Raw genomic sequence first — 249,766 nt, forward strand, 5'->3', positions numbered from 1 at the left:
AAAAGCTTCTGCACATCAAAGGAAACTATTAGCAAGGTGAAAAGACAGCCTTCAGAATGGGAGAAAATAATAGCAAATGAAGCAACTGACAAACAACTAATCTCAAAAATATACAAGCAACTCCTACAGCTCAACTCCAGAAAAATAAACGACCCAATCAAAAAATGGGCCAAAGAACTAAATAGACATTTCTCCAAAGAAGACATACAGATGGCTAACAAACACATGAAAAGATGCTCAACATCACTCATTATCAGAGAAATGCAAATCAAAACCACTATGAGGTACCATTTCACACCAGTCAGAATGGCTGCGATCCAAAAGTCTTAGCTCCTTTTAAAAATGGCAACCCACTCCAGTGTTCTTGCCTGGAGAATCCCAGGAACAGAGGAGCCTGGTGGGCTGCCATCTATGGGGTTGCACAGAGTCGGACACGACTGAAGCGACTTAGCAGCAGCAGCAGCTGTATATCAAATCTGAGAGTGGTAGTCTGAAGGGAGGACGAGGTGAGTGACTGGGCTTTTTAATGTTTGACCCTGTCAGAATATTAATTGTGACTGAATAACCTTTTATTCTGTATTTTGATAATTAGCAGCAGATAAACCAAACAATATTTTCTTGTTCTGACTTCTTAGAATCGCAAGGAGAGCATTAACCTCATGGTCATGTGTTTGGTCAAACAGATCCCAGTGGGTATTGCCCTCCCCACCAGGGCCCAGAGCATCCCGACCCCCAGACCTTCTGGATAAGGATTTCTGCCTATCCTACAGGAGGAGCCCCTGCTGCCACTGGATCTGTGCCCTTCCCAGAAGAACAGATGTGTGTGTGTAGCTTTGAGCCTCAGGTCCCACCCTTGTTCCTTCCCACTGAGACATAAAAATAGGAAGTTCCCCCTTAGGCTCTCAGGAGTGTCCTTCCCCAGGTCTGCTTCCTTCTTACTCTTCTTGGCATATGGATGCCTCTTAGTTGACTATATTTTGCTTTAGATCTGAGGCTGTTGAGTACTATGTAGAGATAAGGACGTGTGTTAGAATAGAGAGAAAAGGGTATTTTTCAAGGAAGAGGAGCTTCTTTTCAGAAACATGTAGTTTTTCAGAAGTGATCTGCTAAACCTTAATTCACACCAGTTTTTACCACTGAAAGAAAATGTAAATATTCAGACCACAGTGTGCTTAAAACCATGCTTTTCTATCACAAACTTTTTTTTTTTAAACTTTTATTGAATTCGTTACAATATTGCTTCTGTTTTATGTTTTGATTATTTGGCCTCAGGGCATGTGAGATCTTTGCTCCCCGACCAGGGATCGAACCTGCACCCCCTGCATTGGAAGGCGAAGTCTTAACCACTGGACTGCCAGGGAAGTCCCTGTCACAAACTTTTTAAATGATATTGTGAGAAAAAGTTTTGGGCTGTAAAGTAACAGATTTTGTGTTTGTCCTATTATAGTATATGATGTCCATAGATAAATAATAGAGTTTCTGATTTTAAGGAACTGTGGTGATTATAGTAAAATAGAGATATAAAGAGCTTTGTTAGAATACCACTTTAAATGAGGAATCATCATTAGTCTTTTTAAAAAAAACTGCTTTATTGGGACCTAAGTTACATGCCATAAAATTTTACAATTTTGTAGTTTTTAGTATATGCACAGAGTTGTATAACACATCACCACTATCTAATTCCAGAACTTTTTTTCATCTTTATTTTTTTGTGACAACTCAGGGTGTTTTTCTGCACCCTTGCCATGCTTCACATGGTGAAGTCAGTCTATTAAGAAGGAAAAGTCTATTAAAATAACTCTATTGAGACTTCTCTGGTTGTTCAGAACTGATGGGGAGCTAAGATCTCACAAGCCACAAGGCATGGCCAAAAAAATTAGACCTCTATTAACCTGCATTAAGTTTTAAGAAAGGTATATTTATTTGGTGACTTGGAGCATCATACTTTTATAAGTAATTTTGTTTCATTTGTGATTTCTCCTAAATCAGGTTTTGCTGTATGCTTAGTTCCTCAGTCATGTCCAAATCTTTATGACGGCTTGGACTGTAGCCCACCAAGCTCCTCTGTCCATGGGGATTCTCTAGGCAAGAATGGAGTGGGTCATCATGCCATCCTCCAGGGGATCTTCCCAACTCAGGGATCGAACCCAGGTCTCCCACCTTGCAGGTGGATTCTTAAACGTCTGAGCCGCCACTGAAGCCCAAGAATACTGGAGTGGGTATCCTATCTCTTCTCCAGGGGATCTTCCCGACCCTGGAAACCAACTGGGGTCTGCTGCATTGCAGGCAGATTCTTTACCAGCTGAGCTACCAGGGAAGTCCAAAATCAGCATGGTAATTCTGTCTTTATTCATGAAACCCAGTATCATCTAGAGTCATCAGAAAATATTTTCATTGATTAAAAGGTGTTGCTGTTATAAAGAATACATGGGAAAGGAAGGGTCCTATCTCCAGTAATTGCTAGAAAGTTCCTTTTCAAAAGTGGTAAATTTCCTTTAAAAAAAATCTGATATCTGGATCATAAGGCAGTTCTATTTCCAGTTTTTTAAGGCATCTCCACACTGTTCTCCATAGTGGCTGTACTAGTTTGCATTCCCACCAACAGTGTAAGAGGGTTCCCTTTTCTCCACACCCTCTCCAGCATTTATTATTTGTAGACTTTTGGATCGCAGCCATTCTGACTGGTGTGAAATGGTACCTCACAGTGGTTTTGATTTGCATTTCTCTGATAATGAGTGATGTTGAGCATCTTTTCATGTGTTTGTTAGCCATCTGTATGTCTTCTTTGGAGAAATGTCTATTTAGTTCTTTGGCCCATTTTTTGATTGGGTCGTTTATTTTTCTGGAGTTGAGCTGTAGGAGTTGCTTGTATATTTTTGAGATTAGTTGTTTGTCAGTTGCTTCATTTGCTATTATTTTCTCCCATTCTGAAGGCTGTCTTTTCACCTTGCTAATAGTTTCCTTTGATGTGCAGAAGCTTTTAAGGTTAATTAGGTCCCATTTGTTTATTTTTGCTTTTATTTCCAATATTCTGGGAGGTGGGTCATAGAGAATCCTGCTGTGATGTATGTCGGAGAGTGTTTTGCCTATGTTCTCCTCTAGGAGTTTTATAGTTTCTGGTCTTACGTTTAGATCTTTAATCCATTTTGAGTTTATTTTTGTGTATGGCATACACACTGAGGAAACCAGAAAGGAAAGAGACACGTGTACCCCAATGTTCATCGCAGCACTGTTTATAATAGCCAGGACATGGAAGCAACCTAGATGTCCATCAGCAGATGAATGGATAAGAAAGCTGTGGTACATATACACAATGGAGTATTACTCAGCCATTAAAAAGAATACATTTGAATCAGTTCTAATGAGGTGGATGAAACTGGAGCCTATTATACAGAGTGAAGTAAGCCAGAAGGAAAAACATAAATGCAGTATACTAACGCATATATATGGAATTTAGAAAGATGGTAACAATAACCCGGTGTACGAGACAGCAAAAGAGACACTGATGTATAGAACAGTCTTATGGACTCTGTGGGAGAGGGAGAGGGTGGGAAGATTTGGGAGAATGACATTGAAACATGTAAAATATCATGTAAGAAATGAGTTGCCAGTCCAGGTTTGATGCACGATACTGGATGCTTGGGGCTAGTGCACTGGGACGACCCAGAGGGATGGTATGGGGAGGGAGGAGGGAGGAGGGTTCAGGATGGGGAACACATGTATACCTGTGGCAGATTCATTTTGATATTTGGCAAAACTAATACAATTATGTAAAGTTTAAAAATAAAATAAAATTAGAAAAAAAATCTGATATCTGGTTTAATTTTTCTCAAAAATATTTTTATTTAGAAGCATGTCAAATAGTATAGAGAATATTATTACAAAGATCTGAATATTTTCAACTCAAATGAATCTAATCTTAAAATAATCTGTGTATACCTTTGAAGAAACAAAATTTCTCATCCAGTTGAGACTGCCTGGGGTGTGTGCCCCTCTTTGCATTCCCAGGGATTACTATGAATCAGATTACTTTCATCATTCATGTTTTAATATTGTCATTACATATTTGTGTATCCATATGCTCCTAAGAGTTTCATTTTATAGGGTTATAAATTTTACATGGACTGTAGCCTGCGAGGCTCCTCAGTTCACAGAATTCCTCAGGGAAGAATACTGGAGTGGGTAGCCATCTCCTTCTCCAGGGGATCTTCCTGACCCAGAGATTGAACCCAGGACTCCCTCACTGCAGGCAGATTCTTTAATACGTAAGCCACCAGGAAAGGCCATACTGAAGATAGCTTACTGTATATTATTTTCTGCAACTTATTTTTTCTTTCAGTAATGATTTTTAGATTTCATCGTTTTTAGATTTCATATTCATACACATGGCTTCAGTTTGTTCATCTCTGCTATATAATATTTCATATATGAGAAAAATCAGTAAAATACTTATTCTTTTGCTATAAAAGATATTCATATTGGTTGTAGAAAATACAGAAAATATGAAGAGGGAAATCTTAACCTATAAACTTACAATGCAGAAATAATTACTTGTTAACATTTAGTATGTTTAAGCAATTTATTTTTGTGTGTGTATCTTTAATTGTCAAAATACAGCTGTAATACAGACTGAATCCAACAGCATATCGAAAGGATTAAATACCATGCCTAAGTGGGGTTTATCCCCAGAATTCCAGGGTGGCGCAACATAAAATCAATATAACATACCCCATTAATATAATGAAGAAAAGAAAAGCACTTGATCACTTTGGTTGCCTCAGAAAAGGCATTTGACAAAATTCAACACCCTTTCATGATAAGCAAACTTAACGAACTAGGAATAGAAGTGAACTTAGTATAATTTAGGGAATTTATGAAAAACACATAACCAACATTATACTCAGTGATGAAAAATTGAAAGCTTTCTTCTTAGATTGGAAATAAGATAAGTATATCTGCTTTCACTGATATCAAACATTATGTTGGAAGTTTTAGCCAAGCTCTTAGGCTAGAAAAGGAAATAAAAAGGATCCAGATCAGAAGGGAAGAAGTAAAATTATATCTGTTTGAAGATGACATAATATAGAAAATCCTAAAGAATCCACAGAATAGCTATTAACACCAGTAAGTGAATACAGCACAGTTGTATGCTTCAGAATCAGTATACAAAAATCAGTTGTATTTCCATATACTGTGCACTTAGTCACTCAGTCATGTCCAACTCTTTGCAACCCCATGGACTGTAGCCTGCCAAGCTCCTCTGTCCATGGCAGTTTTCCAGGCAAGAATATCCGAGAGGTTGCCATGCCCTCCTGCAGGGGATCTTTGCAACCCAGGGATCAAACCCAGGTCTCCACATTTCAGGTGGATTCTTTACTATCTCTGCCACCAGGGAAGCCCTTACTAGGTCCTAAGTATATAGAAAGTATTCAGGTAAAGATAAATTCCAAGAATTTTTGAGTTTAAAACTCTCTTGTTAAATTGTTTCATATGCCTAGAGTTTTGATATTTCATAGATCATTTTCCAGTATTTTTGTAATTGCTTCGTGCTTTACATTTTCCTAAGCTCTGTGTGTTCCGTTTATCCAGAAGTATCGACTAAACATATTTTTGAATCCCAGACTTCCTGTCTTCCTGTGTCCCCTCTTCATGTTTGAAGGACGCCCACCCACTACTGTTCTTGTCATATTTGACCCTTTTCCACATTGACTGTGGGTGCAAATGTAGGCTAATGACCAAGTGATTGGGGTATTGTTTATTCTTTTCAAGCATTCTCTTCTCCTACCCGCTTCTTACTTTTATCCTTCCCCATTTATCCCTGATACCTGTCATTCTATTAAACACTAGTTGGAGTTCCTGATTCACATTGGTCAGCAGCACGAGGCAAAATGATCAATTTTTTTTTTCTTTATCCTGTTACTATTGATTCAGACCTTTTGTGACTCCTGCTGATTTCCACCTTTCAGTAATTAAAGGACCCTTTCAAATCAGATTTCTTTTACTGTGTATTCTCTGTTTATTATGATGATGCATACATATCTTGCCTCCTTCTGGGTACATAGAGAGCCTAACATGGTGTAAGGCATTGGTTGTTCATGTTTGTTGATCTGAAATGTTAATTTAACATTTTCAGCTAAAATCAGGTTTTGGAACATCTTGGTGTGTTGTGCGGGGATCGTTTCCTGTCTCTAGTAGTCTTTAGATGCCATTTTATTGATGCAGTGGGAGATGGTGAGGAATAACATGCAGTTTTATCTGTTTCATCCATTTTTTTTCTTTCTCTTCTCTCTTTGGCAGAGAAACTTTTCCATGTCCGTAAGTAGTGCTGCTGTCCTGCGGTTGACAGGACGAGGAGGAGGAGGAACAGTGGTGGGGCTCCTCGAGGTCAAAGTTCTTCACGAGGGCAAGGTGAGATTTCACTCGAAAAGAAAGTAATAACGGAACGGTGGAGACAGAGGAGAGGGAAATAAATAATTCACTTTAAAAATATTTTGATATTTGATTTTTAAAAACTGCCCTTTGACATTAACTGCATAATAAGTGTCCTGAACATTTGTTTCCAGAACCATTTCTCAGTGTATCTACTCCACAACCCCTGGTTTGGAGTAGAAGAGGGTAATTCAAGCCTAGAGACTTGAGTGTGAATGATTCTAGATGGTCCTAATTCTCTTTGGCAAATATTCGTGATCCATATTCCTCACCCCCAGAGGACCTTATGCTGTGAGAGCCAGAGCTCCCTGAAGTGCCTTGGCTGCTGGAGTGGCACCCAGGGCCCTGCAGGCCTCTGTGACTCGGGTCTCCATATAAGGCCAGGTGCCAGGAGTGTCCCCAGCCAGAGAGAGGCTTTTGTAAAAGCCATCTCCTCAGTACGAGACCTATTTTAGGGTGTAGAAGAAATAAAAAATTATGCAACAATCCTTTATATAATCTGTACTTTTATATTTTATAGATTTGTATCTTTTCTTAGAAGAATAATTGATATTACTTGTTCTTTGATATCTCCTCCTTACTTGGAGTTTGTTGATCTTCTGCTACTTAAGGGCATTCTTAATGTTTGTAATATAAATGTTTACTTGGGCTTTTACTTCTAAGTTGGCCTAATCATAGCAGAAGTCTGAACATACCTTGCAATTTTAAGAGGTGCTTTAGGAAGAATTGGGTGTCTGCAAAAAAGAAGTGATTTTGGCCACAGCTTGCACTGTCTAGGTTGGCATGATCATGAGTGTGGAGTATCTACATTCTTTTTTCTTAAAGTTATGCTTTATGAATAGAGTGATGTATACACACTCTTTATAGAGACTGTATTAAATTGTGCATTCCTGTGGAGGGGTTTCATTCAGAATGTGGGAAAGCAGCTGTTGTGAATAATGAAGAGTCCAACTGAAACTCTGCTTGTAGGTCAAGTGCTATTACTGAGTTGTCCATGTTTCCTTCTGAATTTGTCAGTCTCTAGAACGGTGGTTTTTAACCTGGGGAGTTGTTAGAATCATCTATAAAACTCAACAAGAAATAATATCTGCAGCAGAATATACTGGGTGGTGAGATTTAAGCATGTGTATTTCAAAAGGTTCACAGGCCATTTAGATTCCCAAATGCACTTAGTTCAGTTGGTCCAGAAATTGTGTGAAGTCTGTGCTTCTTGGAGGCGTGCTGATGGTGTTTTGAGGACGGCTGTGGCCCGCTCCTTGGATGTTGCCTGTGTTTTCCTGCAGTGGGCTTGCACTGAGAAGAAGCTGTCCTTGGGGAGCTTTTCCTCTAGTGCCTTTCAGGGCATGATGGTGAGAGGTCTTATTAATTAAGAAGTGTGGCCCGTTCCTCAAGTGAGCACCAATGTTGTATGTTGCAAGTACCAACCAATCTCTAAATAGGTGTTAAACAAAAAATTCCAGGTCAAGAAACTGAGGAAGGGTTGGTAAATTTCTTCCTGCCTTCTAGTTTCTTTGAAGCATATATTGTTATCACATAGGATAGAACTCTTACATTCAGAATTTAAATGAGACATATATGAAAGATAGATGCTGTGATAAAAACAGTGACTTAATTAACATTGATATGAATGGATGACATGAAACTACTTAAATGAATGAACTAACTTAGTGAGAAATACTTCTGACACCATTGTCCCAACTCTGATTCTTAATGCTTTCATGAGACCTTTAATCTGTGGTTTTGTTTTCTCGCTTATTACTTAATTTTGACCTGTTAGTTAAATAAATAGTGATTAGTGTAGCTTTTTTTTTGGCATGAGCAGACCTGACATCGGATGACTGGCCTGGCTCTTTTCAACTTGAGAGAAGTTTGATGTGAAAATTATTGACTTTCATACTTCGAAATATCATGAAACAGTAAAATGTAATAAATGAACAGGGAAATAACATGAATTCATCTTTTTATTTTATCTGGTGAAGATGTTTAAAAATAAAACATCTACACAATTGTTAGTACTGTCTTCACCATTATTAAAGGAAATATATTTTAATCCCCCCAAAGAAGAGGGTGAAATCTCAGAGATTAGGGCAGTCATTTAAATTTAACTTTGTGAAAGATTCTCCATGTTATATTTACTTGCTTCTTGTCACATGGGAACTACTTTTATAGATGATTATGGGCCTTGCACTTTGAAGAGTGTTCCTTACATTTGACAAGTGGAAAGCTCTAGAATCAGGGTTTTTTTTTTTTTTGTGCCCACTTATAAAGCTTTGGGCTCATAAGGAGGACCAGTGCCGATGCTAGTCATAACTGGCAGGAAATATTTTGTGGTTTGCTTATTTTTCTGGCAAATTTTGAACACTGTTTTTCACAATCACATGTTTCCAGAATAAAATACTTTTTCAGGGTGCTTTGTGCTTAGTGGTTTTCTTGAGAAAATTGTTCTCTAAAAGGACAAGGGACTTTTATTCTTTCATCCTAAAAAGATCTTTGTAGAGATCACCACAGTGTTACATAACAGTTTGTATTAGATTGTGTTAAGATAGACCTTAAATAATACATCTGTATTTCCTAAGGACAGAGGTAGAAAACTGGACATGAAGTTCAAGTTAAGTTGATACAACTGGAAGGTAACTTTAGGATTATTATAGTTCAAGTCTAGTCCTCACTTCCATTTTACAAGTGAAGATATTGAATCTTGGACTAGTTAAGAGGGTACTCATTATTCTAAGATTACATACATAAAATTCTATGCATTATTCTTATATTCCATAATGTCATATAGAAGTATTATTGTATTTGAAGCCAATTCTTGATAAATGATGCTAAAAAGCAGAAATGCTGTATGGATATTTGAAACAGTTATTTAACTCAGTTGTATTTAGCTTTGGAATGCATTCATACTTTTATTCAAGATTCATCATTTTTTCTTGGGTGGTTTTAACTGTTGGAGAAGTTGAGGTGAGGATAATGGCTAAGATTTTATCTAGGTATAAATACATCCCTCAGTTCACTTCAGTCACTCAGTCGTGTCCAGCTCTTTGCAATCTGTGGACTGCAGCACTCCAGGCCTCCCTGTCCATCGCCAACTCCCGGAGTTTACTCAAACTCATGTCCATTGAGTCGGTGATGCCATTCAACCATCTCATCCTCTGTTGTCCCCTTCTCCTCCTGCCTTCAATCTTTCCCAGCATCAGGATCTTTTCCAATGAGTCAGTTCTTCACATCAGGTGGCCAAATTACTGGAGTTTAAGCTTCAGCATCGGTCCTTCCAATGAATATTCAGGACTGATCTCCTTTAGAGTGGACTGGTTGGATCTTCTTGCAGTCCAAGGGCATCCCTAGGCACAGTTCTTACCCCCCTCTCCCCAGTTTTCTAACCTATGTGTTGGATGCAAATGGCATACATTAGTTGGGAAATCCTCACACTACACAGAAAATAAAAAGCTGAAAGTGCATACTGCCTTTTGCCCCCAGATGCAGCATTTGAATTTATATCCTTCTTGATCCTAACCATTCAATCATACCATTTATATACATGGAATTTTTTTTTAGTATGTATTGCTCTTTGGCATGCTTTAGTTATTCAACAGAAAAATTTAGATTTCTTTTAATGACAGTACTTTATCTTTTGTGACTTCCTAGCATTCTACTGAAGGAGAAGGCAATGGCAACCCACTCCAGTACTCTTGCCTGGAAAATCCCATGGATGGAGGAGCCTGGTCTCCTGCAGTCCATGGAGACTGCAGTCCATGGGGTCGCTAAGGGTTGGGCACGACTGATTGACTTCACTTTCACTTTTCACTTTCATTCATTGGAGAAGGGAATGGCAACCCACTCCAGTATTCTTGCCTGGAGAATCCCAGGGACAGAAGAGCCTAGTGGGCTGCCATCTATGGGGTTACACAGAGTCGGACATGACTGAAGTGACTTAGCAGCATCAGCAGCAGTATTCTACTGAATTGCTTTATCAAAATTTACTTAGCCAGTTCTTTAGTGAATCAGTTCTAATGAGGTGGATGAAACTGGAGCCTATTATACAGAGTGAAGTAAGCCAGAAGGAAAAACCAATACAGTATACTAACACATATATATGGAATTTAGAAAGATGGTAACAATAACCCTGTATGTGAGACAGCAAAAGAGACACAGATGTATAGAACAGTCTTTTGGACTCTGTGGGAGAGGGAGAGGGTGGGATGATTTGGGAGAATGGCACTGAAACATGTATAATATCATATATGAAATGAATCACCAGTCCAGGTTCAATGCATGATACTGGTTGCTTGGGGCTGGTGCACTGGGATGACCCAGAGGGATGGTACGGGGAGGGAGGAGGGAGGGGGGTTCAGGATGGGGAACACATGTATACCTGTGGTGGATTCATGTTGATGTATGGCAAAACCAATACAATATTGTAAAGTAATTAACCTCCAATTAAAATAAATAAATTTATATCAAAAAAAAGCAAAAAAAATTGCAACAAAGATCTCCATATATATATATATATATATATATTTGCATATTTGTGCAAATATTTCTATTAGGATAAATTCTGATTAGAATGTTGAGTCAAATTTTGATAAATCTAATCAGATTGCCTTCAGTAAAGGCCAGTGTACATTTGAGCCACTGGAGCCTCTATAAATTCCTACATCCACACTTTTTTACCAGCTCTGTGGTTTGAATTTAGTGCTGCCTGATATTTTTCTCCAAGATTTGCACAAATGGGAAAGAGTGACTTTGGTTGCTGTGGAATATTCTTTAAGGAGTTAGTTCACAAAATTGATAGTTTAGAGTTGACCCTATTAAATTATCCTTTCTCTGGAATTAAAGAAATTAACATTTGTGCCTGGTTTTTGTACTTTATCTGCTCTCTTCTCAAACTCCTCACATTTTCCATTTTTAAAGAAAATAATCCAATAGAAGGTTTGATTTGTCATAATGGTTTACTGATCTTAGAATTCCACTATTGACTTTTCTGTCAAGGAGCTCAATGTTGACACTGTTTCTTGTTCAGGACTGGAACTGGGACTCTTACACAGTTTTCTAACTTTTTTTTTTAATCCTCCTGTGGTCTAGCTACTTCGCTGCCATCATTGCGATTACTGGTCTCACTGGTAAAGATTCAGTGGGCCTTGCTAAATATTTAAATGTAGATATCCTACTTCCCTAGTGGCTCAGACGGTAAAGCGTCTGTCTACAATGCTGGAGACCTGGGTTTGATCCCTGGGTTGGGAAGATCCCCTGGAGAAGGAAATGGCAATCCACTCCAGTACTACTGCCTGGAAAATCCCATGGACAGAGGAGTCTGGTAGGCTACAGTCCGTGGGGTTGCAAAGACTCGGAGACGACTGAGCGACTTCACTTCATCCTGCTTTGTATGTAGATAGCACTTCAAAGATTAATGTTTGTTTTGAACTTGTGCCAAATGTTGACATCTGACCATCATTTTCTGTGTGTTCTTGTTTTTAGGCAGAGGCAGAGGTGAATGTGGTTTCTACCAAGGAAGCTTTGATGAAGTGGATGTTTGGCCGAGGAGGCAGCAGGGAAATGGACAGGTCACAGAGCTGGGAGGAAAGATAACTGAAGGAGTCACATCTTGGGACAAAGATTCTTGGTGTAAAAGCATTTCTTCTCTGCTTTCTGCAGAGGAGAAGGCTCTCTGTACAGTTACAAGGTGTCATTTTCCCCCAAAATGCTAATTGAATAAGAATTATATTAGAAATGTTTAAACGATCCTTACTTAAAGGAAGAAACATTCTAGATAAATACATTAATATTTTTGTGCCAGCATGGATATTTAATAGTTAATTAGATGTGCTGTTTGATTAGCACTCAGTGAGACACATTTTCATTTTATTGTTTGTTGCTGTTAATCAAAGCATCTTCTCTATATATTGCTTGTGACTTTATATGAAGTCTTTCAAGCTAAGCAAAGGCAGTTGCACAGATACATATACAAAGATGTCCGTGTGATAACATGTATAATATAAAACAATGGGAAATAAGCCAAACAACTTAATTTCAGTGTGGTTTCTTATATAATGGCATATCTACACAATTGTTATTGTTTGGTCACTAAGTCATGTCTGACTCTTCTGTGACCCAATGAACTGTAGTCCAACCAGGCTCCTTTGTCCATGGAATTTCCCAGCAAAAATACTGGAGCGGGTTGCCATTTCCTCTTCCAGGGGATCTTCCCAACCTGGGAATCAAACCTGCATCTCCTGCGTTGGCAGGTGGATTCTTTACCTCTGAGCCACCAGGGAAGCCCTGTCTACACAGTAGAATACTATATGTACCATATAACCATAAAAGTTAGGATGAGTTTGAAAATATTTAATCCTGTGTAAAAACACATTCTGAAAGCAGTTTATAAAGCTCTGTATAGCAGATACCTAAAATCAAACATGAATTTGGCTAAAAATGTATCTAATAAAAAAAGCTTCTAGGTCTGTATAAGCTAGCTTTTGGTAGGTGAGATGGATATTTTTGTTTTTATATTTGTGCTTTTCTGTGTTTTCCAAATGTTAGGCAAAAACAATATATTTGTTTTATAATTTGAAAAAACTGCTATTAAAGATAGGAAATGGGTGTCATGGATGGGAAATCTATGTATTACTCTTACATTTGAAATTGGTTTTTACCTTTTCTAGGGGTGACATGTTTTGACAAACCAGGACAAAAAGATGTAGGTAAGACTCTCTTGCTGTTTTGAAGTATTTTTATCTAGATTTCCATGGCATTAGTTCTTAAGGCTCACAAAGGATACCTTTATTAAAAATTCACTCAGTTACTTGCCTCGCTTCAGTAGATGGGGTTGTAGCATTGCTTGCATTTAGAGTTCCATGGTTATTTGAGGGCTGTATTGCATGAAACCAAGGATAATAATTACAATCATTAGAACTGGTTTAACTTTTTAAGTCTGTGAGTTCTCTGCAAGACATATATTCTGTATTAAGGCTACCTTATGAAGTGAAATTTCAAGTTAGGAAGCAGCCTATTAACTCCTTTTCCAAAGTAGTTAGCATCTCACAGGTGAGAAGAAATAGAGAAAATAGTAGAATGTTTGCTTTTGTATTCGAGAGCAAAGACTAAAACTATGACTGTTCTTACTTTAGTCATTTATTCAGCTGGTCTTTTTGATAAATGACTGTCTTTCTTAAAGGGCAGTTTTCACATAGATCTAAAAAATATTTTATAGTGGCTTTTATTTAATGCTTTTTAATAAGATGTTCACTTCAGCCTATTAAACTATGCTAATGAATCAGTGAACTAAAATGGATTGGAATGGGTGAATTTAACTCAGATGACCATTATATCTACTACTGCGGGCAGGAATCTCTTAGAAGAAATGGAGTAGCCATCATGGTCAACAAAAGAGTCTGAAATGCAGTACTTGGATGCAATCTCAAAAATGACAGAATGATCTCTGTTCGTTTCCAAGGCAAACCATTCAACATCACAGTAATCCAAGTCTATGCCCCGACCAGTAACACTGAAGAAGCAGAAGTTGAACGGTTCTGTGAAGACCTACAAGACCTTTTAGAACTAACATCCAAAAAAGATGTCCTTTTCATTATAGGGGACTGGAATGGAAAAGTAGGAAGTCAAGAAACACCTGGAGTAACAGGTAAATTTGGCCTTGGAATACGGAATGAAGCAGGGCAAAGGCTAACAGAGTTCTTCCAAGAGAACGCACTGGTCATAGCAAACACCCTCTTCCAACAACACAGGAGAAGACTCTACACATGGACATCACCAGATGGTTAACACTGAAATCAGATTGATTATATCCTTTGCAACCAAAGATGGAGAAGCTCTATACAGTTAGCAAAAACAAGACCGGGAGCTGACTGAGACTCAAATCATGAACGCCTTATTGCCAAATTCAGACTTAAATTTAAGAAAGTAGGGAAAGCCACTAGACCATTCAGGTATGACCTAAATCAAATCCCTTATGATTATACAGTGGAAGTGAGAAATAGATTTAAGGGACTAGATCTGATAGATAGAGTGCCTGATGAACTATGGATGGAGGTTCATGACATTGTACAGGAGACAGGGATCAAGACCATCCCCATGGAAAAGAAATGCAAAAAAGCAAACTGGCTGTCTGGGGAGGCCTTACAAATAGCTGTGAGAAGAGATAAGTGAAAAGTAAAGGAAAAAAGGAAAGATATAAGCATCTGAATGCAGAGTTCCAAAGAATAGCAAGAAGAGATAAGAAAGCCTTCTTTAGCGATCAATGCAAAGAAATAGAGGAAAACAACAGAATGGGAAAGACTAGAGATCTCTTCAAGAAAATTAGAGATACCAAGGGAACATTTCATGCAAAGATGGGCTCGATAAATGACAGAAATGGTATGGACCTAACAGAAGCAGAAGATATTAAGAAGAGGTGGCAAGAATATACAGAAGAACTGTACAAAAAAGATCTTCATGACCCAGATAATCACGATGGTGTGATCACTGACCTAGAGCCAGACATCCTGGAATGTGAAGTCAAGTGGGCCTTAGAAAGCATCACTACCAACAAAGCCAGTGGAGGTGATGGAATTCCAGTTGAGCTATTTCAAATCCTGGAAGATGATGCTGTGAAAGTGCTGCACTCAATATGCCAGCACATTTGGAAAAGTCAGCAGTGGCCACAGGACTGGAAAAGGTCAGTTTTCATTCCAATCCCAAAGAAAGGCAATGCCAAAGAATGCTCAAACTACCGCACAATTGCACTCATCTCACATGCTAGTAAAGTAATGCTCAAAATTCTCCAAGCCAGGCTTCAGCAATATGTGAACTGTGAACTTCCAGATGTTCAAGCTGGTTTTAGAAAAGGCAGAGGAACAAGAGATCAAATTGCCAACATCCACTGGATCATCGAAAAAGCAAGAGAGTTCCAGATAAACATCTATTTCTGCTTTATTGACTATGCCAAAGCCTTTGACTGTGTGGATCACAACAAACTGTGGAAAATTCTGAAAGAGATGGGAATACCAGACCACCTGACCTGCCTCTTGAGAAACCTATATGCAGGTCAGGAGGCAACAGTTAGAACTGGACATGGAACAACAGACTGGTTCCAAATAGGAAAAGGACTTCATCAAGGCTGTATATTGTCACCCTGCTTATTTAACTTATATGCAGAGTACATCATGAGAAACGCTGGGCTGGAGGAAGTACAAGCTGGAATCAAGATTGCCAGGAGAAATATCAATAACCTCAGATATGCAGATGACACCACCCTTATGGCAGAAAGTGAAGAGGAACTAAAAAGCCTCTTGATGAAAGTGAAAGAGGAGAGTGAAAAAGTTGGCTTAAAGCTCAACATTCAGAAAATGAAGCTCATGGCATCCGGTCCCATCACTTCATGGGAAATAGATGGGGAAACAGTGGAAACAGTGTCAGACTTTATTTTTGGGGGGCTCCAAAATCACTGCAGATGGTGACTGCAGCCATGAAATTAAAAGATGCTTACTCCTTGGAAGGAAAGTTATGACCAACCTAGATAGCATATTCAAAAGCAGAGACATTACTTTGCCAGCAAAGGTCCATCTAGTCAAGGCTATGGTTTTTTCAGTGCTCATGTATGGATGTGAGAGTTGTACTGTGAAGAAAGCTTGAGCTCTGAAGAATTGATGCTCTTGAACTGTGATGTTGGGGAAGACTCTTGAGAGTCCCTTGGACTGCAAGGAGATCCAACCAGTCCATTCTAAAGGAGACCAGTCCTGGGTGTTCTTTGGAAGGAATGATGCTAAAGCTGAAACTCCAGTACTTTGGCCACCTCATGGGAAGAGTTGACTCATTGGAAAAGGCTCTGATGCTGGGAGGGATTAGGGGCAGGAGGAGAAGGGGACGACAGAGGATAAGGTGGCTGGATGGCATCACCGACTCGATAGACGTGAGTTTGAGTGAACTCCGGGAGTTGATGATGGACAGGGAGGCCTGGCGTGCTGCAATTCATGGGGTCGCAAAGAGTCAGACATGACTGAGTGACTGAAGTGAATGATTCTGAACTTTCATAAGTAATGAACTTTTGTTGAAAATATTGTAGATTAAAAAAAAAATTGCTCATGGTATGTCTTACTGTCTCCCAGAACAGCAGTAGTTAACTAGTTTGTTGAGACATACTGACATACTGATCATTGTGAGGTGTCCTATGGCAGCAAATTAAAATCATTTAAATACTGAAAGTTCCAGAATGATTTGTTCTTTTTAAAGTTAGAGACAGTTCTTATCATGTATTTGCTTCTTATGAAGTAAGGAAGTAGAGAAGTGGGTTCAATTATAGAAATCTGAGTAAGAATTGTGCATGACCCTTGTGAATACCCACAGGAGGATGTAGAGGCAAAAAAAGGCCTGTAATACTCAAATTATAATTTCTGTTCATTAGAAATCATCTTACAGTATGATTCTGTGAGGATGAAATTAAAAGATCATTGAAGTAAAATCTAGGTGATATGGAAAGGTTCAACTCAGTGCATTTTGAAATACTTTGAAGCAGGCATAGCAATTTTTGGCTGTTAGGTTGCTGCTGGCAGTTGGTAATAAGGGCTTGTACATATATAAGGTGCTTCCCTTTTGGCTCCGATGGTAGAGAATCCACTTGCAGTGCAGGATACTCAAGTTCGATCCCTGGGTCGGGAATATCCCACATAGAAGGGAATGGCTTACCCACTTCAGTATTCTTGCCTGGAGAATTCCATTGACAGAGGAGCCTGGTGGGCTAAGTCCATGGGGTCACAAAGAGTAGGACACAATTGAGCGACTAACACAACAACACACATATAAAAGTGGGCTTTATGGGTTTTGGTGTCTACTTGTCTTCAGTTTATTGGGACTGTTATGCTATCTGTATTGGTTTCCACAAGCATTTTTTAACATCATTCCATTGTGGTCTCCTGGATCATGTATCCGAGATAGTATCACTAATTTCCCAGGTGGCCCAGGTAAGTGAGCTATAGAGCCAAGTGTTAGAGCTGCTGGTCCCACCTTCTAGGAAATTTCTCCTCTTTCAGTTTGCACTCCATTCACCTGAAAGGATAATGGGGCCTTTGCAGAAAACTTAATCTGCTTAACACAGAAGGTGTGATTCTTTGAAAGAATCATTCTCTCATAAGCTTTCAATCTCCTAGACAGAAGTATTTGATTGCATTTTTTAGCTGTCTGTTATTGTATAGCATTAGTATACCAATGGAGTTTTACTGGGGGGAGTCCATATGTGTCTAAGGAAAGTCGTATCTAATTTTCAGATGTAAAGTTTATGTATAAATAGTATGGTAAAAGATCCCTCTGGCTTGAATGGAGAAGGTACTGCATCTGTGCTGAGCCTGAGAGCCCAGACAGGCCTGTTCACTTCCTAGTTATGTTACTTTGGGCATCCTCTTTGTGTGACCCGTGTAAGTGATGTGGAGCTCTTAGGAAAAAACATACCATGTAAATCTTCAATACTACTTTATTTTCACAGGTTAGGTGAATCTTGTTACTTTATTATAGAAATAAGAATTCCTGCTGTCTGTCTGTGTTACAACAGTCTTGGGTTGGAAAAAAAATCTGTTGGTCTAGCTAGTACTTAAGAATGCCTAAAATTTTTAAACCACAAAGTACTCAATAATTAAGTTTATGTGTGATTGATATACTTTGCCATTATCAGTCTTAGAGCACTCCAGAGTTCTTTATTTTCTTCTCCTTTTGGTCAAAGAATAGGAAAATGTGACTTCCTGCTGTGCCCTGCTCTTCACAACTGCTTGCCTTTACTGGCTAGTATTTACTTCAGGAAATGATTCCTGCGTGGGTCATCACCAGTGGGGAGGGTTCATCTTTCACTTAGCCCACATAGGCCTGGATGGGGGAGATTTCAGAAGAGCAGCAACAAATCTGTTTGAAATCTGATAGGGTGAGTTTTTTGGGTCTTGTTTTGGTTGAGGACAGTTTAAATTTTTTTTTTTAATGGAAATGACAAGTATACAAAGGATAGTCTTAAGTTAAACCGGAGGTAAGGGAAAGGGTTCGTCTTAGTATCAGATCAGATCAAATCAGTCGCTCAGTCGTGTCCAACTCTTTGCGACCCCATGAACCGCAGCACGCCAGGCCTCTCTGTCCATCACCAACTCCCGGAGTTCACCCAGACTCACGTCCGTCAAGTCAGTGATGCCATCCAGCCATCTCATCCTCTGTCGTCCTCTTCTCCTCCTGCAAAACAGCAGAGAAAGCATAATTTTCATGGAGTATTAGATTTGGAAAGAAATAATGGTTTATCTAGTCCAACCTCCTACTGGTGAATAAACACTCATTTTGTATTTATAGAAAAACCTGTTATAAGTTTGAAACAGAAACTTGGATTTGAAAATGCTTCATTGCCTAATTATTTTTTGCTTTTTCTAGTGGTGGTTTTTCCCCTGGAGCTAAATTATATCTAAACCTTTATATCTACAAAAACATAAATATATTTACATCTATGAGGTTTTTATACTATTAAACGGATCCTAGGTAGAAAGGGAAGGTTTTTACTTTGGTCGGAAGTCATTCAGGTGAATAGTTGTAATATTTAAATCACTATTTGATTAATGTGCACAATAGCTTTATTTTTTTTAATTTAATTGGAGGCTAATTACTTTACAATATTCATTCATATGAATCAGCCATGGGTGTACATGTGTTCCCCATCCTGACCCTCCCTCCCCATAAAGTAGATAAAATTTTGCATCTTTGCCTAATAGTACCCTACAGTTTCCGTCAGGCTAGTGCTTGTTTTACTTGCTGTGATCACTTTCTGCCACAAATATATGAATATGTAAGTGTGTTTGAGTGTCATGCCCAAATGCTTTTAGAGTTATGGTTAAATCTATTTTTTTGGTGTTTTCTTGTGAATTTTTGTTCTTAGCTGTTAAAAATTAAGGGAGGAATATTTGCCCCAGTTTGGTTTTATAAGGAACCAAAGGAATGATCTTTGTTGTCTTGAAAAAAGAGCAGTTTAAAAAGGATGTTCACTAAATATTGTGAAATCATCATTCTACCCAGGGAGCTAGGTTTGAAACTAGACTGTTGCTCTGACTTGCAGAGGAAAATGAGAAGTTTGTGACTGATTTTCCTAGAGTTCACTGTGTAAAGTGTGTCCATTTTTACCTTCATTACTGGTATCATACCACATTCATATAAACTCACCAATAGCATTTCTGTTGTTATACATATCTGTTACCATCACATGCATTGATTTCAGCAGATAACCGTAGATAGCAACTTTGTATAATGTTGTATTTCCACAGTGTGTATTGTTAGCTCAGCCATTTTTTATGGGTGGAGACTTGATCATCATGATGTAATCAGCATTGGAAAAAAAAGAAAAAAACATGAGATACAAGAAGGAAAAACAGCTACATAACTGGCTGAGTGTATTTAATACATTTAAAAATAGGGTGCTAAAATGGATACTTCTTACTCTATGAGTCCTGTTTCAGAGATCTGAAAGCTGTCAATGCTTTGTCCATTGATGTAGATGTCCAGGTCAGTCCTGTTTGGGCTCTTGGAGACCAGAGGAGTTTGAAATTCAGGAATAGTCTTGTCAAAATTCTCCATCTTGATTTGATATTCACCTTTGGAGCCTTGGGTCAACAGAGATGCAAAATAGCGATATAACATGATCTCGGGAGGACAGGTAGGATGTCCTCCTCTGGCATGTTTCTCCAGTGCCTTCCTGCGCTGTTGAAAGGAACACAACTAATTCAAAGTGGGAAGGATTTTCATACTGGAGCAGAGTAGCCAGAGGACTTGATGGTATAATAGAGTGGTAGTAGGTGAGTGGAAAGGTAAAGAATGGACATTCCTCAGAACTGATGCCATCAAGGTGGAAGTCCACACTGGTCTGGTAGAGTTTGCCGTTTCCTGATAGAGTATAGCTGAGACCCGAACATTGGTTAGAGGGCTAGGCTGAGTTTTGGCCACTTGGAAAATGAGATTAGGTTTACCATCTAGGTGAGCTACTACTGCTAAGTCAGTAAAGCAAATTGAGGAAGCTCGATTTTTTGGCCGGGCAATCTTCGCCACAAAGGCACCTAAATTAGAAACCATTGAGTTCTTTTTTTAGAATGAACACTAGAAATGTCATTACTTTTTCTGAGTGACAAGGATCTAGCAAATTGTTATACATTTCTTAGTGTCATGCCTGCCAAATAAGTCAGGAATTGAACTTGTTAATTTCTCATTAGCCTGAAGCGTTTTTCAAAATAGTACATATATTCTTATTTTAAAACTGATTTCAAAATGGATAAGAAAAATTCATTTGTCACATAGAGATGTAAAACTTTCGAAGTTTGTTAGGATGTCAGAGTCATCATTGCCTATATCCCTACCCATGCTTAAAAAAAAATACAACAGAAAATAAATGCAATTTAGTTGCCATCAGATTACTTCAAGTTGAAATAGAGATTAGATTCATAGTAGAATGGTTTGGGGTAGGGAAGGGACCAGTAGACAAGTGGTCCATTGAAGAACTTTTAACTTTGAAATTTATAGAAACCTTTTTTCTTTTAAAAAGGCTCTGGCTCTAAGGGGATTTCAGTGTATGCTTCAAGTGCATCCTCCTTTGAACCCCACCCCCACCCCCACAACTCTAGATCAGGGTTTCTTAACTACTAATGCACCACAGATATTGGCAGGCTGGTGAGGTCTATGGACCTCTTATCAAAATTATGCTTTAAATGCATTAAAGTAAAATACATAAAAGGATACCAAATATATATATATATTTTTTGCTAAGGATGTGTATTCTTGTTCTCTATCATGCAATACTGACTGTGGTGCTCTGGGCTCACTAGTGTTGAGTAAATGTTGAGAAAATGAACTCAGGAGAAAATTCTAACCCAGTAAATGTTTTAAAAAAAGAACAAATTCTTCTGCTAGGTAAAATGACAGTAATATGCATTGAACATATTTATTCACTTATTTAAGAAAATATTTAGCTCCTTTGAAAAATTCCTTTTAGATTTTTTTATTCATATGTTTTTGGCTAATATAGAATCAAATTTTTAAAAATTTCTCCAGTTGTTTGACCCTTGACTCTTTCTTCTCAGTCTCAGGCATTACTTGTCAATAATGCGAATGAATTGTTCTGTAGTATGATTGCTTATAACTGATTATACCCATTCCAAAATATTCCTATATTTTTTTAAAGAACAAAAACAATTACTTGTGATAAAAGCCTCTAGCATGAGGCCTAGGAGCATTTGTATGGCAAGGAGGGTGATTGCACTTGGACCGTCACCACTGGGGAACATGGTGCCGTAACCAGTTGTGAGCTGTGTCTCCAGGGAGAAGGTGAATGCCGCTGTGAAACTGGTGATGTACTTGACACAGATAGTGTGGTTTTCAGGTGGGGCATCATGATCCAGTCCCCGGTCACCATTCACCTCAGCTAGAACATACCAGAGTACTGCAAAGACAAGCCAGTGGATAACAAAAGAGGCGGAGAAAACCAGCATTATCTAGCGCCCCCACATGTACATTAGGATTCCCCAAGCGTCTCAAAGATACGCAAGACCTCCTGAAGCGTGCTGTGACCATCCTTGGTAACCATCCTCTGAGTCTCTGACTCAGGAGAGGAGCAGTAACTTTGCAGTGACTGTCATCCATCTCAGGCGATAATGCTCTGAAATCGAGAGTGCATTAGTAAACCCTTAACTGTTTCATAGTTAATATTAATAAATCCTGGTTTTGTAATGTTTTTTTGGAATGCTTCCCCAACTACCCGGCAGGCTTTCCCAGTCTGATAGCTCTTTCTGTTTTCAATAAGGGAGCATTCACTGACTTAGTCATTTGTTTGATAGCTCATCATGGATTGCCTTGAGATATCTCTTACTGGTTCCTTTATGCTATGCTATGCTATGCTAAGTCACTTCAGTCGTGTCCAACTCTGTGTGACCCCATAGACGGCAGCCACCAGGCTCCCCCGTCCCTGGGATTCTCCAGGCAAGAACACTGGAGTGGGTTGCCATTTCCTTCTCCAATGCATGAAAGTGAAAAGTGAAAGTGAAGTCACTCAGTCGTGTCCAACTCTTAGCGACCCCATGGACTGCAGCCTACCAGGCTCCTCCATCCATGGGATTTTCCAGGCAAGAGTACTGGAGTGGGGTGCCATTGCCTTCTCCGGGTTCCTTTAAGGACTGTTAAAATACTATTTGGCACTTTAACAAATCTCTGAGGGCTGGGGTTACCACTAATGTCTTTTCTGGTGCTTTTGTATCTTTCTTGCTCAAGTCCAGGCTTTCAGTGTGTACTGATTTGACCAAATGTTATATGTAAATAACTTTTTGTAATTAAACTTATAACTGAATATTGAAAAGGAATATTAAATATGTGTTCCTTTGTTTAAATAAATGGAAATCATTTAGAAGTGTAGTGTTTAACTGAAAATGTTTTGAAGCCAAACTCAGTGCTAGGATAAGCTTTTAGACATCTGTAGTTCTATTGTATCTTTTATAATTAGCCTGTTGAAATTTTATAATTAGATTTTATTTGTTTTTGTTACTTTGTGGCCATTTTCATGGAGTCTTTCCTTCTATGGCTGGTGAATTGCCACCCTTTTGAATATTCTTGGTTCTGACTACATAGTAGAGAGGTAAGAAATTCCAGGTAGAGATTTCAAGATAATATTAATTTTGAAAGTAAATGAACCAGAAGAAAAAGTTTTAAGTTTAATGAACTAAAATAATCATTAAGACATCAAATGGCAATTTTTAAAACATATTAATAAAACTAGTTTTTAACTGTAGTCAGTTTTCATCTTTGTTTATGTTTTCTCTGATGAATAGAAATCTAACATGTGCTTTCCATGTGACCATCCTTGCATACAACAAAGGTGCGGAGGACTTAGGCAGAGGCAGCCAGAACAGAGTGGGAGATGCGGCTTTGCTTCCCTTGAGTGCTCCTTTCTTCTCTGCCTCAGTCCAGTACTTGGGGTTCATGTGTGACTCATTTTGTTTTGGGTTTTTTTTTTTTTGAGGATTCTTCCTCAGAAGTAGATGCCCTCGGAAGTGTTGTGTATCACCTTCCTACCTTCTGAATGACAGCGAGGCACGTGGAGCTAGGCTATTGCTTGAGTTTACTGGACCCTCCTCTGTTTAGGAACTTTGCGGTTTTGGAGACTGCCTTCCCCTGTTGGAAATGGACCTTAGCAGCTGGGTAGATACTTTCCCTTTTGTCGTAAAGCTGATTTAACATTGCTTGCTGATATTAGAGACATTCTCTTATATTTTCTTTAGACTTGAGTTGCTGATGGAACACTGGGATGACTGTTAAATTTATTTAGATTAGATGGTCATTTCAGTTTCATATTATAAATTGAAAAAAAATCTTAGGACCTTAATGTTTTATAATTTATTATCCTAACAAGTTGTCATTATCATTTTATTTAGTGTTTTTTTTTTCTTGGCACAGATATTTAATGACTCATTTTACTAGATTTTTTGATGTTTTAGAAGACCTGATATCCGCCCTTTTGTAAATAATAATAATAATAACAAAATATTCATAAGCATTGTGCTAGGTGCTTTCATGTTGCATTGTCTCTAATTCTTTGGGGTCTCAGCAAAATAGATATTCATATCCCATTTTTCAGATGAGATCACTGAGGATCCACAGTGAAATTTTCACAGGGCATATGGATTATTTTCCAAATTTGGCTAACTTTATAGTTGGGTTTTTGTTTTTTTTTAACTACAAGAAGCTGTCTCATTTAGAGAGTTTGGTGAGATAAGTCTTCTCAAGATAATTGATACTGCATTCACAAGATAGTCTTTGACAGCCTAATTTTTAGCATCTTTAGTAATGCTTTAATGTCTCAAGTATCCATTTAAAATCATTGTTAGCTTTATTCATAATTTTTATGTCAATACTGATTATATTAGCTAATATAAATTATTTATTATTTGCCAGGAGGCATACCAAACACTTCACATGTGAAGCCAATAGTAGTGCCAGACACAGAATAACCTCTTGGGCTATTTGTTGCTTTATTGGTATTAATAATACTTATGTGCACATGACTGCTTGGTCGTGTCCGACTCTTTGTGACCCCATGGACTGTAGCCGCCAAGCTCCTCTGTCAATGGGATTCTTTAGGCAAGAATACTGGAGTGGGTTGCCATTTCCTCCTCCAGGGGATCTTCCCGACCCAGGGATACAACCTGTGTCTCTGTCTCTTGCACCGGCCACCAGGTTCTTTACCACTGAGCCACCTAGGCAGACCAACGTTTCTTAACTTTCATAGTAATAAGTGCCATTGTTAATGCAATTTTATAGGTAATGAAGCTGAGGCACAATGTGTCTCTTAAGATCACAAAAGTAGTAAGTGGTGGTGAATTCCTGCTCAGTCTGTAGACCAGAATCAGTACTATATTGCCTCAAAAATAGACATTTTGACCCTAGTAAGCCTAATTTTGTCCAAGAGCCCTACTGATTATTCTTCAGAAATGCTTAGGCTAAGACCTGTGATTTGTAGACAAGAAATATATTTTCAATTAAGGAAGACATCTTGAATGATTTGAAAATTAGTAAGGAATCTTCCATAAGGCTCTTATCCTTATCCATCAGAAGGCAGACAGAATGAAAACCACAGTCACAGAAAACTAATCAAACTGATTACATGGACCACAGCCTTGTCTAATGAAACTATGAGCCATGCCATGTAGGGCCACCCAAGACAGATGGGTCATGGTGGAGAGATCTGACAAAATGTGGTCCACGGGAGAAGGGAATGGCAAACCACTTTAGTATTCTTGCCTTGAGAACCCCATGAACAGTATGAAAAGGCAAAAAGATAGGGCACTGAAAGATGAACTCCTCAGGTTGGTAGGTGCCCAATATGCTACTGGAGAAGAGTGGAGGAATAGCTCCAGAAAGAATGCCGAGATGGAGCCAAAGCAAAAACAACACCCAGTTGTGGATGTGACTGGTGATGGAGGTAAAGTCTGATGCTATAGAGAACAATATTGCATAGGAGCCTGGAATGTTAGGTCCATGAATCAAAGTAAATTGGAAGTGGTCAAACCAGGAGATGGCAAGAGTGAACATTGACATTTTAGGAATCATTGAACGAAAATGGACTGGAATGGGTGAATTTAACTCAGATGACCGTTATATCTACTACTGTGGGCAGGAATCCCTTAGAAGAAATGGAATAGCCTTCATAGTCAACAAAAGAGTCTGAAATGCACTAATTGGATGCAGTCTCAAAAACGACAGAATGATCTCTGTTTGTTTCTAAAAGTGGGTCTCTGTGTCATTCTCTCCCACGGCACCCTCATCTTTTGTTTTATAGCACTAATCGGGCTTTTATTGTATGTTTATCTATTTCCCTGCCAATTCTGTCTCTGCACTACCCTGGATACTCCATGTTAGTTTTATTCAGCTTGTATCCTCAGCACTATGTCCAGGCCTGGCATAAAGCTGCCATTCAATAAAAACATGTTAAATGAGTAGGTGAATGAGTAAAAGAATGACTTACTTTAGTTAACTTCTCTAAACTTCACTTTAAACAAGGCGGGTATTTAAAATATCTAACTAGTAAGGCAGAGGGCAGGAAAGCATCACAAAGCATGCCAAACAACAGAGTACTACTGTATAACACAGGGAACTAAATATACAGTATCCTGTGATAAACCATAATGGAAAACAATATGAAAAAAATCTATGTGTGTGTGTGTGTGTACAGCTTCCCTGGCTCAGTTGGTAAAGAATCTGTTTGCAAAGCAGGGTACCCAGGTTCGATCCCTGGGTTAGGAGATCCCCTGGAGAAGGGCATGACAACCCACTCCAGTATTCTTGCCTGGAGCATTTCATGGACAGAGGAGCCTGCCCAGCTATAGTCCATGGGGTTGCAAAAGAGTCGGACACAACTTAGCAACTAAACTAAACTGGGTTTCAAGGTTGAGTGTCCTCAGAGGAAGACCCAGAAAGAAGTTTTGCTAACGTGGCCTTGGGAGTCAGATTCCTGGACTTTTTCTGCACTCTACTTGTTAGCAGCTAGACACTAAGTTCTGCCCAAGTGGAAAGGGGGAGAAATGAGATTGCACGTTTGGTTGGGAGGAGAGCCCAAAAACTGTGGGCATGTTTTTATTTTTACTTATTTTTTAAAAATGTTTTGTTTTGTATTAAGATATAGCTGATTAACAATATTGTGATAGTTTCAGGTGGACATGACTGAGCAACTAACACTTTAACTTTTAATGTGCATATATATGTGTGTATATATATATATGTGTGTGTGTGTGTGTGTGTGTGTGTGTGTGTCTGAATCACTTTGCTGTACCACAGAAATTAACACAACTATACTTCAATAAAATCAAGACTTGACTTCAAGAAAATAAGTTTTTTAAAAAAGTAAAATATAGCTGTATTTTAAAACAGAGAAGAAAGCATCCCAAATGTTCAAGCCAAGTTCTAGAGCAGTGAGTATGCCAGAGGTCCCTGCTATGCTAAGTATTAACCTTTCAGTTGCCAGAAGGTACAGAGGTCTGGGGGATCCCAGGGGAGAAAGTGGGGGTGATGGGAAGCTGGAGGGGCACTTAGGGGATTTGCAGCAGCAATCAATACAAACATTTCACTAATTTAGCAAGCATTTGAGACTGCACTGGTACAAACCAGCTAAATGTTACCCCTGTCTGTGAAATGGAAGAACTGACAGCCAGCTGATCAAAAGGGGTGCTGGGAGAGGTAACATCAACCAGCTCCATGACATGCCAGGATAAGCAGGCCTGAGGCAAAGAAAATAGCAACAGCTTAGGAAATACTAGGACAGAAATGTCTGCTTTCACCTTCTCGCTTCCCACCCCAAAGAGACAGACAAATCCTAACAAGCATGCCAAGTGTGGGGGGAATCCAGCTGCATTCGGAAAGGGTGCCTGTGTTGAAGAAACTGCAAATATGAAAAAACAGAACACAACCAAGTGGCAGGAGAGACTGAGGCTCTCCAGGAGTTTCCTTCTTAACTAAGGAAAGTTAGAAATTGCAGTCCCTCCATGAAAAGCCTGACTGGCCCCCTGACTAGTGTTGAAGACCCTAGACTCTTTCCTCCTCTCTCTGCTTCTAAAGTGCTCTGACCCAAAAGCTCATTCAAAGTAGGGGCAGAGGCTCCAGAGCTCTTTAGGTCTTTGGTCTTATCCACACCAGGACCTTTGAATTTGCTTCTCTTTTGAGCAGCCCTTCAGAAGTGGACTTCTTGAGCATGACAGAACCAGCTGCTGGAGGTAAACTTGCCTTCCTGGTGAAAACAAGAGATACCTTACATCTGACGTCCACAGAAAGAGGACTTTACTATAAAGCTAGAAGTCGTGTTGCAGAATCCAAAGCTGGGGACTGTGAAAGGGAGACCATCAGAAACTTCAATCCAAGCACTGGCTTTGCTTTTCTTCCCAACGTCAGGCTGACTGGCCTTGTTTCTTGGTATGCCTCATGGAAAATGCCCATTGTCAACATCTCCTTAGATTATAGCACCTCCATTCAGAATCAGGCAAGACAGCAGGGCTTCAGCACCATTCCAGGGTCCTGGAAATGGGACGTGATTGGTTGGCTTGAGTTAGGTGCCTGCCCTTGACCAGTCATCAGTGGCTTGGGTGAGAGGTGGACTCACAGTTATGTTTGGCTGTTCTCCCCAGTTCTATGCACACAGAAGGGGTATGGTGTTGCTAGACGAGGGATACTGGGCAGGCAGTAGATAGAAAGTACCCTGTAAATATGATTTATCCAATGTCAATCAGCTAGAAAATGGCATGCCAGGTTTAAATGACTCTGTGTTCTTCCATTTTGCTCTGTTTTGGGGGTATGAAATGAAGGTTATTTATTTCCCTGGGAGGTGGGGAGCCTTGTTGGAGGGACACCAGAAGTGAAGCCCACAGCCTCAGGCTCCAGTAAGCGTTCAGAGAGCTGAAGTTAGTGAGTACAACAGTGCTTGCCAATCCCGGCTTCCAGGCTAGACTGTAAACTGAAGAGGATTGTATGTGTATAGCTTGGGTCCTGGTAGGGAGGTTTTTTTTTATGCTAAGTCACTTCAGTCATGTCTGAATCTTTGCAACCCTATGGACTATAGCCCACCAGGCTCCTCTGTCCATGGGATTCTCCAGGCAAGAATACTGGAGTGGGTTGCCATCCCTTTTCCAGGGGATCTTACTGACCCAGGCATGGAACCCGCATCTCTCTCTTACATCTCCTGCACTGGCAAGCGGGTTCTTTACCACTAGCACCACCTGGGAAACCCTGATAGGGAAGAGTCCTTGGTAATTGTTTAGGGAAGAGAGGGAGGGAAGGAAGAAAAAAGGAAGGAAGGAAAGAAGGAAGAGAGGGAGGGAGAGAAGGATTGTGATTCTAAATCACTCATAGAGCTTGGTACAAAGAAAGATAATCATAAGTAACATTTATTGAGCACTTAGTATTCTAAGACTTTGCATGTGTTAAATCATTAATCCTCACATACTATCAATTGACTGAAAATTATTTGTTGGGGGCCAGAGTGAGGTACTCCGCCCGTGACAAAGGTCATGAGGAAGGAGGCTCGACATACGCAAAGGCGGGATCGAGCCTCAGGAGTCCCCCTGGAACTCCTCGAGCATCTACCCCCATAACCAGAGCCTGCCTACTTTACTACTTTGTGCTCACCTACACCTCTGACTTTACGGGGGGCTGTCCCCCACCACCTCTTTTGGAGAAGGAGTTAATTTAGAGCTCCAGTTTATAATAATTCCTGGGCGTGATAAGAGTGTTTTAACCTACAAACTCCTCTGAAGGTTCTCTAGCCTGCCTGACAGGCTCGTCCGGCCACATGTGATTGCTCACAGCCTCCCAACCGTGAGAGGCACAAGATGCTTTAAACCCTCTAAAAACGGGTTCTTTAGAGAAGTTAGAAAACTATTAGTATAAGTATAACGGGCTGATTAGAAATTGTATTGGTGAAGGGTTTTTCATTTGTTGAGCCAATGTTTGTTGCTAAGTCTCCACATCCCCTGCCCTTACACACATTAATGAATATATAGAAGAAATAAGTATTAACCTTTGATATTAATCACGTTAGACCTTAGGCTAAGTAAATTCTTTCCTTAGCTAAAACCCACTACACCCTCACCCTGTAGGAATGTAACTTTATTTGGGTGGCGTCTGTTTTGAGAATAATCAGCCCTGGAGAAATAAGTGTCCTGATTGACTGACCGCTGTCACAAGGAGAGGGTCGTAAATTGTCAGCAGGCCCCCCTGGCCAGAAGATGATGTAACACCCCTAAGACCTCTGTATACATTTGTGTGAAGCACCTGACTTTAATAAAAGTCAGGACTGCTGTCCCCACGTGACTTTTGTATAACATCTCAGTGTATAAAAACAGACTCTGGAAAATAAAGAATTGGGATCAGTTTCTCGAAATACTGGTCTCCCCATGTCGCTCTCTCTCTCACTCTGGTTGAGTCTCCATCTGGAGCGCGGAACCCACCATGCTTACTAATTATGCCTGGGCTTCTAAGATCCGACCGGGGAGGCCTCAGTGTCTCCTCTCCTTCGGGAGAACGGAAGGACGCCTGCGGCCTACGTAAGTGGTGCAAACTTCTTGTCTTGAAGTTTTATTGGTCTCCCGCGTAAACCAAGCTACTCAGCCTCTTTTCTCCACTGAATTTTCCTACTGAGCTATCCTCATCCTATTACTCTTTATATCTTTGATAAAATATTTAAATAAATAGGTCGCCGACGCCGTCCCCGCTTCGAATACCCTGGATCAGCCGGGGCAGGACCCCGGCAATTATTGTTCTCTTTTATTCTATTCTTTTATCCTATTCTCTTTCATAGATAAGATACTGAAGCTCACGAAGGTGACGTTCACCCAGGTTCACCATGTTAATGGCAAAACCATTACAAATCTAAGCAGGTCTGGCTCCAGAACCTCCACCCTGAACCACTGCACCACACAGTCTTTTTAGGTGTCAGTAGACCACTCAGAGAATCAGAATCTTTGGGGGTAAGACTTGGGGATCTGTATTTGAGCCAGGGTTCCCAGCTGATCCTGATGCATAACCAGCATTAGACCTAAAACCATAAATTTAAAAATTAGCGGCAGGCCTGGGGCCATGTGACTAAAACAAACAAGACTGCTTCCAGGCTTTTAAAGTTTATCTGATCATATGAACATGAGGCTTGCCAAATAATGTTGATTGATTGTATCCCCTTTGTGAGGAGGGAACTCATACCCAGATCAATTACAAAGAACCCTCCAGGGACCTTTGAGCAGGCGGCCAGCTCAGGGGACCTGCCTATGAGACATTTTCCAAAGGGGCTCCAGTCACAGGCCACCGTCCTTGGGAGAGCCAGGATTGACTGTGTACCTGCCTAGTTCCTGGACTTTGATCTCCCATCTGACCTCCTTCTCACCCCTGCTCTCATCTGACAACTCCGGCTGGGTTGACCCCATCTCTGACCCCAGCCTGCCCCAGTTTTCAGCCTCACTGCTCCAGGCTGCGATCTCACATGATGACAGCTTGAGGCAGGACAATATTTGTATCAGCCACCAATAATAGGAGCAAAATACCATCTCTTCTAATAATGTAGTGACAAATGGAATATTCATGTCAAAAGAACTGTGTCTTTCAGAGTGGAATTCAGGTATCTTAAACCAACTCTGCAACTGTCACTGAAAATTAGATGCAGAAACAGTGAGAAATAAATGACCCTTGGTACTAACTGGAGCAAATGTTCTTTCATTGATTAAACAAATGGTTATTGAGAGCCAATTTTATGATGGTTTTTATGTTACCACTGGGGGCAAAAAAGATGAACAAGACATTGTGTCTGCCCCCATGGAGTTCCCTCATGCTCATCTGCTGCAGGATTCAGAGAAGTGATGCTTCCAAGATTAGTCAATGGATGTGACTAAAGGGAAGAAAGGCTGCAGGATTGCACTGTCAGAGAGGGGATGGTTCTAGATTTGTCTGAAGTGCCAAAGTCCCTCAAATACTGGACCAGCCTATGGAAGCTTGGAGGAGCCAGTAATGAGCCTTGGAACACAAACACCTTTTAAAAACCTAGTGTCTTTGTAGACATAACCAAGTTAAGATGAGGTTTTAGAGCTTCACTGTGGGTTCAGCTGGTAAAGAATCTGCCTGCAATGCGAGAGACCTGGGTTTGATCCCTGGGTTGGGAAGATCCCCTGGAGAAGGAAAAGGCTACCCACTCCAGTATTCTGGCCTGGAGAATTCCATGGATTGTATAGTGGACATGGCTGAGTGACTTTCACTTTCACTTTACTGGATTAGAGTGGGTCCTACTCCAACAGGACTAGTATCCTTATAAGAAGAGGGCAAGTTGGACACAGACATACAGGGAATGCTGTGTGATGATGGAGGCAGAGATTTGAGTGATACACGACTAAGCCAAGGATTGCTGGCAACCACCAAAAGCTAGGAGAGAGGCACTGATTAGATTTTCCCTCTTCACCCACAGGAAAGAACCAATCCTGCTGGCACTTTGATTTTGGACTTCTGGTCTCCTGAATTGTGAGAGTAAATTTTTATGTTAAGTCACCTGGTTTGTGGTATTTTGTTACAGCAGCCCTAGTAAACTAATATACTTATCCAAGGCCATTATTTGGAAATGATCCCACTGATGGATATTAACAGAGCCCTTAAAAGCACCAGCGGCCCTGACATGTCTCCAAATGTTCATTGAAGATGAGTCATCATTGTGTCTCTCCTAGATCTCTGGGGGTAAAAAAAAAAAGCAGCAGCAGCCTGATTCCCCCAGGGAGAGGGAGGAAAGCCTTCCACATGATTATTTAGCAGGAATAGGATGCTAGGAGGTGGGGAGGAGGGTTGCCAGCTGCTTCTCTTCCCCAATGGGGACAGTCCAAGAAAAAAAGGAGGCTTTCATCACTATAAGAGGATGTCATAGTCATTTACTTTCACCCATTCAGTAAACACACGTGGAGCACTTACTGTGCTGGGCACTGCTAGCCACCAGGGACAGTGTGTATATGGATGGGAGAGGAATGCTAAAGAAAGAGAACTGAGTTCCAAGAGCTGAGCTGGAGTGGAAAGCCTATGGCATGGAGGGTCATTAGCATGGACTTGGGTATTAGACAGTCCAGGCTTGAATCCTGGTTCCACCACTGACGTCCACTGTGTTTTTGGGTAAGTTCACATCTTGGACTCCAGGTGTTCATTCTACTCTAAGTATATATGATATATAGCACAGGGCCAGTGTTAGTGCTCACTAAATATTAGTTCATTACTGTAAAGTAAAGACATCACTAGAAATATCTCAGTAAAAGAGAAACATGATTATGGTCAAGAAGGATCTCTGTCCTGAGAGTAGGAGGCTCTCATCACCTCCTACCAGATACGATCTTACTGGAATGCTCAGAACAACTCCAGGAGGAAGTAAGTCTCATTCTACAAATAATGTAACTCTGGCTTGAGGGTGTAAAATAACTTGACCAATTTCACAGAACAGAATGCGGCAGAGTCCACATTCAAAGTAGAACCCTGAAGCACATCTTCTTCCTATTGCAAGTCAGAAGGGAAAGGGGCAGCATGTAGTTAGGAGAGGGTCCAGAGCATTTTTCTTAGGGCTGCGGTCACCTCTACAGAAAGTACACTGTTGTATTGGACTCCATGTTTATTTTGTTGAATTAGCAAACATATCTCCAGGGCTTCCTGGAGTGAACACCTTATGTTAGTCACTCATTGATCTTCACAAGAGCCTGTAAGGTGGGCACTGTATTTTTCCCACTTTGCAGATGTGAAAATTGGGACACAGAGAGGTTAAGCAAGTTTCCCAAGGACACAGAGAGAGAGAATAATGGAAGCAGGGTTCACACTTGTTTCTTCAGCCGCAGAGACAATGCTCTTAAATACTGTCTATACCGCTCCATCTTTCAGGATGGTGGCAGATTGGTTGTTGAAGCGTGTGCATCGGGGGACGGGGAAAGGATTAACATCCACCCCTGCAAGCCACCCTTTGGTGCTATTGCTGCAATAAGCCCTGAGTAATTTGACCCTATAAGGTGAATGGCAGGATGGGGGCTGTTTAGCCCTGGGATTCTCTGAGTCAACAGCTTCTCATCACTGCCCCACTTCCTGAAAACTCTTTACGCCTCAGCTTTGGAAACCCTTTGAGCACAAAGAACTCATTTCCTGTGGCCAGGAAGGTCGGGAAGAGTTCCTGATGACAGCTCATCTCCCTCATTAAGGCGCTCATAAAAGTGTTTCAAGAAGCCTGACTTATGGCTCCACTGTTTGTCAAGATCCCTTTCTGCAAGGAGCCACTCCGGTAATTTGGTGCTAGGAGATGTACAGGAGAAACCAGCTCCTTTGAGTCCAGGAATTATTTATGATCCTAAGAAGAGAGGATGTCATTTGGAGAGATAACAAGCCTTCACCAGCACAACAGGCTGTTTAATATGCCACAAGGGATGAGAGACAGCTCCAGAATTCCAAAGCCAGCTAGGAAACTTTGAGAGATTCTGTACACGTGGGTTGTCTGTTCCTACTAAAGCTCCTGTGTCAATAACAGCTAACAATTATGGAGGTTTTACTTCTAAGCCATAGCTTGTGCTAAATACTTTTTGTTCATTAATTCATTTGATTCTCACACCATTCCTATCCTATTTTATAAATGAGGACATTGAGGCAGAGCAGTTAAGTAACTTTCCCTAGGCCACACAATTAGTGAGTAGGCAAATTAGGATTTTAACCCAATTAGGTCTGCCTCCAAGTTTGGGCTCTTGAACACCAAACATCACAGCTTAGGAGGAAATTGGGTTTTAAGTCAGCCCAATAAGGCTAAATGTACTTACAGACAAAATTACATTTGCTAATCTCTTTAAATGCCTATAAAGTTTAGTATATTTGGTTTGAGGTATTACTATTTTGTCCAATAATTAGTTAGAGATCCACTGAGCTAAACTAGAGGAAGAAGTAGAGGAAAGCCTAAATGGAGGCGCCTATTCTTTTAAGCTATTCAGCCTTCACCAAGCTATCAAATTCCCCAGGGGTAAAATTGAAGCACTGAGAATAATAGAGTGTCCTTAACCCACCTGCAGAGGTGACTCTGTTTTCCTTTAATATTTAGCCTCTGTGACCTTAACACATATCACCTGTCATGTAATATTTTGCAAGATTAAAGAGAACATGGTCACATCTTAAGAGGATAGGAGAGAAAGTTCTGTTTGAGAAGGAGTTCTGAAGTCTGAATCTAAATTAAATGAGCCTAGTCCCAATGAGACTCTAGGAGACTAGCTTTGCAGCCGGATAAACCTGGATTTGAACCCTTGTCTGTTACTTCCTAGCTGTGTCACCTTGGGCAATTTACTTAACTTCCCAAAGCCTCAGTTTCTTAATATGTAAAATAGTCATAGCAATACCATCATGTTTGAATTAAAAAGTTTATAAAGTAGCAAGCTTGAGTGTAAATCATAGTGATTAAGCACTAGTTCTTAATAGCTGTTTGACCAAAGATAGATCACTGTCACCTCTCAGAGCCTCATTTCTTATCTGCGATTTGGGCATCATTGTTCTGCCTACTAATCTCAAAGGTCATTGTAAGGAAACATTAAAGCCCTGTACAGAATTTCTATGAGGATTCTTCCAGCTGCTTGGTATACCTGGAATTGTGAGGAGGTGCTGGGAGACCCCTACTGGAGAAAATAACTCAGGGGCCCTGAAGTCAGAAATGGGCTTCAATCTCTAGTTTTGTCATTCAGTGTGCCTCTGTGACTTTGGGTGAGTGATCTACCCTCTCTGAGCCTCCTCTTTCCCTTCTACCAAGTGGGGTTACAGACATCACAGGGTTATCCAGGGAATCATATTCTGCAGAAAAGTGTTAGACCCATGGTAAACGCACGATAAATGTCTGCTGAATCTGAATACTTCTGAGAGGAGCCAAAGGAGCCAAATTCAGCCCCTCGCCTTCCACGGGGTGGGAAATGTGGGGATGCCTTCACACCAGCTCAGGTAGTGAAGATGCTCTGTGCCTCCCCCCTTCACCCCCTCCCTCTCAGACGTTGTCATGGCCACCGGTTCAGGCCCGGAGCAGCACCTAGGCGTGTTCAACCCAATCCCCGCCTCTCCACAGTGCCAATTGGCTGGAGAGGCCACGTGACGCACGCTGGTATGCTAATATATGGTAATCGCCCCCACGCCCCTCCTCCCCAGGCCTTGGCCGAGTAGCCAGCAGGGTGCGCGGCGCCGAGCCGAGGGGGCGGGCTGAGGGGCGGCCCCCGGGAAAGAGCAGCCAGGTGGAGGAGGAGCGCGAACGCGACCGCAGGTAACGGGCGGGCGCGTGCGCGCTGGGGCCAGCTCGCGGCGGACTGGCAGCGCGCGGGGCATTCCGGCCGCCGCGCTACCGGCTTAACCCTTTGGGAACCCAGCTGTCAAGGCCGGGCCGGGCCGGGCTGCGCTGGGCGGGGCATTGCCGTGGGCACCGGCAGGCAGGCGGCGGCGGCCTGACCTGGGATCCGCGCCGTGGGGCCCGCGTGGGGGCCGAGCAACCGGGCGAGCGGATCGACCGGCCGCCGCACGCCCTGGGGGTCGGGACGCAGCCGGGCGAGGACTGCGGGGCAGCTCTGGGGCCGGGACTCGCGGGGGGCTGCGGGGAACCGGCTGGAGTACCCGCACTCGCGCGGTTTCTCTGGGGGGGGGGCCCGAGTCCCCCGCCCCCCAACCCCCACCGCCCAGAGGCCCGCGCCTGAGTAGCCCGTGGCCTTGCGCGGCCTGCGTCTACTCCGCGCGTCCCGCGGAGTGGAGGAGACCTGGGGGTCGGGCCTGACCTCGGCGCTCCCTCCCAGCCGCGGCCTGACAGCCCAGCCGCCGGCACTTTTGACCCGGAGTCAGGCTGGGGCCCCGGTGGGACGAAGGCAAGAGCGGTGCTTGGGGGGCACCAGCCAAGGGACCTGGGGATTGTCGGTGCTGGGAGGAGCTGACAATCCCCTAAAGGAAAAGCAGGCCCCCCAAGATTTGCCAGGTTTCAGAAGGAGGGATGCCCAAGAAAGGCACTGGGCCCTGGTTTTCTGTGCTGGGTGATGGCCTGACACTCATGGGAAAAGGTCACTGCTGGACACCTGGATCGGGTCTGTCATGTCCAGAGGAAGCGGCTGTTTGCGTGAGTTTCTAACAAATTTCTTATTAGGCCAGGATTAAATTTATCTTCCTCCCTCACTCTCCTATTAGGTCTGCTAGAGAAGTGTGTTTTTTTAATTACCCACCACCACCAGTTCACTAAGAATGGTGGCAGCTTTAGGCTTACAGTGTAATTTAGCTTTCACTACAATGGAAATGGTAGGATGGGCCGTGTGCCACTAATACTAAGCTTGTCCTGGGAGCTTCTTGGAAGTGGTGGGGGGGGAGGGGGGGCGCGGGAAGACGGCTATTTCTCTCAGTAGTGCAGATGACCGGTGATATCAATAGAATTTTTTTGAGTCTAAAGTCCTTTCTTCTGAATCAAGGGAAAGTGCAATTACACATGAAAAGTACCAGGACCCAATTTGATTTTTGCAAGTGAAGTGCAAATTTCACTTTCATGTTGCTCTTGATGTCTTTTATCACACAATAACAAACTCTTGCTGTTTGCCAGGCACTCTGCTATGTCTTGGGGATGCAAAGATGAATAAGATAATTAATCCTTGTCCTCAGAGAAGTAGTAGGAGAGACAGAAATAAAATTGGCAGTTGAAGTGGTAACAGCATAATAGATGTGTCGATAAAGAAGCACAGAGGAGGGAACAGATAGCTGTGTGAGATGATCTGGGAAGGCTTCCCAGAAAATAACACGTTTAAGTAAGGTCTTGAAGGATGAATAGGAGTTTGCCTTGCAGGGAAGATTGGAAAGAACAGAAAGAGCAGCCAAAGCAGAGGAAACTGTGAATATAGATGCTTTAGTTTAGTTTAGTCTAGTCACTCAGTCGTGTCCGACTCTTTGCGACCCCATGGACTGTAGCCTGCCAGGCTCCTCCATCCTTGGGATTTTCCAGGCAAGAGTACTGGAATGGGTTGCCATTTCCCTCTCCAGAGGATATTCCCGACCCGGGGATCGAACCTGGGTCTCCCATATTGTAAGCAGACGCTGTACCATCTGAGCCACCAGGGAAGTCCTAGAGGCTTTAGGAGTATGGTATCTCTAGGCAACAGCTTTAATGCAGCCATAGCCTTTTTCCTTTCTTGACAAAGTAACCTAGAGTTTCTAATTCCCACCACAGTTTCCAGTGATAGATTCCATCTTGTTGATCTTCTCCCCCGCATTTTTCCCTCCTCGTTTTTTTGAGCTTCACTCCTGGTCTCTATCACTCATATCTTTCCAAGAAGGGTCCAACCATATGAAGGTGGGAAAGGAGTCATTTGCTATAGCTCCAAGGTAGAGGGTTGGAACACTGGGCGTAGATGTGATGCTAGGGTCGCCGTCCCAGGAGGGCAAGTCGAGACTATACAGTCAGGGAGCAATACGGGGCATGCCCAGGGAAGCCATGCTGAACGTCCAGTCTGTGAGGTCAGATTTGTGAGACCTTGAGAAGTGAGTAATCAGATGAGAGGCTGGAAGGAGCTGGACCGTGATGTGGGTCAGAACAAACAGTTTGGGACTGAGACCATAGATCATGCAGAGATGATAGAGCCTGCTGTTAGTGGTCCAGCCCTGGAGAACAGAGTTGGATCTGACAGCTTCAAGGAACTGAAGAAAAGGGCACCACCATCTCTTCAGTAGAATATTTCCAGTACTTCCTTCTTTCTGTTCTTACTTCTTTTTACTATTATCTTACTATTATCCTCTTTGATCCAGTTTCCACTCATGATTCACTTTGATTAGGCTTCTTTTACTGAGGTCTTAGCTACCAGAGCAGAGAAAATCCTGTTCTGCTGCCTTAGCCTCTGCTTCTAGAACTGTAAATAGTCCATTTTTCTCTCATAAGCCATCAACTTAGCCAGCCTGTTTTTACTTCCTGCTCCTTTGGTAACAGAGGAAGGGTGGGCCCAGCGTTGGTCAAGTAGACCTCATCTCCAAAACTCACCTAATGTTTGACTCAGAGAAGGGGCCTTTTAGTTTTGCTGAAATCAAAATTTATTTTTAGAATGGAACATGGTGAATTTTTGGCAAATCCCCCTCTTGAACTCTAGTACAGATCAAGCCTCATAAAGAACATGACACTGGGTTGATAACGCTTAATTTGCTCTGCTGAGATTGACAATTCTGTAAGTGCTGAGACTCACAGGTGCTACTTAAGCAATCTTCTCAATCAGCATGTTTACTGAGCACCTGCTTGTGTGTAAATACTGTGCTGTATTTGAGCTTTGGAGGAGACAGGAAAATGAAAGAGGTGCTATAGTCCAGGGGTTACTTTCAGCTAAACAAGGATCTGGATCCCAGTTCTAGAAGTTACTTGCTGTGTGACTTGTGCGTGTTATTTGACCTTGTTTCTTTGTGTGTAATAATGCCACCTACTTTATAAACTTGTGAGAATTCAGTATAAAGCATACTTCCGTAAATTTTCAAAGTACTAAACGTGTGATATTATCAGAATTGCAAAAAGAGATCATTGTGGACTATGATTATCAAGGAAGGCTTTTTTTCAGAGACACGGTGGATTTTTTTATATACAGAGAAGGAAAGTGGGAGGGATTTCTAGACAGGAGAAAATATGTTCATAAAACACAGGACTGGAGCATGGAGGAAAGTTTTCAGGGGTCAGTTGATGAAACTGACCAATGTGGCAAGATCAGAAGATTTAACTATAGATGTTGTAAGATTGGAAGTGTTGATTGAAGCCAGATTTTTTTAAATTTATTAATTTTTTAAATTAAAGAATAATTGCTTTACAGTATTTTGTTGTTTTCTGTCTGAAACTAGATTTTAACAGGCATTGAATGCCAAACTAAGGAGTTAGGGCTTTATCCTGTATGATGGAAAGCCTGAAGATGTTTGGTTGAGGAAATGGGGGTTATAAAAGTAGTATGTTAAGAAGACTCTCAACAACAGTGTATAGAATAAACTTTAGAAGGGGTAGAAAGAGAACTGTACAACCAATTAGCTGGTTATTTAAATCGTTCAGATGTGAGGGGAGAAGGAATTAAATTAGGACGATGGCAGTGAAAATAGAAAGAGGTAGGTTCAATAAGTGTTATAAAGCAGGGGTCCCGAGGCCCTGGGCTGTGGTCTATTAGGTCAGCTGCACAGCAGGCAGTGAGCAGCAGGTAAGGGAAAGAAGCTTCGTCTGTGTTTACAGCCACTCCCCATCACTCACATTACCGCTTGAACGCTGCCTCCTGTCAGATCAGTAGTGGCATTAGATTCTCATAGGAGCTTGAACCCATCTGTGAACTTAGCATGTGAGGGATCGAGGTTGTGTGTTCGTTATGAGAATCATCCTGAAACCATCCCCTGACCAGCCCCGGTCCATGGAAGAAGTATCTTTCATGAAACTTATCCCTGATGCCAAAAAGGGTGGAGACCACTGTTATAAAGGAAGCATGAACAGTACTCTGACTGATAGATATGGAGAACAAGAAGGAAGGAAGAATCAAATATAGCCTTGAACTTGAGTGACAAGATCAACAGAAATAAGGCAGATGGAAAGAAAACTCAGTTTGGGGGAGAAGAGGAAAAGCTAAGTGCTAGATATCTTGAGGTGATACTGGAATTTATAAGTGGGTACATCCCCTAATTATTTGGAAGCTGGTGGGGGAGGCACTAGTGTTCAAAAGAGAGAAGTCAGGGAGTCTTATATGTAGGAGATCATTAAAGCCATGTGATTAGCGTAGTTCCCGCTTGATTCTTAGTGGCGTGACAGCATAGAAATAGAGGCGTAGAGGACCAAGGCTAAGCATGGAGATTGCCCGCATTCAAGGAGGTAAGAAGAAATGGGGCCAGTATGGTGGAAAATAAGGAATATCACAGAAACAAGAGAATCATCTTATTTATTCACCCCACAAACCCGATAGATACCTATCAGACATGCTGTTGGCCATGAGGGTATAGTACTGTAGAAATGAAGCAAAGAGAGGGTTTCAAGCTGAAGCGATTGATCAGTATGAAATTTTACATAAAAAGTGGGAAATGTCCATTCTATTTAGTGAACAAGAGTCATTAGTAGCTTTTTAAAAATAACCTCAATTTTGTGGAGGATAGCCATAGGGCTGTTAAATACCAGATTAAAGAGGATGGGGGCATGAGATGTGGGTAAGAAATGGAGACAGCGTGTATTTACCTTCTGCATGTTTGGCAGTAAAAGGAAAAAGAAATAGGGAAGAGATTAGAGAAGGCGGAAGAGTCAAACAGAAGATTTGCTCTTCCCTGTCTACTTCATTATTTTAGTTGTCCTGAAATATCATTTTCATTCTTTCATATCCTTAACAGCAGTTCAGCAATTCATTTCTTAAACTTACTGCTTTGAGAATTACCTGTACCTTTCATTGAACAATAATAGATAGCTACCATTTATTGAGTGCTTACCTGTGTTAAGCACCTTGTATACATTCTATTCATTATCCCATTTAATCCTCACAGTACTGAACTGCAACCATACAACCTACTAGAAGCATGGAGAGGCCAAGTGAATTGCCTGATCGCATAATTAATGAGGGGCAAAGATGGGATGTGGACCCAGCTTTGACTCTCAAGCTCTACAAAAGGACCATACTATACTGTCCCTGAAGGCCAGGCTAGCTTTACGGGTGTGTGACCTGTGCAGTCTCCCGGGGCCCTGAATTTATACAGACCTCACACTCAGTTGAATGCTCTGTTGTTGCTCTCTTGAAATTCTTGATAATTTTTTAACAAGGAGACCTGCCTTTTTATTTTGCACTGGTATGAAAGTGGTTCTACCCAAATGTATCAATACTCCTTCCTAAAGCTAGGAAAGCATTTGTCCTGATAATTCCTTTTGGTTGCATAACCTGAAGTCCTTGCTATATCATGGTACACCATCACATTTTCCTGTCTTTTCATTTTGACTCCTGATATAAAGGGCAAAAGGGGGGTATTTTGAAATTCAAGTATTAATAGATATCCAGTATGAAAAGAAAAAAGAGGCAAGGAATTATTTGCCCAGAATGGCTTCTGGAACCTCATTCATCATATCATGAGAGTATGATTAGATCGAGTTACTGTCCTGATCCTGTTGTTACTCCCAATTTAAGTAAGAAATAGTTAATTTATATTTCTTGTGTAGTCAGAAGTTCCCAACTGCTAGGAAGCTGGGAAGACCATTTCATAACCTACTGAAACAGAAATTGGGGTCGAACAGGTATTTGCCCTGATCTGATAACTTCTTAACCAGACTGGAGCCACTGGGGACTACCCAGCAGGTTTGAAACATGTGGCCCTGTTCCCCACATTTATCATGAATGTTACTATCCCTTTCTTGGCTTTTTTGCCCACTCTACTCCTTCATCTACCTATAGGGATCATGAAAACCAGAAACATTTAAGTTTTGGTATTGTCTTTGGTCTTAGGCTTTATAATCACTACTTGGAACTGACAACAAGTTCAGTTTTTCTGGTTTTCATGGTTATTGCTCTCTAGAAAACAACATGTACTCATTCTCAGGCTCCTCCCACTCCCAGTCTCTCTGAGTAATCATTTGACCAGGTACTGGCCAAATCCTGACACCACTTGACGCTAGCTGACCGCTTGACCGAGTCCTAGCACCAGCCAGCATAGATTCCTTTGTGAAGGATCTCAGGCAGGGTTTTGCAGTTGTGTTGCTTTCTCTATCACCAGCGTCATTCCCATTCCAGAACAAGCTACTTCCTTTCACTCCACTCCCATCATGGGTCAAGTGAGCCTAAGAATCTGTGAAATGAAAACCATGAAGAGGTTAGAGTACGGCCTATAGTACACGTCAGGAAAGCGTCTAGTGGCCTGGTGCTCATGGTCTCCTGCCTGCGCTGCTTGCGGAGTCTCCATAAGGCACTGCAGTAATTCTCTATTGCTTAAACAATTATTCCCGAATGTATCAGCTTAAAACAACAAGCTTTTCTGTCTTTTAAGATCAAAGTATCACATCTCGGAAGCATCTCCCAGTTTGCTTTTCATGAGTCGTATCCTTCCTCTCTGGCCTTCCTTTGTGCTGCTGCTGTTCAGTCACTCAGTCATGTCTGACTGACTGAGACCCCAGGGCGTACAGCACGCCCGGCCTCCCTGTCCTTCCCATCTCCTGGAGCTTGCTCAAACTCATGTCCATTAAGTTGGTGATGCCATCCAGTCATCTCGTCCTTTGTCATCCCCTTCTCCTGCCTTCAATCTTTCCCAGCATCAGGGTCTTAATTCTAATGAGTCGGCTCTTCCCATCAGGTGGCCAAAGTACTGGGGCTTCAGCTTTAGCATCAGCCCTTCCAATGAATATTCAGGGTTGATTTCCCATAGGATTGACTAGTTTGATCTCCCTGCAGTCCAAGGGACTCTTCAAGAGTCTTCTCCAACACCACAGTTCAAAAGCATCAATTCTTTGGCGCTCAGCCTTCTTTATGGTCTAACTCCTACATCTACACATGACTATGGAAGAACCATAGCTTTGACTATACGGACCTTTGTTGGCAAACTAATGTCTCTACTTTTTAATATGCTGTCTAAACCTAGACCTGTTTGTAACATCTTATTAATAGCACTTAAAACATTGTTATAATTGCTAGGGACTCAGTCTTTTTCATACCTGTAGCTTCAGTTCCTAAAACTATTTCTTGAACATAGAGGATGCTCCATAAATGGTTGCTGAGTATACTTAAGAATGGCTGATACCTTTATATGCTTTTTATTTATTTAAATTTTTATGTGTACTCTCTTCTTTAGTATGTATACTACAAAGTACCTAACTTTGTGCCCTATGATAAATACATTCTTCTTCATCTCTCTGTCTAGAGATGTGTCATTGTTGTTGAAGATATAAAGAAATCATTGTATATGTCAAAGATTCGGCTTGTCAACTCACCTTCTCCAAAGAGAACTTTTTGAGCTTGTTTCTGTCTGGAAGTTCCTGCTCCACCCTGAAACTAATTCTGGCCCTTGTAGGAAATCATATAATGAGCCCCTAGCCCAGAGATACTTGGTTCAATAACAAAGCCAATGCTGGATCACTATTGAAATATTTGACTATAAACTTTATGAAAGCAAAACCTGGGTCTGGCTTATCCACTGCTATATTCCCAGCACCAAGCACTGTTAGATGTTTAATAAATACTTGGTGATTGAATTAAGGACACTTTATTCTTAATATTCATATCACATTCCTTTACCCAGGTCCTGAGCTCTGATCACCCAGAGTCTTAGGCCTGAATTCATCATTTCACAGGGCTTAGACATCTTTGTCTTGGTCCTTGACTCGTCTCTTCTAGCTCTTTATCATAGCTGATCTCGCTTAACTTAGAAGTAAAGTACATCCTCCTCTCTTGATCTTCCTTAACTAATAATATTGACCAGATGCCATTAGGAGAATTTTCTTTTCTTTATCTATAGCCAGAAATATCCAGCACACATATTTGATGTGTTTTAAAATATTTGAACTGAACAGAATTACAATTTAGATTTCAAAAGAAAGGGGACAGTCCCCGCAAGAAGTGAGCTTTGGCTAGAAACCAAATTCTAACATTTTGTGAGTCTGTTAAACTGATTAACTTGTAAGCTTCAGCGATTCAATGCAAATTAATTTTTATACCAACCAGCGAATCAGAGGAGGGGAGGGAATTGAGTGTGTAAATATGGTTGCCAGGGAAACTTTTCGTAACAGAAGAGAGAACCTCCCAGGAATTTATACAGGCCCAAGACACCAATGTAACCTGATCTTCCTGTGTTCTCTTTCTGATGGGGGAGGAAACCAATGTAGAAACCGTGGATACAGAGAAAGGTGGCTCTAGGCTTTTCTAAAGACTTGAGGAGTTGAGTTGTCCCTCTTGAAGTGGGAATGAATATTTTCTCTAGGGGAAAGATGACTATTATAAGGCACCCATTCCTTCTGAAGAAAAATCTGGAAATGCAGAGCTTCTCTGAATCCATGTGTGAAAGAGTTTTCATTTATTCACATATTTATTCATCAGGAAATATGCTTATAAGAGATAGTAATTTGATGATATTCTACTGCACATAGTGGATGTTCCTTAAATTTTGTCTAAATTAATCTTTTGAGGGGTGGGTGATGTGGACTTACATATTTAATGCTTTTTTAAAAAAGTAAAATTATGTTTTTGTAGAAAAAGTGTAAATCCAATTGTATCCTCTGAAAAGTGAAAGTGTTAGTCACTCAGTCGTGTCTGACTCTTTGCGACCCCATGGACTGCAGCCCGCCAGGTTCCTCTGTCTATGGAATTCTCCAGGCAAGAATACTGGAGTGGGTTGCCATTTCCTTCTCCAGGGGATCTTCCTAACCCAGGGATCAAACCCGTGTTTCTCATGTCTCCTGCCCTGGCCGGTGGGTTCTTTACCACTAGCGCCACCTTCACAGCCCTGTTCAAGTCTTCACCCTCCCTGTGCTCCGTGTTCTTGTGTGTAATGGGGATAATAATAGTACCTGCCTCAAAGGATTGTAGAATTAAATGGGTTAATACCTGTAAGGTGCGCAGGAACACCTTTACTATTTCCTGTGACCTCCTGGAAATACGGTCAGTTGCATTTTAAGGAGGAGACTGTTGTAATGTAGAGGGGTATGATAACTTCCCTAACTGCTAAGTCACTTCAGTCATGTCCGACTCTATACGACCCCATAGACGGCAGCCCACCAGGCTCCCCCGTCCCTGGGATTCTCCAGGCAAGAACACTGGAGTGGGTTGCCATTTCCTTCTCCAATGCATGAAAGTGAAAAGTGAAAGTGAAGTCGCTCAGTCGTATCCAACTCTTAGCGAAAGGGAAATTTCAGTACTAAATTAAGGATGAAAATATTCTGAGCTCAAAGTTAATGTACAACTATAACTTCCCTAAAGTTGTACATTAACTTTGGGCTCAGAATATTTTCATCCTTAATTTAGTACTGAAATTTCCCTTTCTATTCAGTAAGAGACAAAGAAAATGAGAGCATGACAGAGGAACTTGGCTTTTGGAACATTCTGAAATGGTGACACTAAAGCGTATGAAAATGAAATTGCTTTCTCAAAGGCAAAATGAGTGTGAGAAATGGTTGGGGAAAATACAAGATAAGAAGTACCATCCTGGGCCAGGCCTCCAGTATATCCAGCCCCAAATTCTGTCTCTGATCAGTAACAGAGACAATTGGAGGGGAGCATTGTAGCTGCCATCCGTGGCACAACCTTCTAATTATAGGGAGGGACTTGTGCATCCCTAAGTGTCTCTTGGGCTTCCCTGGTGACTCAGCTGGTAAAGAATCCTCCTGCAGTTCAGGAGACCGGGTTCAATCCCTGGGTTGGGAAGATCCCCTGGAGAAGGGAACGGCTACCCACTCCAGTATTCTGGCCTGGAGAATTCCATGGGGTCACAAAGAGTTGGACACAACAGAGTGACTTCACTTTCAAGTGTCTCTTAGTAGTACTGCTACATCTTGTTCACCCAAGTATTTAAGCTTTATTTCTACTTTTGGCCTTTAAAATCTGTTCTTTGCTTTTTTTGTTGTTCAAAAAACATTTCTGAAGCTTCCATATCCCCATACTAGTAGCTAGGGATGCAAAGATGACTCGAACCCAGTCCTGGCAGTCTGGAAGTTTCTGAAGGAAGAGAGACATGGAAACATCAATTATGGTATCGTACTTAGTGCTCTAATAGAAGTATAGACAGGCATCCCTCAGAGCTCAGTTGGTAAAGAATCCGCCTGCAGTGCAGGAGACCCTGGTTCAATTCCTAGGTCGGGAAGATCCCCTGGAGAAGGGATAGGCTACCCACTCCAGTATTCTTGGCCTTCCCTTGTGGCTCAGCTGGTAAAGAATCTGCCTGCAATGCAGGAGACCTGGGTTCAATTCCTGGGTTGGGAAAATCCCCTGAAGAAGGGAATGGCAACCCACTCCAGTATTCTGGCCTGGAGAAAATTCCATGGACCGTATAGTCCACAGGATTGCAAAGAGTCGGACATGACTGGGTGACTTTCACTTTCACTTTCTGAAAGGTTAGAGGAAGGATCACGTAGTGCTGCTTAGAAGTGTCACCATCTGGAGGAAGAGACATTTGAAATGAGGAGTGCCTCAGGCAGAGAGAGCACCTCAGAGAGGAGAGCGGCATGTGCAAAGATGGGGTGTACATGTGAGACTGTAGTACACGTGGGGGATTTCAGTAGTCCCATGTGATGGGAGCATGACATATGTTGGGCAGGGACACAAACAAAGCTGAAAAGTAGGCCAGCGTCAAACACAGAACGCTGGTTTTCAGGCCAAGGAATTTGGACTTCGTGCTGAAGGCCACAGGGAGCTGTTGAAACACTTCAGAAGAAACATGATCAGAGTCTTCTTTTCAAAGGATCACACCCCCAGTGTGGAGGCTGGTTTGGACAGTAGTGAGACAGGAGGCAGAACCCTGGGATAAAGAGGAATTCCACTGCAGCGCAGCTTCTCTACTGCCAGTAGTTTTACTATCGAATATATATATTCACATCTGTTCCTTCAACCTGGATTTATTGACGTCATGCAGGGTGCTGGGCTAACTGCTGGGGATGTAAGACAACAACCGTCTGTATCTTGGAGTTGCTTGCGGAGTTTTGTTTGCCCTGAACCCAAGCTTTCCTGAGTTTGGAGCTTTCCTGGTCTGTTTGCTACTTCATCTCAGCCCCAGTGCTGGTGCCTGGGGTGTAAAAGCATCTGGTGTGTGTTTGTCTCATCTGCTCTCTTCATGACTTACTGTCCCCATCATCACTCCTGCCTCTCCACCTTCATCTCTCCAGAGTGCAAGATGCCAACCATTTAACGAATTCCTGTAGAAAATGAATAGATTGTATCCCTTTTTTAGACTTTGCTATTTAAGTCCTTAATTTTCTCTCATTTCCCCCAAATCTCCAGTGCTGTATGTTAGCACTGTCAGTCACACACTTGACTCTTCGGGCCCTACTTCTTGTCCTTTCCTGTCTTATAAAATCCTTACTTTCTTCGCTCTTCTTTTCTTGTTTCCCCAAAGATATGCATCTCAGAATTGCAGATTGCATTATTGTCTTTGCTTTTTTTATATGGTGTTAAGGCCTTTTACCCATGAAATTATAGTCCCCAAAGGAAAAACTCTTCTATCCCCGAAAATTAATAAATGAAGATTTACATTCTATTTACAATAGAATGAAAGAGTTTTATGAGAATAGCATTTGTTACATAAAAATGAATCATGATTACAGTTTATCAAGTACCTAATATATGTGCTCATCTCCGTCCTGGGACATTATGCGAGTTCTTATTTAATTCTTACAACAACTGTGCAAGGCAATACTCTTCTTATTACTCCCACTTTACAGATGAAGAGAGCAGCTTTAAGGAGTGAAATGATTTGTCCACTGTAATATTACTAATATATATGGAAACAGAAACTCAGGCCTCAAACTCAGGCCTGATTCCAAAAGTGAAGTTCTTCGCTATTCCCTGGGAGAGTTTATATATTATTGGTATTATTTCTTTTTTGAATCTTTAGTAGAATTCACCAGTAAAACCATCTGGGCCTGGAGTTTGCTTTGTGAAATGGTTTTAAACCAAGGAGTCAGGCTCTTTAATAAATAAAGGGCTATTCAGGTTATCTGTTTTTTCTTGAGTGTGCCTTCCAAGGACTCTGTCTCGTTCACCTAAGTTGTTTACTTTGTTGCCACAAAATTGCTTGTATTCCCTTATTACCCTTATAATATCTGCCAAATCTTTCATTCCTATTATTGATAATCTATGCCTCCTCTCTTTTATTTTTCTCATCAGTCTGACTAGAGGCTTATCAAATTTTATTAATCTTTTCAAAGCCAGCTTTTCATTTTGTTGATTTTTCTCTGTAGTTTTTCTGCTTTCAATTTCACTGATTTCCAGTCTACTTAAGGTAGAAGCTGAGATTAATAATTTGAGATGTTTCTTCTTTTCTGATATATATGTTTAATGCTACAAAATTTCCTCCAAGTTATGCTTTAGTTATAGTCTATAATTTTTGATACGTAATGTTTTTCATTTCATTTGGCTCAAAATATTTTCTAATTTCCCTTTTGATTTCTTCTTTGATCCATGGATTAGTTTGAAGTATGCTGTTTTGTTTCCAGGATATTCTCAATATCTTTCTATTATTGATTTCAAATATAATTCTATTATGCTCAGAAAATGTACTTTGTATGGTTTTGATTTTTTCAAATTCATTGAGACTTATTTTATGATCCAGAATATGTGTATTCTGTTGCCATTGAGTGTAGTGTTCTAACTAAATTAGACTGGATTAGTTTGAAGTATGCTGTTTTGTTTCCAGGATATTCTCAATATCTTTCTACTACTGATTTCAAATATAATTCTATTATGCTCAGAAAATGTACTTTGTATGGTTTTGATTTTTTCAAATTCATTGAGACTTATTTTATGATCCAGAATATGTGTATTCTGTTGCCATTGAGTGTAGTGTTCTAACTAAATTAGACTGGTAATGTTGTTCCAGACTCTTATACCTTTATGGATTTTTCTGTCCACTTGTTTTATCAGTTACTAGGATAAGAGTATTCAAATTTCTATAACTGTGAGTTTTTTTCTCTTTTTGGTTCTGTCAATTTTAACTTTTATGTGTTCTGATATTCTGATGCTGAGCGCATACACATTTAGGATTATAAGCCGTCTTGATGCGTTTGACCCCTGTATCACTCTGAATTGATCTTCTTTTTCTCCTGGTAATATTTCTTGTTTTGAAGCCTACTTTGCCTGATATTGATTCGGTCATGCAGCTTTCCTGTGCTTTTTGTGTGCCTGGTATCTTTTCCATCCTTTTACTTTTAAACTATATATGTCTTTACCTTTAAAATAGGTTTCTTTTAAAAAGCTTATAGTTGGGGCTTGCTTTTTATCCAGTATTAAAATTTCTGCCTTTTAATTGGAATGTTTAAACAATATACATTTATTATAATTATTGATATGGTTGCATTTAAATTGACTATCTTGCTGTTTTATTTCTATTTATCTCATCTGTTCTTTTTTCCCCTCTTTTGCCTGAGTTTGGATTATTCAAGTTTCTTATTTCTTACTTCATTGTATCTTTATTATTGACTTGTTGCCTATATCTTTGTTTTATCTTTTTTTAGTAATTGCTTTCATGTTTATAATATACATCTCTAAGTAGCCTTGTTTATCCTCAAACAAGATTATATCACCTTATGTCTAGGGTAGAACTTTAAAACTGTATCCTTCCATTTCTCCCTTCCTGTCATCTGTGCTGTTATCATATATTTTATTTAATACGTTACTACATTTGTCTTAAATAATTATCTTTTTTGAGAAACAGCTTTTATATTTACCTACTTCTTTACTGTTTTGGACAATCTTTTTTCCTTTGCGTTTCCATCTTTTATCAATTTCCTTTAGCCTAAAGAACTTCCTTTAATATATTCAGTAGTTCAGGTATGCTAGAATTAGTTATTTCCATGTTTTTCTGTTTTAAAAGTTCAGTTTGAGAAAATTTTCACTGAGTAAAGAATTATCAGTTGACAGGTTTTTTTTTTCTTCTAGGGCTTTAAAGCTGTCTGACCGTTTCCTACGGGCTCGAATACTTTATGATAAGAAGTATGCTGTAATTCTTATCTTTGGTCCTCTGTAATGTGTCTCTTCTCTGGCTGCTTCTAAGATTTTCTGTTTATCATTTCCTCCATTTGATTATGATGCTCCTTGGAACTGTTTTCTGTATATTTATTCTGCTTGGATTTGAGCTCCTTGGACCTATGGGTTTATAATTTTCATCAGATTTGGAAAAATGTTAGTCATTATTTCTTCAGGTGTTTTTCTCTGTCCCTTTCCTCCCAGACCTCTTTTCCTTCTAAAACTCCATGAGTGTTACATTGCTGATATTGTCTCACAGGTCACTGGTGCTCTGTCCATTTTATTCTGTCTTCTGTCTGAGCTTCATTCTAGATGGTTTCTAATGTGGTGTCTTTACATTTACTTCTGAGGTTCCTATTCTGTTGTTAACCTAATTCACTGCATTTGTAATTTCAGATGGTATGTTTTAATCTCCAGATGTTTGTTGTTTTGCATCTCATTCCTCTTGTCCTCATGTTTGTTTCCCTCCACTTCTTGAGCATGTGGAACATATTTATTATAGGTGTTTGAACAACCCCGTCTGCTAGTTCTTTCATCCTTGTCATTTCTGACTGTGTTTTTATTTATATTGTTTTCTTCTGGTTCATGACTTTTTTTTCCTGCCTGGTTGTTTTTATTGGATACTGGACATTGTTAATTTTATATTCTTGTTTGCTATACTTTGCTTTGGAATGTAGTTAAGTTACGTGGAATCAGTTGGATCCTTTCAGGGACTGGTTTTAAGCTTTGTTATGGTGGGTCCAAAGCAGTCTGTATTCTAGGACTAGCATAGCTCCCACTACTCTGGCAATACCCTTCTGAAGATTCTCATTCCTTGTATTTTACAAGGTCTTTCTTTTTTTTATCATTTTATTATTTAACTTTACAATATTGTATTGGCTCTGCCACACTTCAACATGAATCTGCCACAAGTATACACGTGTTCCCCATCCTGAACCCTCCTCCCTCCTCCCTCCCCGTACCATCCCTCTGGGTCATCCCAGTGCACCAGCCCCGAGCATCCAGTATCGTGCATCGAACCTGGACTGGTGACTCGTTTCATATATGCTATTACACATGCTTCAATGCCATGGTGGGATGATTTGGGAGAATGGCATTGAAACATGTACAAGGTCTTTCTACTCCGATGTGAACACAGCTATTCCCAGCCCTGTGTGAACTCTGAGAATGGGTCTCCTAATTCGTTTATATAGTGGAATTGAGTAGTTTCCTCTCATGCCTGTGCAGATCTGTATTCAGCCAAAGACTCCAGGGAGGCCTGTCTATAAACAGAACTGTGGAGTGTGCACCTCTCTTTTGCCTTCTCCAGTGTAGCACCCATCTCTCTGGTTCTGTTTCACAAATTCTAGCCACTGTGCCCTCCTGCATCTCTGATCTCGCTCTCTTCAGCCCAGCGAGACCACTGAGCTCTGTTTGGGTTCCCCATCCTTGGGACGTTCTCTGGAAACTGCCTCCAGGCAGTAAACTGAGGCAGCCTCAGGGCTCACTTTCTCTTTTCTCTGATCACAGGCCCGCACTGTCTGTCAGCCAGTGTCTGAAAAGCATTGCTTTATGTATTTTGTCCACTTTTTTAGTTGTTCAAGGAAGGAAGGTCCTTGTTTCTCCAGTTTTTAAGTCAAAGTCTCTAACATCTTTCCTAGGGTCTTTACATGTTGATTGTTGAGTTCCTTTCTTTAAAGAAACTCTGTCACTTCAGACTTGGTTTCTGAATAGTTAAAAAGAAGATCTATACTTAAAGTAACAAAGCCATACATCTAGGTAAATCAAAATAGGGTTTGGGGGATTGAGAGACTAATTCATTGTTATTGAATGGCAGAGAGTCAAAAAGGAATTTCAAAATAGAGCTGAGACTGCCCAGATGATGATTTACTGAGGTTCCATGGTTGTACAGAGCTGTAACCAGCTCCATCTTGGCTTTAATAAGCTCCTTAACTGCCCTACTATCTGTTTAAATTCCTTCTTTGTTGATGGTCTTCAGTGTTTAAATGATCAGTTCCACAGCTCATCCCAACATTCAAACAAGGAGTGAAACATTCAGAACCGCTGAGATAAAGATCAAAAGTGTAGTGAGGTCAAAGAAAATGCTGATGGTGTTTGAACTGTGGGACCTTCCACCAACTACTGACTGTCTGGCCCCAGAACTAATATTTTTCTCCAAGTTCTTACTGGCCTCACTGAAAATAAGTGAAGCCAATTATAGCAGTCTATCCTTGGGCCACATTATGGCCAATAAATCAACCTCAAGTATTAACCTTTGCACATGCATGAGTGTGTGTGTGTGTGTATGAGAAACAGAGTTAGTGAGTGTGGGTGTATCATGGTTACATTTTTATTTAGCATCTTATATCTGCCAGGCATCTCATTTAATCTTTATAATAACCCTATAAATTCCAAATTTTATTGATGTTATACATTAGGTATTCAGTTGAAAAGCTGAGATCCAGAGATACCAAATGACTTGTTCAGATCTTCCCACCACACCATGCTACCTCTCGCGATGCCACACTGTATTCCCCTCAGCAGCGCCATAATTCTGTTGTCAATAGACCATAGACATAGCCTGGGGCCATTCATGTTGCAACCATGTACTCTGGGCCACAAGAGGGACAAGACAGAGTTGGATAGACAATAGGTGTCTTTCATTAGAAGAAGAATTCAAAGTTCATAATTTACATGCAGTGAAACAAAGCAACAATAAGGCAATGAGGACAATATATTATTTTCCACAGAGGCCAATTTAACTGAAAAAACCTGATCCATTCTTAGTACCAAACCACTTGTCACTCAGAGACAGACATTTTAGTTTGAGGTTGCAGTCACTATTAGCAAAGCCCAACAGTGTTGCAACTCTGTATTTTAAACTTCTGATCTTCATAAAGAGCCTTCACATTTGAGATTTCTATCATGGAATGGTTTTTCTGTGGTTGTTTTCTAGCTACACCAAATTCATACAATCTTATCTACTTTCCTGGCAGTGATATTGGCTTAGAGGAACACTCGAGAGCCGGGCTGCCTGGGTTTGAGTTCTGGCTTCTCTCTTACTATTTGAGTCAGCTTGGTCAAATTACCTCTTCCTGTTATTGTATCCTGTGACTTTGATAAATTCACTTTAATTCTAATAGGTTTTTTGAGTAGATTCCTTAGGATTTTTCTACAAACACAATCATGTTGTCTGCAAATAAGTATGGTATTACTTCTTCCTTTTTAATCTCTATGCCTTTTTTCCTAACTTTGTCAAGGACCTCCAGTATCATGTTGAATAGACTATTGAATCATTCCCAATCTTAAGAAGAACATATTTGGTCTTTAACTAAATAAATGTGATGTTAGTGGTAGGTTTTTGTTACATGGCCTTTATCAAATTGAGGACGTTTTCTTCTATCCATAGTGTGCTTAGAGCGGTCGAAATCGGTTATTGAATTTCATTAAGCGCTTCATCTTCATCTCTAGGGGTCATCAGATCTTGAGTATTAACCCGGTGATTTCTTAATGTAAAAACAAGAAAATAGAGCTATTCCAGCACATATTTCCTTGCTTTTTTTTTTTTTGGAAATAGGCAATATCTTAAAGTAGTTTAACATCTCCAGGCTTATTCCCTAGTTTTCTCTCAATTATGTTGGGCTTCCCTTGTGGCTCAGCTGGTAAAGAATCTGCCTGCAATGTGGGAGACCTGGGTTCAATCCCTGGGTTGGGAAGATCCCCTGGAGAAGGGAAAGACTACCCACTCCAGTATTCTGGCCTGGAACATGGGTAATTTTCTCTCAGTTATAGAGCTATGTGTTAAAGACATAATAATCAACAGTAATACATTTTTCTGGAGAAGGAAATGGCAACCCACTCCAATATTCTTGCCTGGAAAATCCATGGACAGAGGAGCCTGGCGGGTTACAGTCCATGGGGTCTCAAAGAGTTGAACACAACTTAGTGACCTTACAACAACAATACACTTTTCAAGGGATAAACAAATGATTATATTGAGTCTTCATAATTAATAATTTAAACACATTTTGGTGAAATCGGAATCAATGTCATGATAATATATCAGTAGTATTTACACAGACTTCCTGCTTCCCTGATAGCTCAGTTTGTAAAGAATCCACCTCAATGCAGGAGACCCCAGTTCGATTCCTGGGTCAGGAAGATCCTCTGGAGAAGGGATAGGCTACTCAGTCCAGTATTCTTGGGCTTCCCTTATGGCTCAGCTGGTAAAGAATCTGCCCGCAATGCAGGAGACCTGGGTTCAATCCCTGGGTTGGGAAGATCCCCTGGAGAAGGGAACGGCTACCCAGTCTGTTACTCTGGCCTGAAGAATTCCACAGACTGTATAGTCCATGGGGTCTCAAAGAGTCGGACATGACTGAGCAACTTTACTTTCACTTTCCTGATCATTTATTTCTCCTATAATCCATGGAAAAATAATCTTAACTCTATCAAGATCTTATATTTTAAAGAAATGAATATACTAGATAATGAAGCTAGCTGGGTAACACACAATTGTTGAGAAGTAGTTCTGTGCATATTTAGAAATTATTTTGGAGTAGTAATCATAATAAGCAAAAGTTTCCAGGTAAAGAAAGTCTTGGTTCTTCATCTGGTGATAAAGAAAAACAGGAAACCCCCCCTGCATAGTGGGGGCCTTGATTTTTCATTCTTGCTTTTTAACCATGACCATTATATGATGTTCATTCTCTTTATAGGAAGATATCTTTATTGTTGGTTACTAGGTATTTCTGGGGCTGCTTTTTTATAGCACCTGCTAATTTTGTAAGGAAGCCACTCAAATATAGTAAGAGTGATTCATCGCCTCCTTCTGCCAGTTCCAGTCCCACAAATGGAAAAGCACTGAAGGGGGACCTCCGCTGACTTAATCTTCCATTAAGGTTCTATTTGCATAGCCCATGATCTCGAGAGGCTTAGTGTGCTTTTGCCTGAGTCGACCTTTTGTACAAATAAAATTGAATCAAACAGATGAGTGGATAAGTGTGTCTGGAGAGCAGCCCTGGGTCTCACTGCCTGGCTCACGTGCATGGCTGCGTTTCCCAGCCTTCTCTGTGCACACACAGCCCCTGGGGTCAGACCCGAGGAGGTGCTCTCATCGACTCCTTTACAGGATTGGCCTTTTCAGCCTCAGAAGCAGCATGACCCGTTCCATTCAGCCGCCGCTCTCAGCCCATTCTTCAGTTTCTCCTCTCCTGTTCCCATGGAGGGAGGCTCTGGGCTGCTCCCGCACATGCTCCCTGAGCCAGTCATTCACAAAGACCAGTCTGCTCTCCAAGGCATAGCAGCAGAGCCAGGGAGGAAGCAGACGAGGAGTCATGCCAACCAGGGTGGGAGAGGAAGGTTTAAAATGGCACTGAAATGGCATCAGTGCAGTTATCCTACAGGGGCTTGAACTGAGCTCAGACATTTCTCCTGGAAATTCCAGTTCATTCCAGGCATTTATTTTTCTTCTGTAAAGGCATGGGGGCAGGTCTCATCCGCTCCCCTCGACTGCCCCCCACGCAGGAGAGACCATTAAACTTTATTGAGCAACTCTTCACAGAATGGCCAAGTACATAGAACAGACTCACCTTCCAGGGACAGTGCATGAAATCATCATAACCATAACTTTCCCCGTGGTGATTCTCTCAAAACATTTTTATATAGTTTGGGTATAAGAGAACATATAATGCTATAAGGATAGTATAAAATGCAGATTATTTGGTAGAAAATGATCATATTTGAAATATGTGATATTCTGTTACCATTATGTGGGTAAATTTCTGACTTTAGCAATCTGTTTTCAGTTCAACAAATATCTATTTTATGAACCACCTACCCACTTCTGATGATGAAATGTTCCTCTTTATTCTGGGTGGCCCGAAAAGCTGAGAAAAGATGTATTTGGACTAAGCGTGGTAAAAGGATGGAATTAGGGGAATATAGACTTCTCTGCTAATTTGCTGGACTGGACCCAGAAGTAACTGGTCTGAGGTGGTGGATTAGATGTATCCATAAGCGAAAAGAACTCTATTTTATAATCAATCCATTTTTTTCTTATTATAGAATCCATTTTCATTATAGAAGGTGGGGGAGGGGTGGAGAATAAGCAAAGCCAAAGGGAAAAAACCCTGCTATCCTACCACCCCAAAGTGATGCTGCTAACGTTTTATTTTAGATCCTCCAATGAGCATATGAGGAAAGTCATGGAAGCTGGACATCATTGTAAGCTGGACATCACTGGACAGGATCAGACTCTGTATTTGTATTTACCTATTCATGCATCCCTGCACTCTGATTAAATCCTCAGACTTGATGTGCAGTCATTTTCATTGCTCTGGGTTTTCAGCTAATGCCCAACCACAAGTAGGTAGGAGGTGAGGGTAGAGATGAATTGGAGAATGTAGTTCTCCTAAGGTGGCCTGAAGGCCCAGGAGGGTGACAAAGAAGACAAGAAGACTGGCGTTTTATTTTGTCCTAGATTCTAGAGAAAGGAGTGGATGCTCACGAAACAGGGTCTTTACTCTTCAAGAGCTTACTTTCTAGTCTGGAGAAAACACACATTCCTGTAAAGCAGATGTTGTGCAAATACCAAATTCACACAATTCAAACTGTTATTTTCTTTTCTTGGTTAATGTTTAAATATGTTATCCCTTCTGCTTATAAACAGAGCCTGACAAAATGTGACCAAAATAAACTTAGTTGATTACTTTCCTCCTTTATTTCAAAGTCCTCTATTGGCTTCTCATCTCACTTAATCTAGGAATTTTCATATCTTATAATGTTGGGCTAGGTAATTAGGACCACTGAGGACAACTATAAAAGTTGAAAGAAATATTCTTTTTAATTTTCTTAAGTGTACTGAAGAGCTAACAAAATAGCAAGATTTGTAGACCTGAGTCAAAATCTTGGGTACAGCAAGAACTCAGAGATATAAGCTGAGCACTCAAAGCCTCTTTTTCTCTAAAAACATTTGCTAGTCTGGGAGGAATATCTGTGAAATCAAACTGGGTTGTTGGTAGCCTTACAGGACAAAGGAGACAGGAATCAAAACTTAAAATCTAATAAGCCCTTCCCTTCATAAACTGGGACCATGAAGAGCTATACCTTCAGTGTAAGAGTAAAGTGGAAGTAAACCAGCCCTGGAGCAGCTCAGGTTTGTTGACACAGGTGACCCAGGGAGCCTCACACTTTTATTAACTTAGGCCAGAATGAATACTAGTCATCTCCCCTGATGCCCGGCCGAAGTAAAAGAAAATCCTTTATAGAAGTCTGTACCATTATCCTAAGGACTCAACCTCAAAAGTGATTTTTTCCAAGTATAATGACCAGCAGTCAAAGATAATCAGTTCTAAAACATAACAGGCTATGCTGAGTAATAACCAATAGAAATGGCAGACAACATAAAGTCCCACAAAAAACTTCAGATATTGTGATTTTTAAGCAGACTCTAAACAACTCTGCTGACTACATGTAAATAATTTTTTTAATGGGCTTGAAAATATCTGCAGGAACTGGAATCTATAAAAAGTGCTGTAACAGATTGGAAAAATAAATAGAACTTCCAAAATTGAAAAATACAATCACCAAAATTAAGAACTCAGTGAATATATTAATCAACAGATTATACATGGCTGAGGAGAGAACTGAATGATGGTTCTGAAGAATTTACCCAGATTGCAGGAGAGAAAATGGTAGAACATATAGAAGATAGAATAAGAGACTAACTAGACTTAACATGCTTTTAGTGAGAGTCCCAGAAGGTAAAGAGAAGCAGCTGGAGACAGAGGCATATTTGAAGAGATGATGGCTGAGAATTCTTTCAAACTAATATAAAACAACAATCCATAGATTCAGGAAGCCTAATGAGTCCCAAGCTGGTAAATGAAAAGAAATACACACTCAAAATACATCATAGTAAAACTGCAGACAACCAAAGACAAACCTGTGATAAATAAATGTTATCTTCAAAGAAGTAGCAGACAGGCTGATGGCTAATTTCTCAATATCGACAGTGGAAGCCCGAAGACCAAGACTTCCGTAATTGTTTCTGCAGATGGTTTGCTTTACAAGGCCCTCCTGCCAGGGAGTTAATGGAAGCAAAAATCTAGTCCTCACTCCAGTCACCAGAACCCTGCCTGGCTCTGAGCTGCTTCTGCCCAGAGAAAAAGGGTGCCTTTTTCTCATTCCTACAAGGATATCTTCCACTTGCCAAGCCATGTGCCGGGGGACAGCAAATGCCCAAAGGAGATGTTTTGGCTTGTGTAAAATCACCAGATGGCCTGGCAAGTGCTCTGCAGCAAAAGTAAAATCACATTGCCGTGCCTCTGGTAGTTTTGAAGATTTGCATTCTTTCTGTTCTCGCTGTCAGTAGACCAAAGCAGAGGAAAACGCTCAGGTGGACGTCCCAGAAGGAAACTGAAAGATATTTTGAGGCAAACAAAAACTGAAAATTTACTAATATGACATTAAATGTGAATAGACTAAATGTTCCCATTAAAAGACAAAGATTGTCACTCTGAATAATAATTGAGTTGTATACTGTTTACAGAAGATTACCTAAAATATCAGCATCAGCCAGTGTTTCTCAATTGAGGGTGATTTTGCCCCCAAAGGGACATTTGGCATGTCTGGAGGTATTTTTGACTGTCATAACTGGAAAGAAGGGGGTGTCCTGTGGACAAGCAGTAGCTTGGGGTGGTGCTAGACTGCAGTGTGCAGGACTGCCCCCGACCACGAGGAGTCACGTGGTCCAAAGTGGTAACCCCTCCAAGGAAACTTTGACATAAGTAAACAGAAGGTTTGAAATTTTAAAAATGGAAAAAGCATATATCACGAAAATATACACCAAAAGGAAACTGATAATGCTATACCAGTAATGAACAAAACTGTCTTAAGGCAGGAAACATTTCTAGAGAGAAAAGTCATCACTTCAAAAAAATAAAACTTTCCATTTACCGGGAATATATATAAATTTTAAATTTGTAATTACCCGATAAAATGACTCAAAATACAGAAACCAAGAATTTGCAGAACAAAAATTCACAATTGAGGTGTTTTATGTTTACATTTCTCTCACAGCATTTGATATACAAGCAGTCAAAAAAACAGGATATAGGGACTTCCTGGTGGTCCAGTGGCTAAGACTCCGTGCTCCCAGTACAAGGGGCCTGGGTTCAATCCCTGGTCAGGGAACTAGATCCCACCTGCTACAACTAAAGATTGCACAGTGAAGGCCTTACATGCCACAACTAAAACCCGGTGTGGCCAAATAAATATATTTTTTAAAATAGAATATATAAGATTTGAATAACAACTAATTTCACGGATGGACTTTGATAGAATCCTGTGCCTAACAGTGGTGGCTCAGTGGTAAAGAATCCGCCTGCCAGTGCAGGAGGCACACGGTTCAGTCCCTCTGTCGAACATATCCCCTGGAGAAAGAAATGGCAGCCGGCTCCAGTATTGTTGCCTGGGAAATCCCATGGACAGAGGAGCCTGGTGAGCTAAAGTCCACAGGGTCACAAAAGAGCTGGACACCACTTAGCGACTAAACAGCAACCGCCTAACATCTAACGAGTACGTATTTTCTTCAGGAGCACATGGGGAGCCTTTATAAAAGTTGACCACGTGTGTCCTGGCCGTGGAGCTAGTTCAGCACATTCCAAGAGATTAAAATTGCGCATAATTATGCTCTCTGACGTCAGTGTAATTAGGAACAAAAAGAAAAGGGTGACTGAAAACACATACTCTGCCCCAAATATTTCAGTGTTAAGCAGTCCATTTCTATATAACCCCTGGGTCAAAGAACAAATCACAGTAGAAATCAGAAGTAACTAAATGATAATGAAAAACTCCTGGGGTATAAATAAAGTTGAGTTAAAGAGAATTTTATTCCTTTCAACTCACCCATCTCGAGAAGTAGGAGAAAAAACCAGCAAATTAAACTCCCAAAAAGTAGAAGGGAGGAAGTAAGGCAAAAACAGAAATTAATGAAAAAGGCAACAGTCAGAGAGAGGATCAGCAAAACCAAGAATTGGTGCTTTGTAAAGACTCATGGGGCTTCCCTGGCGGCTCAGGTGGTAAAGAATCCAGAATGTGAGAGTTGTGGCTTCCATCCCTGCATCAGGAAGATCCCCTGCAGGACAGCGTGGCAACCCATTCCAGTATTCTTGCCTGGAGAATCCCATGGGCAGAGAAGCCTGTTGGGCTACAGTCCATGGGGTCACAAAGAGTCGGACACGACTAAAGGACTAAGCACCCAAAGACTAATAGGATTCAAAATCCTTATGCAGACTGATGAAGAAAATTAAAAGGCAGAGATTTACCAGTATCCAGCGGTTAGGACTCTGCACTTCCACTGCAGGGGGTACAAGTTCTAGCCCTGGTCAGGAACTGAGATACCACATGCTGCGTGGCATGACAGGGTGGTGGTGGGGGGATGCAGAGAAAGAAAGCGAGAGCATCCCTGTAGAACCTAGAGGCATAAAGATAATATATTTCTAAAAGAGTGAACCCTAGCTTCTTACCCTGGTTGTACACAGCCCTGTGTGATCTAAGCCTTGCCTTCCTCTCGTTTTATACCACTGGCACACTTGTCTTGTCTGCTGTGCAGTCATCAGTCGTGCTAAGTCTGTTTCTGCCTTAGGGACTTTGCACCAATTCCTCACTTTTTCTGGAACACAATTTCTGTCTCCTTGTAGTTTGATCTCAATTTTAACCATAACCCTCCACAGGGCCTTTCCTGACCACTAGCCTAATGAAGCCACTAATCATTCCCCATCATGTGCTGCTAAGTTGCTTCAGTCGTGTCCAACTCTGTGCGACCCCATAGACAGCAGCCCACTAGGCTCCTCCGTCCCTGGGATTCTCCAGGCAAGAACACTGGACTGGGTTGCCATTTCCTTCTCCAGTGCATGAAAGTGAAAAGTGAAAGTAAAGTCGCTCAGCCGTGTCCGACTCTTAGCGACCCCATGGACTGCAGCCTACCAGGCTCCTCTGTCCATGGGATTTTCCAGGCAAGAGTACTGGAGTGGGGTGCCATTGCCTTCTCTGACCCCATCCCATGACCCAATTTTAATTCCCTAATGAGTGCATTACTATCTGGCTTTTTAATCGTTTGCTTTCTGCCTCAGATAAAAACACATGAGAGTAGGAATCTTATCTTGCTCACCACTCTGTCCAAGAGTGCACACAGTAGGTGCCCAGTAAATGTTTATTGGTTGAAGTAGCATTCAGTCAGGGAGAGGTGAGCTAGGACAAACAGGAAAAAAAGTAGAAACAGATAATGAAGAAAAATCAAACTATTTAAGAACTTATTATGTACAAAACTATAGTGTTTTTTAAAGAGAAAAAGAAGGGACAAGAAAATGTGCACAATGGATTGAAAGGAGGAGGGTGTAAAATACTTTAATTATATAGGAGTGCTGTTGTGTTTGAGAAGCTCTTGTAATTAGAGGGAAAGGAACTAACTTTACTGAGCTCCCTCTATGGAGGAAGCCTAAATTGCCAGGTGATGTTCTTTGAAAGATTTCATTTCTACTTAGAGCTGTAACCAATATAATTTTCTTTGTTTTCAACTCTTTTCTAGAAAAAAGAGAAAAGAGCAAGTTCTTTCATCTTATAGGAGGAAAAACAAAAGGCTCTTTACTTTCATGGTGTAATATTTGTCCAGGACTACTGGCAGTGCCATTCACTAAGAGAGAACACAAGAACACCCATTTTGGAGAGAAATCAAAAGTTTCCCTTTTAACAGGTTAAGATTTAGAGGGTTTTGGAATGTCCAAGTAGAGAGGTATTGACTAGATAAAGGATACATCAACCTAGATCTCACAGGAGAGGTCTTCGCTAGAGATCTAAATCTTTGATGTACAGAAGATAATTGAAACCATGAGCATGGTTGTGAATGTCTGGAGAGGAAGAGAAGGAAGTGTTAAAAATGAGGTTCCAGAGATGATCCTTGAGAAACTCCAGCATGGAATGGTTAGGTGGTGGGAAGCAAGCCCACTGAAGGAGCTTGAGAAGGAATGGTCAGGAGAATGTGGTTTCAAGAGAACCAAGGTTAGACACCATTCCAAGGAGAGAGGGGCGTCAGCAGTGCTGAATGCTGCTGAGACATCAAGGAGAACAAGGAATGAGCATGTTTGTTAGACTGAGTGACAGCAAAGCCTGGGAGCTCCGTGGAAGTCATGGTAGCAGAGTAGTGGTAGAATCTGAGCCGGTCTTAGCTCTGCACGCACAGTGTCTTTGCACAAGGTAGACCCTGGGTGTACTTGTTCATTTGTTTTACTGTGAAATGTTTAATGCAGAAATATGTATAATACGTGTATGTAGGATATAAAGAGTAATTATAAAGTCAGTATATTTACTGATCACCCAAGTTGAGAGAAACTTAGGAGACATCTATCTGCCCCTCCCTGGTTGCATCTTCTCTGCTCAGAGATACCACTCTGCCAACTGTGGCAATAAGTATTCCCTTGCTTTTTCTTTATAGTTTTACGACATATGAACGTTTCCCTAAACAATACACTGTTACTTTTACAATATACTTTTAGTTTTGACTGTTCTGAATTCTGTGTAAGTGGAATCATACTGTATCCATTGCTTTCAGTCTTGCTTCTGTTGCCCAGCTTTCTGTTTTTCTTGTCTGTCAGGGGTGAGATGAGGCTGTATGTCACTTGTTTTCACTGTTGTATAAATATACCACCATTTATTTTTGCATTCTGCTCTGATGGACATTTGGACCAGTTTCAGTTTTTGCTGTAACCAACACCACCTCCATGACCACCACTATATGCTGCCCTATGAACTTGTGTGACAGTGTTTCTAGGACAGGTGTGTACACAGGAGTAATCTCTGGGTCACACAGGTATTTTCAACTTTACTGTGAAGTGCTGCCTGTTCCATAAAGTGGTGTTTCAGCTTATACTCCTGCCTTCTCAGAGTGAGTAACCTCTGCACCGATCCTCCCCAGTGTTCGACGTTATCAGACTCTAAAATTGCTGCCAGTCTGATGGCTATGAAGTTTTACCTCATTGTGGCTTTAATTCACATTTTCCTGTTTATTAATAAGGTGAATATTTTTTGTATGTTTATGACCACACAGTATTTCACCAAAGGGAAAATCCAGTAGAGTCTATTGTCTGTTTTTCTGTTGTACATTTTTCTCATTGGTTCATAGATATTCTTTAATATTTTGGATGCAAATTCTTTTTTGGTGATGTGTGTCAAAAACATGTTTATCAGTTACAAGGTTTGAATTTGACTTTATCATGCCTTTTAATGAACAATAGTTTTTAATTTTAATATAGGCAAATTTATCAATCTTTTCTTATTTAAAAACCCTTTTCTAGAGACTTCCCTGGAGGTTCAGTGGTTAAGATTTCGCCTTCCAGTGCAAGGAGTAAGGGTTTAATCCCTGGTCGGGTAACTAAGACTCCACATACCTCAGGGCCAAAAAAAAAAACCAAAACATTAAACAGAAGCAATACTATAACAAATTCAAAAAGACTTTAAAAATGGTCCACATCAAACAATCTTTTCTAGAAGTTCCCGGTGGTCTAGTGCTTAATTCAATGCTTTCCTGCCGTGCTCTGGGTTCAGTCCCTCGTCAGTGACCTGAGATCCCACAAGCCACATATCACAGCCAGAACAAACAAACAAACAAAAAAGCTTTCCTACACTGAAATCATTATGATTTTCCTCTAAAGTCTTATAATTTTATCTTTTCTACTTAAGCATTTAATCTACCTAAAATTAACTGGGGGATTGGTGTGAAATGAGGTATCAGTTTCATTTTATTCCTGCACAGATACCTGATTTTCCCAGCACTGTTTAATGAAATGTCCATCCCTTTCCTGATCTGACATACCCATCTGTCAGGTAACAAGTCTTCTTAAATGTGTGGATCTCTTCTGGGAATCCCTGCTGGGTTTCATTCAGGGATGTGCTGATGTATGTTTAGCAGGCAGGTCTTCTCTCTCCTCTCTTGTATACTCAAAAAAGCCCTGACTTGCAGCACACGTTGATTTCTGGTGGGGTCTAAATACTTTGACCATGACCAGTTTCAAACTACCAACATGATGTCACAGAATGCAGACTTTGGAAGAGATGCCAAACTCTTGGATTCTTGAGAACAGAGTATATTCCACTGAGAAACCCAAACACTCTTAATGATTATAGCTTGATAACTGGTAGCACAATTTCCCTACATTATCATTCTCTTCCAGAGTGTCTTGCTTATTCTTGGTCTTTTGCATTTTCATATAAATTTTAGAATCAGGTTGTCATGTTTAAAATAAAAAAAACCTTGGGATTTATATTGAAGTTACACTTAATCTATGGATTGATTTAGGAAGAAATTTCTTCTTTATAATAGAGTTTTCCAAGTCTGAATATAGTATATGTCTCCATTTGTTTGGGTCTTTTTAAGTGTCTTTCACATCACTTCATGGGAAATATATGGGGAAACAGTGGAAACAGTGTCAGACTTTATTTTTTGGGGCTCCAAAATCACTGCAGATGGTGACTGCAGCCATGAAATTAAAAGATGCTTACTCCTTGGAAGGAAAGTTATGACCAACCTAGATAGCATATTCAAAAGCAGAGACATTACTTTGCCAACAAAGGTCCATCTAGTCAAGGCTATGATTTTTCCTGTATGGTCATGTATGGATGTGAGAGTTGGACTGTGAAGAAAACTGAGAGCCGAAGAATTGATGTTTTTGAACTTCGGTGTTGGAGAAGACTCCTGAGAGTCCATTGGACTGCAAGGAGATCCAACCAGTCCATTCTGAAGGAGATCAGCCCTGGGATTTCTTTGGAAGGAATGATGGTAAAGCTGAAACTCCAGTACTTTAGCCACCTCACGCGAAGAGTTGACTCACTGGAAAAGACTCTGATGCTGGGAGGGATTGGGGGCAGGAGGAGAAGGGGACGACAGAGGATGAGATGGCTGGATGGCATCATCGACTTGATGGACGTGAGTTTGAGTGAACTCCGGGAGTTGGTGATGGACAGGGAGGCCTGGCGTGCTGTGATTCGTGGGGTTGCAAAGAGTCGGACACGACTGAGCGACTGAACTGAACTGATGGCATTGCTGATTAATATTCATTGTTTCTAGGTTTTTGCTATGACAATGGTGGCCATCTAGTACATGTATCTTAAAATACTTTGGGGGTATATATGCTTGAGGGTAGATTTCTAGGAGCAGAGTTTCTTAAGATGTGCTTTAAAATGTTGATATCTGTTGCCAAATTGTCATCCCAAAAGGATATTCCAAATTACATTCCCACCAGCAAGTAGTATGAGAAATGTATTTACCCACCTTACATAAGCCCTGGTTATTAATCAAATTTCTGAATGTTTGCCAATCTTATATGTATTGTTTTGTTTTGCATCTCTTTAAATATGAGTGAGGTGAGACATCCTTTTATAGGTTTATCACCTTTTTTTAACAAATGGTGATGAACTGCTTGTTCATATCCTTTGCCTACATTCCTTCTAAATCATATTTTTTAATTTTATTGAATATTGTTGGTTTACAATATTGTGTTAATTTCTGCTATACAGCCAAGTGATTCAGTTATATATATATATGCTCTTTTTCATATTCCACAGTATATTGAATATATATAGTTCCCTATGCTATACAGTAGGACCTTGTTTTTTATCCAGCCTGTATATACTAGATTGGATCTGCTGATCCCAAGCTCCCAATCCTGTTACTGATTTCTATGAGCTCCTCAGTTCAGTTCAGTTCAGTTCAGTTGTTCAGTCGTGTCTGACTCTTTATGACCCCATGAGTTGCAGCATGCCAGGCCTCCCTGTCCATCACCAGCTCCCGGAGTTCACTCAGACTCACGTCCATCAAGTCAGTGATGCCATCCAGCCATCTCATCCTCTGTCGTCCCCTTCTCCTCCTGCCCCCAATCCCTCCCAGCATCAGTCTTTTCCACTGAGTCAACTCTTTGAATGAGGTGGCTAAAGTATTGGAGTTTCAGCTTTACCATCATTCCTTCCAAAGAAATCCCAGGGCTGATCTCCTTCAGAATGGACTGGTTGGATCTCCTTGCAGTCCAAGGGACTCTCAGGAGTCTTCTCCAACACCGAAGTTCAAAAACATCAATTCTTCAGTGCTCAGTTTTCTTCACAGTCCAACTCTCACATCCATACATGACCATACCGGAAAAACCATAGCCTTGACTAGATGGACCTTTGTTGGCAAAGTAATGTCTCTGCTTTTGAATATGCTATCTAGGTTGGTCATAACTTTCCTTTCAAGGAGTAAGCTTCTTCTAATTTCATGGCTGCAGTCACCATCTGCAGTGATTTTGGAGCCCAGAAAAATAGTCTGACACTGTTTCCACTGTTTCCCCATCTATTTCCCATGAAGTGATGGAACCGAATGCCATGATCTTCATTTTCTGAATGTTGAGCTTTAAGCCAACTTTTTCACTCTCCTCTTTCACCTTCATCAAGAGGCTTTTTAGTTCCTTCACTTTCTGGCATAAGGGTAGTGCCATCTGCATATCTGAGGTTATTGATATTTCTCCCGGCAATCTTGATTCCAGCTTGTGTTTCTTCCAGTCCAGCGTTTCTCATGATGTACTCTGCATATAAGTTAAATAAACAGGGTGACAATATACAGCCTTGACGTGCTCCTTTTCCTATTTGGAACCAGTCTGTTGTTCCATGTCCAGTTCTAACTGTTGCTTCCTAACCTGCATACAGATTTCTCAAGAGGCAGGTCAGGTGCTCTGGTATTCCCATCTCTTTCAGAATTTTCCACAGTTTATTGTGATCCACACAGTCAAAGGCTTTGGCATAGTCAATAAAGCAGAAATAGATGTTTTTCTGGAACTCTCTTGCTTTTTCCATGATCCAGCAGATGTTGGCAATTTGATCTCTGGTTCCTCTGCCTTTTCTAAAACCAGCTTGAACCTCAGTAGGATCTTTTAAATACAAAAATTAACACATGAATTTTCAGAAACATAGTTACTTGGAAAGTAAGACTTAACTGTGAATTAGTTCCATTCGTTTAATATTATCTTATAAATATTTTAAAGCTACCTTCGTCCCCACCCCTGCCTCCACACATATCCTGATCATTCCCACCTAAGAGTTCTTGGGGTCAGGGTTGTGACTTCTATTCCTGTAGTCTCTCCTTTCCCCACTTCCCCAGTAGCATCAGCTTCTTTGCCAAATCCAATGACTGGTAGAGGAGCCTTGCTAGAGAAATTTTGAAAGCGTGGACCAAGTCACAATTCTAGGATATGAACTGCTCATCAGATCATTTGCAGCCTGGGAAACAGACAGTTGTCTAGAGGCCAAGCAGACCCTTGCCATACGTCCAAGAGCAATGTTCAAGTCTAACAGCAAAGAGAGAGACTGGCCTTTTGTGTGGCATCATCCAGGAAACCTTGGCACCAATGACTGAACTTTTTCATACCCATTCACCTGTAACTGTGTGTCTCCACAGAACTCTTCTAATGGCGACAGTGGTGGTAGCGTCTGTAAGGTGGCCCTCATGACGCTTGTTGCCTTAGTGTCCGAAGCAGTAACAACTGCCATAGTTTCTGTGAATGCCTGCTGTGCGAGTGCTGCTCTAGAAGTTTTACAGGGAACCCTCTGTTGCTCACAGTGTCCCTTCAAGGGTGGTTATTCCATTTTACAGATGAGGAAATAGTGACACATTAAGGTGTGGCACCTTGTCCTCAGTCACACTGGTGACAGCGTGTGTCCCAGGCCTGGGTAACCCCAAAGCCACTGCCCCATACTGCTTTGTTCCACCCTTCACTTTGTAGGTCCGTGGCAGGATTCTCCACATTGTGCCTTGCGTTGTAGTTCTCTGTATTTCTATTGTCCTTACGATATTGTCAAAGTCCTTGCACGCAGAAACCACGTCTTTTCCATCTGCCATCCAAGCAATACTAAGTAAGGCTGACGAGGTGAATTGGGTTGAGTGACCTGCTGCAGGAACACTTCAGGGCCAGTGTGGGTCAGGAGTTGTACTCTCTGATTGGAGATGATCCCAGGAGTCCATGCCTCCCATCTTTGTGTGCTTCCTCACTCTGACAGCGACCTGGTAGTCCCTGGAATGTCCACTGCCAAGTGTACCAGAGAGACGAGGGCTGCCCCTAGCCCCGGTCAGCAGGATGCCACGGACAGACCTGCACCTCCAGCATCTGAATGACTGGCCACACGTTCTTCAGATGCGGGATGAACACCATTTACCCGAGATTTTCATTTTTCACTTATGCTTTCTTCTAAGAATATTGTGATATTTAAGCCCAGATACTTTTAAAAATATAGGCAATTTGGAAAATAAATAAGAGCATAAATGAACAGACAAAAATCAGCAGTAACCATATTATCCCATGCAACCATTATTAACATTTTGGTCCATATCCTCCCAGCTAGCTATACATTCAGTAATGTGGCATTAACAAAAACGAATTATGTTATGCATATTGCAATGGCACCCCACTCCAGTACTCTTGCCTGGAAAATCCATGGACGGAGGAGCCTGGTAGGCTGCAGTCCATGGGGTCGCTAGGAGTCAGTCACAACTGAGCGACTTCACTTTCACTTTTCACTTTCATGCATTGGAGAAGGAAATGGCAACCCACTCCAGTGTTCTTGCCTGGAGAATCCCAGGGACGGGGGAGCCTGGTGGGCTGCCGTCTATGGGGTTGCACGGAGTCGGACACAACTGAAGTGACTTAGCATATTATGTTTGTGATGTGCTTCATCCCCTTCCGTTTTGACTGGCTGTTCCAAACCCAGTGAAACCCCTGTTAGAGAAAAGTCCTCTTGTCCTACTCTCCGTGATCTAGTGGGTGAGATGGGGTTAAATCATAATTACACTTATTTAATGTCATTTAAAGGTTTGTAAAGCACTTCACATCCTAGTGAGGAAAAAAACTTAGTCTGACTCATAATGCAGAGGCAAGATCAATGTTTATATCTGCACACCAGCCTCAGAATCTTTCCACCACTGTTTATTCCGTCTTTCCACAAATGCTTTGAAGCTTCAGGTTTCAGGAGGAGAGAGGAAAAAAAAAAAAAAAAAGTACAGCTGTAAGTAGAGCTGGGTGATCAAATGGCAGGGCCAGACGGGGTGTTGTTTTTAATTGCACATCTATCTAAGGTATTCTTTTTAAAATTATTATTGACTAATTTCTGAGAGTTTTACATGCATAGGGAACAAAATTTTAAAGATATAAAGGATATAAAACAAAATTTTTATAACTTAAAAGATATTTGAAAGAAGTGAAAGCAGCCCCCACACAGACACCCTCTCAGCCTCTGGGTCCCTCAGCCGTGTAGTCACCACTCTGGAGCATCCCTGTTAGCAGTTCTTGTGCATCCTCATCCAAAGCTTTCTGAGTTCGAAGGGCAGGAGCGTGCAGAGGTGATCACGGGTGAGAAGAATGTGCTTCTGTATCTTCTTCCATCACATCTGTACCCTCTGGTGAGGTCATTCAAGTAATTGGGATGCAGTATTCCAAATGAAACGGAACCTCTGCCTACTAGAGCCCATAGTGGATGTATCTCAAGGCAACGTCAAAACCACCACCACCGAAACCGCTGCAAGGAAAGAAGCAGCGCGTGTGCCGCAGGAGGCCCTGCTGGGCTTGGACCAGTCTCGGGGTCAGAGGACGAAGCCTTGTCTGGGCTCTGCCCTGGGCTGACTCCAGGCAAGTTACCTGACTTTTCTGAGCTGCATGTTCTAACTAGGTCATCTCCAAGTCCCTTTCTTCTCTAACCATGTAAGATTATCTTAGCTTAGGCTGCTATGACAAAATAGCATAAACTGGTAGCTTATAAACAGCAGACATTTATTTCTTATAGTCTTGGAGGCTCAAGACTGAAGTCAGGGTGCCAGCATCATAGGGTTCCAAGGAGAGCCCTCTTCTGGGTTGTAGTCAGCTAACTTCTTATATCCTCACATGGCAGAGAGCAGAGCAAAGGAAGCAAGCTCTCTGGTGGCTCTCTTTTTTTTTTTTTAATTGGAGGATAATTGCTTTACAATATCGTCTTGGTTTCTGCCACACATCAACATGAATCGGCCATAAGTATACATATGTGTACCCTCTTGGACCTCCCGCCCACCTCCCACCCCATCCCACCCCTCTAGGTCTGGTGGCTCTTATAAGGGCATTAATCCCATTTGTGAGGGCTCCACCCTCATGACCTCATCTAATCCTAATTACCTCCTAATGCCATCACACTGAGGGGGTAGGGACTCAATATATGTATTTGTGGGGGACACAAGCATTCAGTCCATAACAGGGGATAACTTAAAACTTAAAACTTAAAAAAAGTGTTTCTCAATTTTTAATGAATTGTATATGAATCCCCCGGGAATCTTGCTACAAGGCAGATTCTGATTGAGGATGCAGCCTAAGAGTCTTCATTTTAAACCTGCTCCTACGTGATGTCATCTTGCTGATCTGAGGCTCAGGTCTTGAGTAGCAAGAACCTAGTTGGCCTGGCTAATGGCCCATGACCTATTCTAGGGATTAGACACCTGGGAGTTTGGAGTAACATTTTGATTTGAAGCTGAGATCTCCCTCTGTGGAATCCTGGTGCCTCGTTTCCTAAGATCCTTCTCTGCTGAACAGTGCTGACACCCCCTGAGCTCTACTGCATGCTGGGCTCTGTGCTGAACAGTGCTCTGAATACATTCTCTTAATCCTCACAGCTCGGCAATAAAGTCAGCATTGTGACTGTCCCCATTTTACTGATGAGGACACTAACCCTTAGAGATGTTAAAGTGCTCAAGATGACATGGCTGGTAAGGGGCAGAGCAAGCATTCCAACCCAGATTATGATTCCAGAGCCCTTATCTTACTGCTGAACTAAGTTGCAGAATGGCATTCTTGGTTCCAGCCTTGGAAGTAAACACCACGGCATCACATGTGTGCAGAAGCGGACACCGTTGTCCATCAGTGCAGAGTGTCTCCTCCAAGGGAACACAGCTCCACTTGCAGATCCAGCCTCTGCCTCAGATTCTCTTGGTAACTCCAAGGAGGTCTGATGGCAGCTATGTCAGCCAATGGGGTGGGAAGGCTGCTCTCGCCCCAAGGAAAGGATTCCTTGGCTGTGAACAGCACTTAGATCATGTCATGGTAAGACCATGGACCTTAACAGGCCACATGCATTTTCATTTACCTTCTGAAAGAAGATTAAGGAGAAAATTCAATTTTGCCTAATGCTTCCCCCAAATGGCTAATTTATATGCTAATTAGCAAGATAAGAATCGATGAAACTGGTAATCAATATGATAGCCAAGGCACCAGTAATAAAATTCATCTGGAGATGAACTGCCAGTGGAAAGGAAGCAATTACACAGAATAAATGGGGCAGCTCAGGGAACAGTGGTCCATATTGCTCTTGACAGCATTATTCCCCCCATTAATCCTCCCCTCACGCTCTCCCCACCCCATTGAAATCAACTGTCCACTCAGATCTTTCGGGGTGCCACACACCAGCTTCTCCCTCTCTAGTACCTAACCTTGCATGATCCCTGTGGATTTGTGGTCCAACCAGGAGAAAATGAAGGAGGGAAAATTATAGTCTGAGAAGATGTACAAGCCCTGGAGGAGAATTAGGGGCTGAATAGGGGCTTTTAAGTCAAATGCTGAGTCATGAATAGCACTTTACTCTCATACTTGCTGAGTGTAGTTTAAAGCTTTCCAATTCTAGAGCTTAAATATAGCCACTCTATTGCCTAGATTTTCCAGAGCTGTCCTGATTCCAGACATTTTGTCTCATCACACCATATGTCAAATGATGTGTCCTATTTAAGTCCAGTGTGAAGTAGGCCATAGGGTTTCCATAAGATTTAGTCTGACTCTTGGAAGTCTTATTTCAAATTGCCCATTTGTTCCAGGGCTCTAGGTATTTTTCTTTTCTGTGTGTGTGTGTTAAGGGTGTGATTACAGTCATCTCAGAAGGTTAGTCACACAGCATTATTCATTTTGGACTTTTCAATAAGACATTTAACATTTGTCTTTTATCCCCAGTGTCTGCTCACTGGTATCATCTGAGGATCTTTTTTCCCCAAAATGTATTTATTTATGAAAAAATTTTAAATATGAAAAAGTTGGAAGAATTGTGAAAACCAAGATTATGGCATCCGTTCCCATCACTTCATGGCAAATAGATGGGGAAACAGTGGCTGACTTTATTTTTTTGGGCTCCAAAATCACTACAGATGGTGATTGCAGCCATGAAATTAAAAGACGCTTATTCCTTGGAAGTAAGGATATTAAACATATTAAAAAGACAACCTAGACAGCATATTAAAAAGCAGAGACGTTACTTTGTCAACAAAGATCCGTCTAGTTAAGGCTTTGGTTTTTCCAGTAGTCATGTATGGATGTGAGAGTTGGATTATAAAGAAAGCTGAGCACCAAAGAATTGATGTTTTTGAACTGTGGTGTCGGAGAAGACTCTTGAGAGTCCCTTGGACTGCAAGGAGATCCAACCAGTCCATCCTAAAAGAGATCAGTCCTAGGTGTTCATTGGAAGGACTGATGCTGAAGCTGAAACTCCAATACTTTCGCCACCTCATGCGAAGAGCTGACTCATTTGAGAAGACCCTGATGCTGGGAAAGACTAAGGGAAGGAGGAGAAGGGGACGACAGAGGATGAGATGGTTGGATGGCATCACCGACTCGATGGACATGGGTTTGGGTAGACTCCGGGAGTTGGTGATGGACAGGGAGGCCTGGTGTGCTGCGGTTCATGGGGTCACAAAGAGTCGGACACGACTGAGCGACTGAACTGAACTGAACTGAACTGGATTTCAAGGAGATCCAACCAGTGCATCCTAAAGGAAATCACTCCTGAGCATTCACTGGAAGGACTGATGCTGAAGCTGAAGCTGAAACTGCAATACTTTGGCCACCTGATGAGAAGAACTGACTCATCTGAAAAGATCCTGATGCTGGGAAAGATTGAAGGCAGGAGAAGAAGGGGACAGCAGAGGATGAGATGGTTGGATGGCATCGCCGACTCAATGGACATGGGTTTGTTTAGACTCTGGGAGCTGGTGATGGACAGGGAGGCCTGGCGTACTGTGGTCCATGGGGTTGCAAAGAGTCAGACACGACTGAGTGACTGAACTGAACTGAACTGACACAGTGAATATTATATATATATGTTCATCTAGATTCTACAGTTAGCATCTTACCATACTTGCCTTATCACATATCTATCCAACTGTCCATCTCCCATCTGTTATGAGTCCATCTTCTATTTTATGCAATTTTAAAGTAAGTTTCAGGCATCAGAATGCTTCACCCCTAAATACTTCAGCGTAAGTGAAGTCACTCAGTTGTGTCTGACTCTTTGCAACCTCCTGAACTGTAGCTTACCAGGCTCCTCCATCCATGGGATTTTCTAGGCAAGAGTACTGGAGTGGGTACTGGAGTGGCCATTTCCTTCTCCAGGGGAATCTTCCTGACCCAGGGATGGAACCCAGGTCTCCCTCATTGCAGGCAGACACTTTACCATCTGAGCTACCAGGGGAGCCCCTTCAGCATGCATATCATTAATTAGAGTTCAATATTTCTTTTTTCTTTGAAGAAAAATATATGTATAATGAAATACACAGATCTGAAGTACACCATTCTGTTAAGTTTTGACAGATACATGCAACATGTGTATGTATATACTTGTATACATATAATATACATTAATATAATATCAACCCCTATCACCATATAAAACATTGCCATTCACCCTAGAAGTCCCCCCTGCCCAGTTATCCACCACACCCCACTTCCAGAGGTAATCACCTGTCTGATTTTGCCCACCCTAGTTTAACTTTTCCTATTTCTAGAATTTCATGTAAGTGGAACCATGCAGTATGCACTCTTGTGTAAGGTTTCTTTCATCCAGCATAGCATCTTTGAGATTCGTCTGAGGTATTGCCTGTATTGATAGTTTGTTCCTTTCTATTGCTGAATAGTAGTCCACTGTATGGATATACCACAGTTTTTAGCTAGTATGAATAAGGCAGCTAGGAACATGTTTGTATAAGACTTTTATGGACAAATGATTTCCTGGAATAATTCCTAAGAATGGAATTTCTGAGTTTTAGGGTAGGTATATGTTCAGTTTTATAAGAAATTGCCAGACCGTTTTCCAAAGCAGTTGTTCCTGGGAAGCTTTTAAAACACAACGCCTCCCCCTTATCCTCAGATATTCTTAATTAATTACTCTGGATTGGGGCCTACGTGTAAGTATGTCTGAAATAATCATCTGGTGGTTCTAATGTGCAGCCAGAGGTAAGAATCACTGGAGATACATTGCACTATGCATGTGTGGGCTCAGTCGCTCAGTCATGTCCGACTCTTTGTGACCCCATGGACTGCAGCCTGCCAGGCTCCTCTGTCCATGGAATTTTCCAGGCAAGAATACTGGAGTGGGTTGCCATTTCCTCCTCCAGGGAATCTTCCCAACCCAGGGATCGAACCCATGTCTCCTGCATCTTTTGTGTTGTCAGGCAGATTCTTTACCACTGCCCTACCAGGGAAGCCCCATATTGCACTGTATTAAATGCAAATGGATTTTTTTTTTTACCTTTGAAAAGTGGCTTTCTGTTGCTGTTTCGTTTTTTATTTTTCCTGCTCTAAAGACCTGGGCATGGTCTAGGATGATCTGAATGTCATAGTGCAGACTTGAGAGTGAGAAGACCAGCTTTCTGGTCCCAGCTTAACCACTTGTATCACTTGACCAAGCTACTCATCAGTTTCTTCTTCTATAAAATGGGGCTTATAGTGTGATTTCCAAGAAGGATAAAAGTGCCGACTCCAGGAATTTTCTGAAATTCACCATAGGATTGGGATGGGAAGAGAATTTCCAGCCCCCTAGATGAATGAGATTCCTTAACCCTTGCCTTTCTGAACAAAGGCAGATTGACAGTTCTTTTCTTTGGTTCCATAATAGGGCTGTGGATGGTGAGGCTGTGAATGTCAGGGGTTGGAAAGCTGTCACCACCTCCCTGCAATGACTGAAGTCTAATTATCTCGTCTTACACCTATGTAAAAGCTACACGTCAGCAGTATAAGGATTCTGAGTTGGTTTTCCATCCCAGTGGTAACTTGGGCTGCTCTGTCTATTCACCATGTGACCAACAACACACCTTTGTGAGACTGCTGGCTGAGACAGCAGTAAGGAGCTATCCAGCAGCTGATTACTGAGCTTTGAGTCAACAATGACAACAAAACAAAATCACTGAAATCTGATCCCTACCATCTGAAGCCTGGCTCACTCCCCCAGGGGAGAGACCTGGACTCTCTGTCTCCTGAGTTCATCTTTTTTGACCCCAGTTTTAGATCTGAGTGAACCAGCCCCTGAGCCTTATAGAAACCTGGTATCTATAACTCCTGACAATGTTTTATATCAAATACCCAATCCTTGTTGGGAAAACAACAACAAAGATCTCTTTAAGGAGGTCTTCTGAGAGCTTCACTCATTGTTCAACCCTTTGAATAAGGATTTGCCAGTGGGCTTCCCCGGTGGCTCAGATGGTAAAGAATCTGCCTGCAATTCAGGAGACCCAGGTTCGATCCCTGGTTTGGGAAGATCCCCTGGAGGAGGGAATGGCAGCCCACTCCAGTATTCTTGCCTGGGGAATTCCATGGACAGAGGAGCCTGGAGGGCTACAGTCCATGGGGTTGCAAAGAGTTGGGCACGACTGAAGCAACTTAGCACACACGCACCAGGAAGAATGCAATTGTGAACAATGGGCTTTCCCACGTGAGACAGGCCAACATGGACATAGATGAGGCTGTTTAAAAAAAAATTTTATTGGAGTATGAGTGCTTTATGATGTGTTAGTTTCTGCTAAACAATGAAGTGAATCAGCTATATGTATACATATCTTCCCTCCCTCTTGAGTCTCCCTCCCATCCCCCATCCCAGCCTAGAGGGTCAGCAAACCCCAAGCTGAGCTCCTGTGCTGTACAGCAGGTTCCCACTAGCTCTCTATTTTAACACAGTAGTGTATATGTGTCATTGCTGCTCTCCCGATCCAGCTTACCTTTCCCTTCCCCCACTGTGTCCACATGTCTGCTCTCTGTGTCTGCGTCTGTCTTCCAGGCCTGCAAACAGGCTCATCTGTAAAATCTTTCTAGATACCATACATAGGCATTCATATACTATATTTATTTTTCTCTTTCTGACTTACCTAAGAAAACCATAATTCAAAGAGACACATATATCCTAGTGTTCACTGCAGCAGTTTTTACAATAGCCAGGACATAGAAGCAGCCTAAATGTCTGTCAGCAGATGAATGGATAAAGAATATGTGGTACATAGATGAGGCTCTTAAATCAGCCTAGAACCACGAGGTTTTAGCTCCTTTCTGAACAGAGGGCTGTGGAGGCTCCTCCATCACATCCTGCACAGACAGCTACTAGAGCACAGCCTTCTTGCCTTCCCAGGAAAGTAGGTTTCCAGAGCATCAGAGGTGGTTCTGAGCTCCGGTTATCAGCACAGAGATTCAGGGTAAAGATGGCTGCTAATGAGCCCCTTTTCAACTTTTTTGGCCTCCATGAGTGTCTGTCTGTGGAACCTCATGTTCTGTTAGGAGGTGCAGGGCAGAGAGGGAAAGGAAAAGCAATCAGATGGCCTGCTATCTGAGGCATGTGACTGGCTTCAGTCACCCCCCTTTTGGCTTGGTTTTATTCTGTAATGCGTCCCCTGAGAAGACAGACTAAGCAGCCTGGGTTACCCTGCAATTTCTCCAAACTATTTGCATGAAATACTGCAGGCAAAAAGCCCAGCCCCCGATTGGCTGTTGCTAGGTAACAACATAATCATCAGGAAATTAGGCTGTCTTTTTTTTTTCCCCCAGCTCGGAGTATGTATGTGATTGCAGCATTGTGCAGGAAGAGAGAGGGAGTGAAACAAAGAGAGATAAAGGGGATGGTCTTGAAGGCGGGGACACCACAGCCACACACCTGCATCCCACGGTAGGACATTCTGCTTCGGGTTGGGCTTTTACTCAGTCAAGCCAGTATTGGTACATTTTCCTTTATTAAGAGAATGACAAAGCTAGCAGATCCTGCAGACAGCAGGAACAGAAGCTATGGAAGCAACTCTGACATTTGAAGTGATTTTTAGAAGCAGGAGATAGTGCTTAATAAATGAGAATGAATCCAGGTGATGATGAACAAATGAATGTGTCTGGAGAGTGTATGCAGGCAGATAAGCATCCATTCACATGGCTGCAGAATGCCTGCAAGGAACAGACCTGAGAATGTGCGTGTGAATGAGGCATGAAACAGGAAAACCAACCATGCTTTCCAATGTGTTAAGGAAGCCCTGTAAACTGAAGTTTGGGATCGTGTCTGTGATGACCCTACCAATGTTTAGGCATGTGGTCTTATTGTTGCTGAGCCAGGCAGTCCTCAGCCTATCCTTCTGCCTAGTTGGAATTGGCTGATGAATGAAGAGTAATGTGAAGAGAACATTTGTGTGTGAGTGTGTGTGTGCATGTGCACAGGCACACTTGAGTGCTCATACACATGCATGCACTTTGGAGCACCTAGATCATTTTCAAGATCACTTCCTTGAATAAGAGCATGGCAAGCCCTGACAGGTGTACAGCTACACCTGGACATTTCCTCCGGGTAATGAGTTGCCATGGAGACTACAAACACTTTCCTTTCCCCTCCTGCTAGTCCCAGATGGCTTTCCCACCTCTAACCTCCCTTATCTTGTCCTCTTTTTGAGTTTCCTAGCAATGACCCTGCATTACACCAGACTCTCCACTGGAGAACTGCATACTTTGTTGGCTGCTGCAAACCCCAGCAAGCTAATTGCCTTTTGCTATTCATGTCTGCCATATTAATGACTCCTCCCGTGTCTGGTTGGCCACAGCCTCCTCTAAGATTCCTCTGTGAACTCCCTCTGGCTTGTCTTTCCCTTCTTCACCTGCCTCTTCAGCTCAGTCTCTCTGAATTCCACATCTGAATTTTTAGAAGTCATTTAAATCCCAAAATAAAGGCACTTTTTTTTTTTTTTTTTGGCCTGATCAATGGAGGTAGTCCCCAGCTCAATGCAGTGGGGACAGTTTGGTAACAGTGATAAAAATATACAAATGTATCAGGAGTAAGACAGAATGCATGCCAATAACCAAGAGGCAGAAAGGAATGCCCTCCCAAGTTCACAGCCGCCAGCAGTGAGCAGCTGCCTCCAGTAGATGAGCCTAGCAAGCTTCAAAGCCCCTTCCTCAGAGGAAGAAGTCATCAACTTCAGTTCAGTTCAGTCACTCAGTCGTGTCTGACTCTTTGTGACCTGATGGACTGCAGCACGCCAGGCTTCCCTGTCCATCACCAACTCCCAGAGCTTGCTCAAACTCATATCCATCGAGTCGGTGAACTATCTCATCCTCTATCATCCCCTTCTCCTCCTGCCTTCAATCTTTCCCAGCATCAGGGTCTTTTCCAATGAATCAATTCTTTGCATCAGGTGGCCAAGGTATTGGAGTTTCAGCTTCAGCATCAGTCCTTTAATTAATACTCAGCACTGATTTCCTCTAGGATTGACTGGTTGGATCTTGCTGTCCAAGGGACTCTCAAGAGTCTTCTCCAACACCACAGTTCAAAAGCATCAATTCTTTGGTGCTCAGCTTTCTTTATGGTCCAGCTCTCACATCCATACATGACTACTGGAAAAACCATAACCTTGACTAGATGGACCTTTGTTGGCAAAGTAATGTCTCTGCTTTTTAATATACTAAGTTTGTCATAGCTTTACTTCCAAGGAGCAAATGTCTTTTAATTTCATGGCTGCAGTCACTATCTGCAGTGATTTTGGGGCCCAAGAAAATTAGATCTGTCACAGTTGTCATTGTTTCCCCATCTGTTTGCCATGAAGTGATGGAACCGGATGCCATGATCTTAGTTTTCTGAATGTTGAGCTTTAAGCCAACTTTTTCATGCTCCTCTTTCACATTCATCAAGAGACTCTTTAGTTCCTGTTTGCTTTCTGGCATAATGGTGGTGTCATCTGCATCTGAGGTTATTGATATTCACCCAGAAATCTTGATTTCAGCTTGTGCTTCATCCAGTCCAGCATTTTGCATGATGTACTCTGCATATAAGTTAAATAAGCAGGGTGACAGTATACAGCCTTGACATACTCCTTTCCCAATTTGGAACCAGTCTGTTCCATGTTCAGTTCTAACTGTTGCTTCTTGACCTGCATACAGATTTCTCAGGTGGCAGGTCAGGTGATCTGGTATTCCCATCTCTTTGAGAATTTTCCACAGTTTATTGTGATCCACACAGTCAAAGGCTTTGGTGTAGTCAATAAAGCAGAAGTAGATGTTTTCCTGGAACTCTCTTCCTTTTTCTATGATCCAGTGGATGTTGGCAATTTGATCTCTGGTTCCTCTGCCTTTTCTAAATCCGGCCTGAACATCTGAAAGTCCTCAGTTCACATACTGTTGAAGCCTCGCTTGAAGAATTTTGAGCATTACTTTGCTAGCATGTGAGATGAGTGAAACTGAGCAGTAAGTTTGCACATTCTTTGGCATGGCCTTTCTTTGGTATTGGAATGAAAACTGACCTTTTCCAGTCCTGTGGCCACTGCTGAGTTTTCCAAATTTGCTGGCACATTGAGTACAGCACTTTCACTGCATCATCTTTTAGGATTTGAAATAGCTCAACTGAAATTCCATCACCTCTGCTAGCTTTATAGTGATGCTTCCTATGGCCTGCTTAACTTCACACTCCAGGATGTCTGGCTTAGATGAGTGATCACACCATCATGGTTACCTGGGTCATAAAGATCTTTTTTGCATAGTTCTGTGTATTCTTGCCACCTTTTCCTAATATCTTCTGCTTCTGTTAGATCCATACCATTTCTGTCCTTTATTATGCCCATTTTTGAATGAAATGTTCCCTTGGTATCTCTTACTTTCCTGAATAGATCTCTAGTCTTTCCCATTCTGTTGTTTTCCTCTATTTCTTTGCATTGATCGCTGAGGAAGGCTTTCTTATCTCTCCTTGCTATTCTTTGGAACTCTGCATTCAGATGGGTTTATCTTTCCTTTTCTCCTTTGCTTTTTGCTTCTCTTCTCAGCTATTTGTAAGGCCTCCTCAGACAACCATTTTACCTTTTTGCATTTATTTTTCTTGGGGATGTTCTTGATCACTGCCTCCTGTACAGTGTCACAAACCTCTGTCCATAGTTCTTCAGGCACTCTATCAGATCTAATCCCTTGAATCTATTTGTCCCTTCCACTGCATAATCATAAGGGATTTGATTTAGGTCATATCATTGCACTCATCTCACACGCTAGTAAAGTAATGCTCAAAATTTTCTAAGCCAGGCTTCAGCAATACGTGAACCGTAAACTTCCAGATGTTCAAGCTGGTTTTCGAAAAGGCAGAGGAACCAGAGATCAAATTGCCAACATCCACTGGATCATGGAAAAAGCAAGGGAGTTCCAGAAAAGCATCTATTTCTGCTTTATTGACTATGCCAAAGCCTTTGACTGTGTGGATCACAATAAACTGGAAAATTCTTCAAGAGATAGGAATACCAGACCACCTGACCTGCCTCTTGAGAAACCTATATGCAGGTCAGGAGGCAACAGTTAGAACTGGACATGGAACAACAGACTGGTTCCAAATAGGAAAAGGAGTACGTCAAGGGCTGTATATTGTTACCCTGATTATTTAACTTATATGCAGAGTACATCATGAGAAACGCTGGGCTGGAGGAAGCACGAGCTGGAATCAAGATTGCTGGGAGAAATATCAATAACCTCAGATATGCAAATGACACCACCCTTGTGGCAGAAAGCGAAGAGGAACTAAAAAGCCTCTTGATGAAAGTGAAAGAGGAGAGTGAAAAAGTTGGCTTAAAGCTCAACATTCAGAAAACAAAGATCATGGCATCTGGTCCCATCACTTCATGGGAAATAGATGGGGAAACAGTGGAAACAGTGTCAGACTTTATTTTTGGGGGCTCCAAAATCACTGCAGGTGGTGACTGTAGCCAAGAAATTAGAAGAAGCTTACTCCTTGAAAGGAAAGTTATGACCAACCTAGATAGCATATTGAAAAGCAGAGACATTACTTTGCCAACAAAGGTCTGTCTAGTCAAGGCTATGATTTTTCCAGTAGTCAGGTATGGATGTGAGAGTTGGACTGTGAAGAAGGCTGAGAGCCGAAGAATTGATGCTTTTGAACTGTGGTGTTGGAGAAGACTCTTGAGAGTCCCATGGACTGCAAGGAGATCCAACCAGTCCATTCTGAAGGAGATCAGTCCTGGGATTTTTTTGGAAGGAATGATGGTAAAGCTGAAACTCCAGTACTTTGGCCACCTCATGCGAAGAGTTGACTCATTGGAAAAGACTCTGATGCTGGGAGGGATTGGGGGCAGGAGGAGAAGGGGATGACAGAGGATGAGATGGCTGGATGGCATCACCGACTCGATGGACGTGAGTTTGAGTGAACTCCGGGGGTTGGTGATGGACAAGGAGGCCTGGCGTGTTGCAATTCATGGGGTTGCAAAGAGTTGGACATGACTGAGCGACTGAACTGAACTGAACTGAATGGTCTAGTGGTTTTCCCTACTTTCTTCAATTTAAGTTTGAATTTTACAGTAAGAAGTTCATGATTTGAGCCACAGTCAGCTCCCAGTCTAGTTTTTGCTGACTGTATAGAGGTTCTCCATCTTTGGCTGCAAAGAATATAATCAATCTGATTTCAGTATTGACCATCTGGTGATATCCATGTGTATAACTGTCTCTTGTGTTGTTGGAAGAGAGTGTTTGCTATGACCAGTGTGTTCTCTTGGCAAAACTATAAGGCCAAACTTGCCTGTAAATCCAGATATCTCTTGACGGCCTACCTTTGCATTCCATTCCCCATGATGAAACATATTTTTGGGGTGTTAGTTGTAGAAGATCTTGTAGGTCATCATAGAACCAGTCAACTTCAGCTTCTTGGGCATTAGTGGTTGGGGCATAGACTTGTATTACTGTGATACTGAATGGTTTGCCTTGGAAACGAACAGAGATCATTTGCCCTGTACCACACTCGTGCCCTGTAGTGCATGTACTCAGAAAGGGGCACGTACCCAAGTACTGCATTTCAGACTCTTTTGTTGTCTATGAGGGCTACTCCATTTCTTCTAAGAGATTCTTTCCCAAAGAGTGGATATAATGGTCATCTGAATTGAGTTTGCCCATTCCCATCCATTTTAGCTTGCTGATTCCTAAAATGTCAGTGTTCATTCTTGTCATCTCCTGTTTGACCACTTCCAATTTACCTTGATTCATGGACCTAACATTCCAGGTTCCTATGCTATATTGTTTTTTATAGCATCGGACTTTATTTCCATCACCAGTCACATCCACAATTGGGCATTGTTTTCGCTTTGGCTCCATCTTTTCATTCTTTCTGGAGTTATTTCTCCACTCTTCTCCAGTAGCATATTAGGCACCTACCAACCTGGGGAGTTCATCTTTCAGTGTTTTATCTTTTTGCCTTTTCATACTGTTCGTGGGGTTCTCAAGGCAAGAATACTGAAGTGGTTTGCCATTCCCTTCTCCAGTGGACACATTTTGTCAGAACTCTCCACCATGACCCGTCTGTCTTGGGTGGCCCTACATGGCATGGTTCATAGTTTGATTGAGTTAGGCTGTGGTCCACATGATAAGTTGAGCCAACTTACAGTAGCTCAAAGCCCCTTTCTGTGTACATGGACTAAAGGGCATGAGCCTGGTACAGGGCAAAGCTTCCAAACCGCTATGTACAGATTTGAGAGATGATACGATAGTGGTGCCTGGACCACCTGCATCAGAGATCAGTAGGTGGGATTGGCAGTCAGTTTTGACAAACTCTCCAGTGGATTTTCAGGTATGCTAAAGTTTGGGAATCACTGTGGGCCTGAAAATTAGCATTTTTAATAAGTGCCCAAGTGATACTGCCCACTCCTTGAAAACCTCTGCTCTAAGAATAGAGAAGAGGGGACAGTGTGTAATGGGGATAATCTCCTTCCCCCTAGAATGCAACCTCCCCACTTCCCGAGTCCCAGTCAAACCCATCTTTGAAGGCCCACTCCAAGGGAAACTTCTAGCTAACTGGACAGTAGGTTATCACATTACACCTTATTACATTTCAGGAATCAGCAGACTAGGAATGGTTGGGGGAGGGAGATCAAATAAGAAGTATGCAGCAGAGACTAGATGTGGCCCTCAGAGCCTGAGCTGTTTACTGTCTGGCCCTTTACAGAAAATGTTTGCCAATTCCTCTTATATTTATTTATGTACTTTTCTTATTTCTCCTCATAAACTGCTAACTCCAAAGTCAATATCTGAATCATATTTGTGTTTCATTCAGTACCAAGCACATGATAGTTGCTCAACAAACATGGAGAGGATGGATGTTGGTTGGGTGAGCCAGTTTTGTGTTTAACCAGTGTTCTGAGGTCCAAAAGAAATGATCAGCCTTTCTACTTAGCTACCTTTATGTCTTCCATGTCCACGAAATAAGAACAATAGTTTCTCATTTGAGTAGATGATGAGAATCAAGAAGTTTACACTAATGGAATTTATTCTTTTTGTTAGTAACTTGAATGATGAAAACCAGTTAGGAGTTGTCCTGTTGCTTGAAAAACAAGACTAGTATTTTAGAATGTTCATAAATGTGAGTGTTAAAAATAAGCTAAAAGCTTGAATTTTCACTTGGATTTCTGGTGTCCAGTAAAAGATTTTCATGGTTACACACTACCAGAGTTAAAAAGAGACCCTGGAGGGACTTCCCTGGTGGTCCAGTGGTTAAAATTTTGCCTTCCAAGGCAGGGAGTGTGGGTTTGGTCCTTGATCCCTGATTGAGGAGCTAAGATCCCACATGCCTTGTGGTTAAAAAACCAAAACATAAAACAGAAACGATATTATGACAAATTCAATAAAGACTTTATAAAATGGTCCACATTAAAAAAAAATCTTTAAAAAGAGAGAGAGACCCTAGAGGCAACACTGCATGGATCCCACAGTCCTGGCTCACCCTCTGCTTGAATGCCTCCACCAACTGAAAACTCATTTCTTCACAAAGCAGCCCTCCACTTTTAACAACTCCAACTGTTAGTAAGCACTTTTTTTCTGTTGAGTTGAAGTCTATCTCCTTACAGTTTCCACTCTGTAGTCCTATTCTAGCTATCACAATTAGCTACTGAAGTTTTATAATTATGAGGGGGAAAGTAAGGTAAATGTACACTTGCCTGGAAAGAGTGGAAAGTTGAAGAGGATCTACCCCTGTTTAGATAGTTTTCTTCTGCAAACAGTAGCAAGATGGTCTAAAAATACCAGAAGCTAAAAGCCAGCAGGTATGCCAAAAGAAATAAAACAAACATATGGGTATAAAATGGGATAGAACATAACATTCCAAATACAATAGGAAGCAAAAGACTGGTGGTGACAGTAGATCACAGGCTGACCACAGACAGGCCGTGTTTCCGCTTGAGGGGAAGGTTAATAGCAATTAGAGGCTATTCTTTGGGACAAATGAGGGAAAGAGCTGGGCTGGGGCGGGGATGGGTGTGGGAGTGGGGGAAACTCTGAATTGCTTTGTGATCCCAAAGCTCTGAACTGGCTGCCAGGACAAGTTGCTAGGGCAGACACACAGCAAGAGAAACCCTCTTAGGAATGGCTGAGTCCTTTAACCGGTGGGCTGGGCCAAAGTAGTGAGGGCCTAAGGAGGGAGCTGTTGCAAAGGAGATGAGAGGAGTGGGCGGAGGAAGGATGCTCAATACCTGTCCACAGTATAATGTTGGCTGAGTACTCATCCAGACACCTTGCGAACTGACCAGCCGATCACTGCATGAAAAGTAGCTCCAGGACCCATTTTTATTTTCATTTTTCTGTTCATTTTTGTTTAGAGTACAGTTGCTTTATAATGTTGTGTCAGTTTCTGCCATACAGCAAAGTGAATCAATTATATGTATACATATATCCCCTCTTTCTTAGAGTTCCTTCCCATTTAGGTCACCAGAGAGCATTGAGTAGAGTTCCCTGTGCTATAAAGTAGGTTATAGCACTGTTATAACTTATTAGTTATCTATTTTATGCATGTGAATTCGCTCAGTCGTGTCCGACTCTTTGCGACCCCATGGACTGTAGCCCACCAGGCTCCTCCATCCATGGAATTTTCTAGGCAAGAGCACTGGAGTGGGTTGCCATTTCCTTCTCCAGGGGATCTTCCCAACCCAGGGATCGAACCTGGGTCTCCCGCATTGTGGGCAGACGCTTTACTGTCAGCCACCAGGGAATCCCATTTTATGCATAGTAGTGCATATATGTCAATCCTAATCTCCCAGTTTGTCCCACCCCATCCCTCGGTATCCATACATTTCTTCTCTACATCTGTGTCTCCGTAAGAACAATGTTTATTGATCACTTACTCTCTGCTTTTCTAAAGCACCGTTACCACTCAGAGCCTGGGGTAGTGTGGGGCACTTAATCTAAAACTAGCAGACGCTAATAAGCTTCTGGTCTCATACCATCTGCCTGTCTTCCCAGCACACATGTGCATGAGTGCGCATGCATGAACCTGCCCCTCTCACACATACACACATCGTACATACCATGGTTAAATCTACATAGTTATCACCTCTTCTAGTTTCACCTGTGTGATGGGATTTTTTTTTCCTTTTTTTCTGCCGCCCTTTGCTTAGGAAGAAAATATCTTAGATTTGAGAAAGGGGCTTTTAGGATGCTGGGGAAGAGTTTATAATCAGCCTAGAATAGGAGTATGTTCAATAATTGTAAAGGGTTAAAAGCCCAAATTGTTGAGGGTCTTCCCTTCTCCACATTCAAGGAGCTCCCATATGACAGTTGAGACTTGAGTTCTAGATTCAGACTGTTTTGGTTTCTGCCATTTAGTAGCTGTGTGATCTTGGACAAGCTGTGTGACTTCTCAGAACCTGCTTCCTCAGCAGGTTCCTCAGCAGTGGTGGCTGTTGTTCAGTTGCCAAGTCATGTCCAACTCTTCACAATGCCATGGACTGTAGCACGCCAGGCTTCCCTGTCCCTCACCATCTCCAGGACTTTGTCCAAGTTCATGTCCATTGAATCTATGATGCCATCCAATCATCTCATCCTCTGTCACCCGCTTCTCCTTCTGATTTTAATCTTTCCCAGCATCAGGGTCTTTTCCAATGGATCAGCTGTTCGCATCAGGTGACCAAACTATTGGAGCATCAGCTTCAAAATCAGTCCTTCCAAAGAGTATTCAGGGTTGACTTCCTTTAAGATTGACTTGTTTGATCTCATTGCTTTCCAAGGGATTCTCAAGAGTCTTCTCCAGCACCACAGATCAAAAGCATCAGTTCTTTAGCACTCTGCCTTTTTTATGGTCCAGCTCTCACATCCATACATGACTACTAAAAAGACCATAGCTTTGACTAGATGAATCTTTGTCAGCAAAGTGATGTCTTTGCTTTTATTACCCTGCTTCCTCAGCAGTAATGATCAGTAATTACTACTCCAAAACAATGCCAGAAAGAGTAAGCAGGTGAGGAGGCTGATCATTATTAAATGCCTATTCTGTGCTGCAAATTGTACTTGCATTTTATTATTCAATTTTTCCAATCAGTCTTAAAAATCTATATCAGTAGCACTGTTTACAAATGAGGAAACTGAGGCCCATGGACTTAAGTAACCGAAGGTTTCCCAGCTAGAGCAGAGGCAGGAATGGAAGTAGCCTTCTCTGAATACAGAACTCTTCCTTTTTTCTTCTAAATCATGTTGCTCCCCGAGACTGTGCCTGGCACATAGTGGACTTTCAGGAAAGGTAGATGTCCTTCATCCCCCAAATGATTTTGTAAACAACGCGAACAGGACCAGACTTATATCTAAATAAGATAATTATCTGAAAATAGGTACAGGAAAGGCTTACAAATGTTAGACACACCCTAAATCCAGGTGTGATTTCTGGGATACACAGAGGCAAGCCTGGGGAGAGTTACAGTTGACAGATCTGCTGTGTACTGACACCCTGCTTGAGATAACACCTGTGAGATGGTCTATCAGACAGAAGGCCATAGGTGCCAAGTTAAACTGGTAAGAAATTCACTGGCCCAGAGAGACCTAGACTGGAGTGCACATAAGTCACTCTGCCATTTGTATGTAGACTTGCAACCCTGGTTTCAGAGCACATGCCATTTGCAAGCTCCATGGCCTCAAGTAACTTATTAGAGTGCTCTGAACCTCAATTTTCCTGTGGGAAATTGAAGACATAATCCCTGTATCATAGGTTTATTGTGAGGAATAAATAAGATCATGCATTTCAGGCTCCTATCACTAAGCAGGTACCCCCAGAATGGCAAGAATTATCAGTTACCAGCACTGGATCTAAGGGCACTGGCCTCCTAGTGCATAAAAGATCATTCACATACAGACCAAGAGTATGAGGTATCACTTCTACCCCAGGCTATCTATCTCTCTATAATATCTCAAAGCCCCATTTTTTAAGCTCCTCATAGCGAATAATAAAGGAAACTCTGAAGGAGGAAGGCTACACTCTTGGAGTAAGCTCTGGGGGGAGCATGTTCAAATGGCAGTGCCCCAACATAGCCCCTGCTTCTTCAAGGGACTCTTGACCCTGGTGTTCATAATGTGAGCAAATGCCAAGTCGAGTGATAGCTACAGGGCCACCGGTAGATCCAAGGTATATCCAGTTTGGAGCAGAGGACAAGAAGAGAAAATACGTCTGGTGAAGACTTTATAGAGGGTCGTCCTTGGTGGTCCAGTGGTTAAAAATCCACCTTCCAGTGCAGGGGACACAGGTTCGATCCGTGGTTGGGGAATTAAGATCCCACATGCCTCAGAGGTACTGAGCCCACACACGGCAACTAGAGAGTCCGTCCTCTCTAAAGCCTGTGCTCCACCACAAGAGAAGCTCTTCCCTTCACACACACACACACACACACACCCCGCAACAAAGACTCAGCACAACCGGAAAAAAAAACCAAACACTTTATAGATAAATGTCCATGTCCTTGAACAATTACTTTGAAAGCCTGGCTATTTCCCCTAATCTCTGTCCTAGCTCAGTAATGCTTGTCAGAAAGTAGCAATAGTAGACAGACTAGCCTACTGTGACTTAACGTCAGGCCAGTTCAAGGCTGAGATGGGGTGGCAGAAAATGGAATGCACTAGAAATGGGGAGGGGGATGTGAGCTTGGCAGAGAAACTTAGTATGCAGAGGTTTTTATAGAGGCCTTTTTATAGCCTTGGCTCCTGAGACTTACATGTACAAATCCCAGGAAGGCAGAGTTCTGCTAAAACTATACAGGGGAAAACGGACTGAAACCATCAGATGAAGAGTTTACTTTGTCCCCAGGCATACAAAAGAAGAGTTTTCTAACTTTGAGGTTATTGGTGGAAATCAAAGTATCTTTTTCTCATAAAAGAGTCTTCTTTTACCCTACGGTGGCTCAGTGGGTAAAGAATCCACCTGCAATGCAAGAGACACGGGAGATGCTGGTTCGATCCCTGGATTGGGAAGATCCTGTGGAGAAGGAAATGGCAACCCACTCCGGTATTCTTTCCTGAAAAATCCCATGGATAGAGGAGCCTGGTGGGCTACAGTCCATGAGAGTGCAGAGTTGGACACAACTTAGCAACTAAACAACAACAACCTACTCTCTTTTGAGTCTGTGCCGTAATCTAGGAGGCTGTTCAAACAGCAGCCACTGTGTCCCATAGTTGTCCCATAGTTCTGGGGATTATAAATCCAAAGTCAAGGTCTTAATCCAGGTCAGCAGGGCCATGCTCCCCCTGACAGGCTTCCTTGCCTCTTCCTGGCTTCTGGTGACCCCAGGTATCCCCTGGTTTATGAAAACATTACTCCACTCTCTGCCCACATCTTCACGTGGCTGCTTTCTCTTCTTGTGTGTCTGCCTCTTCACACTGCACTCTTTCATAAGGACACCAGTCATTGGATGAGGGGCCTACCCTATGCAGGTATGACCTCGTGTTAGCTTAGTATATCTACAGCGCTTCCAAATTAGGCCTCTTTCTGACATGTCGGCATTAGGAATCGGGCATCTTTTTGAGGGGACACAGTTCAGCCCATAACAAGGAGTATTTGAAGTGAGAGAAAAAAGGACACAGATACAGTGTATGATGGCTGGCTGGGAAATTAAAGAGATGAATGTCCCAACATTAGGCACCAACTTAATGTAACAACTGGATTTAAGTTTGTCTGAACCAATAGAGTAGCATCCATCTTCAAACCCTGGAGTTAAGACTGAAGAACCTTTAATAATGTCAATAATAATAGCAATTAATAATAATCATGATAGCAGCAAATAACATTCATTAAGAGTTTACTAAGTGCCAGTTACATATCTAACTGCTATCTTTGTATTATCTCATCTAATACTCCGAACAACCCTACAAGGTGATATCGTTACCCCAGTTTTACAGTTGAGGAGACCAAAGCCTGGATGGGGTGGCGGGGGGAACTTCCTAACTTCCTTGGAGTCAAACTGAGAAGCTGAAGGTGGAGCCCAGGCAGGCTGGTTCGAGAGCACAGTACTCACTACGGAGATCAACTGTCTAAATCTTCTATTCCTGAAGAGCCTTCTGGAAAAACGGCCTTTTAAAAACAGGCGCAAATGTAAACAGATAAAACAGACCAGACCATGGTTCTTTATAAAGAGACTTCTGAATGTGACTGTGACTGATGACAGAAACAACCTTTGGGATCTTCACTATTGACCACATTTAAAGTAATCATTCTCCAAACCCCAAATCAGGCTTGCCTCCTCACGTTCAGCACGTGCTTACCATCTGCTCAGCGTGGCCCTCGGTGCTTTACAGATATCTCATTTACCCCACAGAACCAGCCTATGAGGGAAATGGGGTCTCATTTCTCTGCTGAAGAAACTGAGGCCCAATAGATGATATAACTTGCTCAAGGACACGTGGCTAGTGTGTGGCCTGCTCAGAATTTGAACCCAGGTCTTTCTAACACCAGAGCCCATGCTGTCAGCCAGCCTGCTGCAGGTGTGCAGTCAGCCGTGTGGGTCTGCACAAACCAGGGGCCCTGAAAACTACAGGCTGTGCACCAAACCCAGCCCACCTCCTTTTCGTAACCAATATTTTATTGGAATACAGCCACACTCTTCTTAGGGCTTGTCCGTGGCTGCTTTTGCACAGCAGAGCTGAGTGGTCTCAGCAGAGCCTAAAATATTTGCTCTCAGGCCCATTTCAGAAGTGCCGGTCCTGCCACAGAAGATGCAGGCTATATAGCTGCCCTGCCCTAGAGCAGTGGGGCTAAGGCTGCCTCTATCCCCAAACACCCAGGGCCGACATAACATGGCGTTATCTGCATGTTCCTTCCAAAAGAGATCAGATCCTTCTCCCCTTCATATTCTTCAGCCAGCCAGCACCAGCTTGTTAGAGAAACACTTGATAGAGTCTGCTGTCTGTAAATTACAAACAAAACAATGGGGTTTCAGAAAAAGTTTGCTCATTTAAATTTATAGGGTTCTGACCTTAACCAAGTAACTGAGGTTAACATCACCAATAACATATCACCCTGGAGATGAGGTACTGGGAAGGACACAGCAGCACTTTGCTGAAAAAAGGCTAACCTCAATCTGCTGCTGCTGCTGCCGCTAAGTTGCTTCAGTCATGTCCAACTCTGTGCGACCCCATAGACAGCAGCCCACCAGGCTCCTCCATCCCTGGGATTCTCCAGGCAAGAACACTGGAGTGGGCTGCCATTTCCTCCTCCAATGCATGAAAATGAAAAGTGAAAGTGAAGTTGCTCAGTCGTGTCCGACTCTTAGCAACCCCATGGACTGCAGCCTACCAGGCTCCTCTGTCCATGGGATTTTCCAGGCAAGAGTACTGGAGTGGGGGGCCATTGCTTTCTCCAAGCCTCAATCTAATCATGAGGGAAAAAAAAAAAACCCCACCAAGTAAACTGAAATTGAAGAACAGTCGGGAGAATAATTGACCAGTTCTCATCAAAAAATGTCAATAACATAAAAGACCAGACAGAACTAAACTGTCACAGGTCAGAGGAGACTGAGGAGGCGTGAAAATCAAATGCTGTGTGGTATCCAGGACCAGTGGTGGTTTAGTCACTAAGTCGTGTCTGACTCTTGTGACCCCATGGACTGAGCCCACCAGGCTCCTCTGTCCATAGGATTTTCCAGGCAAGAATACTGGAGTGGGTTGCCCTTTCCTTCTCCAAGGGATCTTCCTGACCCAGGGAGTAAACCCGGGCCTCCTGCACTGCAGGCAGTTTCTTTACTGACTGAGCTACCAGGGAAGCCCATTCCAAGGACTAAAAGGAGGACCAAATATGGTCTGTAATTTGTTTAATAACAGTGTATCTATGTGACTTTCCTGGTTTTGATGATTATACTGTGGTTCATAAGAGTATATGGGAGCTCTTGCCTATTCTCCCAACTTTATAAATCTAAAATTATTTCCAAGTACAAAATAAAAGAGATGCATCCCATGGGCGTGCTTAGTCGTGTCCGACCCTTTGTGACCCCATGGACTCTTCTGTCCATGGAATTTTCCAAGTAAGAATACCTAGTGGGTTGCCATTTCCTCCTCTAGGGAATCTTCCCAACCCAGGAATTGAAACCGCATCTCTCAGTGCGTCTCTTAAAAATATTTTTTTTTATTTGTTGGGTTCTATTTCACAGTGAAATTGTTCTATTTTGATGGCTAGGACTACGTGACCAGTTTTAAACTCTCATCCTTCATTTCTGCCTTTGTGGGCCTTCTTTTATGTAGTTGGGTTTCTAGAGACACTAAAGGAGACAACATATAGAGGACTGGGGAGAGAGAAGAACTTTTCACAGCAGTTTGAGCTAAATCCATCTGGGCTGTTTCCAGTGTATCAGTAACCTCAGACAGCTGCCAGAGGCATAATCACATTAGTGCAAATCAGGACACTTATGTTGATGCAGAAACTGTAGGGAAGTGCAAGGAGTTCTCCTTTCGGGCCCCTGAGTCTAGAGAGCTTGAACACTTTGCTAACACTGACTTGTACCTCGACAGAGAAGCAGCCAGAGGAGAGGCAGATCCGCAGCAAAGAGCACTGTCCTCTGCCTCTTCAAACTCCCCATCCCCGCGCCAGCAGCCTCTGAGGGGCACTAGACTGCTCATCTCCCATCAGTCAGTCTCCACTTCCATTAGGGGAAGCCGACCCCACTCCACCCCCAAGGCTTTAAGCTCCATTTGGAGAGCTCTGTTTTCAGTTTCTTCTACTCTACTTCCCTGGAACCCCGGTCACAGCTGTAATCCGCAGCAAATGGATTTATTTCCCTGACCCTCGGGACAAAAGCCTAGTGTTCCCCAGACTTGGTGGCTCCTGGGAGGGCAGAACCATCAGTGTTTCTCCAGCTGCTGGTCTCAGGCCCTCTGGGCAGCAGGGACCTGTAATCAGATCACTATCGGAGCCAGTTACAGTCAGCATATCATTCAAAGTGGTCCCTCACGGTGGGGAAGGGGAAATGACTAAAGTACCAATCACAGCCTTTGGAGTGCCAGCTCACACAAAACTACACAGTGAGTTGGAACCCCGAGAAAAACAGACTACCAGTTCTAGACGTGAGCCATTTAACCAGATCTGGCTAGGTTTGCAGTGGGAGTCCACAGGGATGGGTGGCCTTGGGGGAGAAGTAAGGAACTAGTTAGGAGAAGGGAGGAATAAGGGTAGGAATTGAAAAGGAAATTGAATAGGGGTATGTGAAATGTTGAAAGCCGAGTTAAGTTTAAAGTATTCGGATTTTCTCATGTGGGGCCCCAGGGTGGGGGTGTAAGGAGACTCCACCCGTGCCTCCGTGGCTCCCATAAGCCTTCAGAGCATCTGCTGCTTCCCACAGAGCAGAGCTTCGGGGCAGAAGGCCCTGCAAGCTTGGCTTCAAAGAGTGGACTGTAGTCAAAAATGTCTAGAAGCTGCTATATTGTTCTACGCTTGCTAATTAACTCTGTTTCTTTCTAACCCTAGTTCCTTTCCACCAGGAGACCAGTGAGAAAGTGACATATGGCAGGACCCTAGCTTCAGATTTCTCCTTAGGACAAACTCCAGTCCTCCAGTTGAGCAAATTCAACCACAGGTCCAGTAGGTTTGCCAGGGATGCCTCCATGTCCATGCTTCTGGAGGACAGTCAGCGAAGCCCAATCTCCTTAAGTGACTCACTTCCCCAAATGCTAGGCTTCAATTTTTGCATAGGGAAAACAAGGGGGATTATGGTAATGTTTGATTTCTTAAATTGATTAGTGAGTGCCCTTGCGTATTATCCTTTGTATATTATATACATGCGTGCTCAGTCCCTCAGCCATGTCGAACTCTCCGCAGCCCCATGGACTGTAGCCTGCTAGGCTCCTCTGTCCACGAGATTTCCCAGGCAGGACTATTGGAGTGGGTTGCCATTTCCTACTCCAGGGGATCTTCCTAACCCAGGGATGAACTCCCGTCTCCTGCATTAGCAGGCAGATCCTTTACCACTAAGCCACCTGGGAAGCCTATATTATATACAGAGAGAGGTTGTTTTGTAAGTATGCAATATTTAATAGACATTAATTAATAATTAGGGGTTAAATTTAGTGACCACAATTCTTTGCCACCTCTGAAAATCTAGTTTGCTCCGGTATAGACTTTGGCCAGTGTCATTGAAATAATTGCTCAAGCTGAGATCATGAATGACATCTCAGAGGGTGTAGTGTGGGAAGAGCTCTGGCTTTGGAGTCAGACTGAATTTTGCATCCCAGTTCTGTGATGACCTTAGATAAGTTACTTTGATAAGTTCTTCATTGACAAAATTGGGATAAAATCTATCCCGTAAGAGAGATCATGTATATTTATAAAGCATCTACTATAGAGATTGATACATAATAGGTGCTCAATAAATAATCAATATTTTAGTGCAGATACTGATGGAAGGTACTGGAATTAAAACACCAGTGGTGTATGCTTTAAAGGAGTTGGTGAGAATTCTGCAGATGAGATAGAAATTAAGCAAAGCTTTCCAGCAAGAAGTAGGATGGAGTGTGGTATGTTTCACGCAATTTTGTTCAACAAAAATTTATGAAATAAAACACTAGGTATAAATGGGAAAACAGGATATAATCCTTGTTCCCCAGAAGTTCACAGTCTAGTGAGAAAGACAGACATATAAGCAGATCAGTTTCATGTGACATGACATTACAAGATCTAGGAGAGAGGTAAGCACAAAGTGTCATGGAATAGCCAACCAACTGGACGGCTCTAAGGGAGAAATTAAAACCTAGTTTGAAGTAAGCAAGACAAATGTTAGAGGAATCTGTGTTCAGTAAAATTTTCTCAGAAGAGCCTCAGGTTGTTCTGATGATCTGAGGAGCTCGTTTAGTGACAAATGGAAGACGGGCATTACAGGGAGGAGGGAGTAACATAAGTAAAAGCACGGAGGTCAGAAATAACTAGATGTCCGAAACTTCAAGTCTTTGGGAATCATGCCGTTTCCAGTGACAGTGTGGTGTGGAAAGTGAGGCCAGGGAGGCAGGCAGGGTCAGCTCATGGGCGTCCATATGCCACATTGAGAAACAGAGGGGAAACTGTGAGAGCCCAAGAACAGAGAGAATGACCAAATGGTGCAGGGACAACAGGAATATCAAAGAATGGAGTTGAGGGAAGCTGTTTGGTAGTTCCTCAGAAAGCTAAATATTGAACTCCCATCAGTTCAGTTCAGTCACTCAGTCGTGTCCGACTCTTTGGGATCCCATGAACGCAGCACACCAGGCCTCCCTGTCCATCTCCAACTGCCGGAGTCCACCCAAACCCACGTCCATTGAGTCGGTGATGCCATCCAGCCATCTCATCCTCTGTCGTTAGGGTCCTTTCAAATGAGTCAGCTCTTTTCATCAGGTGACCAAAGTATTGGAGTTTCAGCTTCAACATCAGTCCTTCCAGTGAACACCCAGGACTGATCTCCTCCAGGATGGACTGGTTGGATCGTCTTGCAGCCCAAGGGACTCTCAAGAGTCTTCTCTAACACCACAGTTCAAAAGCATCAATTCTTCAGTGCTCAGCTTTCTTCACAGTCCAACTCTCACATCCATACATGACCACTGGAAAAACCAGAGCCTTGACTAGATGGACCTTTGTTGGCAAAGTAATGTCTCTGCTTTTTAATATGCTGTCTTATGGTCTAGCGATTCCACTCCTAAGTATATACCCAAGAAGAATTGAAAGCAGGGACTCAAACAGGTACTTGTATACCCATGTTCATAGCAGTGTTATTCACAGTGGCCAAAACGTGGAAATAACCCAAGTGTGCATCAATGGATGAATTGATACACAAATGTGATAGATACATACAATGGGACGTTATTCAACCGTAAGGAGGGATGAAATTCTGATACATGCTACAAAACGGATAGACCTTGAAAAGTGAAAGCGAAACGTGAAAGTGTTAGTCACTTGATCATGTCCCACTCTTTGCAGCCCCATGGACTGCAGCCCACCAGGTTCCTCTGTCCCTGGGAGTTCTCCAGGCAAGAATACTGGAATGGGTTGCCATTCCATTCTCCAGTCTTTGAAAACACGCTAAATAAAATAAACTAGACACAAAAGGTCAAATATTACAGGATTCCACTTATATGAGATATCTAGAAGAGACATTTATAGAGATAGAAAGTAGATTAGAATTCATCAGGGGCTGGACATTCAGTTATTGCTAAATGATGATGGAGTTTGTGTTTGGAGTGGTGAAAATTCTGGACATAGATAGTGGTTGCCCAAGGCCATGCAGCTAGTCACAGTAGAGCTGGCATTCCCAAAGCCAGGATTACTGGACTCCTAAATCCATGCTCTGTCTTCTTTAGCATGTCTCCTCTCCTGGGACGATTGAGCACCAGAGAATGGGCAGAGGGAAAGGCTGGTGATCTGTTCACCTGCAGCAGTAACTACTCTGCATGTGCGAAACCTAGGGAAACCCTCCTTCTCTTTCCCTGCACCACACTGCACACATCCCTCAACACACCACTCTTCTGAATGCCAGTACGTGTGCTCTTACCACGCATTTGGAACTCATATCAGGGTGGGCAACATTATTGTTATTTTTAAATTTGTACTTTATGCCCAATCCCCACCAACTAAGAAACGGAGTCAGGAGTTAAGGGGCAGGCTTCTAAAGATTCATTAACCTCTACAATTGTAAGCACATTTTTTATATATCTGTGCATTTTTTTCTGGGCTACAGGGCTTAGGTGTCATCATTTCTGATAAGTCTCCAAAAGTTATGAATGTTGAAATGAGGGTCCATGTCTCCTTTCAGTTCCCAGTACTTAGCAACCATACCTCACATGCTATAGATGCTCATCAGAGGTTCAGGTTGTGGGAAAACTAGGAACGTGTTGATTGGGGAACATTTTAGAAGTTTTGACGAGTGGAAGGCAGGACTGGGCAGCTTCGTGCTTTGAAAGCAGAGACACAATGTAGGTTTGGGCAGCTCAAAGGTTACTTCTCCTTTGAAGTGATCCCTAGTCTGTATGGCAGAGTCTATTCTTCCCTCCTCTGTGCTCCACAGGAGACTGCAAGGGAGCCAGAGAGAGAGAGAGAGAGAAACTGGAGAGACAGTGGTAGCCTTCAAAAGTGAGAGCTAGAACAGAGAGAAACAGCCAGCAGAAAGGGAGGAAGAGGGAGTCTCCCTTCCTCTCCATGTGCCTGAGAATGAAAAAGAGGACGTGCCTGGTCAGCCCTGGGGGAGAGACAGAGCCAGGCAGGGGGACCGCAAGAGAGAGAAGAGGGAGCTGGAGCCCGGGGAGTGGGACCAAGAGTGAGCATCGGGGAGAGGGTGTGGGAGAGAAAACAGAGGGGAGGAGTAGGGAGAGAGCGCCTCTGGGTAACTGGAGTAGCCAGTCAGGGTCCAGGGGAGGAGGACAATGGGGTGAGAGGGAGAGGGGAATACTATTCAAGAGGAGAGGTGAGTGTGAGCACACGGTGGGGGGTGGGGGCGGGGGGAGGGAGGGCAGCTGTGAGCATGGGGGTGAGAAAGGATGGGGTTGAGGGGGCAGCAACAAGAATGGGGAAACCAGGCGCTGGGGGCAAAAGTCAACAAGACAGAAGAGGGGTGCAGAAGCCAGGATTGAGGCGAAGAAGAGAGGAGGGAGAGGCATGCTTGGGAGCAGAAGAAACGGGCAGACAGGCAAGAGAGTTCAGGAAACACTGTGTCCCGTGTTGCTGAAGTCAGTCTCTCTCTCTTTCTCTTTCCCTCTCTCTTTCTTTCTCTTTCTCTCTCTGTCTCTCTCTCTTTCTTTCTCCCTTTCTCTCTTTCCCTCTCTTTCTTTCTTTCTCTTTCCCTTTGTCTCTCTCTTTCTCTTTCTCTCTCTGTCTCTCTTTCTCCCTCTCTCTTTCTCTTTCTCTCTCTGTCTTTCTCCCTCTCTCTTTCTCTTTCTCTCTCTGTCTCTCTTTCTCCCTCTCTCTTTCTCTTTCTGTCTCTCTTTCTCCCTCTCTCTTTCTCTTTCTCTCTCTGTCTCTCTTTCTCTCTCTCTTTCTCTTTCTCTCTCTGTCTCTCTTTCTCCCTCTCTCTTTCTCTTTCTCTCTCTGTCTCTCTTTCTCCCTCTCTCTTTCTCTTTCTGTCTCTCTTTCTCCCTCTCTCTTTCTCTTTCTCTCTCTGTCTCTCTTTCTCTCTCTCTTTCTCTTTCTCTCTCTCTGTCTCTTTCTCTCTCTCTTTTTTTCTCTTTCTCTTTCCCTTTGTCTCTCTCTCTTTCTCTTTCTCTCTCTTTGTCTCTTTCTCTCTCTCTTTTTTTCTCTTTCTCTTTCCCCCTCTCTCTCTCACATGGGGAGCAGCTGCTATCTTGCCTGTGCAGTTTTTCCATAAACAAATGCCTTGCCGTCTTTAGAATGTTGTCTTCTTTTATTTCTCATCAAGAATTGAGTGTACACTGTGCCCAAGATCTGCCCTGGCCACTGCAAAAACACAGTCAAGCCAAGGCCTGACCACTCAGGATGTAGCCTGCCCCCTCCTTTATTTGCTGTGGCTGCTGCCTTGTTTCATTTTATTTGTTTATGTCTATAAGTGTACTACTTCCGTTGAGATTTCCTAGGGTGGGACGCAAAGCAAGAACTGAAACCCAATTCTGGTCAACAGTTTGGAAAAGGGAGGTGGGCATTGAACTAAAAGAAGACTTTGAGATTCTGTGGGATATTTCAAGTTTGAACGTAACTCTCATTTACTGACTTGTTGCTTGGTAAGCCTCCTAATTCCAACAGAGCCTTATCTCTACAACTAGGTTGTCAGTTTCTGCAAGATCAGAAGTATGCCTTCTGTCTGTCGCTTTTTATTAAGCCAACCCTTCCTTCCATAGAACATAAGGTAAATTTCAACTGAGCGGAGCACAGGAAATACTTGCTGGCTTTGCTGTTTCATCAGCCTGCACCACCATTATCATCATAAGCATTCTTAACAAGTGAGTGGCCAAAATGAGTCCTAGAGCTGAGTGCAGTTCACGACAAAGAGAATTCATGGAGGGCGGCCTTGCCCTGTGGCAGTAAAAGCAGACATAAAAATTAGGAGAGGGACTTCTCTAGCAGTCCAGTGGTTAAGACTCCACATTTCCAATGCAAGGGGGCGCAGGCTCAATCCCTGATCTGGGAAATTGGATCTCACATGTTTTGTTTGAGTGTGGCAAAACCTTTACTGACAGCTCAAACTTCAGTAGACATCAGAAAATTCATACAGGAGAGAAATTATTTAAATGTGATATATGTTACAAAGTCTTCAGCCAAAATGCACACCAGGATCTCACATGTTGCACAGCATGGCCAAGAAATTTTTTAAAAAGAACAAAATTAAATTTTAAAAAGCTAGGGGAAATCACTACTTAAGGACCCGGTCACGAGTATTGTTTGCTTTGCTTTGGAAGCCGTAGGCCTCTGAACTTCCACTTGCTGCCTTCCGCTGGGAGTAACCTGGGTTTCCTCACCTCCAACCTGCCTGTCCTTGAGCCTTCACCCATACTTTGTGCAGCCCGTGGTAAAACTTGCCCAGTCTGAGGACAGCATCCTGAGGAATGCTGACAACCTCCAAACTGAGCATGTTGAGAAGAAGATGGCAGGGTGTTATTAATGACTATTTTAGTTCTTTGCACTAAGGTTCTCAATATATTATTATTTTCTTCATTTATTAAGTTGGCATAATCTGCAAGCAGAGAATTGAATTCTATGATAGAATGACGAAGAAGTGTGGTTTTTAGATATAGGGAGGAGTGGGTAGAAGGAAAAGCTTATACACACACATATATATTAGGATTTTTAGGAATAGCATGAAAGAAGAAAAAGAGAGGAACTTGACCTGAGACCTGGGCATGACTTTCCCCTGACTCCTTCCTTTTTTCTCAGTTCTTCTCCACTCCCAATCACATTGCCTTGAAGGGATGCACAGCTTCCAGTTCTGAATCCCAAGCATACAATGGTCCCTGAAGGAATTTCTGGCACTTCCGTCCTTAGTGCCCAGGATAGAAGTTCCAGGAGACTCTGCCAGTTCCACCTTGGAAGAGGATCGATCTGTTGGAACTGGACAGTGGGAACCAGGCTGGGGACAGTTTTAATAACCACAATGGCCAGTGCATAAGGAACTCTCAGTATATGCTCGACTCCCCACTTAGCACTCTATCGTTAATATCCTCCCAACAATCCATCAGTCTCGTGTCTGCCAGGTTAAGACAGAACATTAGAGAAGGGTGACTTGCCAAGGCTTCCCAGCTGGTAAGTGGCGGAGCCAGGACTCAAACCCAAGTCTCTCTGACTCCAAAGCCTGTGGTTTTCACCACATTGCTCAACGTGGTGTCCTGCTCAGCATAGACCAGGGAGCACTCGCTGAGTACTTTGGGAAGGAAACAGACTCCAAACATACTCGAAGCTCTTCTGTCTTGGCAAACGAGACAAATACAAAAGCAAAGCAAACAATACTCATGACCTGGTCCTTAAGCAGTGATTTCCCCTAGCTTTTTAAAATTTAATTTTGTTCTTTTTTAAAAATTTCTTGGCCATGCTGTACAACATGTGAGATCCTGGTGTGCATTTCAGCTGAAGACTTTGTCACATATATCACATTTAAATAATTTATTTTTACAGTTTATTTTACTGCCTCTTTCTCTCATTCTGTTCTCTCTAGATTTTTTTAATTCCCATTTCTTTCGAGAACTGCCTGTGTAAATACAGACAAGTAATAATTTCTCTGATGTCCAGTTTCTCCACCCACTGATTAACAGGTTGCTGGTGCGAAGGATGCCCCCTAAGGAAGCCCATCACAGGGGGTCCTCCCTGGCTGTCTTTCACCTCCCCGAGCAGAATAACAGATCATAAGGTTTAGATTCGGGCTGACCTGATTTCACATCTCGCCTCGCGAGCCTTGTCCTGATGGCAGGGGTGGCTCAAGACCTCGGTTCAGAAGAGGTCCCACCACAGGCTGGGGGCGACAGATGCCTACTTGTGTGTTCTCTAGTTTGTTAAGCATTTCCCTTCTGCCTCTTTCCTCCCAGCACCTGCCTGCTCATCCGCTACCTGAGCACCCTGACTGTGCCATCCCATAGGCCATGGAGGACGAGCTGCCAGTCCCCCATACACCCAGCAGCACAAGTGTCACCAGCAGTGCCAGCGGCAGCAGCAGCAGCAGCAGTAGCAGTGGTGGGGGCAGTGGCCGGCCCACGGGGCCCCACATTTCTGTGTACAGCGGCATTCCTGACCGGCAGACTGTGCAGGTAAGGTGCCACCTGACTACTCATTAACCAGGAGGACGTGTTGGCGTGGTCCGGTCGGACAGCCAGGGTGCTAAGTCAAGAATGGGCACAAGGGCGTATGTTAGTGGCAGATGTCTGTGCATCATTGGAGAAGCAGTGATGCGAGATGGGTTCCCTCAAGGAGGTCTGGGGAGAGTGGAAATACTTAGCAGAGCCAGAAAATGCCTTTCTTACCTGGTGACTCAGACACCACAGGGCCATGTGGGGAGGAGATGCATGTGAAATTATTAAGGGCAAACAAGTGGAACTAGCAAACAGAAGAAAATGATCAGGATCAGCTCAGCTGCAACCTAGACCCACTATCTAAGTGACCGTTGCCCCATGGCAACTCGAAGTCTCTAACACACAGAGGACCAAAAAGGACCCCCAAACAACCCTTTGTCTTTGCAGCCTTCTGCCTTCTTCCCTAAAGCAGTGGTTTGCAAAATGTCATCCGTGAGGCCTTCTGGGTGACTACACACTGTTCCAAAATGCAGTCATGACCGCACATTGCCTGCCATCTGCCAGGCACCGCATGCTGTCCAAAGCATTTTGCCTATTTATCTTCTCCTCCAGCTGGGAGGAGGGTTCTTATTAGGCACAATTCTATAGTTGAGAAAACTGAGGCTCAGAGAAAGTAGTGTCTTATCCAGGGTCATGCAGGTAAAGACAAGAATGCTGAACCTGATCCTCACCCCTCACCCCCATCCCAAACCTGTGTTCTTATTCCCTACAATGTCTGGTTGAAGTTCCTGGATAAAATAGGCAGAAAAGAAAGACCACAGCAGAGAAATGTGTTTTCTGATGGCTTCGTTGTTGCAGTTTGAATGTACCAGATGAGTGTCCTTACCCTGCTTTGGCCCTAGGCCCAGATTAGGGGATGGAGAGGAAGCCACAGCAGATGGTGGGAGAGCCCGAGAAGTCTAGCTAGAGCAGACCCCATTAGATACTCTGGAGTCTCCTCTCCTAGCTATCTCACACTTAATAGCACCACGCTTCCATCCTTGCCGCCTCCTCCAGAGCCTCCTCCCCTGGCCCTTTGCACATGAGTATTTTAGCGTGTTTCTAGCTGCTGACATTAGGAGGTGCCCTCCTGCCCCTCCTGCCCCTCACCACAATTCCAGGCAAAAGGGATTTGAGATTTCTGCTCTGGCAAGTGGACTGACCCGAAGTTGTGTTCCACACCCAAGCAGAACCAGTGGGGTGCCTCCTACTTCCATTCGTTCACATCCTCCAGGGAGGAAGAGTCTGTCTCTGCCACTGCTATCTGGATGCTGGGAGGTGCTTTTAAGAGTCTAAGGAAAATAGAAAGGCTAGATAAAGGGAATAAGGAGAAAGAATTACGGGGAGAACAGGTATAAGAAGAACTGAGTACATGTAAAGCAGGAACCTCAGAGGGGAAAGTGCACTGAAGGAAGCATATGGAGGAGATGGTATGTGGAAAGGGTATCTGGGGAGACCCCAGAGCCCATGGAGAATCTGTGATATCAGCCTGTTTTTATAAAACCCCCAATCTGAGCCCCAAAGTGATTTTGTCCAAGAGCCACCAGCCCCTGGAAATCACTCTGAGCCAAAGAGAGCTAGACTGGAGGCTCACTGCCAGGGGGCAGAACCCAGGGTGGGAGCAGCCCTGTAGCCAAGGGATTCAGCAGAATAAGGGTGGGAAGTGGGCCAAAGCCTGGCCAGGGCCCAAGTAGGGCACCCCCCACCCTGGGAAGATGGCAGGAGAGTGACCAGGTAGGAAGAAAGGAGGAGAATAGAGAAGAAGATACAGGGTCTCGGGGCTGGAGGACAGGTGTTTGCTTTTCCTTGTTCCTGAGGGTGGAGGAGAGGCTTTGAGGAATGGGAGACTGGGAGGGGATCAAAGAGCAGCCGTTTGTTGTTTCCCAGAGAGTGTGGCTCAACCAGTCCCATCCGAAAAGAGGGAATAGCAGTAAGACTAGCGGGAGATGGTGGCTTGAGAGAGGGAGCAATGGAGAGAAGGAGGGAGAAAGTAAAAGAGGAGCACAGCATCCTACGGCTCCAGCAGCACCCTTGTACCTGTAGCATCTCTGTGGCTGTAGCATCCCTGCTCCGCAAGGCCAGAGAGACAGGCTCCTGAGGGACCAGTAGGACCTCTCAGCAGCTGGGGGCAGACCCTGCCAGGAGGGTGTTGCCCTTGGACAGATTTTAGTTTGGCTGGCTGGAACAGGCCCCCACTTCCAGCTTGTGTCTTTCTTCCCATCCCTTTCCCCCTCTCTGCCTTGTTGAGCTTTGGTTCCCTCTGTCCTCATCACCCCTGTGGGCCTGTTACTCTCATCTGAGGCTGCAGAGTGGTGGGGAGGGTACCTAACAAGCCTGCCATAGGACCCGGTGGCACAGGTCTCCTGTCTCCTGACCTGAGCGTTGTTGGAGGGGCATGTGCTGCCCGTATCCGGACAGAACAGGGAGTGTGTACCCTGAAGAGAGGTGGAAATAGATCAGGTGGGAACGTGTGGAGCTGTGCAAACAGCCATCTCCCCTGCTTCCTGGCGAGTGGGGATCACAGATCTGGTCATTCGGGGGGAGGGGTTGGAGCAGGCCTGACTGCAGAAGGGGCTCTTCCCTCCCCCGCCCCACCCTCCGCAGGTGATCCAGCAGGCCCTGCACCGGCAGCCCAGCACAGCGGCCCAGTACCTGCAGCAGATGTATGCAGCCCAGCAGCAGCACCTCATGCTGCAGACGGCGGCCTTGCAGCAGCAGCACCTCAGCAGCGCCCAGCTCCAGAGCCTGGCGGCCGTGCAGCAGGTGAGACCGAGGATGCCGCCAAAGGAAGTGGGGGAGGAGGCAGGTGCCCCGCCCCTCCCACACATTCTCTAACTGCCTCCTCATTGGAACCCCTGCAAAGTAGGCACCACTGTCATCTGCATCCTTCAGCAGATGAGGAGAGAGGCTCTGGGAGGCTCGGACCTCCCCTGGGGTCCACAGAGCTCTCGAGCAGAGGCTCAAGGAGGGACTGCCAGCTGCCTGCCTCACCACAACACCACACCTCAGGGAGGGGACTGAGGGTGCGAGAAGGCATCCACAGGAGAAGGCCGTCACCCATGCAGCCCACTTGTCTGCCCTCAGTGGCTGAGAAGAGCTCAGTCATCCAGTCAACAGAATGCTTATGCACCTACTGTATGCCAGAGTTCATGTCAGCCCTGGGTGCACCATGGACCTTGTCCTCCTGGAGCTTGTGGTGGGGAGACAGCAAGTAGACAGAAACCCAAATAGACAAGAAAGCAAAGTAGCTAAATACCAGAGTGCTGACAACCTGTCCCAAAGAGGAGTAACAAGGAGGCCCACCTTAGTCCGGGGGTGGGTGGGGGCCTATCTGCTGGAGGAACGGTGAATGAATGAATGAATGTCTGCCAGAGGAACATTGAGTGAATGAATGAATGTCTGCTGGAGGAACTGAAGAATGAGAGGAAGCTGGCCAAGGGGAGGGCACAGGCTGGACATTCCAGACAGTCTGTGCCCAGCTCGCCACGTGGGAGCCTGTGAGGCGGGTATAATAGAGTGGGGCGGGGTGAGGGGCTGAAGAAAGCTGGAAGCATGGGTGATGGTCCTTGCTGACAGCTGGAGTGCTTCTGTGTAAATGCTCGGCCTCATGTAAGCCTTTCGGCAATCCTGCAAGCAGTCCCCACTGTATAAAAGAGGAAGCCGAGGCACTTGCTTGAGGGCCTGTAGATGAGCCAGAGTAAGGACATGACTCCTCATCACTGCCCTGCAGTGCATCCCATGGTGGACGAGGGCCGAGGGCCTGGCTGGAGGAGATCTGGGCCTCAGTGACAAGGATTCTTCTTTCCCAGGCAAGCCTGGTGGCCAACAGACAAGGGAGCACTTCCGGCAGCAGTGTGTCCGCACAGGCCCCTACCCAGTCATCCTCGGTAAGTAGGGTGGGAGCAGCAGGCCAAGCCCACGGTTCCAGGACCACTTCCTTCCTCTTTGCCCAAAATGCTCATGAGCCTCCAGATGCAACGGTGGTGAATCCTCAGTCATGTAGAATCATGGCTGGAATCCATTACTCTCTCCAGAAAAAAAAAAATGTGTGCCACTTTCTAATTTCTGTTTGTAACTCCCTGTCATCTTTACAATGTCAGGGCTCCTGGTTCACGGCTCAGCCCTCTTCCCATGGGGTCCTTCCGACAGCACTGCACACAGGCCAGAGATGCAGCAGTGCTGGGGGGAGATCCAGGACCCAAGAATCAGAGCTGGTCCTAAAGAAGGCTGAGTTCACCAAGGAACAGAGGAGGTGGAGAGAAAGAAGTGGATGAAGGGGTGCAGTTAAGCCACAGAAGCACCCATTTCCTACTGCACGCGTCTCTCTCCTCAGATCAACCTGGCAGCCTCCCCAGCAGCAGCCCAGCTCATCAACCGGGCTCAGAGCGTCAACTCGGCAGCAGCCTCAGGTATCACCCAGCAGGCCGTGCTTCTGGGCAACACGTCTTCTCCAGCCCTGACTGCAAGCCAAGCACAGATGTATCTCCGGGCACAGATGGTGAGTCCCCAGCCTGGGCCATGGCTCAGGTAAGCCAAGAGGACAGAGGCAGAGAAGTTGGGAGCTGGGCGATTAAAGAAGGGTGGCAATTAGAGAAGGGTGGGGAAGAAGCACCAGGCGGACAGTTGGTAGGAAAGCAGGGGTGGCATAAAGAAGGCGGCCTGGAAGGCTGACGGGAGCTTTGATAGTGGCTCCATGACTCAAAGAAAGGTAGGGTTCCAGGCCAAAATTAAGTTACCCATGGTGCCTCCTTTCCTTTCCCTCTGAGAATGAAACAGAATTATCCTCCTCTTATCAGAAACCACTCCCTAAAATTAGTTACGGTAGGGAACGCAAGGGTCTGTGCCCAGGTGGTCTGTCCCCTCAGACACGTAAGACAAGCAAGTGCACAAACATCCGATACCCCACAGAAGTGGGGTCTTAGTCCGCTGGGACTGTCCTGCAGGGATTGGCCACCACTAGTTCGGGGCCATGGAGAAGGCAATGGCACCCCACTCCAGTACTCTTGCCTGGAAAATCCCATGGACGGAGGAGCCTGGTAGGCTGCAGTCCATGGGGTCACGAAGAGTCGGACACGACTGAGCGACTTCACTTTCACTTTTCACTTTCATGCATTGGAGAAGGAAATGGCGACCCACTCCAGTGTTCTTGCCTGGAGAATGCCAGGGACAGGGGAGCCTGGTGGGCTGCCGTCTCTGGGGTCGCACAGAGTTGGACACGACTGAAGCGACTTAGCAGCAGCAGCAGCAGTTCAGGGCCAAAAGTGCATTCCAGCCCAGGTGGTGAAGGCGGCCACCAGCTCCAGGAACTGTGTTGCCACCACTGCATTCCCAGCCGGGCCCCCATTCCCATGAGGGCCACCTGGTCAAACGTTCATCAGGTGGGCTTGCTCGGGCTGAATGTACAATATCAGCCCTCCACACACATACCTAGAGTCCCGCCTTGACACCTGTCCCTAAGAGGTACAGAGGCCCATAAGAAGCTGAGGGGTTCCTAAAATTAAGCAGACTTTCCCAGGAAAGCAGCAGTATTTGTTCACCCAAGGAAGCAGGCAGGTCTAGGTCTAGATTGGGCTCAGCCCACTCTGAGTCCGGTTCTCCCAGCCCTGCTCTGAATTGTTCTCCCTCCAGCTCCTTGACATACCATCCTGAAGGCTGTATGGCCCCAGCCCTTGCTTTGTTTTTGTGGCCAGAGCTTGACGCTGGGAACTTTTCTGGTTCTGCTCCAGCACGTCAGTTCTTGACTCTGAACTCACTGAGGTGCAGCTCCATTCCTGGGGAGTAGCCTCAGACACCCATGGGGACCAGGCTTCCACTTCTCCAGGGAGCCAGGCAGCCCACGTGACACCACCCACACCTGCTCTGTCTTCAGTTCACCCCATCCCTTCTCTGGCTCAACTGCTCCCACTGGAGCCCTGGAGCCTGGCCACCTCCCTCCCCAGAGTGGGGTGCCCTCACTCAGAGGAGCAGATATGCTGTCATATACATGTCCAGAGCTGGACTCACAAGGGTGGGAGTGTCGCACAGAGACCCTCAGTCCCTGCGCGCCATGCAAGGAGATGTAGACACGAGTACAACCTGGTTCCTCTTGGTTCCTCTAGCACTGTTGTCTCTGCTCATGCATGTATAAACACACACACACACACACACACACACACACACAGAGCCTAATCTAAATTTGACTAAGAAATGGGCAAAAGAATCTAATCTGATCCCTTCTGGCAGAAAGTCCTGTTCTGACCCACACCTAGAGTCCAGAGCAGGTTAGATTTTTTTTTAAATTTTTTATCTTGTATTGGGGTATAGCTGATTAACAGACAATGTTGTGATGATTTCAGGTCAACAGCGAAGGGACTCAGTCATACATACACATGTATCCATTCTCCCCCAAACTCCCCTCCCATTCAGGCTGCCACAGAACTTGCAGGTGAGATTTAGAACATGGTTCCAGGGCATCTGTCTCAGCCCAGGGGCCCTGCTCCCCAGGATGCTGCAGAGACGGACTTGAGGGTGTCCGGCCATCACTATTGGCCCCTTCTCTGGGGTGAGCTCTTGGCAGAGGCTTCTGAAGTACACTTGACTTGGTGCAGCCCCAGGACAGCCCCCTAGCCCTGGCCCTTCCCTGCCCGGCCTGGATCAGGACTTGAGGGCCCTCTTGAGATTTTCAGGAGGCACCCCTGGATTCTCTCCCTCTCCCACCTCCCCCGCTTCCTCCCCCCAACCCCGTCTGCTCCCTGGCTGAGCTGTCGTGTCCTGTGGCTGAGCCCACAGTGGGCAGGTAAAAGGCGCCTCGTTTCCTGTGATTCCAGGCCCAGCCAGGTAACCTGGTGCAGGTAGCTAGGAGCCTAGGCGGCACTGTTCCTTTGTCCCCTCAGCTCATCTTCACGCCCACGGCCACCGTCGCTACCGTGCAGCCTGAGCTCGGCACTGGCTCCCCCGCCCGGCCCCCCACCCCTGCCCAGGTGAGGATTCCATGCTTGTGGGCGGGCAGGGGGGTGGGGACCCCTGCCGAGGGGGCACTGATGCTGGGTCTGGGCCCGAGCCCTGGAGGAGCTTTGGACGTCTCGGGGTGCTCCAGGAAAGCAGGTGGGAGACGGTGTCCCATTACCCCTAGACTCACTCCTTGATTCCTCTCTGAGAAGGCCTCGGCCACTCCGGACCCTGCTTCGGGCCTCGACCACAGGGCAGGAGCAAGTGTGATTGCCAGAACCGGTGGCCCTCACTACCTTATACCCTCCCCAGGATGAGCTCTGCTGTCATTGCTTTTCAAGAGGAAAATTCCACTCTGATTACACATGCTAGCAGCTCTAGGAATCAGGAAAAACGACATGCAAGAGGGAGCAAGGATGAGTCCTAGGTCCCTTCTTTCTGCTGGGAGCACACAGACACAGCTGTGGCTGTAAAGATTCTGTGGGAGGTGGGAAGGAACCAGCCCCATCTAAAGGATGGGGGTCAGACGCGAGTCTGGCACAGCCTCCGTGTGTCCAGCAGAGGGTGCCAGGGACCAAGTTGAGTCAGCTTGCCCGTCCTGATGTGTAAACCCGATCCTCAGGACAGGATAATCCTTCACCTGGGAGACCTTGCTGGTCGACTCACTTTCACTTTTGCCCTGGCCTTTCCCAGTGTGGGAAGCCCCATGCCCTGCCATGATTCTAAGTGGTACACAGCCCATCCTGATAGATTGGGGGAGGAGGGGAGGTAACAGAAGGGAGAAGCAGCCCCGGCCTCCCTGCCCCCGCCTGCCCCAGCCAAGGCAGACATCCCTGCTCAGAATTTAGTTTCTTCTGCAGATGAATCCAATGACCAGCACTCTGTCTGTCCCCTTGAGAAACTCTGCTCCTGGTTTCTCCTTCAGCCCCTTGTCTCGTCTCTCTCGCTTTCCTTACGATCTAACAACTCTCACGTTCAGCACTCCTGGATCCATCCCTAACTCCTTCCCTGTCTGAACAATGTGTCGGCATTGCTCACACCCACATTCTCTGGACTCCTACAGACCCCTCTTTTCCAGGTACAGAACTTGACCCTCCGATCACAGCAGACACCAGCTGCAGCAGCCTCGGGCCCTACCCCCACCCAGCCTGTCCTGACCAGCTTGGCCCTGAAGCCCACGCCAGGTGGTAGCCAGCCTCTGCCTACCCCATCACAGGGCAGAAACACTGCTCAGGGTTCCCCTGCAGGTGCCAAGTCTGGCACAACTGACAGTGTGACAGAGCCACTCAAGAGAGGAGACAGCAACGGCAGTGTGCCTGGGAGCTTGGAGGGCCGGGCTGGGCTCAGCCGGATGGTGCCCACCGTGGCTACCCACCCGCTCATTGCACCAGGTAAGCACTCCAGGAGGAAGGATCCTATCCCAGAAAACTCAGAAGGACGATGGGTCAGGGGGAAACTTTCACACTCTCCTATTTCCCATGGGCAAGATAAGATGTCAGCCATGGGTCTCTCTTTCCCCTTCTACAGTCTTGAGATGTTCTTCAGCTCCAGATTCTGTTTCATGCTTCTTGTCCAGCTTTAAAGAAGGAAGCCATGTTAGTGGAAATAAATGGGACCTTCTTTTTCTTTTTTTTAAGAGGAGAACCTTGTTCATATAAATAGTCCATCATTTAATTTTCTTTTATTTGGCCACACCATGTGTCATGTGGGATCTTAGTTCCCCATCCAGGGATCAAACCCATGCCCCCTGTAGTGGGAGCACAGAGTTTTAACTGGACCGCCAGGGCAATCCCAAATAAGACCTTCTTCACAATGGGTACCATGATTCTCAGGGTACCAAATCATAGCTCTTCACCTAGGCAGTGGAGGTTTGGCAGTTACAGTATTTTGAAATTCTCTAAGAGTCAGCAAAAAAAGGATAGGGGCTAGCCAGAGGCATGTAAGAACCACACAGGGAGATGAGGAAGTGAGAAGTTTATTTTCTCATCACTCAACAGACATTTGTTGACTAATATGCGTTGGTTATGTTGCCAGTTCCGGGGGTGCCGAGATAAATAAGACATGGGCCCTGCCTCCCAGGTGGGCAGGGTCTGGAGAGACAGACGAGTGCAGCCTGTCGTAGATGTTAGCTCTGAGCCCCGGAGGATCACAGAGGCACCATCTAGCCTGGGAGAGAGGAGCCAAGAAAGGTTTGCCAGTAAGAGTGGTACTCAAGAATAAACCTTGCAGATTAAAAAAGTAATAATCCAGCAGATTACTTATGAGGCAAATTATATGAACAAGATGAATCAGTATTCCCTAGGGCTAGATTCTCTCTGCTGCTAAAATTCTCCCAGCGCTGCCTACTGAAGGCAATCTTTAATGAGGAAATCTGCCAACAGCCCTGGAAGCCAGACTAATCAGTCTTGGGAAGAAGACCAAGCTCTTATAGCACAGAAATGTAGTGATGGACCGTGTGACCTTGCATTAAAGATAGAGTCACCCTGGTCACATCCCTGAAATAACGACTCCCACTCCGTCCTCACCCAGACCATTTTACCATCCAGTCTAACCTGCGTTTTTATTTTTCTTGAGAGCCTACTTTGTGCTTGTTACTAGATTAACCACAATGATCAAAATGTGATTTCTCACCTAAAGGAGGGTGCAATCAAAAGGAGGGAGGTAGATTTTTAAGCAAATCCATTCAATTTCATAATTGCCATTGTAGGAGTAAGTATGAGGTACGGGGGGCCCAGATGGACACCTCTGTGCCAGGCAGGATGGACAGAGGTGCTGCCCCCAAGGAAATGGCACTGGATATTGAAGCAGGAGTCGTCTCCCCAACAAAGGACGGGAAGACATTCTAGACAGACGACAGAGGCGTAGGTAGAGCCTTGTAATGTGAACCGAGAAGAGCCTGAATTCAGGTCCTTTATTCACCCTCTGGAGGCTTCAAGGACAGAGGTGGTCTCTGCCTCCAGCGGACCCTCTGAGCTGAGGCAGGCAGCTCTCTGTAGAAGCCTAACCGCCCTGTGACTCCGAGCCTTTCTTCCTGTCTGGCATTGCTTTCTCCAGAGACTAGTCCAGCTTCTTCCTTTTATGGAGAAATAAACTGAGGCTCAGAGGGTAAAGTCTGGGTAGGGGGAGGTGGGGTGTCTTAAAATGAGCTGATATCAGCTGAGACTAAAGCAAGGACCCCAAATTAACATTTCTCCTACCTCCTCACACAACCTACAAACCATAGAGCTACATCTGCATTTCAAGACTTCCTGAGAATCCCGTTTCTACCCAGGTCAAAATGTAACCCCTGCCTAGATCTAATCCAGCGCCCACCCCCCAGATTCTAAGGACCCTTCAATGGAAAGACTAGTTCTTAGGTTTCCTCCTAAGGCTCCTAGGCAACCCTGGGGCCTCAAGAAAACTGAACACAAAGGGGACCAGCACTGATAAAAACCTCTGATGTGTATTAGACAATACGCTGGGCTTTTTTATGTACCCCACCTCTTCTGCTTTTCAGAAGAACCCCCGTAGATATTTTCATCCATTTTACAGATGAGAAAGCCGAAGTTCAGAGTGGTTACCCAAGAAATTACTATAAATATCACTCAAGGTCACATCAGTATTACGTGGCAGAACTGGAAACCGACTCCATGTCTGGCTGAGTCAGACAGTGCGCTCTTAATCATCAAGCCGTGTTTGCCTCTTTCAGCTCTTTTAGGGCTTCCTAGGCCTTTCTTATTCCTGACCCAAAGTTCAAAGAGTCTCGTGGTTCTCAGATTGTTCTGGGTTTTACAGTCTAGCAGAGGGCTCTCTTCTCTTGAGCCTGATAAAAGGGAAGGCCAATGAGTTACAGACCGAGGCCCAGGGCCCCAGCTGTGGCCTAAGACTAACAGTATGTGGCTATAGGCAGTACAAGAACTCTCTGTGGAGCAGCTGTGAGTTGCAGACCACAAAGACTCTCTCCCCAGTGACAGGAATCAGTAGGCTTTGCATTGTTCCTGCCTCCCACTGTCCCCCCAGTTCTTCCCTTCCCCTCCCACCCCTTCCTCTCCATGGTTCTACTCCCCACCCTCAACAGCCCGAATGGAAGGCAGCAGGGAGGCTTAAGATGCTAACAGATCCTTTCAGGGCCTCTAGAACAAAAAAAAGTCTGAAATAATTCTCCTGACCTGATGGGGGTGGGGAGGGGATGGCCAGGAGCAGCACCTGCCCTGGGCCGCCACTGTTCCCCAGGCAGGAGGTAACTTCTGGCCTCCTGCCCAGCCAACACACTGTGAATGAATGGCAGGGATCAGAGTGTGTGCGCATGTGCGTGTGTGTGTGTGTGTGTGTGTGTGTGTGTGTGTATGTATGTATGAGAGAGAGAGAGAGAGAGACTGAGAGAGAGGGACTGGGGAGCGGAGTGGCAGGTTTTTGTTTGTTATTGAAGCATTTTTTGAGCTGGCTGGCTGGCTGCCCGCAGGGAAAGTAACCAGTGGAGACTTGTGATGGGGGGCAGTGGCGGGGGTGGGGGGGGAGAGCAGAGAGGAATGTGTTCTCTGGGGGCCATTCCCTCCCCAGCAGGCAAATGCTGCAGTCCCAGCTGGGACTGCTCCCACTGACAGCTGTTTAGGGGCAAAGCCCCTCCCCCCATGGCAAGCTCCCTGCTGTTCCTGCTTCTGTCACCTTGGCAACGGGCTTCTTTAGGCTCTGCAAATAGAAAAGGTCCCTTATGCCAGCAAGGGCCTGGGTTGGTGTGGGGGGGGGAGAGGGGAGGGGGCGGAGAGCAGAGCAGAGAGGTTGGGCCTCGCAATGTGATGGAAAGACTGAACCAGGAGGGCAGAAGAAGGGTCTCCTTAGGTCTGGCCTCCAGAGGAGACCAGGGGGAGCTGGGTCACAGCTCCTGATAGAGGCTTGGTTCTTGGAGTCCCCATTCTAGTGGCTCCACTCAAGGCCCCTAGACGTACACGGAGGCCCAAAGGTGAGAAGAAAGTGGCTGGCCAGGAGGGAGATGCTGTCATAAAAGAGAGCCGTCCAGTCACTGAAAATCCTGGGCGCTTTTCACACAATTGTGCTCCAGATGCCGGGTCTTTGTTCTGTCTCTTCATCCCTCCTCAGGTCTCTGGAAGGAGAGAGAATTCACTGTTGGGAAGGCCTGCCACACAGTGGCTTTGTTTTTACCACAGAGAGGGTTTTGTGTCAGGGAGCGGGGATTCTGTCTGTGAGAAGCTGGACAGTGTGACGCGTGCTGATTCCAGGACCCTTGGGTACCATATTTTCCTCCCAAAGCACCTGCCAAACTGCGGGGTAGAAACACTTTTGCTGAGAAAGTTCAGTAAAAACCAAAACATTACATGAAGTCCTGTTTTCTAGCTCCAACAATTTTAATGTTAAAATCAGGCAACCAATTATGACGATCATTTCAGTTACCCACTGTAGGACCAGATTGAGATTACTAAGCATCTCCTCCTTGTATTAGGTCAGGGTTGGGAGAAGCCAGCAGATATTAGCAGAGAAGTTTTATATTTGCTGAACATTTCTCACCATGGGTGTGCGTGTGTGAGAGAGAGAAAGAGGAAAGGCAGACTGTGTGCCTTGGAACTGTCGGGCGTTCCTTCTTTCCCCGACTCTTTCCCCCTAAGCTCCTCTTATGTTACATCCATGGTTGCTGCCAGTAATAATAATTACCAACCAATAATGAACAACCATGTTCCAGGCACTGTACTAAATGCCTAACCTACATATCTCATTTACTCCTAGCAATAATTATTCATCTCACAAATGAAGAAGGTATGGCTCAGAAAAAAATAATTAGTTACCATCTCCATATAGCTTTCCCTCGTTAATTGTTCAGTTCAGCTCCACAAACACTCATTTAGCACCTATTATGTGCCAAACACGATGCCAACCATATGGGCATTAGAGTTGAACAAGTGTAAAATCTAAGAGGGGCTATGGAAATTTGAGTCGCGCCTTGAAAACTGAGTATGTTTCCAGAACAGAAGTGAAGGGGATTATCTCAGCTGGCACCGGGAGGCATCTATGCCCAGAGTGCCCACGTGGGCCTGGGACCATCTGTGCACATAGGTGGGCCCTGGAGCTCCTTGCTCCTCCCTGGCCCCACCGCCATTAGCTGTGGGACTCCCAAAACGCTCAGTCCATCCATCCCCCGTCATGTTTACCTCTCTTCTAGTGGACCTTGCCTTTTTTTACATTTCAGATGCCTGCCCCCACCATCCACAGATGACTCCTCAGTACACATCCAACTCTGCCCCCCACCCCCGTCCCCAGCGATTTCCAGCTGTCTATGGGATCCTCCCAAGAGGATGTTACCCCACCTGCATACACATTTTTAAAATTTGGAGATTCATACGTCAACCCCCAAAGCTGGAGGTCTCCCTCTTCAGAAAGGATCCCCCTTTCCCGTTCCTGGCCACTGTCCGCAGTCATCAGGTATTCCTGGACCCAGGCTTACAATCTCAAGACGGTTTTGATTCATTTCCCTTCAGGGAGGCAGGAGTGTTTGAATGGGAAAAGCATAGGCTTCACAGTGAGACCTGGTTTCAGACCCCAGCCTCATCACTTACTGGTTCTGTGACCAGCATCCAGTTACTTCATCTCTGTAAACCTTGATTTCTTTGTTTATAAGACTAAGATGGTTATTTTTACCACATGCTATAAAGATGGATGAGATGCGATGTGTCCAGCACTGAGCAGGCTCACAGTACTCATTCCCTTTCACTCCTTATTCCCACCCTCCATCACCACCCACTTTCTCACCATGTTCTGACCATATTTTCTCTGTGTCAGCTCCCAGGTTTGCTTAAGGCCCGCTGACCATATGAGGTTTAACTGACCACCTGACCCTCCTCCCATACTTGCCAGAGTCACCGTCCTCAGAGACTTGCTCCTTGCTTGTTTAGAAACCTTCACTGCGTCTTTTATTTCCTGCTTCATCGGGTCACAGGAGGGATTCAATAATTAGCATGTTAATGACTTCTGACCACTGACTCTGACTCTGGGTAGGGGCCTTCAAGACCCCAGAACCACTGTAATTGCTCAGGGCTTCCCCGCACAGATCCTCCACCTCTCCTCCCCCAACCCCAACCCCTTTGTGACCAACATGACCTGTGCAGACCTTCCATCTCTCCTCCTGGCATCACACTCCCCTTTCCTCATCCATCCAAGATCACCTCCAAAGTTCTCAACAGCCTCCAACTAACCCTTGAAAGCCTGCCATCTTAATTTGCACTTGCTGACTGCACCCTTCACTCACCCGTCAGCATTTTTCAAGCGTTTATGAGATTCAAGACACCCTGCCTCATGTGTCAAATGAAGTCAATTTTCCCTGAATCTGCTGCATTGTAGGAGTCTCCTGGAAACAACTCCCCTTGCTCGTAACATGGGAACACTGCCTATTCGCCTCAGAGCCTGCTTGTAAGGAGTAAATGAGACTCAGATTATAAGAATGCTTTGAGAAGTTCAAAGCAATGTATACATAGCAGGTAGTATTTTAAGAATAGCTACCGTGTATTGTGCATCTTCTCAGCATGAACAAAGGCAGTGAACCTCTCCTCTTTGTGGTTGAAACATAATCTTCCATTTGATACTAACAGACTGCTCTGTGAAGTGTATCACTGTTTGTAGAAGAGGAAATCAAGATTCGGAGAGGTTAAACAATTTGTCTTCAGTTGCACAGCCTGTAGGTGGCAGAACCAAGATTCAAACCAGATCGGTCTCTAAAATCCATGCCGTTAGCCACTTCTGCTGTATTTTCATCCCTCTACCAAGGGTGGGTAGTTTCCTTTCTAATGCTGCAAGCTGTCCTACAAGGAATCCTGCCTACAGAGGGTGTCTGGTGGTTTTGCCAGGTAGCTGCAGGGCAGGTCTAAAGATATTAGGGCATAGACAGCCCGCCACAGCATGTCCCAAAGGTGGGCAACCCTGTTTTTGTAAACTTGTTTCCTCTGCCAGGGAGATTCCCTCAGCTCCATTTCCCCTCTCACATTCCTCCTAGGCCTCAGCCTGGCAGGACTGCATCTCAGAAAATCCATGTGCCTATTTCTTCAGATTTTCCTAAAAGAGCTTCCTTGTCTAGTTATGTGTATGTGGGACTCTGACCTCCAGAGTCAACCTCAATTTCAGTCACTCCCTGAGGCCTAATCACGTGAGGTATCTTTGGAGATGAGCAAGCTCTGAAGGGTGCTGGCATCATTTAGACCCCCCCACCCCCCAGCAAACTGCCTCCTCTCTGGCTGTTCTCACACCAGTCACCAGGGGTTCAGCTGCACAGGATGCCCTGTAGGTCCCTGAAAGCACCATGGTATTTAAGGCCTCAGGTCTTCCCACGTGCTCTTCCTTTCATCATCTTCAGAACTCTGAATCATGCTAAATACTCACTTCCTCCAGGAAGCCTTCTCTGCTTTCCTTTCCAAGCTGAATCTCCTTTTCTGTGTTCTCAGTAATGTGTGCTTGTCTCCTGTCGTTAATATTTACCAAGTGATGCTGAGGGTATCTGTTTACCAACTCTCTCTTGCTAAACTGTATTCCACTAAACCTATTCTAGGGACCAGGTTTTGGCCAGCACCAAACACAGCGCTTGCTCTGTAGTCAGTGCTGTGATTTTTGTCGCGTGAACGAATAGCTGAAAGTATCTCTTCATTTAACTCTCTAAGCCCTGAAGAGTAGTAGGTAGTAGAAAGTTATGCCATTCCTCTCTCGCAAGCACCCTCCCTTCACTGGTAGTCCAGGTAATTCCAAACTCTAGTCAAGCATTGCAGCTCAGAGAAAAATGTGTTTGAGCAAACCTCCAACCTACATCTGGGATGCTCGCAGCTCCCGTGTGTTTTGAGGCAAGAATCCCAGCACTTCTGGACACTGAGCTTTTTCCTGCATCCAGGAAGACTTAGGATCAATCGAGATCCATTACTGGTCACAAGTTCTGGCAGTGCATGCAGCAAAGGGCGTGAGTCAGTGAACCCTCACAGCCGGCCCTCCTGCACAGGGGCCCTTAATCCTCTGGCTGCTAACAACCAACTGTTTGGGGAACGGTGAATTGGTCTCTTCAGATTCTAAGGCGGCTGTCAAGGTTAAAGCTCAAGACGGGAAAGAAGAGCTGGCCTAGAGTCTCTCCACTGAGCTGGGCCCTAATGTGGGGAGGCCCTAGGCCTGCCCCTCCTCTGTTCCGTAACAGAAAGGGCTGACGAGGCCTTCCAGAGCCATGGCTGAGGTCCCACGGAACCAAGCTTTTGTTCCCTAGAAGCAGTGAGCCTTCTAGCAGTGGGGGATGGGGGCAGCCAAAAGAGTTCCAAGCAAAAAATGAAGCCCCTGGACTGTAGGAGGAAATAAAGGCCCAGAGAGATTTCTGTGCATTAATATTTCAAAAAGTGACATGCCCCATCTGAGCTGTAGAGAAGAGGGGTGCGGCCGCCTTTGGTATGGTGGCTTCAGTGGGAAGTGCCCATCGTCAACCACCCCACTGACCTCACTATGATCGACAGCAGATAGATGCTGAGCATCTACGGACATGTAGATTATTGTGCTGGACAGTGTGGAAGGGAAAAGAAACACTGAACGTTAGTTCAACTAAAGCACATCTCTAAAGTTAAAAAAAAAATGAAACATAAAACTTTGACTCAAAAAGCATATAATCTGGCCAGATAGACAGGAAATAAACACACAAAAGCATAAAAAGTATTCCAGTTTAAGATACCACTGACTGTAAAATGCACCATGTTTTTGCCTCTAAGGAAAGCACTACCAATTAAACCAGCATCATCAACTGTAATATGCAGCCTAATTCAAAAGATGTTAAAATGGTGGTGGGGGATAAGAATTTTTAAACATTGATGAAATACATCTACAAGATAGTACATGTTAAATCACAAATGAATCAAAGAAATCAGCAGTAAAAGCAAGCGCATTCAGGACTTCCGAGGGAAAACCCGTAACTGAGGGTCAAGGCAGAGAGAACATGAGCTGAGCCTGGGCCAAAGAAGCTTATGCCTTACTGAGATCACTGAAGCAGAAGGAGGGCATTCCAGAAAATGGAAGCGCTGAAGTTGAAGCCAGAAGGGCACAGTGGAGAGGAATGCTGTACAGACAGTGAGCAGAGCAGTTAGGATGGATGAAGGTAAGGGCAGGCAGGCGGTGAGCAGAGGTTACACAGGAGGAAGGTCTTCAGTAAACCAGAGTGCTGATAAAACCAAAATGGCCTATAGGGTTATCCCCAACTCATGCCTGTCCGAGCTCTGAAGGGGAAGAGTTCTGTGGCACAAACAAGCTGGAGTTCCACCTTGCTGTCATTCATTCATACAGCCACACTGAGCATCTGCTAAATTCTAGGCACTTTGGAGGAAACAATCCTAAATTCTGTCTATCAAAGCAGATAAGTCATTCACTGAAATAACTGTGAGTGTAGATATCATCGTGACCCCCACTCTAAAGATGACGAGCCAGAGGTCCAGAGAGGTCCAGTGATTGCCCAGCCTCCCACTGCTGGGAAGTGGCAGGAAAGGGAGGTTGTGAGGATTTGATTTATGGCACTCTAGACAGTGTGAGACAGGGTACACACTTCTGTACAGGGTGCAGTGAACAGTAAAGATTGCTTGGATCAAAGAAATAATATTAAAAGGTTATTTTATGTTGTAAGAAGATCTTGAACACCAGGGGCCTTAGACAACCACAGACAGAGGAGAGTCCCTGATGGCTTTTAATCAGGGATCAGATCTGTGCCCTAGGAAGATTAATTTGTGATCTATCCACAAGTCAGATTATAGAGAGAAGAAACTAGAATCAGAAAGACCAATTAGAAATGTACTACAACGCTTTAAATAAAAGGAATTTGACTCAGCACAATGCTGGAGTTAAATCATGGTCTTTGCTTTTATTAACCTTGAAAGTTTAAGGACGTACATTCCCCCTGCCCCAAAATATCCTGGAGTCTTTGATCTATGAACTTCTCTAAGCTTTCATGAGCTTTGTTTCCAGCCTCAGCATATGCTAGCATCATCTGTCCTGAAACAATGGCCTTCCACAAGCAGCACAGGGTTGGGGAGAGTGGGACAGAGAGGAGGTCCAGGGATGGAGGGCTGGGAGGCCAACAGTTGCTTCTCCCAGTCTTGGTGAACACATGTGTACTGTGCCTAACTGTACTCTTATGCACTATAGATCTAGAACCTTCTCCAAACTTCCTTTTTCCACATTATAAATCCTGAATTTTAAACTCTTTTCCTATGATAGCCACCCTGCCCCCATCAGACTGTATGATCATCTAGCCCAAACCTCTTGTCTCACAGATAAAACCCTGAAGTCCTGGGAAGGAAAAGGACCTGTCTTGGGCCACATAGCCAGTGGGTGGCAGGACAAGCCTCTGACCCTCTTAGCCTCTCTGACCTGTACCATCTCCAGCTCTCAGCTCAAACCAGCAGCCCCTAGATGGACTCTGTTCCCAGGATAGGAATTCATGGTTTGGGGATAAGGGAGAACAAGTTTCACCTGAGTCTTCAGTGATACTTCCCCTCATCTGCAGATCTTTTTGACTGCTAGAGCCTATCCAGGCACTTCATGGCCTCTGCAGTATCTCTTGGGTGTCTTAACAAGGATCATCTTAAAAATCCCTGATTACTAAGTTTGCCTGATTAACAGTCTTTACCTGATTGTTAAGTTTTGAGCTGTTCAGGGTGAAATTAGGAGACAAAGCTCAGGTTGGGGTCAGGGGCAATTTATAATCACCAAATGCCTGCTGGCATTTCCAGTTGGATGCTCTACCATCACCTGAAGCCCCACACATTTCTCACAAAACCTCATTACCGTCCATGTTTCTCTCTGCCACAGTTCACCGTCATCCAGGGCCATCCATACACCCTCCTCCTCTGCCTCCAACAGTAGGTCACCAAGGAGCATTTTGTGTCGCTTTAACACCTCTTGTTTCTGTCCTCTCCTTTCCATTCCTGCTGACATTCTGCTTGAAACTCCACATGGGCTTGTGATGAGATAGCTGGGAACCTATGTGTAATATAGACAAAATTTAAGAAAGAAGGTGCCTCCCCTAACTGTGTGTGCAGTCTGCTTCCTTTGCACCTGTGTCACAGGATCCTTTCACATGTCAGCTTAGGACCCAGAATTGGCATTCCCCTCATTGGCTTGGAGCCTGTGGTTGTAAAAATCCACTTGCGAGCTTCCAGCCGTGGTCCTCTGTGTATTTGCACAGCACAGCCTCTCTCTGCCGGCCCTCCAGCTATACGAGTCTCTGCCAAGGACAGCTTTTTTAGGCAGGACCAGTCCAACTGAGCGGCCCTCATGCTAAGCTAGCCTGGATGCCACTAGTCAGAGTGAGCAAGGTGAGAACACCCAATCTCTGAGCTGAATTTCCTGAACCCCTACTGTCCATAAGGCATGAGCTGGACACTGGAAGGATGATGAGAAAATATAGGAATCCTCACCTCCACAAGCCAGCCTGGCTAAAAACGGAAGAAAGGGCAAGGAGCAAATGGCAACCCCTGAACCCCAGTCCATGACAATACATTTATTTATTCAGCCCTCATCTACTATTAAGTATCATACGAGGTTCTAGATAAAGCCATACGTGATTGTTTCCAATCATCAGGGGTTCATGACCTGTAAGGGAAGATAGCTAAGAAACAGTTCTTATCCATTGTGATACACGTCATTATGGTAGAGGTAAGCCCGGGACACTCAGAACCTAAGCTAAGACTGAAATAACACTTTTAATGATATGATTGAATATACAAATTAAATGACTGACCATGACCACACGTGTGCCAGGCACTGTGCTGTTCACATTATGTCATTTTTCTCATTTTATTTGCACAGTTTTTTTGTGTTGTTTCTTTTCTTTCTTTCTTTCTTTCATCCTTACAACATTCTGGGCAAGAGCTTTTTTTGTTTCTGGTTTTCAGACAAGACATCTAAGGCCTTGAGAGGTTAAACAGCTAGCCCAAGGTCCCCCACTTGTAACAGGAGGAAACTGTGGTCCAGCCCAGGCTGCCTCCCGCCAGAGTCTGAGGACTATGTGTGCAGCAGGCCCTCCCTGGAGGGGGCCCGGCTCGAGCAGAGCCAGGAGGGTGACTAACAGCCATCCTTACAGAGCTGGGCTGGGTGATGGGCTGCACCTGTTGCAAACATGGAGCAAAGCAAGTGCAGGGCATGGAGGAGAGAGAAAATGTATCACCCTGCAGTATCCAGGGTTTCTCTGAACAGCTGGAATGATCCAAGAAGGCTTCACAGAGGAGGTGAGCTTTGCATTGGGCTTTGAGGGCCAGCCAAGGGCCCAGTGTTTCCGAATAGGAAGAAAGCAAAAAAAAAACAGAGAAAGTCAGGCCCTAGCAATGGCCAGGCTAAGCTCTTGGCAAAGGAGGAAGAGATGAAAGCAAGAACATTGAGTTTGGAGAGCCTTCTATATATGGATGTGGGAGGGGGCGCAGATGGGGGGACACAGTAGAAGACCAGGCCAAGCCATGCCACCTAACCTGGCCTCTCCCTCTTCAGCCTATGCTCAGCTGCAGCCGCACCAGCTCCTCTCCCAACCGTCCTCAAAGCACCTGCAGCCCCAGTTTGTGATGCAGCAGCAGCAGCCATCACAGCAGCAGCAACCGCCCCAGCCATCACGGCCGGCGCTCCAAGCCCCATCCCATCCCCAGCTGGCCTCGGTCCCTCCGAGCCTGGCCCTGCAACCCAGCCCAGAAGCCCATGCCATGCCGCTAGGCCCAGTCCCATCCACCCTGCCTCTCCAGTGCCCCACTGCCAATCTGCACAAGCCTGGCAGCTCTCAGCAGTGTCCCCCTCCCACACCAGACACTGGGGCTCACAACGGATATCCCGAGGGCCTGGCCCACACCCCTCAGCGCAGGTTCCAGCATGCCTCGGCTGTCATCTTACAACTACAGCCTGCTTCACCGGTGGTGAGTAAGCCTATCCCAAGGCCCAGGGAACAGAGAGGGAGGTCACCACTCAGGCCATCCCATGGCCCCCAATGGGATGTGTATCTGTGTGGGCTGAGCATCAAAGTCCTTGTTGAGTACTCCAGGAAAGAAAAGGGGCCTCTCACTAACTTGGGGCTGGCTGAATCTTAATGTCCTTCTTCCCAAGCTCCACGGAAACAGGGGACACATCCAGAAAGGCAGAGACAATTCATGAGCAAATCATATCTGTCCTGTCCTTCAACAGCCCCAGCAGTGCACCCCTGATGACTGGAAGGAAGTGGTACCTGGGGAGAAGAGTGGGTCGGAGACTCGGTCTGGCCCATCACCACATCAGCAAGCCATCGTCACTGCCATGCCAGGTGGCCTGACTGTGCCCAAGAGCCCGAACATCCAGCAGTCCCCAGCTCACGGTATGAAGTGTAGTGGGGCCCTTGGGGGAGGGAAGAGAGTCAGCCCTCCTTGCCACCCCCTGGCACATTGCACTTGGGCCTCTAGAACGGGAAGGAAACTATAAACCCCAAGTGGCAAGAAAGAATTTGGGTAGGTGGGATCAGAGAGTGGATTGAGAGGATGAAGCAAGGATAAAGAAAGGGGACCCAGAAGGTATAAAAGGATAGAGAAAGAATTGAAAGTTCTAGATGAGGCCGGCCTGTCACTGCTGTCAGATGTATCCACTGCCGCCATGTGCTAGGTTGAGAGTTCACCCAGGGATCCAGTTGTCTCAGTCCTCTGCTCTGCTTGGTATGAGAGAGTGTTCTTGAAGTTGGCGATATGACAAGGCGGCTGCATAGCACACAGATGAGGGCAATGCCTAAGGGGAGCTAGCAGGGGATTCATGGAAAGCCTCATTGAAGGAACAGGCAGCTCTGCTCTGGGCTCCCCCACTGAGCGAGTGCTCAGTGGCAGTCAGGCTTCTCTAAGCCCTGGGTTTCAGGAGGCTCCACTGATCCCTCTACCCTGACAGGAGAACCATGGTGGTACCTCTGCCCCCACAGCAATCCCCTCACTTTCCTTTCCTTCTCTGCCAGTGTGTGCAGCCATCTTGGCCCAGATCTCGATGACATTCTGGGCCATGGGCCACGTATAATTCAGGGAGGCAGTTCCATTGTTGAACTCAATGTGCTGGGAGTGGGGGTGGAGAGAACAAGAGAAAGGGGGTTTTGGAAATGGAAGAAAGAGAAATGAGAATAAAAGAACTTTGGGGCAAAGTAGTTATAAATGTCCTATAAGGAATGGAAGAGGGATCAAGGAAAAGAAAAGCAAAGGAAAGCAAAGAACATTCGAAAAATTAAAAGAGAGGAGATCAGAGTTCTCTTGGCAAATTGCAATGAAAAGGGGTTCACCATTTTGTAAAGCAGCCCATTCCACTGTGGGTTTGCTCTAATTATCAGAAAGTGGCTTTTCAAATTAAGTCAAAATCTATTGTGCTGGAACTCCCACCACTGGCTGTGATTCCGTCTTGTGGATTGCAATGGAGTCCATCTCCTACAGTGTGTGTAGACAGTTATCATGTCTCTTTCTTCTCCCCATCCCCCCCCCCATTAAAAAAAAAGAGAGAGAGAGAAAAAAAAACATCTCCAGGCTAAATATTTTAGATTTATTTCAATTTTTACCTGTCACACATCAAGACCTCCCATTTCCACCATGCTGATCATTCTTGTCTAGCCACATTCCACCTTTCCATGAATTCTCTTAAAGTGTGATTCCCCCAAATGAAGCACATTAATTCCAAATATAAAAAAGTGCTAGTGACCCAAGGTTGGCACCTAGACCTAGCTTTATAAGCCCTCCAAGAGGCAGAGCTCTGCATAGTATAGTAGAGAGGAACTAAAGTTTATTGAACACCTACTATGTGCCAACTTGTGTTTTCCTTTGCTCACTCATGATATCCCTGAGAGATCATTACTATTGTCCCCATTATTTAGAGGAGGAAATGAAAGGCTCCAGGTCTCACAGGTAAGAAAGGGCAGCCCCAAAATTCTGGCTTCAGGGGTAATGCCCTTACCTGCCTTCATCAGGACATTGCACCTATGACCCCATGTTAACTCCCCCAACCCAAGGGAATGATGCCCTTGGTTCACAGAGCACCGTGTCTTGTGAATCCCAGAGGGGTTGGGCTTGGTTTTGGTTTCTGGTTTTGTGGTTTCTTTTTACATGAACTGCTATCACTTCAGGTCCCCTCCATCTCAAACTTGTACAGTGTCTATTGTGAGCCAGAATGTTATTATGTCCATTCAATGGTGTCTTGTGAATTTAGCCCACAGTTTGAGGCACACCAGAAAATGGTAACAGTTAATAGCTAGCATTTAATGAGTCCTCTCTGCCAGCTTTACATGCATTTCCTCACTTAATCCTGCCAGTAATTCTCTGAAGCTGAAACCTTTATTATGCCCATTTTCAAGATAAGAAAACCGAGGCACAGAGAGAATAAGTGGTGGGTGAGGAATGTTTTATATCTGAATTTTGTCACTCATTCTACTAACGCCTCTGCTTAACTTTGCCATCTGTATATTATATAGCATGTCTTTAGCCAATTTGCTGATAGAAATGTTGAATAGGACCTGACTGAAGACATATGCCCTGTCTGCAGGTTGGTGGTAATCAACAGTCTTTGTTCAGTTATTTGTTATCCAACAATCTCTGAATGAACTGACATCTGCCTTCCTTTCTCCATCTTGTCTATAAAACTCTCAAAATTTTTTTCTGAAATCTAGTCCAAACGATACACATATAACAAAGCACCCTGTTCCTAACGTTCTATCTCATGAGAAAAGTAAGCTTTGCACTGTGGAAACAACCGTCAACCACCCAAGATTTAAATATCCATCTGTATTATGTTTGAATGCCTGCTTTGTGCAGAGCACTGTGAAATGGGAGGTAATCCACAGAGAAAGGAGGTCTGTACCCTACCTTCAAGGAGCTTAAGCTCCTCTGGAAAAGATGAGAAGTGCACAGGAAAAAAATACAGTAAAAGATATGATAAATGTCATAGAAAGATTATGGGTAAGTGCTTTAAAAAGTAAGAGAGAAAAGTTACTGCTGAGTAGAGATTATCTGGGTAGATTGCAGGGGGGTAAAGTGGCCTTATTCTAGAGCAAAGGTTGGCAAACTACATCCTAAGGGCCAAATTCATCATATTACCAGTATCCCTACAGCCCACAAGCTAATAATGGTTTTTTGCATTAAAAAATTTTTTTAAGACTCAAAAGAATATTTTGCGATACATGAAAATTATATGAAATCCAAAAGTCTGTGTCCACAAATAAAGTTTTATTGGAACACAGCCACATTCATGCATGTAGTGTTGTCTGTGGTCACTTTCCTGATGCAACAGTAGAGTTGAATGGTTGCAATAGAGACCACATGACCTACAAAATCTAAAATATTTACTATCTGATTTCTTACTGAAAAAGTTTGCCAGCTACTTTTCTTGAGTCTAGACCTTTAGGAGAGGTAGGACCTGGACATGTGGAGCTGGGCAGACAGCATTCCAGAAGGGACTACTGAAGTGGATAAAGGTAGGGAGTAGTGTGGGCATGTTTATAGAACAAAATACAAGTGTAAGAAATGTAAGGACAGAAAGGGGAAGGAAATGTGAATATTAATGAAAGAAGGCATTGAAAAATGGGCGGAGGGAGAGGGAAAGAAAAAGAGAGCAAAGTAAACCAACAGGGAATATAAAATAAATGTAAAATGTGGAAACAAAGAGAGATGAGGCCTGTGGGGAAAGGGATGGGGGGATGAATGAATGCTAAGAAAGGTAAGGATATGAGAAAATATTGGAAATAGAAGTCAAGCATGGAGAGAGAAATTCGGATCATCTATTCAGCATGAAGCTGGGCGTGGGGGGTGGGGGCTTGTGAAGGTCTCACAAGCTCTAGCACGTCTACTGAATGAAGGTGCTTCCCCACAGTTTAGTTTAAACCAGCGTGGTTTAGAAAAAGAAGTAACATTTACTGGGCTCCAACTGTGTGCCAGGCACTGCAGGCAATTTGTGTAAATGCCCTCAGTTAACCTGCATAGTAAGCCTAAAGAGGAGGCATTATCCCCATTTATGGAGGTGTAACTGGGGCACTTCGGTCATTAGTTAACCTCTCTGATACTTAGTTCCCAGTGGGGAGGATAATGACTACTTGTGGGGTTATTGTGAACTCTTTTAAGTGAGAGGAGAGCGCGAGCATGTAGGGCTTGACACAAATTAAGCACTCAATTAGTGCTAGTCGTTATTCTTCCTGCCTCCGACTTGGCCAGGCGACAGTCCATCACCGCACTGGGGACTTCTGACGGGGCGAGGGCGGAAGTCCGCGAGGCGCGGCGCGGCGCCTGCCTCCCTAAACCTCAAACTGACGTCTCTAACCGGCCACCGGCCTCGCGGAGCCTTCCCAAGGGCGCCGCGGGGGCGGGGCCGGCGCGGCCGCACAAAGGAAGCGCGCGGCCCAGCTTCCGCGCTGGCGCCCCGCCTCCTGGAGGCCCCGCCCCGCGCGCCCAGGCCCCGCCCCCGCCCCTCGCCCCGCCCCCGGCGGAGGCGGCCGCGGGAGCCCTGCCGGGACGCGCCGCATTGTCTCCGCGGCGGCTGCAGCCCTAGAGCGCCCGCCGCGCGCGCGCGCGCAATCCGCCGCCGCCCGCACCCCCACCCCGGCCTCGCGCCCCTGCCGCCCTTTGTGGACGCCGGCTCGGCCGGTGCGGTCGGATGCGCCGCGGCAGCCCCGGGCCCCGGCTCGGAGGCTCCCGGCGGAGAGGAGGCGGCCCGCCCGGGCCCGGGACCCCGCGCGAGGCGGCGCCCGGCCGAGGGGTTGCGTAGGCCCCGCCCGGCCAGGCCCAGCCGGGCCCTGGACAGGTCAGTGTCCGTGGCGGGGGAGGGGTTCTCGCCCGGAGGGGTCCTGCGGCCCACGCTGGTCGCACCAGACAACGGCCACCGCCCTCCGGTGCCATTCCCGGCCCGGGCCTACTCGGCTGCCAGGCCGTGCCAGCCTGCGACTCTCGCCCTCCCGGCGCCAGGGAGGTGCCCTGCGCCTCCCCCGCCTCGTCGGGGACCCTGCCTGCCCCTCACTCCCCCGGCAGCCGTTGCGTCACCCTCGGCGTGCCCAACGCTTCCGTTGTGTCCCCGCACGCCCCCACCCCCGCTTCGGTCCTCCGGGGACGGCGCTTTCCCGGGGATGGACGGTCCGCTTAGGGACAGGGCTGCTGGCATCTGCTCTACTTTCTGGGTAGGCGACTGCCTATCTTGGAGGGCCTGCGACTTCGGTGGAGAGTTTTGTTTTTAATCTAGTCTCACGAGGCTTTTAATTGGATGGAAAGGGACAAGCTGTTCTGTGTCCTCCTCTCTTCCATTTTTAGAAGAGCGTTTTCTCTCCTTCCCATGCCAAATGAAGGCATATTGTATTGTGTGGGCTCTTTACATTAAAAATAGAGACCTGTGAGATTCCGTCGTTAAATTGAAGTCCACAGGGAGGGAAATAATCTGCCCAAGGTCAGGTTGCCAACTAACGGTGACCCTGCAGTGATGAGAACTCCTAGTCGGCGACTGCTATATTGCTGGATACCAGTTTGTGCCGGTGATACTCCACCGTCACAGTCCTCACCCTCCCTCCCCCAAGGCCGCTTTTGAGACCTGAACAGATTTCACTGACACAGTTTCAGTTCTAATCAACTTTCCTTTCCTTCCTGCTCCATACCTAGAATGTTCACCTTGTTGCCTTGCTGTCTACAGAGACACAGTTTTCTATTCCTTTTCCTGTTTAACAAATCAGTGACAGCTCTCCCCCTTAGATCTCCCATTCCAGATCTTTAATCCCTTTCCATTAGCATATTGGACCCAGAGGATCCCTTGTTGTGAAATAAGCTACCGACCTAAATCCACCATATGTCCCCAATTTTTCTAGGACAACCCCAATTTAAAATATTCCATCCCATTGTCTTATCAGCCAAGTGTCTCAATTTTTGGTTTAGAAAATAGTGTCATTTTAACCGTATCAGGCCCTGCTGTCCTGGCCTTTTCCAGCTATTTGACTCTGGGGCATAACTGGGTAATCCAATTACCATTCACCTGGGATTTTCTTTTTATTCCTCACCCCCACCCCCAGTCAACCCAAACGTTGGAACTGCTAGGATTTCTAGATGAGTCTGGAAATTGCAGGCTAATGAGGCAGGGAAATTCCTTCTTGCTCCTATATGTCTGCCCCTGCCCTCCCCAGTTTTTATTCTGTGTACAGGGCCTCAGACCTGTGGCAGTGTCTGTTGATTTAGGGCTTAAGTTGAGGTCACATGGGATGTAGGGCTTAATAGCATTTTGACTTTAGAAGAGAAAGAAACTTACTGTGTTGGTTACAGGGCAAGAGGTTCTATCTCGTATCTTAAGATACCTGCACAGCTAAGTAGTTTTGGTTCCTCTCAGATTTCACACACCTTGTTTGCCCTCCTGACCCATGCGAAGCATTGTCCTAGGCACTGTGGAGAATACAAAAGTGGCTTTCCCCGCTTCACCCTCAACATCTGGATCTGTGTGTGGAAATAACCACACTTTTGAATCAGCTGATGCCTGTGTGTTTCCCACTGTTTCTGTCCCTGAGTTCCAGTCCCTGCCAGACGGGAACCAGAGCTTCTGGCTCGGCTCCTTTACAAGGGCTGGCTTCTTTCACAGAGGGCCCAGCAGATGGGCAGTGGTGCTCGTGCGGCACCTGCCCTTTCCAGGCACTCACCATGGGAGCTCTGCCCCTCAGCCCACCCAGGATCTGTTTCCAGGCTTGTCCATACACATTGGGAAGAAGAGATGCCTTTTTTTCCCTCTCCAGCATTAATCTCAAGTCCACTTTCTGTTGTTCTTGAGCTGCTTTTTCAGTTGTCGAACTGCATTTTTGTGAGCCATAGCTCCTGTTTTCATCACCTTCCCCCCCACCCCCAACCGCCGCCTTTTTAAGCTGTTGTTGTATTGCTAGGTGGCACATAGATACTTAATGAATATTCGTATTTTTCATGGCCTCCTAGCCCCGTCCACTTCTCTGCCAGGTCCTGGCTTAATTTCTAACTTGCCTTTGTCAGGTGCACTCAAGATATTATTTCCACTGCCCTCAAAGTGAGGAGGAATCTCCAGCTCTTCTTCCTTCTGTGCCAGTAATGATTCTCCTGGCTGTGGGCCTCTTCAGCCCTTGTTGCTCTGCATTGCAGTGGAGCAGAACCTCTTGGGAAGGTGTCTCATGCTTCTCCAGACATCCCTCCTCTGACACTGACTTTCTAGTCTAAACTGGTGACCCTGAGACTTCTCTTCCTGTCCCAGAGGCCCCTTCCCCCATCTCTGACCCTGTGCCTGTGCCTTGCTCTGGCTCAGCCCCAGAATCCACTCTTTTCAAACCACATCCTTTTTCCTGCCTTACTCATTTCCTGTCTCAGATACTTTGGATCCCTTGGATCTTTCAGTGGGAGAGAGAATAAGGGGAATAAATAGATAGATGATTTTATGAAACTGAACTGTTCGTGCCTCTGGTCTTGCATGCTCTTCGGCGTCCCCTCTGTAGGTTTTCTTGTTTTAGGGGAAAGAAAACACTTACTCAGAATTAAGAACCTTTCCCTGAGTTTGTGAATGTCTTTTTGTCTCAGTTTTTTCCTGTTGTGATTAAGTCTCTGTCCTCCTCTGGGCTGTGGGCCTCTCTCTAGGCATTCAGTAACTTATTTGCTGAATAAAGTTCACCCCTTTCCTGTCAAACTCCTTCCCTTTCAGTTCACATTGATAGGTAGGTAAGCCAACATAAAGTTTAAATTGAAAAACTAGAGAATAGGATAGTGGTTCCAGTTCTAGTAAGGCTGCTCCATGGAAGTGTGACATTCACAGGGAGTTTTTACCTCCTCTTGGTTAGTCCCAGATTATATTATTAAAGTTCTTCCAGCTGTGCAGTGCCATTTACTCTCCAGGAAGATTTGATTCCCTCCTGGAAAAGATTCTCTGAAAAGCTACATCACATCTACTAGAAATAAGAATAAGGAAGCAAGACGCCTTCAGAAAAGCATAGTTTCTCTTTTATTCCCTTTCTTTGGTGCCAGTTTTTGCAACTGGAAGATGAAGATGATGATTTTCTGTGGTCAGGAGGAATCTCACAAAAGTGATTGTAGAGATGCTTGGGTGTTTTCCACTCCCTGGAGAAAGAGTGAGGACTAGCTGCCTTACGCAATCTGCTCCCCTGAGGGCTTTTGCCAGTAACAAAAATGACTCTGCAGTGCCTTACTAGCACCTGTCTGATGGAAATGAAAGCTGGGACTAACCCCTCAAGGTAGAGTGATGAACATATACAGATTTATGTTTTCAGTGTTTTTATGGCCTGCTTTAAACTGCAGTGTGAGTCACCAGTTTAAAAGACTCTGTTTGAATATGTGTTCTGTTAAAAATGTTTCAAGTGGGCCTGTTTAAGATAACTTGAAATACTTACCACAGTTCAAGTAGATGCAGGTTTCATTTTAAGCATTGACTTACTTAAAAATTTCAGCTTGAATTTAGTTACATCAGAACACAGATATACTTGTTTAAAAAAAAAAAAAACTCAGAGACAAACCATCTTTAATTCAACTTTATGACATTTTGGGAATTGTTAGGAAAAGAATCAGCCATTTGTTTATCCAAGACAACAGTCTTACAGACTCAGGGCTTTTTCCCCATTAGTTACAAAAGTAGAATTGACATGAATTAAAAAATGTTTTTTTTTATAGTTAATCCAGTTATATTATTAAGAATGATTAGTTTTTGAAGATATATACTAAAAAATAGCATATGATTTAAATAATAAATTGTTACTGTGTGATTCATTGTAAAATCATCTAGGCCAGCATACTTAATGGTTTTTTCTTTTTCCTTCCCCTTCCAAATTATTTATAGTTAGTGAAAAGGGATGTGTTTTCCTATACTTTAAATTTCCAAATGATTTTTTTTTTTAGTTCAATCCAAAAGAAAACATTCTTTCTACATCTGCCAAAGAAGTGATTGCTGTTAAACAGGGATTGCCAGTATTCTAAGATAAATCCAGATGTTGAAGAGAGTCCCAGTCTGCCATTGGGCTTTCTTTAAAGCAGAAACCTGTGTCTTGGATGATTTTATTCTTAGCAGTGAAATTTGTCATAGCTTCTCTTAAGAAAAATGGCTTTTAGATGCCATGTCATAACCGACTCTTCTCCAGTAGATTAGGAGGAGCAGGCCTGATGCTGAATATTGGAACTTTTGGCAAGAAAATGAGAGTTCATGACTGCTAGGAGTTATTTTTAAAGCCCTAGTTGCATGGCTATTATGTCTCAAATACAGTATAATTATCCCTAGTTACTGATATCTTTAGCATATTTGAAACCGTCCATATGTGGCCTAAATCCGCACTGCTATATTAAGACATTTTTAAACAGCCCAAGCAAATGACACTGAATTAAAATTAATGTGAGCCAAATACTATTTTTTTTTTAAATCAATTAAGTCCACATTTCTAGGCCTCCAGTATTAATCTCTTCTGTCAGCTTATTGGTAGCAAAGTAGGGTGATTGAAAATTTAGATGATGGTTATAAAAGGGAGAGGGCAGTGTTTTCTAAGAACAGAAATGATCAAGAAGATTGATTTTCAAGATAAGAATAATCTATCCCATTATATAGACAAGGACAACCAAGGTTGGATTTCTCTAGTGCATTCATTCTCTCTCTCTCTCTCTCTCTCTCACCCATTTCTCTAAAAATATTGTTGCTTCTGCAGCTGGTAGACAAAAGAGTCATATCCAGCAACATGGTGGCCTTTCCTTGTTATCAGCCTGAAAATAGAGAATTTTCTAAACATTTGTGGTGGTTTTTTTAACTGTTACAAATCCATCTTCCATGATTTTATCTTCAACTTTTTAAAGTAATTTCTTTTCACAGGCTAAACCACCTCCTGGCATTATAAGAACCACTGGGAAAAAGTGGTTCTTCTTTGGCTCCTAAATTCTTTGCTGGTTTCTGGGGTTCCTTTGATACCCTGAAACTCTATGAAATAAATGCATAGGAAGGAAATCTGGCACTTCTCATGTCCTTTGAATTAATGACTGTTGAAGGTGAATTGAGATGTGTGATCTGCCTTCAACAGCAGGTATATTTCCCTAGTGTTGCAGTTCATTGTCAAAGCGGAAGTATGATTTCTTCCTGAAGCCTGAACTCAGGAGTGCCGGGACAGGACGCTGAGTAGGCCACCGCATCTGAGGAACATGAGTGATAACCTGAGTTTGGGCCAGTGAAAGAACAGCTGTGCTCTGGAGCCGCAAGAGGCCAGGCCCAGTGCACTGAGCCTGGGGCGGCTTCCTGGTCTCTTGAGTCTCAGTGATGGGAGCCCTCCAATGGTAAGTCAGGCCTCTTGCACTGCATTGTATCTGCAGTATCACGTTTAATCCTTGCCACAGCCATATGAGACAAAGATAAGCATCCCATTTTACAGATGAGGAAACTGAGGCCTTCAGTAACTTGCCTGGGATAATCTAAGATTTAAGCTTAGGGTCTTTCTGATCCCAAGTGTTAACTGCTGTTTAACAGCTTCCAGATGTAATCAGTGCCAACCAAGCATTTTACATGTATAAACTCTGCTATTCACTGTCAACCTGCAAGACAGGCAGCATAATGGTCATTTATATAGATGGAGACACAAACACAGCAGGTACCAAGTGCTTGAAGCTGCCCAGGTGATCAAAGATGGAACCAGAGTGAACCCAGGTCTGCCCAGAGCCGGTGCCCTTTCCACTCTGCCATTTTTCCTGTCGTCTCCAGTGATTCTGATGTCCCTAGCAGAGGGCCTCTCATGTCCGTTCCACACCTTTTGCCTTGTGAAATCGCAGCATCTGCTAGAGAACTGTGACATCAGGGTATCTGGGAGCCCTCCCTGGGCACTGGAAAGGAGGACTGGCTCCAGTAAGTGGAGCTCTTGTTGAGAACTCCCCCTGGCTCCCTGCAGCCGGAGGTAGTCATTGCACGGTGCTCCTTGGCCTGAGCTGGGCAGCAGTGTTGCAGCTGTGTGGAAATCCCCCCTGAGTCCCCGCCCGAACTGAGCGGGGGCAGCTGGCTGTTCACTCCATTGATTCCTTCCTCCAGAGCTGGGGGTGGCCGCTTGGAAAACATTCAGCTGTTTACAATTCAGCTTATGTCCACTGTAGCTGGGGCCTATGGGTGAGTCAGAAGGGCTGTGCGCTCCGCCTGTGTCCAAAGAGACAGGCTGAAAGTCAGCTGTATGGTAATGGCTGCAAGGGAGGAGGATCCCTCCTACCAGGCTTGATGCTTAAGATCCAGGAAGCCCGTCTGCTCTCGAATCCTCTTAACCCAGACTTAACAAGGTCACTCCGCAGTGACACAGAGGCCCGTCTGAGGCCACCTGGCCCAGCTTCCCTGGCGTTGTGCCAGCCAGCTCTCCGCAGAGCGGGCCAAAGCGATCTTCCTGTCACAGTCCTTTTTTCCCTTCTCGGGAGAGGCTCCCAAGAGCAAAGGTGCTCTGAGGGCAGGATGGTGACAGCACCTCTGAGAAAAGGCCACAGCCTTTTGTGTGTCGGACATCTCGGTCCTTAGCAGAATTGCACAAGCTAAAAACATCTGGCCTTGGTGCCGCCTACCTTCTGGGTTCTCAGGGGAACCCAGGATGGGAAGCGAAGTACAATTTTCCCACCTCTAAGAGCTCCTTTTATGCATGGTTTAGTGGGTGGTGGTGGTGTTTATTTGCTAAATCACATCCGACTCTTTGCAACCCCAAGGATTGTAGCCCACCAGGCTCCTCTGTCCATGGGATTTCCCAGGCAAGAATACTGGAGCGGGATACCATTTTCTTCTCCAGGGGATCTTCCCAACCCAGGGATCAAACCGGGTCTCCTGCATTGGCAGGTGGTTTTCTTTGCCCCTGAGCCACCAGGGAAGCCCGTTTTAGAACGTAGTCTCTTCATTTAGGTGGCACACACTCTTGCCTTCATTCTGAAATGTAGACTTAATTACGCACCCTTTTTCTCCTCTGGAAAATTAAGATGTTAGACCCAGGACCCTCCTAACCCCAGTCCACAGAGGACTAGTGCCCCTGATCCAAAATATCCACTCTTCATCCCCCATGCCTCTTTCCAGACCTTCTGTCCCTAACTGGGGAGGAAAGCGCTCTGCTTCTCTAAATGATTCACAGCCAGGTGTGAATGACTGCAAGTGTATATTTGCATTTTAAAGCAGGTTGTTAACCAAATGCATCTCTTTAGTTGACTACTCTGTCAGGGTCCCAGGATGGAGCCACGATTCCTCTTTCCCTCTCTCTTCCCCCTCCCCCCTCTCCCCACTAACAGATTGGTACTTAACGAGATTTTGTACCTCCCTCACTTTCGGAGCGGCACTGATGTCTTTAGGGGCCCGACTATAATGAGATTGTAAAGGGTGGCCACAGCCTTTGCTGAGGGCTCACGGGCCCTCAGCTTGCCGCCCCATGTTAGCGCCCGGTGTGCCTGGTCTGCATCAGCTGCTCTCCGCCTGGGATGTGGCTTCCCTGGGTGTCCCTTTGCAGGCGCTCCGCTCAGGGTCTCTCTAGAGCAGGCAGTTGCTGAGGAGCCCTGCTGTCACCCCTCCTGCCCATGGGACTGGCCTGCCAAGCTGAGGCCCAGTGAGCAGGACTTCACAGCCAGGGGCCTGGAGAGAACGCTCTGTGTTGTGTAAGTGACCTTGTTTTGCCATTTGCTGAGCAGAATTTGCTGCAGGAAATGATCCGTGTTATCACCTACTATGCCTCCTTGAATCCTCTATTAACTTCATTAGCTTTGTCTTACTCCTGCTGCTGCCAGGCACGGGTAGTTAGAAGTCTTGAAAATTAAAATACTTCTTTTTCCTCATGTCTGTAGAAAGTGTAAATGGCCACTGGCCAAGCTGAGGGGTGTAGGGAGAGGTCCTGCTTGCTTTTCATCTCCTCTGAAGTCAGGTCTTCAAGGCTGCTTATTTTCGGGGCAAATAGACTTGGTCAGGTCATCTGAAACACCCACAATAAATGTTAGTACTGAACCGTATTTTAGCGTAACTGATGATTTTTGCCGTATCTGTGTTTATAAAGAGCACCATCTGCTGCTGCTGCTGCTAAGTCGCTTCAGTCGTGTCCGACTCTGTGCGACCCCATAGATGGCAGCCCACCAGGCTCCCCCATCCCTGGGATTCTCTAGGCAAGAACACTGGAGTGGGTTGCCATTTCCTTCTCCAATGCAGGAAAGTGAAAAGTGAAAGTGAAGTCGCTCAGTCGTGTCTGACTCTTCGGGACCCCATGGACTGCAGCCCACCAGGCTCCTCCGTCCATGGGATTTTCCAGGCAAGAGTACTGGAGTAGGGTGCCATTTCCTTCTCCAAAAGAGCACCATAACTGGTTCCAAAGTGGCCCAGATGGAACCTAGCTAGGGCCAGCCCGACCTCTGTCTTCGTGGGCAGGAGAGCTCAGCCTCTCTGGACACCTACCTCCTGGCCCTGGGGGCAAGGCTGTTTGTATAGGCGCCTCTGGCCTCTGCTTCTGGAGGACATCATTCCTTTCTGAATGCCTGGAGCCAGCGTCAGTGTTTCACAGCGGGCCAGGGAACCCAGAGCTGCAGTCTTTGGAGCTGATTTAATGCGAAATTTCCCATCCACTAAGGAAATCCCCGCTCTAACAAGAATAAATGGGCTGAGAAGTAGCTCTTATTCTTCTTCAGAGCCAGGTAGCCAGAAATGCCATTCTTGTAGCCAGGCACCAGCCCACCTGCTCTGTCTCAGTCACTATCGCCTCAGAAAGTGACTTGCCAATCTCAACTGGTGGTTGCTGTTGGAAGACTAGGGAGAACAAAACTGTGGTCAACCGTGAAGATGGAGACCACAGTTTCCACACGCTGTGGTTCAGCACCTATTAAATGGCTGTCATGTGTTGGTCACTGGGTTAGCCCTGAAGATACAGACAAGACCTGGACAGCCCTGCCTAAATAGGGCCCCTGCTTTGCCTAGCAGAGAAGACTGGCCCTGAGCAGATAATTTCACAAATGGGGCCCAGGGAGTGGGGAGGGGATTCGCCCTTCCTGTTTTAATCCAGTCCCTATAAGGACTGTTTCTGCCAGAGCCTGAGAGCAGATTGAGACGCAGCCTACAGGTTGAGGCCTGTGTTATGTAACAACGCCCCCAGAACACATTGCTTTGTTCATTCTCATCCGAATACTTGGCCCTTTGTGGTCAGCTTCAATCAAATGCTAGATTCTACCTCTCCCTTCCCCCGCCCCCACTGGAGCTTGGTTTTATTTCCTTATGCAGCTTCTCCTTCTCAGGGTGTCCTGGCCTCTGCCTTGCAGACCCAGGTACCTCACTCTGTATAAAGGCATTTGAGACCTCTGAGAATCCCAGCAGCACTTACAGTCTTGGGACCAGTCAAGGGAACTGAGTAAGGAAGAATTCCAAAGATAGAGGACTTCTTTGTCTCTCTCTCATCTGGCCTCAGGGCCAGCAGGGCAGGTTGTTGCACGTTTAAGCTGCTTTCCCTTAAGCAAGCCGCAGAGCAGTCTGGGAGAGCGGGAAGCAGATTAAATTAATCTCAGAGTGCTGAGCTTGGCAGGGGGTGAGATCGTGTATGGTCATTCTAGAAATAGCCCAAACTCCTTTGTTACTAGAGCAGATGATGAGGGTTTGCCTGCAAGATGACTGCAAAACAGAATCGTTGCAAACCTCTGTACAAGTTGTAAAGCACTCTCCTGCCCGTCCCTGGGACTCTTGTCTGTCCTGCAACCAGCCAGAGTTATAACGGAGAGTGATCGTTCTAAGGATGTAGTGAAAGGGCTTATTAGTTTGTTCTCTTGCTTGATAAGATCCGTTTTTTTTAGAACTTAAATTCAAAACAGGTCTTTTTCCAGAGTTAAGCATTGGCCCTGTAGCCCCTGGGCTGGTGAATATCTCTGTTTGCTACTGTATTTGGCATAAGGAAAGAATCTGCCCTCAGGAACCACCACCTCTTTGCAGTGTACATTTATCAGTAGGGTAGAGGGGCCAAAAAGAAGAGTCCAACAAGGTTGGAGAAATCTCAGGGAGATAAGGTATCAGCACCCATTTGGTGATAAATATCAGTGAAAAGTGGCAGGCGGGCATGATCCCAGAATGAAGAGGAAAACGGATCAATTCCAAGGAAGTGCTGTGAAGTGAAGTCGCTCAGTCGTGTCCGACTCTTTGTGACCCCATGGACTGTAGCCCACCAGGCTCCTCCATCCATGGAATTTTCCAGGCAAGAGTACTGGTGTGGTTGCCATTTCCTTCTTCAGGGGATCTTCCTGACCCAGGGATTGAACCCAGGTCTCCCGCATTGCAGGCAGACGCTTTACCATCTGAGCCACCAGGGAAGCCCTAGAAGTGCTGTGAACTAAAACAAGGGAGTCACTCATTGCCCATCTGTGCTCTCCAAAACAAAATTCTTACAAACTGGATCTCTTAGATCAATACTTGATATGATATGTTAGGGTTGACTACCTGACTTTAAAAAATGCTGACAGAGATGACAGAGGGTGATGAACTTGCAGCCTTTCAGATAAGAAGTAGTTGAAGGAGCAGAGGGAGTGTGGCCTGGAGGAGAAAATATGTACTGGGGTCATGAGTGCCACCCTTCATGACACCACGGGCATTTCTTGAGTGTTTCCCAGTGTGGTCACACTGCACTGCTATTCATCATCTCACTTAGCCCTCGTAGCAGGGCTATAGAGTTGTCGTCTTATCATCTATATTTTCTAGCTGGAGAAACCGAGGCTCAGAGACAGATAAGGACATGCTGCTAATCCTTGAGTGATAGAGACCAGTCTCTAAGCCAAGTCTAAGGCTGTGTTTTTACCCATTGTGCAAGTATGATTGGCCTTGTTCTGTGTGGTCTTAAGGAATAGAACCAGGATAAGTAGATAGAAATTAACAGATGGATTTTTGGCTCATTGTAAGGAAGAACTTCTTGAACTGTCCAAGTTGGGGACAAACTACTTCAGAGGTAGTGAGTTCCTTTGTCATTAGAGGTGTTCAAGCAAATGCCAGAAAAGCACTAAGTGGGGCTGTTACCGAGAAAGGTCAAGCACTGGTAAGGGCTTGAACCTAGGGAATATTCATCTAGGCTCTAATTGGAAGGAAATAGCTGCCATGTAAAAACAGGATTTTAATTTAAATACTAAGCTTTCTATCTTAACATTTACTCATTTTTAAAAATACGTATTTGTTTTTTCACGTATTTAAAATTTAAAAGCAAAGAAACTTAATTGATTGCATAGTTAACTCAGTCCTCCTAGTTATTCATGGATTGTTAAGGAAAGATTTTCTTTTCACTTCCTAAACACCTTTACAATTTAGAAACACTGAATCCAAAGTAGAAAATTTCCGTCCCTATAGAAAAGTCAAAACTGTCCAAAAATTTTTTTTCAAAGGAGACTATAAACATTGAAATGAATTTTTCTTAACTTGGTGGTATGACTATCTCTCCAAAGAATTATTTTAAAATCTCATTAATCACATCTCTCAGGTAACTCCTGCTCAGCTCTGAAGTTCATTACAGCTGAATTATAGAAGTCTGAGTACTGAAGATGTATGTCATGGTTAACTTTTTTTTAACAAAAAAGATTTATCCTGGTTTATTGTACGCTAGGACTACTAGTAAGAAAGCCAGTTATAAACCTTTCCTAAAATGAGTTTACTTTGATTCCTCCATCCTATATAATTAGGCCTTGTAAATTCCTCCTCTGTGGTGGATTTTGGATCTTTAACATGAAATAAGAGCATCTTCCTATAAATTTTGTGCAAAAATTGCTTTAATAATTATACTGAAATCGTTTTCCAAAGTGTGTACACATATACACACTGAGTTATGCTTACTGGCAGTAGGCTTGTTGCAATAAAGAAATGGCTTTTTCTTTCTTTCTCTTTTTTTCTTTTTTAGGAAGTTCCAGTTTAAAAGCAGCCTCAGCTCACACAGTTGGTGGTGGTAGACAATGGCCCTGGGAAGGGGTGGGAAGAGAGTTACAAAAGTGAGGAGATAAAAGTTGTTTCTCACAGTGAAGCAGCTCATGAGAGGTACTGTTTGAAGTGGAGACGAGGAGGTCCCTCATGCGGTTCCGCGGAGGCTCCCCTCACACTCTTTGGAGCTCTCTGTCAGGCCTTTCAGAGCAAGGCTGGCAGGCCTATGGGGAGAACTTAGGCAGCGCTGTCCATGGAGGAAGGAGACTGTGGTCAGCCAAGGATCAGATTGAGTGTGAAGCTGAGAACTGGATAAGAGGCTTGATTGGAAGCACAGGACCTGCAGAAACAGCATAGATAACCTCATCTCTGCCTGGTGGCTTCCTTGGTGGAGAAATAGAACACACACATATCTTAATGCAGTGATCCCAAGCAGCCAGTCTTTGCATAGGCAGATCTATATTAAAATGTTTACTTGGGGTTCAGTACTTTGACATTTCACAGCATGCTTAAAATTGGACCCTTGCCCGAGGAACTTCATGGAAGGTTCCTTCAATCTGTCTTCCCCCAAACCCATCAAGCCCCAAGCCCTCTACCTAGTTCAGCTTTTTTCATCCTGGTTTTAGATGGTACCTTGAATACACTTTTCTCCCTTGAGCTGAATGTTAACTTGTTTGTCCAGATCAATATTGACCAAGGTCTTCACTCCTCCAAAAGGCAGAATCCTTGTCTGTTTAACCTAGTCGAACTATTCTTAGCGCAGGATAAAAATAAGAAACATGTCTGGTTGTTTAGCTTCATTGTTGTAGAACAGACGAGACTCACATGGTGGTTTGTCCACGAAAACTGCCACTTTGAATGGGTCACGGAGGGAGGGGACTGCCTGGTGTGCATTATTGGGTGAGGTGGAGTCCCTGCTCTCCTTCTGCTGGCCTCGACCTGGTTCTGACCTCATCTGCTTGTGTTCTCCTGCTTTCCTTGCACAGAGACAGGGCAGGGCATTGTTCATGCACTGACCGACCTCAGCAGCCCCGGCATGACCTCAGGGAACGGAAACTCTGCCTCCAGCATCACCGGCACTGCCCCCCAGAATGGTGAGAATAAACCACCACAGGCCATTGTGAAACCCCAAATCCTGACGCATGTTATCGAAGGGTTTGTGATCCAGGAGGGGGCGGAGCCTTTCCCGGTACGGACTACTTCTTTTCCCCTCTTTTTTTTTTTTTTTTTAAATAAGTATACTTTGGATGTGTATTAGAATATTTTTACATTTCCATGTAAATTTTCTAAAAATGTGAAAAGAAATTTGCTCTTTCCTTGCTAATTTCCCCCCAAAGGAATGTCAGAGTCATTTTCTTTGTAGGATTGAGTGTCTTCCTAAGATCCAGAAGGGGTCAGTAATTAAGAATAATTGGCATGACCCCTTCAGTTAGAAGTTTCCACACAGACTCAACTGTGTCCCCACCTGGTGAAGTGGGAACCCCTTGGTTAGAAGGGAGTTCACACTGGGGTGTTGGGTGCAGGATGATGGACTTTGGGAAATGAGACCTCGTTCAGGTTTGAATGCCTCAACTCCCAAATGGCAGCACTTTAGCCAGTTAGCAAACGGAACCTGTATGGAAGAGAATCCTCAAGGTCTATCTGAATGGAAGATAACTGATCAGAGTTCTAGCCTAAAACTTCTTTTCTGGGGACAGAGCCTTGAAAGAGGAGTGAGTGAGAGTAAGGGGCATTTCAGAAAGGGGCATTTCATCAAGTGTCTCAAGCATTATACTGCAGGGAGATACAGAAGCAGCAAGAAAGTGGCTCATTAAACGCAGCACCCAGCGCTGGTAGTGCCCGTGTAATTTGGTGAGACAGGTTGCCTGCTCCATAGGTGAGAGGAGCCCAGAGCCAAGTGCACTCCAGCCTCGCTCATGATGAAATTAACTGGTAGAGACACAGCATCTTCATGGGATGCCATCTGTCTTTTGAGCTTTCTTTGGATCCATGAGTGGTTTGAACAGTCAGTCAAAGCCTCTGAGCTTGATTAACTGCGATGGGTGGACTGCCTTTCTGAAATGCCAGAAGACAAAAATGCCTGGGCTGGTTCTCATCTGCTTTCCCTCTGGAGGTCCGTCAAGGCCTGTGGCACCTTAGCTACAAGGAGCTTTAGCCCTTCACATCCCCTCCCTCGTTAGACTCCGTCCTCCCTTTGGCCTCCTAGAGAAACACCAGAACCAGCTGACCTCACAGTGTAGATGCAGATGGGGTAGCAGCCCCAGTCTCCCTGCTAGAGGTCTGGCCACCAGGCTGCCCGAACAAAAGGCAACAAAGGGAGTAAAGCAAAGTGTGAATGAGCCAGTCCAGGGTTGGCCTTTCAGTGTGGCCCCGCGTCCCCATGTTCCTCTTCTCTGGCTGCCTGTCCCTCTGACTCGGGTAGGGCAGTGGTAAGGGAGAGAACAGAAAGGGATCCAGGAATGGTGGCCAGGACTCTGTGTCACCCATACACTCACACGCAGCCTCAGCCGTGTTCCTGCCCCAGGACATGTGAGGGCTGGGGCCTGGCCCTGGTTCCAGCGATGCCGGAACCTGACCCATGTCTCCACCTGTGCGCCTTAGACAACTGGGAAGAGGAGATATTCTCCTGACCTCTAAACCATCCATCAGTCCTGGGCTGAAGCCATTTTCATCCCTGTCCTTTGGTGGCCAGTGGCATCTTACCTCATGAGCTAAACAGCAAAACAGGCCTTGAGCAGGGTGTGCCTGGATGGTGGTGGGGTGGGGGCTGGCCTCTGTGCCTGGGTGCTTTATACTTGTGATTGTGATGAGGCTGAGAGCAAGCGAGCCTGCCCACCTGACCCTCACGGCCTCCCTGTCGCCTTGTCCTCTAGGTGGGACGCTCGTCCCTGCTGGTGGGGAATCTCAAGAAGAAGTATGCACAGGGGTTCTTGCCTGAGAAACTTCCGCAGCAGGACCATACCACCACCACTGACTCAGAGATGGAGGAGCCCTATCTGCAAGGTAGTGTGCCAGACCCTGGATGCCGGGGCTTTGGTTGGGGTGGAACCGGGACATCAGCAAGGATGGAAGGTCCTTTCCTGCTGTCCATGGAGGGTCTTGGAGCCAGAAATTGTGTGAACATGGCGGTCGACCAAACGTTTCCCCCAGTGCACACTCAGCCCTGTCCCTCGAAAGTGGATAGGAGCCCCTGTCCCCGGGGAAACGTGTGTCCTCCTCTCCAGCCCCGGATCCCCGGGAGTTACTGCTGAGTTATGGGCCAGCCGGCAAGTTGCGGCCTTCCTCCACTGCTTCAGGGGCCTGCTCTCAGGAGAGGGGCCAGTGCAGAGGCACACTGGAGCAAGTAAGGGCTGCACTTGCCACAGAAGCCCCTGGCTAAATGGAGGCGGGTGGGGTGCCTGCATGGCTACCATCTCCTGGGCTCTGATACCCAGGCTGGCAGCCAGCCGGAACCCCCCACCCCCCGCCCAGGAAGGGTAAAGTGATTGCAAACCAGCAGTGACAGACAGCATTAGCACTTTCCCTCTGGAGGGTCGCCTGCTTTCTTCTAGGGTTGTAAAGAAGGGGCGCTAGCCCTTCCCCACCGTGTTTTGTCTCCTAGCCCCTAAAAGAAGGAACTCTCAGGTGTCCAGGGTACGAAGTCATAAAACAGCAGCAAAAGTGGGTTGGCACTATCCAGGCTGCTGCTGCAGGGCACAGCTGTGGGCACGAGGAACAGGCTGGGCAGAGTGTGAGAGGCCCCAGGGCAGGCTGTGGACAGTCCTGTGGGGACCACTCACTGTCCACACTTACGAACTTTCATGCTTTCAGAGTCCAAAGAGGAGGGCACTCCCCTCAAACTCAAGTGTGAGCTCTGTGGCCGGGTGGACTTCGCCTACAAGTTCAAGCGTTCCAAGCGCTTCTGTTCCATGGCTTGTGCAAAAAGGTAAGCACGCTCACTCCACTGCTGTGCCCAGCCCCTCCCCTCTCAGGGTTGCACCTTGATGCCCAGCTCCCTATTTCCGTGCCCTGCCTGGAAGCAGTGTCCTGTCACTTGTTCACCAAGAACTCCATGAGCAGGTCCAGGCAAGCAGCGGTAAGCCCACATGGAAGGAAGAGGCATTTAGCTTGTCTGGCCCTCCTCGGCACCCCGGCACCTGGCTTTGGCAGCTCCCATCTCCGTAGGGTTTGCCTAGGCCCCCACTGGAAACGCTGCCCTGAGCCCCTGTACTGACTGCACCTCCCTTGTGAGCTCCTCCCGACTCAGAAGACAGACGCTCACAGCAGGCAGCAGTGCTTACCGTGGGCCTGCCACGCGCAGGTTTCTGTGCTGAGCGTTGATACGCATGGTGTCGTCTCGTCTTCAGAGTAACCCTGTGAGCCAGGATTGCTGTCAGGCCCTCTGTACATGATGGGAAACTGAGGCACAAGAAGTACTTGTGCCTAAAGTCTTTGAGCTGGGGATCTAGACGTCTGACTCGTAAGTGCTGTGTGGTCCTTGTGCCAAGGTGGAAGGGGCCTGAGCTCCCAAAAGAAGGGACTCTAGGCCCCCAGGCAGAAGGGCCCTGCGGACCAGTTAGAGTAGGGTTACCCCCAGCCCTCCTTCCCTGGGCTATGCTGGAGGTCCTCCCGGCACCTTTGTGATGCTTTGCCAAGCTGTCCCCCATCAGAACAGGGGACACTAGCTTCTGGGCACAGGTAACATGTGGAGTAGAATAGGGCAGCCCTGGGTTCTTCCCGTGAGCCAGGCAGTTGTGTCAAGCACGAGCTTGTGTAACTGCCAGACCAGTTACAGAAAGTGAGTGGTCTCATCCCCAACTCCAGATGGGAAAACAGAGGCTCAGGGGCTGAGTGACTTGCCCAGATTCACACAGCCAGTCCTGAGTGATGGACTTAGGATTGGAATGAGCAGACAGACTCAGATTTTGCCCCTTGGCTGCTCTTACTCCTCCTGGGGCCTGTGGGCACCCTGCGACTGCCCTGACCTCCCTTGTTCCTCTGACTCTGGCAGGTACAACGTGGGGTGCACCAAACGAGTGGGGCTTTTCCACTCAGACCGGAGCAAGCTGCAGAAGGCGGGAGCCACGACCCACAACCGCCGTCGGGCCAGCAAAGCCAGTCTGCCGACACTTACCAAGGATACCAAGAAGCAGGTGAGAGGCCAGAGGAGCCTGGAGCTCATTCTCTCAAGTCTCCACCGACTCCCCTTCCTAGCACAGCCCTGGGCGCCCACTGTCCTTTCTGCTGTGGCTGTCAGTGCTCCATCATATTCTCATTTCTCCTGATGTGTCAAGTCAAGCCTTCCCCATGTCCCTTCAGAGAGCTCTCATTTAGACCCATGGATGCTCAAGAGGGACCCAGGGTCCCTCTTCCGCGACCTTGCCTCTGCTCACCCTGTTCTCCCAGTCTGCCTCCATCTTTGACTTCTGGGGCTGCACATGAAGACATAGGCTGTCCCAGGTAGCTACGCCTGCCTTACCTGAAGGGCTAGGGGAGAAGAAGCTAACACCCTTCATCTCCCCACCTTTTTGCTTCTCGGTGCATCAGAGCACTGAATCCTTAAAGGTCTCTATCAAAAACGAGGTGTTCTGTTCATTAAGTATGTTTCAGCACCAGCTATATGCCAGCAACTGTTAGGCACTAAAGCTCTGAATTGTGCTGTAAGAACTCACAGCCTAGTGTGATGCTTTAGACCATGTGTTTTGCTGTTTATTGTTATTGTTCTGGTCTTAAACCTCTTTAAGAATCTGATGAAAGCTATAGTAAAAAACGGACACATAAGGAAATCTACATGCTCTTTCGGGTCGTGCACAGACCAGTCCCCAAAACCCGTAGAGCCCTGGTTAAAAACCCACATTTACGAGAAAGAATAGACCTGTAATGAGATTACTGCAGTGTGGGGTGGTACGTGCACCAGTAGTAGGACTCTCTGCTTAGGATCAGAGAGAGGACGTTGCAAAAGATACTTTTTGATCTAGAGTTCAAAGGTACGTAGCAGCCAGCCAGATAGAACGGGGAGACTATACCTGCTTTTGCCCAGCACTCTTGTAGAGGCGGTTTACTCCCCCATCCTGAGGAAAACTGTTTCTGCTCCCAGCCAACAGGCACCGTCCCCCTTTCAGTTACCGCTGCCCTGCAGCTAACACACAGCCAGGAGGACTCCAGCCGTTGCTCAGATAACTCAAGCTATGAGGAACCCTTGTCCCCCATCTCAGCCAGCTCGTCCACCTCCCGCCGGCGACAAGGCCCGCGGGACCTGGAGCTCCCTGACGTGCACATGCGGGACCTGGTGGGCATGGGACACCACTTCCTGCCAAGTGAGCCCACCAAGTGGAACGTGGACGATGTCTACGAGTTCATCCGCTCTCTGCCAGGTAAGGCCCTGGGAGTTCCATGCCTGCCTGGAGTAGCAAAGAATGAGAGGGCGTGAGAGACCTCACCTCCTACCCCCAGGAGAGACCACAGGTTCAGTGAGAGATGCAGGTTCAGGAACAGGGGGCAGGGATAAGCGTGAGGAGATTACTGCCCATGAGACCTTACCTTCTAGCACAGAGCCCTGACTGGTGTCCTGTGGCCAGACGCCAACATATCTGTGGGCTCTGCGAGGGGCCTGTGTGGCAGATGATGACGTAACCTACCCTATGTGTCTCCAGGGCAAGTTGGGAGGGGCGTCAGGTGGGAATGAAGGAAAACTGTCAAGGAGAACGTCAGAACACAGGACATGGACACCAAGTGGCAGTGGCCACGCAGGCCTGTGCCTGATGGAGAGGTTGCATCAGGGAGCAGCCTGGACAGAGACGCAGAAGCACGTGAGGGAGCCACAGGCCGCCCGTGACCCTGGGCATGCAGGGTCTCAGGGCGAGGATCTAGAAAGGAAGCTCGAAAGACAGAGCTCGCATCTCCACGGCTGGGCTTGTTGAGGCCCCAAAGCCTTTTCACGGTTTCTCCTGCCAGTCTCACCCAGCCACTGGCCAGGTCAGGTAGTGATGGCAGCCATAAGCCAGTTCATTCAGAGACTAAAGTGGGCTATGGTGGTTGGCTATGGTGGTTGAGAGCGGGCTTCGGACTTAAACAGAACTGGGTTCAAATCCCGGCTCTGCCACTTAACCCAGTATGTTGGTTATCTATCGCTGCAGCCCCACCGTTTGTCAGCACACAGGTGGTTGGAGTGGGCATTCTTAGGCGGCTGTGGTGTCAGCCAAGGCTGAGGCCATCTGAAGGCTCGAGTGGGGCTGTTGGCTCCATCCTCAGGTGCCTCACTCGTGATTCTCAGGGAGGGAATGGCCGTTGGCAAGAGGCCTCGGTCACCGTCCACACGGGTCTCTTCAGAACACTCATGCTCTGGTATTCTCGTGATGTGGCAGCCAGTTGACCCCCCAGGAGGAGATCTAAGAGCGCAAGGTGGAAGCCACCTGCTGTGCCCTTTATGATCTAGCCTCAGAAATCACATATTGTCACTTCAACAGTATCTTATTGACCACACAGGTCAACCCCATTCATTGTGAAGGCCTCATGAAGGCATGAAAGCAGGGGTTATTGGAGGGAGCTACTTGGAGGCCAGTTAGCGTAGTTCACCCCAGTGATTCAGGTTCCCCCCTCATGCAGCACCCCCACCCCCACCCGAGGCCCCACGGGTCTCATCCCATCACAGCAGTGGTTCAGGGTCTTAAGATCTCAGCATCTGACTCAGGTCCAGGCCCAGATGAAATTCGCTGGGTCCAGCTCCTCCAGGGGAGTTCCCCCAGTCTTCACACCTGCGAACAAGGAGGGTCTTCGTTTCCCCTCCACTAACCTAGGAGATGGTGGGACGGGCACAGGGCCATCACAGTAGATGTGCCTGTTGAAGAAGGGAGCACACAAGAGGCCTCAGGAGTCACCAGCCCACACCAGGCATGTGTGGGCGTTTCCTTGATGACAAGGACACCAAGCCTGGAGTGGTCCTCCTCCTCTCTGGGTCCTACCTGACCCCTCCTTCCTCTCCTTGGAAGGAGGTGGCTGGTGGAGTTGTTTGCTCAGCCTGCTTCCTGTTGCCTTTATTTCCTGTCACCTCTGGCCCTTGGAGTCCAAGTGAGCAGTGTTTCTGCCAGACGGGTCTCTCACTCTTTGTGGGCTTTTTAAATAAATCTTATTCAAAAGTGTCTTCAAGACAAGCCCTACTCCATATTAGGCTTCATCTGAAGCTGAGGGACTGAGGCCTTAACAGTGTAAGGAGCCCGTCTGTTGAATGGAGAGGCTCTGTGAGTCACACCCATAAAATCCTGAGAGAGCATTTGATCCAGCAGTTCTCTGAGGCCACACCTTAGAGCTTCCTGCAGTCTTAACAGATGATTTAAGACACCCCCGCTGTCTCATCTTTAGACTGTTTTTTTTACTGCGTCCTGGATTTGGTCTTTGCCTGGAAACTATTTTTTTTTTTTTTAAGATTATGTGCTGCTGAAACAAGCACTAAAAACCATTTCTTAATTTTAGCGTCATTTGCCATCTGGAGAGGCTGAGGATTTTCAGAAGCAGCAAATCCAGGCTCTTTCCTGTTTCCCAGTTTTCCCCCTCGAATTTCCCACAGCCGCGCTGGGAAGCCAGGCAGTACCTGCAGGCTCTGCCTGGGGTCCCCTGAGCCGGAGTGCTGGTTCAGTGGGAGTCTCACACTCACCAGGTCACCACCAGGAACAGTGTGGCTGAATTTTCCATTTCATACCAAGGATCCCTCTTCTTCCAGTTTCCAGTAACCATTTCCTCACTTTGCTTTAAGCCTCCCCAGCAGTCTCCTCAAAGGCCATCAGGCTTCTGTGAAGTCTCTCAGGAAACCTTAGATATTCTTCTCGAAGTCACTCCCGCCCCCACCCACTACTGCATCCCAGGCCACACCCACACTGTTAAGGGGTGGTGATGGCAGCACTCCCTCTTCCAGATACCAAAATGTGCATTAGTTATTCACTGCTGGGAAATGTTATCCCAAGCCTAGTGGCCTATAATAGTCAACATCTCAAGAGTTCTGGGGAGTGGCTTAGTGGGTACTTCTGGCTTGGGGCATCTTTCAAGGCCCCCATAATGATGGCAGCAGGAGTGCAGGTACCTACAGGCCTGGAGGTGGAGGAGCACCCTTCCCAGCCACAATCCCAGGGCAGCGGGGGGCTGACTCTGGGCAGAAGGCCTCAGTCCCTCTCCAAGTGGGCGCCTCCAGAGTGCTGCTTGAGTGCCCTCGTGACATAGTGGCTGACTCACTCCAAAAGAGATTATCCAAAAGACTAAGGTGAAGTCGCCTCCCCGGGGTAGCCCTGTCCATGGAGAGGGTGGTGGGTGAACAAGGACACATGTAAACAAGGAGGCCATGGTAGAGTCTGGCTACCCTGAGTAAGTCACTCAGCCTCTCAAGCTGTAAAGTGAGAACTGCATCGGCTTCCTCAAGGGCTGGTCGTGAGGGTTAAGTGAAATGGGGCTTCTGAAGGGCAGTGACCGCTTGTAGCCCAGGTTGACACTGTCTTTGGTCACATCCTCTCAGGCTGCCAGGAAATCGCAGAGGAGTTCCGTGCCCAGGAGATCGACGGGCAAGCTCTGCTGCTGCTCAAGGAGGACCACCTGATGAGTGCCATGAACATCAAGCTGGGGCCAGCCCTTAAGATCTACGCACGTATCAGCATGCTCAAGGACTCCTAGGGCTGGCCGGGCGCCGGGGCTCCTCCTCCCGACCGAGCAGAGCCGGTGGACACTCCTGGGGGCCCAGAGCAGGGCCGGTCAAGGGAAGGGCCCCCGCTGCGGGGCGTAGCTGGGGAGGAGGTCTCGGGACCTCCTTGGTGGCTCTCAGGGGCCTTTCTTTCTGTGGGAGGGGCAGAGAGGTAGGTGGCACAGAAGATGGGGCTTTATGCTTGTAAATATTGATAGCACTGGCTTCCTCCAAAGTCCCACGACTCTAGCCCCGCTTCTCTTCCCCTCTTTCTGTCCCCCATTTTCCAGGGGGTATGTGGTCAGGGCTCCCAACCTGAGTTGGGTCACTTCCCAGGGCAGCCGCCGGGCCTGGAGAGAGGCCTCGGAAGCCCTCGCCTGCCTTCCTCCTCTTCTTTCTCGGGGCCCAGCTCGCTCTTCCGTTGCCAGCTTCTCCCACTTCAGCCTGTTACTGAAGCCGCCAGAAGGGTTCTCCCCTCTCACCCCTGCAGGTGGAGGGAGAGAAGCTGGGCCCGGTTTGGCCACACCTGCTAGTACAGACGCCTTAACGCTGTGTGTGTGACTGTGTGACTGTGTGGGAGCCTGGACTGACTGACGGGCCGAGAGCCCCCCCGGCATCTCCGGGTGTTTTGTAGCAAACAGCCACTTAGTGCTTTGTCCCGGACTCCACTCAGCCTCGGGATGGGGAATAGGAAAAAGGGCTGCCTCGGTGCAGAGGCAGGATCAGAAAGCGATGCAGGTTAGCAGGAGATTTTCCTTTCCAGATTGTTGTGGTGTCTCTGCAGCCCTTTCCTGCACTGTGACGCCCCCCGCCCCGACTGCCCTGCTGTGTCACAGACGGCATTAAGGAAGCTGCCAGTGGGCTGGGCCACGCTGCGCCTCCTGGTCTTGCCTGTCCACCCACCCTGAGAGCCCAGTGGTGGGGCCCAGAGAACGTCCAAGGGCGGAAGAGCTGGAGTGACCGCCGAGGTGAAGAAGGCAGCCTTCGGCCTCGGCTCCCACACTTCTTTGCCTCTGGAACTTGCTGGCAGCAGTGTGAGCTGCCCGTGGAGGAGGCGGGGCAGGAAGGGCGAGGGCCGGCCTCTGACCTGCCCTGCACGCTGCAGGCTCCGGGGGAAGAGTTGGACTCTCCCCAGGGGAGGGTGGGTGCCCTTCTCAGTTCATGCTGTTCCCCACTCACACCCCCAGGCAGGGTTGGAAATGAAGGACTTTTTTAACCTTTTTTTGTTTTTTAAAAATAAATCCATAAAATCCATTCCTTCTGTGCCTTTCTCCCCGGGGATGCCTTTCTGTGATCCTGAAGAGCTACTTTTCACCTGCAAGGAGAGGGTGGGTCCCTGGGCTGGTAGGGGGATGACCACCTTGACTGGACAGCGTATCCTCCACACTTTGCCATGTCATCTGAAGGCACACTCAGCCCCGGTTCAGGTCCCACCTGTTCTTCACGGGTATTCCTTGGGAGTACAAGGGTCCAGGGCCCCTTCAACTCTGAGCCTGCCGACCCGCCACTGCCACTGGGGAGACAGGACGCTGTTCGTCAGGAATACCTGGCACACCAGAGGCAGAGCCCAGAGCTCCCCACCCTCACGCGCACCTGTGGTGGGTGCGGCTCCGTGTCCAGCACCGCCCTTGGGGTGACTGCCTCACTCGACAGCTGAGCATTCTTTGGATGCTGGAATAGCGAACTATTAGGAGAGTCTCTGCCACAGGAGGCGATTGCCTAAGCCTCGAATAAAGAAGGGGCCTTCCAAGCACAGGCCGTTTGTGCACTCAATTAGTCTGTAACAGAGGGGCCCAGGGAGATTGATTAGCAGGGACCTTCTGAGAACTAATACCCACATCTTGATGACAACTCTGCAGAAAACCTTTAAGATGTAACTACTTCCTGGAAGAAGAGGAGAAACAAACAACTGACTAGTTGACCACCCACAGGATGGAGCTAGGACTTGGGAAGTCTGGTCTACAGAAGGTCGGGAATGGCTAGCCGGACAGGGGCCAGCATGGGACCCTGGGCTGAGGGAGAGTGGGGAGGGTCCCCCATGAAGACCCCCATGTTGCCCACCCCACTCCAGGGCAGGGGAGCGGGCCACTGTGGCCTGTGCAGCTTGGCGAGTCCATGCTGGACCTCGACTTTCGCTTTCTGGAGGACAAAGCCAGGCCCAGCTGGAGTGTCCTTGTATGTGAGGTGGGAGAGGGAGCTGGAACTCCTGAAAGAGGACAGCGTGGATCTGCAGGGCTGACACAGGTAAACACACCCCTGCTGTCTCCACTCTGGGTGGAAGGCCTCAGTCTGAAGGGTGCTTCCTTCAACATATTCGCTCCTGATGTTCATGCTTTACACAGAATTTTGCAAAACTTTTGATCGTGACCGACAGTTTGTTCCCCACCCTCATATATGTACTAAGATGTATGTAACTGAAGCAAAACAATAATACCTATCCTGATGTAAAATACATTCTGCTAATTTTCAGTTCATGTTCATAATTTTAAAATCTTGGTCATGATCTATGAATTGATTTCTGATGAATCATATTCTGCACTTGAAAAAAAAAAACCGCCTGGTGTAAACCTTCCCAGAACCTTTCCATCTTACAGTCTTGTGTTGCCCTTACCCTATCCTGGCTGACTGGTATGCACACACTGTTTTACTGAAGAGGTCAAGGGCTCCTGGAGGTGAAGTGTGCAAAGTCTCAATCAGGTGCCCTTGAGTTGTGGCTGGAACTCTGCAGAACAGGGTTCTCGATGGGTGGCAAACACCACAGAGGACCTGAAGAGGGGCACAAGGACCTGCCCCCCCGCCACCCCCAGGGGAGGAAAAAGCATTGGGACAACATGACTCGGTGCCTCTGGCCAACCAGAGCCACCTACTCAGATCCACCCTCTTCAAGGTGATTGGCCCCAGGGCAGGGGGTTCTCTCCGGGCAGTTCGTCCCACTTGGTCCTGGGGGCGTGGTTTCTGATACATGGCCTGGAACGGCTTTGTTCCAGTCACCAGGTCATTTCTTCCCTGGCTCTTGGCTGAGGTGGTTCTCAGAAGTCTGTCCCACCTGCTCCTTGACATGGCTTTCAGGGAAGGACCCAGGTGAGCGGGGACGCTGCCAGTGTCTGGGGGAAGATGGGGCATGACAACTGTCCTGAGAGGAGTCCAGTCTGGTGGCCAGAACAGTCAAGGAGGCACCAAGGCTGGCCCGCTGAGAATGAGCTGAGCCATAGAGGTCCTTGGGGGAAAGTGGCTGGACGGGCATCGCCGTGGGGTATGGTCAGTCCAGGGCACGAATGGGGCAGTGGGGGAAGACAGCATCCTGGGAGATCTCGTAGCTTGTGTAGAGTATGGTGACTCTCCTGCTGCCCTTAACTCTGACCCCATGGTGAACAGAAAACAGACTTTGGGATGCACTTCCCACTGAAACAGAGCTCTCTATTCCCACTGGGAGTGACCGTCCTGGTCTGCAAATTTATTCCCGCTTAGGAACTAACAATTGATCTTTAACCACCTCCTGAAAGTGAGGAGGGTCCAGGAGCCAGTGTGAGGTGGCCTTGAGAGATGGCCTCCTGCAGGTGGGAGCTGGGTGGGGGGTCCTTTTAAAATTATCTGAGCAAGGAACTGGGAACAGTGGGTCAGGCAGATGCCTCTGTGGACTAGGGTTCCCAGGCTGGGACATGGGAGGAGGGATTGGCAGGACCTGATGGGTGCTCGTTGAAGGCCTAGGTGTCAGAACCCTCCCAGGCCTGACAGAGCCCACCTGGACCACTTGGGGATGGCTCTGCCTGGCTGCCCTGGATGGAGGGACTGGCTAAGAGCATGGGATGGCAGAGAAGGCTCTGCTCCAGCATTTTCTGCCCTTGCCAACCCACCCACCCCATGGTGTCCCTGTAGGGGGCAGCCTCGTTTCCAAGAGCAACTGTAAAATAGCTCCATAATGTTTATATTTATTACATATTGAAAGGATATATTGGATTAAATTATTAAAACTTCAGTTTTTTCCACTCTCTCAACATGGCTACTATTACTAGAAAAATTTAATTTATATTCCTGGCTCACATTATATTTCTATTTTCTCATGTTTTTATAAAAGAACAGAGATGTACACGTCTATGTACATTTTATAAAAGAACACAGATGCACAGGTGCACAGGTATGGGAGCCTTCCCCTCACAGAAGTGAGGTCGGCCTCTATGCACAGTTCTGTTACTTCCTCTTCCACTGAGTCCCTTAGGCCCTCTTTTCCAGAGAGCACGTATCCACCAACCTCATCCTTTTCAATGGCCAGGCTGCTCTCCATTGCACGCGAATGCATTACTCATTCACCCTCCTCTCCACGGACCAACACTGGGGTGGTTTATCTCCATCTACTTTTTCCAGCAATACTCGGAGAACCACCTTGGTCTGCTGGCTGTGCAGTCTCATTTCCAGAAGGGTAAAGTTGGGTCTGGTGTGAGTGTGTGAAATGGTTTTGTAGGCCCTGTAGGCAGGACTGAGGTGGACTTCACCTTGCAGTCACTAGAAAGGCTTAAAACTGCTTGCTCTTTCCAAATGGCTCTGTATTTTTCCTTCATTAAAAGAAGCAATAAAAGCACATTAGAGACAGGTGGGAGGAAAAATAAAGGAAAAAAAAACCCTCCTGTAACCAATTACACAGATACTTCTTCCTTTTAGTCTTCTGGTGCATGTTTTCATTAGTAGACCTGTAATCACAGTGCCCATAAATTTTAGATCTTGCTTTTTCCATTGAAGGTTTTTGTGTAAGATCTTTCCATGTGACTACAGAATTTTCATAAAAAGTTTACTTCGCTGGACACTGGGGCCTTTTCCAGTTTATCTGAGCAGCCCGCGCAATGCCTTCTCCATGGGTGCTCTCCAGCCCTTGTTCAACCAAGCTCGTCTCCCTATGTAAAAGAAACACACACGCCTCCATCAGTCTCAATCCCTCAGCCTCTTCAGTTCCCATCCTTTCTCTTTCCTTTTACACAGACTTCTGGGAAGAGCCCCCTGCCCCTCCCTCCATTTCCTCCTCTGCTCACTCAGCCCCCTGCCCGCCCCCAGCCGTGTCCTCGGTGCTGGGCCCTGGCTCTCCGCCCCAGCTCTCTCCCTCCTCCACAGCATCCTTGCCCTCCGTGGGAATCCCAGAACTCTCTCCTGAGGCTGCCTGCCTGCCTTCTGGGCTCCTTAACCCCAATCAGACTAGTAGCCTTCATCTCCTTTGCTAGTCCCCCAGTCCTGCCCACCCAACCTCGACAGCCATTCATCACCTACTCCTCCCAACCCTCTGCCAACACTGACCTGTCTTCCTGCCTCCATGCCCCCTGCCTCCCACTCCATGTCCAGGCTGGAGTATTTCTCAAATAAAAATCTGGCTGCAGCACTTTTTGAAGGGAAGGCCCTGAAAAGGGTTCCCCAGGGCTTCAAGATGAAGTCCAAACCCCTTAGCCTAGAATGTGGGTCCTGGGTGATCTGGTTCCGGCTTATCCCCAGCCTCACCTTTCATCACTCCCCATCCACACTCCACCCACCCCTGTGGAGGACCTACAGTCCCACATGCTTTCTCTCTCTCACTTCCTCACTTCTACACATTGCTGTCCCTTTTTCACGGACCTCCCTTTCCCCTCCACTGTCTTCTCTACCTGGATAACTTCTAATCCTTCAGGTCCTAGCTTAAAGGGCACCTCCTCCAGGAAGCTTCCCTGACTTCCTCCCCATGTGTCCAGGCTCAGGTGCCATCCACTAGTTTGCCCTTAATGCTATCTTGTATTTACACAGCCTTTGCTATGCTGTTCCATTCCTCTCTTTGCCATCTGTCCTCTGACCCCATTCCCCTCTTTCTGGCCATCACATCTTCCTGACCCTGCTCCTGGAAGACAAGGTCTGTGTCTCGCTCACCTCTGAATCCTTGACCTAGCGCAGTGCTCAGTTCTGAGCTTGTGACCACTAAGCGTGGGCTGAATGCAGGAATGAGCAGAAACTAGTGAACATCTTGATGCATAAAGTTTTCCCATGCTGAAGATGGTCTCCTTTGAACGGGTTCCCAGAAGCTGCAGTGATTGGATTAAAAGGGATGACTGCTGAAAGTTTCAATTCCCACAGCTAAGGAGCTTTCCATGAAAGCTGTAGTGATTTACATCCCACCGGCAGGTGTAAGAGTGCTTGTCTCGCTGTATTCTCACAGCGTGGCTATTTTCATTTCTTTTTAAAAAGTGCTCATTTTATAGGCAAAACATCTCGCCTGGTTCTAATCCGTAAGTCTTTGATTACTGTGAGGGTGAACATCTTTCCATATGTTTGCCTACTAAATGCATTTCCCCTTTGAAGATTTCCCTCATGCAATGTGGACACAGTTAAGGCAGCTGGCATTTTATGAGCTGACTCTGGGGGCTGTTCAGGGGAGGGGGAACTGGGAGCAGGCAGGTCCTGGTGGGGATGAGCAGGCAAGGTCACTGTGGGGGTTGGGGGGATAGGTGCGGCAAAGAAGGGGGAGATCAAGGAGGCAAAGCCAACACACCCTGAGGACTCGCAACAGACAGTGGGCGAGGCAGAGGGAGGGGTCAGTGCACCCAGGTTTGGCCACCTGAACAGAACCATGCGTCCAACGGAGATGCACGGGTGAATATGTACATACACAACTGCAAGGGGCCTCTCTGACCTATTTACTGGATACACCTGCTGAGGAACAGTGACATGGGGCAGCAGGAAAGGCAGGGGCATGAGGGTTTGATCAGGCTGCCTTCTTGGAAGAGACTGGAGGAGGCAGATTTTGGAAGGACTTTATAGGGCAGGGAGGGGAGCTGGGAGTTTGTGCTGAGAATCCTGAGGGCTTGTTCAGCAACGATAATATGAATGATAATCAACGATAGCTAAAGCTTATTGAGCTGTTACTGTGTGCAAGGCCTTGTTCTAATCACTTAGCAGGTATGAACTCAGTAGCCACCACAGCCCTCTAAGGTAGGTAATCTTATGAAGTACATGTCTAGATGAGCAGACTCAAGTGTAGAGGCCCAGAATCTTGCCCGAGGTCAGAGAGCTAAGAAGTGGTGGCCTGGGATTCAAACCTGGGGGTCTAGCTCCAGTGGCCAGGCTCCTCACCACAGGGGTTCAGTCTATCTAGAGACACTGGAACCCAGCAGGGGTAAGGAGAGCTGGAGGAGACCCCCTCACCCCCTGCCGAGGAGCTTATTAAAATTCTCAACTTTCAGAGCCCTTCTGGAAAACAAGCAACTACGGACAAATCGCAAAGTCCACCTCCTTGGAGCCAGCAATGGGGTTGCTGAGCTCTGCTGGAGGGACCCCACTCCATGACTGGAGCCGCCATAGACATACAGTCCCCTGACTGCAGCCTGCCCTCCAGGAAGCCCAGCAACTCATCCCTAAGCCCCAGATGCTCTCAACTCCCAGCCACAAACTTCCCTGCATTCCCTTCCAGACTCTTCCCTGTCCAAGTTCGATCCGACCCAGGCAAAGCACCCTGTTACTATCCCCCATATCTGCTGCTGGGGAAAAGCAAAAAAAATTACACATCTACATGCTCATCAGAAATGACCTGGTTAGGCAAATGATGCCGTCCCAATCAAAGGCATATTAGGCAGCCGGAAAAGAGGGTGAGGAAGCGCTTCAAGAATGCAGATGGACATAATGGTCCATGGAAAATGCAAGGTGGAGCAACCATTTGTGGGGGGAAAGCCAAGGAAGGGATGGAGGGAAGGAGAAAGAACTTGCTACCGCATTTATATTTGCCTGTTTATGCATAGACTAGCCCCCTGCAGAGGGTACTGGGTGGCTAAGAACAGGAGAGACTGCACTATCTACCCTCTTCTGTACCTTTCAATGTCTGTGCCAAATGACAGAATAATATATTAACATTAAATCACATCATTTTTCATATATAAATGTATAGGTGTGATGAGTTGCTGATGCTCCTTCCAGCTCAGTCGATAAAGAATCTGCCTGCAATGTAGGAGACCCCTGTTCAACTCCTCGGTCAGAAGATCCACTGGAGAAGGGAGAGGTTACCCACTCCAGTATTCTTGGGCTTCCCTTGTGGCTCAGCTGGTAAAGAATCCACCCACAATGTGGGAGACCTGGGTTTGATCCCTGGGTTGGAAAAATTTCCTGGAGAAAGGAAAGGGAAAATACTCCAGTATTCTGGCCTGGAGAATTCCATGGACTGTATAGTCCATGAGATCACAAAGAGCCGGACACGACTGAGCGACTTTCACTTTCATTCACTTTCACTCCCCACCTCCCAGGGCCTGGAAGAAAATCTTCTGGCAGCTGATCCTACTTGCACTTGGCATCTTAGGGCTGCTCCTGTTCGGGCTTCCTGTACTCAGGTATAACCCCTTCCCCAGCCCTCACAATGGGACGAGCAGGGGCAGGGCCCAAGTGGCCCTTTCCAAGTGCCTCCTTGAGGGATGAGGAGTGGCAGCTGTCACGGCTGCACAAGCATCCTCGGGGGCTCTCCCCCCTTGGAAGTAGCAGAGAAAGAGGGCTCCTGAGCAGGCTGGCACCCCCCTCACTACTGCTCCCACCCCACAGGCATCTGGAAGTCCTCATCCCTATGGGTGTCTGCCCTCTGGCCAGAACGCCCCTGCTGAGAGACAACTTCACAGGTCCCCTGCATCCTGGGTGAGAAGCCACCACCTCTCCCACTCTGAGAACACCCCCATACCCTACCGAGCTCTGCCCCAGTGTCCCTGTCCTCCTCGCATCCCCGACCCTGGCAGGGCTAGGCACTCCACCCAGGGCCCCTACTCTGCTGGATCTGGGATAGAGATTTCTAGGGGCAGGCCTGGGTGGTCCCGAGGGCCCAGGACTAGTGGGGGGTGGCAGTGAACATTCACCCAGCAGGTGAATGGATGAACCTGTCTCTCCCTCACTGCCCCGACCAGGGCCCGGCCTGAGGTCCTAACCTGTACTTCCTGGGGGGCTCCCATTATTTGGGATGGCACCTTCGACCCAGACGTGGCCCAGAAAGAGGCTGTACAGTGGAACCTCACTGTGGGTCTGACTGTCTTTGCTGTAGGCAGGTAAGGCCTGGGGAGGGAAATGGTGGCATCCTAGCAGGAAGGAGTGGGGATGCATGTGATATAGCAAGTGGGGCACCCCATTCTCCTGGGCCATAGGATGCCAAGGAGAAGCAGAGACAGCACCCCTTGTCCAGACCCCCATGGTGAGGGCAGACCCCTCCTCCCTGGACACCGCCATGGAATCCACCCGGCACAGGCAGCCAGGAGCTCAGAATCATAACCAAGAAGGAATCTGCCCAGGGTCTGGGACAGATCCATCCGGAGGCCTTGGGTTTTCGGTGAGAAAATGGTCTTTTCAGGTAAGACTTGTGAGAGCAGACGACAACGACTGGGTAAACAGAGGGGCTGGCCCAGCGGCAGAAGGGCCCGTGGCCAGTGGCTCAGGCACAAGCACAAGCACCCAACAAGGGGAAGCGGGAGGTTGGCCAAGCAACTCTGATGGCAGGAAAGGGACTGGGGAGCTGAGGGCTTTTGCAAGGGAGCGAATCTGGGCTGGGTAAAGAGGGATGTGAAGAAAGGGAGATGCTGAGAATGGCAGCGTCAGCAGACCAGAGGACTCTGAGGAAGGGCTGTTGGGGGTGGAATCACAGGACATGGGCTGGAAGGATGGGGGCTCCCAGAGTGGGACATGTGAAGGCTGCAACTTTGGCGGGGGGCCCAGACTGATGATGACCAAGTCTAGAGAGAGGCCATGGGGGCAGCTGACTGAATGGGGAGGGGACAGGATCAGGACAGGAGGCCAATCGAGGATATGAGGGGCCCCCAGGTATGGAGAAGGAGCCCTGAGTAGTAGGTGGAGAAGAAATCTCAGGGCACTGACTTTTTCATCTCCCCATTATGGACAGCAGGCTCTCCAAGCTGGTATTCACCTTCCAGTAGTGAGGCAAAATTCTGGCTAAGAGCAGCAATCAGATCCTGCAATCTAAGGGCACAGAGAGGTAGAGTTTAAGGCAATCTAAGGAAAAGTTTCTAATAATGGAACGGGCTGCTTTGGGAAGGCAGTGAGAGCTTTGCATCCAGAAAAAGATATCTAAAAGTCTGGGGAAGGAATTCTGTCATCAGATACCCCAGACAACTGCTCAAGGTTCCTCCAAATTTGTACCCCACACTCTGGAAGGGAGAGAAAGTCAGGAGGGCCCCTGGAAGGCCAGGGAGCAAACAGGACAAGGGCTGACCAGGCAGCTAGGTGGGCTGAACTGTGGCTTCTCCAGGACCGTGGTGCCCCCACTTCTGTTCTGGATGCTGAGTAAGGGGTTTCTCCACCAGCCTTCAGAGCTCAGTTGGTAAAGAATCCACCTGCAAAGCAGGAGACCCTGGTTCAATTCCTGGGTTGGGAAAATCTGCTGGAGAAGGGACAGGCTACTCACTCCAGTATTCTAGGGTTTCCCCTGTGGCTCAGGTGGTAAAGAATCTGTCTGCAGTGCAGGAGACCTGGGTTCAATCCCTGGGTTGGGAAAATCCCCTGGAGAAGGAAAAGGCTATCCACTCCAGTATTCTGGCCTGGAGAATTCCATGGACTGTATAGCCCATGCGGACGCAAACAGTCGACACAACTGGAGCGATTTTCGCTTTCACTTTCCACCAGCCTGAGGGACCCAGAGTCTCTGGGACCAGAAATTTCAGGGTCCTAAGTTCCAAGGTTCTATAAACCCAACATAGGACGCTGAGGCTTCTAAGTCTCTAATTCCAGCTTCTCCCAGTTCCACCCAGAATACAGCAAGTGCAGGTAAGGATACAGGCTCTAATGCCAGGCTGGGTTCAAATCCTGGTTTCACACTTACCAACTGTGTGTACACTTGGACAAGTTAATAAAGCTCTTTGTGACTCAGTTTCCTCACCTCAGATAAAGATAATAATGGTGAAGATTAAATGAGATAATGCACATTACTTTGAAAACTGTCTGCCACATGATTAATGTTCTAAAATATCAGGCATTATTACTATTATTTTAGGATCCCAGGATTCCAAAGTGTGTTTATAGAAAGTTACTAGTATTGCAAACATCCCACTTACCTAGGTTTGTGGTTTGTCACCACAAACTCAATGACAGAAAACAATTCATTATTACCATTGCTCAGGGTCTTGTGGCTCAGGAATTCCGACAGGACTCAGCAACGGGGGCCCCTCCCTGCTCCCAAACTTTTGGGTCCCCACCAGGCCAGTAGCCTGCAGAAAACCGGAGGGCGCTTTTCTCCATGGCTAGCTCAGGCTCTCTCACTTCGTGGCAGCCTCAGAGTGCTTAAGCAAAGGGCCAGAGCTCTAAAGAGACAAAGGCTAACGGGCCAGTCCTCCCAAGGACCAGCACAGCATCCCTTTCTTGGGACTCCACTGACCTAGGCGGTCAGGGAGTGCCGCGTTCAAGGGCAGGGACACAGAGCCCCTGTGGGCAGGGATGGCAAACAATGGGCAATGATTTTTAATTCACCTCGGACGACTCTGGGGCTGAATAGTTCTGGAGTTCTGGGGTCTGGGGTTGCAGGGTCCCAGGAAGGACATGGGGAGGGCTGGTAAGCCCAACGACTCCTCGGACTCCGGAGGGCGCAGCGGCCGGGCTGATTTGGCCTGGCCCCGCCCCGCCCGGCAGGTACCTGGAGAAGTACCTGGAGCGCTTCCTGGAGACGGCCGAGCAGCACATCATGGTGGGCCAGCGCGTGGTGTACTACGTGTTCACCGAGCGTCCGGCCGCGGTACGCCGCGTGCCGCTGGGCCCGGGCCGCCGGCTGCGCGTGGAGCGCGTGGGACGCGAGCGCCGCTGGCATGACGTGTCCATGGCGCGCATGCGCGCGCTGCACGCAGCGCTGGGCGGCCGCCTGGGCCGCGAGGCGCGCTTCGTGCTCTGCATGGACGTGGACTAGCACTTCAGCGGCACCTTCGGGCCCGAGGCGCTGGCCGAGTCGGTGGCGCAGCTGCACGCCTGGCACTACCGCTGGCCCCGGCGGCTGCTGCCATTCGAGCGCGACGCGCGGTCGGCCGCCGCCCTGGGCCCCGGGGAGGGCGACTTCTACTACCACGCGGCCGTGTTCGGGGGCAGCGTGGCGGCCCTGCGGCGGCTGACGGCGCACTGCGCGCGGGCCCTTCGGCGGGACCGCGCGCGCGCGGCCTGGAGGCGCGCTGGCACGACGAGAGCCACCTCAACAAGTTCTTCTGGCTGCACAAGCCCGCCAAGCTGCTGTCGCCCGAGTTCTGCTGGAGCCCCGACATAGGCCGCCGGGCCGAGATCCGCCGCCCGCGCCTGCTCTGGGCGCCCAAGGAGTATGCCTTGCTACGTCGCTAGCGGTGCACTGGGCCCCGGAGGTCCCAGACGCTGGCGGGGCCCCTTCTGCAAGCGGAGTGGCGCTGGAGGGGACGGAAAGACTGCATGAAAACCTGCCTGGCTGCGGGGATGGGGGACAGGGGGCTGGAGGAGGCCCGGCCTTGGGGGAGTGCCTCTCCGAGGCGGGCGGTCCATCCCTTCCCCAACTTTGTACAGCGACCCAGGCACCACCAGCTCCCTGGAAACCTTTCACTTCTGACCTTACTGAGTTCAGCAGAGGCCCCACCCCCGAAGAGATGTTTTAGCCCCTTCCTCATATCCCCCACAAAAAAAGGGGGGGGACTGAGGCCCAAAAAGGGAACGTAACTGTCTAAGGACCCAGAGCATCTGTGAGTCAGTCAGTGAGGTCAGCAGCTGGAAAGTCAGGACGGGCCCACAGGCCAAATAGAGCTGCCGCTGGGCAGGAGCCCCAGATGGAGAAACACAGTGGCATCCGGTTCACCTCCCCCGCTCTCGGCAGGGTTTGTACATATTTAAGCAATGCGATAATAAAATACATTACTCCACAGTGTCCTTGTGGCCCTTTCTCCTGGAGAATCCAGATTCATTAAAAAAAAAAAAAAAAAAATTTACTCGCCATGGGACCCACGGCTGTTTAGCCATAGTGTCTGGGAGATAAATTTCCTTATCCGTGGCTGCTGTCCAGACTCTTCATCCTCAATAGAGAAAGATGCATGTTCCGAATGGGAGCATGAAGTCATCAGGCCTTCCAGGAAAGGTGGTTCCCTCCGGGAAATAGGTGCAGAGTTGGGGAAGTTATCTGCTGGAAGTCCCTGAGATATTGTCTTAACAGCTGAAAACTAGAGGCCCGGAGAGGGTGGGATTTCCCTCCGGGTCTCCTGAACCATTTCTGTAATGTTCTCATAGACCTTCAATTTTTAACAGCCTCCACTGTTTTCAGGTGGGACAACAGTTCTGTAAGCCAACTCTGATGGCTTACACAGTAACCATTTTTTCAAACCATTTTTACAAACATTTTATCAACACAGTTGATGATGATCTCCCCTCTCCAAAGCAGTTCCTAGGTCCCAGTGTCTCCTGCCTAAACTAGATTAGCAGAACCCAGGAGGCCTTTTGGACTCTTGGTTAGAGCTAAGAACAGGCCAGGTGTGCCCGAGAACAGGTTATTACTTGATGACTCTAAGCTGACATCCCTTCCTCTGGTGGGAGAATGTCCACCTTACCCTGCAGCATTCACTAAAAGCCACACAGACCGACTCCTTGGCCAGCAGAGACCTGAGTTCGGATAGGTAAGATCTGGTTAGGAATCAGCTCCCTTTCTGACTCTGTGCATGGCTGTGGACTAGATCCTTAACCTTTGTTGAGTCTGTTTTCTCATATGTCAAGTGGGGATGCCAGTCACCCTCCGTGCAGGTGTTGTGACGCTCCAGAAAATAACTTGCCTTCTCCCGCTCCTTGCCTGCCCCTTCTCCAGCAACTTCAAGGAGTGCAGAGGAGTCAGCAAAGGCCAGTCATTTCCTGTTTTAAAGAGGAAGTGATGGCAGGAGTCAGGGGTTTTCTGGAGCTGGGCTGGAGCAGCCTCCTGCGGTGGGTTGAGACCTTTCTGAGGAGGGGGAGGGGTCAAGGAAGCTGCAGGGGAACAAAGTGGATGATCACTTGGCAGCAGGTCGTCCTTTGTCCCAGAGGCCCACCGTGAGGGTGGGGCTGTAGAGGCAGGAATAAGCTCCTTCTGCAATTCCTCATCAGTATCTCTGTCAATCATTCTCCTCAGTACCCATCCTGCGACCCTCAAGGACCCAATAAGCTCCTGGGAGCTTCCAGGTGAGCCGGTGAAAATCAGACTCCCATTCCCCTAGCGTCACTGCTACATGCAAAATCTTCACAGCCATCCTTAGTTCCATGCCAGCTCAGATGTCATCCCCCCAAATTCCCAAACATCGACAGCCCTCTGTAATCAGAGTTCACTGATCATAAAGGACATAGATTCATCAAGGCTACATCAAATAATAACAAGTTACATTTATTGGGTACTTACTGTGTTGCAGACACAGTTCTAAGCCTTAGATATCTATTGATTCATTCAGTCCTCATATCCATCCTATAAGTTACTATTATTATCCTCATATTACCCATGAGAAAATCGGGCACAGAGAGGTTAACTAACTTACCTGCTGCTACACCATTTAGTTCAGTTCAGTTGCTCAGTGATGTCTGACTCTTTGTGACCCCATGAATTGCAGCACGCCAGGCCTCCCTGTCCATCACCAACTCCCGGAGTTCACCCAAACTCATGTACATCGAGTCGGTGATGCCATCCAGCCATCTCATCCTCTATCATCCCCTTCTCCTCCTGCCCCCAATCCCTCCCAGCATCAGGGTCTTTTCCAATGAGTCAACTCTTTGCATGGTCAAAGTACTGGAGTTTCAGCCTCAACATCAGTCCTTCCAATGAACACCCAGGACTGGTCTCCTTTAGGATGGACTGGTTGGATCTCCTTGCAGTCCAAGGGACTCTCAAGAGTCTTCTCCAACACCACAGTTCAAAAGCATCAATTCTTCGGCGCTCAGCTTTCTTAATAGTCCAACTCTCACATCCATACATGACCACTGGAAAAACCATGGCCTTGACTAGACAGACCTTTGTTGGCAAAGTAATGTCTCTGCTTTTTAATATACTATCTAGGTTGGTCATAACTTTCTTTCCAAGCAGTAAGTGTCTTTTAATTTCATGGCTGCAGTCACAATCTGCAGTGATTTTGGAGCCCCCAAAAATAAAGTCTGCCACTGTTTCCACTGTTTCTCCATCTATTTCCCATGAAGTGATGGGACCAGATGCCATGATCTTAGTTTTCTGAATGTTGAGCTTTAAGCCAACTTTTTCACTCTCCTCTTTCACTTTCATCAAGAGGCTTTTGAGTTCCTCTTCACTTTCTGCCATAAGGGTGGTGTCATCTGCATATCTGAGGTTATTGATATTTCTCCCAGCAATCTTGGTTCCAGCTTGTGCTTCTTCCAGCCCAGCGTTTCTCATGATGTACTCTGCATATAAATTAAATAAGCAGGGTGACAATATACAGCCTTGACGGACTCCTTTTCCTATTTGGAACCAGCCTGTTGTTCCATGTCCAGTTCTAACTGTTGCTTCCTGACCTGCACACAGGTTTCTCAACAGGCAGGCCAGGTGGTCTGGTATTCCCATCTTTTGAAGAATTTTCCACAGTTTATTGTGATCCACACAGTCAAAGGCTTTGGCATAGTCAATAAAGCAGAAATATGTTTTTCTGGAACTCTCTTGCTTTTTTGATGATCCAGCTGATGTTGGCAATTTGATCTCTGGTTCCTCTGCATTTTCTAAAACCAGCTTGAACATCTGGAAGTTCACAGCTCATGTATTGCTGAAGCCTGGCTTGGAGAATTTTGAGCATTACTAGAATGTGAGATGAGTGCAATTATATGGTAGTTTGAGCATTCTTTGGCATTGCCTTTCTTTGGGATTGGAATGAAAACTGACCTTTTCTAGTCCTATGGCCACTGCTGAGTTTTCCAAATTTGCTGACATATTGAGTGCAGCACTTTCACAGCATCATCTTTCAGGATTTGAAATAGCTCAACTGGAATTCCATCACCTCCACTAGCTTTGTTCGTAGTGATGCTTTCTAAGGCCCACTTGACTTCACATTCCAGGATGTCTGGCTCTAGGTGAGTGATCACACCATCGTAATTATCTGGGTCGTGAAGATCTTTTTTGTACAGTTCTTCTGTGTATTCTTGCCACCTCTTCTTAATATCTTCTACTTCTGTTAGGTCCATACCATTTCTGTCCTTTATCGAGCCCATCTTTGCATGAAATGTTCCCTTGGTATCTCTAATTTTCTTGAAGAGATCTCTAGTCTTCCCCATTCGGTTGTTTTCCTCTATTTCCTTGCATTGATCGCTGAGGAAGGCTTTCTTATCTCTCCTTGCTATTCTTTGGTACTCTGCATTCAAATGGGAATATCTTTCAGATGACCATTATATCTACTACTGTGGGCAGGAATCCCTTAAAAGAAATGGAGTAGCCATCATGGTCAACAAAATAGTCTGAAATGCAGTACTTGGATGCAATCTCAAAAACGACAGAATGATCTCTGTTCATTTCCAAGGCACACCATTCAATATCACGGTGATCCAAGCCTATGCCCCAAACAGTAATGCTGAAGAAGCTGAAGTTGAACAATTCTATGAAGACCTACAAGACCTTTTAGAACTAACACCCAAAAAAGATGTCCTTTTCATTATAGGGGACTGGAATGCAAAAGTAGGAAATCAAGAAACACCTGGAGTAACAGGCAAATTTGGCCTTGGAATACAGAATGAAGCAGGGCAAAGGCTAACAGAGTTCTGCCAAGAGAACGCACTGGTCATAGCAAACACCCTCTTCCAACAATACAAGAGAAAGACTCTACACATGGACATCACCAGATGGTCAACACCGAAATCAGATTGATTATATTCTTTGCAGCCAAAGATAGAGAAGCTCTATACAGTCAGCAAAAATAAGACCGGGAGCTGACTGTGGCTCAGATCATGAACTCCTTATTGCCAAATTCAGACTTAAATTGAAGAAAGTAGAAGAACCACTAGACCATTCAGGTATGACCTAAATCAAATCCCTTATGATTATACAGTGGAAGTGAGAAATAGATTTAAGGGACTACATTTGATAGACAGAGTACCTGATGAACTATGGACAGAGGTTTGTGACGTTGTACAGGAGACAGGGATCAAGACCATCCCCATGGAAAAGAAATGTAAAAAAGCAAAATGGCTGTCTGAGGAGGCCTTGCAAATAGCTGTGAAAAGAAGAGAAGCTACACTATTTGCAATTTATAAATACTGAATAAATTCACTGATGTGAGAGCAAGCAGGGAATTAGAGCTAGCCAAAAGATGGAGACGAAGTCAGGGGCTGAGGGTGCCACTGGCCCTTGGTCTCTTCTGTCCATCTCTGCTTCTCTGCCTCCTTTGTCCTCCTGCTTGTCTCCCGCACAACACAGCCCACCCCACCCCTGCCTACATAGGATTTTCCCTATCAGGTGCCCACCAGCTCCAAACTTGTCCCTAACTCACCAAATGGAGATTTCTGATTGGAGAGTCAGCCAGTGGTGTGCTGGTCAACGTTTAGCAACTGACTCTTGGAGGAAAACGAAAGGACAACCCGAATGACGATTTACTGGCTTATGTAACAAGTCAGTGCTGGGACTGGGCCAGGTACAGGACTCCGTGATGTGTCTCCGGCTCTCCTCTTGGCTTTGTTCGGAGTCAGCTTCATCCTGGGACTCCTGCAGCAGCAGCAACAGCAGCTCCAGTTTCACAGCCTCCAGCTATCCCAGTGACTGAGGGGACCAAGAAGGCCCCTTCACACACAGCTTCCCCATGGGGGGTCGGGGGGTCAATGTTTTGATTGCCTAGGAGGGAAATGCAGGAATTCCCCAAGAGCTTAGCAAGGCTGGCCCTGGGAGAGAGAAATTGACTCAACCATGAGTCCCCATGGAGGACTGCACTCCTCGGAGCCCTCGTGGTTCTCGGCTGCAAGTGATGGACACGAGACAGGCCATTTCCCTTCCTTCCCAATTCTGGAGGGGGTGGCGCGGGGGAGGGGAGAGGAGCGTGGAAAGGTGCCCCCCGGCCCCGCCCTCGCACAGAGCACACACACCGCTGCCACCCGGCTGCAGGTACAGTTTATTCTTCACAACAGAGAAATACAAAGAGCAGAGGGTTTGGGATTCCTGTTTCTTGCCCCCTTTAGTGTCTTCCCCTACATTTGACCTTTTTCTCCTCCCCACCCCTTTTCTTAAATAGAACGCAAACTGTGTTCCTGAAGCGCATTGGGGGGGAGCACCTGCCCTCACCTCCCTGCCACCACAATGCAGACTGAGAAGCCAACAGACTGTTTTCTCTTTTTTAATAAGGTAACTAGTTCTAAATACGGTGGCCTGGAGGTCCCATAGAAAAAAAGCAAAGGGTGTTAACAGTATGTATAACAGCGTATTTACAGGGTAGTAACATGCGGACGAAAAGCTACAATACTGAGTATCAGACGACGCAAGTCAAACAAAGGGGTGGGGGCGGGGCGGAGAACTCCGTGGGAAAAGAAACCCCGGGAGACGTTAAACTGGTAAATCAATGGCGAGTTAAGGCTTAAAAAGTGTATAAAAATAACACAGTTAATATTCAAAACGGAACTCCAGATACAGAATATATAGATGAGTTTCTGTCTAGTTTTCTTTTTTTTTTCCCCAGGGGATGTAGAGGGGGCTTCTCCGGGCTCTGTACATAGTTCCTATATACACGGACACGCATGGCTTTCAGATTGGGGTGTGTCTGTGGGGGCTGAGGGCAGGGTCTGCTCTTGGGACCCTCCTCCCCAAGGATCTGTTCCCTGCCGAGCGGCCTAGGGCCTGGGCTGGGGATCCCCCTCCATGGCAGGGAAGACAAGTAACCCCTCCTTGGGCACTGCCCCAACCGGAGGAAATTCTGCAGAGCGGAGGGGGTCCTTGCCCCAGGCCCACTCCCTCCCCCGCTGCCCACAGTCTGGGATGGTGGGAGAGGTAGCCGATAGGTTTCCTGGCCAGCACTGAGGTAGACTGGGGTGGTCTTCAGGGCAGTGGGGGCACCGGGTCTTACCCAGCCCGCCCCCACCCCGTGTCCCTGGGCCTGCGCCCAGCCCAGCCAACCCTGCACCCTTCGGTCCTGCGGACCTCCCGGCCCCTCTCCACCTGTCTCCTGAAGCCCGGGCAGCCCTGGTAGCTGCCACGTCCCTCTGCTCAGTGATGCCCAGGGCGCAGCTCTGGAGGCTCGAGCTGGCAGCCGGCGGGGGGGCGAGTGGCTCACTCCAGCTGCTTCCTGCCCCTCCCACCGGGGAGCCCCACTGTGGTCCAGACTCTCAGGCCTGCGCCTTCCCCTCAAGACCCGAGGCCGCGGCAAGAGAAGGTCCCACGCAGCCCTCCGGGTCTCTGTGTCCATCTGTCCGGTTCTTTCCATTTCTCGGTCTTAGCAGCACCAACTTCTTGGCCAATAAATATCTTTTTTTTGTTGTTATTTTCCAAAACAAACTTAAAACAAAACAAAAAAAACAGTGAAGCAAGTGAAGGATGGGGGAAGAAAAGGAAAACCCAGCGGAGAGGTTCAAAGTGCTCTGAGATCGTCTTTGGATGCCACCAAAACAGTCCAGAATCTTGCAGTTGGCCTGGCCGCCCCCGGGGCTGGACCGGGCAGGGCTTCTGCGGCCCAGGCTTTCTGGAAGGTCAGGAAGGTCATGAGAGAGCTCGGCTGTTCCTGGAGGGCCCCTGGAGGGAGTCGGGCCGGTGCTGCCTGGGTCTGTGTCTGCCAGTGGGCAGGACGGGGCGGCGCCTTGGGTCGGCTCAGATGAGGGAAATTCGCACCGGGATGCTGGGGGACTCCGTCCTCTGGGGCGAGTGATGGCTCACCAGGTGCTCCACCACTGTGTGTTTGGACATGTGCTTCATCAGGTAGGTCTCCTGTGGGCAGGGGTGAGATTCAGAACTTAAAACCAGCTGCTGGCAAGGGCGCAGGGGGAGCTGCAGTTCCTATAAGCGGCCACTGGAGGGCTCCTGGGTAGATGAGCCGGCTAAAGGTGGACAGCCACAGCTTTGGGGGTGCCAGACGGACATTGGTATTGGTTGCAGGGATACTGCATTTCTGCCAGTGGTGGGGGCTGGTTCATTTACCAGAGTCGGAGCCCACTGTGTGCTGACTAGAGAACAGGCAGGCATCAGGCTCGTCCCTCAGCAGTGACCACCTGGAACTCTCTAGGACCAGGCCATTAACCAATCATCTGCAGTGGAGTCCTGTCCAGTGGAGCAGACCTGCCCCCATCTGGCCGGTGCTCCCCGTGAGAGTGGAGCAGTAGGCCTCGGGTGACCCTGGCTCTGCCATTTCTCAGCAGTGGAACGCTGGACCAGTCATCTCGCCCCTCTAAGCCTTAGTTTCCTCCTCTGCAGGCAGGGATGGGGAAGGAAGGACTTCACAGGGTAGCTATGGTGATGAGGGTAAAGCTCTTAGCAAGCAGCAGGGCTGAGGGGACCACTGCTTCCCTAGTCTCTACATTTCATTCTAAGTGGTGATGGGAGCCCCAGCAGAAGCATCCCCAAGCTCTCCCCTCCCTTGGGAAGAATTGGGGCCTGATCTGACTGGTGACTTTAGAAGCATAAACTGGGCATGCTCGGTTCGTCCTTTGAGCACCACCCCCGCTTCGGCTGAGTCTGACCTGAGACACCCAAGACTGGGTGGGTGAGGTGACCCAAGGCTCACCTGCAGACCCACAGGCCCTCACACTAACCTGCCTGGTGGTGCTCTGGTTTCCATCTGCCACTTCTTGGCTTCCTACCTCAGTTTGCTCAACATCGGGCAGAGGAAGCCGTCAAATGTGGTGACAAAGTGCTATCAACCACCACCAAAGGGAAGCAGTCAGCAAAATCCAAACGAGGAGACTATTCTTCAGTGAGTAAGTTGCAAAGAAAAGGCAGTTGGGATCAGGGTGGGGGCAAGGAAGAATAGTTTAAAAGCTATACTGACCCAGTGCAATGTAAGAATTTTATTTGGATCTTGATTAAAAAATAAAATTTATAAATAAATAAAATTATAAATTATGCCATCCATGAGACAAATGAAAATGTGAATACCAACTGAGTATTTGATGATATTAAGGACTATGGTGAATCATTTTAAAGTATTATAAAGGTATTGTGGATAAGTTAAGACACAAAGTGAAAATTTTCAGATGGAACAATATGTCAGTTTTATTTCAAAAAAACAGGGATATGGATGAGGAAGGACTGGTTGATGCCAGGTCCTGGGGTCTGATGGCAGCCTGGCACCTGGTGCAGTCTGATGCAGTCTGGGGTCTGATGGCAGCGTGCGTGCGTGCTCAGTTGTGTCTGACTCTTTGCGACCCCATAGACTGAAGCCCGCCAGGTTCCTCTGTCTATGGGATTTCCCAGGCAAGAATACTGGAGTGGATTGCCATTTCCTCCTCCAGAGGATCTTCCCCACTCAGGGATCGAACCCAGATCTCCTGTATCTCCTGCATTGACAGGATTCTTTACCTCTGAGCCACCTGGGAAGCCCCAACGGAAACATGAGGGCTCACTAGTCACAAATGTTTCTTTTATGTACTACAGTAGTTTAAACGTCAATCCACTAAAATGTTTTTTCAGAAAAGGTAATTATTCTTGTTCTGTGGAGTCTAGTCAGGCCCAGTTCAGGGTGGGGCCTTAGGCCAGGTGAGATCTGACAGCCCCTTTCTCCCAGAGTTCAGATCCCCTCTAAGAACCATGGCTCTGAAGGCTGGTGACCCCTCCTTTAAGGTGCGATCCATCTGCCCCCTCCAGCCAAAGTGAACTTTCAAAATAACCCTCCTGGACAGTCTTCTCCCCATGGTCCCCACTCCACCTGGGAAAACACGCAAACTTCCTAACAGGGCCCCACAGCCTCATGTGACCTAATTATTTTTCAGTTTCTGGAACACACTGCGTTGGTTCCACCTAGGGTGTTTGCATTCACTGTCCCCCTGCTTGGAAAGTTCCTCCCCTCCTCTTCTCCTCACCTGGAATTATCCCCCACGCCTTCTTCTAAATGCTACTTCCTCACACACCTACCCCAAACCATCTCCCTTCCCCAACTCCATTTTATCCTCCCTGCAGCTGTCTTTCAAAACATATGTTTCTTTTTTTCCTTTATAGCTGAGGTTCTCAATCAGAGGCAATTTCTCCCCCAAGGGACATTTGGCAATGTCTAGAGGCATTTTCCAAGAGCGGTTGCTAAGTGGAATGTGGCCAAGGATGTTGCTAAACATCCTATAATGCTCAGGGCAGCACCCCCAGAAAAACGTCAGCGTGGGCCGAGGTTGAGAAAGCCTGCTGGAGAGCAGTTGCCGTGGCCTGTCACTACATATTCACTTGTGTGGTTACTTGTTTAATGTCCGTCTCCAGCAGTAGACTCTTAACCTGCCTGGGGGCAAAGAATACGTCTGTCTGATTCATCCTGATTCCCAAGTGCCTGGCACAAGTGTTCAGTAAACACTGAGTAAATAAATAACTGTGTTAGCTGAGGTCTATCAGGCGCTGACTCTGCCAGTCAACAGTGCTATGAGTTAACAACTATTAGCTCCTCCATCTTACAGATGAGGAAACTGAGGCTTGGGGATCACTGGGTACATGTGGGGGTCTGTTAACCAGAATATCTGATTAGGCTGAAGGATACACATGAGTGACTCACCTGGACTCCCTCCCCTGGGTCTGAAAGGCCCTTGTTTAGGGAAATCCCCACCGGAGGACAGGGGATTGGCACCTTTCTGGCCCTGTTTGGACCTTTCCTGGTAGATCACCTTTCCAGGGCCAGGTCACTATGCCCCCTTGTGGCCATGGTAGGGGTTGCAGCTTCCCCAGTGGGGAAAAGGCCCCTTCCTTCCCTGGCCCTGGGAAGCAGGGTGACAGGCCCCTCTCCACCACTGCCTGGAGGAAACCACGCCTCTGGCACCCAGGCTAAAAGGCTGCCTGAGAGGAGCTTAGCCTGAGGCAGCCAAAAACAGAACGGGGAAGTGGATGGCCCAGCTCTGACATTCACTGTGATCTTACCCTCTTCCAGGGCCTCAGTTTCCTCATCTGGAAAATGGGAGCATCAGTACAGGTCTGAGGGGGCTGGGGTGAAGGAGAGGCTCCCAGGGGCCCGGCACTCACCGAGGTGTAGGCCCGCCCACACATGCTGCAGCAGTAGGCCTTGGCGTGCTTGATGGCATGGGCCGAGAGGTGGATCTGCAGGGAGGCGGAGTCCGAGTAGGCCCGGTAGCAGTTGGGACACTTGTAGGGCTTGTCCTTGTTGTGCTGGCGCTGGTGAGACTGTGGGGAGCACAGCAGGGGTCAGGAGGCAGCTGGGCTCCCCTGGAGGGGGTGGAGGGAGCCGTGCACCTAGCAGGCGGGGTGGGCAGGCAGGCACTCACCTGGAGGTTGGAGAGCTGAGTGAAAGCCTTTTCGCAGCCAGGATGTGGGCACTTGTAGGGTCTGTCGCCTGTGTGGATTCTGCAATGGGGAGCCCAGTGAGGTGGAGTCCCTGGCAGGTCCCCCAGGCCAGCTCCAGCTCTCAAGCCCTTGGCTGGCCTGCCCCACACCTCTGGCCCCCAAGCCTCCCAGGCTCCCTGCTCCACACACTTTCCCCTGACCCCGAGTGAGCCCCAGACAAGAGCTGGGACTTCAAAGGCGAGCCCTGTCCTTTCTTCTCCAGCCTCCCACTGCTGGTCTGTGACCAGAGCCTCCAGGCTCCTCACAGGGCCCCACTAAACCCAGCCCTCCACTAGCACCCACTCAGGCCTCGTAATCACTGTGGTGGGCTTACTTTGACTGCATTCTGCCCCTCTTCTAAAAGTCACCTGCAGACCAACCCAATGAAAAGAACAGATTCACAGCTTTGCCAGGACCTTTCCTGCCTGCCTGCCTCTCTCAGGAGACAACTCCCCAATTGGCCCCCAGTTTCTATGTCCTGCCCACTCTCACCCCCACCCTCAATGTGGCTATCTGGTCACCCCAGCTACTGAGAGACTTCAGGGCAGGGTGGCCCTGAAGGTCAGCCCCTCTGTGTCCTTCCTGTGAGCCCCTTTTTGTTCTCATCCTGGCTCCACCATTTACTAGCCGGGTGACCGTGGTCAAATCACTGAGCCTCAGTTTCCTCATCTGCAAAATGGGTATAAAAATGCAGTCGTCCACCTCACTGGGTAGGCTTTGTGAAGATTACATTAGATAATATGCAAAGGGGCTTAGCCAAATATCAGCACAAAGTCAGCACTCCATCACCACTTACCATTATTATTATTATTCATTCATTTAACAATTACTGTGTCAGGCACCTGTGTGCCAGGAACCACCCTGGGTGCTCAGAACATATAAGTGAACAAAACAGACAAACTCACTGCCTTGTAGAAACAAACAAGCAAGCATGAAATAAGTAAGTAAAGCGTGTGTAGAAGGTAATAAGTGCTCTGAGAAGAAAGCGGATGAGAGGGGTCATGTCGGGGTGTAATCTTAAATAGGGTGGTGGGGGTCCTCACTGAGAAGGAGACTTGGGAGCAGTGACTTCAAGGCTGATGGCTGCGCTTTCTGATGGCTGTTGCTGCTTGCACTTGCCCAGCAGCCAGGTGAGGATGGAGGGGGACTGGGATCTAGTGCAAAACAGGCTCAGGAGCGCTGCGCACACACAGGGACGGGAGGCCCTCCCTGCTCTCCTAGGCTTGTCTTCAGTCATCTGCTCCGCAAATCCTGTGCCAAGCAGGTGGGCAATGAAATGCAGGCTAGACATGGACCTCTTTTGCCTAAGTTGCCAACAAGCATTAGATGAGAGGGGGAAATCCAGCTCTGACCATGTGGTCCACCTCCTTCCCAAAAGCCCCAACCCCCTTGGTTTACTCTGCCCATCAACAGATTCATCAAACAACTAAGGTCCCTCTGGCCAGGCCCTGTGCTGACCAGGCTGGAATAAGGAACACTCCCTGCCATCAGTGAGCCCATGACCTTGACTGCCCACTATGAACACTGACAGTCCAGATCCCTAGAGTGCCAGTCAGGGCCCTTCACCTGCGGTCGGCCTCACCTTTCTGCTCCTGCACCCTGCGTCCTGGTAGGAGGACCATTTCTCATCGGCAACCGTGTCTGATGGATGCTTCTGCTCACCACCCCTGTGCCCTGGCTGCATCCTCAGCACGTGACCGCCCCCTCCTCTGTTTTCTCTACTAGACGGGGAGCCCCAAGGGCAGGGACAGCGCATCTCAGGCTGCATGGAGACAGGCCAGGTGGAGCTGGGCTGCAATTCTGAGGACCTCTGTTCTACCTGCACATTTAGGGGTGTCACATGTTTGGGGACATCATCCCAGGCAGATGCACCCCGTCTCTACAATGGGAGCACCTTAACGGTCACCTGGACCAGTTGCACCTGCTGCCAGAAACCTTCCGTTTCATCCTATCCTTGTCCCCCTTAGGGCTTGGAACTTGGTCAGCTAGGGGTCAGGTGGCAGAGGGGACCAAGGCACCCCAGGATGTATGCTGATTTTGTTTTAAACCCCACAGTGCCCACCCCAAAGTCCTTGCCTCCCACTGCTGCCCAGGTCATGCCTCTTCCCCGCCCCAAGGCTCCAGCCCGGCCGCCTCCCCTCCACCCCACCCTGAACATTTCAGGTCCCTTCCTACCTTCGTCTTGTATCCAGACTGCTCCTCTTCTACACACACTCCCCCGAGCTCATACCTGGCTAGAACCTAGACTCCAGGTCCCAGTATAAAAGCCCCTTGATCGGGGAAGCTTTTCCTGACACCCCAGACTAGGCCTGGCCCCTGCACCTACCCCTGAGCAGAAGTCTGTGTGTGGGCACGTGCTTTGTCAATGTCTAGTCACTGACACTGGCTCCCTCCCTCCTTGAGAGCAAGAATGCTCTTGGTCTCTTCACCACCATCATCCCAGGGCCTGGCACAGGCTCCTCAGAGAGGACTTGAAACACAGGAAGGTGAGTTCTTTCCTCCTGAAGTCAGTCACTGACAGCAGTACTACGCTTCACATCATCACCACCTATCCTCACCACCTACTCCTCAGGGTATGTCGTAAGTGTTTGTTGACTGACTGACTGATGGTTCTCCAGGGATACCAGGTCCTTGCTCTGGACCTTGCTCCTCTGGCCTCCACCCCGAGTGCCCCAGCTGCCCAGCCTCCTTCCTAGACTCTCAGTTTCAGCCTCTCCTCTCCTGACCTCCACCACAGCAGCAGTGTGGGATCCGACCTTGTCACAGCCCTGCTTCACACCCCTACGTTACCCCCTTTTCTGGGACAGAATCCAAATCCCCAGCCCCCAACCAGCCTCTGAGCCTTGGCTCGTGCCATTCCCCTAGTTGGGAACACCATTCCCATCTCTCACTAGAAAGGGCTATGGACCCTTCCACACCCAACCCAGATGATCCTCCCCAACCTCCATCACATATTTCCCGCTTTCATGGGATTTTTCACATCCATCGGCCTCCCAGGTCGTGGTAGGAGTTCTTTTGGCCCAGAGCCTGCCTCTGGCCACTGATCTCTCATTATGCATGGCACTCAGCACTGGGCTGGCTCAGAAGGGCTTCAGGGAGCCACAGTTCCCCTGATAACTGGCCCCCAAGTTCTTCAGCCTCTGAAATTCAAGTCAGGGCCGTGTCCTCAATTCCAAAATGAGTCATCTCTTTGTAGGGCATCTTCCCACTAGGGGAGCACCTGGCCCTGACTCCCAACATCTGTAGTGATGGGGGGGAGCTCACCACCGACTCCAGGCATGGGCAGTGCAAGGAGGCAGAGCTGAAATCAGTGCCTCTGGGCTGCTCCTTCACCCCACTAACCGCCCCAAGCTCACCCTGGCATCCAGAAGACTCGCCTTGCTCTCCTGCCTGGACCTCGCCCCACCTTCTTCTGCAGCCTGACTTCCCAACCCCACCCACCTCCACGCACCCCCACCAAGCCACAGGCTGCTCCTTGGCACTCTGGCTCACATCTCACTTCTGCCTCCTCTTAGCGGGGTGGCCTTGGGCAAGAGACTTTGCCTCCCTGAGCTCCAGTTTCCTCACCTCTAAAATGGGGATAACAATAAGGATTGTAGGGACTTTCCCGGTGGTCCAGTGGTTAAGAATCTGCCTTTCAATGCAAGGGATTCAGGTTCAATCCCTGGTCTGGGAACTAAGATCCCACGAGGCAAGTAAGCCCACGTGCCACAGCTACTGAGCCTGTGCTGCTGCTGCTGCTAAGTCGCTTCAGTCGTGTCTGACTCTGTGCGACCCCATAGACAGCAGCCCACCAGGCTCACTTGTCCCTGGGATTCTCCAGGCAAGAATACTGGAGCGGGTTGCCATTTCCTTCTCCAATGCATGAAAGTGAAAAGTCAAAGTGAAGCCGCCTGTGCTCCCCACGAAAGATCCTACATGCCGCAACTAAGACTTGATGCACCCCAAAATAATAAATATTTTTTTAAAAATATGGATTGTTAAGGACTGTAACTTACAGAAGGAGCGTTCCTAAGACATTTTCACAACGTTAGCTTTTAATACACTCACATCTCTTTTAAGATAATTTATGAAAAACAAAGGGGGAGTTTATTCTATGTTTAAATAGAATTATCGAGAAGTCATTAGTTACCATTTATCCTCTATCCTCCAGGTAAGAAATGGCATGTTACATTGAGTGACTTAGTCCCACTGTGTTTTGTAACTAAAACAATGATAGACACAGTAAAAATGGACCTTCCTTGAGATGGTTCTCTCTCTGTGGCACTTTTCAGATTCATTATCTCTTATTGAGAAACAGGTTCATGCTGTGTAAGGACTTTATGGATACCCTGTACGGACTTTATGGATACCCTGTATGTATACAAAGTAGGTATAAGGCATACCTTGCACGCCTTACGCGGGAGCGGACACTTGGAAGCTCTCTGACAAGGAGCGGTTGCTGCTAGGATGTCACTGTCATCACACTTGGGAAACCGACCCTGCCACAATTAGCATCGCACACGCACACAGCATCACAAAGCCAGGAGGAGGAAAACAGAGGCAAAGCCCACTCCGCAGCCTGAATAAACAGGCACAGCCAGGGCCACTGTCTAGCAGGTATTCCCCAAACAGGTAAAAACACCGAGCCCTTTCTCAGACCTCACAAACTGACTCCCTCATGAGGGCTAGTTTATGAGGACTAACCGCCTCATAAAACAAGGTTACCCCTGATTTCTGCGTCATGGCATCGACAGCTGTGTTACCTACAGATGTGTTACCTCATCTACAGAAACACAAGACATCTGCTGTATCTCTACCATGAATAGACTCACTACAAATTCCTGTTCATTTCTCCTTAAAGACACGTGGTATTTATGACTTACAGGGCTGACCCTTCTGAAGTCTGGATTTCCGCAAACACTTTGCGAGTCACCTTTCCATCTTGTGCCTTCCTTTCACAGATGGAGGTCCCACCCAGACGCTCCAGAGCCGCCAGGCCACTCAAACTACACGAGCCCCCACATGCTTCCAGGCACAGCTCTCTCAACTCCCAGGGGGATCTGGCTCAACCTGCTTCTAGCTCCACTTTTACTCCTTGACCGGAGCTGGTTCTGTTTTGACATGACCTTCTTTTACCCCCTTTATTGCTGGCACAATGTTGGGAAGATGGATTTGATTATATGCCTTGACCGTCTGGTTCTCGATCCAGGGGCAAAAAACAGGAGTCTCTGTGGAATAGTGGCAAACAAGAAACCTGGAATGTGGTTGCTTCTTTATGTTTGGCTTTTTTGGGTTTGTTTATCTAAAGGATTCTGGGACTTGCGGGCACTGGGGACACCCACCTCTTTGTCACTGGGTTAGGACACATTGGTTTAATTACATACGCCACTGCGTAATGACTAATAATTTGTCCTAAATGTTGATAGGACCCTCTTACGTTGCTTGTTTACTTTCCAACCACTATGAACTCAAATCACTCTGGAAAAAAAAGAGAAGGAAAAAAAACTGTGCCCTCAAGAACAGAGAGCAATCCCTGAACAAGGAACATTCTGACAAAATACTCTCCCCTCAAGGGCCTGTGAATTTTTTGTTTGGTCACAGCTTTAAATAATATTTTCAAACAAACAGCTATTTCTGAAAACACTAGGATTCTAATTATCACTTGCTACTGGGTTTATTTCCTACCAGACTGACGCTCCAACTCTGCCTCCTCTGCCAGCTTTGTGCCTACTCTGCCAGATTTCTCAAATCCAAGCCCCCAATTCAGAATAATAAATTATCAAGGTATCTTTTACACCCAGATGCTCTTGGGAGTTTCCAGCTGGCCACTGGGCAACACCAAAGATTTGCTCCCCAGCTTTACAAATGCTCCCAATGAGAGCACGTTTTGTACTCTTCGCATTTTATTAATTAGCCAAACACTAGAGTACCCATGTTCTATGAAGTTTCTAGCATAAGAAAGTTGGCAAATCAAAAGAAAAGAAGCTCAATCTCCGAGTTAATTTTATGTGTGTATATATGTAATTACATATAATTTATATAAATATAATATATAGTAATATAATATGTAATATATAATTACATGTAATATAAACATATATATTTGTGTACTTTTTAAGATGGAGGAAAAAAACCCAACAATTTATTTTCATGTATAGAGAGACCAGCACTAGAAGTATCCACAGAGAAATGTCTTTGAAAAGATTTTTCTCCTAGATTTAACTACTTATTGGTACCAGTCATAACACACGCTTTGACAGTGACCCCCCAACCTTTTTGGCACAGTGACCAGTTTTGCAGAAGACAACTTTTTCACAGAGGGGCAGGGCGGTAGTCTCAGTATGATTCAACCCGATTATATTTACTGTGTACTATATTTCTATTATTATTACATAATATATAATAAAATGATACATGGTGCATAATATATATGATGACCTATAATGAAATAATTATTCAACTCACCGTTACGCGGAATCAGGTCATCAGGCATTAGATTCCCATAAGGAGCACACAAACTAGACCCCTCACAGGCACAGTTCACAGCAGAGCTCCAACTTCTTTAAGAATCTACTGCTGCCACTGATCTGACAGGAGGTGGAGCTCAGGTGGCAATGCAAGCATTGGGGAGTGACTGTAAATACAGGCGACGCTTTGCTCGCTTGCTCACTGCTCGCCTCCTGCTATGCAGCCCAGTTCCTAACAGGCCATGGGCTGCTATTGGTCCATGGCCTGAGGGCTGGGGGCCGCTGTTTTACGAGATCAATTAAAAGATCATAATGATGAGTCAGTGCCTTTGCTGCCTGCAATATGCTCTGTGGGAATGTGAACTGGTACAGCCATGATGGACAGCAGCAAGGAGGTTCCTTAAAAAACTAAAAACAGAGCTACCATATGACCCTGCAATCCCACGCCTGGGCATATATCTGGAGAAAACATGATCCAAAAGGATACATGCACCCCGATGTTCACTGCAGCACTGTTTACAATAGCCAAGACATGGAAGCAACCTAGATGTCCATTGACAGATGAATGGATAAAGAAGTTGTGGTACATATACACAATGGAATATTACTCAGCCATTAAAAAGAATGAAATAATGCCATCTGCAGCAACATGGATGGATGCAGAGATTGTCATACTGAGTGAACTAAAGTCAGACAGAGAAGGAGAAATATCGTATGGCATCCCTTATATGTGGAATCTACAAGGAAATGAGAAAAATGAACTTACTTAAAAATAGGATAAGGCTCACACTTAAGAGAATGAACTTACGGTTGTCAGTGGGAAGAATGCAGGGAAGGGATAGTTAGGGGGTTTGGGATAGACATGTGCACACTGCTACATTTAAAATGGATAACCGACAAGGACCTACTGTTTAGCACAGGGCGCTCTGCTCAATGTCATGTGGCAGCCTGGATGGCAGGGGAGTTTGGGGGAGAATAGATACATGTATATGCACGGCTGAATCCCTTCCCTGTTTATCTGAAACTATCACAACACTGGGAATCGGCTATACCCCAATACAAAGTAAAAAGTTTAAAAAAATTTGCTCTGAATCTGAACAACTGATTATACATCACACCTGAACAGAGGACCCCACTCTCCTCCACTCTGATTTTGTTGAGTATGTGATAAATAGACCAGAGTCATTCAATCTTAGCAACACATCTGGCTCTCTGCCTCACACTTGCGTAAAGCCCTGTGCTTCAGGTCAGAGCTTGAGTCTTCTGAAAGAAATATCAGGAGTGCGTGGCCTCAGGAGAGGACTGGACCAGTGCACTGGCTCTTTACACTTTGGGAAGAGACCCAGGGCACAGGCTTCCAAGATGCCCCATCACCATGACCTATACTGCCTGAGGCCAAGGCAGCCAGGATCCAAGTCTAGTCCAGAAGGAGATAATTTTGCAAAGCAGATAACTCCCCAAGATCAGGGAATAGGAATTATGATCTGGGACTGGATAAAAGTGACTTAATTGCAGTTAATATTCCATCTTCTAACAGAAATAGCTGCTAAGTCATGTCCGACTCTTGTGACTCCGTGGACTGTAGCCCGCTAGGCTCCTCTGTCCATGGGATTTCCCAGGCAAGAGTACTGGAGGGGGTTGCCATTTCCTCCTCCAAGGGATCTTCCTGACCCACGGGTCAACCCTGGGTCACCTGCACTGCAGGCAGATTGTTTACCAACTGAGCCATCACCAATATACGAGAAATCCCCCTTTTCTTTCCTTTGATCTACCACTATTATTCAGTTTAGAAGGCTATATTTGAACAAACTAGACTAGAATATTCCTTAAATGGTTCCTTGCTCCAGTTAGTCCTGCAGAATCACAGAGGGTAGGGTGCAGGGGGACTATACACATTTAACATAAACTGATGAAATATCAAGGAAATTTAAAAATGATAGTTCTATTAAAAAGACATGTAATTGGCCGTGTCTGCAAATCTACCCAGAACGATTGCTAAAAAATACTCAAAGTGCCTTTACTGAGACTTGTCCTTCGTAGAACCATTCGTTTCTCTAAACAGGTTCACTGAGAATCTGTCCTCCTTCCTAATGGGATATAATTGGGTAAATCAAATTTGTAACCATGACCATGCCAGAAATGTCACATTTGAAGACAAATTTCATTGAATTAGGCATGACAGCATGATAGCAAGAAACAAGGCCTGTACTTCATAAGTGGGAATACAGCCTCCCCAGGCTTCCAGGAAACCGGACTGAATCTACTCCATGGCTTGTGGAATCCTTGCCTTTAAGGTTATGAGCAAAGTCATTCCTGCCAGCCCAGAAACACTGACCAATGAGGGATTCTCCAAACAGATGGTAACTTTCCCATTACAGGTTGTATAGGCACAACCTGAACAAGAGGTGAAATCTGATGGGTCTAGGTTCCTAATCCTACGTAGGAACTTAGATAGATCTTTGATTAGATAACACGGTAAGAAAAATCTTTTCACACATACACAGATTAAAATTATAGCCCGGGGCCTTAAAAAATCTCCTGACAGAAGTTACGTTTCAAACCTTGGGGGTCACATGCTCTCATTTTAATAACCAAACAAGCAGAGGGACTTTGTTTACTGATCAGCACTTCACTGGGCTTTCCAGGTGGTATTAGTGATAAAGAACCTGCCTGCCAATGCAGGAGACATTAAAAGATGCAGGGCCAGATCCCTGGGTCAGGAAGATCCTCTGGAGGAGGGCATGGCATGGACAGAGGTAGCTACAGTCCATAGCGTTGCAGAGACTCAAACGCAACTGCAGCAACTTAGCACGCGTGCATGCATATCCATAAAGCTAGCCAAACTTCAAAAAATAAATTCATGACAAAATCAGAAAGTTTCTGAAACTAATCTATGTGGTCAAATCCATGCCTTAGGAGGCATGGGGATGAGAAAAGCAGACTGATGCCATCTTGAGGTCATCCTGTTATTTGTTCCTTACGATCAAACCTACTCATCATGCCTCAAAGTCCGAGAAACAGACATAACATCTTGCACTCTGGGACAAAGCATACAAAGACAATGGACAGACATGGATAAATTACAAAAACAAAACCAAACCTCAGGTCCCTCTGTCTAGTCTTAGTGCCCGAAAGACAGAAACCCCTGAGCACTTTCTGTGAGTTACGAATTCTGCAGCAGAAACTACTTTATCCTGACTTTTGCAATGCTGATATTGGCAGACAGCCGTGCTTAGAGATACAAGAACCATCATGCGAGAAAACTGCTGGGCTCCTTTCCTCTGAAGAGATGAACTGTAATTTGGTAACCTTTAGTTTATTTCTTTAAATACTATGGTGTTTTTATTTGGTGAGCCAGTCTGATGCCTGTACTCCCCTGCAAAAACTTTTTTCCCTTAAAACATGTCTATCTCTGAATCTCCCTTTCACATATTCGACTAGACTGCACACCCTAAGAGGGCAGGAATCTGTCTCTGTTTTGTTCACTGCTGTGTTCCCAGCACCGAGGGGCATGCCTGCACATGGTGGGGGCTGTGTAAATATTCGTTAAAGGGATGAATCACACGCCCTGGAAAAGTCAGTTCTATTTATTCCACAAATATTAAATAAATGCTTCACTGCTTAATATGTGCCACCCACTGGGGATGTGGAAATGGAGGAGACTGGGCCCTCACCTTCAAGAATCCCCAATATATTGGGGGTGGTGGGTAAATAACCAGGCAAGTCGAAGACTGTCTACCACTGCTTGGATGGGGAAGCCCAGGGGCTATGGAACCAGCACAGGGGGCCAGGGAGGGCTTCCTGGAGGAGGTTTTACTGACAGATGGATAAGAGAGGGCCAGAAAAACAAGGGAAAGGAGGGGGATGGTGCATCAGGTAAAGGACACAGCACATGCAAAGACAGATGACAAATGGTGGGCAGGGCAAGTAGTAAGAGTTGAGGCCAGGGAGGACCAAAGAGGCTGTATCACAAAAGGGCTTGTATGCCAAGCAAGAGTCTGGGGAAGGCACCTAGAGAAGGGCCTTGCATCGGGCGCAGGGGCTGAGCTGAAGCCAGCTGCAGTGGGGCAGCGCCAGGCTGGCCACTCACCTGGTGTGCTGTTGGAGGTGGGAGAGCTGTCGGAAGGACTTATCACAGTAGGAGCAGTGGTAGGGCTTGACGCCTAGGTGGATGCGCAGGTGCTGGGCCAGGTAGGAGGCGTTGGCAAAGGACTTGGAGCAGTGCGGGCACTTGTGGGGCTTGGCCTCTGTGTGCGACTTGGAGTGGATCTGCATCTCGGACTTGGTGAAGAAGGTCAGCGGGCATACCTTACACCTGCGGGCAAGAGGCAGCTTCACCCTGGGAAGATCCCTCCAACCATGCCTGGAGAGCTGAGGGGAGACCCTCTCTGTCAGAGAGACCTTGCACCAGGGCCAGAGCTTTGGGAGGAGGGTCCGGGGGGGGGTGCTACAGGCAGGCCCCCAGCCTGGACATCCTCCCCTCGAGGCACGCTGACACCAGGCTGGGAAGCAGGCTTCCACCTCACCGGGAAGAGCTGCCTGCTGGGCCGTGGTTCTGGGAGAGGGGCTCCAACACTCGGTGAGTTCTCTGCCCTGGCTATAGACACTTTAGAATCATCTGGGGAGCTTTCTGAAATGGCTCATCCCAGGCCCTCCATATGCCTCCCCTCGATAAGTTAAATCAGAATTTCTGGAGGTACCGCCCTGGCACTGGCATTTCTGAAAAGCTCTTCAGATGATCCTAACATTGAGGGTTGACAATACTGCTTGAAGAGAGAAGGAAGTAGACTCTCAAAATCCCAGGCTGTGGGATTTTGGGTGGGAGGCGTCAGGAGGCCCCACCCCTCTGGGCCACAACCTCCACGTTCAAGCCTCTGGGCCCCCCCTCTTTGCAATCTCCCACTGCTAGGCTCCAGAGGCAGCCCTGAGGCACCAGGTTCTGTCCCAAGCCCGCTGGACCCCTCCCACCAAGACCCCCACCTGTATGTCTTGCCCTCCTTGGCAGTCTCGCCCGAGGCCAGGATGGGGTAGGGGACTACGAGGACAGGCGGCCCCCCTGGGTTCTCCGCCTTGATCTTTTTCCGGCCGCGCTCGGACTTGGGGGGGCCAAGCAGGCCGTGGCCCTGGATTGTCTTGATGGAGTCCAGGAGGGGGGGGCTGGTGATCCCTGAGATGAGGGTGGGGGACGAGGCGATGAGGCGGCTCTGGCTCGTGGTGGTGGGTGTGGACGGGCTGCTGGTACCCGTGCCCGCGCTCGACTCCGACGTGCTCACAGCCGGGGTCCGGGAGGAGATTCCCAGACCTGTGAAGACATGGGGGTGGGAACAGGGGTGAGGGGCAGCCAGAGGCCAGGTCAGCCCCCGCCACCCAGCTGTGTGTCTCTGAGAGGTCGCCAGCCTTTCTGAGCCTCCCCTTCCCTTTGCAGAGTTTTACTCAGGGGTCAATAAATGAGAGCTGTGTAAGATTCTTTAGACATCTAAGGACAGTTGTTGTTAAGTCACTTTTGCAACCCCGTGATCTATAGCCCACCAGGCTCCTCTGTCATGGGATTTCCCAGGCAAGAATACTGGAGTGGGTTGTCATTTCCTTCTCCAGGGGATCTTTCCCACCCAGGGATGGAATCCCCTGTCTCCTGCATTGGCAAGTGGATTCTTTACCACTGAGCCACCAGGGAAGCCCATCTAAAGACTAAATGAGCCTGATTATCTATAACAGGGGCACTTTGGAAATCAGCCCAACAAAAAACAGACAAACAAAAAACTCTGAAGCACAAAGATGTTCACTACTATGTCATTTATAACAGCAAAAATCAGAGGCAACTGAAATATGCAATATTAGGGAAGGTTTCAATAAATTGTGATTAATTTTCTCTACTGAACATCAACTGCCCGATAAAAAGGAGACTGTAAAATTAAAAAAAAAAACAAAAACATTTAAGGCACAGAAAAAGTTAAGTAGGAGATGGAGATGCACCAACATGTGATATGGATGGTGGAATTAGGGGTAATTTTAAAACAATTTTTTTGGCTTAACTATCTGATTCTTTGACAACGAACTTTTCTTAAGTTCTGTATTAACAGCTATTATTTTAAAAACAAAGGGACTAGAAACATTTATAACATCAAGAAAAGTACACCAAAAAATGAAAATGATATCTATCATACAGTTAAAACTACACTTGAAAAAAAAAAAAGAAACCCCAAATTTGCGCACTGGAAAAGATAATATCCAGAGTTGACACAGGTATTTGGCGTGTGTGTCATACATGCTGGGAGTGTATGCTTATCAACCTTAATCATAAAGGGTGCTTTGGCAACAGCCATTAAAACTTCAAATGTACATGACTTCTGACAAAGTAATTCTAATTCTAGAAATTGCCCATAAAGAGATATTTATCTGCACATAAGCACAAAGATCTGTGTACTTGGACCTTCCATACAAAACTATGATCAGACAAAACTGGACACAGTTTGCTTATCCTCAGTAGGGACTGTGTAAAGAGATGTGGTTCATCACAAGATGAAGAACAGGGAAACCACGAAGATAAGACAGACATGCAGTGACGAGGAAAGAATGCCAAACTGCTGTCAGGTGAAAAAGCAAATCCTACACAGCATGAACCCACGTCTTCAAAAAATACACACATCCAAACAACATATGTATATACAGACAATATGTGTGTGTGTGTGAAAGCACAGGAAGAGGTCTGAAAAGAGACACACCAAACTATGTGTAAATTGTGCTTCTCTCTAGGGAGGGCAAAGAATTTGTTGGTAAAAGGAGATTTTCATACGTTATCTGCTTCCATATTATTTGAATTTTTTACCTGGTGAATTCATCCATTTTTTATATCTGTGATTAAAGGATAAAATAAAATAAATACAGAGAAAACATATGAAAATGCTAACAATAGTAGGACAAGGGTTAATTTTTTTTCTCCTTTCAGCTTGTCTGCAATTTCTAAATTTTCTATAATGACTATGAATTACCTTTATAATAAAAATGCACTGAATATGTTTATGATAAAATGGTGAGTAGGAAAAGAAATTAAAGGCATGGGTACAGCCTTACCACAAACTCAGCAAAACACACCCCCTGCACATTAAAAAACAAACAAAAACGATGGAAAAAGAAGGAAAGGGACTAAAGGCTCTCTAAGCTGCTGGGTTACAAGCTGGGGATTATGAGTGACTTTTTTTTTTCTCAGTTTTTTTTTTCCAAATTTCCCTTAATATGCTTATATTACTTTTTTAATATTACTTTTATAATGAAAAAATAAATTTAATAAGGTCATAATAAGGAGGGAATGTGCAGAGGGTGGCTGGAGGAGGCCTGGATAGGGAGGCTCATGGGGCCCCAAGATTCTTAAGCATCTCTGAGAGGGAGGCGGGAGACGCGTCTGGCTGGTGGCAGGGGCCAGCTAGAGGAGGAACAATGGCCCAGTTGCAGTGGCCACCAGGAAAAGCCTGTCCAGCAGGGTGAGGTGGGCACCAGGCAGCCCAGACCCATAATATTGCCTAGGATGTCTTTCCAGCCCGCAGCCTCAATCTATCCAGGACTGGGCTCACAGTCAGTCCCCTACCCCGTTCCTCCTATGATTCCATCTCACTGGCAATGCCTGGGTGTCCCCGGTGCCCACCCTCCCACTCCTTCATCCAGCCCAGCACCCAGCCCTGTGGGCTCTTCCTTCTCAGCATCCCTCAGTTCTTTTCCCTTCTCTCCATCCTCTCTGCCGCTGCCTGGCCCAGGCCACCACCCTCTCCTGCAGCTCTCCCTGCTTCCATGCCAGTGTCCCACCAAGCCAAGTCTTCACCTCACAGCCAGAGACCTAGCTTTCTAACCTCACCTACTTCCAGGGGCTCCCACTGCCTTAAGGTAAAAACCCAAACTGCCCAGGTGGCCCACGGGGTCCTTCACAATCTGGGGCCTCAGCAGAGCCCCGGCAGAGCGACAGGGTTCACACCTGGGCTCTGGAACCACACTGCCTGTCTCGGCCGCTTACTGGCTGTGAAACTGGGCCGCAGTTCGCTCATCTGCTGAATGGAGACGTTAGGGTGAACCACAGGAAGCTGCTGTTTTTTGTACTTCAGTCTGTAAAAGGCAGCCACCTCACGGAACGGGCGGGGAGTGATAACACAGACACTGATGAACACAGATGCTCACTTGGAGTTAGCTGCCACGTGATGGTGATGAGTTTCATCACCCTTTGACCTTCCCCACCTGGACGCCGTCCTACTCTTGCTTTCGACACACATGCTCGCTTTGCACGTGCTGCTCGATTTTCCCTAGTCAACCACCAACTCTTCCTCGCATGGGGACCCACCCAAGAAGTCTTCCCTCACCCTTCAATCCCCACACAAGTCTGGTTAGGGTTCTCCTCTAGATTCCTGAAATTCGCTGGAATTGGCTTCCTTGACGGGCAAGCAACCCAACCTCGACCCTCTCCGGCTGGCTTGGTGAAGCAGGTCAACAGGATACAGGATGGCAAGGCTGGAAGCTCCACCCCTCACCCCCGTCCCAGGCCCTGCCTGCCCCGCCCCGCTGCGGGCGACATGGCCACGCCCCTCCCCGTTAGTCCCCGCCCCGTCTTCACCAGCCCCGCCCACCCGGCCTCTGTACCTGTGACCGTGCTGGTGGCCGGCCGCGCGTGCAGCGCCACGTCGGGCTGCGGCACGGCCTGCGGGTGCAGGCCCGGCACCTGCTGCAGCTTCGGCAGCGACATGACCGCTTGGCTGCTCTCGGCTGGCGCTGGTGGCACGAGCAGCGGCTGCTGCGACGAGGCCGAAGTAGGCGGCAGGTGAGGCGGCCGGATCTTCTCCGCCATCAGCTGCTCCTTGATCTTGTTAATCAGGACCAGGTTGTCCAGCTGCGGGAGGGAGCAGAGAGGGACTGAGAGGGCTTGGGCCGTACCCGGCCCCGGCCCCGGGCAGCCAGGCCACCCTTGAACCCCTTGTCCCGCAGGCAGCAGCCAAAGCCCGGCGGAAACCCAAGCCGCTCCGAGAAGGGGAGGGCGGCAGGAGGGAAGACGCTCCGTCTTACCTGGCTAGGCATGGTGGGAGGAGGGGGCCAGAAGTAGGGGTTGTTAAATCGAGGCTCGGCCATCCTGTGGGGAGAGAGCGACTGTCACAGGGAAGAGGGCCCTCCCCATCGGCCAAGGGTGAGCTCCCATCAGCTATGCCCGCTCAAGTCTGGGCCAGTGTCTGGGATCCCTGCCCCCGTGGGACCCTCACCCCACAGCAGAGCAGGATTTCCACCAGGCCCAAAGAACCACACCTCCAGGCTGAAGCTCTGGAATTCAGCGTTTCCCACAGTGGGCCCCAGAGAGCAAGGGCCTATCCCGAACAGAGCACCCGCCAGCCCAAATCACCCCTCCCAAATCACCCTGATGCCAGTGGACTACTCCCTGTCCCCCCACAGAGACCCTAGGCTGCAGAGCCAACCCCATGGATTAGACACACAAGTCTGCTGCCCAGGGACAAACTGAGGAGTCCTGGGGCAACCTTGTCAATGGCCGCAGAGCAGAGGCAACCGCCCCTCCCTGATCCCTGCCCTTCTGACCCACAGAACACAGCGGGCAACTTGGGTCACCAGGTAACTGCTTCTGTGTGTGAAGGGCAATTTGGCAGGATGATTTATGGGGACTCAAATGGTTACAGTATTGCCCTTTGACCCAGGGAATTGTACCTCTGGAAAGTTCTCCTCAAGAAACAAGCATGGCCAGGTACAACATTCTGCTTATAAGGATGTGTCAGAACACTGTACTTAAGAGGGGAATGAAGAGGCCTGAGGCTTGGGACCCTTCAGTAGAAGAATGTGACCATTTGTCCGGTGGCCCTCAGCTCTGGCAAGTTCCTGTGCAGTGAGAAGGGCTTTGCAACCAGGGCACTATGAAGGATGGGCCTTCAAAGCTATCTTTGTCTTCCAGAGGATTCACGTCTTCCTGTGGCCCTACAGTAAGTCAAGAAGTGACTTACAGAGACTGTGCTGGACAGGGGTATTCCATGAAGTCTCGCTCCCTATCAAATTTCTCTTCTTTATCTGTCCCTTACAGAAATCACTAACTAAATGCCTACTGGTATTGGTCGCTTACATGGAACTGCTTCTTTTGACAGGCAAGGCTGAAATGAAGTGTCTTTAACCTTTTTTTCCTGGCTCTACAAGCGGGAGAAGCCCTACTGGAATTGCAGGCAGAGGGTTTCAGGAAAAAAAACCCTCTGTAAGGATACAACCTAATCTCAACACTTTAAGAAAGATCTTTTATATAAATTATTGCTTGTGATCTTTACTTGAAGAGTAGTCACAGGAGCTATTATCCCACTTTTGGTGAAGAAATTGAGGCTTGGAGAGAGGGGAAGAGACCTGTCCAAGACCACAGGGCTAGGGTGCCAAGAGTCAAAACTAGACATCAGATTTGCTCAAGCTGTTTCCTCTGGGGAATGTGTTTTGCAAACCCCAGCCCTTGGTGGAACAATTATCCACATGCATATAACTCAATACCTGTATATAAAAGTCTTGCCTCTCACTCCCAGCCTGGGGGTCGGTTTGGGTCTGAGTCTGGCCAGGTGGGAATCAGAGTGCCCTCCTCTTGGGTGGCTGGGCAGCTCTAAAAGCCCTCCTGTTTCCGCCACCCACAAACACCAAGCTGCCCTTCTCTCTACCCATCCAACACAGCCCATCCCTCACAACCCAATACCAGCACTTCCTGCCTGGAGTTCTCCCTGACTGCTCCAGGTCCCTGGATCATCTCCTTTCAAAGAAAGACCTCAACCCAGTAAAATCAGTGAGGAGGCTGCCATTTACTAAGTACCCACCTTGTGCCAGGCACACTGACACTAAAAGGCAGGTACACTCCTCATCCCCACTTTACAACTGAAGTTCAGAGAGGTAGAGTGACTTGGTCAAGGTCACACAGCAAGTAAGCAGGGAGCTGAGATCCCCACTCTGATCTGCCCGACTCCCAGCGTCCAGCTCATCAGTCCCTCCAGCTGTTCGGAGGAAGGACAAAGCATCCTGACTAGGATTGTGGACAGGCCCTGTGTTAGGATGGCATGGCACCCACTACCCTTCCATTCAGAAGTCTCAGACCTGTCCCTCCCCTGCTGTTGTCCACTGGGGAAAATGTGAAGTCATCTGAACTGTAGAGCCAGGGTAGGGAGGCTCCAGGGCTGAGGGAAAGGGGAGCTGGGGAGCTGCCTCAGAGAGGACTGGGAATTGAAGACACCTGTCTCATTCAGCTTGGCATCATCAGTGCCTAGGCCCAAAGGTGATCAACAATGTGAGTTGCGGGATAGAATGAATAAATGAAGGAATAAATAATCAGATTCATTTTAAAGGCAATCCCACACAATTATCCACCACCGCTGATGGTGTACAATGCCCTCTGTACCCAGCAGCATTCTCACCAGAGCCCCAGGAATCTGGGAAGATCTGCACCCCCATTTCGCCAAGGAGGAAGCTAGGCCACCACCAGGGAAGCACTTGCTCCTGGCCACACAGATGGGAAAACAGAAGCAAGCACTGCCCTGCAGTGTTGGGCATCGGCAATCTGAACCTCTGTTTTTCTCATCTGTAAAATGGGATTGACAGAGGCCCCTGTGCCTCTTTCCTGCCCTGGCCCAGTGCTCTGCCCACTGTACCCAACCATTCCTTGGACTGGTCCAGGGGAACTGTCCTCTCCTCCTCTTGAGTTTGATGCCAAGTCCAGGCTTCCCAAAGCTCCTCACTGGTCAGGGAGGTAGGGGGTCCCATAGCTGGGATAGAGCATCCTCTCTGCCACTTATCAGACCCCTGATCAGGAAGGGAACCACCCCTAACCCTGGACAAGAAGCAGGGCCCTGGGTCATGGAATCTGATCCACACAGCATTCACTCCTCTGTGTCCTTCTCGGGCTGGGCTTAAGGAACTCCATGATTTGGTCAATGCTCCAGATCCTGGTGTATGTCTACCTGTGTTAGCTGAGGGAAGACAGGCAGGGGGAGGAGTGGATTTTCTGAGCCCTTATTGAGGGCCCGACTCATTGCCAGACGCACATCAAGAGCATCTCACATGAGCCCCTCAACAAACCTTCAAGGTGAGTGTGCGTCTGTGCAGTCCTAGGACCTGCAAGACAGGGTGGGAAGGTGACCGGGGCCAAGCTAAGCCACGCAGACCTTATGTTGAGAGAGATTTTAAGCAGGATAGAGATGGCTGGATATCTGCTTAGGACAGGTGTACAAGGCAAAAGGGCATCCAGGTGGAGGCAACAGTTTGAGCAGACATGGAGCAGGTTTGGGACAGTGAGCAGCTACCCACTAACACCAAAGAGAGCTGGAGAGTGGTGAAGTGGGGAGAGACGGAGGCCAGCCAGCAGCATCCTGAAGGCTATGCTAGTGGTTGGGAAGGAATGCTGTCTGTGAGGAGGCATCAGGGAGTGTGCTGGGCGGGGCAGCCAGGTATCTCAGAGGACCAAGGTCAGCAGGTGGAGCCTGAGGACAGCACCGGGGGACAGAAGAACCGGAGACAGAGGAGGCTGAGTGTCCAGGCCGGACGGGCAGAAGAGACATGCTGGCAGTCAGGCAGGACATGCAGACTAGGCTTCAAAGCTCTAGACAGAAGCCAAGACTCTGGGCGGTGGGCCCCAAGGTACACACCCCTGATCCTTGCAGTAGGGCGAGCAAGGTGTCATTTTATTTTTCTTGCTCAAAAAGGTGAAAAAGTCAGATGGGTCAATGAAACACCTTCTAGAGCCACCCGCCCGCCCATCCACCCATCCACTGGTTCTGGATACATCCTCTGGGCCAAACTGGGGACTGGTGCTGGGGAATCGAAGGCAAAGAGAAGAGCCCTGTCCTCTGGGGGCCCCGAGCTAAGTGGAGGAAACAGACACATGACCCACAAGCTTCTGTGAAAAGAAAGAATTTTGGGCTATGAAACCTGCCACATGCCACCAGGGACCTCCATGTGGTTAAAGCCAGTGGGCCACCTCCCAGTCCTATCTTTCATGGCCTCCCAGCCACCCTGACCCTTGGAGATCAGTGCTATGAGCCCTGGGTTCCACATCTTCTCAGTCTCTTTCCCAGCTTGCACCTCCACAGCCTAGGCTTCTCAGGGTGAGCGGGAGCCTCCTCCTTCCACTGGCCCCAGTCCCTGGATGGTCCATCCACTCCAGGACTTTAAATACCAGAAAATCCCCAGGTCTGCACCCCTAGACCTGGCTGCCCCCTGAAGATCCAGGACCACCTTCCAGTTACCTCCCTGACCGCTCATGGGCTGTTCAGTCTGGAGTTGGCCTTCCCCTGGGATACGTAAACCCTCTAGCCATCCCCTCTGAGTAGGGCATCCCAACCTGCCCAGGTGCTCCTGCCACAGACCCTGACCTCCCCATTCCCAGTTCAGACCCACCACCAGCCACGTCCCCGGGATTCCATTTCCAAACTGAGATCCACTGCATCCTCTTCACAAGTCCTAGCTACTGTCCCCTCATCTGGACCATGGAACAACCTGCCTTAGTTGGAGCCCAGGGCACCCAGGTTCAAATCTTGGCTCCAAAACACTAGCTGTGTGATCTTGGGCAAGTCACTTGTTCTTACCCCCCAAGTCAGGGATGAGCAGGATGCAAAGAAAGGATCAGAGAGGACTTCCCAGCAGAGGTGATACGTGCTTTGGGTCTTAAAGGATGAGTGGAAGTTAGCCAGGCAAAGAAGGAGTGGGGAACATTGCTGGTGGAAGCAGCAGTCTTAACAAAAGTCCCAAGGTGAGAAATAGCATGGTGTGGGAGGGCAGCTAAAGTGATCAGCGTGGACGTGAGACAGGACACGAGGCTGAAGCCATTGGCCACTGCTAGACCTAGAAAGGCAGTTCCTGAATTCGAGGCCTGGGGTCTAGACTTGAAGAAGTTGGGTAATGGGACAGAATCTGTGGTTTAGAAAGGCCCCTCTGCCTGCTGCGCGTAGGTGGGACTGGAGAAGCCAGGAGAGGCAGCAGTGGGAGGGAACCGGTTGAAGGTCCCCAGGGAATAGAATGGAGGTGAGAGGCAGGAGCTACCCTGGGCCAGGGAGGAGAATGACCAAGGAGGCCTGGCTATTTGCTTAGAGCTAGAGACCAAGGAAGCATGCAGGTTGCCCCCCAGCACCACGGTGTGGCCTGGGAGGTCCCCTGGATACCAACGCAGACAGACAGAGTCACAGGAACATGCAGACAGACAGCACCAAACTCCGACAGACACAGATCTGTGATCCCAAACATGAACAGATGGGGACACAGCAGCTCCCGTGAGCGGGACCCCACAACCTCCAGGACAGAGTCACAGGTGGATGCTATGACAGGAGGGTGGGGGCACAAAGCCCCCAAGCAGACCCAGAGGGAGGCGGTGAGGGGCACTCAGGGGAGTTGGGATGAACACGATGCCTCAGTCACCCAAAGAACAAACCCCTCATTGACAGGTTTCAACCTGGAATCACAGGCTCCTTACCTAGAGTGTCCTTTCCCACTTGGTGAACTTCTACTCATCCTTCAAGACCCAGCTCAAGTGTTCCCTCTTCTACGGAGCTTTCCCTGAACCCCCAGTCAGTCACTCCTCTGTGTTCCCAACAGCACCTTGTATATGGGAATAACAATAACAGTAATAATAAAAATGGCAGCTACTACTGATTTCAACACCTATTAAGTGCCAGGCACTGTGCTGAGTATGTTGCACGCATCATGTCACCGTGAGACAGGCACCTAACAGAAAAGGAAGCTGCAGCTCAGAGAGGTCGGCCAATTTGCCCAAAGTCACACAGCTAGCAAGTGATGGAGTTAGGACGCCACCCAGATCTGGTGCAGCAGTGCAGGGGTGGTTGCATTCTGGTGCAGTCATGTTTCCCTGGGTGACTTCCCCACCAGACTGAGCTCTGTACACAGGTAGACCTGGTGCTCATTCACTTCTGCCATTCCAGCATCTAGTCCAAGGTGGTCTCAGAAACTCTTTGCAGAATGAGAAAGTACAATATCAACCATCTTTTCCTGAACATTTACAGTAGGCCAAGAAAGGTATCAGGGCATTTAATAGCCATTACTTAACTGTTGCAATAGACCCATTGTACGTATGAGAAAACTGAGGTCCAGAGAGGTTAAGTAACTTGCCTGAGGTCACAGAGCTGAGTCTGGATCGCAAACCAAGTCAGTCCATCACGCTTTCCCAGGAGGGTGGTCCCTGAGGGCAGCCTAGCAAGCTCCACAGAGAGGAACTAGGGGCAGGGGCACTGAGGAAGGGTTACACCAGGTGCCAGGCCCTCCCACCTGGGGAGGTTCAGGCCTAGACAAACAGTCGCAAAGAAAATGGGGCAGCCCAAGGGGAAGGCGATTAGCTTTGCCCACTGCAGGACAGAGGGTATATTTAAGCAACTTTTGTCCCACCCACCCCATCCCCAGGCCAGTCCAGATACGTTAAAAAATGAGATTTGCCCAGACCCCATGGCCACCAGGGAACTAGTTCCCAACAAGCAAATGGGAGAGAGCAGGACCCAAAACTGTCCAGATACTATGATTACAAAGAGGCAAAAATAAAAACCTGCGTCAGAAAAAGCAAGCTGCGGGGAACCACGCCCAGAGGGAGGCTGGCAGTGCTGGGGGAGGCAGCTGGAGCTAACCTGGTTTTTTTGTCTTTGTTTCTCTGATTTCCAAATACTCTGCAATGTTGTTGTTGCTTTTATAATGAAAACAATAAATTTATTCTTTAAAAAAGGAGAGAAAGAAAGTGGTTGGTAGCCGGAGGGAGGGGTGGAACGACAGACAAGCGTCTGGAGGCAGCGGGGAGCAGGTGGGATCAGGGTCAGTGATGGTGGGTGCTCAGCTGATAGCCACATGCTGAATCCCGCACAGGCCCCATCCTCCAGGCACACAGGACCGGGGTGGGGGGGGGGGGGAGGGGTCCTGGCAGGTGTTGGCCAGGATCCATCCGGGAGTATTTCTACCACCTTCCTTGCCCTGGTACCGGCCCCCTTCTGCTCTGGCCTCAGCTATTCCAAGAGCCTCCTCCGAGGGACCCTCACCTCTACCCACGCCTCCCATACTGTTCTCCTATTGCAGTCCCTCTGCTGTTTCTAAAATACAAATCAGATCACAACATTGCCCTCATGAGAATCTTCAACATTCCCCTCATGAGAATCTTCAATGGCTCCCTCGTTCCTTCCAGACCAGGTCTTTGGACTCCTGAGGCCTTCCGTGACTGGCCTCTGCTGACCTCTTTGGCCTCACTGGCTCTTTCCACCTTCTGCTCTGCCCAGCCAGACCAAGGGCTTCCCCGGTGCTCCACTTCCCTTCTCACTTCCTCACCTTTCCCTGGAACTCTCTGCCTTCCCCTATTTCACTGGTTAACTACAACTTACTCCTTAGGCCCAAGTTTAAAGGCCACTTCCTCCTGGAAGCCTTCTGGGACTGCGAGGCTATGTTGGGCGCCCCTCTTCTCTGTTCCCTCTGTGCCCTGCATTTCCATCATCAGACACCTGTCATTCCATTTTCTGTCTGTTTTCTCATCCATCTCTGCAGTTGGACATGCTCTCTGTCAGGGCACAATAGAGGCTGAGTCATTTACCTTTAAGCCAAAAAGTACCTGATAAATGTTTGAATGAATGAATAGTCTAAGTAGAGGGAACTGAAAGTGTCATGGCCTAGATAGAGGAAAGTCCCCTCCCCCTCCTCTGAGTCCCCGCCACCCACTATGGCACTATGTTGTCCCCTGTGTTATACTCTTCCCTATTTCCTGTATCTTAAGCCCTATCTTCCTAATTGATCTGAGAAGAGATTGTGTGCTGTAGACTGCTGCTGCTGCTAAGTCGCTTCAGTCGTGTCCAACTCTATGCGACCCTGTAGACGGCAGCCCACCAGGCTTCCCCGTCCCTGGGATTCTCCAAGCAAGAACACTGGAGTGGGTTGCCATTGCCTTCTCCAATGCAGGAAAGTGAAAAGTGAAAGTGAAGTCGCTCAGTCGTGTTTGACTCTTAGCGACCCCATGGACTGCAGCCCACCAGGCTCCTCCATCCATGGGATTTTCCAGGCAAGAGTACTGGAGTGGGGTGCCATTGCCTTCTCAGTGCTGTAGACTAGCAGACCCAAAAAAGTTATTAACAGCTAATAAACATAGAACTGGTTCTGCTTCCCTAGCAGCGAAAATTAAATGAGCTTCACATGTTAAAATAGCAAAAAGCAAGAAGAACATGGTAATGCTCAATGCTGGTAAGGGTATGGTGAAATTGGCACTCTCCTGCATTATTTCTGGGAGTGTAAATTGGAAGTCATTTCTGAAAACAATCTGGCAATAATGTGTCATGAGCTCTATAAAAATGTTCAAACTTCCTGGTCTAGCGATCCTATTCTTGGTCATCTGTCCCTAGAAAATATAGACAAAATTTTATGCACAAAGCTGTTTGCTTCAGTGGGTTTTTTTTTTTTTTTTTTTTTTCCAGTAGCAAAAATCTGGAAAAACCAAAATTTTAAACAACAGGGGGATGGCTCTGTAAATCATGTTACACAGTGACACAGGCTATAGTCATTGATAATAGCCAATGTTTACTGGCATTGTAATGACTCATTTTACATTCATATTGACCTCACAAAGATCTGAGGCACAGAGAAATTAGGTAACTTGCCCAAAGTCATGCAGTGTGTGTGTGATCTGAACTCAGAAAGTCAGGCTCCGAAGCTCATGCTCTCCACCCTGACACTAGATCCATTAGAAAGGATTAAAACCACCCTGCAGTCATTTAGAAAACACTTGTGATGCAACAATAATGGGAGTGGGGGGAGAATTTGAAATTATTTGTATAGATAGAGCAATGACATCTATATAAAAACCAGGTGCTGGAAGAAAAGATAGGAAGGAAATACCAAAATACTAGCACTGTGTGTTTCGGGCTTGGGGTGGGGACAGAAATGGGGGTAGGTTTTGGTTTACTTCATTTCTCTATTCTTGACTTTTCTGCAGTGTGGCTACATGACTTTTTAAGGAATATTTTTAATAACACTAACAGTTCAGCCAGCTTTGGCCAAGCAAGACACCCCAGCCCCCGCCTATGGTCCCATTAGGATTCTGGCCTCAGGCCCTGCAGGTTTACCCAGGAGACCTGAGCTCAGAGAGGGCCAGGAGCTTGTTCAAAGGCCCACAGTAAGCCTCGAGCCCCACTCCAGACCCAAGCCAGGAGTGCAGTCAGAAAGGGATTCCTCTTTCCTATCTGGGGACTTTGGAGCCAAAGTCAGACAAAGGAAAGCCTGTCTACTTTCTCACTCACTCTCCTGTTTAAAATCCTTATTGGGTTGCCATAACTTTGGGAACACAGTTCAAACTCTCCAGGGTGGCCCAGAGGCCTTTGTTAAGGAGGCCTTGCTGGTCACATGCATCCGGACAGGTACATCCCTACAGCATCCCTCCCTCCAGCCTCACTACACTACTCTCAGGTTCCCAAAACAAACTGCTCTCGTGCCACCGTGACTTTGCACAGGCTCTGCCCTTCCATGTGGGGGCCATCACCCAGCGGGAACCTTGTCAGATACCCATCAACCATCAGGAGTTAGGTGAGGTGTCACTGCCTAGAGGAAACCCTCCTGATCACCACCCCGGTCCTAGGCTCTATTTGCAGCCTCTCCCCTGAGCTCTTGCAGTGTCCTGGGCTCCTCCTCCACTGCAACCAAAGCACTGATCCCACTACCTTAGAACTGCCTGGTGACTTATCTGCCCGAGCCCCAGGGTGGCTGTGAGCTTCCCAAGATCAGGGCTTGAGTCTGGTTCTTGGCTGAGCAACTTCCTGGACAACCCTATACTGGGACTCAGCAGCACAGCCCACTAGGGCTCTTCCTTCAGGTCTCAGCTGAAGGTCACTCTCTGACCCTCTCCTGTTATACACACCCCATGGCCCTTTACACTTCCCCTCCCCTGCCTCTGTATCTTGGCTCTAAACATCCCCCTCCCCACCGCTGCTACCCTTGAACACAGGGTTGAGAACCTGCCACAACCCCAGAGCCTTGCACGGGACGCACAGTAGGTGCTTAAGTACCTAGTTCACCCTAGCTGCTCAACAGATGTTCACTGAAGAAACACATGGGAGGAGGGGATGTGTCCATGTGGGCCTCAAAGATGGGGACATTTGCCAGGAAAGCGAGAGAGCAGAGGGAGAGCATTCCAGGCAGAAACCACGGATGCAAAGACATGGGAAAAGCTGCTTGCTTCTTAGGACAGCAGTGTGTTCAAAAATATGTCCCCTGCCCCAGACAGGGGGCTTCCCCAGTGGTTCATTGGTAAAGAATCTGCCTGCAATGCTGGAGATGCAGGTTTGATCCCTGGGTCAGGAAGATCCCGGGAACTGACAGCCCACTCTAGTACTCATGCCTACAGAATCCCATGGACAGAGGAACCTGGCAGACTACAGCCCATAGAGTCACAGAGTGGACACAACTGATCTGAAGTGACTCAGCATGCAGGCATGCCCCAGAGAGGGGCAACAAGGTACTGCTGGGGTAGGGCTGGGCTAGGGGTAGGGGTGCTCCTGAGAAGATGAGCTCATCCCACTGAGGGATGAACAAAGACTGCATGAAGGGAAGGGGAGATGTCAAGAGAGATGCCAACGAAGGGCAGGCTGGCTGGGAAGAACTGTATGTGCAAAGGCCCTGAGGCAGGAAAGCACCCAGCGTCATGTTGGTCTGGTGTGAGCCCAGTGTGGCTTCTCACGGGCTTCCCAGGTGGTGCAGTGGTAAAGAATCCACCTGCCAATGCAGGATGCAGGAGGCACAGGTTCAATCCTGGGTCGGGAAGATCCCCTGGAGGAGGAAATGGCAATCCACTCCAGCATTCTTGCTTGGAAAACCCCATGGAGAAAGGAACCTGGAGAACTTACAGTCATAGGGTCTACAAGAGCCCAGTGTAGGAATTCGCAGGGGAAGGAGGGAAAGGTAGCCAGGGCAATTCACAAAGGGCCAGAGTCCCAGGCTTAGACACTTAGATGAAAGGCCATGTGGGGCCATGTTCAGGGGTCCCTGAGCTGAGAAAGGCCATGGTCAAGGTTTTCAGTAGACAGGTCATCATGGGGCCAGGAGGATGGCCTGCATGGACAAGCAGGAGTTGGTCTAGGAGAAAGAGAAGCTGAAGTTTCCCGTCTTCCCAGCACCTTGAGACCCCATTCCCACGACCCCTCTGCCCTCCATATGCCCCTACTCTACACAGCCCGGAGTCCCGAGTCCCAGCTGCTGCACCCCACCCCATCCCCAAGACCCAGGCCAGCCTCGGAAACTTGCTCCTGGGAACTTCCTGTGAGGAACTAGGCTCCCGAGGGTCCTGGATCCAATTAGGCTGGGTTTCCGCAGCCCTGCAGGGCTGGGAAGGGCTGTTTTCATTGTGAGGCTGGGGCTGATCAGAGCAGAAGGGGGCTGCTGTCTGCGCCCTGGTCAGTGGGAGCTGGGATGCTGCACCCTCCCCTCCCAGTCCCCCCTCTCCCACGATCGGCCACTCAGACACCCAGGGTGGTAATCCCCTCTGGGAGCCCCAGCATCTCTGCCAGGGAACGGGCCATGACTGCCTTCTCAGGGCTGAGAGGACATTCTGCAGGCTTTGAACCCATGCCCTCCTCTGCTGCCACGTCCCCTGTGGACCCCCAGCTCCCATCCCCAGTGGGAACTCCTTCTGCCGGTGTGAAATGACCATAATAATAAGTCACTGAGCGCTTCTTCCATCCCAGGCACCGTTAGGTGCTTTACAAGCATTTCTCACTCAGGCTCCTAATGACCCCTGTGAGGTGGATGCTGTGCACATTTTGAAATATAACACACATTCAGGAAGATGCCTGGAACAAAAATGAGCAACTTGACGACTTATTACAAAGCCCACATCCAGGGTGCCCCAAAGCCCCCACCCATGTCTATTCAACACGTCTATTCAAAGTCCCCCACACCCCACAAAGATTCCACCCTGCTGGCTTCTACCGCAATCTCTCCCTTGCCTGTCTGGGTTCATGAATGAGACTTGGAGAGGATGTAACTTGCCAACCATGCAGCTGGTGGGGGCAGAGGGAGCCCCTTCTGTCCACTCACTGTGTGACCTTTAGCAAGTCCATTTCCTCTCTGGGCCTTTGTTCCTTCCTCTATAAAACAAAGAGATGCAACTAAACCACAGCCTGGGTTCTTGGACCCTCTGAGGGGCAATGTGGCCACTGAGTATTGAAAGTACAGATTCTGGAACAAGACAAGGTCAAAGCCACAGACTGTTACCGAACTGGGATGATCACAGTATCTCCTCAGCATTGCTGTGAGGATCTGATGAGCTAATAGGTATAACATCTTTAGAACAGAGCCTGGTCTGTGGTAAGGATTCCGTGGTGGCTGCTACCATTTTGCTATGAGGTTCTCCAAGGCACATGGGAGCCTTTCCTAACCTTCTGAAGACTCCTGGAAATGGGACCAACCAGAGATGTCAACTGGGCTGGGGGCAGGGGGCGGGGTGCAGTTTCTCAGGACCCACAGGGCTGCCCGGTGGCCTGGTAGAGAGCCAAGTCTGGGATTAGCTCAGAGCAAGAGCCAGCTGCTGAACCCCAGCTGCGGCCTGGCCCCCAGGAGCTTTCTAGATAGGTCCTTGGGGGTCCCAGGCTGGGAACCCCCAGCAGGTGATCACAGCCTGTACTGGGACTGTATCTCAGGACTCCTCGGGGGCAGCCTGTGGGGCAGGAAAGATGGGGCCCAAGGCTGGCGTGGCAGCCTGCAAAGTGAGCCCTGAGCCGCGAAGGGAGGGCTGGGCTGATCAGAGAGAGGGATGGGTTGGGTCTGGGCTGGACATGTGGGTGGGAGGGTCAAGGCCACGGAAGACCTAGCACAAGCCCCGGCAGACCAGGCCCACCTCCCCCAGGTCTCAGGGCCACCACCCTCTCCGTGGTCCTTGACTTCCCACCTCGGGGCCTTCACTCCGGCTCTTCCCTCCGCCTGGAATGCCCTCACCCGGAAAACTTCAAGCCAGATCACTTCATCCCTGAAGCACCTCTCCCCTATACACACCATCATCATCACTGGTTACAGTAAATGTAAAAGCACTAAGCTATAGGACAGCCCTCGTCATAGGAAAGTGGTTCCTTTCCAACAGGTAATGGAAAGTCTGTAATCATATCCTCAGCTGTGTTTGCCTCAAGTCTCCAGACCAGGGCAGGGACGACATCGGTCCCCCCCACTGGTGTCCCCAGCATCGAGCAGGGGGCCTGGTACACAGTAAGTGCTCGAGAAGCATTGATGAGTGAAGGCGGGAGGTCCAGGCAGGCTGAAAGCAGATCTGGGTGGGGCATGGGCACACGTGAGTGCACAGGTGTGCGGGAGGGATCCTGGCCAAAGGATGTAAGGCCCGTGTAAGATGCACTGACGTGTAAAACACACGTGTGCAAGATTATGGCTGCGTGTAGGTGACCAACACAGCATGCACATGAGCGTGAAGGACCTGAGCAGGGGCAGGCAGGCGGCCGTGTGTGGGCTCCTGGGAGGTACACGTGGGTATATGACTACCGTGTGTAATCCGTGGGTGGCAGGAGTGCATGCCTGTATTGACGTGTGTGGACACACACTCTAGCGGACTTGTCTTCTGAATGCCCAGCTCCTATAGCCCCAGTTCAGGGCATCTCTGGTAGTGTTTCTGAAATAGCAGGGCAGCCCCTCAAACTGGCAAAAGTGGGGTAGCGGAGGTAGGGTCAAAGGTGAATGTGGAAGGACTGGGGGTGTGAATATGTGTGTGCGTGATGTCTGGAGGGTGTATCCACCCCAACCAGGTGCCCCTGCATTGAATCCCAGAAGCTAAAATGGCTAGACTGTCCCCTCAAGGAGCATGAAGCCTTTGCTCAAAGCTCAGAGATGGACTCAAATGATGAGGACTACCCCCACGGACATTCTGCCACATGGATGAGGCAGAGACAAGGCAGGATGCTGTGGGCCCCACAGCCAAATCCCAAGGCCTTCCCCACACACCGTAACACTCAACACACCACTCAGTCCCCTCCCCAAATCCTTACCAGCTTCCAGAGTCTGACCATAGTCCTGGCAGTAGGAAGCTGAACCCACAGCCCCCAACACACTTCCACGCCACCCACCTCTCAATCCCACCCAAGTCCAGGTGGGGTGCTGGGCCCTCTGCAGCCCTGTGCATCAGAGAACATTCCCCACCAAAGTGGAGATAAGGAGGGCGCTGTGACAGAGGGAGCAGCTCCCCTACCAGGGCTGTTGCTGCCTTTGACCCCAAGACACATACCATGGCAGCCAAGTGACACCTGGGGAGAGGAAAGCCTACCAGGCAAGGCACCCAGAGGCGTGGGTGGCCCTGGACAAGGCCCACACCTCTCCTTTCCCGCTGCAGTCTCCCCAGTGGACAGACTGAGGTTTGGCTGGCTAATCTGTGAGGTCTGCCTCTTCAGTTAACATGTGACTTTAGATCGAGTGGTTCTCCAAGGACTGGGTACATATGGGGCTACATGGAGATGTCACTGTCCTGTTGCCTTAAGTACACCAAGCCTGTCCAATACCCTGGACCAGGGCCAAGCGCGATGCTACAGGGACAGGAGGGGCTCGGGAGGCATGTATGCTTGGTGCCAGGTCACACATACACCACCAGGCACCGGGTGGCCTGCCCCCAGGGAGCTCACAACCCAGTGGGGAGAAAGAAGCTGCTGAAGTCACAAAACAACAAGGTCAGAAGCACTGGGAAACCATAACGCTAACATCACTTCCCAAGTGTTATTCACAGGGTGGGAGCAGCACTTTGCCCTCTGTAAAGATGATCTTTCCAGAAATGACGATGGTCTGACAAAGGGAGGCTGAGGGGCCTGGTCAGGAGGGAACTCCCCATCACTCTAGTAGAGATCAGAGGCCCTCTTGTCAAGGATGGGGGAAGGGGGTTCCCGCTCTGCAGAGGGGTCGGGTGAGTTTGGGCTTCCCCTCAACAGCTGTGGGGTTCTAAGGCGGAGTCCTGGAGTGCTGCATTCAAGTCACACAATGTGCCTGATGAGCTCTGTGGACTTGGCTGTTACCTCATGTCTCTGTGCCTCTGTTTCCTTAGCTGTAAAATGGGGGTGATAACAATGAAGATTAAGCATGTCCATGTTTACAAAGCCTTTTGGAACATGGCCTGGCACAAAGTGAGCACTCGGGGCCACTAACAAATAAGGCAGTGAAGAGCCTCTACGTAAGGGTCTAAACCCCAGATCGGGGCTTCCCTGGTGGCTCAGTGGTAAAGAATCCTCCTGCGATGCAGGAGGTTTGGGTTCGATCCCTGGGTCGGGAAGATCCCCTGGAAAAGGAAATAGCAACCCACTCCAGTATTCTTGCCTGGAGAATTCCATGGACAGAGGAGCCCGGGGGGCTGCAGTCCACAGGGTAGCAAAGAAGTGGATAAAACTTAGCGACTAGACAGCAACAAAAAACCCCAGATTGGATCAAATGCAGACTCCAGTGTCAAAGGTTCTGAGTCAGAAAGCTTCTCAGATGCCAAGTTCTGAGATTGGAAGAGACTGGGATTCTTAGATCCTGTGATTTAATCATCTCATTATTTCCTGACAACAGCCTGGAGCCTCCCAGGGGAGAGAAGGGCAGAGAGCTCGGTGTCACTTCATCTCCCAGGAGCCGCCCCGCTGCAGGGCTTCCGCCACACCTGGGCTCCCTGGCATCTCCTCACCTCCATCAAAGCCACAGCCACCCCACACTAGACCCACCTGCCCACTCACCTGCATGGGGTTTAAGCACCTGCCAGCCGTGCAGACAGGCAAGAAGTGCAAATAAATACAGGAAGAAGTTTCAGATACTGGTAAGAGCTGCAAGGGATGATGTGGCCATGAGTGACAGTGGGAAGCTGTTACGGAGCAGGTGGCCAGGGAAGCCCCAACTGAGTCAAAGCCGGTGAAACAAGAAGGCACCAGCCATGCAAGCATTCTAGGTTTGGGTGGATGTGCAAAGGCCCTGTCAATAGGCTTTGTAAATTCAAGCTGCAGAAAGAAAGTTGGTCTGGCTGAACATGGTGAGACTGGGAGATAGGGGAGCTGAGATGGAGGGGCGGGCAGGCCCAGACCATAAAGGGCCTTGTGTGATGTCCTCGGTCACGTCCAACTCTTTGTGAACCCAAGGATTGTAGCCTGCCAGGCTTCCCTGTCCATGGAAGTCTCCAGGCAAGAACACTGGAGTGGGTTGCCATTTCTTCCTCCAGGGGATCTTCCTGGTCCAGGGACTGAACCTGTGTCTCTTGAGTCTCCTGCATTGCAGACAGATTCTTTACCACTGCGCCACTTGGGAGGCTCATAAAGGGCCTTGTAGGCCCCTAAAGGACACTGGGTTTTTGGTCTTTGAAATGCTTAGGAAATATGAGAAGAGTTTCAGCAGGGGAATGACAAGGTTAAACAAGGTTTTCAGGGTCCCCAGATCACTGGGCTCATTCTGAAACCATAATGGTTTTCAAAATCAAGGCAGGGCCTGAATTAGTAATCAACAATCCTTCTTGATACACACCGAGCTCTTATCACGTGCCTGGCCAGGGCAGGGAGAGGTCGTAGACACTCTTGTGGTGGTTCCCAACAAGCCATGAGTCATAGAGATTACCCCATTTTACAGATCAAGAAGTAGAGGCTCGGAGAGAATAATGTGCCCAAAGTCGTACAAGCCATATACCACGCTGTGACAAAAAAAAAAAAAAGGATCTTGGTCCCAGCACCCAGATTCACCATCACAAGAGTATTTTCAAGCCTCTACTTCTCAGACAGACCTTCCCTGAGAACTCATGTGGCGCCACAAATACTGCCTGAGCTAGTGCTTTCTGCACCCTACTGGCTTTGGAGCCCTCGAAGACTGTACTTGTATATCACATGGCTGTCCAACCCGGACTAGGGAAGCTGGGGATTGAATGGAGGGATGGACAGATGGACGGGTGATGAATGACTACTGAAATGGCTAACCAATAAATTAACAAATGTACAGTGAAAGAATAAAGGAATAATCTAGCAAACGAATGAATGAACTAATGGGTGGAGATGAAGGAAAGAAGGGAGGGAGGGAGAAAAGAAGGAAGGGACTCACTTTACAGAAAGGCAGGGAAGCATCTGCCCACAGAAGGGCTAGAGATAGACTAGTGTTGGCCATTATAATGCCCCCGGCCCCATCACTGCAACCAGCAACCAGTCATGTCCTGGGCCCAGTGGAGTCTTGTGACCAGGGAAAGTGGTTCCCTCTCCCTCTGAGTGTCTCACAGAGAAAAGAAGACAGGAAACCATGGCTCTGCTCCTAGCTGGGACCCAAATCGCTGGGTGACTTCAAGCCAGTGGCTTCCCCTCTCTGAGCCCAGATGACCTCTCTGGGCCTTACCAGCTCTGATAGTCTTAAGGGGGCAGGCTTCTACATTTTTCTTTTTTTTTTTTACACAGTCACTGAGGTCAGTAGATGAATCTGAAAAATCAAAAACTAGAAGTTAGGAAAGACACCTATCCACAAGTACCAAAATCTACCCAGGAAAAGGCTCCCTGGACAAGGAATCCAGAAGCCTGAGTTTAAGCCCTCCTCTGCCACTGCTCAACCTCTCCAAGCCTCAGTTTCCTAAGTTTTAAAATGGAGTTGAGTATCCTCACCTTGACAATTTCACCCAAATGAGTTTCTGGGAGAACCTGATGTGATAACAACCATGCTCTACACCCAGGCAGGATTATGATGTTGGGGGCAGGGGGACAAGTGAAGGCGGACATGCTCTTCCATCCCAGTCCAGTTCTGTCCAAAATGACTCTTCCAGGAGTCAACTCCCACCTCCCCTGTCACTCTGCCAACAGAGAACAGTGGAGAGAGCCCAGACGTGAAAACCTGAACATCTCTGTCTCAGATCTCCTAACTGGCAGTGTGACTTTGGGCAAGTCACTTCCCCTCTCTGGACTTCAGTTTCTCCATCTGAAAAATGCCTAGCTTAGTTCCCCTCTGGCTCAGACACACCAAGTTCTGCAGCCCTGAATCCCTAAGTCTCAGCCTTCAACCCCTGGCTCTGCCTGAATTCAGCTCACCCTGCCCAGTGGAGCCAGAACATAGGAGTGACTGGAGGGGTCTTGCCTCCAGGAGACCTTGGGGCAGGAGTTAGACAGGCTTAGGGTCCTCCTAGGACAGACAGACTTTTCCAGAAGGGCAAGACCAGGCCCAACCTGCCCAGGCGCCTTGGACAGCGCCAGCCACACCAGACCTTGTAGACCTTGAGAACCCTTCTGTAGCCTGAAAGCCAGCAAGTCCTGACCTGTCCAGAGGGATGCTCCAGGAACTTCACCCAAGTGTAAACTCCCTTCAACAGGGAGCCTCCAGGATGCAGGGCAGAGGCGGTAAGAGCACACCACAGGGAAGAGGCTCAGACCACCCCCACCACCAAACTCTCCTGCCCCTCCCCTCAGACAGGACCCACTGGGGCTGCCCGCCTGCCCCCAGCCAAACAGCCAACCACCTGAGGGCATTCACCCAGATGGTACCTACCAGGGCCAGGAGGCCCACCAGGGGAAGGGGCTCTCCGGCGGGAGCCACCCCAGCACGGAGGACAAGATTTCCGCCTACAATAGGGCCCTGGCCACCCATGAAGGAGACAGGCCCACCCCCCACCCCCACCCCCCACAGAGCTCACAGCTCTGAGGGTTGCACACTGCTCCAGGGCACGGTGGCAGACAGCAGGATTATTTCCTCATGCCAAGGGTCTTAGCTGGAAACCGGGGGCCCACTCAGAGCCCCTACTGCCAACCCTTTCCTCCAAATTTGAGAATATAGCTCCTTACATGCCTCTTCCAAAAGACATTCCCTGGTCCCCGAAACTCCCATCCCCAACCTTCCACAATCCCCCCCGCAGTTCTGAGGAAATGGGCAGTTAACTTTTCCCAAAAATCCCGCAAAGGCGGCTGGCTGGGGGGAGAAATGCGCCCCGAGATCCTTTCGCGGCATTTCACCGCCTTCCAAAAAAAAAAAAAAAAAAGCTTAAAAAAAAAGAAAACTTTCGGAGTTAACTTTAAATTCCCAACCCTCCCCCCCAAATCGCCCAGCGGCTTCCTTTTTTTTTTTTCTTTAAAGTGCAATTGCATTGTGTCTCACCTCCCCGAAAGGCTCGCGGCTCTCGCCAAAGAAAAGGAAAAAAGCCAACCCTTCGGGTGCCCCCTCTGCTTCCAGCCGCCTCTCCCACATTCTCAGACAGTTTTATTAAAATTTTCAGACAAAAGAAAAACAAAAATGGCAGCCTGGCTTATTTTTAAAACAGGACAGGGACGCCATATTCTGCAGATCTGCAAAAAAAGGGAGAAATCCGGCACTGGCCGCTCCACCGGGCCGGCTGCAAAGTGCGCGAACCGCGCCGTTTGCAATCCGTTTATTTGCATTAAGCCCCATGAATCATTGTTTACCGGAGAATTGCAGCAGGTTTGAATAGCCCGGCTTAAGAAAACACACACACGCGCGCACACCACACACACACACGCACACTCGGAGAACAGACCAGACACGCCGCCGGAGACACTTCCTACCCCGCGCGCCGCTGTCGCCACCGCCGCTCCGGGCCGGGCCCGAGGCGCAGGGGGCCCCGGGCCCTCGGAGCGCCCCGGCCCGCGCTGACAGCGCCCGCGCCCCGGCCGGCCCCCCGCCCGCAACTCGGCGCAACTTTCCCGCGGGCGAGTGCCCGCTGCCGCCGGGCCCGCTCCCCGCGCCCCGGGCCCGCACGGACCTGGCTGTGCTGGCGGCGGCTCCGGGACGCGGCCGCAGCCCCGCGCCCGGCGGCCCGAGCAGGGCCGGGCTGGGGCTCCGGCTCCGGGCTCCGGCTCCGGCTCGGTGCGGAGCCGCGCGCAAACCTTCCGGGTCGCCTGCTGTTCACTTCTGGGTTCTGCAAGCGCCGAGGCGGCGGCGGCGGCGGCGGGAGGCTGGGTCTGCAGCGCCGCGCGGCCCCCCGTGCGCTCGGCGAGCCCCCGCGCCAGGCGCCCGGCTCCGGGGGGGCCGCGTCGGGCCCCCGCCTCTCCAGCTGCGCAGCCCGTCCGGCCCCGGGGGCTCCCGCGAGTGGGCAGCGCCGGGCTCCGGCGACGGCGCGCGAGGGGAGGGGGCCGGGCGGGGGGCGGGGGCGGGCCGCGCGCTGGGGGCCCCGCTCGGGCCCCGGGGCCTCGTCTCGAGCTCGCCGCCGCCGCCGCCTCGCAAAGTTGCGCGGCGCCCCCCGCCCGCGCCGCGCCGGAGGCAGAGCCACAAAGGAACTCCTCGCCCCCCTCCGCCCGCCCGAGCCGCGCGGGGAGGGCACCGGAGCCCGCGGCCCTAGGCCAGCCCCTTCCCCAGCGCGGGGGCTCCCGGGGCCCCGGCGGCCGCGGCCATTGTCCCGCCCAGGCCCGGCCGTCGCCTCGCCGCCCCCTCCCCGGCGACGGCGGGCTGGGGGACCTGGGCCTGCCGGGCCGTGGCCCGGACCAGGCCGAGCCTGCGCGGGGCCAGGCGGCACCCGGGGGTCTTCCTCGCAGACCGCAGGCAGGAGGGGACCCCTAGGATGGGCCCTCCACACCTGATAACCAACGATCGCGTTCAAAATCCAGCCTAAGATTTTTTTTTTTTTTTTAAGTCGAGGACACGGGGATGGGGCAGAAGTTTGTACATGCCAGGCCACCCCTCCCTCATTAAGCTCCAGCCCTCCCTGGCCCTAGGCCTGAGCCCCCAAAGGGTGGGGCCGCCGGAGGCTGTCAGCGGCTCTCCTCGCCGAGTCTCTCAGAGGTGGCACCGGCTGTCCCCCAGCTCCAGACCTCAGAGCCATCTGTGTGTGACTCCTCCTCCCGCCTCACCCTCCCCAGCCAATCAGTCACCAAGTCCTCCCGATCCGGCCTCCCGGGCTGTGTCAGCTTCCAAACTTCACTTCTACCTGAGGCAGCGGCCAGTCCCCGCGTCCTTTCAGGGGCTCAGACCTCCTGTGACACTCAACTGCCACTCGGCCTCTAGGTCCCGATGAATCGAGGCTGGCCTTACCCTCAGGGAGCACCCAGTCCCTGGGGAAGGGCATACATAAACAATCACCTGCCAGTGTTTGCCTTTCTCCAGGAAGCATTTCCCAATTGGTTAAATGGTGATTAAGGGCCTCCTATCAGACACCCTGCTGGTTGGCTGGAAACACAGCTGTGAGCAAATTGGACAAAGTTCCTGCCCTCATGGAGCTTCCAGTCTAGCACAGGATGTCAAGGTTGTGAACAACTAGAGGACTCATGTGGACCGACTGTGATAAGTTCCAAGCACAGTACCTGGCGCAGAGCAGAGTACAGTACATATGCCGTGCTGCGTGCTAAGTCGCTTCAGTCGTGTCCAACTCTTTGCAGCCCTGTGGACTGTAGCCTGCCAGGCTGCTCTGGGATTCTCCAGACAAGAATACTGGAGTGGGTTGCTGTGCCCTCCTCCAGGGGGTCTTCCCGACCTAGGCATTGAACTCAGGTCTCTTATGTCTCCTGCATTGGCAGGCGGATTCTTTACCACTTTCGCCACCTGGGAAGCCCTACGATAGTTATGTGTAGTGGCAATTAGTTGTAGTTATAAAGGGGAAGGACTTGTAGAAGACAGGGAGAAGGTCATTCTTTTTTTCCTCAGGGAGCTGGAGAAGCTTTTCAGAAATTAGGTCCGGAGTGAGCTGGTTGGGAAGAAGAGACAGTTTTCTGGTTTCCAGGAAAGTAGGGGTGATAAATATCAGCCCACGTTGAGAAGTTCGGGGAAATGATAAGCTAAGAAATGGAAGAGGAAACAAATATCTCATGCAGAAGAATTTGAACACTACTGTAAAGCAACAATACTCCATTTTAAAAATACACATTTAGGACTTGCCTGTTGGCCCACTGGCTTCCCTGGTGGTTCAGTGGTAAAGAATCCACCTGCCGATGCAGGAGTCACAGGTTTGATCACTGATCCAGGAAGATCCCACGTGCTTCGGAGCAACTAAGCCTGTGAGCTACAACTATTGAGCCTGTGCTCTAGAGCCCAGGAGCCAAACTGAAACTACTGAACCCCCAGTGCCACAGTTACTGATGTGGCAGTAACTGTTACTCTAGCTCGTGTGCCCTAGAGCCCATGCAAAAGGAGAGAAGCCATGGCAACAAGAAACCCACGAACCACAGCTAGAGAGTAGCCCCCCCCCCCACAATTAGAGAAAAGCTCACAAAGCAATAAAACTCAGCACCGCCATAAATAAATAAATTTTTAAAAACTTAATTTTTTTAAATGCACATTTAAAAAATGAATTTGAAATAATTTATGTGGAAAGTCAAGGAGGTGGAAGATAATTCCCCACTCTTTGGTAATGGGTTACAAGGGTGACTTCCTTCCGAAGTGTACAGTATAAAAAAGGAGGAAAAGAGAACAACTTCACAGTAGAGAAACCTGACAACTGCCTCAGCCAGGTGATTGAGACCAACATCAGCAGTCAGAAACCACATTGACAGTATGTATGCTTGACAGTATATGACAAAAATGACACTTACCTCTCTAGTTTTCCTCCCAATAACCTGTAATTTAAGTCATACTAGATAGAATAGTAGTAGAAAGTAGAAAGTGAAGTTGCTCAGTCGTGTCCGACTCTTTGTGACCCAATGGACTGTAGCCTGCTAGGCTCCTCCTACCAGGGGATTTTCCAGGCAAGAGTTCTCGAGTGGGTTGCCGTTTCCTTCTCCAGGGGATCTGCTAGAATAGTGGGGCATCCGAAAAAAATACCTAACTAGTACTCCTCAAAACTTTCAAGGTCATCAAAAAACAAGCCAGGTCTAAGAAACTGTCACAGCCCAGAAAAGTCTAGAGAGACATAACAACTAAATGTCATGTGGCATCCTACGTGGGATTCTGGAATATAAAGAAGACATTAGACCAAAAACTAAGGAAATCTTAATAAACAATGAACTTTAGTTGATAATAATAAATCAGTAAAAGTTTTCATCAGTAATTGCAACCAATTTTTTAAAATTATAACATACTAACATAAAATATAACTAATAGGGAAAACTGGATGGGGTGAGGGACATACAGGGACTCTTAATATCTTCTCAATTTGTTTGTAAATCTAAAACTGTTGTAACAGATAAAATCTAATAAGAAAAATTACTTAAAATACACACCAATCCATGTGATTGTTGATGTCATTGTTGTTCAAAGAAATGGTGCTTGACACAACACCTAACACATTTTAAGAGTGCAACAAATGTTATTATATTATCATCACCATCCTCACTGTAATTCTAGGCACTAATATCACAGGCAAAGGCACTGGAGTTTATGGGGGGGAGGGAGATGGGAGATAGAACCCTGAAGGCTTCGACTGTTGCTGAGCTGGAATCTTTATAAGGGGTTTATAGAGGAGGGTCACATTATCTGGCCCTGCCTCACCAGCCTCCTGTCTAACCACCTGGAAAGCTATGCTTCAGCCAGACAAAGTGAGCTGCCATCTCAGGCCTGACCCTTTGTCTTCCAAGGCCTTGGCACATGCCATTCCCTCTGCCTGAAATTCCCTCCCTTGTCCTTTCATCTCACCTTTCCTGGTCACTTTTACTTAGATGTGCTCTAAAAAGCCTTCTGGGACCATCCCAGAGGTTTTTAATATCATCTGAATGGAGTCAGTGTGGGTTGAGGTGCAAGCCAGATGTGAAGAGATTGAACTCATCTCTTTGCCAGTGGTACCCAGACCCCTTGCCCCCAAATCCCAGCACACTGGACCCTGCTGCTTCCCTGAACACACTGTGCACCTTCTTGATTCCAGGTCTCTGCTCATGCTGTTCCCTCTGACTGGGATCCTCAGTTCTTTTCACTCGTCTCTTATCTCTCTGGCAAACACCTACTTATCAAGGCTTGGCTCAAACATCACCTCCTCTGGGAGGCTATTCAAGGTCCTCTACATGCGGAGGACACTTTCCTCTGGTTCCCAAGAGTACCAGAGCCCGCTGGCCACACTGCTGGTAAAGCACTGAGCAGGTGCGTTAGAATATATATTTGCTGGATGGAAGGACAAACGACAGAGTGAACAGTAACCCACCCTTATCCTCTCCGGTGCTTCCCTTGTAGCTCAGTTGGTAAAGAATCCACCTGCAATGCAGGAGGCTTGGGTTTGATCCCTGGGTCAGGAAGATCCCCTGGAGAAGGACACGGCAACCCACTCTGGTATTCTTGCTTGGAGAATCCCTGTGGACCTAGGAGCCTGGCGGGCTACAGCGCATGGGGTCACAAGAGTCAGACATGACTTAGCGATTAAAACACCACCTTATCCTCTCCAGTTCTTCAAATCCTCCTTATTCTCCTCCAGGAACCCCGCCATGACTACTCCAGCCCATTGATCTGCCTCCCTCCCTCTTCTTTATCTTTTTTGGCCATGCTGTACAGCATGTGGGATCTTAGTTTCCAGACCAGGGATCGAACCCATATTCCCTACAGTGGAAGCATAGAATCTTAACCACTGGACCTCTGGAGAATCACCTCCTTCCTCTTTAATTTTTACAATTTAGTCTCTGGTTATATTCTAACTGTGTGTGTTCCAAGGGACACTGGAAGACTGTTTCTCTGGAAGGTGAAGAGAAGTGGATCTTGGTGAGTTCTCCCACCATCTGTTCCAGGAGACAGAATTTAACAAATAACCAAGTGAATAATTAATTCATCTCATAAGAGTTTCAAAGGGGAGGTTTGAAGTGTGTGAGGAGGGGATAAGAGAAGATCAAGGAGAACTTCCCAGAGGAAGGCACACTGAAGCTGAGACCAGGGAAGAGATAAGAGAAAAGCACTTCTGGCAAAGAAAACAGTATGTGAAGGTTCTGAGGCAAAGAGGAGCTTCCTGTATCCCAAGGCCAGAAAGACAATTGAGTGCAAATGGAATGAGGGAGGCTGCAAAGGGACACTGAGGGTTAGAAGTCCCAGACAGGCTCTGGCAAGGATTTAGGATTTTAGTTTAAGAGCAATAGGAAGTCGTGGAGAGGTGAGTGTTAAGCAGACAAGTAGCCAGACTTCTTCTCAAAAGGTCTCTGTGACTGCTGAGGAAAGAATGGGCTGCAATGGGGCAAAGCAGGAGGGCAGGGTGGCCAGGAGGGGGACTTTTAAAGTCTGCCAGATGGGCAATGGAGATGGATTGGACCAGGGTGGCACTAGCAGAGGTGGAAAAAAGTGGACAAACGTGGGACATATTAAAGACTTTGTGTCACCAGGACTTGGTGACAAATAGACGTGGGGAGTGAGGAAGCAGGAGGTTCCCAGGTGAGTCCCAGGTGAGCCCCAGGTGAGCCCCAGGTGAGTCCCAGGTGAGTCCCAGGTGAGTTCCAGGTGAGTCCCAGGCACCGCAGCCCCATCTGGCAAGTACAAGGCTGGCTTCATAGAATTGCATCCCCAGCCTGTTCACAGTGGGACCCTTGATGCCATGAAATTTCCATCTTCCTCTCCTTGCCCTTCAAGCTAGCTGCCTCTTCATCCTGCAAACAGGGGTGTACCTCCCATCAGAACCAAAACAACAACCCGGAGCCTCATCACACACCTTCTAATTGCACCCCCATAGGATCCATGGGAGGATGGCTGGCAGGATGTTACCCCCACTTCACAGATGGGAAAACTGAGGCCCAAAGAAGGAAAATGGTTGGCTAAGTTTGGGGTCAGGTTTTCAGCTGAGGTCCTTGGACTCCTAGTGCAGAGCTCTATTTGCTGCAGGGCCTGGTGCCTGGTGAGAGCTTTGTGGTGTTAGCTAAGTGAATGAATGAATGAGCATGTGAGTTCTCTGCCCACCTAATTCTCTTTACCTTTGCTCATTTTGTTTCTCTCAAGATGGCCATAGACTTTAGAGTTAATAGATAAGTTTAAAAGTTCAATAGAGCTAGGTGAACCTCAACTTTTTCTCTTATAGGCAAGTTTTTTCTCTCTCTAGCCTCGGTTTTCTCATTTGCAAACTGAGCATGGCAATACCTACTTCACAGGGGAAATAGGAAGTGAGATCATGTGTGGGTTAGGCCATTGCAGTGTTAACTACCCGTACTTATTTCAGGAATCCACTCCCACCTTATCTCCTCTGGAAAAAAATCTTCCTTGAAAACACCCACCCCCTAATAGGAACTTCTGGTGTCTTCAGGATGCTGCCATAACTCTATAAATTTCTCCTTTTGTGCACACTTATCCCTGATGTAATTCTGCATTCATATTGCTAATCCTTTCACTGGACATCAGATGGCAAATTGGATAGTCCGTACATATTTTTGCATTCATTCGTTCAATTAAAAATAATGGGGATTGAATTTTTGAAGGCAAGGAGAAATGAAATATGTGAGCACTGTCTTGAAATGTGAGGATGACCAGGAAAATGGAAGAGCTTGAGGAGAGAGGTGGCCAGTGAATAGGGGGCTGCAGGACTTGTAAGCACAGTGATATCTATTATTCAACTTTCTGCTCATTGTGTCGCCTTGATACAACCCCCATTCTGCTTCCTTAAGCTTTTAGTAAGATGAAGTGTATGCTGAATGATAGGCTGGTACTAGTTAGGCTGGATTAGCAGAGAGGAAAGGCGGGGAAGGAGAAAGTCAGAGCTGGAAGAGACCGGGACTCTAACTCACTGGAATTTGAAGAAACCTTGAGGACATCATTGGATTTCTACCAAGTGTGAGGTAGGAAATGCCAGTCAATTTTTATTTAGATCTCAAAGGATTAGGAATCTGGCCTTTAGTCAGGAAGAATGTTGTGACTTTTTACTAATGAATGTTATGGGCTGGGCGAGCCTTCTTCAGGAGTTTCCAGGTCCGCAACTGAGCTTAGTACTTGCAGATGATACCACACTAATAGCAGAAAGTGAAGAGGAGCTAAAGAGCTTCTTCTTAATGAAGGTGAAAGAGTAGAGTGAAAAAGCTTTCAAAAAACTGAGATCATGGCAAATAAAGGCGGAAAAGTGGAAAACAGTGGCAGATTTTATTTTCTTGGGCTTCGAAATAACTGTGGACAGTAACTACGACCATGAAATTAAAAGGTACTTTCTTCTTGAAAAAAAAAGTTTGACAAACCTAGACAGCATATTAAAAAACAGAGCATCACTTTGCCTACAAGTGTCCATATAGTCAAAGCTATGGTGTTTCCAGTAGTCATGTATGGATGTGAGAGCTGAACCGTACAGAAGACTGAGTACTAAAGAATCAATGCTTTCGAACTGTGGTACTGGAGAAGACTCTTGAGAGTCCCTTGAACAGCAAGGAGATCAAATTAGTCGCTCCTAAAGGAAATCCACCCTGAATATTCATGGGAAGGACTGATGATGAAGCTGAAGCTGCAATACTTTGGCCACCAGATGAAAAGAGCTGACTCATTGGGAAAGACCCTGATGCTGGGCAAGACTGAGGGTAGAAGGAGAAGGGGGTGACAGAGGATGTAATGGTTGGATGGCATCACTGACTCAATGGACATTAGTTTGAGCAAGCTCTGGGAGCTAGTGAAGGACAGGGAAGCCTGGTGTGCTGCAGTCCATTGGGTCACAAAGACGCATACATAACTTAGAGTCTGAACAACAACAAGACTATGTCTTGGTCGTCTATGTGTCTCCATCGTCAGTAATGAGCTGGGGGTGGTGGGATAGAGGAAGGTACAGAAGGAAAGCCAGGGATAGGGGGAAGAATAGAGCCAGAAGCAAGTCAGAGCCCTAACCAGGCAAGGCAGGCCACGTAGATCCTGGTCCTGACTCTGTTAATAACATCAGTGAGCTGGGGTAAGCCATGCTGCAGCTCTGGGCCTCAATTTCTTCAACTGTGAAATGGATCAAGAGCACCTGGGGCAAGTTGTCAGTGAAAAGCCTGAGTGCTTTGAGATCAGACACACAGGGTGCAAATACTGGCTCCCATGAGCTTTAGGACCAGAGGGCATCTTAGTCTGCTCCTTTATCAAATGAGAATAATCATCCTTGGGTTTCCCTGGTGGCTCAGATGGTAAAGAATATGCCTGCAATGCAGGAGATCTGGGTTTGATTCCTGGCTTGGGAAGATCCCTGGAGAAGGGAACCCTATCCATTCCAGTATTCTGGCCTGGAGAATTCCATACACTGTACAGTTCATGGGATCGCAAAGAGTTGGACACGACTGAGCTTTCACTCACATTCTTATTTCACAGGGCAGTGTGTCAGGATTAGAAATTGTATACAGCGCCATTGACCAAGAATTTACTATAAGTGAGGCCCCTTGCTGGGTCTTTTATGGGCATGATCTCACCTGGAGAATTACAACACCCAGAAGCACAGTGCCTAGGACCTGGAAGAAGCTCAGGGAGTGTTAATTCCCCCATCCCTACAGGGTCTAAGGAGTTCATGGGTATGGAAGGGCCTTATCATCCACAAATCACCTTCAGAAAGTGATGGCAGTGACTATTTTATTTTCAGCCCTTTTCCCTAGCTGGTCTCCACAAGCCTTCAGCAACTGGCTGTCACAGCAGATCTAAACCCAGCTCTTTTTTATGACTGGCCCAGGGGCTGCCAGAGGAAAAGGGCAAACGTGCCATAATGAAAGGGCAGACAATTACCTTCCCTTATAATTACCATTTGCAGTAATTAAATAATAATAGACTTTTGTAGGCCCCAAGAACTCAAAGCAGCCCACATGGGTAACATCTGGCTCCCTTTTCCTCTGCCAGGAATTGTATGCCCACAGGGATGGGATGGGGAAATTGAGGCAGAGAATGGAATAAGGCCAGCCACTCCAAGCCACTCACAAAGCATCATGTCAGAGTCATGGAAAAGTCTGTGAAGACATGACTCAGTGGTGGACAATTGGGGGCTTGCATTTGAAGTCCTGGCTCCACAGCTCACAGGCTGTGTGACTCTGGATGGCTAACTTTCCTCTCTGGTCAGCTGTCTCTCATAGGTAAAATGAGACAGAGCCAACATGTGACCTGATGTGAGTCTATTGTACTAGACTTCATTCTGTTCACAAGTAATACCAAGCAGTATTTATACACTTTAGATGGCAAGAAAGAGAACTCCATCTCAGGCTAGCAAATAAGCAGGAGAAAGGGGTTACTGGCTCACAGAATTCAAAAAAAGTTTAACAGCCAAGCTGTACAAGAAGCAGAGGTCTCAGGAACAATCAGCCCAGGGACTAGAATACCTCAGGCCCCTTTCCTCTCAGCCTCCCTAGAACCAGTGCTAATCTTTCTCCAGAGTGCAGGGGCACCAGTGGCTACTCCAACCTCCAGACCAGAGCTTCAGCCTCTTGAAGGAGTCTGCTCTCATTGGCCCGGCTTGAGTCAGGTGTCCACTTTTGGACCAATCAAGTGCAGCCGGTAGGGCAGCATCTATAGCATCCCAGAGAAGCATTAGAGAGCCAGGAAGAGAAGGGGCAAGTTGCCCAGGGAGAAGTACGGGGCACTAGGCAGGCAAAATCATGGTTATTCACTAAAAACAAAAATCCCTGCAAGACTGAAAGGGAAGGAATGCCATTAAACCAAAGCAGTGGTATAAATCCCTGGGAATGCAGAAATACTAGAGGTGCACCGCTGGGGTGGGGTGGGGAGGAAGGAGAGAGCTTACAGGATTGACTTCAGACCCCAGTCCTGTCTGAGCATCTGAGCTGAGTACCCAGTCCTATCTGAACATCTCTTCTCGACACTTAATCCACCTGTAGAGAGGCAGTTTCCAGGCTTCTCAATGGCCTGGATGAAATACCTGTGTGCGGACATCAATTCATACTGCCTACTAGGCTGTTACCTTCTATGAGCACAACAGCCTCCCTCTTTAAATAAATTGCTGTGCTTCTTATTCCAACCAGGTGGTTCCAGTGGGGACCAAAGGGTCACATAACCCAAACCAGGCCAATCAGAATCCTTTTCCTGGGCTTTCCTTGGTCACCTAAAGCCATGGCCCCAGAAGAAGCCATCTGAGAGACTAGAAATCTCATGCTGAGAGGGTTAGAGTCCAAAGAAGGTGCTGCAGCACCCCAAGACCTCAGCCCAGCCACCACCAAGTTCAGCCTAACGGCAAGCCCCTCCCTTGGTTTGGCTACAGTACGCTAGTTTACACGTGGGCAGGTGTACTAGTTTTTCAGGGCTGTTGTGACAAATTATGACAAACTTGATGGACTGAAATTATTCCCGTCTCAGTTCTGGAGGCCAGAAGTTTTGAATCAAGATGTGGGCAGGGCCACACTCCCTCCTCAGGTTCCAGAAGACAATCCTTCCTGGCCTCTTCCAGATTCTGGTGGCTCCCGGCGTCCCTGGGCTGTGGCTGCAAGCGTCCAGTCTTTGCTTTGGTCTTTACACAGCCTTCCTCTCCTCTGTCATTTACGGGTACACTTGTCATTAGATTAAGGGCCCATCCAGGCACTCCACAATGCTATGCTGTGCCATGCTAAGTCGCTTCAGTCGTGTCCGACTCTGTGCGACCCCACAGATGGTAGCCCACCAGGCTCCCCGTCCCTGGGATTCTCCAGGCAAGAACACTGGAGTGGGCTGCCATTTCCTTCTCCAATACATGAAAGTGAAAAGTGAAAGTGAAGTCGCTCAGTCGTGTCCGACTCTTAGCGACCCCATGGACTGCAGCCCACCAGGCTCCTCCATCCGTGGGATTTTCCAGGCAAGAGGGGAGAAGGGTTCAATCCCTGGTCTGGGAGGATTCCACGTGCCATGGAGCAACTAAGCCCACGCGCCACAACTGCTGAAGCTCGCGCACCCTAGAGCCCATGCTGTACGACAAGAGAAGCCACCACAGTGAGAAGCCATGCACTGCAAGCAGAGAGGAACCCCCGCTCACAGAAACTAGAGAGAGCCTGTGGGCAGCTGCGGAGACCCAGTACATACATAAATAAATTAATTAATTCAAAATCCTTCCAGGAATGCAGTCCCTCTCTCAGCCTCAGTTTTTGTTTTGTGAACCTGGAACCATCTACCTATCCACAGGGATGCTGAGTGGATTAAAGGGAGGCTGAGTGGATTAAAGCAAGACCCAGCCCCACTGGTTACACTCCACACAAGCTTGTCGCCTCAGGTCTGAAGGTAAACCCAGTACTCAGGTCACTACAAAGGAGACACTTGACACCTGATTTCTTCATCGGGATCCCAGGAGTATGAACCCCGGGACCTGACAAAATCAAATTTCTGTTCCTGCAGAGCTGAGGGCCAAGGAAAGAAATCTGAAGGCTGATTAAATGAGGTTCATGGCCATGTGGGGGAAATCCCAGAGAGAAGAAAAACACAATATTGGTAGCTCTTCCCTACTAGGTACCTCCTCCAAGCCAGGCTCCACACTCAGGCAACTGATCCCCCTTTAATGCTTCCCATAATCCCATGAGACAGCTTTGGTGATCTCCATTTTTACAAACCATGTTGCTGAGGCTCAGAGAGATGAAGTCAGTGGCCAAGGTCACACAGCAAGTGAATGCTGGGGACTGGTCTGACTCCGTTTCCTCTGCCTGTCTCCCTCTCACCCTCACAGTGGCGTGGGGTGCTTAGAAGCAGGGAGGGAGAGCATTCTGAAGCATCAGCTGAGGGGTTCCCCTTCTAAAATGCCCTTGTGCCTCCAGTCCTTTCTCCACTGGGCTTTGATTCTCGGTTGTATGCCTGGTGCCTGAAGCAGTGCCTGGCACACACCTGGCACTTGATCAATATTTGTTGCATGAAATAATTCCATTAGCTAGGGCACTCCTGTGGTTAGTGCCTCCAGGAAGAGATGACATGAAAGTGGGGGTGACAAAGGGCTCGTGTTCTGGACTTTTGTGTCAAAAGCCTAGGCCCAGATCTAAGATCGAAGAATTAAGCGAACATATGATAATCTCAGAGGCTGGCAAAGACACCGTCTCTGCACTCACCAGCCTGTGAGGGAGGGGAGGTACAGAAGGATGAGAGGGGAAGGGGAAACAAAGCTTAGAATGCGGAAGCCCTCCCCTGAGAGGGGAACTCCAGAGGGCTCTTGGGATCTGATAACTGAGGCACATGTGCAAACCCGGTGGTCCTGGTGCCCTGCATGGTGCAAGGGGGAAGGAAATATAGCCTCAGGGCTACCAATGCACAACCCGGGAATAGAGCACGGCTAGGAGGGGCTAGGAAGATGCTGGGATGCAGGTCTTGCTGAGGCTTGGAGCACCCACAGAGTGCAGAGGAGATTTAGAGCCATGCTCTCTGGTTCTCTGTGACCTTGGGAAATCCCCTACCCTCTCTGTGCATTACATCCATAACATGAAGATGACCATAATATCTCCTACTTCACAGGACTCATGTGAAAGTGAAAGTCCCTCAGTTGTGTCCGACTCTTTGCGACCCATGGACTATACAGTCCATGGAATTCTCCAGGCCAGAATACTAGAGTGGGTAGCCTTTCCCTTCTCCAGGGGATCTTCCCAACCCAGGGATGGAATCCAGGTCCCCTGCATTGCAGGAGGATTCTTTATCAGCTGAGCCACCAGGGAAGCCCAAGAATACTGGAGTGGGTAGCCTATCCTTCTCCAGTGGATCTTCCCAATCCAGGAACTGAACCAGGGTCTCTCACATTGCAGGCAGATTCTTTACCAACTGAGCTATCAGGGAAGCCCAATAGGGAAGCCAAATAGGGACTCACGTGAGAATGAGCTAAATACCAGGCACTTTTGCTACTTAAGTGGTTTTGTTATCAATACATGAGCTGGGCCAGTACCCACTGTCAACTCTTAAGGGAGATCTCCCTTATACTGCAGTGATGGAGTTGACCCTGGGTCCCATTCAGCCAGCAAAGTCTACAAACTGAGATAATGTTTATAAAAACACTTTGCAAAACAGAAAGTGCTCTAGAAATGTCAGCGATTATTCATAGCAACTGCATTTCTGCTTCTTCCATCCCATCCCTCAACAATTCTTTCACCAGTCTCCAAACTCATAGGCACTTTTTCAACTTCCTTTTCCTTTAAAAATTTTTCTTTAATTTCACTCCATTATAAAAGCAATTCATGCTTATGATAGAAACATTTAAATCTATGAATTAATAAAAGTCATAGGAGGAGGGGAAAATCTCCTTTGATGGCCAATATTTGAATGTATACACCTCCAGTCTTTTTGTAGCCCAGGCCTTTTCACAAAGGCATTTGTCCGAACTTTCATATAATTATTTTGAATATCTTTCTTCTCTTATTATAATACATGAATAAAATTAGTACATAAAGAAAAAGAGAAAGAAAAAAGAAATGTTAACCTGAATCCTCCAAGTCAGGATACAATGCACTCCTAGGTCCCTCTCTCCACCACCTACTTGGTCATTTTCTAGGACTTGCAAGTTTTATATGGACTTTTTTAAGACAGAATTGTTGTGGAGACAACACTCTGGCTCCCCAAAAAGCATAAGCTTTAGAAGCACAGCTGCCCTTTTTTTTCCAATTGCAACATACCTTAAGTGTCTGCCCCACGGACAGAAAGGGAAGGAAGGATGAGATATTTACAACCTGCCCTTTCCTATCAAATATCACTTGTGCCTTGCTAATTCCACCTCTTAATCCACTTCCCTCAGGTTCTAGTCAGGTAGGAAGTCTTGATTCCAATCATGGCTGGAGTTCCAACCTTGGTTTTTGACGTCTTAATGAATTTTTGTCCTTTCCTGAGTCTTTATAGGTATGTTCTTGGGGTTATTGCTAACTGCTTGCTAGGCTCCACTTTAACAGCCTGTTGTCCTATTTGACTTTTCATGGCATTTGTCCCCAGTGACCATTTTCTCCTGCTTGACATTCTCACCTCCCTGACTTCTGTGACACCAGTGTCATTAACTCTCCCTTTGCCCTCTGATCACTGCTTTTCTATTTACTTTGCAGACCTCTCTTCTTCAGCCAGCTCTGAAATCTTGCTCTCCCTATGGTTCACCCCTGTTCTCTCTTCTCCGTGAAGTTTTGTCCATTCTTTCCAGGACTTGCACAAGGTTACTTCTCGCCACTCTGAAAGGTCCTACCAGCACCAGGATCACATACCCAGTGGCTGAGATTCCACCTGTTCACAGCCTCCTCGTCACCTTCCCGTAATTCTTCTTGCTGCATTGATATATTCCGCCCACCTTTTTCTGTTCACCCATAACAGATGGCTGTCATCTTCTTCCCGTTACCTCACATACCACTGGGTCCAGCTTAACCTGTGTAGGTATTCTTGGTTTTGTGGGAAGGGGGTAAACTTCCATTTTGAAATAATTTCAAATTTATAGAAAAGTCGCAACAATAGTACAAAAAACTCCCAAATATCCTTTACCCAGTTTCACCAATTGTATACATTTTGCCTCATTCACTCTAAAAAGAGTGTATCTTTTATCTGTATATAGATAAAAATGTATATCTGTCTATGTATACATATATCTGCATACGCACACACACGCACACACTCATATGGTGACATCTTGCCCCTTTCCATTAAATATTTTCTAAGGAAAAAAGTACTCTTAAAGAAATTAACACAATCATCAAATACAGGAAATCTAGCACTGGTACAGTTTTGTTTAGTCCACAGTCCATGTTCAAATTTTGTCAATTACTACTCCATTAATGTCCTTTGTAACTATTCTTTCCTAGTCCAGGATCCAACCTACAATGGCACATTGCATTTAATTGTTGTATCTCTTAAGTCCCTTTCTGTCTGAAACAATTCCTGAGTCTTTCTTTGTTTTTCTTGACCTTGACATTTTTAAAGATTCATGGACAAGTTATTCTGTAAAATGGCTTCAGTTTTGGTTTGTCTGATGTTTCTTCATGATCAGAATCAGATTATACACTTTTGGCAGGAATACCACTGAAGGCTGTATCCTTCTCAGTGTCCTATTTGGGCACCCAACACCCAGAACAGACTCTCCTCGTACATACGACACAATTATCTTCAGAGATGTTCATGAAATGGTATGAGTGATAATAATGACCCAGAAAGGAAACACAGAAATGCCAATGAAAATATGAGGAAACAGAAATATTAAAACATATTCTAGGACCAAAAAATTTAATGGATTAATGATTTTTAATTACATCAGTATAGTTTTTAGAAGAAGGGAGAAAAATATACCTACATATTGGTCTGTCACTGAAATGCATAATAACTTAATAGCTTCTGTTTCTGTGCCTCAACTGCTATAAATTTATCACATCTTCAGCAGAATTGATCTTATTCATATTTTCATGATAAATGGAAAGCATAACTAGATTGATAAATCTGTCCTTTTAGTTGTTCCAAGAATAGTTTTTATTAATTTTAATTTAGAAAAGTTTGTTGCATATGAATCAACAGATAAACAAATAGAAAAACGGGGAAGTTTCTAAGACACTCAAGAAAATCCCCTTTCACAATAAATCCAAGAAATTTCAGTGCTGCTCATGGTTTTGTTTCTTTCAAATTGATACTGATTCAAACAGCTCCACAGTGGAAATATTTCTATTATACTTGGTTTTAAAAAAAACAACTTCCACAGTTTTTCTTCTTTCATGAAAACTGGCAAAAGGGCTGAAAATCGACATTCTATGATACACTGTTTTTCAAAAGTATCCAGTTCTTGGAGAAAATGATTGCAGCATTCAGACATCTCCCTTTTATTTTTTCTGGCCAGGTAAGACCGGCATCTTTTATTTTCTCAGCTCTATTTTTCGAAATCTGATGATCATTTCTATGTAAATTGTCACTTCCTCACATTTGCTGTTGCATAGTTAATGAGTTTCTCCACAATTTCTGTCCACCAACCTTCAAGAAGCAATTTCCAAGCTTGATGTTTTACTGTACAGGGATCAAGGCTGATTCCAGCTGCTTCAGATATTTCTGCGTCTAATGGACCTCACTGAAAACTTCACAATTGATCAAAGATAACTCAGGGGAAAATTGTCACACACCGCAGAAAGCAAAATCTGAACTGGTTCTCCTTTGGATCGTGCAGTTCTTCAAAGGTTGAGGTTAACTTTTCCAGCCTTGTTTCTACTGCATGCACAGCTTCACGTGGAGCAATCGTTTTTGTCTGGGAAAGTCTTTTCATGGTTCCTCATTCTACACCGTTTTCCATCAATGAAGTGAACCTGAAAAGGTGACTACACGTTTTCTAAAGTTCAAAAAAATGTCACACGTGGGGGAAAAACTCCAGGTAGTCACACAGAATGTCAGAATTAAACTATCTCAAGATCAGTTTCTTTGCCACCACTCTATTATTGCTTATCTTGAGTCTACTATTTAAATACTGGAATATATAGTACAACAGAGGTTGGGGGCACAAACAGCACCAAAGTTGGCTCAAATGATTTCAAGAACTGAAATTGATGTACTCTAAAAAAAAGTGGAAAAAACCCCCCACATTTTTCAGAGGCTGCATATGCCAAGGTCAGCTGTATAACTGGGAATTCTCCAAATACACTTCTGCTTTGAACTCAATATTTATTAAAAAATAAGGCACTAAAATATGTTCATGTGAAACACATGTGTATATATACGAAATATATAATTAAAACTCAAAAGTAACAGTGACAATTGCTTAGATTATTTTCCAATATTTTAATCACCAAACTGCTGGCATGTGGTCATCACAAACAGCAAATAAATTTTAGTCAGTTTTACTACTTTTAAATTCTTTGGAAATACAATTCATGTCTTTATTGCCTGCACCCAGGGCAGTGGACACCCCACCAGATAGCTCCATCTTTGGTCCACCGCTGATCCGGGACATCATATCAGAAAGCACAGCACGTCAGCTTATCCCAATATTGACGATGCTTACCTCAACCCTAGGTGAACGTAGAAACCACTGGAAAGGCACACTAATAAATAACAAGGGGGAATTACTCTGAGACCCCACTAATACCTTGTTCCTCATCAGGCTTTTACCCACCGGTTCTGTAATACCATCCCTTGGTGATTTTCTAACTCTCATTCTATCCATATTTAGTAGTTGTCATTCTATGATAAGGAAAAAACCATTTCCTTCTCATTCATTCATTCATTTGTATCAACAGGGACTCAGGTTGCTGTTTTACTCGATGGTGTATAATCCATTACTATCGTTTATTATTTTGGTTTTCAGACTGTCCCTGATACGGCCAGTGGGAACCCCTTCAAGTTAGCTCCTGTGCCCTTTGGAAGTCTCCTCATTGTTTGGAGCACTTTCTTACTTTCTGTGTAACAATACGCATAATGCATGGCAATGTGTGTATAAATACCTGTATGTGTCTATGTACCAATATGCATATATGAGTACCAGGAAAATAGACCTAAGGGGTCCCAGAGGGAATGTTGGGGGTCCCCATTGGAGCCCATGTGTTGGGTCTTGCCAAGGATGTTGAAGCAGGAGAGAGCAAATCTGAGATCTCCTTTCAATTTTTGTCTACAAATCCCCCCAGAGTAAGTTTGCGGCCATTGTTCTGTCCAATGGTATAATTATCAACCATTTATAATCCTCTATCATTAATAGTATTTGGTAATAATACAACAGGGGCTTCCCTTATGACTCAGTGGTAAAGAATCTGACTGCCAATGCAGGAGACACAGGTTTGATCCCTGAGTCGGGAAGATCCCTTGGAGAAGGAAATGACAACACACTCTAGTATTCTTGCCTGGGAAATTTCATAGACAGAGGAGCCTCACAGGCTACAGTCCATAGGGTCTCAAAGAGTCCAACCCAACTTAGCGACTAAACAACAACAGATAAGGCAACTGATACAGATTGGGGGATGGGGTGGGTGTTCCTTGGCTCACAGTGGTTCTCCCAGGGTTAATTCACCATGTTTGTGTTCCCAAGCCTGCGAGCAACACACAACCGTGTGGAAAACCCTCCTCCTGTATTTGCCTACTCAGACTACTGTAGCACGATAACAAAAAGACTGGGTGGCTTAAACAGCAGAAATTTATTTTCTCATGGTTCAGGAGGCTAGAAGTCCAAGATCAATGTTCCAGAAGGGTTAGTTTTCAGTGAGAACTGTCTCCTCTGCTTGCAGACAGCACCTTCTCACTGCGTCTTCACATGGAAAGAGACAGTGAGTCCTATTGTCTCTTCCTCTTGTAAGACCAGCAGTCCTGTGGGATTAAGGTCCCACCCATCTGTCTTTACTTAACCTTAATTATCACCCTTCCTCCAAGCAGTTACATTGTGGGTTAGAATTTCAACATGTGAATTTTAGGGGGACACAGTTCCGTCAATAACACCTACTTTGGCTCTGGCTTTACATCTTTTTTACACAACTTTGCCTTCCTTGAGGCATTCATTGGCTGAGGGACAAGGGCCTGATCTAAGCTTGGCCAATCACAGTGTCTTGTTCTCCTCGGCTATGATGATTGGCCCATCCATAGGCACATGATTCAATTTGACTTTCTAAGAGAATTCATTTTACAATTTGGAGCTGGAATCCTAATTTTTTAATGAAAGTATAGACAGTAAATATTTTCAGTTTTGAGGGAAAGGAAGATATGATCTCTTTCAGAACTCTTCAATCTGTGCTAAACTCTGTCCTTTTAGTCACTCAGTCATGTCTGACTCTTTGTGACCCCAAGGACTGCAGCTGGCCAGGCTCCTCTGTCCATGGAATTCTCCAGGCAAGAATACTGGAGTCGGTTGCAATTTCCTTCTGCAAGTGAAAGAGAAAAAGGCAATATGTAAAGGAACAGTCCTGGCTGGATTTGTCCCATGGTGGGCTGGAGTTCTGGCTTCTGATCAACAATATAGTAAGACAGATAAAATGTGGGCGCATGACTTAACCATGTTCAAATCCTGACTTTATTACCTGGTATTTTTGCAAAATATATATATATTATTTAACATCTTGGTGCATCAGTTTGCTCATCTGTAAAACATGGACTAAAAAATGTTTGTATTAAACAGACTGGATGATGCCAGTTGCTATAATAAACAACTCCAGTATCTCAGTGGTTTAGCACAACAAAGAAGTTATTTCTTATGCTGTTCATAGTCCACTGCTGATGGTCAGAAGCAGGTGGCAGTTAGTAGCAACTCTGCTCCATGAAGTCATTTGCAGATCACACTCATTCTACCATCTGGTTTCACCATCTTTAACATCTGGCTTTAAGGCTGCCCTGTCTTCAGTCAGGGGTCAGATTAAAGAAAGAGAGAGCATAGAAGAGCATTCATTCTTAACTGCACTGGACCACAGGTCACTTCTACACATATTCCATTGGCAAGAACTAGTCTTGTGGTCCCACCTAGATGCAGGGGTTCTGGGAAATGTAGTTCACTTGTGGGTCCAGGAAGAGAAACTGCATCTGATGAGCATCTAGCCAATCTCTGCTCTGGACTCTAGGTTACCATAAGGACTGAAATAGAAAAAAAACTGTAGTGACTTAGAACAATATCTGATCCTCAGAAGCACTCAGTAAATGTTAGCTATGATTATTTGTAGTAAAGCCATATTGATGGCATATTAGAATAGCTGCTTAGAACACGAGGAGCTTCCCTGGTGGCTCAACTGGTAAATAATCTGCCTGCAATGTGGGAGACCTGAGTTCGATCCCTGGGTTGGAAAGATCCCCTGGTGAAGGGAATGGCAGCCCACTCCAGTATTCTGGCCTGGAGAATTCCGTGGACTGTATAGTCCATGGGGTCACAAAGAGTCAGACATGACTGAGTGACTTTCAGTAGAACAGCTGCAGCTATGGCTCCTACTGAATGGGAAAGCTGGAGTAAGGAAGAGATGCCAACACACTGAAAGAGGACCCCAGGTGAGTCACAGAGGCCAGAGAGAAAACCCTGATGGTACTGAAGTGCCTGCTACAGTCAAACCCGTCCTTCTCCAGTCTTGCTTGTTTGCCATGAATAATGACGATGATAGTAAGCCAATATTTATTGAGGCCTTATTACATGCCAGATGTTGTGCTAAGCTCTCTTTTTTAATGTGGATTCTTGTTGTTGTTTTTTTTAATACCCAACACATTCTGTATTGGGGTATAGTGAGTGACGTAAGTCAGACAGTAAAGGAAAACTATCATACAACATCACCTATATGTGGAATCTAAAAAGAAATGATACAAATGAACTTATAAAACAGAGACTCACAGACTTAGAAAACAAACTTATGGTTGCCAGGGGGAAAAGGGAAGGGATAATTGGGGACTTTGGGAAGGTCGTGTACACATCACTATATTTAAGATGGATAACCAACTAAGCTCTTAATAGATGTGAATTAATTTTTAAACTCAAACCACAAGCCATGGCAAAGGGAGGGGTCATGAAATCATTTTAAGGAGTTGCTACCAATACTTATTTTTTCAATAAACAAAATAGACTAAACTAGAACTGGGACTAGACTAAGCTACAAAAGAAAATACCTGAGTATAACACACATAAGAAGAGAAAATATTGTTTTACAGACGCTTGTTTTGTAGTACATGTGTACTGGGTCATGATATAAAGTACCTTTCTTACTGTGGGTTGCCGTCACTGCCCTAATTCATTGACCTTTCCCAAAAACCTATTGAAGGAGGCATTATTATAAGCTGCATCCTATAGGTGGAGAAATTAGAACACCAAGAAGTGACCTCATTGGCTCCTCATTTGCTGTACGCTGCACTGTTAGGAGCGGCACAGTCAACATTCGTACCCCCAGAGTCTGGCTCCTGGTCTCACTCTAAAATCTACCCTGATATCCTTCTAATAAATTGATAACTTCCTTTTTGACTTATGCTTCTTCAAGTTGGATTTCTGCACTGCACAAAGCCAAGAGCCCTGACCAGGGGAAGCAGAGAGGTGAGAGCATGGACAGGCACTGGATGTGGAGAAGGGAGGTGAGGGTCCTAGACCGGGCTTAGCCTGGAGGGACCCAGAGACTTTTTCTTTGTGGCTACACAGCTTGCGGGTTCTTAGTTCCCTGACCAGAGATTGAACCTGCGCCCTCGGCAGTGAAAGCTCCAAGTCCTAACCACTGGACCGCCAGGGAATTCCCTGCCCAGACACCTTCAGCATCTCTCATCCTCCCAAGTCTCTGTTCCCTCTTGCTGGAAAACAAAGACGGTAATGATGTGTGTCTCAGAGGCTTTTACCAGGATAAAGTGAGATGACCTAGGAAAGCACCAATCCTGTGTTTGGCTGTGAGTACCTGGAAGAGAAGGAACGCAGTGCAGCAGGGCAGGGACGGGATCTGTAAAGCTACAGAGGTGGCACTGAGCAGAGGCAGGAGAAATCAACCAGCTAGAGCCAACCCGGGCAGGTGGCACTGGGCCTTAAAGGCCAGGTGAGGGACGTGGATGGGATCCCCTACCAATGCAGAGTCCAGGGAGGTTCCAGAAGGCCAGAGAGTAGGAAGTCCCCAGTGTCCTAAGGCACAGACAGACATTTCCCATGAATTATACTTCAAGAATACACAGCACGGTGCCTCCATCACAGGTGGCTAATGGAGGAAAATGGAGTCAAGTATCTCAAACCTCTGACTCAAGACTGGGGGTTGGGGAGGTGAGGAAACTCGATGTTGGGGCAGTGGCCTCCGCAGTTCCCAGGGCTACACTGTAGGCTCCATGCAGAGCAGGAAGCCCGGAGCTGCTCTGGAGGGCAGGCAGCTGGGAGGCCTCCTCTGGTGGAGCCATCCTTTGATCTCCCCGGCCCGCCAGCAGCCAAGGGGTCCCACTTCCTGCGTCCCAGAATGCCTGCTCCGGAAGAGACCTCAGAGGTCACAGAGTCCAACCCTGTTGGACAGATGGGGCCCAGGGAGCCCTGAGAGGTGCAGGAGCTGGTCAAGGTCACCCGGGGAAACCATAGTGCTCACCCAGGCTGTCTCTGCTCCTCAAAGCTCCTCCTGCTTCCTCTCTCTCAGTGGGAAGCAAGCAGGGAGGGCCTGCTCTTTCCAATCTCTCTGCTGTGGGGGGTCCATTTCCCGTCAAAGCTGAGTAAGTTCAAAGTACCCTGGAATGGTGTGTGTGTGGTGGGGGGGAGAAGGGGTGGGCCTGGACAGCTCAGGGTGGAGAGTGGGCCTTTAAATCACAAAGACCACTTTATCCTTTGAGATTTTGAGTGGCCAGAAGCCAACTTCCTAACATCCTTTCTTCTGATGTAGCCCTTGGCAAAAATTATGACATGGGGTGGGGGCAAGGAAACTTAAGGTATTTGAGCCACCACTATATTCTGGGCTCTGTGCCAAGCGAATCTTTCATAGACATAACAATCTCTCAAGGTAGGGATTGGCTTCCTCGTTTTACAGAGGAGGAAATGGAACCCAGTGAAGTGAAGTAACTTGCTTGAGGTCACACAGCTAGGATTTGAGCCCCTGTGTCTGATGTAAGAACCTTAATAGTGTTTAACTTCAGGCCACACCAGTGCCCAAGGGTATTGTTCTGGGTAACCTAAATTTCAACTCTGTATTAAGGTTCTCCATAGGAACAGAAATAGATAGATAGATAGATGTGTGTGCTTGGTCACTCAGTCATGTCTGACTCTTTGTGACCCCTTGGCTTGTAGCCTGCCAGGCTCCTCTGTCCATGGGGATTCTCCAGGCAAGAATACTGGAGTGGGTTGCAATGGGAACCATGGGCATCAAATCCAGGTCTCCTGCATTGCAGATGGATTCTTTACCCACTGAGCCACCAGGGAAGCCCAAGAATATTGGAGTGGGTAGTCTATCCCTTCTCCAGCAGATCTTCTTGACCCAGGAATCAAACCGGAGTCTCCTGCATTGCAGACAGATTCTTTACCAGCTGAGCTACCAGGGAATCCCTAGATAGACAGATAGATGATGTTTATTATAAGGAGTTGGCTCATTATGGAATTATGGAGGCTGAGAAGTTCCCCAGTCAGCTGAAGAACCAGGAAAGCTGATGGTGCGTTTCCAGTCCAAACCCAAAGGCCAAGAACCAGGAGAATCAATTATGTCAGTCCAAAACTGAGTGCAGAAGACCACAGTTCCAGCTCAAACATTCAGACTGACAGCAAATTCATTTCTTCTTCTGCCTCCCCCCGCCTTCCACCCAGGTCCTCTTCAGATTAGGTGATGCCCACCCACATTGGGGAGGGTAATCTGCTTTGCTATGCTATGCTATGCTAAATCACTGCAGTCGTGCCCGATTCTGTGTGACCCCATAGACAGCAGCCCACCAGGCTCCCCCGTCCCTGGGATTCTCCAGGCAAGAACACTGGAGTGGGTTGCCATTTCCTTCTCCAATACATGAAAGTGAAAAGTGAAAGTGAAGTCGCTCAGTCGCGTCCGACTCTCAGCGACCCCATAGACTGCAGCCTACCAGGCTCCTCCGTCCATGGGATTTTCCAGGCAAGAGTACTGGAGTGGGGTGTCATTGCCTTACTCAGTCTATTGATTCAAATGCTAATCTCTTCTGGAAATAACCTCACAGACACACTCAGAAATATTGTTTAAATAGATACCTGGATATCCTATAGTTTAGTCAAGTTGACATAAAACTATCACAACTGCTCCATTCATTCCTTTAACAAATTGTCTGGTAGGTGCCAAGTGTTTGGAGTACAGAGGTAATAAAAATAGACAAGATTTATTGAGAACTTGCAATGTGCCAGGCAGTGTTCTAAGTATTTTACATGAATGAACTCATTTAATCCTCACAAAAGTTGTGAAGGGTAGAATCTATTTAATATCCTCATCTTATGGGGAGTGAAATTAAAGCACAGAAAGATGAAGGGATATACAAAGTCCCATAGCTGGGAAGCGATGGAGCTGGCAGTCACATTCAAGTCCCACATTCTGAACTTATGACCTCTGCACAACACTGCCCTGTTAAGCCTCTAGAATCTTACAATCTCATGGGAAGATAGACATGACTTCAGGCAACTATACAAAGGGTGAGGAGTGATAGGTGAGGGCATTGTGGGCATGCAGAGAAAGGGAAGACCAAAGCCAGTTCAGGTGATCGAGAAAGGCTTCTGACCGCAAAACTAACGCCCAAAGAGTGAAGAATCGTGCAGAAAGGAAGTGGATTATCCTGGGCAGATGGAGCAACATGTGCAAAGGGCACAACAGGGAAACTGATGTTTGGTCTGGCTAGAGTGAGATGGGGAATGCAGAATGGTGAGACTTGAAGCTGAAGAGGGTAGAGAGGACCAGGGATCCTGAAGGGTATTGAATGCTAGGGTAAGAAGTTTGGGTTTTATCCCATGAGCAAATAGCAATGTCTGTGTGGTCCTGGACAAATCACTTTACCAGGTAATACTTCAGTTTCCCTATCAGCATTGGAATTAAAAGTATCTACTTGGCAGTGGAATAAATAAGACAATGCATTTGTATTAGGAACCTCAAATGTTAGTTTCCACCCCCTACATGAGGGCTTAATGTGAAGACATGCAGCTGATCAACGAGACAAATGCCATAGGAGCCAGAGGCTCCATGTGTGCCAATCAAGAGTCTTTGAACAGCAAGAAACTCCAACTAAACAGATTTCAGCCATGAGGAGTTGATTTTCTTACATAACAAAGGAGAAATATTCTAGAGTTTGGAAATTCGGTGGCTTGGTGATGCCTTTAAAGATGCACCAGCTTCCTTCCCCTCTTGGCAATAGCTTGCCTCGTGGTTGCAAAATGGATGCAGCAGTGCCTGCCTTCATCTGCAGACATGACAATGTTAGATGAAGAAGGTGTTTCCTCCTATGTATGTTTAAAAGAAGAAAACTTTTATTTGAAGCATCTCATCAAAGTTCCCCTCAGTTCCTATTGACCATGATTAAATCATGTACTTTTCATTAAGCCAAAACTGGCAAAGGGAGTATAATCACCACGATTGGCTTAGCCCCATTCATGCCCAAGCCCTGAGGAGGGGCCTGTCTTCTGAATGCTTGACCGCAAGAGGGTGGCACCCAAATAAAATAGGCCTTTCCAGCAAGAAAGACGTAGGAATGCATTTGGCTAGTCCGTGGGCATTATAGTAACTCCAAGGACCTGGAGTTCTGGGCAATAAAGGTAATTCCAGGCCTTTATTGCCAGTGGGCTCAGGTGCTGAGATTATTTTATGACTCCTGAAGTTAAGACAGGCTGAGCCCAATGCCCTGAGCCTTAGAAACTGCCTCAGTGGGGCTGCATCCCCTGGGTCTAACTCAGTGCCTGTGGCATCATTCACTCATTCAAATCCACAAATAATAATTAACCACCTGTTCGTGGTGAGACAAATAATGAGCAAAACTCAATACAGACCTTGCCCTCACAGAGCTTACCCTCTAGTTGGGGAGACAATCCAATAACCACACCAGGTGTGTGTAAAATGACAACCATGATCTGGTTGTGCTCTGTTTCAGGCACACGATGCTAGGAGAGGAAACGGCAAGAGGACTTGACCCAGACAGGGAGGTCAAGGGTTTTGGACTCAGCAGGTGTCATTTTGAAACCATGGTCAGCCACTTACTGGCAGTGTGACTCCCAAAGGCAATTTGCTTGACATCCCTATGCCTTGGTCTTCATTGGCAAAGAGCAGAAATAATGGTAATCATCCCCTGGGATGGATAGGAAAACTAAAGAGATGCTATGGACTATTTCGACCATCATGCAATAACAAAGAAATCTCATGGTATCAATGATCCAATGGTACAATGAGGTTGAGACTTCTGCCTCAAGTCAGATCACATGTGTTTAAAGCCCAGCTCTGCCTCCTTCTGGCTGTGTGCCATTGAGCAATTGTCATGTCACTCTATGCCTCAGTTTCCCCGTCTGGAAAATAGCAATAACAAACAAACTGGTTGTAAAGATTAAATAGATTATGTATATAAAGCTCTTAGCATAGGGCCTGGCACATAGTAAGTTCAAGAAAGATTGATGAAGGTTATTACTGTCATTATCATTGTGTTGTTTTGAAATTAATCATAAAAACGAATGTGAAAACGGGCAGACTACAGACTTTCAATCTAGCCATTGCAAAATCATTTTCCTTACCGGTATTTTAATGATAAAGCTGCTTACCCTAGCAATATGTGTTCAGCAATGAATGTTAAACATCTCTGAGCATCTCTGGGTTTGATTCCATCTAGATATTCCTCTGGAGTACTCGCCTTCCTATTTCTATCACCTCCAGCACCATCAGGAACACACCTTAAGCAACCATTGTTAGGATAAACAAAGCCAGACCCAGCCAGCAGCCGCACGCAGCTGCAGCTTCCGGCAGCTTCCAACTTGCAGTTGTGTATAACCAATCACAAGCCTCGGGATGCAAATTGTGTTCTCTAATTGATCCATCAAGCTCTGTGCAGTTCAGGTTATGAAAATCGGCGCTGTGGGAGGACTGCCTGCTCACGCAAACACTTAGCACTGGGCCCAACGGACGTTAATGTTCAGGGAACACCAGCTATTGTTTTTGGTATTACGAATCCTCCAGATGGTGGGAGCATCAGACTTTCCTGTAAACTAGAGAGAGAGCTCACCAGCGTTGCTTTCTCTTTCCTTTGTGAAAGCACTGCAGCCTCTTTATGTTACTGTGTTACCATTATAACCACACCTTCCATTGTGGCTCAGACGGTAAAGAATCTGCCTACAGTGCAGGAGACCCAGGTTCGATCCCAGGGTTGGGAGGATCCCCTGGGGAAGGGAATGGCAACCCACTCCAGTATTCTTGTCCAGAGAATTCCATGGGGAGAGGAGCCTGACAAGCTATAGTCCATGGGGTTGCAAAGAGTCGGACACGGCTGATCTACTAACATACAGACATACACACACACACACACACACATAACCACACCTACTTCATGGGGTGAGAGTAAGGACTGGACGACTTCAGTGCATGTAGCATGTCTGGAAAGGTGCCTGTCCAGCATAAGCAATCAGAAACAGCAACAATAACAATAGCTAATGGTTACTGAGCACTTACCCGGCTCACTATTCACATTTAATACTCACAACCCACAAAGAAGGTAGGTATTAATACCATTCCCATTTTACGGGTGAGGAAACAGGCATAGAAAGGTGAAATGACATGCTTAAAGTTATATAATAAATTTAAATGTTAGCTGCCATGATGATAAGTTTCTTCAAAGTAGAGCATTCATTGGAGAATTGTCAGAAGCACTGGTATTTTTACAAAATGCAGTAGCTTATGCACACAAAAAGACTGGTAGGAAAACACTTCAAAATGTAAACAGTGCTTGTCTCTAAATGGTGGGGATGTGGGTGGGTTTTTTCCCCTCTTTTTTAATTGATATGTGTCTTCTAAGTTTTCCACTGGCAACATGTATTTTTACATTATTTTTATTTTTATGTTATTTTTATATTGGGGGGAAATAATCAAAATTAATGTTTTAAGTGGCCTAGGAAGCAGCTGGAGGGACATTGTAATAGACAGCTGTGATAGTTGAAGTGGCAGGACCAGGGTGCTGACTTAGCAAGTGTGAAGGCGGCGGTGGGTCCAGGAGAATATAGAAATGACTTTGTGGCTGACTGGACATGGGTGAGGGAGCTGGTGGCATCATCCCTTCATTCCGCAGACAATTATTAAGGAGCCCACTAGTGATCTAGGAGCTGTTCTAGGAACCAGCATGTGCAAGACACATAAAACCCTAAGCTCTCAGAGCTTCCATTCAGCTGTGAGAAAGCAGATAATAAACAAGCAAGGCCTGAGGAGGCTGGTGTTAAGTATTATGGAGAAAAGCAAAGCCAGGTGAGGGGGACAGAGTGTGCCAATGTTGTGGGGGGCAGTGGAGGGCCGCTAGGGAAGGACTGTCTTTAAAAACAGTTGAGGAGAAATGTGTAAAACCCAAATACTAGATGAGAAGTGAAGTGAAAGTCACTCAGTTGTGTCCGACTCTGCGACCCAATGGACTATACAGTCCATGGAATTCTCCAGGCCAGAATACTGGAGTGGGTAGCCTATCCCTTCTCCAATGGATCTTCCCAACTCAAGGATTGAACCACAGTCTCCTGCATTGCAGGTGGATTCTTTACCAACTGAGCTATCACGGGAAGCACTAATGAGAAGGTCCAAGGGTAAGTATAGAGAAGATGATTAGAGGTTTTCAGGCTTGAGTGACTGGATGGATGGTTTTCCTTTTTCAGAGATGGAAAAAATGGGAGAAGGGACAGGTTTTAAAGGGAAGATGGTGTGTTAGCTATGCACACACTGATTTTAGGGGTTCTAGGACATCGGAGAAGGCAATGGCACCCCAGTCCAGTACTCTTGCCTGGAAAATCCCATGTGCAGAGGAGCCTGGTAGGCTGCGGTCCAGGGGGTCGCTAAGAGTCGGACACGACTGAGCGACTTCACTTTGAATTTCACTTTCCTGCACTGGAGAAGGAAATGGCAACCCACTCCAGTGTTCTTGCCTGGAGAATCCCAGGGACAGGGGAGCCTGGTGGGCTGCCATCTATGAGGTCACACGGAATTGGACCCGACTGAAGCGACTTAGCAGCAGCCACAGCAGCAGGACATCATGACGGACAGGGAATGGCCTGGCAGTCAGGTCTCGAGGTCATGAGCTCAGGAGAGAAGTCTGAGCAAGAGACAGAGACAGAGGATAACTAAAGCTCAGCAAATTTATGTAAAAGAAATGCAAATCTATACAAACCCAATTCCTTTTCCTAATTCCTAGTGTCAGGGCAAACAGGTGTCAAGGCAGGTGTTCTAGGTATTAAAACAGGAATTTGAACTCACCGGTGAAACTGTCAACCATATATAATGTAAGGGAAGCACCCTAAGAAAAGAACTGAGTGAGAGGAAAAGAAGGACCCTGGCCCTCCCCAGTTCCAACCACCATCTGCTTCTCCAGGGCACCTGAATGAGGGACCTGGAAGGAGTCAGATGGAACGGAGATGAGACTGGGAGGAGGTGGTTCTCTGGTTTTCTAGTCAATCCTAAGGGAAATCAACCCTGAATGTTCATTGGAAGGACTGATGCTAAAGCTGAAGCTTCAATGCTTTGGCCACCTGATGTGAAGAGTTGACTCATTGGAAAACATCCTGATGCTCAGAAATTTGAAGACAAAAGGAGAAGAAGGGGATGACAGAGGATGAGATGGTTAGATAGCATCACTGACTCAATGGACATGAACTTGAGCAAACTCCGGGAGATAGTGGAGGACAGGGAAGCCTGGCGTGCTGCAGTCCATAGGGTCGCAAAGAGTCAGACATGATTTAGTGACTGAACAACAACAACAATGGTGGGAAGGGTTTGTCCCTGCTCCAAGATGTCTGAGGCTTCACCTGGGGAGACTCCAGTGGCTGGGGACAGAAATCATCTGGAGGCTCCTTCACTCACATGTCTGGCTCCTGGCCTTGGATGGCTGAAGGCTGAGCTTAACTGGGAAAGTCGCCTGGGAGTCTTATTATTTGTGGCCTCTCAATATGACTTCAAACATCATGGCAGTTGGATTCTGAGAGGGAATGTTTCAGGAACCAGTGTCTAGAGAGAACCAGGTGGAAGTTCCTGAAAGGTGGAGCCTCCGATGTTATGCATGGTCACTTCAGTCATACTCTATCAGTAAAAGCAGTCGCAAGCCCACTCAGACTCAAGAGTAGGCTACACAGACTCCACCTTTCCATAGGAGGATTGTTTTTCAAACAATTTGCAGCCAATTTCCTTGTTAATAGTTTGAGATAAAATTAATATGTCATATGATTCACTCATTTAAAGCATACAGTTCTTTGGTTTTGGGTATATTCACAGAATTGTCCAATCCATCACTGCAATTTTAGAACGTTTTCATCACCCCCAGAAGAAACCCTATATCCTTTAGTTTTTACCAACATCCCCTCTCCCTGACTACCCAGTCCTGGCAACACCTGATCTTTCTGTCTCAGTGGATTTGATTTTTCTGGACATTTCACATAAATGGAATCACATATGTACTGTTATGTGCTGTTGAAGCAAGTATCAGAACTTCATTCCTTTTAATGGCCAAGTGATATTTCATTGTTTGCATATAACCATATTTTGTTTATCCTTTTATCAGATAATGGACATTTAGGTTGTTTCTGGTTCTGACTCATGTCAAATACTGCCGTGAATATTCATGTGTGAGTTTTGTGGCCAGTTTTTTAAACCATCACAGACCCGCAGGCAGGACATCTGTGGGTGGACCCCAAACAGAATCTTAACATGTCTTAGCTCTATGTTCTTCAGCAAGTCACCCAACATCTCTGAGCTTCATCTGCAAAATACAATGATAAAATACCCCTGGACAGTAAGGATTAATGAGCTCAAGGATGTGAAGTGACTATTAAAATGATAACCTGAAAGATGCTATGTAAGGAATCTTATGGGTTGGTTGCCCACCCAATTGCACTCCCTTTCTTGGCAACAGAACCTTGATTTTGGCCCAGTATCAAGCAACCATCTTCCTCATGAGTCTGAACCATTCCTACCATAGCAGACAAGTCAGGGTCAATCTAAGCCAATCATAATAATCCATTGTCTTTCCCTGTAAATGTTTTATAATGGCCTAGTGATGGGGTCCTGGTCAATGAAACAGGAAAGAGGTCTGCTGGGAGTCATGCAGAAGATGAGTCCCTTGGTCCTTAAAAGAAGATGGCGAGGGACTTCCCTGGTGGTCCAGTGGCTAAGACTCTGAGCTCCCAATGCAAGGGGCCCAGGTTTGATCCCTGGTCAGGGAACTAGATCCCGCTTGCCACAAGTAAGACTGGGTACAGCCACATAAATAAATAAATAAGAGAAGATGGAGAAGAATAGACTATTCCTCTTTAGCAAGATATTTTCATGTCTTCTTGTGAAACTGTGTAGCAACCAGCCTTCTGAGTGTGATAAAATGTGAAAATGGAAACCTAATTGATGTTAGCCTCAAACTAACACAGGCAAAGCCTTGTCTCTGGATGACTTCTTACATAAGATAATAAATATCTTTTTTCTCTAAGGTCACTTGTAGTTGGGTTTCCTGTAACATGCGGCTGAAAACATGCATACTTAAGCACCTATCAGTTTCTCTCCACCTGTCTATCACTCTCATCTGTTCTAGAGAGGATTAGTCTCTTCTTACAATAAAAGACACAGGGAAAAATCAGAACAAGGATAAACAAATAAAGAAGGGAGACTTCTGTTTCTGGCATCATGGTATACTAGATACCTTTAATGACCCTCTTGAGTTTAAAAACGCTGAAGTTATTTTAAATACATTTTAAATGAATCAATTGCATTTATCAGCTTATATTTAAGTCAAGGGAGAGAAAAAATCATAAAGTATTTCTTGGTGGCTCAGACAGTAAAGAATCTACCTGCAATGCAGGAGACCCAGGTTAAATCCCAAGGTTGGGAAGACCCACTGGAGAAGGGAATGGCTACCCACTCCAGTGTTCTTGCCTGGAGAATTCCATGTACAGAAGAGCCTGGTAGGCTATAGTCCATGGAGTTGCAGCAAAGAGTCGGACATGACTGAGTGACTAATACATTCATATTTTCACTTTCAATATGCCAGAAGGTAATAATATATGGAGAAAATAATTCAAGGAAGAAGAATCAAGAGTAAATGGATTACAGGCTAAAATAGGGTTTTATAAAGCAACTGTACCCCAACAAATAAATAAAATAGGTTGTCCTTAAAGGAACTATATTGTTGTCTAATCGTTAACTCATGTCTGACTCTTTGTGACCCCATGGACTGTAGCCCACCAGTCTCCTCTGTCCATGGGATTTCCCAAGCAAGAATACTGGAGTGGGTTTCCATTTCCTTCTCCAAGAGATTTTCACACCGAGGGATCAAACCCATGTCTCCTGCATTGGCAGGCAGATTCTTTACCACTGAGCCACCAGGAAAGCCCCAAAGCAACTATACCCCAGTAAAAAATAAATTCAGTTCAGTTCAGTTGTTCAGTCATGTCCAACTCTGCAATCCCATGGACTGCAGCACACCAGGCTTCCCTGTCCAGAACCAACTCCCGGAGCTTACTCAAACTCAAGTCCATCAAGTCAGTGATGCCATCCAACCCTCTCATCCTCTGTCATCCCCTTCTCCTCCAACTTTCAATCTTTCCCAGCATCACGGTCTTTTCAAATGAGTCAGTTCTTTGCATCAGGTGGCCAAAGTATTGGAGTTTCAGCTTCAGCATCAGTCCTTATGAATATTTGGGACTGATTTCCTTTAGGATGGACTGGTTGGATCTCCTTGCTGTCCAAGGGATTCTCAAGTCTTCTCCAACACCACAGTTCAAAAGCAATTCTTCGGCACTCAGCTTTCTTTATAGTCCAACTCTCACATCCATACATGATTACTGGAAAAACCAAAGCTTTAACTAGATGGACCTTTGTTGGCAAAGTAATGTCTCTGCTTTTTAATATGCTGTCTAGGTTGGTCATAACTCTTCTTCCAAGGAGCAAGCGTCTTTTAATTTCATGGCTGCAGTCACCATCTGCAGTGATTTTGGAGCCCAAAAAATAAAGTCTGTCACTGTTTCCACTGTTTCCCCATCTATTTGGAATGAAGTGACGAGACCAGATGGCATGATCTTAGTTTTCTGAATGTTGAGTTTTAAGCCAACTTTTTCCACTCTCCTCTTTCACTTTCATCAAGAGGCTTTTTAGTTCCTCTTCACTTTCTGCCATAAGGGTGGTATCATCTGTATATCTGAGGTTATTGATATTTCTCCCAGCAATCTTGATTCCATCTTGTGCTTCATCCAGCCCAGCATTTCTTATGATGTACTCTGCATATAAGTTAAATAAGCAGGGTGACAATATACAGCCTTGACATACTCCTTTCCCAATTTGGAACCAGTCTGTTGTTCCATGTCCAGCTCTAACTGTTGCTTCTTGACCTGCATACAGATATCTCAGGAGGCAGGTCAGGTGGTCTGGTATTCCCATCTCTTTCAGAATTTTCCACAGTTTATTGTGATGCACACAGTCAAAGGATTTGGTGTAGTCAATAAAGCAAAAGTAGATGTTTTTCTGGAACTTTCTTGCTTTTTCAATGATCCAGCAGATGTTGGCAATTTGATCTCTGGTTCCTCTGCCTTTTCTAAATCCAGCTTCAACATCTGGAAGTTCACAGTTAACGCGTACTGTTGAAGCCTGGTTTGGAGAATTTTGAGCATTACTTTGCTAGCGTGTGAGATGAGTGCAACTGTGTGGTAGTTTGAGCATTCTTTGGCATTGTTTTCCTTTGGGATTGGAATGAAAACTGACCTTTTCCAGTCCTGTGGCCACTGCTGTGTTTTCCAAATTTGCTGGCATATTGAGTGCAGCACTTTCACAGCATCATCTTTTAGGATTTGAAATAGCTCAACTGGAATTCCATCACCTCCACTAGTGATGCTTCCTAAGGCCCACTTGACTTTGCATTCCAGGATGTCTGGTTCTAGGTGAGTGATCACACCATCGTGCTTATCTGGGTTGTGAAGATCTTTTTTGTTATAGTTCTTCTGTGTATTCTTGCCACCTCTCCTTAATATCTTCTGCTTCTGTTAGGTCCATACCACTTCTGTCCTTTATTGAGCCCATCTTTGCATGAAATATTCACTTGGTATCTCTACTTTCCTTGAAGAGATCTCTAGTCTTACCCATACTATTGTTTCCCTCTATTTCTTTGCACTAATCACTGAGAAAGGCTTTCTTATCTTTCCTTGCTATTCTCTGGAACTCTGTATTCAAATGGGTATATCTTTCCTTTTTTTTTCTCCTTTGCCTTTTGCTTCTCTTATTTTCACAGGTATTTGTAAGGCCTCCTCAGACAACCACTTTGCCTTTTTGCATTTCTTTTTCTTGGGGATGGTCTTGATCACTGCCTCCTATACAATGTCATGAACCTCCATCCACAATTCTTCAGACACTCTGTCTATCAGATCTAATCCCTTGAATCTATTTGTCACTTCCACTGTATAATCATAAGGGATTTGATTTAGTCATACCTGAATATTCTAGTGGTTTTCCCTACTTTCTTCAATTTAAGTCTGAATTTTGCAACAAGGAGTTCATGATGTGAGCCACAGTCAGCTCCCAGTCTTGTTTTTGCTGACTGTATAGAGATTCTCCATCTTTGGCTGCAAAAAATATAATCAATCTGATTTCCATATTGACCATCTGGTGATGTCCATGTGTAGAGTCTTCTCTTGTGTTGTTGTAAGAGGGTGTTTGCTATGACCAGTACATTCTCTTGGCAAAACTCTATTAGCCTTTGCCCTGCTTCATTCTGTACTCCAAGGCCAAATTTGCCTGTTACTCCAGGTATTTCTTGACTTCCTACTTTTGCATTCCAGTCCCCTATGATGAAAAGGACATCTTTTTGGGGTGTTAGTTCTAGAATATCTTGCAGGTCTTCATAGAACCATTCAACTTCAACTTCTTCAGCATTACTGGTTGAGACATAGACTTGGATTACTGTGATATTGAGTGGTTTGCTTTGGAAACAAATAGAGATCATTCTGTCATTTTTGAGATTGCATCCAGGTACTGAATTTCAGACTCTTTTGTTGACTATGAGGGCTACTCCATTTCTTCTAAGGGATTCTCGCCCACAATAGTAGATATAATGGTTATCTGAGTTAAATTCACCCATTCCAGTCCATTTTAGTTTGCTGATTCCTAAAATGTCAATGTTCACTCTTGGCATCTCCTGTTTGACCACTTCCAATTTGCTTTGATTCATGGACCTAACATTCCAGGTTTCTATGCAATATTGCTCTTTACAGCATCAGACTTTACTTCCATCACCAATCACATCCACAACTGGGTGTTGTTTTTGCTTTGGCTCCATCTCTTCATTGTTTCTGGAGTTATTTCTCACTGATCTCCAGTAGCATATTGGGCACCTACTGACATGGGGAGTTCATCTTTCAGTGTCCTATCTTTTTGCCTTTTCATACTGTTCATGGGGTTCTCAAGACAAGAACACTGAAGTGGTTTGTCATTCCCTTCTCCAGTAGACCACGTTCTGTCAGACCTCTCCACCATGACCTATCCATCTTGGGTAGCCCTACACATCATGGCTCATAGTTTCACTGAGTTAGACAAGGCTGTGGTCCATGTAATCAGATTGGTTAGTTTCCTGTGATTGTGGTTTTCATTCTGTCTGCCCTATGATGGAGAAGGATAAGAGGCTTATGGAAGGTTTCTGATGGGAGAGACTGACTGAGGGGGAAACTGGGTCTTGTTCTAATGGGCAGGGCCATGCTCAGTAAATCTTTAATCCAATTTTCTGATGATGGACAAGGCTGCATTTCCTCCCTGTTATTTGACCTGGGGCCAAACTATGGTGGAGGTAATGAAGATAATGGCGACCTCCTTCAAAAGGTCCCATGCATGCATTTCTGCACACATTTCAGGCCCCAACCCTGCAGCAGGCCACCGCTGACCCATGCCTCCACCAGGGACTCTTGGACACTCATGGGCAAGTCTGGGTCAATCTCTTTCAGGGTCACTGCGCCTTTCTTCTGGGTCCTGGTGCATACAAGGTTTTGTTTGTGCCCTCCAAGAGTCTGTTTCCCCAGTCCTGTGTAAGTTCTGGTGGCTCTGTGGTGGGGTTAATGGCAACCTCCTCCAAGAGGGCTTATGCCATACCCAGGTCTATTGCACCCAGAGCCCCTACCCCTGCAGCAGGCCAGTGCTGACCTGTACCTCCACAGGAGACACTCAAATACAGTTTTATCTGGGTCTCTGTGGGGTTGCTGGTCCTGGTGCACACAAGGTTTGTTTGAGCCCTCTGAGCATCTCTGGCACATATGGGGTTTGATTCTAAAAAATAAATTAAATTAAATATGGTGTTCAAGGTTGACCTCGTTGAAATGGTGACTTTGAGAAAAAAACTTGAAAGTGATGAGGGCAATAACCATATGAATATCTAATGGAAGGATGACTCAAGTAGAGGGAACAAACAGTAAAAAGAACCTATGGTATGAACATGCCTTTAATATATAAAAAATAAACCAGTATGACTTAAACTATACAAGTGCAGGGGAGAATAGATGAGGTCATAGTAGTAATGTATATAGAATTCTAGATTGGCAGTTTTTTCTTTCAGCAATTTGAGATTCTCATTCATTCCATTGTCTTCCAGCTTCCATGGTTTCTGTGTAGAACTCTGCCGTAAGTCTTATTGCGTAGTCTTTTGAAATACAATATTTTTTCCTCTCGCTGTTTTTAAAATTTTCTGTCTTTAGTTTTCAGAAGTTTTGTTATTATGTGTCTGAATTCAGTTTTCTTTGTATTAATTGTATCTAGATTTCTATCTCGGAGAAGGCAATGGCACCCCACTCCAGTACTCTTGCCTGGAAAATCCCATGGATGGAGGGGCCTGGTGGGCTGCAGTCCATGGGGTGACTAAGAGTCAGACACGACTGAATGACTTCACTTTCACTTTTCACTTCCATGCATTGGAGAAGGAGATGGCAACCCACTCCAGTGTTCTTGCCTGGAGAATCCCAGGGACGGGGGAGCCTGGTGGGCTGCCGTTTATGGGGTCGCACAGAGTCAGACATGACTGAAGAGACTTAGCAGCAGCAGCAGCAGCAGAGTTCTATCTATAGTGCTTCATGCATCATGTGACTTGATGTCTTTCTTTGGCTTTGGAAATTCTCAACCATCATTTCTTTGAATATTGCATCTGATCTATTTTTTATTTCCTTTCATGAGATTTTAATTATGCATAATTTAGACATTTTCACTGTGTTTCATATATCTTTTACATTCTTTCTGTATTTTTTCATCCTTTAGCCTCTCTTTACCTGATAGCTCAGTCAGTAAAGAATCCGCCTGCAATGCAGGAGACCCCAGCTCAATTCCTGGGCTGGGCAGATCCGCTGGAGAAGGGATAAACTACCCACTCCAGTATTCTTGGGCTTCCCTGGTGGCTCAACTGGTAAAGAATCTGCCTGCAATGCAGGAGATCTGGGTTCAATCCCTGGGTTGGGACGATTCCCTGGAGAAGGTAAAGGCTACCCACTCCAGTATTCTGGCCTGGAGAATTCCATAGACTGTATAATCCATGAGGTAGCAAAGTGTCAGACATGACTGAGTGACTTTCACTTTACTTTAGTCTGGATGTTTTCTTTTTGCCTTTTTCTAGCCCACTAATTCTCTCTTCAGTTGTGTATAATCTGCTGTCAAGCCCATCTGTTGAGTTCTTAATGTCAATTTTTATATTTTTAAGTTATAGAATTTATTTTTAATAATTTTGTATTTCTCTGCTGAAATTATCCATCTTTTTATTTAATTTATTGATTATATTAATCACTGTTATTGAAAAGCCTAATAATGCTAATAACTGGATCTCCTTTGGGTCTCTTTCTATTACATATTTTTTTCTCTTGATTTTGTTGGTCAATTCATGTTTCTTTGTGTATCTTAAAATTTTAATAAAATTTGACATTATGCATTAAAAAATGTAGAGATAATATGCAGCTCTGGCTTATGTTCCTGTCCTCAAGAAAGACTATACTTTCACTTTCAACAAATATTAGAGGCAGATCACCTTATTGCCATTAGAGATTGAGCTGACCTGAAGCTGGTATACAGTGTTTACAATGGCTAGTCTATTTGTAATTCACTTAAAATCTCAAACCATGATAAGTGCCATGAAGGAGGTAAACTGAATGGTGGAGAGAAATTTGGGATTGGAGTGAGAAGTGGATGCTTTCTTAGCTAGGGCACTCAAGGAAGGACTTTGTGAGAGGTGATATTGAGGTGCAACCTGAATGATGAGAAAGAAACATCCATGTGAAGATGTAGGTTCTTCCAGATAAAGTTAGCAGTAAATGCAAGTTCTCTGAAACAGAAATGAGATTGGCAGCTTTGTGAAATAGAAAGAGGACATGATGGCATTACAAAGTGCCAGATATTAGCTTCAGATATAAGTGTCAGATATTAGCTTCCCTGGCAAAGAGCAGGAATTTCATTCCACATGCAATGGGAAATTATTGAAGAGTTTTACACAAGAGAGTGATAAGATCATTTATATTTTTGAAAGATTTCTCTGGTTGCTATGTGGAGAAATATTTATGACAGAACAAGAATTGAAGCAGAGAGACCACTGCTAAGGCTATTTGCAGTCACCCAAGTGGCAGATGATGGTGGCCTTGACTAGGGTGCCAGTGCAAATAAAGAGAAATGGATGGACTTGAGATAAATGTTGGAGGAAGGATTGGCAGGGCTTGTTGCTGGGTTAGGTATGGCGTGGGAAGACAAGGGTTTGAGTAATTGGGTGGATGGTTGTCCCTTATATCAAGATGGGGAAGTGCAGGAAAGGCATAGATTTGGGGGATAAAAGTCAAGAGTTCCATTTTGAAGACATTTACTTGCTCTACAAGTGGCATTAAGTTGGTGTCTTTCAGTTGTAAGTATCAAACTGGCTTAAGCAAAAATAGGAAATCATTGGCTGACTCTGCTGGGAAATACACCCTCATAAACAGCTAGATCCAGGCACTCTGTCATCACAACACACACCCACACTCACACACACACACACACACACTCTCTCTCTCTCCATTATGCTCTTCTCCTCCTCCTTCTCAGAGATGATTTAAGACTTGAATGACTGCAGTCATGCCCCTCTCACCAGGAAAACTGTCCACAGTAGGAAAAAGGCAGTCATCCCATCACCAGTGCTCCTATCGCTGTATTCTTCTGCTCCATCACTCACACTGTGTGAGATTACCTAGCTATCTGTTTATTCCTCTAGGAAGAGGCTGGACACCCCTCAAGTGTAAGAACCACATCTTATTCCCTCTGAACCCCTAGCTTAGTAAAATAAGTGAGTCATCTTTGGAGTCAGACGCCTGGATTCCACAAAGCTCTGACATTTACAGTAGTAGCTGTGTAGCCTTGGACAAGTCACTTAACCTCTCTGAGATTTTCCTCATCCATAAACTAATGGTTAAAAATATGTGATTGGGTAGGTTACGAGGATTAAATAAGATCTTGAAGAGAAACGCCTGGTACAGTTCAGGTACTCTATGGTTTGATAAATGAGGACATAACAGAGGCTGTAACACCCAACCTGGGTTTGATCTTTGAGAAACAAGTGGGGAGATGTGAAGGTGAGTAGAGCTTGGCAGCTGGGGAGGGAAACCAGCTTGGGGCAGTGGGCAGAGATGCCTGACACTCACTGTGCAGTTTTCTTGATCAGCCCCACCCCAAGCCTGGCCTCAGACCAAACTTGCCTGGTGGGGACCCTTCTGAGGCTCCCCACCCACACCAAGACAGGCCCTGTCCTGTACCCCACTCCTGTGCCTGCGGCTGGGGTTTGCTAAAGCCACATACATTCCTGAGGTGTCAATAATATTCTGGAAGGCACGCCTACCACCCACTGCCTACCTCAGGCTGGATAGGAAAGGAGCACATGCTGCCCCCCTCCATACAGCAGGGGCTGCTGGCCAGGACACATGCATACCCCTGCCCCTTCTTCCCAGAACCACAGACAGCACAGCTTTAAGGACCCCAAAAGAGTCCCCAGCACCCTCCTTCACAGATGCCTGTGGCCCTGCCAATCTGTGAAAGGCCCCACCACGTTCCCCTAGTTAGCACCAACCAGCTTCATCCTCCCCCATGAAGCCCACAAATTTTAAAAATGTACTCAGAACCCTTTGACATCAGGGAAACCATGCCTAGGGTGACCTGATGATGGATGAATGTACCGATCACTGTTTGGGTATCTTTACCTTGACGATAGCTCCCAGGGCTCTGGGTGCCCAGGACCCAGGTGGAAACCCACTCATCTTCATGGGTGCAGCACACGGTCCAACCATGACTGAGGAGGGTGGTGCAGAGAGAAGATGGGAGTTCTTAGCCTCTGGGGTCAAACAGAGGACAGTGCCCTGACTCCCTGACTCTGCACTTGTGACCCAGGGGCAAATGGTTTAACCTCTCTGAGCTCCTGTGACCTCCTCTGTAAAACAGGGCTTGACAACAAGGCAAGCAAGGATTAAGTAAAGAAACATTTGTAAAGAAGTTAGCAGGAGGCTGGACACACAGTAAGCAATCTATAAAGTGAAGACCATCATTAATAGAAACAAAGGAATAAAAGTCTATGATTCCTGTCTCAGATTGGGACCAGGCTGGAGATTGAACAACCCCCTCCCCCCCTTCCCAACCCTGCCAGCATTGTAGAGTTCCAGGACCTCATTACCTCTTACCTGCCCACCTCTCCTCCCCCAGAAACCCACAGCTTAGGGTCCTGGGCCCAGCCCTGTCCTCCAACTCCTGCCCTCTCTGCCTGATGACTCATCCCAGCTCCAGGCCATAGTTGTTCCCATCAGAAACCCACTTTTCCGGTTTCCCCTCCTGAGTCGGGGACCCCTTGGGCCCTGCCTTGCTCCTAGCTTAAGGGAGTGGTAGGGGACCCTGAGTCAAATACAGGTCTCTCTCTTGTCCCCCTCCCCAGACCTGGGACCTCGAGAGAGCTGGGGGAGGGAGGAGACAGATGGGAGCGAACTCAGGGAAGGAAATGACCCCCTTCCTTGGCCTGAATTATATCTAGAGCAGCTATGATTCCTGGGCAGGGATGGACCCAGGTTTTGCAGGCCTAGGGGGAGTGGGGAGGTAAGACAGGGAGGAGGGGAAAGGTCAGGCTAGAGCTAGGATTTCCCACTGCTGGGGGTTGGCAGGGGTGGGGGCGGCGGGGTGGGGGGCGGCGCGCTGGTCCTGGAAGTCCCTCGGCAAAATGCAGGCAGAACTCTTCTCCTCTGTGAGCAATCTGCATCTCCCCCAGCGGGCCCTGGAGTCCCTCAGGTAGAACTCACCGCTCATCCACCCTTCCTCTGCCCAGCGCATCTCATCCGTTGCCAGTGTCGGCCTTTTCTGCCTCTCTCTCGCTGGTTGCTCCCACCCACGTCTTCCCCACTGCCTGGTGTGGATCTGTATTACCTCTTCCCCTCCTCCCTGGTCTCCTCTCCTGCAATCTCCCTCCACACAGCCAGCTCACCAGGGATCTTCCTTACACCGAACCAAACATGGGGCAGGCCTGGGAAGGAGCAAACACAGCCATGACGGCAGGAGCCAGTGCTTCCCTCTGTTCAGTCAGTTGAGTTATGGGGCAGGGGGGGTGGGGTAGGGGGTATGGGGCAGGGCCGTGGGGTTGGGGGGGCAGAGGGTAGGGAGGTGGATGGCCTGGGCTGTAATCTCTAAGCACACGCACATGCCAGACTACAGCGTCCCTCTGTTCACAGTTCCTTCATCACACCCTGGGAAGGGTATCATTGGACCCATTTTATAGATGAGAAAACCGAGAGGTAAAGAGATCATATAGGTTGTGCCCAACCTATAGCTAGGAGGTGACAGAGTTGGAGTTTGACTCCAGTCTTATTTTAGAACCGGATTTTCTTCAATGTTCACAGCTGTCTCCAGAGACTAAGGAGAAAAATCTGTGTTGGGGGCCCCTGAAGTGTCAGTGGACCAATTGGTTTCCTGAGAAGCTCTCTGAAAGGGTCTTTGTGTGTGTGTGTGTGTGTGTGTGTGTGTGTGCCCTGCTCCAGGCAGACCTGAGTGTGTCCTGCCTGAAGATGAATCTTGCCCACTGCTGCCCTCCGCTGACCGGAGGCAGAATTGCTTCAGTCTCTTGGGAACCTGACTGCAGGGGACCATGTTGCCCAACTCTAAGGACCCTGAAAAACCAGGTGGTCTGAAGTTAAATCTCTAATATATAAAGAGCTCTTAAAAAGCAATAAGAAACAAACAGACCCAACAGAAAAATAGATAAAGGACATAAACAGACCATTTGACAAAAGAAAATATCCAAATAGCTAATAAGCAGATGATCAACCTCACTAACAAACCAAAGAAATGAAAATAAAAACAATATCCAACCTAGACAACTAGACAGCATATTGCAAAGTAGAGACATTACTTTGCTGACAAAGGTCTGTCGAGTCAGAGCTATGGTTTTTCCAGTAGTCATGTATGGATGTGAGAGTTGGACTATAAAGAAGGTTGAGCACCGATGAATTGATGTTTCTGAATTGTGGTATTGAAGAAGACTCTTGAGAGTCCCTTGGACTGCAAGGCGATCCAACCAGTCCACCCTAAAGGAAATCAGTCCTGAATATTCATTGGAAGGACTGATGCTGAAGCTGAAACTCCAATACTTTGGCCACCTGATTCCAAGAACTGACTCATTGGAAAAGACCCTGATGCTGGGAAAAATTGAAGGCAGGAGGAGAAGGGGATGGCAGAGAATGAGATGGTTGGATGGCATCACTGATTCAATGGACATGAGTTAGAGCAAGCTCTGGGAGTTGGTGATGGACAGGGAAGCCTGGTGTGCTGCCGTCCATGGGGTCCCAAAAGAGTCATACACGACTGAGAGATTGAACTGAACTGAACTGAAGGACCCTGAAAAACCAGGTGGTCTGAGGTTAAATCTCTAATATAGAAAGAGCTCTTAAAAAGCAATAAGAAACAAACAGACCCAACAGAAAAATAAAGGACATAAACAGACCATTTCACAAAAGAAAATATCCAAATAGCTCCAAATAGCAGATGATCAACCTCACTAATAAACCAAAGAAATGAAAATAAAAACAATGAAGTTACATGTTCACCTATTAGATTAGAAATGCTTAATGCCTTCTGTTTAAAAAAAAAGATGTTGACCAAGGCAATCTTTATATGTAAGTTTTATTTTTTGTAAGGCTTACAAAAACTGCTACCCACCAAAAAAAGGGGGGTGGTATTGAGAAGTGGGCACTCATATTGTTGGCAAAAGTGAGAACTGGTACTAACTTTGGGGAGGATAGTTGAGCAATATACATAAAAATTTTAATATTCACATTTTGAACCCAATAATTCCACATCTGAATATTTCTTCTAAAAATGCAAAAGGATGTATGTTTAAAGATGTTCATTGTAATAGTGTTCATAGTCCATTCTTTGATAGAGGAAAATCAGAAGCCATAAAAAATAAAGAAGTGACTAGGGTTTGCCCATGTTCATGCTGATCACATTTATGCATTGCATAAATGTCATGGTATATTTTTATGTAAGTATGTAATCAACATTTAAAAAAATTAAATAACAGAATATTTTTCCATAGATTCCATGACAATTTTTTCCATTGAGTGGAAAAAAATAGAT

General features: G+C 46.5%; 3 protein-coding genes, 1 long non-coding RNA gene and 1 pseudogene across 13 annotated transcripts; 3 read left to right on the forward strand and 2 right to left on the reverse strand.

The window, feature by feature from the left end:
• Positions 1-11,566: 11,566 nt before the first annotated feature.
• LOC101906781 (uncharacterized) lies at positions 11,567-29,795 on the forward strand. The gene is made up of 5 exons (XR_009492210.1): positions 11,567-11,810; positions 11,905-12,109; positions 13,089-13,127; positions 27,622-27,864; positions 29,544-29,795. It is a non-coding gene; the product is annotated as an uncharacterized lncRNA (long non-coding RNA).
• LOC788197 (inward rectifier potassium channel 13-like) lies at positions 19,864-22,532 on the reverse strand (annotated as a pseudogene).
• Positions 29,796-35,632: 5,837 nt separating the features above from the next.
• PHC2 (polyhomeotic homolog 2) lies at positions 35,633-150,069 on the forward strand. Of its 8 annotated transcripts, none has more exons than XM_059875717.1 (15): positions 35,633-35,713; positions 100,613-100,831; positions 103,457-103,615; positions 104,662-104,739; positions 105,186-105,350; positions 107,659-107,811; positions 108,858-109,170; positions 121,247-121,659; positions 121,925-122,090; positions 139,570-139,772; positions 141,457-141,586; positions 142,394-142,508; positions 143,574-143,715; positions 144,660-144,936; positions 148,062-149,477. In XM_059875717.1, exons 2-15 carry the CDS (start codon positions 100,667-100,669, stop codon positions 148,214-148,216), a joined length of 2,634 nt encoding a protein of 877 aa, XP_059731700.1. In that variant the 5' UTR covers positions 35,633-35,713; positions 100,613-100,666; the 3' UTR covers positions 148,217-149,477. The 8 variants fall into 8 exon arrangements, with proteins under 8 accessions (XP_059731700.1, XP_024832124.1, XP_024832133.1 ...); XM_024976356.2 differs by lacking the exon at positions 35,633-35,713 and adding an exon at positions 36,141-36,547; XM_024976365.2 differs by lacking the exon at positions 35,633-35,713 and having other exon boundaries at positions 100,617-100,831; positions 107,725-107,811.
• A 4,728-nt stretch (positions 150,070-154,797) lies between these two features.
• Positions 154,798-161,772, forward strand: A3GALT2 (alpha 1,3-galactosyltransferase 2). Its single transcript, XM_059877579.1, is given in 6 exon segments — positions 154,798-154,820; positions 156,422-156,544; positions 156,750-156,839; positions 157,103-157,240; positions 159,825-160,326; positions 160,329-161,772. Coding segments are annotated over 6 exon segments (1,062 nt in total). The 3' UTR covers positions 160,515-161,772.
• A 4,445-nt stretch (positions 161,773-166,217) lies between these two features.
• On the reverse strand, positions 166,218-206,808 carry ZNF362 (zinc finger protein 362). 3 transcript variants are annotated; one of them, XM_025000119.2, is made up of 9 exons: positions 206,689-206,808; positions 192,469-192,593; positions 187,059-187,122; positions 186,639-186,885; positions 183,000-183,321; positions 182,110-182,334; positions 171,513-171,591; positions 171,253-171,411; positions 166,218-168,033 (listed from the first exon to the last, which is right to left on the reverse strand). In XM_025000119.2, the coding sequence occupies exons 2-9, from the start codon at positions 192,504-192,506 to the stop codon at positions 167,917-167,919; spliced, it is 1,251 nt and encodes a 416-aa protein (XP_024855887.1). In that variant the 5' UTR covers positions 192,507-192,593; positions 206,689-206,808; the 3' UTR covers positions 166,218-167,916. The 3 variants fall into 3 exon arrangements, with proteins under 3 accessions (XP_024855887.1, XP_059748539.1, NP_001179097.1); XM_059892556.1 differs by lacking the exon at positions 206,689-206,808 and adding an exon at positions 193,628-204,306; NM_001192168.1 differs by lacking the exon at positions 206,689-206,808 and having other exon boundaries at positions 166,441-168,033; positions 192,469-192,506.
• Between the last annotated feature and the right edge of the window lie 42,958 nt (positions 206,809-249,766).

This window comes from Bos taurus, chromosome 2 (assembly GCF_002263795.3).
Source record: "Bos taurus isolate L1 Dominette 01449 registration number 42190680 breed Hereford chromosome 2, ARS-UCD2.0, whole genome shotgun sequence".
NCBI lineage: Eukaryota > Metazoa > Chordata > Mammalia > Artiodactyla > Bovidae > Bos > Bos taurus.

Excerpts from the sequence above, each read along its gene's own strand:
- PHC2 (XM_059875717.1), top strand. The coding sequence starts at position 100,667 with ATGGAGGACGAGCTGCCAGTCCCCCATACACCCAGCAGCACAAGTGTC. Across the intron at positions 107,812-108,857 it reads GGCCCCCCACCCCTGCCCAG|GTACAGAACTTGACCCTCCG; the intron begins GTGAGGATTCCA and ends CCTCTTTTCCAG. Across the intron at positions 139,773-141,456 it reads AGGGGGCGGAGCCTTTCCCG|GTGGGACGCTCGTCCCTGCT; the intron begins GTACGGACTACT and ends CTTGTCCTCTAG.
- ZNF362 (XM_025000119.2), bottom strand. The coding sequence starts at position 192,506 with ATGAGTAGAAGTTCACCAAGTGGGAAAGGACACTCTAG. Across the intron at positions 186,886-187,058 it reads CTCCCACCATGCCTAGCCAG|CTGGACAACCTGGTCCTGAT; the intron begins GTAAGACGGAGC and ends TCCCTCCCGCAG. Across the intron at positions 183,322-186,638 it reads GGCCACCAGCACGGTCACAG|GTCTGGGAATCTCCTCCCGG; the intron begins GTACAGAGGCCG and ends ATGTCTTCACAG.